Source organism: Anomaloglossus baeobatrachus, chromosome 2, assembly GCF_048569485.1.
Source record: "Anomaloglossus baeobatrachus isolate aAnoBae1 chromosome 2, aAnoBae1.hap1, whole genome shotgun sequence".
In the NCBI taxonomy this organism is placed as follows: Eukaryota; Metazoa; Chordata; class Amphibia; order Anura; family Aromobatidae; genus Anomaloglossus; species Anomaloglossus baeobatrachus.
Window position 1 is genome coordinate 19,632,352 of NC_134354.1, and position 288,358 is coordinate 19,920,709.

The following is a 288,358-nucleotide window of genomic DNA, read 5'->3' on the forward strand; positions in this document are numbered from 1 at the left end:
AGCATTAGAGACCCGCACACTACTACCCCAGCATCAGAGACCCGCACACTACTACCCCAGCATCAGACACCCGCACACTACTACCCAGCATCAGAGACCCACACACTACTACCCCAGCATCAGAGACCCGCACACTACTGCCCCAGCATCAGAGACCCGCACACTACTACTCCAGCATCAGAGACCCGCACACTACTACCCCAGCATCAGAGACCCGCACACTACTACCCCAGCATCAGAGACCCGCACACTACTACTCCAGCATCAGAGACCCACACACTACTACCCCAGCATCAGAGACCCGCACACTACTACCCCAGCATCAGAGACCCGCACACTACTACCCCAGCATCAGAGACCTGCACACTACTACCCCAGCATCAGAGACCCGCACACTACTACCCCAGCATCAGAGACCCGCACACTACTACCCCAGCATCAGAGACCCGCACACTACTACCCCAGCATCAGAGACCCGCACACTACTACCCCAGCATCAGACACCCGCACACTACTACCCCAGCATCAGAGATCCGCACACTACCACCCCAGCATCAGAGACCCGCACACTACTACCCCAGCATCAGAGACCCGCACACTACTACCCCAGCATCAGAGACCCGCACACTACTACCCCAGTATCAGAGACCCGCACACTACTACCCCAGCATCAGAGACCCACACACCACTACCCCAGCATCAGAGACCCGCACACTACTACCGCAGCATCAGAGACCCGCACACCACTACCCCAGCATCAGAGACCCGCACACTACTACCCCAGCATCAGAGACCCGCACACTACTACCGCAGCATCAGAGACCCGCACACCACTACCCCAGCATCAGAGACCCGCACACTACTACCCCAGCATCAGAGACCCGCACACTACTACCCCAGCATCAGAGACCCGCACACTACTACCCCAGCATCAGAGACCCACACACTACCACCCCAGCATCAGAGACCCGCACACTACCACCCCAGCATCAGAGACCCGCACACTACCACCCCAGCATCAGAGACCCGCACACTACTACCCCAGCATCAGACACCGCACACTACTACCCCAGCATCAGAGACCCGCACACTACTACCCCAGCATCAGAGACCAGCACACTACTACCCCAGCATCAGAGACCCGCACACTACTACCCCAGCATCAGAGACCAGCACACTACTACCCCAGCATCAGAGACCCGCACACTACCACCCCAGCATCAGAGAACCGCACACTACTACCCCAGCATTAGAGACCCGCACACTACTACCCCAGCATCAGAGACCCGCACACTAGTACCCCAGCATCAGAGACCCCACACTACTACCCCAGCATCAGAGAACCGCACACTACTACCCCAGCATCAGACACCCGCACACTACCACCCCAGCATCAGAGATCCGCACACTACTGCCCCAGCATCAGAGACCCGCACACTACTACCCCAGCATCAGAGCCCCCACACTACTACCCCAGCATCAAAGACCCGCACACTACTACCCCAGCATCAGAGACTCGCACACCACTACCCCAGCATCAGAGACCCGCACACTACTACCCCAGCATCAGAGACCCACACACTACTACTCCAGCATCAGAGACCCGCACACTACTACCCCAGCATCAGAGACCCGCACACTACTACCCCAGCATCAGAGACCCGCACACTACTGCCCCAGCATCAGAGACCCGCACACTACTACCCCAGCATCAGAGACCCGCACACTACTACCCCAGCATCAGAGATCCGCACACTACCACCCCAGCATCAGAGACCCGCACACTACTACCCCAGCATCAGAGACCCACACACTACTACCCCAGCATCAGAGACCTGCACACTACTACCCCAGCATCAGAGACCCACACACTACTACCCCAGCATCAGAGACCTGCACACTACTACCCCAGCATCAGAGACCCGCACACTACTACCCCAGCATCAGAGACCCGCACACTACTACCCCAGCATCAGAGACCCGCACACTACTACCCCAGCATCAGAGACCCGCACACTACTACCGCAGCATCAGAGACCCGCACACTACTACCCCAGCATCAGAGACCCGCACACTACTACCGCAGCATCAGACACCCGCACACTACTACCCCAGCATCAGAGACCCGCACACTACTACCCCAGCATCAGAGACCCGCACACTACTACCCCAGCATCAGAGACCCGCACACCACTACCCCAGCATCAGAGACCCGCACACTACTACCCCAGCATCAGAGACCCGCACACTACTGCCCCAGCATCAGAGACCCGCACACTACTACCCCAGCATCAGAGACCCGCACACTACTACCCCAGCATCAGAGACCCCACACTACTACCCCAGCATCAAAGACCCGCACACTACTACCCCAGCATCAAAGACCCGCACACTACTACCCCAGCATCAAAGACCCGCACACTACTACCCCAGCATCAGACACCCGCACACTACTACCCCAGCATCAGAGACCCGCACACTACTACCCCAGCATCAGAGACCCGCACACTACTACCCCAGCATCAGAGACCCGCACACTACTGCCCCAGCATCAGAGACCCGCACACTACTACCCCAGCATTAGAGACCCGCACACTACTACCCCAGCATCAGAGACCCGCACACTACTACCCCAGCATCAGACACCCGCACACTACTACCCAGCATCAGAGACCCACACACTACTACCCCAGCATCAGAGACCCGCACACTACTGCCCCAGCATCAGAGACCCGCACACTACTACTCCAGCATCAGAGACCCGCACACTACTACCCCAGCATCAGAGACCCGCACACTACTACCCCAGCATCAGAGACCCGCACACTACTACTCCAGCATCAGAGACCCACACACTACTACCCCAGCATCAGAGACCCGCACACTACTACCCCAGCATCAGAGACCCGCACACTACTACCCCAGCATCAGAGACCTGCACACTACTACCCCAGCATCAGAGATCCGCACACTACCACCCCAGCATCAGAGACCCGCACACTACTACCCCAGCATCAGAGACCCGCACACTACTACCCCAGCATCAGAGACCCGCACACTACTACCCCAGCATCAGAGACCCGCACACTACTACCCCAGCATCAGAGACCCGCACACTACTACCCCAGCATCAGAGACCCGCACACTACTACCCCAGCATCAGAGCCCCGCACACTACTACCCCAGCATCAGAGACCCGCACACTACAACCCCAGCATCAGAGACCCACACACTACTACCCCAGCATCAGAGACCCGCACACTAGTACCCCAGCATCAGAGACCCGCACACTACTACCCCAGCATCAGAGACCCGCACACTACCACCCCAGCATCAGAGACCCGCACACTACCACCCCAGCATCAGAGACCCGCACACTACTACCCCAGCATCAGAGACCCGCACACTAGTACCCCAGCATCAGAGACCCGCACACTACAACCCCAGCATCAGACACCCGCACACTACTACCCCAGCATCAGAGACCCGCACACTACTACCCCAGCATCAGAGACCCGCACACTACTACCCCAGCATCAGAGACCCGCACACTACTACCCCAGCATCAGAGCCCCGCACACTACTACCCCAGCATCAGAGACCCGCACACTACAACCCCAGCATCAGAGACCCACACACTACTACCCCAGCATCAGAGACCCGCACACTAGTACCCCAGCATCAGAGACCCGCACACTACTACCCCAGCATCAGAGACCCGCACACTAGTACCCCAGCATCAGAGACCCGCACACTACCACCCCAGCATGAGAGACCCGCACACTACTACCCCAGCATCAGAGACCCGCACACTAGTACCCCAGCATCAGAGACCCGCACACTACAACCCCAGCATCAGACACCCGCACACTACTACCCCAGCATCAGAGACCCGCACACTACTACCCCAGCATCAGAGACCCGCACACTACTACCCCAGCATCAGAGACCCGCACACTACTACCCCAGCATCAGAGACCCACACACTACTACCCCAGCATCAGAGACCCGCACACTACTACCCCAGCATCAGAGACCCGCACACTACTACCCCAGCATCAGAGACCCGCACACTACTACCCCAGCATCAGAGACCCGCACACTACCACCCCAGCATCCGAGACCCGCACACCACTACCCCAGCATCCGAGACCCCACACTACTACCCCAGCATCAGACACCTCCACACTACTACCCCAGCATCAGAGACCCACACACTACTACCCCAGCATCAGAGACCCGCACACCACTGCCCCAGCATCAGAGACCCGCACACTACTACCCCAGCATCAGAGACCCACACACTACTACCCCAGCATCAGAGACCCACACACTACTACCTGTCACGCTCCCCGGGTCCTCACCCCCGTTCCCCGGCTCACCTGCCACGCTCTCCGCTCCCCAGTCACCGGATTCCGTCCGTCCCAGGGCTCCGGGCCCCCGATCCCGGCGCCCGACAGCTTCCCTGGACCTGGCCGGCTCCCCTGCGTCCTCCTCGCAGCCTCCTTCCCTGGCTTCTGGCACCCGGGCGGCGCGCATGCGCATTAGGGCGCGCGCGCGGTCACTGACCCTTTCTTAAAGGGCCAGCGTCCATTAACAGGAAATGAGGTTGCACAGGTACAGGGTATATAGGGGGTCATTGTCCAAGGGGGCGGGGCCTGATCTTCGTGTTCCCTGAGCTAGGAGTCAGGTCTCCTGGTGTTACTGTGCTCGTACTCACCTATCTCTCTTTGTAGAGCCGTGCCTGCTTTGCCATCCAGTCTGCCGTATCCTGAAACCCGAACGCTGTCCATCTGCCATCCTGACAGTCCGCACCACCTCGGATCCCTGCGGTGACTCGTCTTCTTGCTCCCAAGGTTCCGGACCCCGCCTGACATCATCTCGGCTTCCGAACCTGAGCTGCGTCACCCGGACTACCACCCGTAACTCCGTAGTCCCAGGGACTTCTCCGCTATACCTGTGTGCAAGGACTGCTCTGCTGTTTCTAGTGCTCCAGCTGCCGGACTCTTTGCTACCATCTAGGAGTTCGGTCCAGTGGATCCACCTCCTGGGCCTGCCCGTACACCTGGCCGTGACACTACCCCAGCATCAGAGACCCGCACACTACTACCCCAGCATCAGAGCCCCCACACTATTACCCCAGCATCAGAGACCCGCACACTACTACCCCAGCATCAGAGACCCGCATACTACTGCCCCAGCATCAGAGACCCGCACACTACTACCCCAGCATCAGAGACCCGCACACTACTACCCCAGCAAATGAGTGCAAAAAAGATGGCACTTGCCACTACAGACTGGTAGAACATTTCTAATATTTTGCTGCACACATTAAAAGACATCAGTTTCCTTAGGAAATACAGTCTGCTCATCCCCTTCTTGTAGACCCTCTCTGAGTGGCATCTCCAGTCCAGTTTGCTATCCAGGTGGACCCCCAAATATTTGTAACTCTCCACCTCCTGACCAGCAATAGTGATCGGTACATTCCATCTTTCTCCTGCTATGGTTGGCCACCAACTCCTTAGTTTTCTTAACAGTTGACAGTTAACTTAGTTGTAGATACTGTAGTTACCATGGCACCAATCCACAAAATTCGACACTACCCTCCTATATTCCTCATCACCCTGATCCCCCCTAATACATCCGACTACCACGGAGTCATCCGAGAATTTTTGAAGGTGGCAAAAATCAGATTTATACTGAAAGTCTGATGTATACAGTGTGAATAGAAAGGGTGCTAGGACCGTTCCCTGAGGGGCACCTACACTGCTCAATAATCTGCTAGACTCAACCGCTCCCATGTGTACAAACATGATGTACATGATGATGCTGCTGCCCCCATAACATCGCTGTCACGCTAGGTACGGGGAAGTAGCAAGTGAACAGCGAAAGGGAAGAAGCAGATGGTGACCCCTGACTAATGCGGCCGTCACACGGTACGATATATCGGGCGATATGTCATCGGGGTCACGGTAGTGATGCATATCCGGCATCGTCTGATATATCGTAGCGTGTGACAGCGGTGAACGAGCAGAAATACTCACCTTCTAGTTCATCACTGACACGTCGCTCACTTTCAAAAAAATCGCCCGTCAGGTTGTTCATCGTACCCGGGGCAGCACACATCGCTCCGTGTGACACCTCGGGAACGATGAACACAGCTTACCTGCGTCCCGCCGGCAATGCGGAAGGAAGGAGGTGGGCGGGATGTTTACGTACCACTAATCTCCGCCCCTCCGCTTCTATTGGGCGGCCGCTGTGTGACGTCGCTGTGACGCCGAACATCCCTCCCCCTTCAGGAAGTGGATGTTCGCCGCCCAGAGCGACGTCGCCCGGGAGGTAAGTGCGTGTGACGGGGGGGTTAACGACTTTGTGCGCCACGGGCAACTAATTGCCTGTGACGCACAAACGACGGGGGCGGGTGCGATTGCTCGTGCAATCGCACGATAGATCGTATTGTGTGACGCCCGCATAAGCCTACGCTGGGCCCTGATTTCCCTCACCACCCTAGATAGGTTCTGCACCCATGCGCCGAGAATGATACCTGGCCCTAGGTTGACCCTGATCTGGGCCCTAGGTGGGGGAGGATGGGATGAGCTCTTCGGCAACCCTACTAGGTCCTACGGTTCTGCAGAGGTCCACTAACTCCTGCAGACGGCCACCACCATCTGCCAACCTTGCTGTCAGTGGCTGGGCTCCGACCCAGACACTTGCAGTTTCTGACCTCTCACTTTCACCTCCAAACTCTAACTGTCACTTTTCCCGCCTCCAGGCCTGTGAACTCCTCGGTGGGTGGGGCCAACCACCTGGCTCCGCCCCACCTGGTGTGGACATCAGACCCTGGAGGGAGGCAACAAGGGTTTTTGTCTGACTGGTGTGACTATCCAGGGGAAGGGGTGTGTAAGGTGTAATGTATGTGACTACCTGGCTAGTCCAGGGCGTCACAATAACACGCAACGTGCACACATACCCTAAAACAAACAAGTTATCTCCAGTTTACTCAGGGAGAAGAACTGCAACAAGCACCAAGATTCCCCAGATGTATGCAAGCCGACTGCTTGCACTGAAGACTTGTAAAAGGTAAAAGAACAATCACCAGGAAGTGAAGGTATATAAAGATACAAGGGAAGTGCTGATGAAAAGCAGCTGACAGGCTGAGGAACTCCACAAGGTCCTAAAGGGAAAGGGATGAAAACCAAGCAGAAATAATAGGTCAGGGAGCAGTGTGCGCTGCCAAAAGCTATGACCTTCTATAGCAGGGCACTACAGGACTGTCTATCACCCGTGACACTTGCCATCAGGGGTGGGTTGATAAGTCACAGCCCTTCTCATGTTGCCAAGTAGGTTAGGACCCTGCTTCACCAATTAGGTGCTCTGGAGAAAAATATATATATATGTAGGAAAGAACTCCGGCACTCTTAGTAACCCCAATAAGAGACTTTAAGCAGTAGTGATGTTCAAATAGAGTTTTTTTATTCAGAGAAAAAGTCCATAAATAAATAAACGTTTTCGACCTAATTCGGTCTTCCTCAGAAAGGACTTATCTATGGAGATGCAGGGTAAAATTATGATCTTCCTTTGTAAGATCCTCCTTTATGGATCCACCGCTTCAGAACAGACCACGTGTTTAGGCCGATCAGTTCATCATTACGGTATGAAAACAGATGTAAAAATCAGCTGACTATAGGACCATTCAATAGCATATATATATATAGCATATATTCAGAATATCGTCCTATAATTATCTATAATTGGATATCTTAAATGAGGTTGAATTGGACAATACTGAACAAAAGAGGAAAGCCCTCACGATTATGTTACAAAGTGGACATATGTGTGTGGGGAACCGCTCCGTGGACTTCACTGTCTACAGGACTGTCTATCACCCGTGACACTTGCCATCAGGGGTGGGTTGATAAGTCACAGCCCTTCTCATGTTGCAACTGCCGGGATAAGAGAAAACTACAATCCAATCTTGGCTGTTGACCCAGATCAAACACGATCAAACCATTGTACAAAGAATGAAGCTCTATTGCGATGCTGATTGCCAGTCCCAGCTGCATCATCCTTGGGGCTGGCCCTGAAAACACAAAGGTCCCCAGGCTGCCTCATGTGTACACCAGCAAATTATAACAAACACAAAGCAAAAGTTTAAAAATAAAATGTTTTCTTAGAGTTTGGCCTTAAAACCTGATAATGTAAAATATTAAGGTGCTTTGTAGACTGTCTGTGGCTGTGGTTTTAACACTTGCCCTTAGGGGTACTTTACACGTTGCGACATCGTTACCGATATATCGTCAGGGTCACGTCGTTAGTGACGCACATCCGGCGCCGGTAACATCGCAACGTGTAAATCCTAGGTGCGACGATGAACGAGCACAGAAGCATAAAAAATCATTGATCGGTGACACGTTGCTCCATTCCATAATATCGTTGCTGCAGGTACGATGTTGTTTGTTGTTCCTGCGGCAGCACACATCGCTACGTGTGACACTGCAGGAACGACGAACATCTCCTTACCTGCGTCCACCGGCAATGCGGAAGGAAGGAGGTGGGCGGGATGTTATGTCCCGCTCATCTCTGCCCCTCCGCTGCTATTGGCCGGCCGCTTAGTGACGTCGCGGTGATGCCGAACGCACCTCCCCCTTGAAGGAGGGATTGTTCGCCAGTCACTGCGACGTCGCCGACCAGGTAAGTGCGTGTGAAGCTGCCGTAGCGATAATGTTCTCTACGGCAGCAGTCACCACATATCGCATGTGCGACGGGGGTGGGTGCTATCGCGCTCGACATCGCTAGCGATTGCTAGCGATGTCGCAACGTGTAAAGTACTCCTTAGTGTGATATCATGCAATTTAGGAAGCTCCTGTCCTCGATTAATCAGTGCTAAACTTGCTCTGAAAACAATCTGATGAGTCCTGTAACAATAAAGTTCCAATTTTCCAACATTTTTATTTGAGGAGTAAGGAAATAATAAAATATATTGGTGGTGGGAAGAAAAATTCTACAAACGAGATCTGTCCAGGTCAAATGCAAAATGCACAATAAGATTCACTTTGTTCATCTGGAAGGAATGTATGAAAATTCTACCAACACGATCTGTCCAGGTCAAGTGCACAATGCGTCTTAATACTGTGCAGAAACAAGACCCCTTTGTGGAATGGACATGGCGTCCATCGCCCGGAGACCACCCGTCTATAGACACAGGATTGAGGGATGGAAGAGCCTTGTTGTGAGGAGCCCTCAGATCACCCCGGCTGATAAACAGTCAGAAGGCTCATTCTCCCTGTTCATCATCCTCCTCTTGTTTTCAGTGGTAAATACATTTCTTTGTCCACAAAGTTCTCCAACCTGAAATGCGGAAAGTCTTCATTCCTCGCATTATCAGGGACACATTCCCCGGTGAACACACCAATCCGGTTTTACAGAAACCCCCACAACCACTCCCCGCTCATCAGACTTCACTTCTTGGGCTTCTAGTAAGTGTCCACTCGGCACTTAGCTTGGAAGCCTCCATGCTTCTGCCAGTGGTGGTTATGGAATTTCGAAAAGGGGAAAACAATGGGGTCAAAATCAATAGGATTAATGTTGGGATATCGGAACTGGCACTGGTGACCATAAGTTTTGGTGTTTGACCCAATAACCCACATGAACAGCTCATCAGACGTCACTTCTTGGGCTTCTAGTAAGTGTCCACTCGGCACTCAGCTTGGAAGCCTCGATGCTTCTGCCAGTGGTGGTTATAGAATTTCGAAAAGGGGAAAACAATGGGGTCATAGTCAATAGGATTAATGTTGGGATATCGGAGCTGGCACTGGTGACTATACGTTTTTGTGTTTGACCCAATAACCCACATGAACAAAATACCATAGAGGCAAACAATGCACCAGTATTGGGTCCCCTATACAGTGGGGTCAACCATGGTTTCTCCAATACTCCATGCAAGGTCCTCCTCCCGAGCAATTAACCCAAATGGATGGGACCAAGAAGCAAACAAAAGACCCTATTGTTCAGAGCGACAATGCACAATGTCATAATGGAAGCTCATTTGACCCCCTGTCTCTAGGAGGGGTCTCTTTAATGTTCTTATGCTAATGGAATCCATATGATGCCAACTGGAATGGTTGATATATGGAATAATATATTGCCAAGTCCTGTACCCTTATTCCTCCTATCGGCCAGTTAGAAACTCAAAGAAGAAAATAATTTGGCTTTTCCAATATCTCCTTTTTAGACCTGTTGAAAGTTGGAAGTGCCAAAAAGGGAATTTAGATTGTAAGCTCTGCTGGTGTCAGGGCAGCTGTGGCTGTCATCACCCCATAATGATTTTACAGCTATATAAATAACGGCTAATGAATTCCCGGCAATCAGCGCTGCTGTATAATCTATGGACATATTATTCCGTACTGTCAGGAATTAGAGCGAAGTAATTGGAAAGAGATTATTTTATAGTTCTGGCTCATATCCAGCCCACATGACTAATCCCTACATCTCGTAACTAAACGCCTCTACATGTGGCATCAAGAGTTTTGTAACCTCTCGTCTAACCTGAAATTTTGTTTAAAAAAAGTCTTGAGCAGTATTATAGTAGTTATATTCTTGTACATAGAGGCAGTATTATAGTAGGTATATTCTTGTACATAGGGGCAGTATTATAGTAGTTATATTCTTGTATATAGGGGCAGTATTATAGTAGGTATATTCTTGTACATAGGGGCAGTATAATAGTAGTTATATTCTTGTATATAGGGGCAGTATTATAGTAGGTATATTCTTGTACATAGGAGCAGTATTATAGTAGTTATATTCTTGTACATAGGGGCAGTATTATAGTAGTTATGTTCTTGTACATAGGAGCAGTATTATAGTAGTTATATTCTTGTATATAGGGGCAGTATTATAGTAGTTATATTCTTGTACATAGGAGCAGTATTATAGTAGTTATATTCCTGTACACAGGGGCAGTATTATAGTAGTTATGTTCTTGTATATAGGGGCAGTATTATAGTAGTTATATTCTTGTACATAGGAGCAGTATTATAGTAGTTATATTCCTGTACATAGGGGCAGTATTATAGTAGTTATATTCCTGTACATAGGAGCAGTATTATAGTAGTTATATTCTTGTACATAGGGGACAGTATTATAGTAGTTATATTCATGTACATAGGGGCAGTATTATAGTAGTTATATTCTTGTACATAGGAGCAGTATTATAGTAGTTATATTCTTGTACATAGGGGACAGTATTATAGTAGTTATATTCTTGTACATAGGAGCAGTATTATAGTAGTTATATTCTTGTACATAGGAGCAGTATTATAGTAGTTATATTCTTGTACATAGGGGACAGTATTATAGTAGTTATATTCATGTACATAGGGGCAGTATTATAGTAGTTATATTCTTGTACATAGGGGACAGTATTATAGTAGTTATATTCTTGTACATAGGGGCAGTATTATAGTAGTTATATTCTTGTACATAAGAGCAGTATTATAGTAGTTATATTCTTGTACATAGGGGCAGTATTATAGTAGTTATATTCTTGTACATAGGAGAATTATTATAGTAGTTATATTATTGTACATAGGAGCAGTATTATAGTAGTTATATTCTTGTACATAGGGGGGCAGTATTATAGTAGTTATATTCTTGCACATAGGGGGGCAGTATTATAGTAGTTATATTCTTGTACATAGAGGCAGTATTATAGTAGTTATAGTCTTGTACAGAGGGGCAGTATTATAGTAGTTATATTCTTGTACATAGAGGCAGTATTATAGTAGCTATATTCTTGTACATAAGGGCAGTATTATAGTAGTTATATTCTTGTACATAGAGGCAGTATTATGGTAGTTATATTCTTGTACATAGGGGCAGTATTATAGTAGTTATATTCTTGTACATAGGGGCAGTATTATAGTAGTTATATTCTTGTACATAGGGGCAGTATTATAGTAGTTATATTCTTGTACATAGAGGCAGTATTATAGTAGTTATAGTCTTGTAAAGAGGGGCAGTATTATAGTAGTTATATTCTTGTACATAGAGGCAGTATTATAGTAATTATATTCTTGTACATAAGGGCAGTATTATAGTAGTTATATTCTTGTACATAGGGGCAGTATTATGGTAGTTATATTCTTGTACATAGGGGCAGTATTATAGTAGTTATATTCTTGTACATAGGGGCAGTATTATAGTAGTTATATTCTTGTACATAGGAGGCAGTATTATAGTAGTTATATTCTTGTACATAGGGGCAGTATTATAGTAGTTATATTCTTGTACATAGGAGCAGTATTATAGTAGTTATATTCTTGTACATAGGAACAGTATTATAGTAGTTATATTCTTGTACATATGAGCAGTATTATAGTAGTTATATTCTTGTACATAGGGGCAGTATTATAGTAGTTATATTCTTGTACATAGGAGGCAGTATTATAGTAGTTATATTCTTGTACATAGGGGCAGTATTATAGTAGTTATATTCTTGTACATAGGAGCAGTATTATAGTAGTTATATTCTTGTACATAGGGGCAGTATTATAGTAGTTATATTCTTGTACATAGGGGGCAGTATTATAGTAGTTATATTCTTGTTCATAGGGGCAGTATTATAGTAGTTATATTCTTGTACATAGGGGCAGTATTATAGTAGTTATATTCTTGTACATAGGGGCAGTATTATAGTAGTTATATTCTTGTACATAGGGGCAGTATTATAGTAGTTATATTCTTGTACATAGGGGCAGTATTATAGTAGTTATATTCTTGTACATAGGGGCAGTATTATAGTAGTTATATTCTTGTACATAGGAGCAGTATTATAGTAGTTATATTCTTGTACATAGGGGCAGTATTATAGTAGTTATATTCTTGTACATAGGAGGCAGTATTATAGTAGTTATATTCCTGTACATGGGGGCATTATTATAGTAGATATAGTCTTGTACATAGGGGGCAACTTTTAATGTAAACCCCTCACAAGTACATGTAAAATGAACAATGTTCCAATGTTCATACATAACATAAATCCTGTGCATTGTGCACATCAGTATTACCGCACTACTGTACACATAATGGAAATTTAATGGTATTTTTTAATTTAAAACGCTCAATCATTTGACAATAGATTCAGTCACCAGAGAATGAAAAACAAGGAATCATCTCAGATCTGAATCGGAGCTATGTAGCTGATCGCCTGATTCTATGTCAGATTTTGGGGGCTGCTGAATAACAGGGGGTCTCCTATTCTGATAATAACCAAACTGCTCCTGTATGGTATTAAACTCTCAGGACACGCTCTCCCATAGATGACCACTGTCCCGATTTGAGGGTTCAGTCCCGCTGTCCCGGCCCATATGAGAAAACCAATACTATAAAAGCCTGATGATAATAGGGGGAACATTGGAGATTTTACATAGAGATCAGGGGTTGCAGTTGCACCGAAACCTAAGGGGGCATAAAAAGACCAAATCATTTAATAGTTATGGGACCTATCAGAGATTTGCACTGGGGCTGACGAACTTCTTGTTACACTGTAACCCTAATTTTGCAGCTTGCCGTAAAGCAGATAGCCCACAAATTCTACGTTTTTAGGTCCCCATCTGTCGTGGGACTACAAGTCCCAGCACAGCACGCCATGTGCACTCACTGTCTCCTGCGTATCTTTATGGCGATGACATTTAATGATGTATAATTTGTAGTAACAGATCAGGACACGCCTGAATCGCACATTTTTTGGAATCGGCGCATGTCTCTCCAGCGATGTAGGAGGGTTTTAATGCAACATTCCTGCATAATAGCGGCATAGCTGACATTCTCTGTGCAGCAACCTGTTCATCCAGGTACAGGGGGGCACATGACACGCTCCGACCAATCACAGCGCTCCAAGAAAGAGGGCTTAAAGAGTTGCAGGCGAACAGGTGTAAGTGTTACTGGAGAGGAGCTGGTGGACAGGTGTGTGCAGCGCAGAGGCTGGTGAGTACATGGCTGGCCTGGGAAAGCCTTAGCTAATGATGTAGCAGAGCCATGATTGTCACATGTGCATTATCTATTTCCAGAGCTTCATTAAGTTTATTAATTTGCAGAAAAGTGACTTTTGTGATAAACTAAGCTCTGCTCCATCTGCATATATGTACATGTAGTAGAGCTGAGTTTGTTCAGTGCTCCTCATTGTATGTATTTTGTCATTTTCTACATCCATAGATCCATTATTGTTCCCAATGAGTAAAATAACAAATCCAGGTCTGCTACATTTAGTAGAGAGGCGTTTGTTAGCACTTTATGTAGTTTGTGGAGTTTCTACGCTTTTCTACATTTCACCATCTCTTCTTAGATGACCTCCTCTGATATTTTTGCAATTCACAATCCTTCATATTTTCTGCCATCTCTGTGCAGAGCTGAGTTTGCTACTTGGTATTGAAATGATTGGTGACTTTTGAGCTGTTACCTGCAAGTAAATTTACTGACCAAGTTGTATAATGCTAAACTGACACTCGGCTCTACTACATCCATTGATACATTTTTGTAGTTGTTACAATCTTTCCCTATTTCTCAATCTTCTTTTTACTAACCCTACAGTCAGTATCTTATGATATGTGACACATGGATGTAAATGTTCCTGGAAATATGACCTTTTGCCTGAAATGGCTGATACCAGGGAACAATAGACTATTCATATGCACAGTAAATGTAAATAAGCTGAAGGTTTATTGTCTGTGTAACAGATACTGGCAGCTCTCATGGTAATTATGCACCAATTTTGTGTGTATTGGTTCTTTTAAATTACTATTTATTAATTTTTTTTTTATTTTTTGTACATGTCTATATAGATAATGGGTTAGATTGGAAGCTCCTGGTTCCCAATACAATCTCTGTGTTTGGGGTCCTGTACTGAGCGCAATTTGTAATATTGGTGGTGTCTTTTCTGGCAGATGGTATATAGAATTGTAAAGCGCTGCGGAATATGTTGGCACTATAGAAATAAAGATGATTATTATTATTATTTATTATTTATTATTATTATTATAATGAAGCCCCTAGTACCAGGTGGGTCTATTACTGGCATGTGGTCTTCTTCTTTATTTTATTGTAGTTGGTTTTGTTGTGTTTTTTTGTTTTTGTTTTTTTTTTTTTTTTATATTTCCCTACGGCGTGTTGTTGTTCAGTTGCCTCTGCGACGGCTGTAAGAATGTGAAGGATGATCACCATCCGGCTTGGTGGCCATCACTGCGGTTATTTCCATTGCACACAAGCAGCAATTGTTGCTAAAGGGCATTTAGGTGCGGCCCCGTTACATCTTAGAGAAATATATAGAAACCTCACGCCCTATATTGTACATCCTGCTGCTGGGGAAAGGCCACAGTAATGGTAGACTGGCTTTCCATGCAACGATCACTGCTAACTAGTGATGAGCAGGCACTACCATGCTCGGGTGCTCAGTACTGGTAACTAGTGATGAGTGAGCACTACCATGCTCGGGTGCTCAGTACTGGTAACTAGTGATGAGTGAGCACTACCATGCTCGGGTGCTCAGTACTGGTAACTAGTGATGAGTGAGCACTACCATGCTCGGGTGCTCAGTACTGGTAACTAGTGATGAGTGGGCACTACCATGCTCGGGTGCTCAGTACTGGTAACTAGTGATGAGTGGGCACTACCATGCTCGGGTGCTCAGTACTGGTAACTAGTGATGAGTGGGCACTACCATGCTCGAGTGCTCAGTACTGGTAACTAGTGATGAGTGGGCACTACCATGCTCGGGTGCTCAGTACTGGTAACTAGTGATGAGCGGGCACTACCATGCTCAGGTGCTGAGTACTGGTAACTAGTGATGAGCGGGCACTACCATGCTCGGGTGCTCAGTACTGGTAACTAGTGATGAGCGGGCACTACCATGCTCGGGTGCTCGGTACTCGTAACTAGTGATGAGCGGGCACTACCATGCTCGGGTGCTCAGTACTGGTAACTAGTGATGAGCGGGCACTACCATGCTCGGGTGCTCGGTACTCGTAACTAGTGATGAGCGGGCACTACCATGCTCAGTACTTGTAACCAGGAGTTGGAGGCTCAGATGAGTGCGACTCGAGTGCTGATCATTGAGATCTTGAGCATTTTTCCAGAAGATCTTCTGTTGCACTTTAAGTCCACTGACACACCCTCGATGCACTTTCAGGCTAATTTGCATGTGGCTTCAAAACTCAATTTATCAGTGCTGACACCTTGGATTACTACCACATAGGATCCTGAATGGAGCAGAGAGAAATTTCTAAAACATCTCTCAGGAAGATCGGACAGATATTGCAGTTTTGTTGAAATGAATACATTGTTACAGCTTCTCGCTGTTCGTTGTTGCCTTTGATCCTGCTTTTCATCCAGTTTTGCGCATTATTATTTTTTCCCGTACCCAATTCATTATTCTATTTGTACCTTTTTTCTGACCTCGATCACACGTCCGTATTTAAACACAATTGTGAAAAAATTGTCCCGGGGGGGGGGGGGGGGGTAGGGTAACTTCTAATTATAATTTTTATGATTTCTGAAATCTCATAGGCTTTGCTGGTTCTGATAGAAGCAGCATTTTATTAGCATGGATTTGCATAAGGGTACTTTCACACTTGCGTTGTTTTTTTTGGCGCAATCCGCTGTCTTGGGAAACGGCGGAATCCGTTAACGGATTCCGTTGTTTCCCATAGAGTTGCATTGATGACGGCTTGTACCAAAAGTACCTGCGTTGCTTCCGTTGGCCGATGCTCCGTTGCTTCCGCCGAGTGGAAGCAACGCAGAATGTAACGTAAAATGACGCCAACCAACGGATTCCGTTGGTTCCGTTAAAATTTTATAATGGTTCCCTATGATAGCGGATTCCATTGCTAAGTGCTTAACAACGGAATCCGCTACTGGATTATGCTAATTTCTACTGAGCATGCCCAGAATGAAAAAAAATGAAAAAAGAAATAAAACGGAGCCGACGGATTCCGTTAGACGGACGCCAAACGGATGCAACGGTCCGTTATTTCACAGGAATAAGCTAACGGATTCCTGTGAAATAACGGATCCGTTGACACCACAAAAATAACGGATGCGTTAAAACGACGCAGCAACGGACCCAGCGGATTTCGCCCAACGCAAGTGTGAAACTAGCCTAAAACCAATGAGAAACCGCTGCAAAAACTCCCTGTGTGAACACAGCCTTATGGGTACATTGGACGAATTGTACGTTCATTTTTTAGTGTAGGAATGTGGTATTCAGCTGAAAGGGCATGGATCCCACCTGAATACCTGACGTGAGTGATAACAGAAACCTCCAATATAAAGGTGTGTTTCTGAATGTTTAGGTTTCTGGGTATTTGGGGTCAGGAGCAGTATACAGGACGGTGGTGAGGGGAATGTGATACGTGACAGCGGGGCAGGAATGTGGTGCGGCTGGATCAGCCACTACATGCGGGGTCTCCTCACAATCGGGCTGAGGGATACTTTTGTGTGTTTGTATATACGTTTCTTGTTTTAATGATCTAATTTCAAGCCCAACTCCCTGGTTACTTTTTGTCTTATCTGTAGTTTTAAATTGCTGGGAATGGGGTCTGTATACTGCAGGTAAAAGCCACAAGCAACAGGCGCCCTGCACTGGCTACGTTCCACCCCCTGAAAAGGAGAGGTGCTATTTTTGGACAACAAAATATTATATTTTTTTTTTCTCGTTGGGATTATCCAGGACAATAAAACATGGCATCTTTCATTTAGACGTGACAACAGAACATGGGTTGCCTGATATTGCAACTCTCCCCTGTAAGGCTATGTGCGCACGTTGCGTACTAGCCCTGCAGAAATTTCTGCAGCGATCTGAAGAGCACATGTGCGCTTTAGATCGCTGCAGAAATGTCCGTAGTGAGCGCCGATTCCATGCGCTCTGCCTGCAGCTCCTGCCATAGACAGAGCAGGAGCTGCCGGCAAAGCGCAGGAAAGAAGTGACATGTCACTTCTTTTTGCGCAGCGCTTCGGCAGTAGCCGAAGCGCTGCGCTCTGAGACGCCACGTGCGCACGTCCCCTGCACAATCTCCATAGACTGTGCAGGGGACGCAGGACGCATGCAGTTACGCTGCGCTGCAAAGCGCAGCGTAACTGCATGAATTTACGCAACGTGCGCACATAGCCTTAAAGTGTATGGAGCAAAGCTGCAATACCAATGCACAAACTGCCTCCCCCTCCCCCCCAGACAGTGTTGATACTGAATGTGAAAGAAAGCAAGCATTTTTTTGTAATCTTGGAAAACCCCTTTAAATTAAAGAGGTATTATCTATTATCCTCATCTGCAGCCATAGACAGGCACTTTTTTTTTTAATTTATGTATTTATTTATTTTTGTATGTTAAGTAAACCTTTGTAATATTTTTCATGTTTGACTCCCAAAAACAAGACTCGGAATTCCTTTTTTTTTTTAAAAAATCAGTTTTAATAAGATTTTACTTTATTGCCTCTTTGTACTGACCTGCTGTACACTAGAAGAAAGTAGCTAGTTTAAAAAAATAATAAAAAAAAAAAAAGTGTGTGTGTGTGTGTGTGTGTGTGTGTGTTTGCCTTGCTTTTTTTTTTTTTTTTTTTTTTTTAATACAAAAAAAGTCCAGTCCTGACATACACCAAGATTTTGGCTAAAATATTGATTTTTGAGAAAGGTGGAGTTCTTTCAAAAGTTTTAGTTTACCTATTCTCCCCGAATAAAAACAAAAATTGCATATTTAAAAAAAAAAAAAAAAAAAAAAAAAAAAATTGGAGTCTTCAACTTCTGGGTAGTAAAGTGTGCGGGAATTTTTTTTCCTTTATTTTCATGGAACAGGAAAGTGTTTTACTCTAAAAGTATAATAGAAAAAAAAGAGTGCCATAAAAAGTCCAGAACGGTAAAATTAGTTTTTTGGGTGTTTTTTTTTCCATGAGGGGAAGGAGAGAAAAAAAAAAAAAAAGACTCATGCAATACACAATGTCCCACCGCAATGTTGTCTTGCAGGCCCACCCTGTATGGACTGTGTGTACATAACACGTACAATGTATCTGTTTACTGTGATAATGTAACATTTGGTTATTTTGTCTTTGTAGATTATCCACTCTTGTCAAAATGAAGGGAGGAGCAGATTCAGGAGTTCGTTGTTTCCAAGTGATTCTAATACTCGGCAATGTGGTCATTGGTGTAAGTAACAATTGTTCTTGGGTTTTATGCTTTTTATATATTATAGCATTTGTGCTGTAAAACTGAGGACCGCTTATCCGAGCTGGCCGAAAAAAATGACATTTCCATAGTAAAAAAAGTGATCGTATTGATATCTGAATAATCCTAGTCTTAATAAGTTGCTCCATATCTACTGTATATCTCAAAAAAATAAAAATTAAACAAATTTTAAAGTTTATCGACTGACAATTCAGCTTTAATCTAAAGACCTGAGTGGCACTAGATGACTTTTAACAACTAGTGTCCTAAACTTTCCTGTGCCATGCCTATTATAAGATAAATTCTTGCTGGCTTTAGCGGCAGCTGACTGGCATTCAAAGTGATATTTTCATTATTGGTCATCAAGAACTCTTAAATCTTCCTTTTGGGTGAGACTGGCACCCTAGACGAAATGTAACGGAATCAGTTTGATCCTATCATCCTGTAATCTTTTAGGAGATCAAGAGAAGTGTGAATGGATTGTTTCTTTCGTTTCTTGAATGTTGTGTTTTTCGGTTTCCCTCCAGCTGGCCGGTCTTGCTCTAACGGCAGAGTGCATCTTCTTTGTGTCGGACCAACATCGCCTCTACCCCCTTCTAGAAGCCACCGACAACGATGACATCTATGCAGCCGCATGGATTGGCATATTCACCGGTTTCGCCTTTTTCTTGCTCTCCATCCTGGGTATAGTTGGCATCATGAAATCAAATCGGAGGATGTTGATGGCGGTGAGTTGAGTTAGTGGTGAAATATTGTTGATGTAGCTTTCTTAAAACAACACTCAGGCTCCTGTCCAAAAATCATTCTCAAAAGGTTTGATCATTTTAGGGTTGTAGCCACTTTTATCTTCCCAATATCCAAGATCATTAAATACTGGTGCTGACCATCATGGTCATTCTCTTAGTAAATGGATGGGTATTATGGAAGCTCCAGTGATTTGTTTTTTTAATAAAAAAAAAAAAAATGTCATGAGGTCCATTTTGTATAAACAGGACATACTATGTTCGCTTGCGATGGTTTTTAGGTTGTTTTGTACGTACAAGTGTCTCCAATAAGGTTGGTGGGGGCTTATGGACAAAATATATAGGTGGTAGCCTCTTACCATCCCTAAACGCAGTCTTCTCTTGACCCAAGAACAACTGGATTGGGAGTTCTGGAGACCTCTGAGCCAACACCCTTAAGAGCAACATGGGTGTATTCCCACCTTATCTCTGCCGGCAAGGAATCCACATATTTCCTAGTCATTGATGTCAGAAGTGAGCGATGTGTATATTTCTCGGTAAATGCAATGAGGCAAAATAGTTTCAACGCCCTAAGCAATTTTTTTTTTTTTAACTTCCCAGGTTTTTAGTTGCCTAGATAAAGTCATTTAATTAAAACATTAGACATTCGACATTGGGTAGAGAGGAAGGGTGATGAGAGGAGCCTAAGACACGTGCCCCTTGTTCCTCAACTTTTCACTTATGGCACGGTTCGCAGTGGTAATGTTTGTTTTTTCTTTTTCAGTATTTAATCCTGATGTTCATCGTTTATTGCTTTGAAGTTGCATCTGCTATTGTCGCAGCAACGCAAAGAGACTTTGTGAGTATATATGGGTGTGCGGGATATATACAACCAGTGGTATAACTAGAGTCTGATGGGCCTCTGTGCAGAGTTTGAGCCTTGGCCCCCTCCCCCCCATATGTTCGTCAGATATATATATGGGCCATTGTAGCCTGCTAAATCCTATAAAGACATGCAAGTTGTCCGTTCCCCCCCCCCCCCCCCCCACGTTGTGTAGTAATGTCCCCCATCCTGGTAAATATGGCCTCATCCTGGTTTCCCACACCACTGAGCACACAGTAAAAAAAAAAAAAAAATATATTGTATTCACCTGCCCTGAGCTCCTCCTGCAACGATGGTATGCCGGCAACTGACCAGCGTGTAAGCGTCGGTGTCATGCGCGGTCACTTACAGCATCGACAGCTGTCAGCATGTTTTCTGCTTCCCAGAGCAAAGTTCACGAGCGTGGGGAGCATTGAATATTCATGGATTTCATTGGCAGCCAGCACATTGCAGTGCAGGGACCCGACGGGTCTCTGTACTGTGATGTAATTCAGTTGGATGCGTGTATTCTGACATATGCATCTGAATTCGGGGCTAGGGCAGGTGGGCCCTCTGCACTCTTGGGCCTGGTCGCAGTCACGATCTCTGCGAGCGCAGTCTTTACACCCCGGTGTACAACCTCAAAGATGGTTTTTGACCAACCATACGATCAACAATGCCAATATCTTGCCCCACCCCTTACCCCTATTTCTCCCCCCTTTTACTTTGAAAGCCAGAATGATACAAATCTTCATGTTTTGATCATTAAAGCCCCCACAAGGCCCAAGTAGAGAGCTAGGGCTGTCCACTTTAGAAATTTCTGAGTTCCTACAAGTTTTCCACAATGTGATGACGAAGATGATGGGGAGTCCAGCCAAATGGCCCATAGAGATACATGGAGGCAACTGTTCAACTCACCTGCAGTGTCCCCGCAGGCGTAATAGTGTGCCCCCACCCTCCCCCCGTGTAATCTATCCAACTGAAGATGAACCAGTGTAAAGCAAATTAAGGGCATTGCTGAAAATATATGCTATGATTTGTCTAAGCAATACCTTGTTTATGTTTTTTATTTCTAGTTCACTTCTAATTTATTCCTGAGGCAAATGTTGGATCAATACCAGAACCGAAATCCCAGCAACAACAATGACGAGCAGATTAAAGCTAATGGAGTGACGGCCACCTGGAACAGCCTCATGTTATTGGTACTTGATGTTTTAATTTCTTTTATTGCCCCACTTTGCAGCTATATGAGAACAGTAGGTAATATCAGTTAAAGGTATATCTCTTACATGAAGGCTGCCTTCCGGCTGACTGTTTACTATGTACACTTTAAAAATTGCAAATGGGTCAATGCAAAAGTTTGGACACCCTTGGAGATTTGTGTACTCTGACAACTTTGACCAAGGTTTCAGTCCTTAGTTAGCCTGTTAGTTATACCTTGTTCATAATCATCATTATTAGGAAAGGCCAGTGATGCTTTATAAAAACCCAGCCTCCTCTAACCTTGTGCCAAAATACAGCAGCCATGGGTTCTTTTAAGCAGCTGCCTAGCACTCTGAAAAGGATTCGAGTCCCACAAAGCAGGAGAAGGTTATAGGAAGATAGCAAAGCGTTTTCAAGTTGCCCTTTCCTCAGTTTGAAATGTAATTAAGAGACGTCCGTTACCAGGAACAGTAGCGGTCAAGATAAGATCTGGAAGACCAAGCAAAATTTCTGACCTGCTTGTAGGATTGCTAGGGGCAAATCGGAGCCCCTGCTTGACTGCAAAAGACCCTCAGGAAGATTTAGCTGACTCTGCAGTTGTGGTACATTGTTCTATTGTTCAGAGACACCTGCACAAATATGGCCTTCATGGAAGAGTCATCAGAAGAAAACCTCTCATGTGTCCTCACCATAAAATTCTGACAGAAGTTTGCAAAGAATATCTAAACAAGCCTGATTCATTTGTGGAAACCAGTCCTGTGGACTGATGAAGTTAAAATACAACTATTTGGCCACAATGACCAAAGGTTTGTGTGGAGGAAAAAGGGGCACAGTTTCAGGAAAAGAATCTCGCCAACCATTAAGCATGGGGTTGGATCAATCATGCTTTTTTTTTTAAGAGATCCTTTCCTCTTCAACTTGCTTAATTGTTAACAATAACAGTAATTTTAATTGGGGGTGCCCAAACTTTTACATGCAACAATAAGGATAAATCCTTTTCAGCCAAAGCAAGTTTTTAACTGAAGCCATGCCATCTGAACCATATGGCCATATTTACTAACAAGAACCAAAAGCTGTTTTAATTCAGTGATAAAATAACTAACAAGGTCACAAAAAATTGGGGATCACCTGGGATGTACTGCATAATCCTTCAGCTGCATTTTTTTCCTTGACATCATTGTCTTCAAATATTTAGTATGTTATCAAATTACTCTTCGAAAACATCTTAGACCAGTATCCTGTCCCAATTTCTCATCATGAACAGTATGTGGTTATTTAGTCACCATTGGTATAACGTGTAAAATTAACAAATATCTTGTCATTTTAAAAAAAACTTTCTTTTGTAGAGAAAATGTTGTGGTGTCAACGGTCCTCAAGACTGGCAGGATTACACTTCTGTGTTCCGCTTTTACAACAGTGATTCGGCCTATCCTTGGCCTCAGCAATGCTGCGTCATGGATTTCAATGGACAACCTGTGAACTTGCCGCTTTGCAGACTGGGGGTCGATGGATATTTGAATATGAAGGTAAGCAACTTATCTTGGTGAGGCCTGGACTATTGAGGAAACCAAATGATCTATATTGATTGCTAACTATCTTCAGTTGGCCACTGAAACTTTTGTGCTTGAGGCCAAAATGCATCTGAAGTGGGCCTGGTTCTGTTCAATCACATTACTATATACTGGATAACTGGATACGATGACTAGAAAGCATACCCAAATAACCATAGGAGCTCCAAGACCTGTTGCGCAGCATTGGCTCAGGTTTCCTTGGTGTTGATTCGTTTTAATGGGCTGGACTCTGACCACGTAAACTTGGACTTGCCGTGGCTCCATTGCAATATGGCTGAATATGCTTCATTCTTGCAAAGAGGAGGGTAAAATAGGCTTGATCTTTCACTATGGCACCTGGATCCAACACTGATGGCATCTCAGGCTTAATTTGTGTTCATATAAGTTGTCGAGCAGAACTTTTTGTAATGCACATTTCTCTGACTTTCTTCACGACAGGGCTGCTATGATGAAATTGCTGGACCTCTGTGGCGTCACGCTTGGGGTGTAGCATGGTTCGGATTTGCGATCTTGTGCTGGACAGTAAGTATATTGACCTAGTCGGCTGAATCAATTCTATAGAGCCGGGGTCGGGAACCTATGGCTCACAAGCCAGATGTGTGGCTCTTTTGATGGCTGCATCTGGCTCAGACAAATCTTTAATAAAAAACAAAACGTATTTTCCGATTTTGTAAGACGCACTCTAACCCCCACCTCTCCCCAAGTGGTGTGTCTTACAAACCACATATGGCTTAATTGGTGGCACAGGGTCGGCGATACTGGAGGCTTGAGGGGTGTCGTGGCGGCGAGCACTGTAGGCGGGTTTCTTTGAATCTCCCGCAGTTGACAAGATCAACTTCAAGAAAATGGCCGTGGAGGTTGTGCATGCGCAGATAGGACTCCACAGCCATTTTCTTGAAGCCCATCACGTTGCTCTGCATGCACGCCGCAGCAATTTTTCTTTGTCAATCTCGTCAACTGCGGGAGATTCAAAGCAGCCCGCCGGCAGATCAATGGCACCCGCCACCGTGACACCCCTTGAGCCTGCAGTATTATTGCCGACCTTCTTGAGCCACGACACCTCTTCCTCCGTGCATGCAGCATCGCTTGCCCTGCCTCCTGGGACCTTCTGAGCCACTCTACCACCGCCGCTTCCCCCTGAGGAGTATGGCTCTCATGGAATTACATTTTAAAATGTGACGTTCATGGCTCTCAGCCAAAAAGATTTCTGACCCCTGCTTTAGAGCAAGCAGTTCATGTGCTCTCGTGTATCCATTCCCTGGAGGTGGTAACTGCATGGTTAAGGCCCTTGAGTAACTAACACATCTCTAATTCTTATTAGTAATTTCCTTACTATTTTTATTGGCTTACTCTCCTCCTTTTTATTCTGACTTTTATATATGCACAATATATTTTAACTCTTCCCAATTTTTTTTTTCTTTTAGTTCTTTGTGCTGCTTGGTACCATGTTCTACTGGGTACGAATTGAATATTAAATTCCACAACTTCTTCTTATTGGATCGTTTTAAGGAGCTAAAGATCATATGGCCAATATGGAAGACAAGACGTGAAAACGCCTCTTCGCGAAATCCAAAGTATTCTCTCTGACTTATGATATGTTGGCCACCACTGGACTTGTTTTTTTTTCGTGGGGAGGAGGGGACGTTGTATCAAATACTGCTGCCTGCTATAGGACTCTGTTTTAGAGATCTGTAGTGGTTGTCCTTGAATAAGTATTGTTCTCTTGTATATATCTATAATATATCACAACCTGTAAACCCCAACTGTAACCATGTATATGATATTCCACGTGGATCCTACCAGATTATTGCTGACCTGTATCATCCAAGCTATTTTTAACAAATTCTAGGCGGTAACTTTCAACATTCCATTTTTTAGTTTTTCCTTTTTAATTGTGAATTAAAATGTAACAAATTAGACTTTAATTATTCTTTTTTTTTTTTTTTTTTTTTTTCCTCTGTATTTTTAGTGTTCTACTTGTTGAAAAAAGGGGAAAAAAGTATTAAGCAATCTTTCTTCTGTTTACACTCTTCTGCTTTTTGAGAATCACATAATTAAATATTCAAAAAAATGAGTTTTGCCTCCTAAGTAACTTTTTAACAAACCGAAATAGTCGTTGTGGTGACTGTCTACAGAAATGGGAATATTTGTGACTGTGTGTATGTAATCCATCCCTGAATTTGTGGCAATACCTTCGTCAGATTAGTCTATTGTATACATTTTTTAAAATCACTGATGACTTGTATTCACTCCGAAGTTGGTTTGTATATAAAAAAAAAAAAAAACCCAATTCACAAAATAAGTTTTGCTATCTTTGGTGTGACCCCTGGACAATTCTTTAAACGGAAGGATCCGGAGGCATTTTTGCCTGAAATAATGTCCTTTTTAATGAAGCCACTTCTTCTTATTCCCTACCTCTGTGGATGATTAAGTCTCCCATAATCGCTGTTTTGCCCTCCGTTTTGCTTGGCGGAGTGTATTCCTGTATTCCGATGAAACCTCAGATTGCACTTGAACTAGTGTAAAACTATGGGGTAGTGTCTATTTGTGATTTGAGTTCTCATGCCATATCTGAATGAGAAGAGAATCACAACATGCTGCGTTTGGCAGCGAGTCTCTGTTCACACGCACCCACATGAGTCTACGGGAGTGTGTGAAACATCGCACTGCACTCGCATGTCATCCGACTGCACTGCGATGTAAGCAGAGACAGGCTGCGAAGGAAAGGGAGGAAGTACTCCCTCTCCTTCGCAGCTGGGATGTGATCAGTCGCGTGACCCTCGGCTCACGCTCTCAGCAGAAAGTCATTAGCATATCGCTTCCAATGCTCTTGCATCGGACGCTCTGTACAAGTGGAACCGAGGCCTCTGGAAGGGCCTCAAATTTCTTGGTAAAAAGGAGACACCTCCTATGGTCAAGAGAGTTGTCAAGTATGCCTTATCTTATTGGAACAAATGGATGTCGTACAATGGGGACACCCTGCTTCCTTATGTGTTGGCAAGTTCAAAGAGTTGCTAGGTTAAAGTGGTGCCCTCTCTTGTCCATGTAATACATGGTTGTCCATGATCAGAAATGTTTGGCAAAATGCACCTTTTTAATGTCTTAACAGTTCCAGAAACTGGACCTTGAATGATCACCAGGCTCTAAGTTATTGCCATCTTGAGCCAAGATTGAAGACTTTCTTGGTTGCTATGGCCTCTCTCCTGGAAAACTAACCTCCTCCAAGCAATTGCTGATAATTGTTAGCCTGTCAAAACTCAGGGCCCCCTTTTTATCAAAATTGTGAGTTTTACTGTTTTGGTAGCTGAAGGCCAGCCGAATAAAACGGGTCTACAGTACAAATATATGTTCCTCCGTTATATAGGAGTAAATCTATTTCTCTCGACCACCTCTCGAGTTATCGCAGAGGTTTCACAGAATTTTCATGATTAAGGGGTGCTCTGCTCCTTCTTGGTCACCACCTTTTTCACACACTTACCGTAAGTTCATAAATTTGCTTGTTCCAATTCTCTCAGCCATGAAAGATATAAAAAAATATATATTTTATTATTTTTTTTTTTTTTTCCTTAAAACTTAAGTACCTCTTACAATATTTGGTCTGTTACTGAAATGCAATGTTCCTTGGTTCCGTTGTATTCATAAATGAGCTTTAATATCGGATATCTAAAAAAAAAAAAAAAAAAAGTCCACAAAATTCTAGTCTTGGGCGTTCATGTTGTAGATGACGTTTGACTTCCTGTGAACGGTCCTCAGATAGTTGGGACTTCAAATCCAGTATGGGCAAACCTGGGGTGGTCATGAACTAAAAAATAAAAGTGCTTTCTGTATTCTCACTGAAATGTTGACATTACTGCTTAATTAAAGGCAATCTCTGTGGTGCCTCTTTTATCAATAGCAATGCTGGCGAGTATGAATTCAGGGTTGGACAGATTAAAATCCAAAAAACTCTGATCTGCTTTTCACTGGTCAGGCATTTTGAGTTTTGGGCACATCCATATCCACAATCGGATGGTAAGAACCACCATTTTGTTGGTTGGGTTGTTTTTTTTTATTTTTTTTCTGTTTTACATCCTCCTCCATTGACTTGAGTAGAGCAGCTCTCTTTTTTTGGCTCTGAGGCCACGTTGTATTCTTTTTCCCCTATGAGTGTTAAATGTTTTGACTCTTCTAAATTTTTCAACCTATATTAATGGTTGAAATCCTCCACTGTGACTGGTAACGTCAACTACAAAGCGGAAGACAATTTTTCTTTCCATTATTCTGTGACCCTCTGGTCTTTTGGCCCCAACCTCCTCCCTTCACAACCATATTTTTTTTTCACTTGCGTAGTTTAGACTCGATCAGCCGGTCCAACCTGAAACGTAACTTCTCCTTTAGCAAACTTTTTATCTTCTTGGTCTTACCTGAGTTTCTGAAACCTCTGGGTATTCAAAAGCTCTAAACAGCAGTGGGTGATGGGATCACTTGCTAATGAGGTGCAATGGCAAATGATCCAGGAAGAAGAAAAATATTTTCCTTTTTTTTTTTTTTTTTTTTTCCTCTGTAATATAATATATAATATATAGATAGATATCTCTCTCTCCCTCTATTTATCTATATCTATCTCAATTTCCTGGGGCTTCTCAAACTTCTCCTGAATGTCTGAAATGACGACTGGTGTCCAAACACATGGGCCATCATGCATCAGAGTAAAGGGCACTTTACACACAGTGACATCGCTAGCGATGTCGCTGGTGAAAGCACCCGCCCCCGTCATTTGTGCATCACGGGCAAATCGCTGCCCGCGGCGCACATCGCTAAGAACGGTCACACGTACTTGCCTGCCTGTCGCTGTGCTCGGTGCACCACCTCCTTTCTAAGGGGCCAGTTCATGCGGCGACGTCACTAAGCGGCTGCCCAATAGAAGCGGAGGGGTGGAGATGAGCGGGCTGAACATCCCACCACCTCCTTCCTTCCTCATTGCCAGCGGCCGCAGGCACGGTAATGTTCCTGCGGTGTCACACATAGCGATTGGGAATAGAACGACGCATCAACAATAAGGTAAGTAACGATCAAAATTAACGGTCGTTCGTGCGTTTCACACGCAACAACGTCGCTAACTAGGCCGGATGTGCGTCACGAATTCCGTGACCCCCAACGACATCTCATTAGCAATGTCGTTGTGTGTAAAGCAGCCTTAAGAAATGTACTTCAGCCCTTGTGTTGGGTACTTTACACTCACAATTCACACGACATTATAGCATTAAAGAGGACCAACCAGCAGGATTTTGCTGTATGAGATAAAGGCAATGCCATGCTGGCACTAGGATGCTGCATCCAGGCATACCGTCAGTTATGAGATTGGATGTTTTATAAGAGTAATATTTGCAAGTAAAGTTAGAGAAATGTACAGTTATTTGACTTGTGCAAGAGGGGTGGGAATTTGGGGGGCAGGTTTTCCTATCAATTCCCGCCCCTGTCTGCTGCCTGTCCTTCCTCTCCCTGTGACAGTCACTGGTGTCTGCTCATTGACATTTTGAGTTTTGCAGCACACCCCTCACTAAGATGGCGCTGGAAGTCAGCGCCTGCGCATTGTGCTATCTTTGTGAAGACACTCTTTCATTTACTTGATGGATGTGTGATGCGAGGGCGGTGCATGCGCCCTCGCATCCTCAGCTTCTGTTGTGACCGAAGTTGTACCGCCCTGAGAGGGGCCTGGCCGCTTCTCTGCTGCTCGGGCCGAGCCGCTCTAGGTCCAGGCTCGGGTTGTCGGTGGCACGAGCGCCTCTGGACCGGGGGCCACGTCGCTCTGTTAAAAGGGGAGGCGATTTGAGGGTGGTGGTGGTGTGGGACGAGGCGCGCAGCCGGGTGGGCCGTGTTGTCGTCCTATGGGTCGTGACACCACCCACGTCGTGGTGACTCGATGCACCACCGCTGCTGCTGGAGTGAAGGTGGGCTCGTCCGGGATCGGTGTTGTGGCCGCAGCCTAGATGTTAGCCCCTCCGTGGGTAGGGGCGGTGGGGCCCGGTGGGCGAGGTAGGAAACTGATGGCGACGGGGTGGTTGTCGGGGTGCAGGGTGCCATGCTGCGGTGCAGTGTCGTGCCAGGATGGCACTGGGGTACTCACGATTAATTCACACTCAGTCACTGGTAAACCAAAGTTCTGGTATGGTCGGGTCCCGCAGCCGGCTGCTGGTATCCCCAGTGAGGTTGATGGTGGCCCCTTTCCCTTGCACCTCTTGTTGTGGTTTTTCGGCTCCCCTGCCTGGACAGTGGTAGTCCGCTCCCCGGCGTTGAGCTGCCGGAGGAGCCCTCGGTTGCCCGTAGGCGCCAGCCCGTCGGATGTTTGGCCTTTTGGCGGTGGCTCTCACCCGGTATCGGTGGGCTTTTGCCTTCTTTCGGGACTTTGGGTGTGGATGAACCCGTGAGGTCCAGCCAGCAATCAGTCAATTTGCCTAAACTCAGTGGCTTCTAAGCTAGGACGGGGTCTGAGTACCCGGTTTCTGGTGCTCCGGTATACGGTTGACTCCCCGGTTAAGGGCTGGCGGGCTCCAACCCAGGCCCGGTCCCTACGGTTCAACCGGTTGGTGTACCGGTACTCCTGCAGACGGCCGCCACCGTCTGCCTGCCTGACGTTACGGGGATCCCAGGCTCCAACCCGGGTCCCTGACAGTTCTGCTTCTCTACACCTCCTGTCACTGTACAACTTAATCTGTTTGTGTTTCCTGCCTCAGGACAGTAGTCTCTTCGGTGGGCGTGTCTTTCCGCCTAACTCCGCCCACCTAGTGTGCCCTACTTGCCCTGAGGGATTCATCAGGTCTTTCTTTCGGGTGACTGGTGTGTCCTCACAGGGGATGGGGGTGTGTGTAATGTGGTAGGTGTTGTTACCTGTGACCCCTGGGGTCCAGGGCGTCACAAAGTCACAACAGAAGTAGACCGCCAGCCCCCCAAGATCAGCTCCATGCACATGACCACTTCCAGGAGATGAGCCGCACGCTTCAGAGGAGACTGGTGAGTTGATTTGGGAGGGTCGTCTCCACTTCTGTTGTGACCGCACGTGCACCAGAGGTCACAACGAGAGCTGAGGATGTGAGGGTGCATGTGCAGTCCTCGCATTGCGCATCCATCAGGCCAATGAAGGAAGACAGTCTTCACAAAGATAAGATGGTGCCTGTGCTGTGCATAGCACTATTTTAGAGAAGTATGTGCTGCAATACTCAAATGCCAATGAGCAGGCACCAGTGACTGTTACAGGGGGAGGAAGGACAGGCAGCAGACAGACAGGAATAGATGGGAAAACCTGACCCCCACCCCCAATATTCCCGCCCGTTACACAAGTCAGTCAAATACCTGTACATTTCTCTAACTTTACTTGCAAATATTACTGTAATAAAACATGCAATTGTCGCGGGCAGAGGGTCCGCGCTCGCTACGCTCGGGTCCGGGGACTTCTGCTGCTGCTCGGTGGCTCGAGTGGTGGACCGGACTCGAGCAGCGCTCCTCGCCCACGAGTGAAAAGGAGGTGCTTTGTTTGGGGAGATAGTTCGTGATGCCACCCACAGGTCGTGGTGATGATGGGCACCACCGCTGCTGCTGACGGGGATCCCGGGAGCGATGGCAGGGAGCAGCTAGGATGTTGTCCCCTCCGTGGGTAGGGGTTGATGATCCCGGGGCCCGGTTGTGGAACGGGGAGGCTGGATGGCCGGGGTGAAGGGTTGCAGGGGCGGCGCGGTGCTGGATGGCACTGTGGTACTCAATCAGGCACAAATTCACAGAGTCTCTGGTAAACCAAACGGCTGGATGGACGGGTCTCGCAGCCGGCTGCAGTGTCTTTGCTCTCCCCGGACAGGTTGATGGTGGCTGTCTTTCCCTGCACCTGTGTAGTGTGTGTTGACTCCGATGGTTTCCCAACGGTAGTCCGCTCCCCGGCGTATAGGTACCGAAGGAGCCCGTTTTGCCCGCAGGCGCTGGCCCTTGGATCTCTAGCCTGTGTATCCTCACGGTGTGGACTGTTGCCTTCTGTTGGGTCTTGGGTGTTAGGAAACCCCTGGGGTTCCGGTCACTTTCGGATTTGACAGTTGTCGGCGGCTCCAAGCCTAGTCGGGGTCCGATGGCCCTGCCTTTGTGCTTAGCTTCACTCCGCTCCCTGGTTCGGTACCGGCGGGCCACCGCCCGACCCCAGTCCTACGGTTCCGCAGAGATCCACTAACTCCTGCAGACGGCCACCACCGTCTGCCGACCTTGCTGACAGTGTCTGGGCTCCTACCCAGACACTAACAGTTTCTGTCCTCTCACTTTCAATTCCAACTCAGATCTTTGTCACTTTTCCCGCCTCCAGGCCTGTGAACTCGGTGGGTGGGGCCAACCGCCTGGCTCCGCCCCACCTGGTGTGGGCATCAGACCCTGGAGGGAGGCAACAAGGGTTTTGTTTGACTGGTGTTACTATCCTGGGAAGGGGGGTGTGTGTGGTGTTATGTCTGTGACTACCTGGCTAGTCGAGGGCGTCACACAATCTCTAAAATGTTGGTATGCTTGGAGTCAGCATCTTAGTGCCAGTATGGCACTGTGTAGCGCCCTGGAAAACCAGGTAGATACACCTGTAAGCCCCCGCACAACACCAATCCCACAAAGGGTTACAGCAGCCGACCTGAAACCCTAGTCGCCCCCCTCAGAGAAGGACAGACACACCAGTGGGCGGGACCAGGCAGTAGGAAATGCCCACCTAGGGGTCTGGAGAGCCCAGGGTGGGAACACAGTCAGATAAGTTTTAGTGGTGAGTTGGCGAGGAGGTCAGGCTACACTGACAGGTGCAGGGTCGCAGCCCTGACACCTTAGCTAGGTGGCAGACGGTAGCCAGAGTCTGCAGGAGACAGGTAGACGGCTAGATGGATCCGAGGTGGACAGGGTTGGAGCCCGCCGGTACGGACACCGGAGAACCTACCTGGAAACCGTGTGCACAGAGGGGGTTCTTGGTCCCTTAAGGCAGGACCGGCACCGACGGCCTAGCTAATTAACAAATTGAAGACAGGATTTTAGGTCCTGTCCCAACCTAAGTCCTGAAATATAGACAACCACCCACCGAGAGGGATAGGGCCACCGCCAGGGCCCGTATATCCCAAGGGTCAGCGTCAGACGGGCACGGCTCCCAACAAAAGGATCGGGAGCGGACTCCTGTGTTTGAAACCGGGAAGTCCTACCTACAAAACACTGAGTGCAGAGGAGAGAGACTTTGACTACCAGCCCGGGTGTGGGACCAGATACACCCGTCTGCAGCAGTCGGCCACCATCACCTTGGTTTACCACAGGACTTGTGTGCTTTATTTGACCGTGAGTAACATCCCCCCGGCCTGGCGGGGTGCGCTGGCCCCTGCAACCACCCTCCTCAGCATAGAGACACTGGGCCCCTGGGGCATCCATCCCTACCCATGGAGGGGTTAACATCCAGCTGCCATACCATCACCCCGGGAGTTCCACAACTGCAGCGGTGGTGCTACATATCACCACACACCGTGGGTGGTGTCAGACATTTTGCAAACAACCCCCGTATACAGTGCTGGCCAAACGTATTGGCACCCCTGCAATTCTATCAGATAATACTCAGTTTCTTCTTGAAAATGATTGCAATCACAAATTCTTTGGTATTATCTTCATTTAATTTGTCTTCAATGAAAAAAAATAAACAAAATTGTCATAAAGCCAAATTGGATATAATTCCACACCAATCATAAAAAAGGGGGTGGACAAAAGTATTGGCACTGTTTGAAAAATCATGTGATGCTTCTCTAATTTGTGTAATTAACAGCACCTGTAACTTACCTGTGGCACCTAACAGGTTTTGGCAATAACTAAATCACACTTGCAGCCAGTTGACATGGATTAAAGTTGACTCAACCTCTGTCCTGTGTCCTTGTGTGTACCACATTGAGCATGGAGAAAAGAAAGAAGACCAAAGAACTGTCTAAAGGACTTGAGAATCCAAATTGTGAGGAAGCATGAGCAATCTCAAGGCTACAAGTCCATCTCCAAAGACCTGAAAGTTCCTGTGTCTACGGTGCGCAGGTGATGCCCTGGACTAGCCAGGTATTCACAGACATAACAGCACACACACACCCTCCCCTGGACAGTTCATATCAGTCAAACAAAAACCTTGTTGCCTCCCTCCAGGGTCTGATTTCCACACCTGGTGGGGCGGAGCCAGGCGGTTGGCCCCACCCACCGAGGAGTTCACAGGCCTGGAGGTGGGAAAAGTGACAGTGTTTGGAGGTCAAAGTGAGAGGTCGGAGACTGTGTGTGTCTGGGTAGGAGCCCAGGCACTATCAGCAAGGTTGGCAGACGGTGGTGGCCGTCTGCAGATCGCTGCGGAACCGTAGGACCGGGGTCGGGCGGTGGCCCGCCGGTACCGAACCAGGGAGCGGAGTGAAGCGAAGCACAAAGGCAGGGCCATCGGACCCCGACTAGGCTTGGAGCCGCCGACAAAGGTCAAATCCGAGAGTAACCGGAACCCCAGGGTTTCCTAACACCCAAGACCCGACAAAAGGCAACAGTCCACACCGTGAGGATACACAGCCACCACCACAGGCTAGAGATCCAAGGGCCAGCGCCTGCGGGCGAAAGGGCTCCTACGGTACCAATACGCCGAGGAGCGGACTACCGTTGGGAAACCATCGGAGTCGACACATTCTACACAGGTGCAGGGAAAGACAGCCACCATCACCTGTCCGGGGAGAGCAAAGACACTGCAGCCCGCTGCGGGACCCGTCCATCCAGCCGTTTGGTTTACCAGAGACTATGTGAATTTGTGCCTGAGTGAGTACCACAGTGCCATCCGGCACCGCGCCGCGCTGCCCCTGCAACCCTGTACCCCGGCCATCCAGTCTCCCCGTCCCACAACCGAGCCCCGGGATCACCAACCCCCTACCCACGGAGGGGACAACATCCTAGCTGCTCCCTGCCATCGCTCCTGGGATCCCCGTCATTAGCAGCGGTGGTGCCCATCATCACCACGACCCGTGGGTGGCGTCACAAACTATCTCCTCAAACAAACCACCCCCTTTTCACTCGTGGGCGAGGAGCGCTGCTCGAGTCCCCGGGTCCAGCCCACCGCTCGAGCCACCGAGCAGCAGCAGAAGTCCCCGGACCCGAACATAGTGAGCGCGCCCCCTCCGCCCGCGACACGCAGTGTCATCAAGAAGTTTAAAGCCCATGGCACTGTGGCTAACCTCCCTAGATGTGGAAGGAAAAGAAAAATTGACAAGAGATTTCAACGCAAGATTGTGCGGATGGTGGATAAAGAACCTCAACTAACATCCAAACAAGTTCAAGCTGCCCTGCAGTCCGAGGGTACAACAGTGTCAACCCGTACTATTCGTTGGCGTCTGAATGAAAAGGGTCTGTATGGTAGGATACCCAGGAAGACCCCACTTCTTACCCCGAGACATAAAAAAGCCAGGCTGGAGTTTGCCAAAACTTACCTGAGAAAGTTTTGGAAGAATGTTCTCTGGTCAAATGAGTCAAAAGTAGAGCTTTTTGGGAAAAGCCATCAACATAGAGTTTACGGGAAAATAAAAGAGGCATTCAAAGAAAAGAACACAGTCCCTACAGTCAAACATGGTGGAGGTTCCCTGATGTTTTGGGGTTGCTTGCTGCCTCTGGCACTGGACTGCTTGACCGTGTGCATGGCATTAAGAAGTCTGAAGACTACCAACAAATTTTGCAGCATAATGTAGGGCCCAGTGTGAGAAAGCTGGGTCTCCCTCAGAGGTCATGGGTCTTCCAGCAGGACAATGACCCAAAACACATTTCAAAAAGCACTAGAAAATGGTTTGATAGAAAGCACTGGAGACTACTAAAGTGGCCAGCAATGAGTCCAGACCTGAATCCCATAGAACACCTGTGGAGAGATTCACAATGGCAGTTTGGAGAAGGCACCCTTCAAATCTCAGGGACCTGGAGCAGTTTGTCAAAGAAGAATGGTCTAAAATTCCAGCAAAGCATTGTCAGAAACTCATTGATGGTTACCGGAAGCGGTTGTTCGCAGTTATTTTGGCTAAAGGTTGTGCAACCAAGAATTAGGCTAAGGGTGCCAATACTTTTGTCTGGACCATTTTTGGAGTTTTGTGTGTAATGATCAATGATTTGATTTTTGTTTCATTCTCTTTTGTGTTTTTTCATTGCAAGCAAAATAAATGAAGATAATAATACCAAAGAATTTGTGATTGCAATCATTTTCAGGAAGAAACTGAGTATTCTCTGACAGAATTGCAGGGGTGCCAATACTTTTGGCCAGCACTGTAAATACGTCCCTTTTATTCGGAGTGTGCACGTGACCCCCCGTGTCCGGAGAACCCCTCGAGGGGGCGGCACAGCTGCCTTTACCTCATACAGCAAAATCCTGCTGGTTGGTGCTCTTTAATTATGATGGTTTTATTAGCTTTGCAGCACTGACGTGCTAGGCTCATGTCTCACCATGGACAATATCTGCAGGGAATTCGTATGTTCTCCCCGTGTTTGCATGGTTTTCCTCCCACGCTCCAAAGGCATAGTGTTAGGGAATTTTAAAATGTGAGCCCGATGGGGACAGTGATGTCTGTAAAGTGCTGCTGAGAATGATGGCACTATATAAGCAATGCATAATATTAGCCTGCCTTGTCCACACCCCCCTTCTTCATGGCTGCCACCTATAGGGCGCCCTAGCTGGTGACAAAAACCCCACAAAGTTGGCAAAACATTTTGCATCGTTTAATGTCAGGTTTCTGGACCAAACTGTTAGATGAATCAGCCCCATGATGGCTATTTATGGGTTCGGCAGCACCACTTTCATATCAGTGTATGCGGCTTATCACTGGATCAGGAAGGTCTGCCTAGCAGAACAGTTGTTTCTGTGAATAATCCTTCGTGTACATCGGCCGCCATTATCAAATTCACCATGTTGTACTTGCACTCACCTAATATTCCTGCCCTCTGCAGAGAATCGCCCGACTGACAGGAAGGAGGTGACTGCATCAGTCATTTCTTACACTGCTGAGGTAAAAGGAAAGCTGAGCGCTGATTGGATAAACTGTGATTTCATTGCTGTGGTAAAATGAAAGCAGAGCTCTGATTGGTTGCATTGGTAAAATGCAGGCTGACTGGCTGAGCTCTGATTGGTTGCTCTAGTAATATAAAAGCTGGGCTCTGGTTGCTATGGGCAGTGCAAACAGCTTTACCATCATCATTCGATGAATGAGGCTGATGCCACGATGGCGGCTTATCATGGCTCGGCCTATAGCTGGGAAGAAGTAAGCAAGAGACAGTGAGAGGTAGCGTGACCATTAGGGGTGTTAGCAAATTTTGTTGTGATTTCATTATTTTCTCCACCTTTTTCCAAGAACCATAACTTATTTTTTCGTCCTAACCAAATGAGGGCTTCATTTTAACTGTAAGACTTAGTTTTGAAAGACTCCGTTAATTTTATCATAAAATGTAGTAAAAAAACCCCCAACAATTCAAGTGAGTCAAAACGGCAAAAATACTCAAGTCTGCCACTGTTCTTAAGGCCTTGTGACCTGGAAGCATGATACTTCTGTGATGATACAGCTGTGTGTGTCCGCCAAAGGAATTCGCACCATCGCATTTACTATCACGAAATTTTGCACAGACGCCTCATAGGACTCAGGGAACGTCAGACTATGTTCTGAGTGGAAAATTTAACCCTGCGCTTTACAGTTATTTGCCAAAAAACCTGCTTATGTTAAAGTCAATGGAGTTGTGAGCTACAAGTCATTAATAGGAACTGTGAGAGGTTGCTATAGGCAACAAAGGACATTAGTACAAGAAGGTTTTGTGTCAGGTAATATGATAGCGATAGACAGACAGACAGACAGACACCCACACACAGAGGCAGATAGACAGGGAAAGAGACAGACAAAGAAACAGGGAAAAAGACACACTGACAGAAAGAGACAGAAATACAGGGAAAGACCGAGACATACAAGAAAAAAGACAGACATACAGACAGACACAATGAGACAGGAAAAGAGAGACACACACGGACAAGGAAAGAGAGAGATCCAGAAGCAGACAAGACACACAGAAAGACAAAGAGACACACAGACAGAGACACAGTTACTATTTTTGCACACCGAACTACAGTTTTATTGATACAATTTTTGGGATACATTAGGAGTTAATTTTTATATTTTGGTAGGTTTGTAGAGGCAGAAATAATAATTATTGTTAATTTTTCAAGGGATGGGAAAAAGACAATTCAAACTTTTCTTTTTTTTTCTTTCTTCAACACTTATAAAATGTATTAATTTCCTTAGGGGACTTTAACCAGAGATTGGGCGATGCATAAATACATATTATATTGCGATACTGACTGACACACACGCACGCACACGAAGGGGGTCTTGAAGAATTCATTAGTTACTTGGGTAGAAATAAAATGTGGCTGCTTTCCTCCTTTAACAGTGCCACGCCTGTCAGTAGTTTCTGCCTGGTGGCGCAGTTCATTTCCATTGAAGTGAATGGTGTAGATACGCAATACCACACACAACCTGTAGAAAGGGGTGGTGCTGTTTTAGGATGAATACAACTATATCCTTTTTATTTTTTCCTTAAAATTGCGAACTTTTGTTATTTTCTTTTTCTACAGTTTTATGCCTTGTGACCTAGAAAGTTTTGCTGAACTTAACTCACCATAAAGTCTGCGGCCATAATATGGACAATAAGATGTGACCCCTACTCTTACTAATTAAGTAGCTAAAATATTTGCACGCTTGTCTTTGTCTCTCTGTGAACCTTTTAGCAGGGCCGAGTAGGCCAAATCTTACCAAAAATGGCCTAATGTCTCTATAGATTTTCAGAATGTTGCCTCATAGTGCCATAAACTACACTGCCATATAGGAAACGGCATACAGCTGTGATGGTAAGATGCCTCTTATATTTAGCTCAGTAGTGTACTGACGTGACCGCCCCGGGGTAAACATTCGAGATATTCTAAGTATGGTGATATCTGGAGCAGAAACCAGTAGCGCAGGATTCTCTGACTGTCTCTGATGCGAGGAGTTAAGGCCACTTTACACACAGAGATAAATCTGCGGCAGATCTGTGGTTGCAGTGAAATTGTGGACAATCAGTGTCAGGTTTGTTGCTGTGTCCAAATGGAACAATATGTCCATGATTTCACTGCAACCACAGATCTGCCAAAGATTTATCTCTGCGTGGTAAAGTGGCCTTTACCCAATCCCGTCCGTTTTCTGCTCAGATTAGCAGCAAAGAAGTGATACTTCATGTACGCGCTGTAGTGGGAGGAGCTTAGGAAGCGTATATATATCTGGGCTATAGAAAAAAGTGCAGATTCTTCAACATGACCCCCAATAAGGATACACAGGGGCACCTAACACACTGCATTGCAAAAGTTACCCCCCCCCCCCCCACCACCACATTGTCATTTTTTTGTTTTCTACCTTACATCGTGAATTTTAATGTTTGGTGTTGTTTTTTTTTGTGGGTTTGTATCAGTTCATGTAACTCAGCTCAGCAGACAGTATGTTGCATGGTGAGATGATGCATGATGAGATTAGGTACCTGTTTTGGCAGATGGTATCACACAATAGGATTAGATGCACAGCTCAATATGCGGTATCAATACAGAAAAAAAAAACAAATTGGATTTAGGTGAGCGCCCCTATTCAGCTTGGCAGTGATGAGTGATCAGCGGCAACAAAAACAGCACGTAAAGACTGTGCCTTTAGTCCGATAATTTCCGCAGGCAGCAAGGGGTTAATATACTTTTATTACTGTACAGTGGTTTGTGGATTCAGTGTCCCTACCTGCTCTGTACCAGACATTAGCACTGACGCCACCTCGTGGAAAAGCCGAGTAAAGCAGCAGCCGTAAAAGAACGTTCATACCCCAACATTGTCAATTATTTCCCACTATAGTTTGTATAGCGCAGAGATGTTCTGCAGCACGGCACAGAGAATGCCTCCATGCCAACAATTCCGGTTCTTAATGGGGTTCACAATTTAATTTACCTATCTAACACATAATCACGTAATAAGGTGGTAGCGAACGCTAGTCATCCTCTTGTCAAATAAGTTGCTAGAATGTTGGGCTGCAGCACATGTTGATGATACTGCAATAAAAGTATACGGTCAACAATGGAGTAACATGATGTATACGAGTGTGGAATTGGAGTATTAGGAGATGTACAACGAGGCCCTGAGGACAGAGCTCGAGGTCTATAGGCCACAGAGTTATGATTAGTGTTGAGCGGACCCAAACTGAAAAAATCCGGATCCGCGCGGTTTCAGCGTCCAATCCGGGTCTGACCCGGACCCGAGAATCCGGCTGCACGATCCGGATTAGTTTTTTTGGGGGGGGGGTTTTCTTCTCTCTTCTCTCACTCTTCTCTCTCTCTCGTCCTGGATTCCAATCCCCCATTGACATATATGGGGCCGGATTCCGGATCGGATCTGGACTTCTTTGTCAACCTGCCGCGGATCCGCCGGACCCGGATTATTTGCAGTCCGCTCAACTCTAGTTATGATCTCAGTAGCGTGTATTATCTATCTGAGCAGAACAGAAGCCTCGTGCACTTGTTTATGCAAAAACTGTTCCATTTATTGCTGTATTCTGTGCCTGGTGACTGCAAAGTGATGCCAACACTGCAGAAGCGTGAAGTTAGGAGGTAAGCACGGTCACGACTGATGCAAATGTAAGGGGTGGACGGACCCCTTACAAGGAGGCGCAGTTTTCCCCTGAAGATACCCCATGGAGGGGTAGATAAAGTAGTTAATGTTGATGTTATTAATAAAAATGTTTTTACTGTGTAGTGGGTTTTCCCCCTAGAGCCCGGGTGGGACGGCTGTCCCCATAGAAACAGTGCAGGAGGGAGGAGGAGCCGGCAGGTTAGGGGGAAGGGAGAGAAGTGTGTGTTGAAGGCAGTCGAGTCCGGGACAGGGGAGAAGGAACATCAGGGGCAGAGTGTGGGAGCTGGGTGTACAGAAAAGCGAAGGAAAGGAGAGAAAAAGTGTCCTCAAGGGTGAAGCAGAAATTGTGTGGGTCAAGTCTGTGATAGCCGGAGTGGGAGCCTAGGTGAAGTAGAGTAGCCGGGCACATCCCCACTAGAGGAGACGTCCAGAAGAGGTTTTCCCCCAGCAGAAGTTGTGAAACGTCGCCATCAGATTGTTGCCACTGTTGTGAAGATGCGTGCAATAAAGATGCCTTCTGATTCAACTGATCTTCGTCTGAAAAATTTTTATACGTCTGCCAGCATTCCCTGCACCACCACACTCTGCCCCATCAAGCAATCTCCTGTCCCAATAGTGACGGCGGAGCCGGGGGTTAGCCTGATAGAAAATGGGGCCACGACTACAACCCCCGAGGCACCCCTGGCACCCCGTTACATGTGGCGTAGTCGGCAGGATCCGGATTATCTGCAGGGGGTCCCGATTCAAGAAGATGGAGACCAAGTGGTGCCTAAGGCGTTGGACCAGGCACAAGACGGCGGTAAGATGGCCGCCGTCTTCACGAGCACAGCGAGCGCGCGAAGAATTGGCGCCAAATGAAAGACCCTGAGTTGGCCGGCGAAGAAAAAGAAGTACAGAGTGCGCCGCTCAAAGAGGGGAGGTGCCGGCCCCAAGATGTTGCTGAAGACATGTGAAGAGGGCGGCGTTGCAGGAAAAAAGAGGTGTCGCCTGTGCTGGGGCGATTTGCTGTGTGAGACTGGGGGTGGAGTGTATACAAGAGCGGGAAAAGAAGGCCCGCCTCCACTTTCCCCAGCATCTCCACCGTCCCTGGCGCCATTACAGGAAGAGCTGCAAGAGACGCCAACTCAACAACTGACCTTAAGTGAGATGGAGACTCAGAGGAAGCAGCAAGCTGCAGCGGCTGCGCTGGTGGCAACCAGCCTGGGGAGAGGATGCCCGAGGCGGACCACAGCCGAGGAAGCCTGACCCGTCGACAGTCCCCGCCGCCTGAAACCGACCCGGTGCAAGAGAGGTTGCTGGCCGAGACCGTGGCCCGTGAGATGATGGCCGGTCCCCTTAGCGACGAGTTTGATCGGCAGTGTACCGTTGGCACCGTGGTCAAATTCAATCAGGCCGGAGGCTACGGGTTCATCGAAGATGATGCGACCGGGGATCACTGTTTCTACAACCGGGTTAATCTAGACACTGAGGGGCTACCCCAACGCCTCCATACACTGTACCCGGGAGAGAAAGTAAAGTTCCGGAGAGAAGTTGGATGCCGGGGCCTATTTGCCGTGGGAGTGACACGGATGCCCACCGCACAAGAGGCCGCACAGTGGCAACAAGAGATTGAATGGGAAGAGTGTCAGTACCAGAGACGTACACAACAGAGACCGGTGCTGGCTGCGATTTCCCGGCCGAGAAACACGCTGGCGGTGCCGCCAGAAGTCATGACAGGACTGAGTGCTGACCCAGAAAAGGGGACACCGGCGGTGTTAGCAATTCACCAGAGTATGGTCACACACCCGGTGATCGTCGTGGGTAGTCCCCAGCCGTCCCGTTCAGCGACCCCGTCACCCCCGTCGGGGGTTGAGGAGGCAAAACCGGAGACAGAGGCGCTAGAACCACCAGCCAATTACGAACCGTTCCGGAGGCTACGCCGCTTGCCAGGTCAGTCCCTCTCCGATTATGTGAGGGTCCAGCGGGCCGAATGGCAGCGCGCTTACCATCCCGTGTGACCCGTAATGACCGGAGGTAATGGACATGTTCGTGTTAAGTACCGGCATTGTTGAAAGAGCCGAGAAAGGTTTACCGTTTGCAACCATGTTCAAGTTACCGAGCCCGGAAGGAGCCTGATGCCGGACTGTGCAAGGGGCTTCCTCTGTGATGTAAACGGAGACTTTATTGTTTGTGCTCCTGCCTGCAAAGACCGGGAGTGCTGTGAAGGCCTCCGGGCACACTGCCTACAAAGACCGGGAGCTCCCAGGGAGGGACTCCGGGCGCCGAACTTGGACGCTCAGTGGTTGTCTCTGTTCAAGAAGGTTTTAATGTTTTATCCAAAGTTTGCCTTGCTGCTAAATTGTGTTTTGCAGGTGCGAGCCTTGCCGGGAGGCTAAGGCAGAAAGAGGGGAGGAATGTAAGGGGTGGACGGACCCCTTACAAGGAGGCGCAGTTTTCCCCTGAAGATACCCCATGCAGGGGTAGATAAAGTAGTTAATGTTGATGTTATTAATAAAAATGTTTTTACTGTGTAGTGGGTTTTCCCCCTAGAGCCCGGGTGGGACGGCTGTCCCCATAGAAACAGTGCAGGAGGGAGGAGGAGCCGGCAGGTTAGGGGGAAGGGAGAGAAGTGTGTGTTGAAGGCAGTCGAGTCCGGGACAGGGGAGAAGGAACAGCAGGGGCAGAGTGTGGGAGCTGGGTGTACAGAAAAGCGAAGGAAAGGAGAGAAAAAGTGTCCTCAAGGGTGAAGCAGAAATTGTGTGGGTCAAGTCTGTGATAGCCGGAGTGGGAGCCTAGGTGAAGTAGAGTAGCCGGGCACATCCCCACTAGAGGAGACGTCCAGAAGAGGTTTTCCCCCAGCAGAAGTTGTGAAACGTCGCCATCAGATTGTTGCCACTGTTGTGAAGATGCGTGCAATAAAGATGCCTTCTGATTCAACTGATCTTCGTCTGAAAAATCTTTATACGTCTGCCAGCATTCCCTGCACCACCACACTCTGCCCCATCAAGCAATCTCCTGTCCCAATAGTGACGGCGGAGCCGGGGGTTAGCCTGATAGAAAATGGGGCCACGACTACAACCCCCGAGGCACCCCTGGCACCCCGTTACACAAGTCTGATTGGAAACAACAAAAACGCATGTGATTGGCATCTCAGTTTTGTGAAAAAAAAATACCAGGAGATTTTAAAAAGAAAAAAAAAAAAAAAAGCAGCTTTAATGCATAACATACCAACAAAAGATGAAAAAAAAAAGCGATAAAAATGCATGTTAAAAAACAAACAAAAAAACCCCCACACAAACGCATGTAACTATTTACAGTGGGGAAAATAAGTATTTGATCCTCTGGCAGTTTTGCAAGTTTTCCACCTACAAACAATGGAGAGATCTGTAGGTAACTTCAATCGTGGCAGACAAAATAAAAAAGAATCCAGAAAATCACATTGTACGATTCTTAAATAATTAATTTGCATTTTATTGCATGAAATAAGTATTTGATCACCGACCAACCAGCGAGAATTTTGCTCTCACAGACCTGTTATATTTTCTCCTACTCTGCTCTCATTACCTGTATTAATTGCACCTGTAGGAACTTGTTACCTGTATAAAAGACACCTGGTCACACACTCAAACATCTCCACCATGGACAAGACCAAAGAGTTGTCTAAGGACAAAATTGTAGACCTGCACAAGGCTGGTATGGGCTACAGGACAATAGGCAAGCAGCTTGGTGAGAAGGCAACAACTGTTGATGCAATTATTAGAAAACGGAAGAAAACACAAGATGACTGTCAATCTTACTTGGTCTGGGGCTCCATGTAAGATCTCACCTTGTGGGTTAAGGATGATTGTGAAAAAGGTCAGGAATCAATTGATCAATGACCTGATGAGAGCTGGGACCACAGTCTGAAAGATTACCATTAGTAACACACTTGGTACTTGTAACTAGTGATGAGTGCGCACTACCATGCTCGGGTGCTCGGTACTGGTAACTAGTGATGAGTGGGCACTACCATGCTCGGGTGCTCAGTACTGGTAACTAGTGATGAGTGGGCACTACCATGCTCGGGTGCTCAGTACTGGTAACTAGTGATGAGTGGGCACTACCATGCTCGGGTGCTCGGTACTTGTATTGAGTAGTTGGATTCTTGGATGGGCGCAACTCGAGTTCACAGGTAAAATGGAACACAATAGGGAACTAGAGCATTTTTTTACAGGAAATCCTAAAGGAAAAATGCTCGATTTCCCCATTAATATCCATTATACTCAGTACATGAGTCACGCCCATCCGAGAATCCAACTGCTCAATACAAGTAGTGCCGGCTCATCACTAATGTTGAGCTATTGGTCTTCAGAGGGCCCATTTCCGTTCGTGTCCGCCAGTGTTAAGGTGTAAAGGTTTGCACCAGTAGTCGATATAGGGTTATGATACAAAATTCCTGGATCCTGGTCCCACCCTTGAGAACTTCTTACTGAAGAGGACGGGGACCACTGACTGCCATATCCTGGTTGCAATATTCTCCATACACTTCCATGGAAAAGTAATAGCTATGTGATTATAGGCAGCTGGGAGGAATCATTAGTTAATCAGATCCAGTCATGATTCCGAGCTCCCTGGCGGTCATAGAGTTTAGAGAAGTTGGTCTAATACTCATGATCTATCCCCGATGAAGACGCCATTCGTTATTTTAGCAGAATGGGCGTAGAAAAGAAGTCCACAGACTCCATAGAGAAACATAGGATCACACTGTTTTATATTTCCCTTAAAAATTAGAACGTCCAACATCTATGGCCATCAGTATTGTCAGGTGAGCGATCGCAAATTGTCCCTACATTAATGACGTCCTCTTAATCTATTCATTTTTTTTATATAATTAATAACATGAGACAAATAGAGTCGACGAGTTTAATTTTTTTTTTTTTGTATAAAATTTATTTTATTTTTCCAGACCGAACTGCAATAAAAACTGGACTGAGATAACAGGATAAAAAAAAGTTGCAAATGACATCTGACGTTTAGCCACCAGGGGGCGCTGCTCACACTAAAGAAGCCCAGACACCGCTGGGTGTGATGAGCAGCGCCGACGCCCCCCCTCACCAGGAGATTATAGGAAAACTTCATCCACAGATTCCAGTTTTATCTGAATGCAAGAAAAATACAATTAAATTAGCACCGCTGATTGCAAGTCGTCTGGTCCAGTTGTGGGGTCTTCTTCACAGCCCCCTCTCCTCTTATATATATTTACTTATATTCTTGTTATTTATATTATTATTATACACTTCAGGGACAAGGCGTAGATACATCACAAATACAATAAGACCGCTTACTGTGTACATACAGTATAATACACCCCTCCCCCACCGCCGTATCTGACAACCCTGTGATGCAATCTCTACTGAATTACAACATGAGTTGTCAGCAAATATCACTCCTCCGATGGGCTTATGTTGGGAAAAGCAAATTAAAAGTTAAAATACTTAGTTATTAATTTATTAATGTTAATGTTATATCGCAAATTTTGCTAAATATGTTCATTTTTTTATTGTATGTTCAGTTAGAACATATTATAGTAGCTATATTCTAGCCATAGGGGCAGTATTATAACAGTTAAGAAGGGCAGTATTAGGCTATGTGCGCACGCTGCGGATTTTCTGCAGAAAATGTGTCTAATATTTCTGCAGTCATTCCCCAGCAAATCCTACAAGTTTTAAAAAATGCTGTGCGCACACTGCGGGTTTTTTTTATACTCGTGGAATTTCTGCTGCGGAATTAATGAGCATGTCACTTCTTTTGCGCAGATACCTGCGAATCCGTAGGGACCAACCTGCGGAAAAACCGCGGCAAATCGGCATCAAACCGCGTGCGGATTTCGTTGAGGTTTTGGTGCAGTTTTTCCTTAAGAAAAAGTCAATTTCTATTGCGCACATGGCCTTATAATAGTTTTATTTTTACACATAGGTGGCCGATGTTATACTTATTAAGCAAGTATCAAAATTTAAGTAGTTATATATGGACAGTATTATAGTAGTTATAGTTCATAGGGGCAGTATTAAAGTAGTTATGTATATTCTTGCACATAGCAGCAGTATTATAGTAGTTATATTCTTGTACATAGGAGCAGTATTATAGTAGTTATATTCTTGTATATAGGGGCAGTATTATAGTAGTTATATTCTTGTACATAGGGGCAGTATTATAGTAGTTATATTCTTGTACATAGGGGCAGTATTATAGTAGTTATATTCTTGTACATAGGGGCAGTATTATAGTAGTTATATTATAGTTCATAGGGGCAGTATTATACTATTACATTCTTGGTCAGAGGGGCAGTGTCTATAAGGGGCGGTATTATGGAATCTAGTACTGGTTATATTGCACATAGGGGGCAGTATTATAGTAGTTATATTCTTGTACATAGGGGGCAGTATTATAGTAACTATATTCTAGTACATAGGGGCAGTATTATAGTAGTTATATTCTTGTTCATAGCGGGCAGTATGATAATAGTTGTATGCTTGGAGGGTAGTAGCTGTACTTAGGGTTCAGTGTCGTACTTATTAAATTGTCTATAAGGGGCGGTATTATGAAATCTTATACTGGTTATATTATTGTACATAGGGGCAGTATTGGATGATAGTAGCTGAAATTAGGGAGCAGTTATATTTTTTTACACAGGGGGCTGTATTCTAGTAGTTATATTCTTGTACATAGGGGGCAGTATTATAGTAGTTATCTTCTTGTTGATAGGGGCAGTATTATATTATTATATTCTTGGTCATAGGGGGCAGTATTATATTATTATATTCTTGGTCATAGGGGGCAGTATTATACTATTATATTCTTGGTCATAGGGGCAGTATTATAATAGTTGTATCCTTGGAGGACAGTAGCTGTAATTAGGGGTCAGTGTCGTACATATTAGATTCTTGTCTATAAGGGGCAGTATTGCGGAATCTAACACTGGTTATATTATTGGACATAGGAGGAAATAGGAGGAAATATTATAGTAGTTATATTCTTGTACATAGGGGGCAGTATTATAGTAGTTATATTCTTGTACATAAGGGCAGTATTATAGTAGTTATATTCTTGTACATAAGGGCAGTATTATAGTAGTTTTATTCTGGTACATAGGGGCAGTACATCTACTTTGTGAGTTTCTAATATGAACCATACAAACAAAGTAACACATTTAGCAAAACTTGCACAATCACTAACACTACAAATCTAGAGGAATTTTCTAGTGTATTATTATCTTTGGGATTCTTATCATAAAACAATCTATAAAACCTTCTTCACACTATTCTCTGTCACACCAACAATTGTCAGGATTGTATTGTTTGGCGTAACCACGAAATGGGACATCAAGTACTAGACAAATGATAGCAAGCCCAACAAGAGCTCCATCTACTGGTGACCATAGACACACAAGTTATCAGCCATAAAGTTGGCCACCTCTTCTTCAGACTTAATCACTCCAACCCATCAGGAATAATTATATATCTCGGGTAATGTAACACAAAATCCTCTTGTGGAAAGCATAATCTGAAACGGCCGAGCTGGAGGCTTGGAAAGCTTATCATTATATTCACATACAGAAAGAAATTAAAGTAATTCTACTTAAAAATAAAAAATAATAATAATTAAATATTTCAAAAAAACGTTGTCTGCCTTCTTTAAAAATTCACATGTCCACAATATGGTCGCCTCGATTGTGATTGAGTAGATGCTTTTTCCATCTCTTGTTTGGGTGTTTTTTGTTTTTTTTTTTGTTTTTTTTTTTCAAAGTGCTTTGAAGACTGATAGGAACTTCTTGGAAACGCATTCTACGTATACAGTGACCGCCATGTAGTATTTTATATATCGATTAGTCTGATCATGTGAACTGCACTGCAGCTATATATTATTGTTAATGTGTAGAGAAAAGGGAAGTAAAAGTAAAAATAAAAAAAACTGCAAAAGCCAAAAAATAAAGTTCTTAGAGGGAAAAACATGTTGCAACGAACATTTCAACAACCTTCATGGAAGATGTCACTCAATTTGCCTTCCACTCCGACTGTCCAGGATGACAGATCTCCTTTGGGGTTGGTAAAAACAACTTGGGGATGTTTCAAGTCTTTGACCATTTTTGGGGATTGTCATCTTATTCCGGAGTATAACCCCATCCGGCGTTCTTTGGTTCTCACCCGTGGATTCTTGGTTTGCCTGGATTGGGCTCTTAATAGGACTCAGAAGAATTTTTGAGTCAATGGAAGGGTGATCCATAATGGGAAACGGTGGGCTGAAGAGGATTAGACTCTGAGGTCTTCCAGCTCTTGCCCGAAATGAAGACCTTGAAAGTCCAGAAGATCTTTCCATTTTGGATGACAAAGGTATATCTACTGAAGCTTCCCCATCAGAAGTCCGCTTCCTACGGAGGACTGGGGCATCTAAAGGAATGCTATGATTGATGTCTGCAGAGGAGTTCAAACCGGAATGATGGGAATTATCTGCAGTAATTGGGTCATTGTTTTCCTTCTCTTCTACAGGTTTGACCTCTGTTTTTGGAGTCTTTGGAATGTCATTATGTCCAGTCAATGGTGGTAAAGGCTGCTTTGGTCTCAGGTCAGGTTCACTCACTACATCTTTTTTCTCCAGATCTGGGACTTCGGACTCCGCATTTACTGTCTGCAAAGGTTGTGGTATTTGAGTGTACTGAAGCTTCGGTGGTATGACTGGCACTGCTTTGGCTTGACACATTTTTATCATGAATGATGCCCTAACGGCAGATACACTCACGGGAGCTGAATTGCGCCGACTCATCGGATGGTGATTCGTTGATGTATAGTCCACATCTATACTTTGATTTGGTAAGGATGGCTTCTCGTTCAGGTTTTGTGACCGGTCACACAGAGCTATCGTCATCACTGTACTTGACTGGTGAATCTGTTGATTCTTTGGATTTATAGACTCAGGAGGGGTTGCATTTTCAAAAGTAAAAATGGCAGCTCCTGATGTTGAGGTGTTGTCTAAGGTCAAAGATGTTGGTCGTGTTTTTGGTTTCTCCGAGACCTCATGGTCTTTACCAATTCGGTTTTCAATTGGCTCCACCTGATTACAAACAGTAGGTGGCATTTGTATGTCCTGGGTATTCGGCAAATTATCTAAATCATTTAAGGGCATGGTAGAGTTTACGTTTGTACCATCCCTTTCCCATGACATATTTATCCCAGATTTTAAATATGGACTTGTTTCATTACTAATAGTGCAGCTATCACTCTTATTTCCAATCACCGGCACCTCGGGAAGATTAGATATCATTGGGTAACGTTTTGGTTCTCTCTGCCTATTTAGATTAAATATTTTATCAGTTCTTGATTTTATGTATGAACCTCCATCTGCTTTCATTTCGGCAACTTTCATGGTCCACTGACTTGCCCTACTGTCTTTACTGTCCAGAGATAAACTACGAGTGAACTCTGGCCTTTTGTACAATTCTCCGGTGGTTCCTCTTCTCTTTGGTGGTACAGCTGGTGCTTCCTTCTCAAGAAAGTTCTTTAATTTTGGAGAATGCAGTGGACTTGTTATCCAGTGGTGATCTTCCCAAAATTCTTCAAGCTCAAATGTGTGTACACTTTCGACCTCAATATCGTAGTCATCATTGTCTAAAGACTCGCTTGATTTTCTTTCATCAACCTTATATTCTATATTTTTAACTTTTTCTAAATCCACACTCGTTTCCAACTTCTTGCCACATTCCTTCTTAGTGCCTTCTTCTATATTTGCATCATCCTTGTCAGACTTATCAGAAGCCAGTTCCATCGAGCTTCCAAGAGTCGGCAACTCTGAAAATTGGTCGTCAATTACTGGTTGATCCTGCTTTGTGCTTTCCTGGAACTCTTGAGGTAGAGTGCTGCTAATTTCCAGTTTATTTGTATCTGAAGCAATGAGGTTATCCTTCTGAGATTTGGCATCTTTTATTACATCATCATCTACAGGTTCCGAAAGTAAGTCTGTACGAAGACTAGATAAGCCATCAGTAACCCCATCAGATTCTACAGGAAGATCAGTTGTAGTAAGAGGTGATGAACGTCTCTTAGGATCCATGGTACTTTCTAAATGGGTAGAAAGGTCTTCCTCGGACTCTGTAATTTTAAGCTCTTGTTGGATATTTGACCAAAGTGGATCCAGTAGATTGATGGAGGCATCATCATCCTTAAAAAAGAAAAAACACAAAAACAGTAAATTAAAGTTTGACAAATGGAAAAAATAGCAAATGTTCTTAAGTTCTTCTCAACTTTATGTTTAAATATTTATATCCATTAAAGATTTCTAGGACACTGAAAAAAAGGAGAACAAGGGTCTCCTGAACCTGATCCAGCATGATATCTCCCACAAAACAAAATGGAGACAGCTCAGAGCATAAGTAGCCAATTGTTCATTCTCGAACTACCGGTAGATGTTACGAACAATGGCCTCCTCTGAAGGTTAAAAATGGGACCTATATCTGACACAACAATAAAAAAAAAAACCAATCCAATAAAGGGTAATAAATTGGTTGCCCTAGCTGGAAATCCTTGTACTAATGTTAGAGAGGAGTTGTTAGACTCGGTGCAGACAGGTATTACATTGCTACCCACTCTTTATTGGTCTTGCTCTAGAGTATAGACAATCTCACAGCTACAAACTATATTCCAAGGTCCAGTCTAGTTTGAGACTCCCAGTTCAGTCGCAATCAGCTGAAGCGTACCCGTACATACCTGGTCATTCAAGAACAGATCGCCTATATCACGGATTTGAGTCTTCTCTTCGGCAGGTGTTTTGATTGGTTCCGGTTTTTTGGGTTCTGAGTCTTCGACTAAAGGTAGCTCATTAATGGACACAAAAGTGTGCTCAACCGGCCTCCTGTCTGCTGCTGAGCTGGGCAGTATGTCTGGTAATTGGGACATTTCCAGCAAGATTTCCTTGAGGGTCAAGGTTCGATCATCTTCTGCAAGGACAAAACACAAATATTACTCATTAGAAAAAATTATTATGACAATGTGGGTTATCGTTTCGAAAATGTAAAAAGATGAAAACAAGAGGGTTTGAGTCAATGACGTGCCAACTATGTCTATCATTACTTCGCCTTATGATGCACGTCAATACAACATGCTAGCAAAACCCTTGACAGGCTGCAATCCATATCACAACCACTAGGTGGTCACTTATACAGTAGACACATGTAGCATAAACATCTGACAGAGTATCACAAAATCATTTTTATTTCTATAGCTGGTCATCTTGTGACACTCATCTTGGGAAATATTGAACCAAGAGGAATGGTAAGGAAGGAGACATCAGCACATGCTTCTGAGACTCTGGTAGACGAAGTTATGAAAAAACATTATTCACTATCTAGGATTACCTTCAAACAAATCTGGGCTAAGGTCTTTAAGACACGGTCTTCTCGGCTCATGCAATCTAATTGGCTCGGCCGCATCTGGAGATCGTGGTGGTGATGTACGTCCACTTTTGGTAACTGAGTCTGCACCTGGAGATTTGGGACCCGCATCTGGTTCTAACAGAGGTAGCTCCTCAAGGCTGGAGAGAAGATGACGTTCCTTGGAATTGACTCTGCAAGGAGTACTGTTGGCATTGATGACTGCCGACACGCGTAGAGGAACGGAGACGGCAAACGGTTCTGAGATGTTGAGAGCTTTGCGCTGGTGTCTCGGCGAGGCTTCTAAAGGAAATAGACTGCCGGGGAAACCAGATTTAGTAGGTCCATCGCTTGAAGTATAAAATATCTTCCTTCCTTTTGGAGAGTTTTGCTCATTGTCCAGGTCATCACCGATCCGGAATACTTTCAACTGTTCAGGCAGGGGTTTCACCGGAGGAGTCTTGTGTGTGGTTTTGTCTTGGGCAGACCCTCCTGTAGCACCAATGGCTTCTTCGCTGTCCCATTCACTGTCTTGATTGCTCACATCATAAGCGCTACCAGATCCTGTAGCTCGAGACCTGAGGACTGGAATAAAGAAGCCACCAGCACCCACAGGTCTCTTGAATCGGACCACTTTTTCATCCTCACCTTCAAGACAAAAAAGTGGAAAGTGTTTTTTTTTTTCTCATTCTGACCATTTATGCTCATTAGAATAGTTATAGTATATATTACAGTGTTATTCTATCATTATTCGACAAATTGCTAGCAAGGGTCTTCTCATCACAAAGCAATGGCATCATAAGTTCATTTGTTTGATTGGTGGGGGTGTCTAACTGTAGAGGGCTAAATAAAATACACACCAAACGATTGCAGCAGCCACTGTGTGCGCCAAGACATATGAAAATATCGAATATATGATATATAAACTGCATTACGGCTGTATGGACGATACTTGTCACACAAATTGGCAAATTCAGGAGAGCCCACCAGCCGCGACAAGGCATAACCTTCTTTGATGAACTTAAAAGGGAACCTGTCACCAGATTTTGGCCTTCTAAACTAAAACTAGTACCTTAAGCAGCACCTGTGCTGCATTGTATGAAGGTGCACCTTACCCCTTGACCCCCCTGTAGCTCTCAAAAATACCTTTATAAAATCTCCCACCCGGTATTATCCAGTCCGGTTCAATGGGCATCCCACTCCATGCCTCCTGTCTCTCCTTTCACAGTCCTCTTGTGCTGATTGACATGGATGATGCCTTGGTCGCCATCCACATAGGCGGGACAAAGCTCCATATTCAAGGCTGATGCAGGTGCACTTCACTCTGTCCTTTTGCGGGCAGAGCAGAAAACATAGGTGCGCCTGCGCAAACCGGTGAGTTCTTTGCGCAGGCGCGAGATTTTGCCCAGTGATGTGAATGAAATGGGTGACCTCATCCACATCACTGGGCAAAATCTCGCACCTGCGCAGACAACTCTCTGGTTTGCGCAGGCGCACCTATGTTTTCGACTCTGCCCGTAATGGGGCAGAGCAAAGTGCGCCTGCGTGAGCTGGGAATATTTTTGCACAGGCAAGAGATTTTGCCCATCCACGTGGATGGCATCAGAGGCATCATCCACGTCAATCAGCACAGGAGGACGGCGAATGGAGGGATAGGAGACGCAGATCTGGACACGCATCGGACCGGACAATTTACATACCGGGTGGAAGATTTTATAAAAGGTATTTTTGGGGTCTACAGGAGGGGTCAGTGGGTAACGTGCACCTTCATGGAATGCAGCACAGGCGCTGCTTAAGGTGCTAGCTTTAGTTTAGAAGGCCCAAATCTGGTGACAGGTTCCCTTTAACTTTCTTTTTTTAAATCAGATTTACTTCACCTTGACCAAGACCAGTCCAGTACCGCTAAGATCATAAGACCACGTGACCACTGTAGGGCCCGTGAATCCTGGTGCCACTGTCAGTATCGGGCTCCTCCACCCGGGACCACACTTTCACCTGTATCTACATTCTGAAACGGTCTCACCAGAGAAAGAATGGCTTCTCATGGCTGGTGGTGGTGGTGGCGGTGGGGTCCTGGTGCCACCATCAGCACCGGGTTCTTCTACCCCAGAATCGCACTTTCAACTGTATCTGTATCCTGAAAATATCTCTCCAGAGAAATGTCGCCTTGTCGTGGCTGCTGGTTACCCAATAATTAGCCAGTTTAAGTGTCTTGATATATAGTGACATAGATAGATGCATCTGCTGCTTGCATTGTACATGTTGTATCAGTACTATGCGGTATTAATCATTACGGGAGGCTTCAGTCCTGCCTTTTGCTTGCACTCATACATGTTTCCATCGCACCGTAAATCAGCGCCTGCCGCGAGGACAGAAATATGGATTACAAAGTAGCAAATCCTCTACATGACTGGTGTGACGGCACAAATCACCGGCGGAGTGGCTATAATTCTCAGCGACTGCGATAGGAGCACGGCACCGACCGGCACAACTTGTAAATATTATTTTTCGCCACCGCTGGAAGTGATTGATGAGCTCTTGACCGGTGTATAAAACTGTAGGCTCATAAACAGCGGAGTGTTACTGACCTTCAGTGGGTAATGAGCACAAGGAGTCCATGCTCTTAGCCGGTCGGATGGTGGCTTTATCTGCGGAGAGAGACATTCAACGTTATACATATAATAATGAAACGGAAACATCTTGACCCAAACATTTTTATACGTCACGGTTTGTAAATGGGAAAATGTTGAGAAACGTGATGGCGTTTTGCCTACGTACTTTACTTTTCAGATTTGAAAAGGTGCATAGTGGCACATTGAGTCTAAGGTCTCGATCAGGGTCTACAAGAAGCATCAGAAGCAGTTTGCATGATATAGGGCAATGAGCCAAAACATCCAGCTGCAGGGGTCGATTGACATCGCCCAACCACATTCAAGGGCTATCATGGTGCAGAGCAAGACAGGAATGGAGGACTGTACTCTTCGGCGATGAGTCCTACAATGATAGCAATGATAGCCGAAGATTAGTTTGGAGACTACACGGGCAATGCCATGAAGAGGAAACGTCACACCAGTCCTACTTCCATATCATGGTGTGTGGTGGCCTAATGTACGGTAGCCGGATGGCTCTAATCTTCTTATAGGTGCACTAACAGCTCGGCGTTACATTGATTTATTGGTGGAACCAGTTGTTTCTCACAAAGTGTCCCAGAAGAGGTTTGTCAATACAACAAAACCAGGCCGAATGGTACTCGTGGTATTGTGGGCTGCCAGCGAGGCCTAAACCTGCTCCCATGACTGCAGCGTCTCCGGACTTGTCTCCCATTGAGCACATTCGGGATGTCATTGGTAGAGATGGGCGAACCCGAGGTTAGGCGTTTGTGAAAAAAACATTCACACGCCCCCGGGAGTGAACTGTTTATGACTGGCTGGGGTTTGGGACCTGAACCCATTGGGGTTCAGGTGAAGTCCGGGTCTGGATGAACCTGCCAAGCCGAACTTCTACGGGTCCACTCATCTCCAGTCATTGGTCCGTGATTACACAGGAGCTGCCAGTAGAGGATGTTGATGATTTGCCTAACTGCATTCAGTGGCAGAAACGTCCTCAGACAACCATTAATGACCTCAGTGATGGCAGCAGAGAATGGAAGTGCTTGGATTTCTACACAAGGCTCCAAATTAGTCCAACATACAGTACTGCATTATTTCATGAAATACATTTATTACACAGAACTCCAAATCCCCTGCGTAGACAGTGATAAAAAAAAAAAATTATTACTACCTGCAGCCACCACAAGAGGGAACTCACGGTATACTAGTTTGTTATTAATTTAAAGTGGTTATCCAGTTTTATTATATTAAATTTTACTATAGGCCTAAGAACTAACAGGCAGTTTTGTTATGATGCGGTAACCGTAGAAGATTACAAAAAAAAAAATCCCATTAGTAGAAAAACACCAAGAAAAACAAGAGTAGTTGGAACCTGAGCTAACTACAATCCCCTAACCATCAGACCACACCAGAAGTAGCCGTGGAGCGTTCCTAACCACCTAGATGCCACATCATAGCCAGAGAAACTTACTACACCTCACAGATAGAAATTAAGAAATCTACCTTGCCTCAGAGAAGTCCCCAAAGGAAAAGCCAGCCCCCGACATAGAGATTACGGTGATGTAGAAAAACATGATACACAGACGGGAAAAATAGATTTAGCAAAAGCGAGGTCCGACTAACTAGATACAAAGGAAAGGAAAGGAAACCGATTGCGGTCAGTACAAAAACCCTGCAGAAAAATACCAATCTCCTGATAGAAGAAATGGCCCTGGAGGTCAAACGACCTCACCCCCACTATATCAGGTACTCTTGTAAATAATGGGAGAAACAAAATACCAAAAAGAACACACAAATACAATAATCCAAATAATCACGTTTGACAGGGAGAATCTCCCTTTTCTTGCAGAAGAGCTAGCAAAGGGGGAACCCCCATGTTCACCAAACTAGAAAAGCAAATCTTCACCTGCAAGAAAACAAATTCCAAACAAAACAAAAAGAAAAACAAACAAACAGCCTAAGGTGTAAACCAGGAAGCAACGCAAAGCTTGCAAACTTATTTGCAGAGGTCTTGCACAGGAAAACAGGAAAGGACAGAACTCCAAGTCAGGTTCAGAGACTAAGGAAAATTCAACTATCATCGGCGCCAGCAATGCAAAAAGTGCTCTCCTATAAGCACCAGGCTTGTCTGCAATAGGACTTCCTTAATTCCCAATTAACGCCGACACCTGTCTGAGTCACAGACTCAGAATCAGCTTCACTACCATTCCTGGCCACCAGGGGGAGCTCCAAAACAGCACCGACAGACGACATTCACAACACAGTTCATTGCTCACTACCTGCCTGTTCTGCCCTGCTCCAATCTCTGTTGGCACAGAGCGGGCACAGACCACTCCTGCCGGCAATCCAGCAGCGGCTTCTTTTCCGCTCTGCACGGTTGACGTGGTGTGTGTATAAAGATACATAAATCTCCATGTTTAGACTTACCGCCCATTTCTTTCTGCCCTCTGACAAACACACTTCCATTACGGCTCAGTTTAGATTTGGATTCGGTTCCAGACCGGCCAATGTTGAATATGGATCTCCATTTTTTAGACTTGGTGGAAAGTTTCCTCCTGTTAACATTTACCATGAAAAAAAAAACCCACATTATATTAAGAACAGATTCAGATTGGACAATCAAAATATTAGGGAGTCAGTCATAAAAATGTATAATACATGTTATCAAGATGGAGAGCGGAACGTCTGTTCCTAAATAATCCACAGTTATGTATAGCTTTAGTATTAGCGTATTTAACTGATAATGTTCATTCACTAGAGAGCGGTGACATCACTGAGGATGCAGCCTATCCATTCACTAGAGAGCAGTGACATCACTGAGAATGCAGCCTATCCATTCACTAGAGAGCGGTGACATCACTGAGGATGCAGCCTATCCATTCACTAGAGAGCAGTGACATCACTGAGAATGCAGCCTATCCATTCACTAGAGAGCGGTGACATCACTGAGGATGCAGCCTATCCATTCACTAGAGAGCAGTGACATCCCTGAGAATGCAGCCTATCCATTCACTAGAGAGCGGTGACATCACTGAGGATGCAGCCTATCCATTCACTAGAGAGCAGTGACATCACTGAGAATGCAGCCTATCCATCCACTAGAGAGCGGTGACATCACTGAGAATGCAGCCTATCCATTCACTAGAGAGCGGTGACATCACTGAGAATGCAGCCTATCCATTCACTAGAGAGCGGTGACATCACTGAGAATGCAGCCTATCCATTCACTAGAGAGCGGTGACATCACTGAGAATGCAGCCTATCCATTCACTAGAGAGCGGTGACATCACTGAGAATGCAGCCTATCCATTCACTAGAGACCAGTGACATCACTGAGAATGCAGCCTATCCATTCACTAGAGAGCAGTGACATCACTGAGAATGCAGCCTATCCATTCACTAGAGAGCGGTGACATCACTGAGGATGCAGCCTATCCATTCACTAGAGAGCGGTGACATCACTGAGAATGCAGCCTATCCATTCACTAGAGAGCGGTGACATCACTGAGCATGCAGCCTATCCATTCACTAGAGAGCAGTGACATCACTGAGAATGCAGCCTATCCATTCACTAGAGAGCGGTGACATCACTGAGAATGCAGCCTATCCATTCACTAGCGAGCGGTGACATCACTGAGAATGCAGCCTATCCATTCACTAGAGAGCAGTGACATCACTGAGAATGCAGCCTATCCATTCACTAGAGAGCGGTGACATCACTGAGAATTGATTGAAAAAATATACACGCCCGTAAAACAGGTGAGAGGAAGATTTAGCTTTAGAAATAAGCAGATCTGATATGGTCTCAGGATAATGTGTATTAGGTGGATACTAAACAGTGAAAAATTATGTTGTACTCTCCTGCAGATTGCGGTAAATCATTCTGCTGGATAATACCGGAAATTATAATCCTTTGTGAACATTTCAGATGTTATACTGCACATGAAAAAAAATGAAAACCAATGGAAAATGCAAAAAAAAAAAAAAAAAGAATATGAGCAAAACCATCAGTCATGGTGTAGTTCTTTAATGTGACCTGCAGGTGGCAGCATCTTACCACAATCCGTGCTATGGTGCATTGCGCAAGCCAAACTACAAAGGAAGTGTCAGTCTGGTACAGTGCTGCTGTGGAGCGCAAAAAGCACAACTCTCCAGAATCACAGCATGAACTCTGGAGGAGCGAAGATAGCGGTGTGAAATGTACCCTGCAGGGGCCCTATAGAAGCCGTACCCCTAGACCGATGGCCAAAGGGTCTTCATGAGAGACCCCATAAACAATCCTGTAAATCCAAAATTCTGCACTGAGTATTCTATTGGATTCAGATATATAATATTTTAAAAGTCCTCATATGAAAGTAACAAATAGATATGACCGTATTACAAAAGCACAATATGGCGGTATGTTGTGAATGATACAGTAGTGTAAATGCATTATCCATCTAAAGTTGCCTTACAACATAAATAAGTAAAGCAACCTTCCCCTACATGTGGTAATGTTTGGACAACAAATGGAAGTATTTAATAGGCAGTATATGGTAGTATTTTTTGGAAACTATATGGCCATATTAAATAAGCACTATATAGTGTGATTGTTACGGGTATTTTATGGTGGCATTACATCATCACTATATGGCAGTATTATATGTGCAAAATATAGAAACATTTCATTAACAGCATACAGCAGTATTATAGGCGCTATATACTGGTGTTATATGGCACTATAATATGGCAATAATGTAAAAAAATAATCTGAACCCTATACAGCAATATTATAAGCACTATGTGGTTGTTTTATTTTGCAGTATTTCATAGACACTCTGTGGCAACATTTTATAGGCCCCATGACGGTATCAATTGAGAGCAGTATTATAAAGGCACTCCATGTAGCCATATTATTGGAGCACTATGTGGCAGTGTGTTGTGATAGAATGGTAGTACTGTAGAAGGGCAATAATAATTTCCATTCTCCTTACAAAATAAATAAATATAACAGGGGCTTTGACTACATGGCAGCACTATTATATATGGGCACTCTATGGCAGTATTATATTACTATTATTAAATAATAATAATAATAATTATAGCACCATTTATTCCATGGTGCTTTACATTTGAAAAAGGCAGTATTATATGAGTATTGTGTGGCAGTATTACATGAGTATTGTGTGGCAGTATTACATGAGTATTGTATGGCAATATTACATGAGTATTGTATGGCAGTATTACATGAGTAATATATGGCAGTATTACATGAGTATTGTATGGCAGTATTACATGAGTACTGTATGGCAGTATTACATGAGTATTATATGGCAGTATTACATGAGTACTATATGGCAGTATTGTAGGAGTATGGTCTGGCAGTATTATGAGTATTAAATGGCAGTATTATATGAGTATTATATGGCAGTATTACATGAGTATTGTATGGCAGTATTACATGAGTACTGTATGGCAGTATTACATGAGTATTATATGGCAGTATTACATGAGTACTATATGGCAGTATTGTAGGAGTATGGTCTGGCAGTATTATATGAGTATTAAATGGCAGTATTATATGAGTATTGTGTGGCAGTATTACATGAGTATTGTGTGGCAGTATTACATGAGTATTGTGTGGCAGTATTACATGAGTATTGTATGGCAATATTACATGAGTATTGTATGGCAGTATTACATGAGTAATATATGGCAGTATTACATGAGTACTGTATGGCAGTATTACATGAGTACTGTATGGCAGTATTACATGAGTATTATATGGCAGTATTATATGAGTACTATATGGCAGTATTGTAGGAGTATGGTCTGGCAGTATTATATGAATATTATATGGCAGTATTATATGGCAGTATTAAATGGACATTATATACAAGTATTATATGGAAACCATATTAAATTAGCACTATATTGCAGTATTAAATAGGCACTAGACATGAGCAGAATTTGCAGGACCCTTGTCCAGCGCCAACATTGGCTGTTTGTAGTCACCAGCATCCCGGACTCTTCTTTTGATTAATCGGCCTGGTATGATGTCATCATTGTGGCGATGCAGGCAATGACATCACACCGGGCCGGCTATTGTGACGACCATGTCCTACCTCGCTCCTGTGAATAGTTTTGCTCAACTTAAATAGGCACTGTATTACAGTATTATATAGGGCACTATATGGGGGTATTATGTGGCAATGTTCCTCTCCTCTGTTCTGCCTTTGTACGGGGTCCGCCATCTCCTCTGATTTATACTATACAGCGTATGGTTTCGGCTTTTTTCCGGAACGTCTCCTGTTATGGAGGAAGCGGCGCAGAGTCGCTCTGTGTTTGCCGCCTCCAATTAGATTTCCCTCGTGTCCCCAACGTGTAATTAACGCAGGAGATCAGAGCTGTTGTGTTCCCACTTATTGTTCCTGGGTAATTAGAGCAGATGCCTGCGGTGCCGCCTGTGTCCCACTTACACACGTCTGCGATCACATCTCCGTATACTGCGTATGCACCAGGTATATATAATACCGCCATCAGACAGCTCGGCCCATCTACAGCCGCACATTCCTCACCTACATCTTCCCCAACATTCCACAAATACTGATTCCCAAACACAATGGAGATTGATTGCGATACAAGGTCTGAGGGGACGGCAGCACCTGGTATGACTATATCCACAATGCCTCACTGCGGGGGGTGCCGGACCCCTATATACAGGAAGATAATATGCCCAGGTTATACCAGCACGGACGATGTTACTATGTAAGAATATGTAGAATTATATATAGAAATATACCCAGGTTATACCAGCATGGCCAATATTACTATGTACAAGAAGATGTATAATCATAGACAGAAATATACCCAGGTTAGAGCAGCGTGGCCAATGTTACTATGTACAAGAAAATGTAGACTCATAGACATAAATATACCCAGGTTATAGCAGCGTGGCCAAGGTTACTATGTACAAAATGATGTAAAATCATATATAGAACGATACCCAAGTTATACCAGAATGACCAATATTACTATATACAAGATGATGTACAATCATATACTGTATTTAGAAATATACCCAGGTTATACCAGCATGGCCAATGTTACTATGAAAGAATATGTAGAATCATATATAAAAATATACCCAGGTTAGAGCAGCATGGCCAATGTTGCTATGTACAAGGAGATGTAGAATCCTATATAGAAATATACCCAGGTTATACCAGAATGACCAATGTTACTTTTTACAAGATTAAGAATCATATATAGAAATATACCCAGGTCATACCAGAAAGGCCAATATTACTATGTACAAGGAGATGTAGAATCATATATAGAAATATACCCAGGTTATACCAGCATGGCCAATGTTACTATGTAAGAATAAGTAGAATCATGTATAAAAATATACCCAGGTTAGAGCAGCATGGCCAATATTACAATCATATATAGAAACATACCTAGGTTATACCAGCATGGTCAATATTACTATATACAAGAAGATGTAAAATCATATGTTTAGAAATATACCCAGGTTATACCAGCATGGTCAATATTACCATTAACAAGATGATGTAAAATCATATATAGGAACATACCCAGGTTATAGCAGCATGGCCAATGTCACTATGTTAGAATATGTAGAATCATATATAAAAATGTACCCAGGTTATAGCAGCGTGGCCAATATTATAATCATGTATAGAAACATATGTAGGTTATACCAGCATGGCCAATGTTACTATGTGCAAGAAGATGTAGAATCATATATAGAAACATGCCCAGGTTAGAGCAGCATGGCAAATATTACAATCATATATAGAAACATACCTAGGTTATAGCAGCATGGCCAATATTACTATATACAAGAAGACGTAAAATCATATGTTTAGAAACATACCCAGGCTATACCAGAATGGCCAATGTTACTATTTACAAGATTTAGAATCATATACTGAAATATACCCAGGTTATACCAGCATGGCCAATATTACTATATACAAGAAGATGCACTTACTTGTTTTCTGGCAGATCAATGACCGTGTGGAATAAAGTGCCTGTGACGGGGAGGGGGACGATCTCGGGTAAACTGTTCTCTCTCCTCTCCTTCCTGGCAGGGTGCGTGGCCGATAAACTGCGAGCCTGAGCCTCTTCTAAACTGACCAATTTCATAGGAAGTGATCCAGAGGGTAAAGTCATACTCTTCACTATCCGGCAATCTGCAGCACGGGAGACGTTATATGTGACAGAGAGAGTGAAAAACCAGATCATCAGTATCAATTAACACCTGTCCTCATAATAGACCGGATTCTTATACATAGGGGGCAGTATTATTATTATTTTTATTATTGTACATAGGGGCAGTATTATAGTAGTTATATTCTTGTACATAGGGAGCAGTATTATAGTAGTTATATTCTTGTACATAGGGGCAGTATTATAGTAGTTATATTCTAGTACATAGGGGGCAGTATTATAGTAGTTCTATTCTTGTACATAGGAGCAGTATTATAGTAGTTATATTCTTGTACATAGGGGCAGTATTATAGTAGTTATATTCTAGTACATAGGGGGCAGTATTATAGTAGTTCTATTCTTGTACATAGGAGCAGTATTATAGTAGTTCTATTCTTGTACATAGGGGCAGTATTATAGTAGTTATATTCCTGTACATAGGAGCAGTATTATAGTAGTTATATTCTTGTACATAGGGGCAGTATTATAGTAGTTATATTCTAGTACATAGGGGGCAGTATTATAGTAGTTATATTCTTGTACATAGGGGCAGTATTATAGTAGTTATATTCTAGTACATAGGGGGCAGTATTATAGTAGTTCTATTCTTGTACATAGGGGCAGTATTATAGTAGTTATATTCTAGTACATAGGAGCAGTATTATAGTAGTTCTATTCTTGTACATAGGGGCAGTATTATAGTAGTTATATTCTAGTACATAGGGGGCAGTATTATAGTAGTTATATTCTTGTACATAGGAGCAGTATTATAGTAGTTATATTCTTGTACATAGGGGGCAGTATTATAGTAGTTATATTCTTGTACATAGGGGCAGTATTATAGTAGTTATATTCTTGTACATAGGGGGCAGTATTATAGTAGTTATATTCTTGTACATAGGGGGCAGTATTATAGTAGTTATATTCTTGTACATAGGAGCAGTATTATAGTAGTTATATTCTTGTACATAGGGGCAGTATTATAGTAGTTATATTCTTGTACATAGGGGGCAGTATTATAGTAGTTATATTCTTGTACATAGGGGGCAGTATTATAGTAGTTATATTCTTGTACATAGGGGCAGTATTATAGTAGTTATATTCTTGTACATAGGGGCAGTATTATAGTAGTTATATTCTTGTACATAGGAGCAGTATTATAGTAGTTCTATTCTTGTACATAGGGGCAGTATTATAGTAGTTATATTCTTGTACATAGGGGGCAGTATTATAGTAGTTATATTCTTGTACATAGGAGCAGTATTATAGTAGTTATATTCTTGTATATAGGAGCAGTATTATAGTAGTTATATACTTGTACATAGGGGCAGTATTATAGTAGTTATATTCTTGTACATAGGGGCCAGTATTATAGTAGTTATATTCTTGTACATAGGGGGCAGTATTATAGTAGTTATATTCTTGTACATAGGGGCAGTATTATAGTAGTTATATTCTTGTACATAGGGGCAGTATTATAGTAGTCATATTCTTGTACATAGGGGCAGTATTATAGCAGATATAGTGCGTTATGGAGAATGCCTTTGTTACATAAGACACAAGGAGGATTCTGGAATATTTCTCGGGTTTGTTTTGTGCCTCGGAGTCAGGCACATTTGCATTAAGTTACAGAATTGCAAAGTGAGAACAGATCCCTTCGCACATCATTCTTTGGCATCGACTAAGAATTTCCTTGGAGATACAATATCAGATTAATTACGAAAATAAACATGGTTCTAATGATGCCAAAATCAGCGGCACGGGGACCATTACTGAGATTTTATCAGCCATTAATTTTGGGTTCGATCCTAGACAAGGTTTCGATATCGCTTTGGTTATGCAATTAATAGTTATATTTTAGGGGGAGGGGGTTCTTTCTTCTTGAGCTTGTTGCAGCAGGAGCCTCTCCCTCTTCTCTGAATGCAATATTATACGATGATAGTTAAGCCACATCCCATAGATGAATCCCAACCCTTAAAGGCACAGTCCACATTAAAATGCAACTGATCAGAAGATTAACCCTGTGTTTTCTGTAAGATTTCTAAACTATTTTCCGATCATTTAGAAAATCCTACAAAAAAACCCAATAAGTGCCAAATTGTGCCCTATTTACAGTCATCATTCTTTAGTTATCATGTCCCTTTAAATTGAATGTGAGGACAGAAGTTTCCCCCCCACCCCTTTAAGGTGAAGCGATATGGCCAGTCACTTACCAATAGGTGCGGGCCTACTGGCCAAAAGTAGGTCCTCGCTGTGCCTCTGCTTGACGGGGGCCATGGGCCATTTACTGAATATCTGTTCCACATGATTGAGGATGAACTCGATGACAACTTGCTGGATTCGCACTTCCATGAACGCCGCATCCCCATTACACCCAGAATCTTCGATTTCTTTGGACCTGGCCGCATAAACAATAAAGATGCACATTTTCTAGAAGGATACCCCACAAGTCAGGAATTGAACAGAACATAGCATTTAAAATATACTGTCAGTGCCCCCTAGGGGAGAAAACTGTGTGAAAAAAAATAGAAAGATGGAATTTCTAAAAATGTATCCGATTGGCTACAGAATAATTATTGATCTGGCAAATAACATGGCTTCCAACCCAGACTTCAGATATATCAATGCAGGACCAGGTAGATTTGACAACCAGAAGTCTAGGAGTGACCCTGATAAAGTTTCAAGGCCTTTTGTGTATAAAGTGTCCCGATAATTTGGGAAATATTTTCTAATGTACTTGTTTAGGCCCCTCAGGGGTGGAGTCAGGGGCGGAACTTGAAGCTTATTGGTTGAAAAGGAATAGTTGTGCAAATTATTATGCTAGTGACTGCTTATATGAAAGAAAGACCTTTCAGACCCCCCTGAATAACTAGGACCCACGTTTCCTCTGTATCCCCCATAGCTTTCGACCTGAAAGATGTTATTTAAGGACACAACGTGATTTCCGTTGTCTAATTACATACATTCCAACTGGGGGCTGTATGGCAGACATAGCGGCGGTTACCCAGCATTTCCAGATATAGACAAAAGACTCAAAAACTTACATTTAAAGGGATTTTTTTTTTTTAATTTTGACAGGAATACTGTAATATTTTAATATTATGCTTTAGAAGATACGGGACTCACATGGGCAAGGATATGTCATATGGGCGAGGAACTCTACCATATGGGCGACAATATTTATTCTTCACATTTTGCATTCCTAAAGGCATTTTTCAGGGAGTGAAGGGCAAAATAACAATATATAAAAAAAAAAAATCAATCATCTATGTACCTTAAAAGATTGGGGGCCCAGACAAGGGCCAGGTTCCTTATATGCATATTGGTGGTAGAGCTGAAGGAGGCGATGTGAGTCAGGTGTCTGCTCAGGTATTCCAGAGTCCTAGAATATAAGATTATTACTATTATTACTATTATTATTATAGCGCCATTTATTCCATGGCACTTTACAAGTGAAAGAGGGTATATGTACAACAATCATTAACAGTACAAAACAGACTGGTACAGGAGGAGAGAGGACCCTGCCCGCGAGGGCTCACAGTCTACAGGAGGAGAGAGGACCCTGCCCGCGAGGGCTCACAGTCTACAGGAGGAGAGAGGACCCTGCCCGCGAGGGCTCACAGTCTACAGGAGGAGAGAGGACCCTGCCTGCGATGGCTCAAAGTCTACAGGAGGAGAGAGGACCCTGCCCGCGAGGGCTCACAGTCTACAGGAGGAGAGAGGACCCTGCCCACGAGGGCTCACAGTCTACAGGAGGAGAGAGGACCCTGCCCGCGAGGGCTCACAGTCTACAGGAGGAGAGAGGACCCTGCCCGCGAGGGCTCACAGTCTACAGGGGGAGAGAGGACCCTGCCCGCGAGGGCTCACAGTCTACAGGGGGAGAGAGGACCCTGCCCGCGAGGGCTCACAGTCTACAGGAGGAGAGAGGACCCTGCCCACGAGGGCTCACAGTCTACAGGAGGAGAGAGGTCCCTGCCTGCGAGGGCTCAAAGTCTACAGGGAAAGGGTGATGGTACAATAGGTGAGGACAGAGCTGGTTGCGCAGTGGTGTACTGGACTGAGGGCTATTGTAAGTTGTAGGATTGTTGGAAGAGGTGGGTCTTGAGGTTCCTCTTGAAGCTTTCCACGGTAGGGGAGAGTCTGATATGCTGAGGTAGAGCGTTCCAGAGTATGGGGGAGGCACGGGAGAAATCTTGTATGCGATTGTGGGAAGAGGAGATAAGAGAGGAATAGAGAAGGAGATCTTGTGAGGATCTGAGGTGGCGTGCAGGTAGGTACCGGGAGACTAGGTCACAGATGTAGGGAGGAAACAGGTTGTGCATGGCTTTGTATGTCATGGTTAATGTTTTGAACTGGAGTCGTTGGGTGATGGGAAGCCAGTGAAGGGATTGGGAGAGTGGCGAGGCTGGGGAGTAGCGAGGGGAGAGGTGGATTAAGCGGGCTGCAGAGTTTAGGATAGATTGGAGGGGTGCAAGAGTGTTGGAAGGGAGGCCAGAGAGCAGGAGGTTGCAGTAGTCGAGGCGGGAGATGATGAGGGCATGCACTAATGTTTTTGCAGATTCTTGGTTAAAGAAAGCACGGATCCGGGAGATATTTTTGAGTTGTAGTCGGCATGAGGTGAAGAGGGCTTGGATGTGTGTTTTGAAGGATAGAGCAGAGTCGAGGGTTACTCCAAGGCAATGAGCTTGTGAGACTGGGGAGAGTGAGCAACCATCAAGTTTGATGGAAAGGCTTGTTGGAGGAGTTGAATGAGGAGGAGGAAAGACAATGAATTCTGTTTTGTCCATGTTAAGTTTTAGGAATCGCACAGAGAAGAAGGATGAAATAGCAGACAGACATTGTGGTATTCTGGTTAGTAAGGAGGTAATGTCAGGTCCAGAGAGGTAGATCTGTGTCATTGGCATAGAGATGATACTGGAAGCCGTGGGACTCTATGAGCTGTCCCAGGCCGAAGGTGTAGATGGAGAACAGCAGGGGTCCAAGAACTGAGCCTTGGGGAACACTGACAGATAGGGGGCCAGATGAGGAAGTGGTGTGAGAGTGAGAGACGCTGAAAGTTCAGTTGGTTAAGTATGAGGAGATCCAAGATAGGGCCAAGTCTGTGATGCCCAGAGATGAGAGAATCTGTAGTAGAAGGGAAGGTGCACTGTGTCGAAGGCAGAGGACAGGTCCAGGAGGAGGAGGATAGAGTAGTGTCGCTTGGCTTTGGCGGTTAGTAGATCATTGGTGACTTTGGTTAGGGCAGTTTCAGTAGAATGATGGGGTCGGAAGCCAGATTGAAGCCGGTCAAAGAGGGAGCAGGAGGAGAGGTATGAGGACAATTCAAGATGGACATGCTGTTCCAGTAGTTTTGAGGCGTAGGGGAGAAGGGATATGGGGCGATAGTTTGACACAGAGGATGGGTCAAGGGAGGGCTTTTTGAGGATGGGTGTAATGGAGGCATGTTTAAAGCATAAAGGGAATTCACCACTTGTTAGTGATAGGTTGAAGAGATGTGCTAGGGCTGGGATGAAGACTGCGGTGATGTTGGGAATGAGGTGGGATGGGAGCGGGTCCAGTGCACAGGTTGTTAGATGTGATCTTGAGAATAGAGTGGAAAGATTGTTTTCTGTCATGGTGGAGAAGCTGGATTTGGAGGAAGAAGGCTGAGTAGTTGTGAGAAGTGGCTGTAGTGATTGTGGGCCAAAGCTTGCTCTGATGTTGTCAATCTTCCGCTTGAAGAAAGAGGCAAAGTCTTCAGCTGAGATGAGAGGAGAGGGAGGTGGTGCCGGGGGACGGAGGAGAGAATTGAAAGTGTTGAATAGCTGTTTAGGGTTGTGAGAGAGAGAGGATATGAGGGATGAGAAGTAGGTTTGTTTTGCAGCAGTGAGTGTGGACTTGAAGGTGGTGAGGGACTCTTTATATGCAATGAAGTGCTCAGTGGAATGAGACTTCTTCCATCTGCGCTCAGCAATTCTGGAAGCCCGTCTCAGTTCTTTAGTCTGACTTGTGTGCCAGGGTTGCCTGTTGATTGTGCGGGTTTTGGTGTGTGTGAGGGGGGCAGCTGATTCGAGAGCTGCAGAGATTGTAGTGTTGTATAAAGTTGCAGCAGCATCTGCATCGTGTAAGGAAGCAATGTCTGCAAGAGGGAGAAGGGACTGAAAAAGGGCATGTAAATCAATGTGTTTGATATTTCTGCGAGGGTGTGAAAGTTCGTGGAGGGGGGGTTGTGTACTTGGAGAAGAGAGGGAAGAGAATGTGAGTAGGTTGTGGTCAGACAGGGGAGAGACGAGTTAGAGAGGATAGATAGGGAACAGAGGCGAGTGAAGATGAGGTCCAGCGTGTGGCCATCTTTGTGAGTAGCTGCAGAAGACCATTGGGTGAGGCCGAAAGAGGAAGTGAGTGTTAGAAGTTTGGAGACAGATGAGTGGGAAGTGTCAATGGGGATGTTGAAATCACCCATGATGATGGTGGGGATGTCGGCGGAAAGGAAGTGTAGTAGCCAGGTGGTGAAATGGTCAAAAAAAGGCAGTGCCTGGATGAAAAAAAGCAATAAAGCAAATACAGTGTAAATACTGAATAGAGAGAGGTCGTCAATGTAGCACCCACAGAGAAGATGGAAGGGAGGACGGGAAGATAGCACCTTATAAATTCCTTCAGACCATCAGAGAGAACTCAGATGAGTAAGAATCTTATCACGTATCTCATCTTAAATGTATTAATTTCTATTTAAGACCCAAGTAGAAAGAGAAGTTAGCTACTTCCTCTGTGCTCATATGTCACAATGTGACTACAGGTGTCAAGCCAGTAACAAGGGGACTCCTAGTGAGCAGTGCAACACACCAGGAACACCAAGGTGATGTCACACGGGGGGAGGGGAGGACCCCTGGTGAGTGACGCAACAAAAAAAGGGTACATCAGGGAAAAGATACAATGGTAGGCCCTGGTGCTAGGAAGAGGGGATGGGGGTCACCTTCTAACCCTCAGCTGAAGCTGATCCCTGCACTCCCTAACATCGCTAGATGAGTCCTTCCCCCCCTGTACGCCGATCACATGCCTAGGCCCTTACTAAGCTTGAACTCATCCTGACCACTGAGGCCAGCGAGACGATAGTCTCGTCACTGCAATAAGACAGCATGAGGAAGGCAAACCAAACAGGTAGGTTAAGACACAACTGGATTTTTCAGTAGGAAACTTCACTGCTGCAATAGTAGTGACACCACAGCTCCTTCAACATGGACAGCATAGGTATGAGCTATAGCCAGCATAGGGAGGAGTGAGGAGCAGATATTTATAGAAGGGAGCGACTACAGCTGAGGTTACCACTACCTGTTAGATCACTGGAGGATAGAAAGGAACCTTAACCCCTTCATTTCCGGATGGAAATAAATAAGCTCCAACTCAGGGTAAACGATGAGCGGGCACTAAAGCGGACCTGTAATCAACAATACGCTGTGACCTTCTGATCCCAGATTCCCCGAGATCACATCAGGCTGGGACACACTCGTGACATCATTCTTTTAAGTCACCATTAATGAAGATCATTTTCACTTAAAGGAGTTGTCCGACATAAACTCAAAAATGTTTGTTAAGCTAATCTGTGCTGTATTGTCATATAAATCACCCCTACATTGTTATTTTTTGTTTTCTAACTTTTGTTCCTCTTGAATTCACCCTTTATTCTCTGCAGCTCTCTGTTTACATTCAGCTCCAGCAAACTGACCACTTCCTGTGCTGAACCTCCCAGTCCCAGCTGGCACCACCCAGCCTCAGTGTCCAGCCCCGCCCCAGTGTCCAGCCTCGCCCCCTGCACACATTCCCTGTCAGTATTCTTCCCCATCCCCAGCACCTGACCTGTTCTCACTACAGCATTGCAAATAACAGCCCCACATCGGGCTCTGCACCCCACACCACATGGGGCTCTGCACCCCACACCACATGGGGCTCTGCACCCCACACCACATGGGGCTCTGCACCCCACACCACATGGGGCTCTGCACCCCACACCACATGGGGCTCTGCACCCCACACCACATGGGGCTCTGCACCCCACACCACATGGGGCTCTGCACCCCACACCACATGGGGCTCTGCACCCCACACCACATCGGGCTCTGCATCGAACACACACATATGGCTCTGCACCACACACACGCACACATATGGCTCTGCACCGCACACACGCACACATATGGCTCTGCACCGCACACACGCACACATATGGCTCTGCATCGCACACACGCACACATATGGCTCTGCACCGCACACACGCACACATATGGCTCTGCACCGCACACACGCACACATATGGCTCTGCACCGCACACACGCACACATATGGCTCTGCACCGCACACACGCACACATATGGCTCTGCACCGCACACACGCACACATATGGCTCTGCACCGCACACACGCACACATATGGCTCTGCACCGCACATACACACATCGGACTCTGCACCGCACACACACACATCGGACTCTGCACCGCACACACGCACATCAGACTCTGCACCGCACACACGCACATCGGGCTCTGCACCGCACACACGCACATCGGACTCTGCACCGCACACACGCACATCGGACTCTGCACCGCACACACGCACATCGGGCTCTGCACCGCACACACAGGGCTCTGCACCGCACAGACACGGCTCTGCACCGCACACACACATATGGGTCTGCACATAACACACATATATGGCTCTGCACCGCACACACACACACATATGGCTCTACACTGCACGCACACACGGCGCTCTGTTCCGACCCCCCCTACCCCATAGGGAACACATGTAAGGAATACATACTCACCCGTCCTCGGTCCCCGCCGCTCCTGCACGTTCACACGCTGTCTGTGCTCTGGACATATCAGCACAGTAGTGACGTCACCGCTGTGCTGAAGAGAGCACAGACAGCGGGGCAGTGATGAGAAGCAGCGCTACGCTCCCTCTCATCAGCGCTTTCAAATGTACCGGCATCTGTGATCTGTGATGCCGGTATATTTGAATGTGTGATCCTGAGCAGGGGCCCGGTGCTGGCGCTGACACCACGGCAGCCGCCGCCAGGCCCCGCCCCCAGGTCACGGACCCCACAGCAGTGCAGGGGGAGGTTGTGGGGAGAGTAAGGCTAGTTTCACACTTGCGTTCAGCGCATTCCGTCACTATGGAGAATAGCGCAGTCCGTTAACGCACTGCGCTATTCTCCATAGACTTGTATTGACGACGCACTGTAACGCAAGTGTCTGCGTTGCATCCGCTGGACAACGCAGCGTCGTTATTTTGACGCTGCGTCGGGCAGATGGAACGCAGCATGTAACGTTTTTCTGCGCTTGGCGGAGTGTCAAAAAAACGCAACCTGCAGGAATCCGTTAGGCGTCCGTTGTTTTTATAATGGACGCCTATGGTGGCGGATTCCGTTAGAATGCGTCATTTGACGGATTCCGTTAATGCAGCTGTCTTTACACAACTGCGCATGCTCAGATGTGTAAAGTCAAGGAAAAAAAAACTATAACGGATTGCGTTATTTTGTACGATCTGTAGCATGCATTGTGCCACTATATGCAACGCATCCGTTACATGCGTCACACAACGCAGTGCTACGGATCCCGTCCAACGCAAGTGTGAAACTAGCCTAAGGGGTGCGGGGGAATGTGTGGGAGGATGCAGGGAAGGGGGGCGGGGCTCATCGCACTGTACCCGCCCAGCAGGGCGGTAACATGCTGTTCCAGATTTGCATGTCAACATGGCCCTGCCCATGTTGACATGAAATGACCGGAAGCAGCAAAATCGCGGCAGGAGCGGTCACATGACCACTCTGAGCCGGGGGAGAGGGGCTGACAGCAGGGCAGGTAAGTGGTCTCTATCTACTTACCTGCCCCAATGTAGCCCAATAGGGGAATAATAAAAAAAAAGTCAAAAGAAGCCGGAAAACCCCTTTAACACAGCAGCCATACCCTTACAGGCAAATAATGGATGTGATGGCCAGTGAGGAGGACTTGGGCGAGGAGCATCTTGTTCTTCATGTGACAAAACATGCAGCCCAATAACACGTAACTGACAATGGTAGCGGTCAGATGATTACTTCCTATCGCTCTACTGCACCTCCAAAACCACCACCAATAGAATGGGGTGCAAACAGAAAGTGCATCCTATCCTGCTCGCTGGCCATGGCTATAGTTTTAGTATGGCGTAGCATGTCTTGAAAGAAATGCTTTATCTTAAGGTGACATTTTTTTTCCCATATAATCTTTGGAGGTATTTTGGACTCAAACTTCATGTGTTTACAGAAGACTCACTATCATGACATGAAGGATTACAAGGACTGATAACACCTCTATATACAGTAACACCTCTATATACAGTAACACCTCTATATACAGTAACACCTCTATATACAGTAGACAACACAGAATCCAACATTTAAAATAGATGAAGTCGCAGCTCACCTCTTCCTCCTCCTGTATAAAGACTGATAACACCTCTATATACAGTACATAACACAGGATCCACCATTCACAATAGGTGATGTCACAGCTCACCTCCTCCTCCTGTACAATGAATGACACCTCTATATACAGTAGACAACACAGAATCCAACATTTAAAATACATGAAGTCGCAGCTCACCTCTTCCTCCTCCTGTATAAAGACTGATAACACCTCTATATACAGTAGATAACACAAGAACCACCATTCACAATAGGTGATGTGACAGCTCACCTCCTCCTCCTATACAATGACTGATAATACCTCTATATACAGTAGACAACACAAAATCCAACATTTAAAATAGATGTCGCAGCTCACCTCCTCCTCCTTTTGTACAATGACTGATAACAACTCTATATACAGTAGATAACACAGGATCCACCATTCACAATAGGTGATGTCACAGCTCACTTCCTCCTCCTCTACAATGAATGACACCTCTATATACAGTCGACAACACAGAATCCAACATTTAAAATAGATGAAGTCGCAGCTCACCTCTTCCTCCTCCTGTTTGAAGACTGATAACACCTTTATATACAGTAGATAACACAAGAACCACCATTCACAATAGGTGATGTGACAGCTCACTTCCTCCTCCTATACAATGACTGATAATACCTCTATATACAGTAGACAACACAAAATCCAACATTTAAAATAGATGTCGCAGCTCACCTCCTCCTCCTTTTGTACAATGACTGATAACAACTCTATATACAGTAGACAACACAAAAATAGATGGTGTCACAGCTCACGTCTTCCTCCTGTACAATGAATGACACCTCTATATACAGTAGACAACACAGAATCCAACATTTAAAATAGATGAAGTCGCAGCTCACCTCTTCCTCCTCCTGTTTGAAGACAGATAACACCTCTATATTCAGGAGATAACACAGGAACCACCATTGACAAAAGGGATGTCACAGCTCACCTCCTCCTCGTCATGCACAATGACTGATACCACCCCTATATACAGTAGAGAACACAGGATCCACCATTCACAATAGGTGATGTCACAGCTCACCTCCTCCCCCTGTACAATAGCTGATAACACCTCTATATACAGTAGATAAAGATTCTACCATTTACAATAGGTGATATCACAGCTCACCTCCTTCTGCACAATGACTGATAATACCTCTATATACAGTTTATAACACAGGATCCATCAATCACAATAGGTGATATCACAGCTCACCTCCTTCTCATTCTGTACAATCACTGATCACACCTCTATATACAGTACATAACACAGGATGCACCATTAATAATAGTTGATATCACAGCTCACCTCCTTCCCTTCTATTTGCACACGCTCATTAGATGCTGCAACACAAAACAATAGGACTGAGTCTGTCTATTGCTGCTAATGTGCATGTAAATTTCCTGAAATAACAGGATGTACGAGTCTGAAAATGATCATTGTGATAAAAAAACAATCATTTGTTTCAAACAATAGGTGATTTTGTGATGACACCTTCCCTTTAAGATGGCGGGATTAGCTGCGCTCCTCCGTGGCTCGGCCTCTGCTGTTGGAGTTAGTTTATCGCCTCTCGTGCACAGATGTAGGGTCTGCACAACCGGGAAATCTGCTGCCGCCATCACCCCGGTGTGTAAATCAGCCATTATATACACCAAAGCCCCTCATGGTGACATCCACGGCATGATGGACGTCACGTCTGCGGCTTCTGGATCCAGAGCCGATAATAAACTGATGCGTAAATATTTATCCTAATAGTAACAGATACCTGGAATTCCTCCTGGGGGGATTACAGTATGGGAAGGATGAAGCCCCCTATGGCAGGAGCGCTATATAAGGTGCAGGCGGGCTACAACACAGCACCATACATCAGCTGATGTCACAATGTTACACTATAACAATGCAGAGAATGTAACAATGCAACCAATCTCCGCTGTCCGAGACAAGTGCGGGAATGTATCACATCATTACATCAGATACGAAGCTCCTCCTGCCCAGTCCCTGAAAAGCAAGAAAAACGGAGCTTTATTCATCCTTGTGCAGAGACTGAGCCTTAAGGATGTACATCTCAGCATTGTGCTTGGTGATGTACGGCTCAGCATTGTGCTGGGTGATGTACGGCTCGGCATTGTGCTTGGTGATGTACGGCTCAGCATTGTGCTTGGTGATGTACGGCTCAGCATTGTGCTTGGTGATGTACGGCTCGGCATTGTGTTTGGTGATGTACGGCTCGGCATTGTGCTTGGTGATGTATGGCTCGGCATTGTGCTTGGTGATGTACGGCTCGGCATTGTGCTTGGTGATGTACGGCTCGGCATTGTGCTTGGCGATGTACGGCTCGGCATTGCGCTTGGTGATGTACGGCTCGGCATTGCGCTTGGTGATGTACGGCTCGGCATTGCGCTTGGTGATGTACGGCTCGGCATTGCGCTTGGTGATGTACGGCTCGGCATTGCGCTTGGTGATGTACGGCTCGGCATTGCGCTTGGCGATGTACGGCTCGGCATTGCGCTTGGTGATGTACGGCTCGGCATTGCGCTTGGCGATGTACGGCTCGGCATTGCGCTTGGTGATGTACGGCTCGGCATTGCGCTTGGCGATGTACGGCTCGGCATTGCGCTTGGCGATGTACGGCTCGGCATTGCGCTTGGCGATGTACGGCTCGGCATTGCGCTTGGCGATGTACGGCTCGGCATTGCGCTTGGTGATGTACGGCTCGGCATTGCGCTTGGTGATGTACGGCTCGGCATTGCGCTTGGTGATGTACGGCTCGGCATTGTGCTTGGTGATGTACGGCTCGGCATTGTGCTTGGTGATGTACGGCTCGGCATTGTGCTTGGTGATGTACAGCTGGGGGGCAGTAGTGCTGGATGTGATACACTGGGGGCAATGGAACTGGTGGATAAAGCTGTAATCCAATGATTATATTATTATATTATAATAATATATAATTATATATATATATTATATATATATACACATACATACACATATATATACATACATACATATATATATATATACACACATACATACACATATATATACATTCATATATATATATACACACACATATACATACATATACACACACTCGTTGAAAGGGATTGTACACATACATACATATGTGTACAATCCCTTTCAACGAGTGTGTGTGTATATGTATGTATATATGTATATGTATGTGTGTGTAATATATATACAGTGCCTACAAGTAGTATTCAACCCCCTGCAGATTTAGCAGGTTTGATAAGATGCAAATAAGTTAGAGCCTGCAAACTTCAAACAAGAGCAGGATTTATTAACAGATGCATAAATCTTACAAACCAACAAGTTTTGTTGCTCAGTTAAATTTTAATAAATTTTCAACATAAAAGTGTGGGTCAATTATTATTCAACCCCTAGGTTTAATATTTTGTGGAATAACCCTTGTTTGCAATTACAGCTAATAATCGTCTTTTATAAGACCTGATCAGGCCGGCACAGGTCTCTGGAGTTATCTTGGCCCACTCCTCCATGCAGATCTTCTCCAAGTTATCTAGGTTCTTTGGGTGTCTCATATGGACTTTAATCTTGAGCTCCTTCCACAAGTTTTCAATTGGGTTAAGGTCAGGAGACTGACTAGGCCACTGCAACATCTTGATTTTTTCCCTCTTGAACCAGGCCTTGGTTTTCTTGGCTGTGTGCTTTGGGTCGTTGTCTTGTTGGAAGATGAAATGACGACCCATCTTAAGATCCTTGATGGAGGAGTGGAGGTTCTTGACCAAAATCTCCAGGTAGGCCGTGCTATCCATCTTCCCATGGATGCGGACCAGATGGCCAGGCCCCTTGGCTGAGAAACAGCCCCACAGCATGATGCTGCCACCACCATGCTTGACTGTAGGGATGGTATTCTTAGGGTCGTATGCAGTGCCATCCAGTCTCCAAACGTCACGTGTGTGGTTGGCATCAAAGATCTCGATCTTGGTCTCATCAGACCAGAGAACCTTGAACCAGTCTGTCTCAGAGTCCTCCAAGTGATCATGAGCAAACTGTAGACGAGTCTTGACATGACGCTTTGAAAGTAAAGGTACCTTACGGGCTTGTCTGGAACGGAGACCATTGCGGTGGAGTACGTTACTTATGGTATTGACTGAAACCAATGTCCCCACTGCCATGAGATCTTCCCGGAGCTCCTTCCTTGTTGTCCTTGGGTTAGCCTTGACTCTTCAGACAAGCCTGGCCTCGGCACGGGTGGAAACTTTCAAAGGCTGTCCAGGCCGTGGAAGGCTAACAGTAGTTCCATAAGCCTTCCACTTCCGGATGATGCTCCCAACAGTGGAGACAGGTAGGCCCAACTCCTTGGAAAGGGTTTTGTACCCCTTGCCAGCCTTGTGACCCTCCACGATCTTGTCTCTGATGGCCTTGGAATGCTCCTTTGTCTTTCCCATGTTGACCAAGTATGAGTGCTGTTCACAAGTTTGGGGAGGGTCTTAATTAGTCAGAAAAGGCTGGAAAAAGAGATAATTAATCCAAACATGTGAAGCTCATTGTTCTTTGTGCCTGAAATACTTCTTAATACTTTAGGGGAACCAAACAGAATTCTTGTGGTTTGAGGGGTTGAATAATAAATGACCCTCTGAATAAACTTTTCACAATTTTAAAAAAAATAAAAAAAGAAATAACATTCTTTTTTGCTGCATTTCACACTTCCAGGCTGATCTACAGTCCAAATGTCACAATGCCAAGTTATTCCGAATGTGTAAACCTGCGAAATCTGCAGGGGGTTGAATACTACTTGTAGGCACTGTATATATATATATATATATATATATATATATATATATATATATATATATATATATATATATATATATATATATATATATATATATATACACATACACACACACACACACACACACACACACACACACACACACGTATATGTATATTATATCCTTTTCCAGTAGGACATCTGATCCAGAGGTGGCACATTGCTGGGCAGTCATCCATCGCAGTGTCATGTGGCCCCCGTGGACGGCGTCTGATGGGTATCGTGGTCTCACCAGCTGTCTATCTCCGAATATTTTGGAATGTTTTGTCTAAAATAATAACATTTCTATATAAAGTTGTGTTTTGCTTGTTTGTGTTGCTAGGACACCAGGAAGCGAGCGTTTCCTGCGCGGCGGTGGTAATTGTTATTTTGACGGTGATCTTCTGTGTGGGAGCATTTATGTGGCAGCTGCAGCTCTGCGGCGTCTCGCTGGATTGTGCTGCAGCAGCCAGTCTCCTCCGTATGAGGACCGTGCGACATCTCTACACACCCAGCGCCCCCCTCACTGGGATCCCGGGGGGGAGGGGGCGGACAGACGGGCACAAGTCAGAAAAGCTAAACTCCTGCAGACCCTGTGGGCACAGAAAGTGACCTCACCGTCTTGAAGGAGTTTTATATAAGACGGGTGGTGCCAGTCGTTGGCGTGGCCAAGATTTGGAAGCCGATGCGATTGGAGTTTTCTTCGTCTGTGCTCATTATTTTGTTTCTTTTATATTAAAATGGGCCCAAAATTCTCCCGTTAATTCATTTTATAATATATTTTAAAGCGTTACAGTTTTTCTGATACAGAGACCGAATCCTACACAAAGTTAGAGGCGTAAATTATGAGCTTCTGTCTGCCTGCGGTCACCACCAGAGGGCGCTCTCAGCTCATACAGATGTAAATTATGAGCTTCTGTCTGCCTGCGGTCACCACCAGGGGGCGCTCTCAGCTCATACAGATGTAAATGATGAGCTTCTGTCTGCCTGCGGTCACCACCAGGGGGCGCTCTCAGCTCATACAGATGTAAACGATGAGCTTCTTTCTGCCTGCGGTCACCACCAGGGGGCACTCACAACTCATACAGATGTAAATGATGAACTTCTGTCTGCCTGCAGTCGCCACCAGGGGGCACTCACAACTCATACAGATGTAAATGATGAACTTCTGTCTGCCTGCAGTCGCCACCAGGGGCGCATACTGCTCATACAGACCTAAATGATGATTTTCTGTCTGCCTGCGGTCACCACCAGGGGGTGCTCACAATGATGTTCACACTTTTGTTTTAGAAGTCCTTGTCTCCATTTTATAGAAATCTATTGGGGAATTTTCATGCAAATGAGCCACAAGTGCAGGGGGTTTGGCCTTCACTAACAGCTCTCCAGCCTCTGCCTGCCCCCTGACCAACAGGTCGCTCTTCTCTGTGAACCTCTTCCCTGCCCAAAATATCACACAAGCGCGGTCATTCCTGAATGTGGCGCATGTGCACCAAGGTCCTGCTGAAATCTGAGAACCGAACTCTCGATCTGCGTATGCGCCACCGATCGGCATATTGGCACTTGCGCGAGATCTTGGATGGTGGAGCAGATCACAGAGAAGAAGGACCTGCCAGTGACAGCTCACTGACACATTCTCAGATGACTCATTCTGCAGCCAGCAAAAGCAAGCGTAACAGGGAGGTTGTAGAAAAAAATGGTGCCGAAACCCAAGTGCACAAATCATTTTTAGCTAAAAAAAAGGGAACAGTTTGCAGCCTGCAGGACACATTGCCGACATTGTTACTTGATAATGGCGCCGCCGTAACCCTCCACAGCAGCGTTATCCATTCCCATACGGTGCGATTTGATGCCAAAGCGTAGTGCAACGACGAAGCATCACACAGAGGCTCCGCAGCAAACTTCTTAAGAAAGAAACAACTGTCAAATATATTGCTTTTGTAAAGGCAAAACATTTTTAAATCATCGGGCAAAGATTTGCTTTAACCTGTGCCAATTCCATCATTAATATAATAAATCCACCAGAGTCATTTTTCCACCTCTCCAGGAAAACTAAACCCACATTTTTAAAAGCTGAAAAAAAGGTCACTTTTTTTAGTGCAAATATGACCGAAACAGCTTCATAGATAGGCCTTGTGCACACTCTGCGTTTTTTGGTGCAGTTTTTTGCCCAATTCTGCAGGTCTAACCTTATCCCAGAAAAGTCTATGAGAACTCTTTAGTGCTATGCGCACGTTGCGTCTTTTTTTCCTTGCAGTTTTGGGTGCAGACAAAAGAAGCAGCATGTCAATTGTTGGTGCATTTTTGTCACGCCAGGTACGGGGGAATAACCAAGCGAACAATGAAAAGGGAAGGGAAACCCTGTGTCTAGGGAATGGGGCAGATCATGACCCCTGACCAAACCTACCTTAGGTCCCTGGGGTCCCTCACGACCCTAGATAAGGTCCACACCTATGCGCCGAACCGGATACTTGACCCTAGGTTTCCCTAGTGCTGGGCCCTAAATAGGGAACGGGTGGGATGAGCTCTTTATTAACCCCACTAACCACTAAAGGAAGACACAGGGGGGGACACACAGGGGGAAAAGAAGTTTGCAGAAGTTCAGCAAACTTTCAGCAATTATACCACAGAGGAGTACAAGCCACCTGCTTGCAACCAGAGCTTGATTTAACTGAATAATATCACCTGCACCAGTCCAGGGAAGATGGGGATAATTAAGCACCAAGAGAATACTGATGATCAACAGCAGGGTTAGAACGAGAGCTCCGCTGGGTCCTAAAAGGGAAGAGATGAATACCCAGCAGGAAAGCTACAGGAACATTAGAAAGTCAGGGAGCAGTCTGTGCAGCCAAATGATGTGACCTTCTATGGCCAAAAACCACATGACTGTCTGTCGCCTGTGACACACCTGTGACAGTTTTTTTTTGCCCTTACAGCCATTGATTTCACAAAAAAAACAAAAAAAAAAAAAAAAACATGGCACATAAATGCACCCAAAAAAAATATGCCCCAAAATGCATGTGTTTTTTGGTGCGTTTTTCTGTCACAAGATGCAGAAAATGTCTGCAACAAAAACGCAGCATGCACACGCAGCCTTAGCATTACATGCAAAAACCCCTCGTGTCTGCAGCTGACACTAGGGGGAGCTAAAGAGCAGGTTGAATACAGAGCGATTTATGAAGCTCAGTGTATAGACTGTCAGCTCTTGAGCTCCCTCTACCCTCGGGAAAATGTGAAAATCTAACTATGCAAATCGCAAAAAGAGAGATCCCGTTGGTCTAGATGACATTTACATCAATATCCCACAGATAAACAATCTTATTTCAATAGTGGAAAAGTTCGAACTTCGACTTCAAAAATCACTTTTATTGGAAAACTCAGGATTTCGTCTGACAACTACGATCTCAAGACCCTGTTTCAAGGAAAGAAAAGGGGTCAGTGCCTAGAAATGGCTCGTGGATAAGGGACTGCAGATTTCTCCAGAATTTACATTTATCCCATTAATTTCCCACTCAGTCGTCGTTTATAATCTGAAAATAATTAGAAATTTGCGAGACGAATTCCCGGAACTGGAGGGGTCAGATGAGAACGATAGAGGAGGAATCTGACAGATTTACTGAGCGTCTTAGTCATGTGGAAGTGGATGCATCGCGCCGTCATCCGCGGCCTGCGGTCTGTTGTGCAATAAACTGGAGAGCGGGTAAACAGTCACATCTGGGACAGATGCTGCTTCTCACAAAAAACGGCAAATCAAAAGCATAAACAGGCACAAAACAATGTCCCCCGGAGAACTACTGCTTAATTATATAAAGTAATACCGCCATACAATGCACGGATACAGAAGAGTCCAAATTCTAAAAGGCTGCATAAATAATTCTGCTACACTGACAAGCAAAAGGGTAACAATGTTTTGCACTTTTGCCTTTCAGGCTCTATATCTCACCATCCATGACAGCTCTGAGCGTGAGACGACCTTCATTTTATAGACAATCATCTTCTCTCTCTCATACGTAAATGTGACTTGTAGCTATTTAGCATATGATTAGTTATGTAGATTCTTGTCAGTCACTGCATTGTTACTGTTTTGCTCATTATTTTATTAAGTCTACCTTTGGCTTTCACCACTGCCCTAATCCTTCTGCTCTCGATCAGATTCCAGCATGTCTCCACCAACATCTGATTCCAGGTCTCTTCTCCATGTTCCCAGTGTTGGTGTATACTGGTCAGGTCTCTTCTCCACGTTCCCAATGTTGGTGTATACTGGTCAGGTCTGTTCTCCACGTTCCCAGTGTTGGTGTATACTGGTCAGGTCTCTTCTCCACGTTCCCAGTGTCGGTGTATACTGGTCAGGTCTCTTCTACACGTTCCCAATGTTGGTGTATACTGGTCAGGTCTGTTCTCCACGTTCCCAGTGTTGGTGTATACTGGTCAGGTCTCTTCTCCACGTTCCCAGTGTTGGTGTATACTGGTCAGGTCTCTTCTCCATGTTCCCAGTGTTGGTGTATACTGGTCGGGCCTCTGCTCCACGTTCCCAGTGTTGGTGTATACTGGTCGGGCCTCTGCTCCACGTTCTCAGTGTTGATGTGTACTGGTCAGATCTCTTCTCCATGTTCCCAGTGTTGGTGTATACTGGTCAGGTCTCTTCTTCCCGTTCCCAGTGTTGGTGTATACTGGTCAGGTCTCTTCTCCATATTCCCAGTGTTGGTGTATACTGGTCAGGTCTCTTCTCCATGTTCCCAGTGTTGGTGTATACTGGTCAGGTCTCTTCTCCACGTTCCCAGTGTTGGTGTATACTGGTCAGGTCTCTTCTCCACGTTCCCAGTGTTGGTGTATACTGGTCAGGTCTCTTCTCCACGTTCCCAGTGTTGGTGTATACTGATCAGGTCTCTTCTCCACGTTCCCAGTGTTGGTATATACTGGTCAGGTCTCTTCTCCACGTTTCCAGTGTTGGTGTATACTGGTCAGGTCTCTTCTCCATGTTCCCAGTATTGGTGTATACTGGTCAGATCTCTTCTCCACGTTCCCAGTGTTGGTGTATACTGGTCAGGTCTCTTCTCCATGTTCCCAGTGTTGGTGTATACTGGTCAGGTCTCTTCTCCATGTTCCCAGTGTTGGTGTATACTGGACAGGTCTCTTCTCCATGTTCCCAGTGTTGGTGTATTCTGGTCAGGTCTCTTCTCCACGTTCCCAGTGTTGGTGTATACTGGTCAGGTCTCTTCTCCATGTTCCCAGTGTTGGTGTATACTGGTCAGGTCTCTTCTCCACGTTCCCAGTGTTGGTGTATACTGGTCAGGTCTCTTCTCCACGTTCCCAGTGTTGGTGTATACTGGTCAGATCTCTTCTCCACGTTCCCAGTGTTGGTGTATATTGGTCAGGTCTCTTCTCCACGTTCCTAGTGTTGGTGTATACTGGTCAGGTCTCTTCTCCACGTTCCCAGTGTTGGTGTATACTGGTCGGGCCTCTGCTCCACGTTCCCAGTGTTGGTGTATACTGGTCAGGTCTCTTCTCCACGTTCCCAGTGTTGGTATATACTGGTCAGGTCTCTTCTTCCCGTTCCCAGTGTTGGTGTATACTGGTCAGGTCTCTTCTCCATGTTCCCAGTATTGGTGTATACTGGTCAGGTCTCTTCTCCACGTTTCCAGTGTTGGTGTATACTGGTCAGGTCTCTTCTCCATGTTCCCAGTATTGGTGTATACTGGTCAGGTCTCTTCTCCACGTTCCCAGTGTTGGTGTATACTGGTTGGGCCTCTGCTCCACGTTCCCAGTGTTGGTGTATACTGATCAGGTCTCTTCTCCACGTTCCCAGTGTTGGTATATACTGGTCAGGTCTCTTCTTCCCGTTCCCAGTGTTGGTGTATACTGGTCAGGTCTCTTCTCCATGTTCCCAGTATTGGTGTATACTGGTCAGGTCTCTTCTCCACGTTCCCAGTGTTGGTGTATACTGGTCGGGCCTCTGCTCCACGTTCCCATTGTTGGTGTATACTGGTCAGGTCTCTTCTCCACGTTCCCAGTGTTGGTGTATACTGGTCAGGTCTATTCTCCACATTCCCAGTGTTGGTGTATACTGGTCAGGTCTCTTCTCCACGTTCCCAGTGTTGGTTTATACTGGTCAGGTCTCTTCTCCACGTTCCCAGTGTTGGTGTATACTGGTCAGGTCTCTTCTCCACGTTCCCAGTGTTGGTGTATACTGGTCAGGTCTCTTCTCCACGTTCCCAGTGTTGGTGTATACTGGTCAGGTCTCTTCTCCACGTTCCCAGTGTCGGTGTATACTGGTCAGGTCTCTTCTCCACGTTCCCAGTGTTGGTGTATACTGGTCAGGTCTCTTCTCCATGTTCCCAGTGTTGCTTTATACTGGTCAGGTCTCTTCTCCATGTTCCCAGTGTTGGTGTACACTGGTCAGGTCTCTTCTCCACGTTCCCAGTGTTGGTGTATACTGGTCGGGTCTCTTCTCCACATTCCCAGTGTTGGTGTATACTGGTCAGGTCTCTTCTCCACGTTCCCAGTGTTGGTGTATACTGGTCGGGCCTCTGCTCCACGTTCCCAGTGTTGGTGTATACTGGTCGGGCCTCTGCTCCACGTTCTCAGTGTTGATGTGTACTGGTCAGATCTCTTCTCCATGTTCCCAGTGTTGGTGTATACTGGTCAGGTCTCTTCTTCCCGTTCCCAGTGTTGGTGTATACTGGTCAGGTCTCTTCTCCATATTCCCAGTGTTGGTGTATACTGGTCAGGTCTCTTCTCCATGTTCCCAGTGTTGGTGTATACTGGTCATGTCTCTTCTCCACGTTCCCAGTGTTGGTGTATACTGGTCAGGTCTCTTCTGCACGTTCCCAGTGTTGGTGTATACTGGTCAGGTCTCTTCTCCACGTTTCCAGTGTTGGTGTATACTCGTCAGGTCTCTTCTCCACGTTCCCAGTGTTGGTGTAGACTGGTCAGGTCTCTTCTCTACATTCCCAGTGTTGGTGTATACTGGTCGGCTCACTTGAGGATGTATACAGCTTTTTCTTCACCACTATCCACAAGTGAGTGCATACCCAACACTGCCTATGCAGAGCACAGCAGTTGCAATGAGGTTGTCATACACTGCTTGGCTCTGCATAGGCAGCGACCACGGGAACTAACAGTATAACATATGGTTGCTGCCCATGCAGAGCACAGCAGTTGATGACCAACCTCTTCTTGACTGCTGTGCTCTACATAGGCAGTAACAGAGGGTCATGGATGTTATAGAGAAAGCTAGGGACAGGGGCTCCTAGACTGGCCCTCGGGCTAGAAGAACCTTAGCTATCCCTGATCTCAGACTTACCTCTGAAGGTGAGGATGTCTGAGCCGCCTTCCCAGCCGTGCTCCTGAACAGCCCTGATTTTACACCCCCCTCTCCCAACCCCAGGGACAGGAGTGTGATAACACCAACAGAGATAGACAAGCAGGGGAAACCAAAACGCTATCTCACAGCACGCTCACAGAAAGGTATAAGACAATAAAAAGTTAAGAGGAAAATAAGAGCAGGGAAAAAACAACAAGACAATGTGAGAACTCCACAACAATTACAAGCATAATGCAATATAATCACCAGCAGGACTGGGACATAAGAGCACACAGACCAATACAGCAAGAAACTGTAGTTGGCATGGGAAGACAGATTCCACCACCTTAAAAAGGCAGGAAGTATATGTGGCGCCCCTGAGGCTTCAGTCGCCACAGAGGTCCTGCACCTCATCTAGAGGTGTGGGATTCCATCCTGGGTATGTAGGAGGTCATCACCGTTCACGTAAAACACAACACTCTCACTCCGCAACACCTCATCAGACATAGCAAGGGCATGTTATACCCGAAGCCTGGCTGTCGGGTGGAGTCTTAGGAGTGGGAACACACAGTAGTGTCTGTGGAGTGTGAAGGAGCAGTGGAGGAGGAAAGACCTGTGGTCTGGAGCTGGCGCGGCTCGACCCAGGTTCAAGACAGAAGGGGTTCTAGAGACCACGGAAAGTGCGACATACTCCCGTGGCCTTGTTCCACATCTAACCTTTTGGGTGGAAGGACTAGGTCGCAAATCGGGGACTGGTCCCTAGGCTAGAGGAGAAGAACCTATGTACTCCACTAGTAAAACCAGAGGCTGAGGTGACTGCAAGCACCGAGGCCACATCCACACATGAATTCACAGGAAGGTGACCTCAAAGGGCCAAGGGATAGAGCTTCACGCCAACCAAAAGAGTCCGCGGGCAGCAGCTCAGGGCTCAGTGTGTGAGGGCGCCAAGCAGGAGGGCAAAGCAAGCGCAGGAAGACGACCAGGGAAGGGACACGTAAGAAAGGTGCACCGGACTCTACCTCCGAACTACCCAGGACCGGCTGGAGCCCTTCACAGTGAAGCCCCAGCACTCCATAGGCGGTCACTGACGTTGTGTTACCTTGGAACCTGCTACATTGATTAAAAACCTTGAGACTGCATCCCTGTGTCGCTCTGTTATTTACCTGCGCCTCCCACCATCATAGACTATTACTACCACCCCCATCCACCCTAGGGCCCAACTCTAGCTGTGGAGTTCTCCACTATACCAACCAAGCTGCGTCACCATCTGCCCCAGAGGTCCCCATCCCGCAGCGGCGGCACCTACCTTGCCACATATCACAGGTGACATCACGAATGGACGGTCATCATCCCCTTCCCATTTATTAAACGACACGCCGGGGTCACAGAACTTGGCCTCACCACCGCGGCGTCCGAGGAGCAGAACCGCGGACCGGTAACGAGTCACCCCAAGCCCCGGTGCGGGCGTGTCATATATGTGATAGGTTTCCAACAACATGTGATCCCAGAGGTAACCAGCAGGCTAGCAGAGGTTAGCTCTTGCTAGCCTGACCATCAATGAGCCCACAGCTGGTTGAGGCCCGAGCAACTCAGAAACACCAGAGAAGCCATAGTGTGGAGTGTCAGAATCTGTAGTGTGAACAGTCTGATGCCGCCATGACACTCGGCGTGACTCCGTGTGACCGCAGGCTTAGCAGTGAGGTTAGTGTTCTGGATAATATCACTATTACTGACATATTATAGCGGCACGCTCAGGCGGATTCTGTATTCTCATTTGTTTACGATACATATACAGCCGCAGACAATCGTCCTGGGTCACAGGCAGGGTATTTGTGAGACCGGGGACATCTGTCATAGCACGGATCTGCTAGATACAATATTACAAGTCTAACACACACCAAATAGATCACTACTGAGAGGTCGAAGGCAACAAAGCCAGGATTAAAGGAATCAAAGGAGCGGGTCCAAACCGTGCACAAAACCGAAATCTTATATCATGTCCACAATTTATATCCCCGACCCTAGTATAATAGTCACCACAGAAGGAAAGACTCAGAATATGTCACCTCCAAGAGACAATGCATCAATAACTGAGCGTGATGAATGAGGAGCTCCGGCCTCTGCTCACCTGTAATGCGACGGCGGCAACTCGTGGATGACATTCTGTATTTGGGATAACTGATCTCCCTCCACCGAGCACGAGACAGCGTCCTGAGGAGAGAAGACGCGGGACAAACGTTATTCCTCACTAACACAACACTACGGCAATTACTGAGGTCATGATATTGATCAATGAAGCACAAGTATCTATATCCTTCCATATAAGAGCAGTATTGTAGCAGTTATATTCATGTACATAGGGGCAGTATTATAGTAGTTATATTCTTGTACATAGGGGGCAGTATTATAGTAGTTATATTCTTCTATATAGGGGCAGTATTATAGTAGCTATATTCTTGTACATAGGGGCAGTATTATAGTAGTTATATTCTTGATCATAGGGACAGTATTATAGTAGTTATATTCTTGTACATAGGGGCAGTATTATAGTAGTTATATTCTTGTACATAGGGGCAGTATTATAGTAGTTATATTCTTGTACATAGGGGCAGTATTATAGTAGTTATATTATTGTACATAGGAGCAGTATTATAGTAGTTATATTCTTGTATATAGGAGCAGTATTATAGTAGTTATATTCTTGTACATAGGAGCAGTATTATAGTAGTTATATTATTGTACATAGGGGGCAGTATTATAGTAGTTATATTCTTGTACATAGGGGGCAGTATTATAGTAGTTATATTCTTGTACATAGGGGCAGTATTATAGTAGTTATATTCTTGTACATAGGAGCAGTATTATAGTAGTTATATTCTTGAACATAGGAGCTGTATTATAGTAGTTATATTCTTCTATATAGGGGGCAGTATTATAGTAGTTATATTCTTGTACATAGGAGCAGTATTATAGTAGTTATATTCTTGTACATAGGGACAGTATTATAGTAGTTATATTCTTGTACATAGGGGCAGTATTATAGTAGATATATTCTTGTACATAGGGGGCAGTATTATAGTAGTTATATTCTTGTACATAGGAGCAGTATTATAGTAGTTATATTATTGTACATAGGGGGCAGTATTATAGTAGTTATATTCTTGTACATAGGGGGCAGTATTATAGTAGTTATATTCTTGTACATAGGGGCAGTATTATAGTAGTTATATTCTTGAACATAGGAGCTGTATTATAGTAGTTATATTCTTCTATATAGGGGGCAGTATTATAGTAGTTATATTCTTGTACATAGGAGCAGTATTATAGTAGTTATATTATTGTACATAGGGGGCAGTATTATAGTAGTTATATTCTTGTACATAGGAGCAGTATTATAGTAGTTATATTATTGTACATAGGGGGCAGTATTATAGTAGTTATATTCTTGTATATAGGGGGCAGTATTATAGTAGTTATATTCTTGTACATAGGAGCAGTATTATAGTAGTTATATTCTTGTACATAGGGACAGTATTATAGTAGTTATATTCTTGTACATAGGGACAGTATTATAGTAGTTATATTCTTGTACATAGGGACAGTATTATAGTAGTTATATTCTTCTAGATAGGTGGCAGTATTATAGTGGTTATATTCTTGTACATAGGGGGCAGTATTATAGTGGTTATATTCTTGTACATAGGGGCAGTATTATAGTAGTTATATTCTTGTACATAGGGACAGTATTATAGTAGTTATATTCTTGTACATAGGGGCAGTATTGTAGTAGATATATTCTTGTACATAGGGGCAGTATTATAGTAGTTATATTCTTGTACATAGGGGGCGGTATTATAGTAGTTATATTCTTCTAGATAGGGGGCAGTATTAAAGTAGTTATATTCTTGTACATAGGGACAGTATTAAAGGAGTTATATTCTTGTACATAGGGGCAGTATTATAGTAGTTATATTCTTCTAGATAGGGGTCAGTATTAAAGTAGTTATATTCTTGTACATAGGGGCAGTATTATAGTAGTTATATTCTTGTACATAGGGACAGTATTATAGTAGTTATATTCTTGTACATAGGGGCAGTATTATAGTAGATATATTCTTGTACATAGGGGGCAGTATTATAGTAGTTATATTCTTGTACATAGGGACAGTATTATAGTAGTTATATTCTTGTACATAGGGACAGTATTATAGTAGTTATATTCTTGTACATAGGGACAGTATTATAGTAGTTATATTCTTGTACATAGGGACAGTATTATAGTAGTTATATTCTTCTAGATAGGGGGCAGTATTATAGTGGTTATATTCTTGTACATAGGGGCAGTATTATAGTAGTTATATTCTTGTACATAGGGACAGTATTATAGTAGTTATATTCTTGTACATAGGGGCAGTATTATAGTAGTTATATTCTTCTAGATAGGGGGCAGTATTAAAGTAGTTATATTCTTGTACATAGGGGGCAGTATTATAGTAGTTATATTCTTGTACATAGGGGCAGTATTATAGTAGTTATATTCTTGTACATAGGAGCAGTATTATAGTAGTTATATTCTTGTACATAGGGACAGTATTATAGTAGTTATATTCTTGTACATAGGGACAGTATTATAGTAGTTATATTCTTCTAGATAGGTGGCAGTATTATAGTGGTTATATTCTTGTACATAGGGGGCAGTATTATAGTGGTTATATTCTTGTACATAGGGGCAGTATTATAGTAGTTATATTCTTGTACATAGGGACAGTATTATAGTAGTTATATTCTTGTACATAGGGGCAGTATTGTAGTAGATATATTCTTGTACATAGGGGCAGTATTATAGTAGTTATATTCTTGTACATAGGGGGCGGTATTATAGTAGTTATATTCTTCTAGATAGGGGGCAGTATTAAAGTAGTTATATTCTTGTACATAGGGACAGTATTAAAGGAGTTATATTCTTGTACATAGGGGCAGTATTATAGTAGTTATATTCTTCTAGATAGGGGTCAGTATTAAAGTAGTTATATTCTTGTACATAGGGGCAGTATTATAGTAGTTATATTCTTGTACATAGGGACAGTATTATAGTAGTTATATTCTTGTACATAGGGGCAGTATTATAGTAGATATATTCTTGTACATAGGGGGCAGTATTATAGTAGTTATATTCTTGTACATAGGGACAGTATTATAGTAGTTATATTCTTGTACATAGGGACAGTATTATAGTAGTTATATTCTTGTACATAGGGACAGTATTATAGTAGTTATATTCTTGTACATAGGGACAGTATTATAGTAGTTATATTCTTCTAGATAGGGGGCAGTATTATAGTGGTTATATTCTTGTACATAGGGGCAGTATTATAGTAGTTATATTCTTGTACATAGGGACAGTATTATAGTAGTTATATTCTTGTACATAGGGGCAGTATTATAGTAGTTATATTCTTCTAGATAGGGGGCAGTATTAAAGTAGTTATATTCTTGTACATAGGGGCAGTATTATAGTAGTTATATTCTTGTACATAGGGACAGTATTATAGTAGTTATATTCTTCTAGATAGGGGGCAGTATTATAGTGGTTATATTCTTGTACATAGGGGGCAGTATTATAGTAGTTATATTCTTGTACATAGGGGGCAGTATTATAGTGGTTATATTCTTGTACATAGGGGCAGTATTATAGTAGGTATATTCTTGTACATAGGGGCAGTATTATAGTAGTTATATTCTTGTACATAGGGGCAGTATTATAGTAGTTATATTCTTGTACATAGGGGCAGTATTATAGTAGTTATATTCTTGTACATAGGGGCAGTATTATAGTAGGTATATTCTTGTACATAGGGGCAGTATTATAGTAGGTATATTCTTGTACATAGAGGCAGTATTATAGTAGTTATATTCTTGTACATAGGAGCAGTATTATAGTAGTTATATTCTTGTACATAGGGGCAGTATTATAGTAGTTATATTCTTGTACATAGGGGCAGTATTATAGTAGGTATATTCTTGTATATAGGGGCAGTATTATAGTAGTTATATTCTTGTACATAGGAGCAGTATTATAGTAGCTATATTCTTGTATATAGGGGCAGTATTATAGTAGTTATATTCTTGTACATAGGAGCAGTATTATAGTAGTTATATTCTTGTACATAGAGGACAGTATTATAGTAGTTATATTCTTGTACATAGGAGCAGTATTATAGTAGTTATATTCTTGTACATAGGGGCAGTATTATAGTAGGTATATTCTTGTACATAGGGGGCAGTATTATAGTAGTTATATTCTTGTGCATAGGGGCAGTATTATAGTAGTTATATTCTTGTACATAGGGGGCAGTATTATAGTAGTTATATTCTTGTACATAGGGGGCAGTATTGTAGTAAATATTTTGCGTACATACAATCTTAGTAATGATGAGCACAGTATTGTGGCACTGCGGCTGGGGCTGGAATGTCTCCTTTATACGTTACTCTGTAGCAGCCGCACAGGTATTTTGAGTGTTGCGGTTTAGTGGCCCTTAAATATTTATCTTGCACTTGCCGTCATTTCTAGCGATGTCCTTCATTCAGAGACTGGAATGTGAGTGATGGTGTATGAGTGATGGTGTATGAGGGGATGTCCCGGCTCGGCAGCTGCTGGGGTCTGGACATTCGTGCCTCAGTGCTGGGAGCACAGGAGCATTTTTCCAGCCCATCGTCCAGAGAAGCAGAGAACACTTGATGGGACATGACACCAATCCCAACAGGCTCCGGGCATGAACCGGCCGGAGACTCCCTATGGATTTACACTGCACTCTGCCATCAAATCCCAAACCATTTATTACAGAGCTGAATCTGAACCTCAGGGACAAGACACGGAGCTGACATAACACAAAACTATGTATAAAACATTATGCCAATCACCAGAGCAAGATCTATGTATATACTGAACTAGCAGACAATGCTGAGAGAAGTCTAAAGCCTGCAGAATTATGAATGCAGCTCTGGAGTACAGGGTAAGTAATGTCTGTGCACAGTGACTGCACCAGCAGAATAGTGAGTTCAGCTCTGGAGTATAATACAGGATGTAACTCATGATCAGTACAGGATAAATAGGTACGAGTACCGAGCATATTAGTGCTCACTCATCACTAGTTACTACTGAGCACCCGAGCATGGTAGTGCCCGCTCATCACTAGTTACCAGTACTGAGCACCCGAGCATGGTAATGCCCGCTCATCACTAGTTACCAGTACTGAGCACCTGAGCATGGTAGTGCCCGCTCATCACTAGTTACCAGTACTGAGCACCCGAGCATGGTAGTGCCCGCTCATCACTAGTTACCAGTACTGAGCACCCGAGCATGGTAGTGCCCGCTCATCACTAGTTACGAGTACTGAGCACCTGAGCATGGTAGTGCCCGCTCATCACTAGTTACCAGTACTGAGCACGCGAGCATGGTAGTGCCCGCTCATCACTAGTTACCAGTACTGAGCACGCGAGCATGGTAGTGCCCGCTCATCACTAGTTACCAGTACTGAGCACGCGAGCATGGTAGTGCCCGCTCATCACTAGTTACCAGTACTGAGCACCTGAGCATGGTAGTGCCCACTCATCACTAGTTACCAGTACTGAGCACCTGAGCATGGTAGTGCCCGCTCATCACTAGTTACCAGTACTGAGCACCTGAGCATGGTAGTGCCCGCTCCTCACTAGTTACCAGTACTGAGCACCTGAGCATGGTAGTGCCCGCTCATCACTAGTTACCAGTACAGAGCACCCGAGCATGGTAGTGCCCGCTCATCACTAGTTACCAGTACTGAGCACGCGAGCATGGTAGTGCCCGCTCATCACTAGTTACGAGTACTGAGCACCCGAGCATGGTAGTGCCCGCTCATCACTAGTTACCAGTACTGAGCACCCGAGCATGGTAGTGCCCGCTCATCACTAGTTACCAGTACTGAGCACCCGAGCATGGTAGTGCCCGCTCATCACTAGTTACGAGTACAGAGCACCCGAGCATGGTAGTGCCCGCTCATCACTAGTTACCAGTACTGAGCACCCGAGCATGGTAGTGCCCGCTCATCACTAGTTACGAGTACTGAGCACACCGAGCATGGTAGTGCCCGCTCATCACTAGTTACCAGTACTGAGCACCCGAGCATGGTAGTGCCCGCTCATCACTAGTTACCAGTACTGAGCACCCGAGCATGGTAGTGCCCGCTCATCACTAGTTACGAGTACTGAGCACCCCGAGCATGGTAGTGCCCGCTCATCACTAGTTACGAGTACTGAGCACGCGAGCATGGTAGTGCCCGCTCATCACTAGTTACCAGTACTGAGCACGCGAGCATGGTAGTGCCCGCTCATCACTAGTTACCAGTACTGAGCACGCGAGCATGGTAGTGCCCGCTCATCACTAGTTACCAGTACTGAGCACCTGAGCATGGTAGTGCCCACTCATCACTAGTTACCAGTACTGAGCACCTGAGCATGGTAGTGCCCGCTCATCACTAGTTACCAGTACTGAGCACCTGAGCATGGTAGTGCCCGCTCCTCACTAGTTACCAGTACTGAGCACCTGAGCATGGTAGTGCCCGCTCATCACTAGTTACCAGTACAGAGCACCCGAGCATGGTAGTGCCCGCTCATCACTAGTTACCAGTACTGAGCACGCGAGCATGGTAGTGCCCGCTCATCACTAGTTACGAGTACTGAGCACCCGAGCATGGTAGTGCCCACTCATCACTAGTTACCAGTACTGAGCACCCGAGCATGGTAGTGCCCGCTCATCACTAGTTACCAGTACTGAGCACCCGAGCATGGTAGTGCCCGCTCATCACTAGTTACGAGTACAGAGCACCCGAGCATGGTAGTGCCCGCTCATCACTAGTTACCAGTACTGAGCACCCCGAGCATGGTAGTGCCCGCTCATCACTAGTTACGAGTACTGAGCACCCGAGCATGGTAGTGCCCGCTCATCACTAGTTACCAGTACTGAGCACCCGAGCATGGTAGTGCCCGCTCATCACTAGTTACCAGTACTGAACACCCGAGCATGGTAGTGCCCGCTCATCACTAGTTACGAGTACAGAGCACCCGAGCATGGTAGTGCCCGCTCATCACTAGTTACCAGTACTGAGCACCCGAGCATGGTAGTGCCCGCTCATCACTAGTTACCAGTACTGAGCACCCGAGCATGGTAGTGCCCGCTCATCACTAGTTAGCAGTACTGAGCACCTGAGCATGGTAGTGCCCGCTCATCACTAGTTACCAGTACTGAGCACCCGAGCATGGTAGTGCCCGCTCATCACTAGTTAGCAGTACTGAGCACCTGAGCATGGTAGTGCCCGCTCATCACTAGTCCTAATATTAACTTTTAGTAATTTGATTTTTAATTTTCCTATTTTTTATTTCTTTGATTTATTAAGTTTTTATTTTTATGCCAACTTTTTTTTTCTTAGTCTTAGCAATAAATTTACGTGGGCAGGGGACGTAGTGGATAAGAAAGATAATTGTTGTAAAGTGCATTCCTTTCTGGAACATCTTTATAAGCATCTGAGCAACGCTGGGATCGAGGCAGAGTACAAATAGTGGACTGGAGGCCGAACACTTGCAGTCTTTTTGAGCGTACGCGCGCTCCTCGATAAGACCACGGCTGCCGCAGGTCTTTAATTAGAGCCTGAACATCGCACTTTCACCACTTGGAATTTCAAGGTCTCGTCCTTTATTGGATTCTTACTAAAGCCACTGACTTTTGCGGTAATAATAGACATTGCTGGGATTCCTGCTCTGCACAAGTGATGCTCGTGGCCTCTTAAGAGTTTTATATTTACCAGAGAACATCAATATTGGAATTCATAGATCTGCAGTATGAAGGTGTAAGAGCGGTGGACAATGGAGGTCGCGTTCCAGGGCCCTGAAGACGCCAATCACATCATTATATTGTGTTGCTGTGTAAGGAATGTGTAGCATCTTTTGTAATGCTGTGTGATGTGATGATGTGATAAGTGAAGTGTGATGTAATTTATTTATTATGCATTGCTTATAATGTAATGTTTTGTAATTTGGAAGATGTAATGTTAATGTCTAGCAGTGTTGATAATGTGATGTGTAATGTAAAGTATTAATATAAGATCATTATGTAGGTGAAAGGTTAAGTCTGCCCAGCAATAGACTGCAGGGACAGAGATATATTAATATGAGAACATTATGTAGGTGAAAGGTTAAGTCTGCCCAGCAACAGACCACAGGGACAGATATATATTAATATGAGAACATTATGTAGGTGAAAGGTTAAGTCTGCCCAGCAACAGACCGCAGGGACAGAGATATATTAATATTAGAACATTATGTAGGTGAAAGGTTAAGTCTGCCCAGCAAGAGAACGCTGCGACAGATAGTTAATTGTTGGGAATAGCCCACCACGGGAGGGGTCTGCTGATAGGGAAAGGATTGTTCATTCTAGAAAAAGTCAGTGATGGCCTAGTGAGCGAACAAGTCAGATGTATAGTAGGTCAGTCTTGAGGGTCACTTACAGTTGGTGGTTTGTGGCAAAGGAGACAGAAGGCAAGATAGCATGAACCTCGAGAGAGGCCAGAGACACAGGGTGTGATCAGCATTTTAACGATTGACCGATTCATGGACGGCACAGCTCCAGACAATAGAAAACAGAGGACTGAATCCTTACATCCAAGCCCCTTAACCCTCAAGGTACCGGGTCGATTCTACTGGTGCGGGATTCTAGTGGACAGGGCCCTTAACTGTCAAGGTATCAGGCTAATATCAACTGGCGTGTGACGTCAACCAACCTAGTGGTGGACCAATAGATGTCCGGCTGTGCAAAACTTTACTCCAGTCATTATGGGCACCCTGAGGAGACGGGACGCGTGACTGCAGGAGGGGAAGGTGACCATCACGTCGTTTGCCGTAACACTGGACTGGGTTTCACTGGAACTCACCTGCCCAGTCACATTGAACACAACCCAGCGGGAAGCTGAACTGTTTCTTTTAATGCAAAGTGAAAACGTTCCGGAAGTTATGAGCCCGCTTTCTGGAGTGTACAATTGTAAACGACAATGAACCTTTCAGTAAAGAGTTGTGGTTTAAAATGAGGAGTTGGTCACCTCTTGTGTATGAGGCGTTATCCGGTCCTGGGCGGACAATCTCAGCGGAAGTATGCAGCCTACATGGCATCCGAGACCACACGGCCGAAGCCCACACACCCCACCAGGACCAAGTATTTCACGTAGCGTGCTGGGGCTTACAGAGTCAATCCCTCGCCCACAACTACCGCTAGTGTGCCGCCCCCGTGTCAGCAGCTGGGCTGCTTGGATCCGGATCCGCTGTGGCTCGAGGGGCGTCCGGATCCGGGGGTCATTCGGCCACTCAAATGAAGGGGGTATTTACAGGGGATTGTATAGTTAGAGTTCGTGATGCCACCCGTGGTGCGTGGTAATATGGAGTACCACTGCTGCTGTTGGGAGTACCTGGGGGCAATGGAGTGGGGCAGCCAGGTGTTGGAACCCTCCACGGGTAGGGGGGGTGCCCCAGGACTCGGTGATGGTCTTTGGGGAGTGCCATTGGGTGTGGAGGGGTCACTTCCATACTCAACTCAGTCCATAAAGGTGACACCGACAACTGGATAAACCAAAGTTCTGGACACAGTTGCCGCTGAGGAGAGCTAGTTTGGGTCCCGTCCCCACTGGTGTTGCCTGATGATCCGTGACCTTCCTCCTGGCACTAAGTTCAAATCTCTGTTGGTCCCGGTAGTAAGGAACTAGTCGGGTCCCTCTCCCCAGTGTGGCTAACTGAGGGAGCTTGCTCTCAGGGTTCACGCTTCGGATCTTCTAGACCGTTTTTGTGGAAAGTCCTATCCCCCTCGTTGCGCTAGTACCCAGTTTTTGGAGCGGGTGGAGAGTGGATCTTGAAGGCTCCATCCTCGTCGGGTCAATTGTCAGGTTGCCTGAAGCTACTCCCTGACCTAGGGTCCACGTACCCAGTCGTGCCCTAGTTCCAGCCCGGTGATGGTACAAGGCCGCGGCTGTCCTCCTCGACAGTTCCGAGCCCCTTGTCACGATCCCCTGTGACCGGGGGTCCAGCTCCTACTAGGCGCAGACCACCGTCTGCTACCTAGTTGCTTCCAAGGAGCCCAGCTCCTGACCTCCTAACTTCACTCTCTCTATCTCCCTCTCTGACTGACTCCTGACACTCCTGACCTCCCCTTACCAACCCCCTAAGTGGGCGACTCTATTCAACTCAGGCCGTCCACTGGTGTGTCTGGTGGGTGTGGTGCAGAGTGTACCTAGGATTTTACTAGCTGTTGTAGGCAACACCATATAGCTGGGGACCCATAACCAATGAGGAGTTGGATATTGCACGGGAGGGAAGATTGTGCAGTACCCTGTGACGACCCGATAGTCCAGGGCGTCACACTAGCCTCTGAATGAGGGGGAGTGTAGCAAAATTATGCCAGTACCTAAGGGAACCAAAATTTTGCCAGAATATCTATAGACCGTGCACATGAATTGTGCAGCTATGGACCCCCGGCCTAGTAGATATCCGTGTGCTAAAGATTTTATATGGCGACAAATACTGTGGCTTATTCCACTCCATGCTGCATTATGGAGGTATTTTCCTCTAGAATTGGTGGCATCCATTGGAGGCAGAACTCTGGACATGAAATGACTCCTTAAATGGGTTGTCTAGGACTTTATCCTATCCTTAGGATAGGTGATCAATGTCTGATTGGCGGGGAAGCCGGGTGTTGCACTCCCACCAATCAGCTGTTCTCGGAGCCGCCACAAAACAGAATTACTCCGTTGCGGAGCGGCACAGCACAACTCCGTCAACTGTATAGTGACCACAACTGGGTACTACTGCACATCCACCCCTATGGATTCGAATAGGGGTAGGATATGCAGTACCCAGTCACAGCCAGTCAACCCTAGCTCTGATGCCAAAGGGTGACCCAAACTCTGTGCCACAGCTGTATAAATTTCACGTTAGTTGGGGTCACGTTATGGATTTTGCATTGGGACAGGTGGCATTAAACCCTCTGGTATATTAAAAAAAAAAAGCCTAGAATAATCTCCATTCTGCTACCTCCATTATTTTCACCCTTGAAATCCACTGTTTGCGATATGCGTAAGTGCGGTGATTCATCCATGGCCATTTATTACATCTCCCCTTCGGAGAACAGATTTAAAAAAAAAAAAAAAATTACAAAAACAATAGACCTGCAAAACAAAACCTTCATATCATAATCTGGAAAATCATTGACCTCTCCGAAGCTGAACCGCCGCGCACTACACCTCAAGGATCCTGAGTCATACGTGACATTGACTATTCTCTCGAGTGCGGAAAAGCGTGAGGTGCGCACAGCTCCTTCTATTGACGCCTTTAATGACATTCGGTAAAAAGACTTTTTATTATTCAGAAATTCTCCGTGTGGATATTGTGTGCCGAGCTATGCTGCTGCGAATGTGTAGGCAGTGCAATTTTTTTAATGTCTCCGTTGGTAAAAAAAAAAAGATGATATTTTTATCAAGGCCACGGAGATATATTATGAGACGTATTCCAGAAAACTAGTGGATCTCAGCATCATCTTGCCGGAGAAAGGAACAAGATGGCGTTGACCATGGCCAACTGGAATGTGCGAGCATGACCATGGCAATGTTTAATATTTGGGACTGGTGCGGTAATAGTAGGCTCGAGAAGCAAAATTTGGAAGGGTGTCCTCTTAATTCGTAACCTCAAAAGTTTCCAATAGAGAATAGACCACACATATACCTCAATTTGAGAATTTTGCGAATCCTCTCATGTCACAGAAACCTGAATCCAGTGGCTTTGTGAAGATCTATAGGTCTCAAAAATTCAACAGGAGATTTGGTCATGGCCAGTTCTCCAGTAGGAATGAGATTTGATACCAGGCAATGCCAATGTGGCCAGGGACAGCTCCAGACATTGAGCATTTGGTGAACAGTGTAATGTGACCCCCTTCTACTGTGGTCAAGTGTACCGCCCTGAGAGGGGCCCGGCCGCTTCCTCCGCTTGCTCGGGCCGAGCCGCTCGGGGTCCGGGCTCGGGTTTGTCGGTGGCATGACCGCCTCCAGACCGGGGGCCACGTCACTCTTGTTAAAGGGGAAGTAGGCGGTGGGAGGATGGTGGTCGGGTAACGGGTCGTGACGCCACCCACGGGTCGTGGTGACGGAGGAAGCACCAAGGCTGCGGCGGCTGAAGTAATGGCGGGCTCTTCCGGGATCGGTGTTACGGCCGCAGCCGAGATGTTAGCCCCTCCGTGGGTAGGGGCGGTGTGTCCCAGGGCCCGGTGGGGGGACTGTAGTAGTTGGTGGTTGTTGTAGTCTGGGTGCAGGGCGACGTGCCGCGGTGTAGTGTGTCGTGCCCGGATGGCACTGGTGTACTCACGATTAATGCACACTGAGTCACTGGTAAACCAAAGTTCGGTAGCGGTTGGTCCCCGCGGCTGGCTGCTTTGGTCCCCTGTGGGGTTGATGGTGGCCCCTTTTCCCGTGCACCTCTGAATGTTTTTGTTTCGCCAAACCATTTTTAAAGTAGGAATAAGTTTTGGTTGGAATCTTGATGCCAGGTAATACCAATGTGGCCAGAACCAGCTCCAGACATAAGTGTATATGGGGAACAGTCTAACTTGACTACTGTTGCCTACTGTGGTCAAGCATGAATAAAGTTGCCACAGATCTGGGTATCACTATTGCTAAAGTAGGAACGAGTTTTGGTTCGGTTGGCCAGGGCTAGCTCCAGACATAATAGTATGTGAATAACAGGTATTTTTTGGCTTCCAAGCCCAATGAACCCTACAATCTGCAGAAGTCCATCAAAGGAGAATTGCTCATGGCCATTTCTCCAGTAGAAATTAGATCTGATACCAGGCAATGCCAATGTGGTTAGGGTCATCTCTAGACAGTAAGGGTGGCTTTACACGCTACAATATTGCTAAAGCGATGTTGTTGGGGTCACGAATTTTGTGACGCACATCCGGCCGCTTTAGCGATGTCGTTGTGTGTAACACCTATGAGCGATTTTGAATCGTCGCAAAAACGTTCAAAATTGGTGACATGCCCCCCTATTCCCAATTATCGTTGCTGCTGCAGTAACGATGTTGTTCGTCGTTCCTGCGGCAGCACACATCGCTATGTGGAACACCGCAGGAACGAGGAACCTCACCTTACCTGTGGCCGCCCGCAATACGGAAGGAAGGAGGTAGGCGGGATGTTACGTCCCGCTCATCTCCGCCCCTCCGCTTTGATTGGGTGGCCGCTTAGTGACGTCGCTGTGACGCCGAATGCACCTTCCCCTTAGAAAGGAGGCGGTTCGCCGGTCACAGCGACGTCGCTAGACAGGTACGTTAAGTGACGGGTCCATGCGATTTCGTGCACCACGGGCAGCGATTTGCCTGTGTCGCACAAACGATGGGGGTGGGTACACTCACTAGCAATATCGGTAATGATATCGCAGCGTGTAAAGCGGGGTTAAGAGTCTGAGTTGGCCCCTTTCTAAAGGTGATCAAGCATGGATAAGGTTGCCGGAGATCTCTTTGTTGCTTTCAAGCACACTGTGCCCCAGAATCTGCTGAAATCAATCAAAGGAGAGGTAGGTAGCACCATTTCTAAATTAGGAACAAGTTTTGGTAGGAGTCTTGATGCCAGGCAATGCCAATGTGGCCAAGGCCTGCTCCACGTATGAGTATGTGGGGAACAGTGTGAGTTGACCCCCATCTACTGTCGTCAAGCATGAATAAGGTTGCCTTAGAACTCTTTGTGGCTTCAAAGTCCAAAGAGCCTCAGATTCTGCTTAAGTCTATCAAAGGAGAGGTGGGCATCACCATTTCTATTGCAGAAACAAGTTTTGGTTGGAGTTTTGATGCCAGGCAATGCTAATATGTTCCGGACCAGCTAGACTAACTGTATGTGGGGAGCAGTCAGAGTTGACCCCCGTCTACTGTGGTCAAGCTTAACTAAGGTTGCCCTATTTCTCTTTGTGGCTTCCAAGTCCAATGGGCCTCAGAATCTGCTGAAGTCTATAAAAAGGGGAAGTGGATATCACCATTTCAAAAGTAGGAACAAGTTTTGGTTGGAGTGTTGATGCCAGGTAATGCCAATGTGGCCAGGACCAGTTCTAGACATAGGTGTATGTGGGGAACAGTCTGACCTGACCCCCGTCTACTGTGGTCAAGCAAGAATAAAGTTTCCCCAGATCTCGTTGTGGCTTCCAAGCCCAAATGGGCCTCAGAATCTGTTGAAGTCTATCAAAGGAGAGGTGGGCATCACCATTTCTAAAGTAGGAACAACATTTTGTTGGTTGGCCAGGGCCAGCTCTAGAAATAAGAGTACATAAATAAGTTGTATCTGGTATCTTTGTGGCTTCCAAAACAATGGGTCCTACAATCTGCATACAGTAAGTCTATCGAGGGAGAGTTGGTGATGGCTATTTCTCCATTAGAAATTAAATTTGATACCAGACAATGCCGGGTTAATCCCCAGGCAGAATAGGAGGCTGGGTTGGCCCCTTTTTAAGGTGGTCAAGCATGAATAAGGTTGCCCTATATCTCTTTATGGCTTCCGAGTCCAATGAAGTCTATCAAAAGGGGAGTTGGATATCGCCATTTCAAAAGTAGGAACACGTTTTGGTTGGAGTCTTGGTGCCAGGTAATGCCAATGTGTCCAGGACCAGTTCTAGACATAGGTGCATGTGGGGAACAGTCTGAGTTGACCCCCGTCGACTGTGGTCAAGCATGAATAAGGTAATCCTAGATCTCTTTGTGGCTTCCAAGCCCAATGGGCCTCAGAATCTGTTGAAGTTCATCAAAGATGAGGTGGGCATCAAAATTTCTGAAGTAAGAACGAGGTTTGGTTGGCCAGGGCCAGCTCCAGACAGAGTATGTGAATAACAGGTTGTACCAGGTATCTTTGTGGCTTCCAAGGCCAATGGACCCTACAATCTGCAGAAGTCCATCAAAGGAGAGTTAGTGATTGCCATTACTCCAGTAGAAATTAGATTTGATACCAGGCAATGCCAATGTAGATAGTCATCTCCAGACAGAGTATGAGTGAGTTGGCCCCTTTCTAAAAGGTGATCAAGCATGGATAAGGTTGCCTCAGATATCTTTGTGGTTTCCAAGCTGAATAGACCTTAGATTCTGGCAAAGTTTATCATATCAAAGGTGACCATAGCCAATTCTCCAGTAGAAATGAACTCTGAGAAGTTTTGACTCAAGACGAACCAATTGTGGTAAAGTCCATCTTATCTTTAGGTGGTGATGGAGGAAGCATGGTGTAAACGGAGACAATCAAAAACTTCTAAATCTTTCACTTGACTCTACTAGAATTGCCTTGAGGAACATGATCCAATCTGAATGTCTAGATGGTTAAAGTGCACATATTTAGGATCAAGGTTCCCAGATTTTTCTTATTCCTCATAGGGGCCCATACAGTATAAAGAAATTCCAAAATTTTACAAGGCTGAAACCAGATACATAGCCATGAAAATCCCAAAGCCCAATCAATCCTGTAGGACTCATTGATTTTTCTAATTGGTGGAGGTCGGACCTTATATCCAAGCTCCAAACAATGATATTGTTCCAAGGAACCCCTATAAGATTGCTAATAAGCGAGTACCAGTAGAGTCACTAGATTACTACCTTCCATCATCACATTGCAGACGATAGTATAACAGGATCTAGTCACAGCTATGAGACACATTTGCTGACTTTTTCCGCTCCGGGAGTCTTGTTTTTCGAAAGTTAATAACTTTTTTCCATCAAGTCTATAAAACGCGTTAGCCACTTTATCTCTGTTGCCTCTCCATTAAAGCCTGACCTGATTAGATTGCTGGGGAAATGGGAGTTTTATGCTCCACCACGGCGCGGTATCCGGTCGCTGCAGTTTGTGCTGTGGTTCACATATTTTTCGTAAGCAAAATAAATGTTTAATTCGACAACATAAAAGCCGAGGTTCTGTCAGGTCAGTCGCAGATACCGTCATAAATTCACTCCGGCTGTTTTCCCGCTTTTATCTGCTGGATTTTGTGAAGTCTGACGCGGCTGACCTTTAAGTTTTCCTTAGTAAGCATTTTAGCGAGCGGAAGATCTATCGGGCGCCGTCTTACTCTTCTCCTTCTTTCTTCTTGATTTGATTCCTCACAGATTAGACGAGCGGCACTCGATAATAGAAGCAGTGCCGGATATAAAATACTGGAGACCTCTTATCCCAAATTTAAAGGAAAAACTCTTGAAAACCTAAGAAGAGTCGATGAAGTTCGCAGGTTTATTGCACTGAAAGTAAAGGTTCCACAATGTAGCAGTTCTAGGCTGTTCTGTTGCTAATGTATATGGATCCCCTCTCCATATGCATCCCACATCTCATATAAATCCCTTCCCTGTATGGATCCCGCTCCCCAAATGAATCCCTCTCCCCAAATGGATTCCCCCCCTATATGGATCTGCTTATATAGATCCCTTCCCCATATGGATCATCTCCGCATATGGATTCCTTCCCGATATGGATCGCCTTCCACATTTAAATTCATTCCCCATAAGGATCCCGCTCCCCATATGGGTCCCTTCCCAATATGGATCCCCCTGCCCATTTGAAATGCCTTTACCCATATGCATCCCCCTCCTTAAATGGATCCCCCTTCCCATATGGATTCACTTTACCATATGGATCTAGCTCCCCATATGTATCCCCCTCCCCAAATGGATCTTGCTCCCCAAATGGATCTCGCTCCTCATATGCATTCCCCTACCCCATATGGATCCCACTTGCCCATATGGATCCCACTTGACCATTTATGGATCCCACTTGCCCATATTTGTCCCCATGAGCTCAGTGGATCCACAGTTAAACTGCTCAGGATCGCTGGATAATGTCTCCCATGCTGCAGCTCTTCAGAAAGTGTTTTATCTGAGCTGAGAGGTGGATTCACAGCTACGCAGCTCAGTCCTGCTGTATAACGTCTCCTATGCTGCAGCTCTCCAGTAAGGCTATGTGCCCACGCTGCGGAAAATGCGCGGATTTTGCCACGGATTTCTCGCGGAAAAGCCGCAGATTTCCCGAAAATCTGCAGCTCAGGCACTTCCCAGCCATTTCTATGGCATTTTGGAAATGCTGTGCCCACGCTGCGGATTTTTACGCAGCAGATTTCGTGCGGATTTTGATCCGGAAAAATCTGCAACATGTCAATTATTGTTGCGGATTTTCATCCGGATTTTGGCTTTAAAATTGGGGGGGAAAAAAAAAAATCCGCACCAAAATCCGCATCAAATCCGCGGCAATTCCGCGGTAAATCCGTGGTAAATCCGCACCTTTGAAAAGGTGCGGATTTTGCGGGAAAGCATATGTGGACACATAGCCTAAGTGTTTTATTTCAGCCGAGAGTTGGATTGACATCTACACTGCTCAGTATTGCTGTATAATGCCTCCCGTGCTGCAGCTCTCCAGTAAGTGTTCTATACAAGAGCTGGATTTACAGCTACGCAGCTCAGTCCTGCTGTATAATGTCTCCTATGCTGCAGCTCTCCAGTAAGTGTTCTCATACAAGAGCTGGATTCACAGCTACACAGCGCAGTCCTGCTGTATAATATCCTCCATGCTGCAGCTCTCCAGTAAGTGTTTTATTTCAGCCGAGAGTTGGATTGACATCTACACTGCTCAGTCCTGCTGTATAATATCCTCCATGCTGCAGCTCTCTAGTAAGTGTTTTATCTCAATCCAGAGCTGCATTTACAGCTACACAGCTCAGTCTTGCTGTATAATATCCTCCATGCTGCAGCTCTCCAGTAAGTGTTTTAGCTCAGTCCAGAGCTGCATTTATAGCTACACAGCTCAGTCCTGCTGTATAACGTCTCCCATGCTGCAGCTCTCCAGTAAGTGTTTTATCTCAGTCCAGAGCTGCATTTATAGCTACACAGCTCAGTCCTGCTGTATAATATCCTTCATGCTCCTGCTACTTTGGAACAGAAGCTACATAGAGACAGGGGAGCAGGAATCCCTCGTATCGGGGGTGTGCTGTGTATGGGGGACATCATAGCCTCTAGTCTCCACCAGAGACAACTGAAAATTAGAGATGGAGCCAGCAGAGGGGAAAACTGGCGAACAAGGCAGGAAAGGGGTGATGATATGTCCAAAAATCGTGTTATGTACACATATGATCGTTTTGAAGTCCGAGAACAAAAGTTGAATGGGGAAAAAGAACCAAAAGGTTTATTACAAGAAGGACGAGCGATATCTACAGAGTCAATGAAGAAGACGCGTCCTACGTCATGCACACGTGTCGGCATTAAGGTCCCGCGCAGGCGCACAACAATACTTTGATCTGCCCTGCTCAGGACACGTCATGCTCCCAGACATCAGAAGAAGGACAAAGACGGCCAAAAGAGGAGGCGCTGGTACCGGAGAACGAAGACACCCATTTGACTAGTCTGCACCGAACCTTAGGTGAGTATTATAAAGTGATTTTTACGTTCTACACAGCGGTCTGGGCTCTTATATACAGCATGTTAGAATGCTGTATATAAGAGCCCACTGGTGGTGGCCACAGCTTATAGTCGACAAATCTGCTGACAGGTTCCCTTTAAGTAGTGGACAATCCCTTTAAGTGAAACTTTAACATGATCATTTTTACATGTTACAAAGCATCGATTTGTTCTGTACTTTCCCCTTTAATTGTAGATTTGACGTAATCCCGTTACACTCTCCAAACAAGCTCCCGGCAGCCGGGGATCGAGGCCAAATGCGTTTACCGCGTGTTTATTTTTCTGGTGTTAGAAAATCAGGGCAATTGTTTTCAGAAATACTCGGAAGATTCTCATGTTTTCTGGAGAAACTAAAATGTCTGGAGACTTGGAGAGGCCACGGCGAAGGTTCAGTGTGACACACAATAACATGCTAATGAAGAACAGATCTGCACAGAGTCCACGCTCGGGGGACCGGGCCACGTCTCATGGAGGGACACGGACGCCAGCTTTACCCTCACCTGCGTCCTCGGGGGTGCGCAACTCAAAGGTTACAGCAATGAAGAGGAAATCAGCATAGAATGTTTAGCTTGTATTGTGTATGCATTTAGTCATTGTGATATGTGTATTGTATATTAATGTATTTAGTATGTACTATGTGCATTATTTATTGTGTACTGTTTATGTATTTAGCATATGTTGTGTATATTGTCTGTATTTAGTGTGAGTTGTGTATGTGTTTAACATGCATTGTGTATATACTATATGTATCATGTGTATTGTGTATGTATTTACTAACTGTGGAGTGTGTATTGTATACACTAAAAGTTTGGGCACCCCTGGTCAAAATTACTGCTATTGTCATCTGTGGGATTCCTGGCTCGTTTTCCAGTTCTGTGGAATTCCTGGCTCGCCTTCCAGTTCTGTGGAATTCCTGGCTCGTCTTCCAGTTCCGTGGGATTCCTGGCTCGCCTTCCAGTTCCGTGGGATTCCTGGCTCGCCTTCCAGTTCCGTGGGATTCCTGGCTCGCCTTCCAGTTCTGTGGAATTCCTGGCTTGTCTTCCAGTTCTGTGGAATTCCTGGCTCGCCTTCCAGTTCCGTGGGATTCCTGGCTCGTCTTCCAGTTCTGTGAGATTCCTGGCTCGTCTTCCAGTACTGTGGGATTCCTGGCTCGTCTTCCAGTACTGTGGGATTCCTGGCTCGCCTTCCAGTTCTGTGGAATTCCTGGCTCGCCTTCCAGTTCTGTGGAATTCCTGGCTCGTCTTCCAGTTCTGTGGAATTCCTGGCTCGTCTTCCAGTTCTGTGAGATTCCTGGCTCGTCTTCCAGTTCTGTGAGATTCCTGGCTCGTCTTCCAGTACTGTGGGATTCCTGGCTCGTCTTCCAGTACTGTGAGATTCCTGGCTCGTCTTCCAGTACTGTGAGATTCCTGGCTCGTCTTCGAGTACTGTGGGATTCCTGGTTCGTCTTCCAGGGCTGTGGGATTCCTGGCTCGTCTTCCAGTTCTGTGAGATTCCTGGCTCGCCTTCCTGTTCTGTGGGATTCCTGGCTCGCCTTCCTGTTCTGTGGGATTCCTGGCTCGCCTTCCATTTCTGTGGGATTCCTGGCTCGTCTTGCATGCTCTGCTCTTTTGAGCTCTAGCCACAGACTTTCAAGGATGTTCAGATCAGGGGACTGTGAGGCCATTGTAAAACCTTCAGTTTGTGCCTTTTGAGGTCGTCTACTGTGGATTTTGATGTGTATTTAGGATCAGTATCCATTTGTAGAAGCTATTCTCTTTTCTCCTCTTTTTTTCAACTTCAGCTTTATTACAGATGGTGTTATGTTTGCACCAAAAATTTTTTGAAACCTCATTGAATCCATTGTTACCTCTACTGGTGAAATGTTCCCTGTGCCATTGGCTGCAACACAACCCCAAAGCATGACTAATCCACCCCCATACTTAATAGTTGGCGAGATATTCTTTTCCTGAAAGTCTGTGCTCTTTTTCTCCACACATACCTTTGATCATTGTGACCAAAGATTTCTATTTTACCTCACCGTTCCACAGGACTTGTTTTCAAAATGCCTCTAGCTTGTTTAGATGTTCTTTTGCAGACTTCTGAATAGGGATTTGGGGATAATGAAAAAATCACGGTGTTGGCTGCGCTGCTATGAAGGTTCATGGAGATGATAGTATTGTTCCAAAAACTTTTTTATTGCAAGATTATAAGCCACAACGCGTTTCGGGGTTAAATGTTCCCCCTTCCTCAGGTAGCAGCAATCATATGAAGTGGTATGCCTTATATACATTAATTTGTAGGTCCCCACACCCCTTGATCAATTCAGCATATGGATCATAATGATCAATCAGCAGGTTTTCAGGGACCTCGCCTCACAAAAATCAATTGTACATATTCACATTTGACAGCGATGTTCAAGAAACCACATATATATTTTGTCTAAAATAAGTTGTGATACCCTCATCACTAGAAAATCTTTTGAAATTCGTTTAAAAGTTAATAAAAATTAATAAAGATTATCAAGGAAATTTTTTTAAAAAACAAAAAATTATGAAATTTAAATTTTAGGATTTAAAATTTACAAACAGAGGGTGAAGATGGATTAAATTGAATATAAATATGGGTTAAAAATAATGTAACTATACGGTTCTATTAAAGGGCTAAAATATTAATTGTTGAAAGTGAAAGTGATAGCTCTAAAAATCCATAGAATGGACCGCTGACGAAAACAGGTCATAATCCATAATTTATAGTGTTTGACATATAAAAAATACCTTTGCTAAATAGTGACTACCTATATAGTAATTAAACCATATTTTAACCTCAATTTTTATTTTATTTATGGTACTAGTGAAAATTATGCTCTATTTGGTCTGCTCAGTCATTATATTGAGGCCTTCTGGACTCAGGGTGGCCAATTTAAATATCCAGAAGGATTCGCGTTCCACCAACCTCCAATACCTAGCTGTAACATCAGCCATAACCTGCTCAATAATCACCATTTTGACATTGTCCCTGTCTTTGTCATGTTCCAATAAAAAATGCCTGGAGAGACTGTGGGTTACTATACCATGGCGAATATTGTATCTATGGCCGTTTAGTCTATTGTGCACCATTTGCGTTGTGCGGCCTACATATTGTAGGCCGCACGGACATTCCAATAGATAAATAACATAGGAGCTGGTGCAACAGAGATGTTGCTTTATTAAAAATTCCTCTCCTGTTATATTTGATTTAAAGGATTGTACGCCATGTTTTAATGCTCTGCAACATAAACATCGGATTTGTCCGCAATGGAAATTCCCGACTGGTTTATTAGTATCTGATCCATTTTGAGACAACTGAGTTTTTTTAAAAATTGTTGTTTTGCTAGGTGCAATTAAATTTTTGAGGTTTTTACTTCTCCTAAAAATAACCTGAGGTTTATCGGGTAAAAAACCCGAAAGGATCCTGTCGCCTTTTAAAATGTGCCAGTGTCTCCCTACAAGCTCTTTTACTTTACCATATGAATCACTAAAGGTAGTCACTAAACAGCTTTCGAAGGTAGTTCCATTTCCCTCCACTCCTATATTTGTCTTTTTCCCTTCAATTATATCCAAACATTTATCTTGATCCAATAGGAGGCTTCTTTTATAAGCATCAGTCAATATTTTTTTCGGATAGCCTTTACTACTGAAGCGACCTTGCAATATCCTAGCTTCAGCTTTAAAAGCAGCAATATTGGTACAGTTCTTCCTGATGCGCCAATATTGCCCATACGGTATATTTTTTATCCATGTAGGGAGATGGCTGCTTGAAAATTCAAGATAGCTATTGACATCCACCTTTTTGAAAAAGGTGGATGTTTCAATAGTGTCCTCCTCATTAAATTTGATATTAAGGTCCAGGAACTGGATGGATTTCCGGGACATTGTGGCCGTAAAAATTAGCCCCCATCCATTCAGATTCAGTGAATTTATGAAGTTTTGAGCACTTTCCTCGGAACCTGACCAGATAAAGAACAGGTCATCTATGAATCTACGATAAAATATCATGTTCTCCAGGGCTAGAGGGGACTGTGCAATATGAAGGGACTCGAAGCACCCCATATACAAATTTGCAAAACTGGGGGCAAATCTCGTCCCCATTGCACAGCCCTTCAATTGTCGGTAGATCCTTTCCTCAAAGGTAAAGACATTATGATGTAAAATAAACTCAATGGATTGCAAAATAAATTCCCTCTGGGAGGTTGGAAGTGAGTCATCCTTTGCCAGATAGGATTCCACACTTTTCAACCCCAATTTTAAAGAACATTGACTTTATTAAGGACAATTGAATTGTGAGGAACTTTTTATAATGGAATTCTCTAACAACAGAGATACTATTCGTCATATTCTCATATCTAAACTCATTGGATCCTGTGATCTTGAATCACAGGATGAATTGGCAATTGCTGAATCTGGACTTTCTAAAATGTCCTTAAACACCATGACTGATCTTTTTCTCAAATTTGAGGATCAATCTAAAAAGGAAATAATCCAGAAAATTGACACGTTATTTCTGAGGCAATATTTGAAAGAAAAAATTATACCAAGAGGGCTTAGAATGCTATTTACCTCCACATTCCCTCATGACGACTGTTTCACTAAGGAATGGGACAGTTATATGTTAGATTGTTCGAGTGGTATGATCAAACTTCTTATTGCAAAAAGGGATAAATTGGCTGAGACGGCAATGGTAAATATCTTAAAAATTAAAGAGGAATTATTTGACTATTCTGAGGCATTAGAATATAAGGGAATGAACATGGCATTAACTGAGAGGCTCACAAAGTTTGAAGGGGACCTGATATCAAGGAAGGCAAAAAAACTTAGCCGTGATAGACAGGACTACAACTCCCCACAAGCTCCCTCATGGAATCATAGTAGAAAATATACTAAAGTAAATCCCAGAGTGGATCCAGGTGCTAATATTCTGCCCCAAAATGAGCAATCCCAGGGACGAAGGGATGGGATTAAAAGGGGAATCAGCAATAGTAACAATAATACTAACAGGACCAGTACAAATTATCCTAGGTATAATGGTTCTCGCCGAGGATTTAATTCATATATTTTTTTCAAAAAGGTGGATGTCAATAGTTATCTTGAATTTTCAAGCAGCCATCTCCCTACATGGATAAAAAATATACCATATGGGCAATATTGGCGCATCAGGAAGAACTGTACCAATATTGCTGCTTTTAAAGCTGAAGCTAGGATATTGCAAGGTCGCTTCAGTAGTAAAGGCTATCCGAAAAAAATATTGACTGATGCTTATAAAAGAAGCCTCCTATTGGATCAAGATAAATGTTTGGATATAATTGAAGGGAAAAAGACAAATATAGGAGTGGAGGGAAATGGAACTACCTTTGAAAGCTGTTTAGTGACTACCTTTAGTGATTCATATGGTAAAGTAAAAGAGCTTGTAGGGAGACACTGGCACATTTTAAAAGGCGACAGGATCCTTTCGGGTTTTTTACCCGATAAACCTCAGGTTATTTTTAGGAGAAGTAAAAACCTCAAAAATTTAATTGCACCTAGCAAAACAACAATTTTTAAAAAAACTCAGTTGTCTCAAAATGGATCAGATACTAATAAACCAGTCGGGAATTTCCATTGCGGACAAATCCGATGTTTATGTTGCAGAGCATTAAAACATGGCGTACAATCCTTTAAATCAAATATAACAGGAGAGGAATTTTTAATAAAGCAACATCTTTGTTGCACCAGCTCCTATGTTATTTATCTATTGGAATGTCCGTGCGGCCTACAATATGTAGGCCGCACAACGCAAATGGTGCACAATAGACTAAACGGCCATAGATACAATATTCGCCATGGTATAGTAACCCACAGTCTCTCCAGGCATTTTTTATTGGAACATGACAAAGACAGGGACAACGTCAAAATGGTGATTATTGAGCAGGTTATGGCTGATGTTACAGCTAGGTATTGGAGGTTGGTGGAACGCGAATCCTTCTGGATATTTAAATTGGCCACCCTGAGTCCAGAAGGCCTCAATATAATGACTGAGCAGACCAAATAGAGCATAATTTTCACTAGTACCATAAATAAAATAAAAATTGAGGTTAAAATATGGTTTAATTACTATATAGGTAGTCACTATTTAGCAAAGGTATTTTTTATATGTCAAACACTATAAATTATGGATTATGACCTGTTTTAGTCAGCGGTCCATTCTATGGATTTTTAGAGCTATCACTTTCACTTTCAACAATTAATATTTTAGCCCTTTAATAGAACCGTATAGTTACATTATTTTTAACCCATATTTATATTCAATTTAATCCATCTTCACCCTCTGTTTGTAAATTTTAAATCCTAAAATTTAAATTTCATAATTTTTTGTTTTTTAAAAAAATTTCCTTGATAATCTTTATTAATTTTTATTAACTTTTAAACGAATTTCAAAAGATTTTCTAGTGATGAGGGTATCACAACTTATTTTAGACAAAATATATATGTGGTTTCTTGAACATCGCTGTCAAATGTGAATATGTACAATTGATTTTTGTGAGGCGAGGTCCCTGAAAACCCTGCTGATTGATCATTATGATCCATATGCTGAATTGATCAAGGGGTGTGGGGACCTACAAATTAATGTATATAAGGCATACCACTTCATATGATTGCTGCTACCTGAGGAAGGGGGAACATTTAACCCCGAAACGCGTTGTGGCTTATAATCTTGCAATAAAAAAGTTTTTGGAACAATACTATCATCTCCATGAACCTTCATAGCAGCGCAGCCAACACCGTGATTTTTTCATTATCCCCAAATCCCTATTTCTATCTCCTCCTCGGAGTGCACGGGGCTGCTGCAGCTAATCTAAGAATCTGCCTGAATCCCTCCACGCATCTGAAGGGCCGGTGAGTCACCGGCATCGTTTCTACAGGTCCGTCCATCACAGAGGAGGAGCTGCAGCTTAGCGCTGTTTGGCGGCTGTGCTCTCCACGTGGAATATCGATCGCGTGAGCAGCGGCCTGAGCTGGAAATCCTGCGGGCTGGAAAGGACGGGATCCCCGCTGATGCCATAGCGGTACACCTTGGACCTCCCTTCGGCTGGTTCCCCAGTGTTGTACCTGACGTACAACTGGATCAGGTGAGTGTGACCATCACACTGCACACGCAACAATTTTTATCATTTGATTTTACACAGGAGCGCACCCCCTTTTTCTTTTAGCAGACTTCTGAATGTTATAGTAAGGACAGTGGATAGATTTTCTTCTGATGACTATCATGAAGGCCGTATTTATGCAGGTGTCTCTGAACAGTAAAAATAAATGTACCACAACTCCAGAGTCTGCTAAATCTTCCTGAAGGTCTTTTGCAGTCAGACAGGGGTTCTGATTTGCCTCTCTAGCAAATCAGCAGTTTTTACAGATATTTTGCTTGGTCTTCCTGGTAACGGCCATTTCTTAATTACATTTTCAAACTGAGTAAAGGGAAACTTGAAAACACTTTGCTATCTTCTTATAGTCTTTTGCTGCATTGTGGACCTCCATCATTTTCAGAGTGCTAGGCAGCTGCTTAGAAGAACCCATGGCTGCTGTTTTTTGGCACAAGGTTAGAGGAGGCCGGGTTTTTATAAAGCTGTGAAAATTTTTATCACCTGATTATAGTGAACAATCCATAACCCTAACAGGATAATGAAGGTCTGAGACCTGGGTCAAAGTTATCTGAGCACTCAAATCTCCAAGGGTGCCCACACTTTTGCATCAGCCCATTTTCCTTTTTGTAATTTGTAAAATATAAACTATAAAAAATATATTTACATATTTTTGACTAAAATACAATGGAAATGTGTTTTTTTTTTAACTTTATGCCTTTTCGAGATCATTTCATCTTCAACAGTAATTTTGAACAGGGGTGCACAAACTTTTACATGTTAATGTATGTATGTATGTATGTATGTATGTATGTATGTATGTATTGAGTATTTATATGTATTTACTGACTGTGGTGGTTGTCTTGTTTATGTATTTGGTGTTTATTTATATGTATTTAGTGTGTATTATGTGTATTGCGTATACATTTAATGTTTACTGTGTATTTATTATGTGTATTTAGTGTGTACTATGTATGTATTTAGCACGTATTGTGCATGTAATGTGTAGTGTGCGTAATGTGTATTATGTATGATTTGTATTTATATGTATTAGTATATATTGTGTGTTGTGTATGTATTTAGTGTGTATTGGGTGTACAGTGTATGTAATGTATATTTTTATGTATTGTGTGTATTGTGCATGTAAATAATGTGTGTGTGTATGCATTTAGTTTGTATTGTGTATGTAAAGTGTATTTATATGTATCAGTATGAATAGTGTGTGATGTATGTATTAGTATGTATTGTGTGTATAATGTGTATTTATATGTATTAGCATGTATTGTGTGTATGATATATACAATGTGTATGTATTGTGTGTATGGTGTATATAATGTATATTTATTAGTATGTATTGTGTGTACAGTCATGGCCAAAAGTTTTGAGAATGACACCACAATGCTATTTTCACATGATCTGTTGCCCGCTGGTTTTTAATTGTGTTTGTCTGATGTTTACATCACATACAGAAATATAATTGCAGTCATATTATGAGACCAGAAGGTTCTATTGACATTAGAATGAGTTAATGCAGCAAGTGAATATTTGCAGTGTTGCCCCTTCTTCTTCAGGACCTCTGCAATTCTCCCTGGCAGCTCTCAATCATCTTCTGCAGCAAATCCTGACTGATCGCTGTCCATTCTTGCATAAGCAATGCTTGCATTTTGCCAGAATTTGTTGGTTTTTGTTTGTCCACCCGTCTCTTGATGATTGCCCACGAGTTCTCAATGGGATTAAGATCTGGGGAGTTTCCAGGCCATGGACCCAAAATCTCTATGTTTTGTTCCATGAGCCATTTAGTGATCATCTTTGCTTTATGGCAAGGTGCTCCATCATGCTGGAAAAGGCATTGTTGGGCGCCAAACTGCTCTTGGACAGTTGGGAGAAGCTGCTCTTGGAGGACATTCTGGTGCCATTCTTTATTCATGGCTGTGTTTTAGGCCAGACTGTGAGTGGTGCGATTCCCTTGGCTGAGAAGCAACCCCACACATGAATGGTTTCCGGATGCTTAACAGTTGGCATGAGACAAGACTGGTGCTAGCGCTCACCTCTTCTTCTCCTAATAAGCTGTTTTCCAGATGTCCCAAACAATCCAAAAGGGGATTCATCTGAGACAATGACTTTACCCCAGTCCTCAGCGTCCACTCCCTGTACCTTTTGCAGAATATCAGTCGGTCCCTGATGTTTTTTCTGGAGAGAAGTGGCTTCTTTGCTGCCCTCCTTAAACCAGGCCTTGCTCAGAGTCTCCGCCTCACAGTGCGTGCAGAAGCACTCACACCAGCCTGCTGCCATTGCTGCGCTAGCTCGCCACTGCTGCTAGTCCCATCCCGCAGCTGAAACTGTTTTAAGATACGGTCCTGGCGTTTGCTGGTCCTTCTTGGGCGCCCAGGAGCCTTTTTGGCAACAATGGAAGCTCTCTCCTTGCAGTTCTTGATGATGCGATAGATTGGTGACTGAGGTGCAATCTTTGTAGCTGCGATACTCTTCCCTGTTAGGCCATTTTTGTGCAGAGCAATGATGGCTGCACGTGTTTCTTTAGAGATAACTATGGTTAACTGAAGAGAAACAATGATACCAAGCACCAGCCTCCATTTAAAGTGTCCAGTGGTGTCATTCTTACTTAATCATGACTGATTGATCGCCAGCCCTGTCCTCATCAACACCCACACCTGTGTTACTGGAACAATCACTAAAACAATGTTAGCTGCTCCTTTTAAGGCAGGAATGCAATGATGTTGAAATGTGTTTTGGGGGTTAAAGTTCATTTTCTTAGCCAATATTGACTTTGCAAGTAATTGCTGTTAAGCTGATCACTCTTTATGACATTCTGGAGTATATGCAAATTGCCATTAGAAAAACTGAAGCAGTAGACTTTGTAAAAATTAATATTTGTAGCATTCTCAAAACTTTTGGCCATGACTGTATAATGTGTATTAGTATGTATTGTGTGTATGGTGTATATAATGTATATTTATTAGTATGTATTGTGTGTATAATGTGTAATTATATGTATTGTGTAGTGTGTGTAATACGTCTCATTACGGCTGCGGTGTGTGGATACATTGGTTGGGTTCCTCTATGGTGAGGTTTGTGGGGTCGTTAAGCAGTAATGGGCAGATTATTTATGAGTGTGTCTTGGACTGTGTAACCAGAGACAGATATATACGGTGGCGCGCCAAGCTGGCAAAAACTTCAGGGCATGATGGAAAAGGGAGAAACCAGGAATGTTCTGAATGTGGAGAGTAAACAGTGGTGGGGATAGATCTGCCGCGTTCTGTCACAGATATGCTCCGGTCTACAACATTTACACAGTCCAATGCAGACTAATAACACCGGCCGTATGCTACTGATGGATGCTACCTTGTGGATGGGAGACGGCGGCAGCGGAGGAGCGGGAGGCAGCAAATACCAGAATAGATTATCTATTATCATTGCTATTTGACTTATCTGTGCTTGTTATATAGCGTTTTGCACAAACTTCGCCGACTGTCATGGCGGCGGCAGCGGCCTCTGTTCAGATTTTGGTTTCTCTGTTGTCTGGGATCAACACCTGCTGTGTGATAATTCATAGGCAGGCTGCTGGTCTGCTTGCTTCTTTGATCACATGTTGTGGGGAGACCTATCACATCTGCTCCCCTCCTATTTATCTGGGCTGAATTCTTCCACCTATGCCAGCTATAGTTTGTCTTTGTTGATATGTGAGGTGGGGTGTCTCAGACTGTCTGGTGAAAGTTGTGCTTATTGCTCTGTGTGGTTGTGGAGTTTTCCCCTGTTTTGTACTTCCCTCCTGCTCTTGTTTTCCTCCTAATCTCTTATTGTCTTTACCCGAGAGAGTTTGGGTTTTCCGCTTGTCAGTTTGTATCTGTTGGTTTCATCTCACTTGTGTCCCGTCCGTCCTTGGGGGAAGGGGAATCAGATCAGGACTGGTCAGAAGTAGGGACAAGAAGGAGACTCAGACCTCTCCACCAACAACAGTATCGCTGAGATTAGGGAGTTTTGTTTTTCCTTGTCTTTTTTGTGGGTTTTATCTCACGCCTGTCCTGCCCTGGTAGGACACAAAGGGGGAATTAGATCAGGACTGGTCAGGACAGGAAGGAGACTCAGGCCTCCCCACCAACAGGAGTATCGCTGAGATTAGAGATAGCATAGAGCCCTCTAGCTTGAGGGACAGCTTAGGAGCCCCAGATCCTCACTAGCCCATAGTCATCATGACATTACTAACTTTATAGAGAAAATCTAGTATTACATGGAGGTTATTCAGATGAGCGATTGTCAATGACGTATACAGAGCAGGGCCCCTGGTACGAGGGGGCCCGGACCATGTTTATTACGGCTCCCATTCCGATTTATGAAAAGTAGCTAAAGCGCCGAATTCACCTTCACCAGATGGTAAAAACTGTGGTATAAACTACCACCACAAGGGGGCACTATGGGAGTCAAAATCCCCACCAATGTGACAATGTTATCCATGTCACACCATAAATTAAAGTGTAATTCCCCTTTAAATCTAACTGTTTGAAAAGAGAACAGGAAATTGATACATTGTATCCTAATTATTTACAGCAGAGAGAGAAACAAATGTAACCAAATGTATCCCTGAAGCTCTACGGATGGGGTAAGGTTAACAGAGACTGCTGGGAGTTGTAGTACTCATTTCAAAAGCACTATGTGTAATAAATTATATTATATTATATTAATATATATATATATATATATATATATATATATATATATATATACGCGCTTCTTCTCCATGCCAGGGAATTGTGGTTATGGTGGAAATTTATAGTATTTGGAAAGACTCTGTACATAAAAGAGAGGGGGCGGAGTGGGGGTCTCAGCGTGAAATGCGGCTTTAAATACCAGAGCTATAAATATGGATCGTGAAACAGCTGCAAGGAAATATGAGGGACAAAGAAACACAGAGCCCCCCATACGTTATATATACATATATATACAGCCAAAGGAGCAGCCGCAATGCAACGAGATCAATGGTGCGAGCACCGGCCGCGCCTGTGCCGAGACGGTCACCCCCCCCCCTGTAAAGCAGGACGTTTACCATGTACTTTATATACAGTATTTTGAACATCCCGGCTACTTCGAGCGCATAGGCAACACTAGTAAAGATGGGTGTGAGGTTTAATAGACGCAGATATTGTGCCAAAGGCACGGACCAGGGGCCAACATGACCTAATGATAGTAACGTTCACTCCCCAGTATAACCCTGACCTGGTGCCAGGAGCAGAGGACACTCCCTGTAATATCCACCGTCCTCCACCCTCTTATAACAACTCCTTTAACCCTTTCTCTGCTGGCCGTCTCCCCATCTGTCAGTATCCAGGATATCGCTCCGTACTGAACGCCAGTACAAGAGTCACTTTTGCAACTTTGTAAAGCATGAAATTCCCCTAATCTGATGCCGGTCATCCAGAAATTCCAATAGGAAAACTGCTGTGCAACAGATTAGAGGCTCTGGAGTCTATCTGCGGGGTGTCCCTAGAGGTCGGAGCGTCCCTAGAGGTCGGAGTGACCCTAGCGGTCAGGGCATCCCTAGCTGTTAGGCATCCCTATCAGTCGAGGAGTCCCTAGCGGTTTGGGTGTCCCTAGTGGTTGGAGCGTAGCTAGCGGTCGGGGCGTCCCTAGCTGTTAGGCATCCCTGACAGTTGGGGTGTCCCTGGCAGTCGGGGCGTCCCTAGCTATTGTTAGGCATCCCTAGCAGTCGGGCGTCCCTAGCAGTCAAGGAGTCCCTAGCGGTTGGGGCGTCCCTAGTGCTTGGGGCGTCCCTAGCAGTCGGGGCATCCCTAGCTGTTAGGCATCCCTATCAGTCGAGGAGTCCCTAGCGGTTTGGGCGTCCCTAGTGGTTGGAGCATAGCTAGCGGTCGAGGCGTCCCCAGCTGTTAGGCATCCCTGGCAGTTGGGGTGTCCCTAGCAGTCGGGGCGTTCCTAGCAGTCGGGGCGTCCCTAGCAGTCGGGGCGTCCCTAGCTGTTGTTAGGCATCCCTAGCAGTCGAGCGTCCCTAGCAGTCGAGGAGTCCCTAGCGGTTGGGGCGTCCCTAGTGGTTGGGGCGTCCCTAGCAGTTGGGGCATCCCTAGCTGTTAGCCATCGCTGGCAGTCAGGGCGTCCCTTGGCAGTCGGGGCGTCCCTAGCTGTTAGGCATCCCTGGCAGTTGGGGTGTCCCTGGCAGTCGGGGCGTCCCTAGCTGTTGTTAGGCATCCCTAGCAGTCGGGCGTCCCTATCAGTCGAGGAGTCCCTAGCGGTTGGGGCGTCCCTAGTGGTTGGGGCGTCCCTAGTGGTTGGGGCATCCCTAGCAGTCGGGGCATCCCTAGCTGTTAGCCATCGCTGGCAGTCAGGGCGTCCCTTGGCAGTCGGGGCGTCCCTTGGCAGTCGGGGCGTCCCTTGGCAGTCGGGGCGTCCCTTGGCAGTCGGGGCATCCTATATAAAAAGACAAATGCTATTAAAGACTTGCAATAATTGGGGCCCCGTTGGAGCTTTTGAATTGGGGCCCGTGAGCTATGAAGTTGCGCCGCTCAGTGTGTCTGTGATTGTGCATTCTTCCATGTACAGGAACATGCGCCGGGCCCAGGACAGGGCGAGATCCCGTTTCTCCGGCCGGACTCATCAGCGGAGGGGACGGAGACTTACGGTGAACTTGCTGTACAGCTGGTAGGTCAGCAGCGGGTTCGGGAGCTCCCGGAAATACAACTTGCACAGCGACCCCACGCAGTGGATGTCCTGGAGGTACACCTCTCGGGTCAGGTCCGGGCATTGCTCAGACACAAACTCCTGCCTGCAACAGAAAACAAGAGCGGGTGAGGCGGACTACAAGTCTCACACCACCGGGCGCAAAGCATGGGATTAGATACACGGCTCTGCAGACAGTATCACACAGGACAGGATCAAATACAGCTCAGTGGACAGTATCACACAGGATAGGATTAGATACACAGCTCAGCAGACAGTATCACACAGGATAGGATTAGATACACAGCTCAGCAGACAGTATCACACAGGATAGGATTAGATACACAGCTCAGCAGACAGTATCACACAGGATAGGATTAGATACACAGCTCAGCAGACAGTATCACACAGGATAGGATTAGATACACAGCTCAGCAGACAGTATCACACAGGAGAGGATTAGATACACAGCCCAGCAGACAGTATCACACAGGATAGGATTAGATACACAGCTCAGCAGACAGTATCACACAGGAGAGGATTAGATACACAGCTCAGCTGACAGTATCACACAGGATAGGATTAGATACACAGCTCAGCAGACAGTATCACACACGATAGGATTAGATACACAGCTCAGCACACAGTATCACACAGGATAGGATTAGATACACAGCTCAGCTGACAGTATCACACAGGATAGGATTAGATACACAGCTCAGCAGACAGTATCACACAGGAGAGGATTAGATACACAGCTCAGCAGGCAGTATCACACAGGATAGGATTAGATACACAGCTCAGCAGACAGTATCACACAATAGGATTAGATACATAGCTCAGCACACAGTATCACACAGGATAGGATTAGATACACAGCTCAGCAGACAGTATCACACAGGAGAGGATTAGATACACAGCTCAGCAGACAGTATCACACAGGAGAGGATTAGATACACAGCTCAGCAGAGAGTATTACATGGGATAGGATTAGATACACAGCTCAGCAGTCAGTATCACACAGGATAGGATTAGATACACAGCTCAGCAGAGAGTATTACACGGGATAGGATTAGATACACGGCTCAGCAGACAGTATCACACAGGACAGGATTAGATACACAGCTCAGCAGACCGTATCACACAGGACAGGATTAGATACACAGCTCGGCAGAGAGTATCAGCTTAGATACACACTTAGGTGCTCAGTGACACTGCAGACTATTTCACCACATTCAGTAACATCAGATGATGGGGGTTGTAGTGTATTTAGGCCGATGCTCCTACTCTCTACAATAATCAGAGCGGATAGAACTGGAGCAATATTCCACATTTTGGTCATTTTTCTCCTCGATAATTAGCAGCTATTAATATCTGGTAATTATAAAGACAAACAGCGATCGCATTAATGTGTCAGCGGGGCACCGGGCGGCAGATGGTCCTGTGTGAGCGGACCCCATTAATGGCAGAACACTGACCCACATCCCACCCATCACATGGTCTGTTACCGACCCCGATAATACTGGGGGCTCATTAATGATGTGATTAGCGCTGGCACTGTTGTCATTTTTAACATTCATCTCCACACTTTGAATTAAACAAATTTGATATTGCCACATACATACAAGTCAAATCCGTGAAAATTAAAAAATTCTAACTCCTAAATATAAACACAGAAATTAAAATATAAAATAAAAAATTTTTAATTAATTTTTTTCATGTTGTACTTCCCAGTTGCAATACCACCTCCTACCACTGTGCGCAAGGGCCAGTTATTCTATAGACATCAATGAAACAGCGCCACCTTTTCATTAAAATTGATCCTGTCGTTCGTAATCATGTCAGTAAAAAGAATGTAGGTAAGGAGGAGGACGTTACCTAAGTTTCTGTATGTTCGACGTCACTCCTGATAGGCGGTAGATACCGTCCACCACCCCGTGCTCCTCGATAAACTCTGCGCAGCTTTTCAACACAAGGGGAACTAAGGGAGAAAGAAAAGGGAAAATGTCAGAGACGTGGATCAAAATCGGTGATTACTACACATAAAAGCAACTCATCAAAAATCAACCTCTATAAATCACTATGAATGGGTATATAGATGTAGCAGAGTCGAGTTTGTTGCAATGATCTTACACAGGACTGCAGAAACTCTTAATGTGTCTGCAAAAATTAAGCAGCTTAGCGATATATTCAGCTTTGCTACAATGTATCAGTGAAGAAAAAGTGTATCAGGGACCTCACAGATTGGATGCAAATGTAACAAACCCTCAGCTGTAATAATGATTAGGCCTGAGCAGGTTTGCAGGCATTGCAAAGAAACTTTTCAGATATATTCGTGAGGAATTGGAACTCAAAAGTGCATTATCAAGTTGCAGAACTTAAAAGTAGACAATCCCTTTAAATCTGGATTGTGGCCATTAATGGGGGTCCAGTGAAGTGATAGAATACAGTGATTGGTTGTAGTGGGTGCCCGGGGCCCATTCATCTCGGAGGACACTGGGTTCACTCCACATGTCAGCAGATACTTATGTTATCGGTTTTCATTACTACTTGTCCTACACACCTGCGAGGCCGTGTCTACCACATTCCTGGGCCCGGGCCGAATACTCCTCCATCATCCTCCTCTCTATTCAGGTCTCCCCTTTCCTTCTCAGTTTCCAGCCTCCTTCACACATGAAGGTCTCAGGCTCAAATTCGAGAAAATATTTGGAGTTTTTGTGTTCTTTTAGGTTCACTTCAACACATTGGTCACCTGCGCTGTGCTCCACTACCTCGATGCGTGACCACCACTCCATCCAAACTTCTTATCACTAATGGTCTAGAGGAACAAGAGGGTCGGCGAATTCTCAATCTAGTAATTAATTGGACTTCAACCATGAGAAAGACATTACTTGTCCTTCCCTGGCACAGTTTTGACCTCTTTTGGGATGGGTTCACCTTGTGGCCAAAAGATTAGGCTAGCAACATAGACAGGACCATTTGCTATGCCATGAAGCTGATAAAAATGAATCCCCTCTATCACAGCCTCCAATATTTGGGATTGGATTTCAACTAAAACTTAGACAAAAAGTCTTCATGACCACTTATTGTTGGGGTCAGTATCCAAAGCAACACAGGTTGTAAATTTATATAGCTTTGCTTTTATGATTGGGGTCATACGAAAATAGAAAATGGCTTTTTTCAAGTGGTTGCCACAATATGAGTACTCACTATTCTCTTCAATGGAAATGTGGTAAAATAGAATTTCCTTCACAGGAACTAAGATGCTAACCATGAAGAACATCTTTCATCCATCTTCCTGGTATCACCCAAACATTTATAACTATCTCCCAATCATCTTTGTGGCATCAACCATGAAGAACATCTCCAAACCATCTTTCTGGTACCACCAAAGAACATCTCCAAACCATCTAACGTGTGCCAGCTAAAAATATCTCTAATTATCTTTCTGGTACCATCTAAGAACATCTCCAAATTATATTTCTTGTACCACCTAGAACATCTCCAAACCATCTTTCTGGTACCACCTAAGAACATCTCCAAATTATATTTCTTGTACCACCTAGAACATCTCCAAACCATCTTTCTGGTACCACCTAAGAACATCTCCAAACCATCTTTCTGGTACCACCGAAGAACATCTCCAAACCATCTTTCTGGTACCACCGAAGAACATCTCCAAACCATCTTTCTGGTACCACCTAAGAACATCTCCAAATTATATTTCTTGTACCACCTAGAACATCTCCAAACCATCTTTCTGGTACCACCTAAGAACATCTCCAAACAATCTTTCTGGTACCACCGAAGAACATCTCCAAACCATCTTTCTGGTACCACCGAAGAACATCTCCAAACCATCTTTCTGATAACAGCTAAAAGCATCTCCAATTATCTTTCTGGTACCAGCTAAGAACATCTCCAAATCATCTTTCCAGTACTAACAATGAAGAATATCTTGCATCCATCTTCCTGGCAGCAAATTAATAAGAAAACCTTCAGAACATAACAATGAAGAACATTTCTCCACCATTTTGCTGGTACCACCTGAAAGATTCATACCACAGCTATGAAGACCATCTTCCAATCATCTTCCAAGCATCAATCATGAAGAACATTTCTTAACCATCTTCCTGGTAACAACTGATGAGGAAAATATTCATAACACAACTATGAAGATATTAACATCTCCCAACTATTTTCCTTGCACCAACCTTGAGAACCAACTTCCCAGTATCAACTATGAAGAACATTTTCCAAACCAGAACTAGTCCAAGAGATGGTGAAGCGATATTTATCAGTCAAGAGAACAGGTCTCTATTGCTGAGAAGTCTATTAATGGGGTATGAAAAATTATTGACAACTCATGATTTAGTACATGATATAGAAGTAAAGTACTACATAGCTTCTATCCACCTCAACTGTCCACCACCAGGTATCTCATTGAAGCTGGCCGTTCTTTACCACCTTGCGATGATGATGATGATGATTATCCTGCTCAGAAGAGGTGGTGAGGTGGTCATGCATACTGAGTCACCTTCTTCTGTGACGCCCTGGCCTAACAGGTCGTCCCAAGGGTGCCGTGCAGTCTGCCCTTCTGCATGGTACCCGCTCCTCCTTGGTTACGGGTCCTGTCAATTTGGTGTTGCTACCAACAGGTGTATCTAAATCCTGAGGAACACTCTGCACCGCACCCACCAAACACCCATTGGGCAGCCTGAGGGGAATAGGGCCAACCAGATGGAGGGATGGAAGAGGGAGGGCAGAGAGGTCAGTTGAGTAGTAGTTGAGCAGTGAGACAGCGGTGACAGGACAGGTCACGCTGTGGAGCTGGGCTCCTGTACCTGTCCCAGGTGCCAGACGTTTGCCTGGCCAGAAGGAGCTGGAACCCCGGTCCCAGGGGGTAGTGACAGGGGGCACGGTGCTGCTACAGAGAGCAGGCTCGCTGCCCTGTGCTACAGCCGGGCAGGGACCAGGGCACGACGGGGTACGCGGACCCTAGGCTGGGAAAAAGCTTCACGCAGCCCAGTAATTCATTCACCCGACGGGAACGGAGTCTTCAGGAACCGTTCCCCACCCGCTCCAAAATCGGGGTACTAGTGCAACCAGGGGAATAGGACTTCCCACAACTGTCCAGAAAATCCCAAGCGTGAACCCTGAGAGCAAGCTCACCCTGCTAGCCACGCAGGTGAGCGGGACCCGAGTAGTTCCAAGCGAAAGGGATCCATATGAAGGACACACAGTGCCAAGGGACAAGGCTTCAAGCCAACCAGCAACACCAAAGGGGCATGGACCCAGCGTGCTCAACCAAAGGAGACAGAGCATTCAAGAGTTTGGTTTACCTGGTGTCAGCGTCAGTGACTTTGGACTGTGTGAGTACCCGATATCCCTTCATCCCCGACGGGTTCCCCACTCCATCCATCACCGAGTCCCGGGACACCACTCCCCCTACCCACGGAGGGGTTAACATCTCGAGCTGCCACACCATCGTCCCCGGGCTCCCCCCTAAATGGCAGCGGTGGTCCCTCCTGTTACCACACACCGTGGATGGCGTCATGAACATTATCCCATTCACCACCCAAAACATTTCCCCCTTTTTATTCCGGATGGCCGTGCGACCCCGCCTTGGATACAGAGACCCCTCGAGCCACTGTGGATCCGGGTCCGAGCAGCCTGTCGGCTGTCGCGGGGGCGGCACACTTCTGTAACTCAAAAGGGACCTTAGTGGTAGAATTGGGTCCCACCGGCCATCCCTCAACATGTCTCAAGCTGGATGTGGAAAGGGTTTTTCCAAAAAGTGAACATCCCATCTTATGATCAGGGGAACCTGCTGTCCATCTGCACAATGTGTACTAAATCGTACTTCACATTGGACAGAGGGAAATTAGGGATGTCATAGAAATAACAGCGACGCCATGGAAGGGTATGACCGTTATTGGAAAATTATGGTGAATAGGACAATTCATATTCTGGAAATCAATCACCCGTCTCGCCCATCATGATCACATCCAGCTGCTGCCATCACAGTGTTCTTACATTTTTCCTATCTAGAGGCAAAAACAGTCTCCTGACATCGGCTGAACCGACGGCCAAGTGCCGCCCACCGAGATCCCAGCTGTGTCCGTGCGCTCCAGCTGTCTGCAATACTTGTGATACAGGAGCACATCTGTATCATCTGATATCATAAAGATTGTACACAGCTGCTCCAGCAACCTCACAAATATCCCAGATCAGGTGCCTGAGGCAACGTATATAGTGTAAGACTCTTACTGCCAATGTATTTCCTACAAAAGGGCAACAAGTAGATAGATGAAAATTCAGCCTATTCACTAGAGAGCGGTGACATCACTGAGGATGCAGCCTATCCATTCACTAGAGAGCGGTGACATCACTGAGAATGCAGCCTATCCATTCACTAGAGAGCAGTGACATCACTGAGAATGCAGCCTATCCATTCACTAGAGAGCGGTGACATCACTGAGGATGCAGCCTATCCATTCACTAGAGAGCAGTGACATCACTGAGAATGCAGCCTATCCATTCACTAGAGAGCGGTGACATCACTGAGAATGCAGCCTATCGAGCAGTGACATCACTGAGAATGCAGCCTATCCATTCACTAGAGAGCAGTGACATCACTGAGAATGCAGCCTATCCATTCACTAGAGAGCAGGGACATCACTGAGGATGCAGCCTATCCATTCACTAGAGAGCGGTGACATCACTGAGGATGCAGCCTATCCATTCACTAGAGAGCGGTGACATCACTGAGGATGCAGCCTATCCATTCACTAGAGAGCGGTGACATCACTGAGGATGCAGCCTATCCATTCACTAGAGAGCGGTGACATCACTGAGGATGCAGCCTATCCATTCACTAGAGAGCAGTGACATCACTGAGGATGCAGCCTATCCATTCACTAGAGAGCAGTGACATCACTGAGAATGCAGCCTATCCATTCACTAGAGAGCAGTGACTTCACTGAGAATGCAGCCTATCCATTCACTAGAGAGCAGTGACATCACTGAGAATGCAGCCTATCCATTCTCTAGAGAGCGGTGACATCACTGAGGATGCAGCCTATCCATTCACTAGAGAGCAGTGACATCACTGAGGATGCAGCCTATCCATTCACTAGAGAGCGGTGACATCACTGAGGATGCAGCCGATCCATTCACTAGAGAGCAGTGACATCACTGAGGATGCAGCCTATCCATTCACTAGAGAGCGGTGACATCACTGAGGATGCAGCCTATCCATTCACTAGAGAGCGGTGACATCACTGAGGATGCAGCCGATCCATTCACTAGAGAGCGGTGACATCACTGAGAATGCAGCCTATCCATTCACTAGAGAGCGGTGATATCACTGAGGATGCAGCCTATCCATTCACTAGAGAGCGGTGACATCACTGAGGATGCAGCCTATCCATTCACTAAAGAGCGGTGACATCACTGAGGTTGCAGCCTATCCATTCACTAGAGAGCAGTGACATCACTGAGGATGCAGCCTATCCATTCACTAAAGAGCGGTGACATCACTGAGGTTGCAGCCTATCCATACACTAGAGAGCGGTGACATCACTGAGGTTGCAGCCTATCCATTCACTAGAGGGCAGTGACATCACTGAGGATGCAGCCTATCCATTCACTAGAGAGCGGTGACATCACTGAGGATGCAGCCTATCCATTCACTAGAGAGCGGTGACATCACTGAGGATGCAGCCTATCCATTCACTAGAGAGCGGTGACATCACTGAGGATGCAGCCTATCCATTCACTAGAGAGCGGTGACATCACTGAGAATGCAGCCTATCCATTCACTAGAGAGCGGTGATATCACTGAGGATGCAGCCTATCCATTCACTAGAGAGCGGTGACATCACTGAGAATGCAGCCTATCCATTCACTAGAGAGCAGTGACATCACTGAGAATGCAGCCTATCCATCCACTAGAGAGCAGTGACATCACTGAGGATGCAGCCTATCCATTCACTAGAGAGCGGTGACATCACTGAGAATGCAGCCTATCCATTCACTAGAGAGCAGTGACATCACTGAGAATGCAGCCTATCCATTCACTAGAGAGCAGTGACATCACTGAGAATGCAGCCTATCCATTCACTAGAGAGCAGTGACATCACTGAGGATGCAGCCTATCCATTCACTAGAGAGCAGTGACATCACTGAGGATGCAGCCTATCCATTCACTAGAGAGCGGTGACATCACTGAGAATGCAGCCTATCCATTCACTAGAGAGCAGTGACATCACTGAGGATGCAGCCTATCCATTCACTAGAGAGCGGTGATATAAGTTATGATAACACCGCACATCACCGTCACTCGGCTGATGTCAGATGTACATTATCAGCAGTGATCCGCTATCTGGTCGCAGCTCTGGGGTCGGCAGTGATATATGTGCGCTCTGTGCTAGTTCTGGATACGGATCGCGCGCGCTGGGACTTATTACATAACATTTGGCTCTGAACAGCGTGCGACAATTAGATTAAACTAACAAGTAAAGACGATGATAAGGCTGAACTAATTCTTCATGTAGGAAACTGAAGTAACCAAAAGATTAATGAGCGTGGAGCGACCATACCTCCAGCCACAGCACAACAACCTGCCTGCCAAGAGCTCCGACTGCATGAACCTTGCCCAATTACTCAGAAGCCGTCGGCTATGGCTGAGGTCACTTTTGCTCTGCGGTTTACCTTGCACATTTTTATTCTTAAAAAGGAACTCCAATATTAAGTTTACTTTTCCCAAATTGCGCCACCATTGATCTCTGGCCTTTTTAGGTACTGCAGGTTAATCCAGTTGACTAAGGCTGAGTTGCAAGATGAAAAATACAGCCATAAAGGCAAAACTATTTCCAAAAATACTGCTTAGAATCCATCAGCATTAAAAATATATAGAGAAAAAAATAAAATGTGTAAAAAACAAATATATTTAGCAAAAGTAGAAACTGAGAGACTCATTGCTAAGGAAAGCAAAACAAAGCCCAAACTATTCTTTAATTATATAAACAGAAAAAAGATTGAAATTGATGGTGTTGGCCCTTTAAAGAATAATGAGGGTAAAATCATAGAAAGCGATGTGGGAAAAGCAAATGTTTTCAATACTTTTTTCTCAACTGTGTTCACACAGGAAAAGCATATGCCAGGGATATGCAGAGTGATCATGTAAATGCCCCATTAAGTATGACCTGCCTAACCCAGGAAGAAGTGCAGAACCGACTTAGTAACATTAAAATTGACAAATCACCAGGCCCTGATGGCATTCACCCTCGGGTATTAAGGGAGTTAAGTAATGTGATAGACAGGCCTCTATTCCATATATTTAAAGGCTCTATAGAAACTGGGTCTGTTCCACTGGATTGGCGGCTAGCAAATGTGGTACCAATATTCAAAAAAGGGTGTAAAAGGGAACCTGGAAACTATAGGCCGGTAAGCTTAACATCTGTTGTGGGTAAAATGTTTGAAGGGTTTTTAAGGGATACTATTATGGAATGTCTCAATGTTAATAATTGTTTAACTCCGTATCAACATGGATTTATGAAGGCTCGCTCCTGTCTAACTAACCTGAGCAGCTTCTATGAGGATGTAAGCTCTCACATGGACCGAGGAGAATCATTGGATGTCATTTATCTCGATTTCGGTAAAGCATTTGACACTGTCCCACATAAAAGACTGCTAAGTAAAATGAGAAAGCTTGGGCTCGGGGAAAATGTGTGTAGATGGGTAGGTAGCTGGCTTAGTGGTAGAAAACAAAGAGTGGTTATTAATGGCGCATACTCAGATTGGGCCAGGGTTACTAGTGGGGTGCCACAGGGGTCGGTATTGGGCCCCCTACTATTTAATATATTTATTAATGATCTGGTGGATGGTTTACAGAGTAAAATATCAGTATTTGCAGATGATACAAAAGTTTGTAAGGTAGTTAACACAAAGGAGGACAGTTTGCAACTACAGATGGATTTGAGTAAATTGGAGAATTGGGCTGAAAAATGGCAAATGAGGTTTAACACAGATAAGTGTAAGGTTATGCACATGGGAAGGAGAAACAGATGCTACGATTACTTACTAAATGGGAAACTGCTGGGGAAATCAGACATGGAAAAAGACTTAGGCATCTTAGTGAATAAGAATCTAAATTGGAGTGCCCAGTGTCAGGCAGCAGCCACCAAAGCAAATAGGGTGATGGGATGCATTAGAAGAGGTCTGGGGGCACGAGATGAAAACATCATTCTCCCTCTGTACAAATCACTCGTCAGACCACACTTGGAGTATTGTGTGCAATTTTGGGCACCGGTGCTCAAGAAAGACATTACTGAACTTGAAAGGGTTCAGAGGCGGGCTACTAAAATAATAAATGGAGTGGGTGCATTACAATACACGGAAAGGTTATCAAAATTAGGTCTATTTACTCTAGAAAAGAGAAGACTTAGGGGAGACCTAATAAATATGTACAAATATATCAGAGGGCCATATAGAGATCTCTCCCATGATCGGTTTGTACCAAGGACTATGACAAGAACAAGGGGGCATTCTCTACGATTGGAGGAAAGAAAATTCCTACATCAGCATAGAAGAGGGTTCTTCCCGGTAAGAGCAGTGAGGCTCTGGAACTCTCTTCCTGAGGAAGTGGTGATGGCCAACTCACTGAATGAATGTAAGAGAGGAATGGAGGCTTTTCTTGTTAGCAAAAGTATAGAAGGTTATAAATAGCATAATCTTACAGGTAGATAGAAGAGCGACCAAGATTATTAGAGGAATGGGTGGGCTGCAATACCAAGACAGGTTATTAACCCCATAGCGACGGCCTAACGTCTCAAGACGTCGGAAAAACAGGGTACTTATTCTGTTCCGACGTCTTGAGACGTCAGGCCGGAGAAAGCTTGTAGCGCCCCCCAGTGACGAAAAATCTCGGGGGTTTCAGCTACCGGAGGTAGCTGAGACCCCCAAGATTATGAATCGGGGTGTTTTTTTTGGACCCCGATAATGTGATCGCCGGTATACACCGTATACCGCCGGTCACATTAAAAAAAAAAAAAAAATGGCAAATAATACTGATTTCTTTCTCATCTGACATGATCAAACATGTCAGATGAGAAAGAAATATAAGCCCCTAGTGCCCCCAAAGCCCCCGGTACCGGAGAAATCAACCCCCACCCCCCACCCCCACCGGACATCCAAAATGGCGCCGACGCGCGGCGAAAACTGCCGCCGCCGCCGGCTCTGCATTAATTTCCCTCCGATCTGAAATGATCAAACATTTCAGATCGGAGGGAAATGTCCTCCCCCTGATCCCTCCTCCGGTACACCGGAGATCTCTGGTCCCCCGGAGCACCCTCCGGTTCTTCAGAGCTTGCAAGATGGTGCCGACGCGCGCTGAAAACTGCTGCTGCCGCTGCCAGTGCATTCATTTCCCTCTGATCTGAAATGATCAAACATTTCAGATCGGAGGGAAATGTCCTACCCCTGACCCCTCCTCCGGTCCACCGGAGCCCTCTGGTTTACCGGAGCCCCCTCCGGTTCTCTAGAGCGCTCCCCCCCCCCGGAGCATGCAAGATTGCGGCGCGCGGCCGCATTCATCCTGCTCTTTCTGCCGCATGTGACACGTCACATGTGGCAGAAAGTTGTCCCCAGGTCCCACCGTCACCCCCCCCAGCCCCCGGTTTTACGTTACCTGGCTGCTGGTGCTCAGTCCCCGCGATCACGCTGCCTCCTTCTTGAAAGCTGGCGGCGCATGCGCAGACAGCGGCTGTCAGATGGATCCCTGCAAGCAGGGCTGCTGCACTGTGGACCGGGGGAGGGTGAATGCAGTGATCTGCAGCCACACTCCTCACATGGAGAGGCTGCTGTTCCAGAAAATGGGGGGTACGTTCTGTGAGCGTGCCCCTCATATTCTGGAATGAGGTTACTGCAGGTCACTCTGCCCTAAGTTGGACCGGGGCAGTGTGAGTGCAGTATTCTCAGATTACTGCACCCACACTGCTCATGGAGAGCTTGCGCTTCCAGAAAATGGGGGATACGTTCCCTGAACGTGCCCCCATATTTTAGAAGGTCCAGAGTCGCCGAGGGACGCTGACGTCGCTGCTGCACAGGCTGCTCCACTGTGGACCGGGGGAGAGTGAGTGCAGTGATCTGCAGCCACACTCCTCACATGGAGAGACTGCTGTTCCAGAAAATGGGGGGTACGTTCTGTGAGCGTGCCCCTCATTCTGGAATGAGGTTACTGCAGGTCACTCTGCCCTAAGTTGGACCGGGGCAGTGTGAGTGCAGTATTCTCAGATTACTGCACCCACACTGCTCATGGAGAACTTGCGCTTCCAGAAAATGGGGGATACGTTCCCTGAACGTGCCCCCCATATTCTAGAAGGTCCAGAGTCTCCGAGGGACCTCCAAAATGGATTACAGCGACCGAAATTTATTTATTTTCAATAAATTGGTGAAAGAGGAATGTTTCGGGGAGTTTTTTTTTCAAATAAATTTTTTTTTTGTCTTTATTTTTTTCTATTACTTGACTGGGTTAGTGATGTCGAGTATCTGTTTAGATGCCGTGACATCACTAACCCCAGGGCTTGATGCCAGGTGACATTACAGCTGGTATCAACCCCGTATATTACCCCGTCTGCCACCGCACCAGGGCGCGGGATGAGCTGGAGCGAAGCGCCAGGATTGGCGCATCTAATGGATGCGCCACTTCTGGGGCGGCTGCGGCCTGCTATTTTTAGGCTAGGAAGAGTCCAATAACCATAGCTCTTCCCACCCTGAGAATACCAGACCCCAGCTGTCCGCTTCACCTTGGCTGGTGATCTAATTTGGGGGGGACCCAACGTTTTTGTTTTTTTGTTTTTGTTTTTTTAAAAAAATGCCTGGGGAGCCCTCCAAATTGATCACCAGCTAAGGTGAAGCTGTCAGCTGTGGTTTGCAGGCTACAGCTGTCTGCTTTACCCTAGCTGGCTATCAAAAATAGGGGGGACCCCACGTCGTTTATTTTAATTATTAATTTTTTGGGGGGCTAAATGCAAGGCTAGGCACCCTTTAGTGCCACATGAAAGGCACTAAAGGGCGCCAGCTTAGAATATGCAGGGGGGTGGGACGTTATATATGTTTGACATCTATCCATTCATCCATTGTAGCATTTAGGCTATGTGCCCACAATCAGGGTTTGCAGCGTTTTGGGCGCAGAGTGTTTTCCCTGCATCCATAGCGCTGCATTGTGCAGTAGAAGCACAGTGGAAGGATTTTTAGAAATCTCATGCCCACTGGGCTTCTTTTCTCCGCAGCATAAACCGACCTGTGGCGCAGCTTCCTGAGCCTCAGCATGTCAATTTATGCTGCGGAGACAAGAGTGTTCTCTGCAGGTAGCATAGAGCTCCACAGCAGCCTGAACCCAAATCGTGGGCATGGGCAGCTGCGTTCTCCCGTGGACAACACTCACATCTCTGCAGGAAGGTTGACACTGTGTACTAGACGCCGTGTCGCTGGATCATGGCCACATAGCCTAAAAGTGAGAAATTTGTTGCTACAGCAACATTTTTGTGAAGTACCTGTGGATTCAAAATGCTTACTATACTCCTGAATAAAATCCAGTTTCCAAAATGGGGTCACTTGTGGGGGGTTTCTGCTGTATAGGTACCAAGGGGCCCTGCTAATGTGACATGGTGCCCGCAATTTATTTCAACTTTTCCAGAATTCAAATGGTGCTCCTTCCATTCCAAGCCCTCCCATTTATCCAAACAGAGGTTTTTGGCCACATGTGGGGTATCCCTGTGCTCATACGACATTGGATAACAAGCTGTGGGGTCCACGGTTTGTTGTTGCCTCTAAGCAACCTAAGCTTATCAAATTCTGTGAAGTACTCTTGGATTCAAACTGCTCACTATACACCTAGATAAAAGCCTTGAGGTGTCTTGTTTCCAGAATGGAGTCACTTGTTGGGGACCGCCACTGTTTAGGCACCTTAGGGGCTTTCCAAATGCAAGATAGCGTCCGCCAATGATTCCAGCCAATTGTGCAGTCAAATGGCGCTCCTTCCCTCCCGAGCCCTGCTGTGCACCCAAACAGTTGATTTTCATCACACATAAGGTATCAGCATACTCAGGAGAAATTGCACAATAAATTTTATGAGGAATTTTTTCCTTTTACACTTGTGAAAAAAAAGCTACCTGGTTGAAGTAACAATTTTGTGGTAAAAATGTATTATTTTATTTTCACAGCTCAACATTATAAACTTCTGTGAAGCACCTGAGGGTTCAGGGTACTCACCAAACATCTAGATAAATTCCTTCAGGGGTCTATTTTCCAAAATGGGGCCACTTGTGGGGGACCTCCACTGTTTAGGCACCTCAGGGGCTCTCCTAATGCAACATAGCGTACGCTATTGATTCCAGCCAATTTTGCAGTCAAATGGCACTCCTTCCCTTCCGAGCCCCGCCGTGTGCCCAAACAGTTGATTTCCACCACATATAAGGTATCGCCAAACTCAGGTGAAATTGCACAATAAATTTCATGGTGATTTTTTCCTGTTACCCTTGTGAAAAAAAAAGCTACCTGGTTGAAATAACAATTTTGTGGTAAAATTTTATTTTTTTATTTTCATGGCTCAACGTTATAAAATTCTGTGAAGCACCTGGGGGTTCAGGGTACTCCCCAAACATCTAGATAAATTCCTTGAGGGGCCTAGTTTCCAAAATGGGGTCATTTGTGCGGGGTTTCTGCTGTTTAGGTACCTTAGGGGACCTCCAAATGTGACATGGTGCCCGCAATCTTTTTCAGCCAAATTTCCTTTCCAAAATTCAAATATTGTTCCTTCCGTTCCAAGCCCTCCCATTTGTCCAAACAAAGGTTTCAGACTACAAGTGAGGTATCACCGCGCTCATAAAAAAGTGGTTAACAAACCTTGAGGTCAAATTTTTGGAATTACCTCTTGAAAAAGTGAGAAAATTGATGCTAAAGCAACATTTTTGAGAAAATTTATTAAAATTTTCAATATGACAACGTAACGTTAACAAAATCTGTGAAGTACCTGTGGATCTAAAATGCTCACTATACCCCTAGATAGAAGCCTTGAGGGGTCTAGTTTCTAAAATGGTGTCACTTGTGAGGGGTTTCTTCTGTTTAGGTACCTTAGCGGACCTGTAAATGCAACATGATGCCCGCAATCTATTTCAGCCAAATTTGCTTTCCAAAATTCAAATATTGCTCCTTCTGTTCCGAGCCCTCCCATTTGTCCAAACAGAGGTTTCTGACCACATGTGGGGTATCGGCGCGCTCATAAGAAAGTGGGGAACAAGTTTTGGGGTCCATTTTGTTGTGTTATTTCCTCTAAAAGTGAATAAATTTGGGTTAGAGCAACATTTTTAGGTAAAATTTAATTTTTGCTTTTTTTCATTCCACACTGCTTTTGTTCATGTGAAGCACCTGAAGGGTTAATAAACTTCTTGAATGTGGTTTTGAGTACTTTGGGGGGTGCAGTTTTTAGAATGGTGTCACTTTTGGGTATTTTCTATCATCTAGGCCTCTCAAAGTCACTTCAAATGTGATGTGGTCCCTAAAAAAATGGTTTTGTAAATTTTGATGTAAAAATGAGAAATCGCTGATAAACTTTGAACCCCTCTAACTTCCTAACGAAAAAAAAAATTGTTTCCAAAATTGTGCTGATGTAAAGTAGACATGTGGGAAATGTTATTTATTAACTATTTTGTGTCACAGAAATCTCTGGTTTAACGGTATAAAAATTCAAAAGTTGAAAATTGCTAAATTTTCAAAATTTTTGCCAAAATTCAATTTTTTTCATAAATGCAAAAAATATTGTCCTAAATTTGGTACTAACATGAAGTCCAATATGTGACGAAAAAACAATCTCAGAATCACCGGGATCCGTTGAAGCGTTCCAGAGTTATAACCTCATGAAGTGACACTGGTCAGAATTGCAAAATTTGGTCTGGTCATTAAAGGGGTGGTTCACCCATTTTTTTTTTTTCCCCAATGATTCTCACTTACCATTGTCTGCATCTTCTCCATTGGCTTCTGTTTCCATTTCTGGCACTGAGCGGCGCTATCCTGCACGCTCAGTGCCAGTCACATGACCCCCTGGAGCGGTGGCCGCCGGCATCCTCTGACGTCCCGGCATTCCCGGGCTCTCAAACAAGACGGGTACATCAGAGGATGCCGGCGCCACTCACGGTGATTGACTGGGCTGTGGGCGGGGTCTACCTGACGTCACAGCCCAGCATCGAGGGGAGGATCCGGAGGACGCCAGTGTGGAGCGGTGAAGGCAGAGCGCGCGCTTACCAGCATTCAGCTGTGGGAGGTACGGGGCGCCAGTGTGGAGTACAGGGGGGGGGTTTCCTCCACTGAAATCCCCCCTGTCACGCAAGTATGTGATCACACTGTCCACCCGCCCGCTGTGCTCAGCTGTCAGGAGAGCGGGCGCTGTCGGCAGTGTGATCATATACTCCCACCAGCAGCACAGGTGACCGGTCGCTGCATGGGACCAATCTGCTCCACTCTGTCACCTGCACAACAAGTCCCACAGTGGAGACAGTGACATGTAGCATCCGGTCACCTGCACAACAAGTCCCAGAGTGGAGACAGTGACATGCTCTGCTCTGACACATAGTGTGCTGCATGTCACTGTCTCCATTCTGGGACTTGTTGTGCAGGTGACCGGATGCTACATGTCACTATCTGTCTCCACTCTGTGATTTCTGCTGCATAGTACCAACTGTATACACTCTCACCTGCACAACAAGTACCACAGTGGAGACAGTTAGTGACATGTAGCATCCGGTCACCTGCACAACAAGTCCCAGAGTGGATACAGTGACATGCAGCACACTATGTGTCAGAGCAGAGCATGTCACCAACTTGCTCTGCTCTGTCACCTGCGATGCTGCATGTCACCAACTAAGGGTAAGTTCACACAGTGCGTTTTTCGTGGCGTTTTTGCGCGTTTTTCTGGTGCGTTTTTACTCAGAAAACTGCATGACTTTGCTTCCCGAGTAAAGTCTATGCCATTGTGCGCACTAGGCGTTTTTGCTGAGTTTTTTGCAGCGTTTTTTACCACATTTTTGTGCTGAAAACGCAGTGACATTGCTTCCCCAGCAATGTCTATGGGTTTTCAGAAGTGCTGTCCGCAGACAGCGTTTTTTTGTAGCTGCGTTTTTGTGTTGACCACAAAAATGCAGCATGTCAATTATTTCTGTGTTTTTCACTGCGTTTTTCACCCATTGAGTTCAATGAGATGTTCAACAACGCAATGAAAAACGCATATAGCTGCGTTTCTATGACTAAAAACGCAGCTATAAACGCAAGGGGTGGGTACTACAGTGACGTGTACAGGAAGAGGATTCCTTCTGTTGGTAAACACAGAAGCTTGAATCCTCCCGGTACAGTCACCGCTGCATCCACAACCCGCCCGGTGCCATGTCAGCTCCGTGCGGCGCCATGTCTGGGCGGGAGGTGGAGGCAGCGGCGAAAACCAAAAAAAAATGTCATACTCACCTGTCTGCAGGGTCACGGTGCCATGTCCGCTCCCAGCCCCTGTCTCGGTACCGCCGCTCTGGCTGTGTGCAGTCTCCCCGGGGCACGTACGAAGCTTGCAGGACCTGGCGGTGGATCAGCTCTTCGATTCTCGCGGTGTTGCCGGCTTTTTTGCGCCCGGCCGGCTATCAGCTGCTCCTGCCGTCAGGGGACTTCATCAGCTGATTACCGGCAGCTCCTGCAGCGATGGGACAGGATCATACTCCTGTCCAATCGATCGCTGCAGGAGCTGCCGGTAATCAGCACATAAGTGAGTATGTATTTATTTTTATTTTTTTTCGACTGATGCATCAGCTGATTGTATAAAAGCCGATTATACAATCAGCTGATGTGTCATGTGATTCACGTAGTTTAACCTGACACATCATCTGATCGCTTTGCCTTCCAGCAAACCGATCAGATGATATTGGATCCGGATTGGACGGCGCGGGACCCTAACCCAGGATTACTGCGGAGGGGGGTTTATTTCAATAAAGATGGAGTCACTAATTGTGTTGTGTTTTATTTCTAATAAAAATATTTTTCTGTGTGTTGTGTTTTTTTGTTTTTTTTATCATTACTAGAAATTCATTGTGGCCATGTCTAATATTGGCGTGACACCAAGAATTTCGGGCTTAGGGCCCTAACTCCATTATTACCCGGCTAGCCACCCGGCATCAGGGCAGCTGGAAGAGTTGGATACAGCGCCAGAAGATGGCGCTTCTATGAAAGCGCCATTTTCTGGGGTGGCTTCGGACTGCAATTCGCAGTGGGGGTGCCCAGAAAGCTTGGGCACCCTGCACTGTGGATTCCAATCCCCAGCTGCCTAGTTGTACCTGGCTGGACACAAAAATTAGGCGAAGCTCACGTCATTTTTTTTTTAAAATTATTTCATGAAATAATTTAAAAAAAAAAGGGCTTCTCTATATTTTTGGTTCCCAGCCGGGTACAAATAGGCAGCTGGGGGTTGGGGGCAGCCCGTACCTGCCTGCTGTACCCGGCTAGCATACAAAAATATGGCGAAGCCCACGTCATTTTTTTTTTCTTTTTTGGCAAAAAACTGCATACAGTCCGGGATGGAGTATGCTGAGCCTTGTAGTTCTGCAGCTGCTGTCTTCTCTCCTGCTTACACTAGTGAATGGAGGATGCTGAGCCTTGTAGTTCTGCAGCTGCTGTCTGCTCTCCTGCATACACTAGTGAATGGAGGAGAGCAGACAGCAGCTGCAGAACTACAAGGCTCAGCATCCTCCATTCACTAGTGTATGCAGGAGAGCAGACAGCAGCTGCAGGACTACAAGGCTCAGCATCCTCCATTCACTAGTGTATGCAGGAGAGCAGACAGCAGCTGCAGGACTACAAGGCTCAGCATCCTCCATTCACTAGTGTATGCAGGAGAGCAGACAGCAGCTGCAGGACTACAAGGCTCAGCATCCTCCATTCACTAGTGTATGCAGGAGAGCAGACAGAAGCTGCAGAACTACAAGGCTCAGCATCCTCCATCCAGGACTGTATGCAGTTTTTTACCCAAAAAGAAAAAAAAAATGACATGGGCTTCGCCATATTTTTGTATGCTAGCCGGGTACAGCAGGCAGGTACGGGCTGCCCCCAACCCCCAGCTACCTATTTGTACCCGGCTGGGAACCAAAAATATAGAGAAGCCCTTTTTTTTTTTTTAATTTCATGAATTTCATGAAATAATTTTAAAAAAAAAAAAATGACGTGAGCTTCGCCTAATTTTGGTGTCCAGCCGGGTACAACTAGGCAGCTGGGGATTGGAATCCACAGTGAAGGGTGCCCAAGCTTTCTGGGCACCCCCACTGTGAATTGCAGTCCGCAGCCACCCCAGAAAATGGCGCTTTCATAGAAGCGCCATCTTCTGGCGCTGTATCCAACTCTTCCAGCTGCCCTGATGCCGGGTGGCTAGCCGGGTAATAATGGAGTTAGGGCTAGCTGTATATTATCAGCTAGCCCTAAGCCCGAAATTCATGGTGTCACGCCAATATTAGACATGGCCACCATGAATTTCTAGTAATGATAAAAAAAATAAAAAAAAAACACACACAGAAAAATATTTTTATTAGAAATAAAACACAACACAATTAGTGACTCCATCTTTATTGAAATAAACCCCCCTCCGCAGTAATCCTGGGTTAGGGTCCCGCGCAGTCCAATCCGGATCCAATATCATCTGATCGGTTTGCTGGAAGGCAAAGCGATCAGATGATGTGTCAGGTTAAAGGATGTGAATCACATGACACATCAGCTGATTGTATAAAAGCCGATTATACAATCAGCTGATGCATCAGTAGAAAATAAATAAATAAATAAATAAATACTCACGTCTGTGCTGATTACCGGCAGCTCCTGCAGCAGAGTCTGATCCTGGCCCATCACTGCAGGAGCGGCCGGTAATCAGCTGATGAAGTCCCCTGACGGCAGGATCAGCTGATAGCCGGCCGGGCAACACCGCGAGAATTACGATCAGCTGATGCGTCAGGTGACTGCATCAGGTGATCCACCGCCAGGTCCTGCAGGCATCGTACGTGCCCTGGGGGGACTGCACACAGCCAGAGCGGCGGGACCGAGACAGGGGCTGGAAGCAGGCATGGCACCGGGACCCTGCAGACAGGTGAGTATGACACACATACACACTGTATATACACACACACACACACACACACATACACACTCACATACACACTGTATATACGCACACACACACATACACATACACATACACTGTATATACGCACACACACACTTTCTTCCCCTGGTTGTGTAGAGCTGCTGCTGTCTCTGTATGATTGATCTCAGTGCATCCACTGGGAAGAGGCAGGGAGGAGGGTTTGGGTGGGAGCAGAGTGGGTGTATTAGACACAATGGGTGTGTTAGATAAGCCAGACACCGCCCTAGAGCCACAAAGAATTCTGGGACTTGTAGGAACTGAACACAGGAAGTCAGAGGAGAGATTAACCCCATCAGAGCTGGAGCCAGCAATGAGCATGTGCTGCTAGTGCACAATGAAAGGTAATTTTGCTGAAAAAACATAATAGATGTGTTGAGGGGCACATATTAGCAAGATTTATCAGAAAAAAAAAAATCAGTTTTGGTAACTGGACAACTTCTTTAAGGTGAAAATTAGCTCCGTCACTAAGGGGTTAAACTTGGGGTTATTTAGTTTGGAAAAACAAAGGCTTAGGGGGGATCTAATCACAATGTATAAATATATGAGGGGACAGTACAGAGACCTTTCCAAAGATCTCTTTACACCTAGGCCTGCGACTGGAACAGGGGGCATCCGCTACGTCTTGAGGAAAGAAGGTTTAATCATAATCACAGAGGAGGATTCTTTACTGTACGAGCAGTGAGACTATGGAGCTCTCTGCCGTATGATGTTGTAATGAGTGATTCACTACTAACATTTAAGCAGAGCCTGGACGCCTTTCTTGAAAAATGTAATATTACCAGTTATGTATATTAGATTTTATGACAGGGTATTGATCCAGGGAACTAGTCTGATTGCCGGATGTGGACGAAGGAAGGAATTATTATCCCCATTGGAGCTTATTTGACACATTGGGGTTTTTTTTGCCTTCCTCTGGATCAACATGTTAGGCTACGAGTTGAACTAGATGGACTTAAGAGTCTCCCTTCAACCTTAAAAACTAAAACTAAAAACTATGAAACTATGAAGCATGTCCAAATCTAGGGAAATATATGGTCATTTTAGCTTCTCGCTGGGGGTTTTCAGAGGCTGAACCCATCTGCCTTAATAATATACAAAAGGATTAAAAAAAATAAAATAAAAAATCAGGCATTTTATTTTTCTGCAGTGCCCCCACAGGTGAACCTCAGTATTACACAACTGTCATTAACGAGCAATGAATGGAGGAATAAGGTCCTCCACAACAAGATGGAATTTTGTAGATGTATTTTATGAAGCCCTAGGGGGCTATAAGGATCAGCAGTCTGATCGCTCATTCATTTCTCCTGATCAGAGCAGCATCGCTCTGATCAGCAGAAATGCTGCGTTCCTGTTAGATCCGGTGCTCTGCCGGCTGTAACAGGAGATACTGCAGCCTTGCAGCGCTGGGGTCCTTGGTTCAAATCCCACCAAGGACACTATCTGCAAGGAGTTTGTATGTTCTCCCCGTGTTTGCGTGGGTTTCCTCCGGGTTCTCCGGTTTCTTCTCACACTCCAAAGACATACAGATAGGGACTCTAGATTGTGAGCCCCATTGGGGACAGTGTTGCCAATGTATGTAAAGCGCTGCGGAATTAATAGCGCTATATAAATGAATAAAATTATTATTATTATTATTATACGTCATGATAGCGACAGGAGTCATCACATGACCTGTCGCTACCATGGCAACTATCTCCTCCCCTTGATCATGTCACGAGGCCTCCGATGGCAGCAGGGAAAGGAGTGTTTTCCCCGTCATGGCTATTTAAAATTGCACCCTCACATTTTAGGGGATAACAGGCGTGGGTGGATCGAGGATCTACCTGCGCCTGCGAGGCACACATGTCTGATGATTTGACCACCAGACATGTGAGGGGATCACCACTAGCTCACCACAGCAGCCGGAGATGATCACCCCTTCATGATTTAGGACTAGGGATGATTGAATGCCTCAAAAATTCAGCTTCGCGAATATTTTCCGAATAGGTCGCCGATATTCAAATATTCGATGTGCAATGTAAGTCTATGGGAAGCCTGAATAGTTCCGAATAGTTGTTATTTGGGTTTCTCATAGACTTACATTGCGCATCGAATATTCTCGAATAGTTGAATAGCGGCGACCTATTCGGAAAATATTCGCAAAGCCGAATATTTGAGGTATTCGATCATCCCTATTTAGGACGTACAGTTACGTCCTTGGTCGTGAAGGGGTTAAAAAGGTCCAAAATGTGATAAATGTTTGGAGAACGGGCGGGGGTTCGTTTCTAGTAACTGCGGTAAATATCTTTTATTATATCTCATGTTAGACTTAAAAAGGTCTGACCTGCAATACCACGTTCTGCCTTTAGATGAGGGGGCGCTGTTTCCAGAGAAAAAGCAGATCTTTTTTTTACTTCTAATGCTAAAGAATAACCAAAACAGCGACACGCATGGAACGTATGCAGAAAATGTCGGGGCAGGTCATTCCCTCTCCGCCAGGTGATCGTCTAATGATCACTGTTATAATTGAAAGCAGAAATCTTTCCTGAAAAAAGGTCATTTCGAGTCACAAAACGCGGATCAGATTGTTCACAAAGTCAGCAGAACTCTCTCCTGTTCTGTCAGGACTACAATAGAAACCAGATGCCGGAGAAGAAAGGAACATTCTCCTCCGAAACCGCGCAAAAACATGGCAGGCGGTAGAAAAATGAAGGGGGTGATGCTGAACACAGCCGGCGCGGGGCGGAAACCGGCCGTCGTTACATCACTCCGTCACAAGGATGGATACTTATGTATGTAGCAAAAAAAAAGGTTCTAAAAAAAAATTTGCTACAAAATGTAACAAATATTTTGTGAAATGAAACAAAACAGAGTTTTTGTGGTTGAAATAAAAAAAAAACGAAAACATAAATCGCAAATATTGGAAAACGAGAAAGAACAAAAGAAAAATATTATTGTAACAGTTTCCAAGATTCTTTAAGGAATATTTTGAAGTCATAAGGAAACATTATTCTTCACACCTACGTCAGCATTTCTGCAACAGAGAATTTCATTTGCAAAATAAACATTTCATTTTGTGCTTAAAAAAAAAAAAATTCTGTCTTGTCTGGTCCATGTAACCCACATATCAGCGAGCGCTCGGGACGTAGCATCAATTACACCAAAATCATGGAAATACGGGCATATGGCGGTATTAGTCAGAAATGTCATTAAGAAGCATCAGAAAGATTTCACAAGGACAAGAGGCGAAGAGCGAATCCAGCAGCTGCAGACATCAAAGAGGAGCAGGGAAGGAATCAGCATTCAGGATGGAGGAAAAAAAGAATAAAAAACAGTCAGCGTTCTCTGAACATACCGATATTATATCTATAACACTTAAGCTACGAGTCTGCAATCAATACACAATCCTCACAAATAGATACATTTTTGTACATAGTGGCAGTATTATAGTAGTTATATTCTTGTACAGAGGGGGCAGTATTATAGTAGTTATATTCTTGTACATAAGAGCAGTATTATAGTAGTTATATTCTTGTACCTAAGAGCAGTATTATAGTAGTTACATTCTGGTACATAGGAGCAGTATTATAGTAGTTATATTCGTGTACATAGGGGCAATATTATAGTAGTTATAATATTGTACATATGAGCAGTATTATAGTAGGTATATTCTTGTATATAGGGGGCAGTATTATAGTAGTTATATTCTTGTATATAGGGGGCAGTATTATAGTAGTTATATTCTTGTACATAGGGGCAGTATTATAGTAGGTATATTCTTGTACATAGGAGCAGTATTATAGTAGTTATATTCTTGTACATATGGGCAGTATTATAGTAATTATATTCTTGTATATATGGGCAGTATTATAGTAGTTATATTCTTGTACATATGGGGCAGTATTATAGTAGGTATATTCTTGTACATATGGGCAGTATTATAGTAGGTATATTCTTGTATATATGGGCAGTATTATAGTAGGTATATTCTTGTACATAGGAGCAGTATTATAGTAGGTATATTCTTGTATATAGGAGCAGTATTATAGTAGTTATATTCTTGTACATATGGGGCAGTATTATAGTAGGTATATTCTTGTACATATGGGCAGTATTATAGTAGGTATATTCTTGTATATATGGGCAGTATTATAGTAGGTATATTCTTGTATATATGGGCAGTATTATAGTAGGTATATTCTTGTATATATGGGCAGTATTATAGTAGTTATATTCTTGTATATATGGGCAGTATGATCGGTAGATGTTGTTCTCATCATAGCTCACTACGGTCCGGTAATATAATGTACATTACAGCGCTCAGTTGCTCTTATGCGTGAAAGAACATGGTCTTTATTTCTGAGAATTAGTGGCAGTATAGCACATTCCGTGTTTGTTCTGTAGTAAATGATTCAATTAAAGCTCCTTAGTAAAAAAAAAAAAAAATGAAAATATAAAATTATCGACTAAAATAATGACCCATTTCCAGCTCGTCCCGGGGCCACTTCTGGGAACGTGAAGCCTCCATTATATTCATACACGATGTGACGCTGATCTTTGGAGGTTTCCTCTTTTATGAATGAGGTCGGTCTGGGTGGATGTTTCTGTGTGTATGATGGATATGGTTGGTATGTAGATTGTGTGTACGCTGGCCACCGGCCAGGCCGGAGCAGCTGTAACGGCAGGGTGGGGGGACCCATTAACTAATAAAACATGACCAGGATGAAGCCCCCAGCTGCTGGTAACAAATCCATCACAAGAACACAATCTACTCGGCTCCAGTATTTTAAAGCCACATAAAAAAATATATATTTCACCCTCTGTATACCGCACACTGGTGCAAAAATTAGCTCTACAGTCACTATCAACATATGCTTTGCTCTAGACCATGTTACTGGTATGGAGCCCATGAATTAAGGGTGCCCAGTGCCATTCAGCGCTGTCTCTGGCGTTACTAATGAACAGTATTCACATCCCCAGGATTAGGATACCATATAATATAAAGGTTGCCCATAGAGCAGCCGACTCACTGTTCCACCATTCAGACTGCGCGTCATAGTTTCACTGTAGCAGGCTTGATAACATAAAAAAAAAAAAAAAAAATCATGGCCGCTGTGTGAAGCCTCAGTCCACAACACAGCCTCAGTCCACAACACAGCCTCAGTCCACAACACAGCCTCAGTCCACAACACAGCCTCAGTCCACAACACAGCCTCAGTCCACAACACAGCCTCAGTCCACAACACAGCCTCAGTCCACAACATAGCACAGTCCAAAGAATCGGGAGAACAAGATAGCTAAGTAGCCTTATTTAATTTCACTAGCCAATGCTTGAAAGGTGCTGTGTGCTTCCATCATACTGTGTGTGGGAGGCTGTGTTAGTTTCTATACTATATGTGGGCGTTACCATATAGTGTGGGAAGCTGTGTGAGTATCATACTGCATGTGGGGATACTCTAGGTGTAGTACTGAGCACCCGACCATGGTAGTGCTCAATCACTAGTTATGAGTACAGAGCACCTGAGCATGGTAGTGCCCGCTCATCACTAGTTACCAGTACTGAGCACCCGAGCATGGTAGAGCCCACTCATCACTAGTTACCAGTACTGAGCACCCGAGCATGGTAGAGCCCACTCATCACTAGTTACCAGTACTGAGCACCCGAGCATGGTAGTGCCCGCTCATCACTAGTTACCAGTACTGAGCACTCGAGCATGGTAGTGCCCGCTCATCACTAGTTACCAGTACTGAGCACCTGAGCATGGTAGTGCCCGCTCATCACTAGTTACGAGTACTGGGCACCCGAGCATGGTAGTGCCCGCTCATCACTAGTTACGAGTACTGAGCACCCGAGCATGGTAGTGCCCGCTCATCACTAGTTACGAGTACTGGGCACCCGAGCATGGTAGTGCCCGCTCATCACTAGTTACGAGTACTGGGCACCCGAGCATGGTAGTGCCCGCTCATCACTAGTTACGAGTACTGGGCACCCGAGCATGGTAGTGCCCGCTCATCACTAGTTACGAGTACTGAGCACCCGAGCATGGTAGTGCCCGCTCATCACTAGTTCCGAGTACAGAGCACCCGAGCATGGTAGTGCCCGCTCATCACTAGTTACGAGTACTGGGCACCCGAGCATGGTAGTGCCCGCTCATCACTAGTTACGAGTACTGGGCACCCGAGCATGGTAGTGCCCGCTCATCACTAGTTACGAGTACTGAGCACCCGAGCATGGTAGTGCCCGCTCATCACTAGTTCCGAGTACAGAGCACCCGAGCATGGTAGTGCCCGCTCATCACTAGTTACGAGTACTGGGCACCCGAGCATGGTAGTGCCCGCTCATCACTAGTTACGAGTACTGGGCACCCGAGCATGGTAGTGCCCGCTCATCACTAGTTACGAGTACTGAGCACCCGAGCATGGTAGTGCCCGCTCATCACTAGTTCCGAGTACAGAGCACCCGAGCATGGTAGTGCCCGCTCATCACTAGTTACGAGTACTGGGCACCCGAGCATGGTAGTGCCCGCTCATCACTAGTTACGAGTACTGAGCACCCGAGCATGGTAGTGCCCACTCATCACTAGTTACCAGTACTGAGCACCTGAGCATGGTAGTGCCCGCTCATCACTAGTTACGAGTACTGGGCACCCGAGCATGGTAGTGCCCGCTCATCACTAGTTACCAGTACTGAGCACCTGAGCATGGTAGTGCCCACTCATCACTAGTTACCAGTACTGAGCACCTGAGCATGGTAGTGCCCACTCATCACTAGTTACCAGTACTGAGCACCTGAGCATGGTAGTGCCCGCTCATCACTAGTTACGAGTACTGGGCACCCGAGCATGGTAGTGCCCGCTCATCACTAGTTACCAGTACTGAGCACCTGAGCATGGTAGTGCCCACTCATCACTAGTTACCAGTACTGAGCACCTGAGCATGGTAGTGCCCACTCATCACTAGTTACCAGTACTGAGCCCCCGAGCATGGTAGTGCCCGCTCATCACTAGTTACCAGTACTGAGCACCCGAGCATGGTAGTGTCCGCTCATCACTAGTTACGAGTACTGGGCACCCGAGCATGGTAGTGCTCGCTCATGACTACTGATATATATTTTTTTCCCCTGGAGCTGAGCTCCATTGTTTTTCTGAGCCTTGCAGTTCTTCCATAAACAGTGCCACCCCTGTCTGTAGGTTGTCCTTGGTATTGCAGCTGTGCACCATTCAGACTAATGGAACTGAGCTGTAGTACCAGACACAACCTTGAAACACAGGTGGCGCTATTTTGGATGCCTGCCTTCTAACCTTGCACAACCCCATTTGAGACGTATGACTGCTGTTGTATTAATCATCGGTCTGTTTGAGCTTTCCTCATCCTTTGTGACTCTTCTCACGCAGGGTTTGTGTCTTCGTGTGAGTGATTAATACGACGATCACACAGTCGGCCAGAGCGGTGCTGTGATTGGATTCCAGCGGTCGCTGTGAGAGCTCAGACCTCTCCGTCATCTATCAGCTTGTGGTTAGGAGCTCGTCCTGGAGGATTCGGGACAGCGCAGGGTCGGTGAGATCCTCGCACAGACGGTCGCTGCGTCTTCCTGTTGTCTTCTTCGCATGGCTCAGATGTGAGTCAACACAGCAAAGTAATCTATGACACCGCAAAGGCTCGGAAACCTCACACATGTTTAGACGACTCTCCGGAGTATTCGTGATCCGCCGTAAACTGGAAAGTTACATACAGGACAATTCTATAGGATTTCTTCCTGGCAAAAACCACTATTTTATAGATTTCCTAAATGTTTATTTACCTATAATATATTGTTTGTATTAGGTTCTATAAGCTCTAGATTATGTACAATGGCTACAGCTTCAATGCCCACCATGGCTTCAGGTTGTCTCCCCCCCATATATTTGCATTTCACTAATATAAACTTTTAGGGTTATATGAGATTCTTTAAAATAGTCACTTTCAAGTCCAGTACACAAAATTAATGTTACAGATTTGAATCGTTCTCCTCCTTGCAAGGACGCGCACTTACTTACCGTCGCGGTTGGTTCTAGCCACGCTACCCAGCGTCCCCGCGGTCTTCTACATGGGTGCTTTCCGCTTCCCCCTCCCAGGTCCTGTACACGTGGCACAGGTCCTCTGGGTATGCTCCTAGGGCGTGTACGCACTGCTGTCCATCTCTTAAAGTGCCAGCGCCACATTCCCTGGAAGGTAATTAAGGGACTCTCCCACTTGGGGAGGTGCCTGATCAATGTGTTCAGTTAGTTATTGGTTCTGCGCCCTAACCAGTTAGTTGTCAGGTCCCCTTGTCCATTGTGCTTCCATTACAGTGTCCTTGCCTGTCTCTCGGTCCAGTTGGTGCCCTTTGTCTCTCCACCCTGGCCTTGCCAAAAGCCTCAGCTACCCTGGAGGCCCTTGCTATACTAAAGACTGTGTCTGTCCTCCCCGGCCATGCCACCAACCACAGCTACCCTGGAGGCTCTTGCTATACTAAAGACTGTGTCTGTCCTCCCCGGCCATGCCACCAACCTCAGCTACCCTGGAGGCTCTTGCTATACTAGAGACTGTGTCTCTCCACCCTGGCCGTGCTAGCAGCCTCAGCTACCCTGGAGGTCCTTTCTATACTAGCGACTGGGTCCGTCCACCCCGGCCGCGCCACTAGCCTCAGCTAACCCCCAAGGGCCTTGCTATACTAGAGATTGTGTCCGTCCTCCCCGACCGTGCCACCAACTTCAGCTACCCCAGAGGTCTTTGCTATACTAGAGATTGTGTCAGTCTTCCCTGGCAGTGCCAACAGCCTCAGCTACCCTGGAGGTCCTTGCTATACTAGCGACTGGGTCTGTTCACCCTGGCCATGCCACCAGTCCTTTCTATACTAGAGACTGTATCTGTACTCCCTGCCCATGCCACCAGCCTCAGCTGTCCCGGTGGCCCTGTAGTACGTGTGACTGTCCATTCATATATGGGCCATACTGTCCACACCTTTGCCGTCCTTGCCCTGGGGGTCAGTTGCCACAGTCCCGGTCACTGCCCTGGGAGTGACACCTGGAGTCCACCTCGCGGTCGGCACTTAGTCAAGCCCCTACCACTAAAGGCTTAGCCCAGGGTCCCCCAGTGGTCCAGTGGGTCCACTTCTGCTCCCTGCTTTACCATCTCCGGCGGCGAGCGTTACAGTCAATCTGGAGATCTAGCTACCAAGTATCTCAGTTCTGAGAATCCTATTGTCCACTGCCTGTTGTCAAGTATCATCCAACTTCAGCAGTAGATAAAACAGTCCGGACTACAGGAACCAGTGAGGGGGTTTCTACCCCTCTAGTTAAAAGCAAAGTCTCTGTCCACTGTCTCTGCCAGTGGGGTACCGCTAATGACAGCAGACCATGTGGACTCTATGGGGCCCGGTGCCAGCATTGACACAAGGCTCCCTCTGCTTGGCATCACTGACACGGCCAGAACGAGCTGCACGCAAGCACAAGATTTCCAGTAGCTGAAGAGGACGCCGGCTTCTGAAAATCATGGGATCGCTCACAGGGGCGTGAGAACATGTAAAGAGGTGAAATTGGGAAGATGAATGTAAGGAAAAGAATTCTTAGGGAAGAAATCTTAACTAAAATCAATATGATGTTAAAGGATAAAAGAGGGGAAAGGATAAATAGGACAAAGGCGAAACAAACACAAAAACAAAAGGAGTGTCTGAATACACAGTAAGTGGTCAAGAACTGACAACTATACACAGTAAACATGGTTTCCATTCAATTCCCAAAGGAGTCTGATTAACATCTATTAAACTGAGTTTCCCGCTTCTTGAGAGGATAGACAAAAGGATAAATGCCTAATGTAAAGGAGTGAAGACAAAGGAGACAATATAGGTGCGTTTAACAGTTTATCAATGCCCAAGGAATGTCAGTAAACTTTGGCCATAATATTACATGGATGATTATCAGCTGTGCATTATACTACAACCCCTGGCAAAAATTCTGGCCTCCCCTGGCTCTGAGGATGTTCATTCAGTTGTTTACTTTTGTTTAAAAAAAAAAAAGCAGATCACAGACGGCACAAAACTAAAGTAATTTCAAATGGCAACTTTCTGGCTTTAAGAAACACTAAAAAAAAAAAAATCATGAAAATATAATGTGCAGCCAGTAACAGTTACTTTTCAAGACCAAACAGGGGGAAAAATTATGGAATCACCCTGTAAATTTTAATTCCCAAAACTAACACCTGCATCAAATAAGATCTGCTCGATAGTCTGCATCTAAAAAAGGAGTGATCACACCTTGGAGAGCCGTGTCTCCAAGTGGACTGACATGAATCGTGGCTCCAACACGAGAGATGTCAATTGAAACAAAAGGAGAGGATTTTTAAACTCTTAAAAGAGGGTAAATCATCACGCAATGTTGCAAAAGATGTTGGTTGTTCACAGTCAGCTGTGTCTAAAATCTGGACCAAATACAAACAACATGGGAAGGTTGTTAAAGGCAAACATACTGGTAGACCAAGGAAGACATCAAAGCGTCAAGACAGGAAACTTAAAGCAATATCTCTCCAAAAGAGGAAATGCAAAACAAATGAGGAACAAATGGAAAGAAACTGGAGTCAATGTCTGTGACCGAACGGTAAGAAACCGCCTAAAGGAAATGGGATTTACATACAGAAAAGCTAAACAATAAAAAGATGACTGCCTGAAGAGAACATGTACATTTCCACAGTCATTGATGAAATGGGGCTGCATGTTAAGGAAAGGCACTGGGGAGATGGCAGTCATTACATCTTCAATAAATGCCCAAGTTTACATTGAAATTTTGGACACCTTTCTTATCCCATCAATTGAAAGGATGTTTGGGGATAATGAAATCATTTATCAAGATGATAATGCATCCTGCCATAGAGCATAAACTGTGAAAACATTTCTTGAAAGAAGACACATAAGGTCAATGTCATGGCCTGCAAATAGTCCGGATCGCAATCCAATTGAAAATCTTTGGTGGAAGTTGAAGAAAATGGTCCATGACAAGGCTCCACCTGCAAAGCTGATCTGCAACAGCAATCAGAGAAAGCTGGAGCCAGATTGATGAAGAGACTGTCACTCATTAAGTCCATGCCTCAGAGACTGCAAGCTGTTATAAAAGCCAGAGGTGGGGCAACAAAATACTGGTGATGTACTGGAGGGTTCTTTTGTTTGTTTTTCACGATTCCATAATTTTTTTCTCATAATTGAGTGATTCCATAATTTTTTCCCTCTGTTTGGTCTTGAAAAGTGACCGTTACTGGCTGCACATTATGTAGTTAGGATCTTATTTAGTGTTTCTTAAAGCCAGAAAGTTGCCATTTGAAATGACTTTAGTTTTTTGCCGTCTGTGATCTCCTTTTTTTAAGCAAAAGTAAACAACTGAATGACCATCCTCAGAGCCGGGTGAGGCCAGATTTTTGCCACGGGTTGTATATGGAGGATGATGGGTCTGGATTATACTATATAGAGGACTATGGGGGGGTGCATTATCCTATATGGAGGACTATGAGGTGTTCATTTGGCCACAGGGTAAGAACAGGCGCAGGACACCGGAACCAGACACTGCTACTGGATACTAGGCACAGGTACTAGATACTGGGTATGGGCACTGGATACTGAGCACAGTAAACAAAACAGGAACCTTGTTGTAAAGTAACCTCCAAACTATGGAAAATACCTAATATCTAAATACCTAATGCCTCTCAGCCATGAGCATGCTGCCCCTTTAAGAGGCAGTAGATACTCATGTGCGTGACGTAACCGCACTCCCAGGAGACCTGAATGGTGTGCGCCGTCACCGGGAACAGAAAGCAGCAAAGAGATCAGAGGAAGACATAACCACTGAGCGGCCGAGAAAGTGAGAGTGGTGACGCCTCGTCACGAAAACGTGGGGTAGTGCAGAGGAGCCGCCACTGGTACTACAATATGTTCATCTACATGAAGCAAGATAGGGTCGCTGCCCCTCTATTGGAAGCAGGGGCGGATCTCTTCCCCGCTATTTGAAGCAGGGGCGGATCTCTTCCCCGCTATTTGAAGCAGGGGCGGGTCATTGCCCCGCTATTTGAAGCAGGGGAGGGTCTCTGCCCCGCTATTGGAAGCAGAGGCGGGTCTCTGCCCCTCTATTGGAAGCAGAGGCGGGTCTCTGCCCCTCTATTGGAAGCAGAGGTGGATCTCTGCCCCGCTATTGGAAGCAGAGGCGGATATCTGCCTCGCTATTTGAAGCATGGGCGGGTCTCTGCCCCTCTATTGGAAGCAGAGGCGGGTCTCTGCCCCTTTATTGGAAGCAGAGGCGGGTCTCTGCCCCTCTATTGGAAGCAGAGGCGGGTCTCTGCCCCTCTATTGGAAGCAGAGGCGGGTCTCTGCCCCTCTATTGGAAGCAGGGGAGGGTCTCTGCCCCTCTATTGGAAGCAGGGGAGGGTCTCTGCCCCTCTATTGGAAGCAGGGGAGGGTCTCTGCCCCTCTATTGGAAGCAGGGGAGGGTCTCTGCCCCTCTATTGGAAGCAGGGGAGGGTCTCTGCCCCTCTATTGGAAGCAGAGGCGAGTCTCTGCCCCTCTATTGGAAGCAGAGGCGGGTCTCTGCCCCTCTATTGGAAGCAGAGGTGGATCTCTGCCCCGCTATTGGAAGCAGAGGCGGATATCTGCCCCGCTATTTGAAGCATGGGCGGGTCTCTGCCCCTCTATTGGAAGCAGAGGCGGGTCTCTGCCCCTTTATTGGAAGCAGAGGCGGGTCTCTGCCCCTCTATTGGAAGCAGAGGCGGGTCTCTGCCCCTCTATTGGAAGCAGAGGCGGGTCTCTGCCCCTCTATTGGAAGCAGGGGAGGGTCTCTGCCCCTCTATTGGAAGCAGGGGAGGGTCTCTGCCCCTCTATTGGAAGCAGGGGAGGGTCTCTGCCCCGCTATTGGAAGCAGGGGAGGGTCTCTGCCCCTCTATTGGAAGCAGAGGCGGGTCTCTGCCCCTCTATTGGAAGCAGGGGAGGGTCTCTGCCCCTCTATTGGAAGCAGAGGCGGGTCTCTGCCCCTCTATTGGAAGCAGAGGTGGATCTCTGCCCCGCTATTGGAAGCAGAGGCGGATATCTGCCCCGCTATTTGAAGCATGGGCGGGTCTCTGCCCCTCTATTGGAAGCAGAGGCGGGTCTCTGCCCCTTTATTGGAAGCAGAGGCGGGTCTCTGCCCCTCTATTGGAAGCAGAGGCGGGTCTCTGCCCCTCTATTGGAAGCAGAGGCGGGTCTCTGCCCCTCTATTGGAAGCAGGGGAGGGTCTCTGCCCCTCTATTGGAAGCAGGGGAGGGTCTCTGCCCCTCTATTGGAAGCAGGGGAGGGTCTCTGCCCCTCTATTGGAAGCAGAGGCGGGTCTCTGCCCCTCTATTGGAAGCAGAGGCGGGTCTCTGCCCCTCTATTGGAAGCAGAGGCGGGTCTCTGCCCCTCTATTGGAAGCAGAGGCGGGTCTCTGCCCCTCTATTGGAAGCAGAGGCGGGTCTCTGCCCCTCTATTGGAAGCAGAGGCGGGTCTCTGCCCCTCTTTTGGAAACAGGGGAGGGTCGCTGCCCCACTAATAAATCAGCCCACAAAATAGACAAAACTACAAAGTGGAGTTCTGGAAAATTTTACGAGAAGTTAAGAATGAATGCAACATAAAAACAGAGCGATAACCGGGACGAGTCACAAGGAAAAAGCTGCCCCATTGTAAATGTACGTCAGTCACTTAATATCCTTCTTTATATCCTCTCAGTGAGAGCGGATCAGACGAGCGCCAGACAGATTCATAGCAATAAAATGAGAATAAAATGTCAACAGTCGTATTAACAAGAGCATTAAAGTCACTCAGAGGAAACAGACAAATGACCTCTACTAAATCTGCAAGAGAAGAGACGCTTTGGGCCAACTATTTTCTACACTGCTCAGAAGCAAAAAACTGTCCTGTGTGCATGATCCGTGCAGCCTATCCATTCACTAGAGAGCGGTGACATCACTGAGGATACAGCCTATCCATTCACTAGAGAGCGGTGACATCACTGAGGATGCAGCCTATCCATTCACTAGAGAGCAGTGACATCACTGAGAATGCAGCCTATCCATTCACTAGACAGCGGTGACATCACTGAGGATGCAGCCTATCCATTCACTAGAGAGCAGTGACATCACTGAGGATGCAGCCTATCCATTCACTAGAGAGCAGTGACATTACTGAGAATGCAGCCTATCCATTCACTAGAGAGCAGTGACATCACTGAGAATGCAGCCTATCCATTCACTAGAGAGCGGTGACATCACTGAGAATGCAGCCTATCCATTCACTAGAGAGCAGTGACCTCACTGAGAATGCAGCCTATCCATTCACTAGAGAGCGGTGACATCACTGAGAATGCAGCCTATCCATTCACTAGAGAGCGGTGACATCACTGAGAATGCAGCCTATCCATTCACTAGAGAGCGGTGACATCACTGAGAATGCAGCCTATCCATTCACTAGAGAGCAGTGACATCACTGAGAATGCAGCCTATCCATTCACTAGAGAGCAGTGACATCACTGAGAATGCAGCCTATCCATTCACTAGAGAGCGGTGACATCACTGAGAATGCAGCCTATCCATTCACTAGAGAGCGGTGACATCACTGAGAATGCAGCCTATCCATTCACTAGAGAGCGGTGACATCACTGAGAATGCAGCCTATCCATTCACTAGAGAGCGGTGACATCACTGAGAATGCAGCCTATCCATTCACTAGAGAGCAGTGACATCACTGAGAATGCAGCCTATCCATTCACTAGAGAGCGGTGACATCACTGAGAATGCAGCCTATCCATTCACTAGAGAGCAGTGACATCACTGAGAATGCAGCCTATCCATTCACTAGAGAGCAGTGACATCACTGAGAATGCAGCCTATCCATTCACTAGAGAGCGGTGACATCACTGAGAATGCAGCCTATCCATTCACTAGAGAGCGGTGACATCACTGAGAATGCAGCCTATCCATTCACTAGAGAGCGGTGACATCACTGAGAATGCAGCCTATCCATTCACTAGAGAGCGGTGACATCACTGAGAATGCAGCCTATCCATTCACTAGAGAGCAGTGACATCACTGAGAATGCAGCCTATCCTTTCACTAGAGAGCGGTGACATCACTGAGAATGCAGCCTATCCATTCACTAGAGAGCAGTGACATCACTGAGAATGCAGCCTATCCATTCACTAGATAGCGGTGACATCACTGAGAATGCAGCCTATCCATTCACTAGAGAGCAGTGACATCACTGAGAATGCAGCCTATCCTTTCACTAGAGAGCGGTGACATCACTGAGAATGCAGCCTATCCATTCACTAGAGAGCAGTGACATCACTGAGAATGCAGCCTATCCATTCACTAGAGAGCAGTGACATCACTGAGAATGCAGCCTATCCTTTCACTAGAGAGCGGTGACATCACTGAGAATGCAGCCTATCCATTCACTAGAGAGCAGTGACATCACTGAGAATGCAGCCTATCCATTCACTAGATAGCGGTGACATCACTGAGAATGCAGCCTATCCATTCACTAGAGAGCAGTGACATCACTGAGAATGCAGCCTATCCTTTCACTAGAGAGCGGTGACATCACTGAGAATGCAGCCTATCCATTCACTAGAGAGCAGTGACATCACTGAGAATGCAGCCTATCCATTCACTAGAGAGCGGTGACATCACTGAGAATGCAGCCTATTCACTTTTTCTGGTAGAACCTGACAGTGTTCCTGCCGGGATGTCTGCAGAATTAGGTGAGAGACGAGGCAGGAGGTTGGTCGTTGCGATCAGACAGATGTGGGTCTATGTCCATCAAACTCTCTTCCAACCTGAGATAGTCTGCAGTATACCGCAGACTGTTCCTTCAATTCTGCTGACTCCACTAAAAGAAAATATACAGGGTGTAAAGCATAAAACCTCTTAAAGGGGGTTTCCAATTTTTCCAACTGTAATACTTCATCTTCCCTGTAGAGGCGCTGTAGGCAAAAAGGTCAGCAGCAAAACACTAATGATCAACAAAAGGGGACAGGAAACCTGAGACAACATTATAATACAGCAGAAAGCCAAAACCAATGAAAAGAACAAAGCAAACACAAAACGAACAAAATGTGACCCACCCCACCACAGAGCAGCAGATAAACCGCCCCAGCGTGGGCTCCACCGAGAAGAGGGAAGAGGAGCATTATGCACACACTTCTCTCTTTGTAGTTTACAAAGGAAATGTTTTATTGTCGTGATATTATACTTTAAAAAAAAAATTCCACATCCGCATAAAACCTCAAATTTTACAGCTTTACTACAGACAGCGACCATCATGTAAAGATATAACAGACAAGAAGCATTATATGTCTATAATAGAAGAGTCTCCTGCTGCACAGCGATATACGCAACATATGTACAATTTATATAAAATATATTTACTATGCTACTGCCCCCTATGTACAAGAATATAACTACTATAATACTGCTTCTATATACAAGAATATAACTACTATAATACTGCCCCTATGTACAAGAATATAACTACTATAATACTGCCCCTATATACAAGAATATAACTACTATAATACTGCTTCTATATACAAGAATATAACTACTATAATACTGCTCCTATGTATAAGAATATAACTACTATAATACTGCCCCCTATATACAAGAATATAACTACTGTAATACTGCCCCTATGTACAAGAATATAACTACTATAATACTGCCCCTATATACAAGAATATAACTACTATAATACTGCTCCTATATACAAGAATATAACTACTATAATAGTGCTCCTATGTACAAGAATATAACTACTATAATACTGCTCCTATGTACAAGAATATAACTACTATAATACTGCCCCTATGTACAAGAATATAACTACTATAATACTGCTCCTATGTACAAGAATATAACTACTATAATACTGCCCCCTATGTACAAGAATATAACTACTATAATACTGCCCCTATGTACAAGAATATAACTACTATAATACTGCTCCTATGTACAAGAATATAACTACTATAATACTGCCCCCTATGTACAAGAATATATCTACTATAATACTGCCCCTATGTACAAGAATATAACTACTATAATACTGCTTCTATATACAAGAATATAACTACTATAATACTGCTCCTATGTATAAGAATATAACTACTATAATACTGCCCCCTATATACAAGAATATAACTACTGTAATACTGCCCCTATGTACAAGAATATAACTACTATAATACTGCCCCTATATACAAGAATATAACTACTATAATACTGCTCCTATATACAAGAATATAACTACTATAATAGTGCTCCTATGTACAAGAATATAACTACTATAATACTGCTCCTATGTACAAGAATATATCTACTATAATACTGCCCCTATGTACAAGAATATAACTACTATAATACTGCTCCTATGTACAAGAATATAACTACTATAATACTGCTCCTATGTACAAGAATATAACTACTATAATACTGCCCCCTATATACAAGAATATAACTACTATAATACTGCCCCTATATACAAGAATATAACTACTATAATACTGCCCCTATGTACAAGAATATAACTACTATAATACTGCTCCTATGTACAAGAATATAACTACTATAATACTGCCCCTATGTACAAGATTATATCTACTATAATACTGCTCCTATGTACAAGAATATAACTACTATAATACTGCTCCTATGTACAAGAATATAACTACTATAATACTGCTCCTATGTACAAGAATATAACTACTATAATACTGCCCCTATATACAAGAATATAACTACTATAATACTGCTCCTATATACAAGAATATAACTACTATAATACTGCTCCTATGTACAAGAATATAACTACTATAATACTGCCCCTATATACAAGAATATAACTACTATAATACTGCTCCTATATACAAGAATATAACTACTATAATACTGCCCCTATGTACAAGATTATATCTACTATAATACTGCTCCTATGTACAAGAATATAACTACTATAATACTGCTCCTATGTACAAGAATATAACTACTATAATACTGCTCCTATGTACAAGAATATAACTACTATAATACTGCCCCTATGTACAAGAATATATCTACTATAATACTGCTCCTATGTACAAGAATATAACTACTATAATACTGCTCCTATGTACAAGAATATAACTACTATAATACTGCTCCTATGTACAAGAATATAACTACTATAATACTGCCCCTATGTACAAGAATATATCTACTATAATACTGCTCCTATGTACAAGAATATAACTACTATAATACTGCTCCTATGTACAAGAATATAACTACTATTATACTGTAGCAAATACTTTAAAAATATAAATCTGAAAATTTGTATTCAGCCCCTGGAGTCAGTGCTTGGTAGGACCACCTTTCTCTGTCGTTTGGGGTCTCTCCAGCTTTGCACATCTAGAGGTGACATTTCTTCTTCTCTCGCTCAGTGAGGTTGGATGGAGATGTCTGTGATCGGTTATTTTCCCGTCTTGTCACAGATTCTCGGTGGATTTTGGTCTGGACTGTGACTCGGCCGCTCACACACATCATGCTTATATCTAAACCCTCCATTGTAGGTCTGCAGGATGTTGAGGGTAGTAGTCCTATTGGAAGGTGAACCTACACCCCGGTCTCACATCTTTGCAACATCTAACAGGTTTTCTCCAGGATTGTCCTGTATTTATCAGCATCCATCACCACTGACCAGCTTTTCTGTCCCTGCTGAAGAAAAGTCTCCCCACAGCAGGATGCTGCCACCACCATGTTTGACAGTGGGGATGGTGTTTTCAGAGTGATGTTCAGGGTTAGTTTTCCGCCACACATAGTGTTTTGCATTTAGCTTAAAAAGATCTGCTTTGATCTCATCTAACCAGAGCCCCTTTTTCCAGATGCTCACTGTGTCCCCTACATGCCTTTCTTCATGACCCTCTTCCATAAAAGGACAGATATGTGGAGTATATAACTAATAGTCATCCTGTGGTCAGATTCTCCCCCTGAGCTGTAATCTCTGCAGCTCCCCAACTGACCATGGGCTCCTCTAATTAGTGCTCTCCTTTTTGAGATGTCAGTTTCGGTAGATGGCCATGTCTTGGTAGGTTTGCAGTTGTGTATAATCCTTCCACTTTTGGAGGATAGATTAATTAGTGTGCTCTGTGAGATGATCAGAGCTTGGGCTATTATATATATATATATATATATATATATATATATATATATATATATATATATATATATATATATATATATTATATATATAAAAAATCTCCTAACCCTGCTTTACTTTCCTTCTCTTTATCCTTGACCTGTCTGGTGTGTTCCTTGGTTTTCATGATGATGTTTGATCTTTAATGTTCTAACACAAACCTTTGAGGCCTTTACAGATTAGTAAATTCTGTCCAATCAGTGACTTCTGGAGTCAATTGGTTACTCAGGATTTTATTTATTTAGGGGATCAGACTACAGGGGGCTGAATACAAATGCACGTTACAATTTTCAGATTTATATTTTTAAAATATTTAGAAAAAACAGGCATCATTTCGTTTACACTTCACAAATATTTGTACTTCGTGTTAGTATCACAAAATTTGTGGACATCTCATGAAAAAGGTTCATGGGTGTGAATACTTTTTCAAGGCACTGTATAAATGAAGGCGGAGACAGGAGGCCTTTTATGCAGGTTGCAGTGTATCTTTGGGTCTATACTCCATAGTCGCTGTCCTCTCATAGTGGAGGCCAGGGGAGACTCTGTATTATATGTTGGTGGAGGCCGGCGGAGACTCTGTATTATATGTTGGTGGAGGCCAGGGGAGACTCTGTATTATATGTTGGTGGAGGCCAGCGGAGATTCTGTGTTATATGCTTGTGGAGGCCGGCGGAGACTCTGTATATGCTGGTGGAGGCCGGCGGAGACTCTCCATATGCTGGTGGAGGCCGGCGGAGACTCTCCATATGCTGGTGGAGGCCGGCGGAGACTCTGTATACCCCGGTGGAGGCCGGCGGAGACTCTGTATACCCCGGTGGAGGCCGGCGGAGACTCTGTATACCCCGGTGGAGCCTCTCTATATGCTGGTGGAGGCCGGCGGAGACTCTCCATATGCTGGTGGAGGCCGGCGGAGACTCTGTATACCCCAGTGGAGGCCGGCGGAGCCTCTGTATACCCCGGTGGAGGCCGGCGGAGCCTCTCTATATGCTGGTGGAGGCCGGCGGAGACTCTGTATACCCCGGTGGAGGCCGGCGGAGCCTCTCTATATGCTGGTGGAGGCCGGCGGAGCCTCTGTATATAGCATTCGGGTGGTCTCCTTCTTGTATCGCATCTTTACGTCTCTTCCTGATACGTCTTCAGAATAGATGAGGTTACGAGGACTCGGGAATGTAAAGCCTCCACAGCTGCGGCGTCTTCTGTGACTTTCTATGATTTCAAAGGTATAAGGCTTTAATGTCGTCCGCTGCCGCCGCTGCTATGGGCAGGACACGGCGGCCTGTGATCCAGCCTCCCCGCGGGGATACGGGCCTGGCCTCTCTTTTCTCACCTGGGCCTTGATCATCTGTATTTCTCTTGGCAGCAGAACACACAGGGAGAACATTAACAGATGCCGCCGGCTCATAGCCAGGGGATCGCCCGCGGCGGGGGAGGACGAGCGCCGATCACAGGAAAGCGGGAACAACGCAAGCACGGGGAATATTCACTATCTCCCGAGAAACTGTCAGCACCGAGGAATAAGACATCATCCATAATATATATATACTGTATATACACACACCACTGAGCAAGCAAAAACACCCGCATCACCCAAACCGACCGCTACTGTGTATCTAATCCTGTCCTGTGTGATACTGTCTGCTGAGCTGTGTACCTAATCCTCTCCTGTGTGATACGGTCTGCTGAGCTGTGTATCTAATCCTCTCCTGTGTGATACTGTCTGCTGAGCTGTGTATCTAATCCTGTCCTGTGTGATACTGTCTGCTGAGCTGTGTATCTAATCCTCTCCTGTGTGATACGGTCTGCTGAGCTGTGTATCTAATCCTGTCCTGTGTGATACTGTCTGCTGAGCTGTGTATCTAATCCTCTCCTGTGTGATACTGTCTGCTGAGCTGTGTATCTAATCCTCTCCTGTGTGATACTGTCTGCTGAGCTGTGTATCTAATCCTGTCCTGTGTGACACTGTCTGCTGAGCCGTGTACCTAATCCTCTCCTGTGTGATACGGTCTGCTGAGCCTTGTATCTAATCCTCTCCTGTGTGATACTGTCTGCTGAGCTGTGTATCTAATCCTCTCCTGTGTGATACTGTCTGCTGAGCTGTGTATCTAATCCTCTCCTGTGTGATACGGTCTGCTGAGCTGTGTATCTAATTCTCCCCTGTGTGATACTGTCTGCTGAGCCGTGTATCTAATCCTATCCTGTGTGATACTGTCTGCTGAGCTGTGTATCTAATCCTCTCCTGTGTGATACTGTCTGCTGAGCCGTGTATCTAATCCTCTCCTGTGTGATACTGTCTGCTGAGCCGTGTATCTAATCCTCTCCTGTGTGATACTGTCTGCTGAGCCGTGTATCTAATCCTCTCCTGTGTGATACGGTCTGCTGAGCCGAGTATCTAATCCTCTCCTGTGTGATACTGTCTGCTGAGCCGTGTATCTAATCCTATCCTGTGTGATACTGTCTGCTGAGCCGTGTATCTAATCCTCTGTGTGATACTGTCTGCTGAGCAGTGTATCTAATCCTATCCTGTGTGATACTGTCTGCTGAGCTGTGTATCTAATCCTCTCCTGTGTGATACTGTCTGCTGAGCCGTGTATCTAATCCTATCCTGTGTGATACTGTCTGCTGAGCTGTGTATCTAATCCTCTCCTGTGTGATACGGTCTGCTGAGCTGTGTATCTAATCCTATCCTGTGTGATACTGTCTGCTGAGCTGTGCATCTAATCCTATCCTGTGTGATACTGTCTGCTGAGCCATGTATCTAATCCTCTCCTGTGTGATACTGTCTGCTGAGCTGTGTATCTAATCCTCTCCTGTGTGATACTGTCTGCTGAGCTGTGTATCTAATCCTGTCCTGTGTGATACTGTCTGCTGAGCTGTGTATCTAATCCTCTCCTGTGTGATACTGTCTGCTGAGCTGTGTATCTAATCCTATCCTGTGTGATACTGTCTGCTGAGCTGTGTATCTAATCCTATCCTGTGTGATACTGTCTGCTGAGCTGTGTATCTAATCCTATCCTGTGTGATACTGTCTGCTGAGCTGTGTATCTAATCCTATCCTGTGTGATACTGTCTGCTGAGGTGTGCATCTAATCCTATCCTGTGTGATACTGTCTGCTGAGCTGTGTATCTAATCCTATCCTGTGTGATACTGTCTGCTGAGGTGTGCATCTAATCCTATCCTGTGTGATACTGTCTGCTGAGCTGTGCATCTAATCCTATCCTGTGTGATACTGTCTGCTGAGCTGTGTATCTAATCCTATCCTGTGTGATACTGTCTGCTGAGCTGTGTATCTAATGCTATTGTGTTACCTGCTCTTTGAATGTTCCCTTTGGTATCGCGGTATCCAATCTCTACAACATATGACAATGTGGAGGATATGTCTGACTTCTCGCCATCTCCCGCGGTGTGACCCCGGAGCCACCGCCTCACGCCCCACCAGACGGGAAATAGGATCAATACAATCGAGACCTGGGAACCTGGAGATGGGCACTGCCATTAAGAGCATTGCCCTAGTAATGCCCCTCATAGTCCTTCTGTTCAGTCACATCCTCCGCCTAATGAAGATTGGTCTCTGCATACACCATCTTGCTGCCCAAAGGATTGGGGGAGGGGGGTCCACATGCTCCAGCTATGACCTAAACTAGTCGTCTTGGCCTAGTGCTCTTCTGCCATCTAATTCGCTAGTAACAAGTGAAAATGGCGCCACCCCCAGGTGCCCAATGCACGTGTACAATTTGCCATATGGGTAAAGAAGCGGCTGCTACCATCAGATTAAAGGAAGTCTTGGGCGCTCAAGAGCCTTACGCCTTTTTCCATATGTCCTTCCTGGCTCCATTTTTGTTCAGAACTCACATTCTACAAGACCCGCCACACGCTCCGAACACACCTCAAGAGCCGCCACACGCTCCGAACACACCTCAAGAGCCGCCACACGCTCCGAACACACCTCGAGAGCAGCCACACACTCCGAACACACCTCGAGAGCAGCCACACGCTCCGAACACACCTCAAGAGCCGCCACACGCTCCGAACACACCTCGAGAGCAGCCACACACTCCGAACACACCTCAAGAGCCGCCACACGCTCCGAACACACCTCGAGAGCAGCCACACGCTCCGAACACACCTCGAGAGCAGCCACACGCTCCGAACACACCTCGAGAGCAGCCACACGCTCCGAACACACCTCAAGAGCCGCCACACGCTCCGAACACACCTCAAGAGCCGCCACACGCTCCGAACACACCTCGAGAGCCGCCACACGCTCCGAACACACCTCGAGAGCCGCCACACGCTCCGAACACACCTCGAGAGCCGCCACACGCTCCGAACACACCTCGAGAGCCGCCACACGCTCCGAACACACCTCAAGAGCCGCCACACGCTCCGAACACACCTCGAGAGCCGCCACACGCTCCGAACACACCTCGAGAGCAGCCACACGCTCCGAACACACCTCGAGAGCAGCCACACGCTCCGAACACACCTCGAGAGCAGCCACACTCTCCGAACACACCTCGAGAGCCGCCACACGCTCCTAACACACCTCGAGAGCCGCCACACGCTCCTAACACACCTCGAGAGCAGCCACACGCTCTGAACACACCTCGAGAGCAGCCACACGCTCTGAACACACCTCGAGAGCAGCCACACGCTCCGAACACACCTCGAGAGCAGCCACACGCTCCGAACACACCTCGAGAGCCGCCACACGCTCCGAACACACCTCGAGAGCCGCCACACGCTCCGAACACACCTCAAGAGCCGCCACACACTCCGAACACACCTCAAGAGCCGCCACACGCTCCGAACACACCTCGAGAGCAGCCACACGCTCCGAACACACCTCGAGAACAGACATACGCTCCGAACACACCTCAAGAGCCGCCACACGCTCCGAACACACCTCAAGACCCGCCATATACTGAGAACACCCCACAAGACCCGCCACACGCTCCGAACACACCTCAAGAGCAGCCACACGCTCCGAACACACCTCAAGAGCAGCCACACGCTCCGAACACATCTCAAGAGCAGCCACACGCTCCGAACACATCTCAAGAGCAGCCACACGCTCCGAACACACCTCAAGACCCGCCACACGCTCCTAACACACCTCAAGAGCAGCCACACGCTCCGAACACATCTCAAGAGCAGCCACACGCTCCGAACACACCTCAAGAGCAGCCACACGCTCCTAACACACCTCAAGAGCAGCCACACGCTCCGAACACACCTCAAGACCCGCCACATGCTCCGAACACACCTCAAGAGCTGCCACACGCTCCTAACACATCTCAAGAGCAGCCACACGCTCCGAACACACCTCAAGACCCGCCACACGCTCCGAACACACCTCAAGAGCAGCCACACGCTCCGAACACACCTCAAGAGCAGCCACACGCTCCGAACACACCTCAAGAGCAGCCACACGCTCCAAACACACCTCAAGAGCAGCCACACGCTCCAAACACACCTCAAGAGCAGCCACACGCTCCAAACACACCTCAAGACCCGCCATATACTGAGAACACACCTCAAGAGCAGCCACACGCTCCGAACACACCTCAAGAGCAGCCACACGCTCCGAACACACCTCAAGAGCAGCCACACGCTCCAAACACACCTCAAGAGCAGCCACACGCTCCAAACACACCTCAAGAGCAGCCACACGCTCCAAACACACCTCAAGACCCGCCATATACTGAGAACACCCCCACAAGACCCGCCACACGCTCCGAACACATCTCGAGAGCAGCCACACGCTCCGAACACACCTCAAGAGCTGCAACACGCTCCGAACACACCTCAAGAGCCGCCACACGCTCCGAACACACCTCAAGACCCGCCATATACTGAGAACACCCCACAAGACCCGCCACACGCTCCGAACACACCTCAAGAACAGACATACTCTCCGAACACACCTCGAGAGCAGCCACACGCTCCGAACACACCTCAAGAACAGACATACTCTCCGAACACACCTCGAGAGCAGCCACACGCTCCTAACACATCTCAAGAGCAGCCACACGCTCCGAACACACCTCAAGAGCAGCCACACGCTCCGAACACACCTCAAGAACAGACATACTCTCCGAACACACCTCAAGAGCTGCCACACGCTCCTAACACATCTCAAGAGCAGCCACACGCTCCGAACACACCTCAAGAGCAGCCACACGCTCCGAACACACCTCAAGAGCAGCCACACGCTCCGAACACACCTCAAGAGCAGCCACACGCTCCGAACACACCTCAAGACCCGCCATATACTGAGAACACCCCCACAAGACCCGCCACACGCTCCGAACACATCTCGAGAGCAGCCACACGCTCCGAACACACCTCAAGAACAGACATACGCTCCGAACACACCTCGAGAGCCGCCACACGCTCCGAACACACCACAAGACCCGACACACGCTCCGAACACACCTCAAGAACAGACATATGCTCCGAACACACCTCAAGAGCAGCCACACGTTCCGAACACACCTCGAGACCCGCCACACGCTCCGAACACACCTCAAGAGCAGTCACACGCTCCTAACACACCGCAAGAGCAGCCACACGTTCCGAACACACCTCGAGAGCAGCCACACGCTCTGAACACACCTCAAGAACAGACATACGCTCCGAACACACCTCGAGAGCAGCCACACGTTCCGAACACCTCGAGAGCAGCCACACGCTCCGAACACACCTCAAGAGCAGCCACACGCTCCGAACACACCTCAAGAGCAGCCACACTCTCATATACTGGGAACACCCCACAAGACACACCGTATACCAGGAACACCCCACAAGATCCGCCTTATACCAGGAACACCCCACAAGACCTGCTGTATACCGGGAACACCCCACAAGACCTGCCATATACCAGGAACACCCCACAAGACCTGCCGTATACCGGGAACACCCCACAAGACCCGCCGTATACCGGGAACACCCCACAAGACCCGCCGTATACCGGGAACACCCTACAAGACCCGCCGTATACCGGGAACGCCCCACAAGACCTGCCGTAAACTGGGAACGCCCCACAAGACCTGCCGTAAACTGGGAACACCCCACAAGACGCGTCATAGTGAAAATGCTGTGGCCAGTTTACCCAGACATCACAATTCACGTTTTCCGCTCACTTTCCCCGGTTTCGGCTGTAAGCAGTGACTGACCACGGCTGTTTGACATCTCGCACCCCTGGCTGGAGCTTCACCGGTCAGTGATGTTACGGCTGTGACCGGGGTATATTTCATCCATGCTTATAGAAATGATTGCCTGACACAATATGCAGCCGATCACTCTCATCATTGTCGGGCAGGTTGGGAGTGATGACCAGCTCGGGGACAGGCGATGCGGTGACTCGAGCAGCGGGCAGCAGATTCGGCTTCCTCTGTACCCTGCAGCCCCACATTCAGCCGTTTCCTGCCCGCTTTGTCTAAATCCGAGGCCAACATTGTTTCCAGAGCCTCGGCCTTGGGACTAGCAGTGGAGAGATTGGAGCGCCGCTTCCTGTTGATGTCAGCCGCGGCTTCCTCCCCTCCGAGAGACGCTTCCTGTAAGCAGATAGAGAACGCTTTTCCGTATTTCTGACAGGACACATTTTCCAATACTTAAACTTCAAGAAATATGGATTTTCCCATCACCAGAAAATCTACCAAAGACCAGACCTAAGGATTGGACATGTTCAAATTCAGCATGCCTGATCTTTCTTTCCCCTTATATCGGTCATCATGAAGATGTAAGATGGTCTGCAGCTCGAGCCAAAAGAAGAGGAACCATAAAATTGTATCTGCTTTTGCAGCTGCCGCTTGGCATTGAGTGCAGCACAGTAGATGCAGATTTGCTGATACATTTTGCCGATGTCAGACGCCGGCAGTGGCCTCCGCTTTACATGGAAATTCTGCAGAAATTACTTAATGAGTTACTGGCATGACGGTGGTTATATTGGGTGACATGATTCACCAGGATACGGTCGCGGCTCCGGGAAACAGACGCCAGGTCCAGGAATTGTTCCTCTGCACTCTGCCTGGCACAACGACTCCATGGCCCGAACATCCCCAGTAGAGCGTGGTACCAAACTACACCGGTCAGTGTGCCATCCGGTATCACACATGATTAGACACACTGGCAGAGCAAAATGTATCACATATGATAGGCCTAGATACACAAAGATACCGTGAAGAACATTCACAAAGTAAGGAATGGTGGAAGAATCAATCATCATCATTGCTGATACACTGTATAAAAAAAAAGTCAGTAATTTGTACCCTCCACTAATATCTATGGATCAGCTAATACAGGAGGAACTACAGAGGTACGAGGTACCACGAGCCTCAATAATGCTATATACACAAATAGGATATGCCACGCCTGATAGAATTAGATACACAGCTCAGGAGACAGTATCACACAGGATAGGATTAGATACACAGCTCTGCAGACAGTATCACACAATAGGATTAGATTCACAGCACGACAGTATCACACAGGATAAGATTAGATACAGAGATCAGAAGACAGTACCACACAATAGGATTAGCTACACATCTCAGCAGACAGTACCACACAGGAGAGGATTAGATACAGCTCAGCAGACAGTATCACACAGAATAGGATTAGATACAGGGATCAGAAGACAGCACCACACAGAATAGGATTAGCTACACATCTCAGCAGACAATATTACACAGGATAGGATTAGATACACATCTCAGCAGACAGTATCACACATGATGGGATTAGTTACACAGCTCAGCAGACAGTATCACACAGGAGAGGATTAGAAACACAGCTCAGCAGACAGTATCACACAGGAGAGGATTAGATACAGAGCTCAGCAGAAAGTATCACACAGGAAAGGATTAGATACACAGCTCAGCAGACAGCATCACACAGAAGAGGATTAGATACACAGCTCAGCAGACAGTATCACACAGGAGAGGATTAGATACACAGCTCAGCAGACAGTATCACACAGGAGAGGATTAGATACACAGCTCAGCAGACAGTATCACACAGGAGAGGATTAGATACACAGATCTGCAGACAACACAAGTTTTATACCAGCTCAGCAGATAGAAGATCTTATTATAGGTTTGGATACATCAGACGGTATCACGCACACTATAATTTACTAGTAGGTAGAACAGTCATTCAGCAAATCTCTCGACTCCCCCATAACCCTGCACTCCCATCTTGGTTGAGCGTTCATGTGTTTTCACCAGGGACCAATGAGAAAACCGCTAACAGATAATGCTGGAAATGGCATCTTATCTCCTGAATGACAAAAGGGTCGGACATTGTGTACAGAGGTTTTCTCATCTCCAAGATCCTATCCCAATATGTAGTATGTGTAATAATAATTATATTAGCAAATGTAGTATAGTTCTCCTGCTATAGACTTGTCTCTTACCTCATCTGCAGGGCATTGCAGGACCTTAGGTAGTCATAGTTACATCCACTCATATAGTGACAGTTAGATGCTTGTGGTTGTAACCATGGATACCCAAGCTGCAATGCCCTGCACATGAGGTGAGAGACCTGGCTAATCAGGAGATCTATACTACATTTGCTAATAGTATTACACCTACTAGATATTGGCAGAGGATCTTGGAGATGGGAATAGACCTTAAAGCTTATTCTGCTTGATGTTTTTCCCCCCACATCATATACGGGGGGTCAGGAGACCCTCACACACCGGACAGTTGGACAACTCCATGTTTATGGTGGTCATTAGATACCGGCTCTCCGGATCGTATCACACATCATTGGCTTAGATACACTGGTTGAGTGGACGGTATCACACGCCATTCGCTTAGCGCGTATGCTCTACTCCATAATCGGTGCTTTCTCGGCCAATCCCGGTGTGCAGTCATCACCGCCATCACGTGCGTCCATACCGTAACTCGGGAATACACGGATTTACATTCCAGATCAGATAAGACGTTCTGTCCCCGCCTAAATCAGGCACATCCGCTATAAACAGCATCAAGGACAAGCCGGAGTCTATTCTGCATAATGGAGCATTCTCCGAGCTGGATCCAGAGATAACGGCTTCACAAGATCCGTCACAGAGAGGAATCCTACAGATCTACACTACAGATCTCAGGACTGAGACCCTGGGGGGGGGGGTTAGAGGGGCTCTAACAGGCGAAATGTACTACTGAAACCAGCAGTATAGCAGGACAGGCCCTAGTCTGAGGATAACAACCATACCTCCCGCTAAGTAATGCGAGGTACCAACAGTGAGAAATCAAAACTATGAGGCCATATGCAAATTATCTGGGAAGTGCATTGGGGGCGTGTCTATGCACACTCACACATGAATGCATTCTTCATTTATCACCTTCCCTCAAGGTCTGAAGACGCTCTGCTATGCTTAGAAACCTCAGCAGCAAACATACATTTTGTCTAGAATAATACAGCAAAGAGAAGCCAAGAAGGGGAGAGGAGGGAGATGCAGCTGCAGGTTCTTTCTCACAAAGTTTGTGATAGCATATCCTATGACTGTGAGAAGGGAGAGGTATGTATGTATAGTATATGCCTGTATGTATCTGTGTATGAGTCTTTCTATATGATTTTGTATTTGCGTTTCAACATACAGTGTGTGTGTGTGTGTGTGTGTGTGTGTGTGTGTGTGTGTGTGTGTGTGTGTGTGTGTGTGTGTGTGAGAGAGAGAGAATGGCTGTGTATTGTATGTCTGCATGCATGTCTGCGTACCATATCTGTGCATGTCTGCATATTGTACATGTGCATGTCGGCTTACCTTATATGTGCATGTCTAAATCCTGCTTTACACGTTGCAATTTTGCATACGATGTCGTATGTGATCGTAACCGCCCCCATCGTATGTGTGGCACGTTCAATTTGTTGAACATGCCACACAAACGATTAACCCCGTCACACACACTTACCTTCCATACGACCTCAATGTGGGCGGCGAACGTCCACTTCCTGGAGTGGGAGGGACGTTCGGCGTCACATCGACGTCACGAGGCAGCCGGCCAATAGAAGCGGAGGGGTGGAGATGAATGTAAAACATCCCGCCCACCCCCTTACTTCCGCATTGCTGGCCGGGAGCCGCAGGATGCAGGTAAGATCTGTTCATCGTTCCCGAGGTGTCACACACTGCGATGTGCGCTAACCCGGGTACGATGAACAATCTGACATGCAATTCTAGAGACAGGTACAATGTGTATGCGATGAATGTTTTAACGTTCAATCGCAATCGCACGTACCTGTCACACACTGCAATGTACTTACGATGCCGGATGTGCGTCACTTACGACGTGACCCCGCCGACACATTGTAAGATATATTGTAGTGTGTAAAGCGGGCTTAAGTATCGTATGTGTGCATGTCTGCATATCGTACATTTGTGTACTGTGTGTGTACTTGTGTATATGTCTGTGTATTTTACTTGTGTATGCCTGCATACTGTGCCTGTCTGCGTATTGTGCGTGTGCACTGTGGCTGACAATGTTACGGGGCAGGGAGGCAGACGTCGGTACGGGGCAGGGAGGCAGACGTCGGTACGGGGCAGGGAGGCAGACGTCGGTACGGGGCAGGGAGGCAGACGTCGGTACGGGGCGGTGCGGCCGACGTCGGTACGGGGCGGTGCGGCCGACGTCGGTACGGGGCGGTGAGGCAGACGTCGGTACGGGGCGGTGAGGCAGACGTCGGTACGGGGCGGTGAGGCAGACGTCGGTACGGGGCGGTGAGGCAGACGTCGGTACGGGGCGGTGAGGCAGACGTCGGTACGGGGCGGGGAGGCCGACGTCGGTACGGGGCGGGGAGGCCGACGTCGGTACGGGGCGGGGAGGCCGACGTCGGTACGGGGCGGGGAGGCCGACGTCGGTACGGGGCGGTGAGGCCGACGTCGGTACGGGGCGGTGAGGCCGACGTCGGTACGGGGCAGTGAGGCTGACATAGAACACTGCAAATGACATATTAGTCAAAACCGTTATGAAGACAATGTAGTGTATGCGAATGGTGAGATAGACTGTTAAAGGGGCACCGATCTTGGGGTGTATAGGGAGTCAGTTTTATATCACCACTGTTGTACAATGGAGTGCTGTCATAGAAGACGCTTCTCCTAAAAACAATCCCGATTCCTCTTACGCCATGAATGCCTATTGTGACCATCCAATATACAGCAGTAGCTGGGGGGTAAATAATAAAATCTATGAAGCGCAGAGGGGTCAACTGATGGGATCAAGTCTCTGTGACACATAATGGAAATCATAAATCACGCGGCAGCTGCGGCTTGTGAATGACTTCAGGTTCATGGGTTTGTCCTGCTCCTTCTATCCAGGGTCCGGCTCTCGGGGGCTCACATGCCGCCATTGTTCTCTAATTGTCAATTCTAACAGAATCTGCCCCTAAACAAATTACGCTCTGAAATTTGCTTCTTGTCCCATCTGGTTTTTGGCTGAGACCAGGAAAGTGTAATTGTGTTATACTGTGTATGGGCCAAAGAGCGTGACAATCAATCACTGACAACTGGTCACAGTCACCGCCAAAGGGGGCTCCACGGACAACACCCAAAAGATGGGAAGCTGGGATTATACAGGTCAGTGAAACTGGCACATAACGGGTTAAGTGTCCTATCCAAAAAGTCTAATTATTTAATTTGATTATCCTTTGTAAAAATGTTATTATATTAAGCATTCCGGCCATAATTTATATTACTGTCATAAGAACAATCACCAATCCTGCACAGAATATAACTACTATAATACTGCCCCCTATGTACAAGAATATAACTACTATAATACTGCCCCCTATGTACAAGAATATAACTACTATAATACTGCCCCTATGTACAAGAATATAACTACTATAATACTGCCCCTATGTACAAGAATATAACTACTATAATGCTGCCCCTATGTACAAGAATATAACTACTATAATACTGCTTCTATGTACAAGAATATAACTACTATAATGCTGCCCCTATGTACAAGAATATAACTACTATAATACTGCCCCTATGTACAAGAATATAACTACTATAATGCTGCCCCTATGTACAAGAATATAACTACTATAATACTGCCCCTATGTACAAGAATATAACTACTATAATGCTGCCCCTATGTACAAGAATATAACTACTATAATACTGCCCCTATGTACAAGAATATAACTACTATAATACTGCTCCTATGTACAAGAATATAACTACTATAATACTGCTCCTATGTACAAGAATATAACTACTATAATACTGCCCCTATGTACAAGAATATAACTACTATAATGCTGCCCCTATGTACAAGAATATAACTACTATAATACTGCTCCTATGTACAAGAATATAACTACTATAATACTGCCCCTATGTACAAGAATATAACTACTATAATACTGCCCTCTATCTACAAGAATATAACTACTATAATACTGCCCCTATGTACAAGAATATAACTACTATAATACTGCCCCTATATACAAGAATATAACTACTATAATACTGCCCTCTATCTACAAGAATATAACTACTATAATACTGACCCCTATGTACAAGAATATAACTACTATAATATTGCTCCTATATACAAGAATATAACTACTATAATACTGCCTCTATGTACAAGAATATAACTGCTATAATACTGACCCTATGTACAAGAATATAACTACTATAATACTGCTCCTATATACAAGAATATAACTACTATAATACTGCCTCTATGTACAAGAATATACAGTTAGGTCCAGGAATATTTGGACAGTGACACAATTTTTGCGAGTTGGGCTCTGCATGCCACCACATTGGATTTGAAATGAAACCTCTACAACAGAATTCAAGTGCAGATTGTAACGTTTAATTTGAAGGTTTGAACAAAAATATCTGATAGAAATTGTAGGAATTGTCACATTTCTTTACAAACACTCCACATTTTAGGAGGTCAAAAGTAATTGGACAAATAAACCAAACCCAAACAAAATATTTTTATTTTCAATATTTTGTTGCGAATCCTTTGGAGGCAATCACTGCCTTAAGTCTGGAACCCATGGACATCACCAAACGCTGGGTTTCCTCCTTCTTAATGCTTTGCCAGGCCTTTACAGCCGCAGCCTTCAGGTCTTGCTTGTTTGTGGGTCTTTCCGTCTTAAGTCTGGATTTGAGCAAGTGAAATGCATGCTCAATTGGGTTAAGATCTGGGGATTGACTTGGCCATTGCAGAATGTTCCACTTTTTTGCACTCATGAACTCCTGGGTAGCTTTGGCTGTATGCTTGGGGTCATTGTCCATCTGTACTATGAAGCGCCGTCCGATCAACTTTGCGGCATTTGGCTGAATCTGGGCTGAAAGTATATCCCGGTACACTTCAGAATTCATCCGGCTACTCTTGTCTGCTGTTATGTCATCAATAAACACAAGTGACCCAGTGCCATTGAAAGCCATGCATGCCCATGCCATCACGTTGCCTCCACCATGTTTTACAGAGGATGTGGTGTGCCTTGGATCATGTGCCGTTCCCTTTCTTCTCCAAACTTTTTTCTTCCCATCATTCTGGTACAGGTTGATCTTTGTCTCATCTGTCCATAGAATACTTTTCCAGAACTGAGCTGGCTTCATGAGTGGTTTTTCAGCAAATGTAACTCTGGCCTGTCTATTTTTGGAATTGATGAATGGTTTGCATCTAGATGTGAACCCTTTGTATTTACTTTCATGGAGTCTTCTCTTTACTGTTGACTTAGAGACAGATACACCTACTTCACTGAGAGTGTTCTGGACTTCAGTTGATGTTGTGAACGGGTTCTTCTTCACCAAAGAAAGTATGCGGCGATCATCCACCACTGTTGTCATCCGTGGACGCCCAGGCCTTTTTGAGTTCCCAAGCTCACCAGTCAATTCCTTTTTTCTCAGAATGTACCCGACTGTTGATTTTGCTACTCCAAGCATGTCTGCTATCTCTGATGGATTTTTTCAGCCTCAGGATGTTCTGCTTCACCTCAATTGAGAGTTCCTTAGACCGCATGTTGTCTGGTCACAGCAACAGCTTCCAAATGCAAAACCACACACCTGTAATCAACCCCAGACCTTTTAACTACTTCATTGATTACAGGTTAACGAGGGAGACACCTTCAGAGTTAATTGCAGCCCTTAGAGTCCCTTGTCCAATTACTTTTGGTCCCTTGAAAAAGAGGAGGCTATGCATTACAGAGCTATGATTCCTAAACCCTTTTTCCGATTTGGATGTGAAAACTCTCATATTGCAGCTGGGAGTGTGCACTTTCAGCCCATATTATATATATAATTGTATTTCTGAACATGTTTTTGTAAACAGCTAAAATAACAAAACTTGTGTCACTGTCCAAATATTTCTGGACCTAACTGTAACTGCTATAATACTGCTCCTATGTACAAGAATATAACTACTATAATACTGTCTCTATGTACAAGAATATAACTACTATAATACTGCTCCTATATACAAGAATATAACTACTATAATACTGCTCCTATGTACAAGAATATAACTGCTATAATACTGCCCCTATGTACAAGAATATAACTACTATAATACTGCTCCTATATACAAGAATATAACTACTATAATACTGCCTCTATGTACAAGAATATAACTGCTATAATACTGCTCCTATGTACAAGAATATAACTACTATAATACTGTCTCTATGTACAAGAATATAACTACTATAATACTGCTCCTATGTACAAGAATATAACTACTATAATACTGTCTCTATGTACAAGAATATAACTACTATAATACTGCCCCTATATACAAGAATATAACTACTATAATACTGCCCCTATATACAAGAATATAACTACTATAATACTGCCCTTATATACAAGAATATAACTACTATAATACTGCCCCCTATGTACAAGAATATAACTACTATAATACTGCCCCTATGTACAAGAATATAATTACTGCTTCAGCTGGATATGTGTCTGAGGCGGCACATCCAACTGAAATGCATCGCGGCGCAGACACCCGTTGGGTCCCTACACTGCAATACACGCTGCAGTCGGCATTTCAGTGACTGAGAGCTACGTGTGACAATGACATCATGCGTTGCCATAGCACGGACACCGATAAAAGCTGCCAGCCACTGCACACTGGCTACAGAGGAGGACGCTGCATAACGTAAAATGTTTTGGGTTTTTGTTTTTTGCATAACACAGAACAGAGACATTTTCCAGGCTGGGGATATATATACCAGGATGGGCCCAGGAAGGAGACAGTAGATACCACGAGGGAGACTGTAGATACCAGGAGGGGGGACAGTAGATACCAGGAGGGGGGGGCAGTAAATACCAGGAGGGGGGACAGTAAATACCAGGAGGGGGGACAGTAAATACCAGGAGGGACCTAGGAAGGGCACAGTATATACTAAGCGGGTCCCAGGTTGGGAAAAAGAGGGGGGCAGTAGATACTAGGATGGAACCAGGAAAAGGACAGTATATACCAGGATAGGCCCAGGAGGGAGACAGTAGATACCAGGAGGGGGGATATAGGAGATACCAGGAGAGGCCTAGGAACGGTACAGTATATACCAGGAGGGGCCCAGTATATACCAGGTTGGGAACAGGAGGGTGACAGTAGATACTAGCAGGGGGGCAGTATATATCAGAATGGGCCCAAGAGGGAGACAGTAGATACCAGGAGGGGGGGGGGACAATAGATACCAGGAGAGGCCTAGGAAGGGCACAGTATATACCAGGAGGGGCCAAGTATATACCAAGAGGGACCCAGGATTAGGACATATATACCAAGATGGGGTTATGTATTCCAAGATGTGGCTTAGAACGGGAAACATATATACCAGGATGGGGGACATATTTACCAGGAAGGAGCCCAGGAAGGGGTACATTACAACAGGATGAGGGACATTACCGTACTTCATAATAGAATGCTTAATGTACACATACATCTGACCAATATGCAGGGGGAAACGGGGTCCAGGTCAAAATTGTACACTGGGGCCCATCGTCCTCTAGTTACGCCGCTGCTGCCCCCTATGTACAGGAATATACCGGCTATAATACTACTTGTATAGAGCAGTGTTCCCCTACATTCGGAGGTTGATCATCACTCCTTTATTATCTCCTGCAGATTATCGCTTCTTCAGTGATCATGGGGCTGAGCCGTACCTCGCTATACTTTATGGGCTTCATTCCTTTTGCTCGGAGGTTACATTCGCTTTTAAAGCGATCAGATTTTGAAGTCTGCAGATAATTGCTCATTATTTGAAGTTTTCCGCTCTCGCACTCACACAAGGTCTTTACAGTGCGCACGGATTTCTATATAATGACTGTAGAGAGGGTCCCGCTCTGCTCCTTGTGTCACCCCCCCAAAATGCAGAATAGACCTTTTCAGTGGAGGTTTACGCAGAACCGTGCCATTTTCAGCAAGTAGCTGGAAGCAAAATTCATCCCACAATATCCAAAGCAAAGAACAAAGACCTTCTCATAACCCAAGAAATCAGGGCACAAGTTCTCCTCGGAGACATTCTAACAGTGGAAAAAAAAGTTCCCAACTCCCGAGTTATGAAAGAAATGACTATCACGGGATGGAAGGGCGAGGAATTCGTATTTACACCATGCAAAAGCGTTTACAATGTCCCGTTAATACTCCATTGTTTGGAGCATCAAGTCGGCCCCCAATGGCACCATCTGCCCAAGAGTTATTTTCTGAAGGAACAGAAGACCGGGTGGAGGACAGGATGCCGAGACAGATAAGAAATGGGGGTCCGAGAGGTCTGGATGTGACCATACAGCACTATGTATGACTGTCACCAGCATTATACCATGATTATATACAGGAGATGCCCAGGTTATACCGGCTGTACATATATAATTATATACAGGAGATGCCCAGGTTACACCGGCTGTACATATATAATTATATACAGGAGATGTCCAGGTTATACCAGCTGTACATATATAATTATATACAGGAGATACACAGGTTATACCAGTTGTACATATATAATTATATACAGGAGATGTCCAGGTTATACCAGCTGTACATATATAATTATATACAGGAGATGCCCAGGTTATACCAGCTGTACATATATAATTATATACAGGAGATACACAGGTTATACCAGTTGTACATATATAATTATATACAGGAGATGTCCAGGTTATACCAGCTGTACATATATAATTATATACAGGAGATGCCCAGGTTATACCAGCTGTACATATATAATTATATACAGGAGATACACAGGTTATACCAGTTGTACATATATAATTATATACAGGAGATGTCCAGGTTATACCGGCTGTACATATATAATTATATACAGGAGATGCCCAGGTTATACCAGCTGTACATATATAATTATATACAGGAGATACACAGGTTATACCAGTTGTACATATATAATTATATACAGGAGATGTCCAGGTTATACCAGCTGTACATATATAATTATATACAGGAGATGCCCAGGTTATACCGGCTGTACATATATAATTATATACAGGAGATGCCCGGGTTATACCAGCTGTACATATATAATTATATACAGGAGATGCACAGGTTATACCAGCTGTACATATATAATTATATACAGGAGATGCCCAGGTTATACCAGCTGTACATATATAATTATATACAGGAGATGTCCAGGTTATACCAGCTGTACATATATAATTATATACAGGAGATGTCCAGGTTATACCAGCTGTACATATATAATTATATACAGGAGAGGCCCAGGTTATACCAGCTGTACATATATAATTATATACAGGAGATGCCCAGGTTATACCAGCTGTACATATATAATTATATACAGGAGATGCCCAGGTTATATCGGCTGTACATATATAATTATATACAGGAGATGCCCAGGTTATACCGGCTGTACATATATAATTATATACAGGAGATGCCCAGGTTATACCGGCTGTACATATATAATTATATACAGGAGATGCCCAGGTTATATCGGCTGTACATATATAATTATATACAGGAGATGCCCAGGTTATACCAGCTGTACATATATAATTATATACAGGAGATGCCCAGGTTATATCGGCTGTACATATATAATTATATACAGGAGATGCCCAGGTTATACCGGCTGTACATATATAATTATATACAGGAGATGCCCAGGTTATATCGGCTGTACATATATAATTATATACAGGAGATGCCCAGGTTATACCGGCTGTACATATATAATTATATACAGGAGATGCCCAGGTTATACCGGCTGTACATATATAATTATATACAGGAGATGCCCAGGTTATACCGGCTGTACATATATAATTATATACAGGAGATGCACAGGTTATACCGGCTGTACATATATAATTATATACAGGAGATGCCCAGGTTATACCGGCTGTACATATATAATTATATACAGGAGATGCACAGGTTATACCGGCTGTACATATATAATTATATACAGGAGATGCACAGGTTATACCAGCTGTACATATATAATTATATACAGGAGATACCCAGGTTATACCGGCTGTACATATATAATTATATACAGGAGATGCCCAGGTTATACCGGCTGTACATATATAATTATATACAGGAGATGCACAGGTTATACCGGCTGTACATATATAATTATATACAGGAGATGCCCAGGTTATACCGGCTGTACATATATAATTATATACAGGAGATGCCCAGATTATACCGGCTGTACATATATAATTATATACAGGAGATGCCCAGATTATACCGGCTGTACATATATAATTATATACAGGAGATGCCCAGGTTATACCGGCTGTACATATATAATTATATACAGGAGATGCCCAGGTTATACCAGCTGTACATATATAATTATATACAGGAGATGCCCAGGTTATACCAGCTGTACATATATAATTATATACAGGAGATGTCCAGGTTATACCAGCTGTACATATATAATTATATACAGGAGATGCCCAGGTTATACCAGCTGTACATATATAATTATATACAGGAGATGCCCGGGTTATAGCAGCTGTACATATATAATTATATACAGGAGATATCCAGGTTATACCAGCTGTATATATATAATTATATACAGGAGATGCCCAGGTTATACCAGCTGTACATATATAATTATATACAGGAGATGCCCAGGTTATACCGGCTGTACATATATAATTATATACAGGAGATGCCCAGGTTATACCAGCTCTACATATATAATTATATACAGGAGATGCCCAGGTTATACCGGCTGTACATATATAATTATATACAGGAGATGCCCAGGTTATACCGGCTGTACATATATAATTATATACAAGGGATGTCCAGGTTATACCAGCTGTACATATATAATTATATACAGGAGAGGCCCAGGTTATATCAGCTATATATGTATAATTATATACAGGAGATACCCAGGTTATACCAGCTGTACATATATAATTATATACAGGAGATGCCCAGGTTATACCGGCTGTACATATATAATTATATACAGGCGATACCCAGGTTATACCGGCTGTACATATATAATTATATACAGGCGATACCCAGGTTATACCGGCTGTACATACAGTCAGGGCCAGAAATATTTGGACAGTGACACAAGTTTTGTTATTTTAGCTGTTTACAAAAACATGTTCAGAAATACAATTATGTATATAATATGGGCTGAAAGTGCACACTCCCAGCTGCAATATGAGAGTTTTCACATCCAAATCGGAGAAAGGGTTTAGGAATCATAGCTCTGTAATGCATAGCCTCCTCTTTTTCAAGGGACCAAAAGTAATTGGACAAGGGACTCTAAGGGCTGCAATTAACTCTGAAGGCGTCTCCCTCGTTAACCTGTAATCAATGAAGTAGTTAAAAGGTCTGGGGTTGATTACAGGTGTGTGGTTTTGCATTTGGAAGCTGTTGCTGTGACCAGACAACATGCGGTCTAAGGAACTCTCAATTGAGGTGAAGCAGAACATCCTGAGGCTGAAAAAAAAGAAAAAATCTATCAGAGAGATAGCAGACATGCTTGGAGTAGCAAAATCAACAGTCGGGTACATTCTGAGAAAAAAGGAATTGACTGGTGAGCTTGGGAACTCAAAAAGGCCTGGGCGTCCACGGATGACAACAGTGGTGGATGATCGCCGCATACTTTCTTTGGTGAAAAAGAACCCGTTCACAACATCAACTGAAGTCCAGAACACTCTCAGTGAAGTCGGTGTATCTGTCTCTAAGTCAACAGTAAAGAGAAGACTCCATGAAAGTAAATACAAAGGGTTCACATCTAGATACAAACCATTCATCAATTCCAAAAATAGACAGGCCAGAGTTAAATTTGCTGAAAAACACCTCATGAAGCCAGCTCAGTTCTGGAAAAGTATTCTATGGACAGATGAGACAAAGATCAACCTGTACCAGAATGATGGGAAGAAAAAAGTTTGGAGAAGAAAGGGAACGGCACATGATCCAAGGCACACCACATCCTCTGTAAAACATGGTGGAGGCAACGTGATGGCATGGGCATGCATGGCTTTCAATGGCACTGGGTCACTTGTGTTTATTGATGACATAACAGCAGACAAGAGTAGCCGGATGAATTCTGAAGTGTACAGGGATATACTTTCAGCCCAGATTCAGCCTAATGCCGCAAAGTTGATCGGACGGCGCTTCATAGTACAGATGGACAATGACCCCAAGCATATAGCCAAAGCTACCCAGGAGTTCATGAGTGCAAAAAAGTGGAACATTCTGCAATGGCCAAGTCAATCACCAGATCTTAACCCAATTGAGCATGCATTTCACTTGCTCAAATCCAGACTTAAGACGGAAAGACCCACAAACAAGCAAGACCTGAAGGCTGCGGCTGTAAAGGCCTGGCAAAGCATTAAGAAGGAGGAAACCCAGCGTTTGGTGATGTCCATGGGTTCCAGACTTAAGGCAGTGATTGCCTCCAAAGGATTCGCAACAAAATATTGAAAATAAAAATATTTTGTTTGGGTTTGGTTTATTTGTCCAATTACTTTTGACCTCCTAAAATGGGGAGTGTTTGTAAAGAAATGTGACAATTCCTACAATTTCTATCAGATATTTTTGTTCAAACCTTCAAATTAAACGTTACAATCTGCACTTGAATTCTGTTGTAGAGGTTTCATTTCAAATCCAATGTGGTGGCATGCAGAGCCCAACTCGCGAAAATTGTGTCACTGTCCAAATATTTCTGGACCTAACTGTATATAATTATATACAGGAGATGTCCAGGTTATATCAGCTGTACATATATAATTATATACAGGAGATGCCCAGGTTATACCAGCTGTACATATATAATTATATACAGGAGAGGCCCAGGTTATATCAGCTGTACATATATAATTATATACAGGAGATACCCAGGTTATACCAGCTGTACATATATAATTATATACAGGAGATACCCAGGTTATACCAGCTGTACATATATAATTATATACAGGAGATGTCCAGGTTATACCGGCTGTACATATATAATTATATACAGGAGATGCCCAGGTTATACCGGCTGTACATGTATAATTATATACAGGAGATGTCCAGGTTATACCAGCTGTACATATATAATTATATACAGGAGATGTCCAGGTTATACCAGCTGTACATATATAATTATATACAGGAGATGCCCAGGTTATACCGGCTGTACATATATAATTATATACAGGAGATGCCCAGGTTATACCAGCTGTACATATATAATTATATACAGGAGATGCCCAGGTTATACCAGCTGTACATATATAATTATATACAGGAGATGCCCAGGTTATACCAGCTGTACATATATAATTATATACAGGAGATGCCCAGGTTATACCAGCTGTACATATATAATTATATACAGGAGATGCCCAGGTTATACCGGCTGTACATATATAATTACAGTTAGGTCCAGAAATATTTGGACAGTGACACAAGTTTTGTTATTTTAGCTGTTTACAAAAACATGTTCAGAAATACAATTCTATATATAATATGGGCTGAAAGTGCACACTCCCAGCTGCAATATGAGAGTTTTCACATCCAAATCGGAGAAAGGGTTTAGGAATCATAGCTCTGTAATGCATAGCCTCCTCTTTTTCAAGGGACCAAAAGTAAAAGTAATTGGACAAGGGACTCTAAGGGCTGCAATTAACTCTGAAGGCGTCTCCCTCGTTAACCTGTAATCAATGAAGTAGTTAAAAGGTCTGGGGTTGATTACAGGTGTGTGGTTTTGCATTTGGAAGCTGTTGCTGTGACCAGACAACATGTGGTCTAAGGAACTCTCAATTGAGGTGAAGCAGAACATCCTGAGGCTGAAAAAAAAAGAAAAAATCCATCAGAGAGATAGCAGACATGCTTGGAGTAGCAAAATCAACAGTCGGGTATATTCTGAGAAAAAAGGAATTGACTGGTGAGCTTGGGAACTCAAAAAGGCCTGGGCGTCCACGGATGACAACAGTGGTGGATGATCGCCGCATACTTTCTTTGGTGAAGAAGAACCCGTTCACAACATCAACTGAAGTCCAGAACACTCTCAGTGAAGTAGGTGTATCTGTCTCTAAGTCAACAGTAAAGAGAAGACTCCATGAAAGTAAATACAAAGGGTTCACATCTAGATGCAAACCATTCATCAATTCCAAAAATAGACAGGCCAGAGTTACATTTGCTGAAAAACACCTCATGAAGCCAGCTCAGTTCTGGAAAAGTATTCTATGGACAGATGAGACCAAGATCAACCTGTACCAGAATGATGGGAAGAAAAAAGTTTGGAGAAGAAAGGGAACGGCACATGATCCAAGGCACACCACAACCTCTGTAAAACATGGTGGAGGCAACGTGATGGCATAGGCATGCATGGCTTTCAATGGCACTGGGTCACTTGTGTTTATTGATGACATAACAGCAGACAAGAGTAGCCGGATGAATTCTGAAGTGTACCGGGATATACTTTCAGCCCAGATTCAGCCAAATGCCGCAAAGTTGATCGGACGGCACTTCATCGTACAGATGGACAATGACCCCAAGCATACAGCCAAAGCTACCCAGGAGTTCATGAGTGCTAAAAAGTGGAACCTTCTGCAATGGCCAAGTCAATCACCAGATCTTAACCCAATTGAGCATGCATTTCACTTGCTCAAATCCAGACTTCAGACGGAAAGACCCACAAACAAGCAAGACCTGAAGGCTGCGGCTGTAAAGGCCTGGCAAAGCATTAAGAAGGAGGAAACCCAGCGTTTGGTGATGTCCATGGGTTCCAGACTTAAGGCAGTGATTGCCTCCAAAGGATTCGCAACAAAATATTGAAAATAAAAATATTTTGTTTGGGTTTGGTTTATTTGTCCAATTACTTTTGACCTCCTAAAATGTGGAGTGTTTGTAAAGAAATGTGACAATTCCTACAATTTCTATCAGATATTTTTGTTCAAACCTTCAAATTAAACGTTACAATCTGCACTTGAATTCTGTTGTAGAGGTTTCATTTCAAATCCAATGTGGTGGCATGCAGAGCCCAACTCGCGAAAATTGTGTCACTGTCCAAAGATTTCTGGACCTAACTGTATATACAGGAGATGCCCAGGTTATACCAGCTGTACATATGTAATTACAACCTGGATATCTCCTGTATTTACCAGGTGTACATGTCTAACTACATCCACAAGATACCCAGGTTATACCACTTGTACATATTCCAGCTCTGCTACATCTGAAGTGAGAGCATGTGGGCATAGAATATGACCGCCTGCTGTGTGCTTCAGGCAGAGACTGAGCCACGCGATGAGCGGTGATGTCACTCTGTTTATTTGCAGTCACAGCTAGAGGTTCCCATGGTCCTCCACCTGTGATTGCAGGTAAACAGACCTCAGGTAACCGCACTGAACTGAGTGACCTCACCTGAGGTGGAGGACTATGGGAACCTGGGGGTCTACAGAACAGTAGGTTGGTATGGTGGGGTGTATGGTGGGGTGCAGGGGAGCGCAGGCTCGCTGGTTGCAGGGGGTAATCAGATGCTCTCTCAGATGAAAAGACCCTGACAACGTAGTAAACCAAGTCTCTGGGTGCCGCTGCCCTCTTGGGGAGCTGGTCCGGGTTCCGTCCCCTGCAGCACTGCCTGATGGTCCGGAGCCTGCCTCCGTGCACAGATTTTAGTAGTCCAAGTGGCCCGTAAGCTTGAAGCTGTCCGGGCCCCGCTCCCCACTTTTTGTGTGAAGGAGCTGTGCTCTCAGGGGCTCACGCTTGGGATTTCAGTGGGCTGCTGTGGCTGGAGAGCCCTATCCCCCTCGTTGCGCTAGTGCCCCCGATCTCTGAGCTTCGTGGGAACAGTCCATAAAGGGCCTATCCTCCGCAGGTTAATTGCCGGGTTGCTTGAAGCTTCTCCCCGACCTAGGGTCCAGTACCCCGCCATGCTTTCAGTCCCAAACTGGCTATTGAACTGCGGCTGCTGGTTATCCTCCAAGACTAGCCAAGCACCCAGTCCCAATATCCCGTGACCGGGTCTCCGACTACTCCGGGTCCAGACCACCATCTGCAACCCAATCTTTTACACCCCAGGGAGCCACACCCCCCCCCCCCCTAGCTCCTCAATGCTCGAGGGCTGCTACTCAACTAACTTGTCACCTCCCACCAGTCTGCCTGACCCCTAGGTGGGCGGCCCTATTCCAGTTTAGCAGCCCACTGGTGTGCCTGACAGGGTGTGGTGCGAGGTGTGATTGGGATTTTTGGATGCTGATGGAGGCAGTACTGTAAGTTCGGAACCCAGAACCATGGGGGGTTGAGTCCTGCATTAAAGGATAAAGAGCGTGCAGCACCCTGTGACGACCTGACTAGTCCAGGGGCGTCACATGAGCTATGGTGGTAATGTGATAGGAGTATAGCACTGTTGTATGTAGTTACCAGACTATGGGGTAAGAGATAGTTAAGCTTTGGGACCAGCCCACAATGGGAGGGGTTAGCTGATAGGGAAAAAGACTGTTCCTTCTAGAAAGTTAGTAAAGACTCAGCGCATTTAGTAATGGACATATAGTCGAAGTCAACAAGGACACTTGCAGTGGGTGACCTGTGGCAGGAGATAAGGAGAAGATATTGGAGATAGTGTGATCCAGACGTGTTGACTGAGACACAGAACGTGAGACAACACTGAGAGAAGAGACTGGCCTTCTAGTGAAGTGTCCCCAGACCGAAGGGTCCGGAGGACAGGACTCCAGCAGTATGGCCCCAAGTCTGTAAGGCAACAGCCGGAGACGGATTGGTGAGCGAGCATAGTCGGCTTTCTCGGGTGGAGTCTCCCCAAGCATACGAAAGCATAAGGTTCATAAGGTAGCACCACTTACTACCAAGAGTCTGGGAGCACAATGCTCTGTTATGGTCATAGTGGTAAAGCCCCTGATACCCTCCTTTACTAGGAGGTTGGACGTGGAGCCGCTGGAAGGGAAGGCGACCATGACAAATTGTACTGTAGCATTAGGCTGGGTTGTGCTGGGACTCACAGGACCCAAAAGATGGGAAACGACCCAGCGGGAACTGATGATGTGTCTGATCAAGCTCTGTAGAATTGAAACGCTCTGGAAGATAATGAGCCCACTATCTGGTGTATAAAGTTGTTGACAAAGATGAACCACTGAGCAAAATAGAACTGGTGATCTCCTTGTGGAAACGAGTCGTCATCCGGCCCTGGCCAGCCGACGTCAACATGCAGCCTGCACGGGCATAGCGCCCAAACCCTACAAGTCCAAACACCCAGCCGGGACCATGCCTTTCATATAGCGTTCCAAGACGTCTGGAGTAAATCTTTCACCCACGACGACCACACTGCACCACTACTGTGGGGTCACTTATACAGTGTAGGGACCATTAAACAACTATAACTATAGTATAACTGTGTGCAGATCGCCTACATGTTTTGGGGACTGCTATCTACCACTACACGGTCACTGTATGGCGGTAATATCACTGTTCTTTATGTATAGAGATTTATTTTCAGCAACAGTGCCATCATCGTCTGAGGTTCCCCTATATTTATAGCTAGTCGCAGTCATTGTAGGTGTAATCAGAGTCACCTGCTTAGGAGCCCACTCAGGTGTTTCGCTCCCCCTGAGCTGAACCCCTACGTAAACCTCTTGTCCAAATAGAAAGACTTATTATTACTTAGAAAGAAAATATTGATACAAATGAAGAAAAATATGATAATTATAAATCCATCTTTATGATATACTAGCTGTAGTACCCGGAGTTGCCCGGGATAGTACCCGTCTCTCCCCTAGTCTCTGTGTCTTTCTGTATCAGTCTCTCTGTTTGTCTCTTTCCCTGTCCCAGGCTCGGTCTCTTTCCCTGTCCCAGGCTCGGTCTCTTTCCCTGTCCCAGGCTCGGTCTCTTTCCCTGTCCCAGGCTCGGTCTCTTTCCCTGTCCCAGGCTCGGTCTCTTTCCCTGTCCCAGGCTCGGTCTCTTTCCCTGTCCCAGGCTCGGTCTCTTTCCCTGTCCCAGGCTCGGTCTCTTTCCCTGTCCCAGGCTCGGTCTCTTTCCCAGTCCCAGGCTCTGTCTCTTTCCCAGTCCCAGGCTCTGTCTCTTTCCCAGTCCCAGGCTCTGTCTCTTTCCCAGACCCAGGCTCTGTCTCTTTCCCTGTCCCAGGCTCTGTCCCTTTCCCTGTCCCAGGCTCTGTCCCTTTCCCTGTCCCAGGCTCTGTCCCTTTCCCTGTCCCTGTCCCTGTTTCTTTCCCAGTCCCAGGCTCAGTCTCTTTCCCAGTCCCAGGCTCTGTCTCTTTCCCAGTCCCAGGCTCTGTCTCTTTCCCAGTCCCAGGCTCTGTCTCTTTCCCAGTCCCAGGCTCTGTCTCTTTCCCAGTCCCAGGCTCGGTCTCTTTCCCTGTCCCAGGCTCGGTCTCTTTCCCAGTCCCAGGCTCTGTCTCTTTCCCAGACCCAGGCTCTGTCTCTTTCCCTGTCCCAGGCTCTGTCCCTTTCCCTGTCCCAGGCTCTGTCCCTTTCCCTGTCCCAGGCTCTGTCCCTTTCCCTGTCCCTGTCCCTGTTTCTTTCCCAGTCCCAGGCTCAGTCTCTTTCCCAGTCCCAGGCTCTGTCTCTTTCCCAGTCCCAGGCTCTGTCTCTTTCCCAGTCCCAGGCTCTGTCTCTTTCCCAGTCCCAGGCTCTGTCTCTTTCCCAGTCCCAGGCTCTGTCTCTTTCCCAGTCCCAGGCTCTGTCTCTTTCCCAGTCCCAGGCTCTGTCTCTTTCCCAGTCCCAGGCTCTGTCTCTTTCCCAGTCCCAGGCTCTGTCTCTTTCCCAGTCCCAGGCTCTGTCTCTTTCCCAGTCCCAGGCTCTGTCTCTTTCCCAGTCCCAGGCTCTGTCTCTTTCCCAGTCCCAGGCTCTGTCTCTTTCCCAGTCCCAGGCTCTGTCTCTTTCCCAGTCCCAGGCTCTGTCTCTTTCCCAGTCCCAGGCTCTGTCTCTTTCCCAGTCCCAGGCTCTGTCTCTTTCCCAGTCCCAGGCTCTGTCTCTTTCCCAGTCCCAGGCTCTGTCTCTTTCCCAGTCCCAGGCTCTGTCTCTTTCCCAGACCCAGGCTCTGTCTCTTTCCCAGACCCAGGCTCTGTCTCTTTCCCTGTCCCAGGCTCAGTCTCTTTCCCTGTCCCAGGCTCTGTCCCTTTCCCTGTCCCAGGCTCTGTCCCTTTCCCGGTCCCTGTCCCTGTTTCTTTCCCAGTCCCAGGCTCTGTCTCTTTCCCAGTCCCAGGCTCTGTCTCTTTCCCAGTCCCAGGCTCTGTCTCTTTCCCAGTCCCAGGCTCTGTCTCTTTCCCAGTCCCAGGCTCTGTCTCTTTCCCAGTCCCAGGCTCTGTCTCTTTCCCAGTCCCAGGCTCTGTCTCTTTCCCAGTCCCAGGCTCTGTCTCTTTCCCAGTCCCAGGCTCTGTCTCTTTCCCAGTCCCAGGCTCTGTCTCTTTCCCAGTCCCAGGCTCTGTCTCTTTCCCAGTCCCAGGCTCTGTCTCTTTCCCAGTCCCAGGCTCTGTCTCTTTCCCAGACCCAGGCTCTGTCTCTTTCCCAGACCCAGGCTCTGTTTCTTCCCCTGTCCCAGGCTCGGTCTTTTTCCCTGTCCCAGGCTCGGTCTTTTTCCCTGTCCCAGGCTCGGTCTTTTTCCCTGTCCCAGGCTCTGTCTCTTTCCCTGTCCTAGGCTCTGTCTCTTTCCCTGTCCCAGGCTCTGTCCCTTTCCCTGTCCCTGTCCCTGTTTCTTTCCCTGTCTGTCTCTGACAGTGTCTCTCTCTCTGTCTCTCTCTCTCTATCCGTCTGCCCACCGATCTTTTATTACCTCACACATAAGCTTCTTATACTTTTTATATGTTCCTATAGCAACCAATCACAGCTGCTGTTAATAACCTATAGCTCGCAGCTCCATTGACTTTAATGGAGGCAGGTTTTTTGGACAATAACTGTAAAGCGCCGGGTTAAATTTTCTCGTCAAAACATAGTCAATGACGTTCCTTGAGTCACATGAGGCGTCTGTGCAAAATTTCTTGATTGTAAATGCGACGGTGCAAATTTCTTTAGCGGACATACACACACACACTGTACAATACATACACACACACACAGCTTTATATATTAGATATATATAAATCCTGGAGGGTCCTGGACGATAAATACAATGCTAAAACAACAGTAAAGTGACACATCGAGATGGGAAATAGCGGAGACAAAAGAGGGAGATGTTAACTTTGCAATAAGTCTATGGATGGCGTCACCTACATTCAGCCGGTAGCATCATGGAACAAGGCAGATAGTCACCATAAAGTGGCATAAGTGAGATCTGTACACAGAGGCTGGTGGGCCCCAATGCAAAATCTCCAACGGGGCCCCCAACTCTCAGGTCTTTAATAATAATGGTCTTTTCATATGGAGCAAAGGAGCCATCTGGACCCCCTAAGGTGGGATCTCAACCTTTGCCCCGGTTATAGTTACGCCCCTGTCCTCCTTACAGTCACTTGTGCTGCCTAAATATTTCACTAATGCAACTATTATTATTGTCACCAATCCCAAAAATAGCCAAGTCCTTTATTTGGGTTTCACTTTTTACAATTCGCGGCCAATATATGTTATAGGGCGCTGACACTATGTAAGGAACCAATCATTTCTACAGCTTCTATGGTCCAGTGTTCCCATGATAACACTCCCTGTCATGTGGTCCGATAGATCAGACTTATCATTAGAGACATGGGGGGGGGGGTAGATTTGCTGCTTTGGTCGTCAGATTTTGGGTTTCCATTAGCTGGGTAAAAAAAAAAAAAAAAAAAAGTTATAAAGTAGCAAATGATAAATCTGTTGGAAGAAACCTCACACTCAGTGCATGCTCACACATAAGATCAGAAAATTACAAAAAGGAGCAAAAAAAAAACAAAACAAAAACAAAATTAGGTATAAAATAAAAAGTAATCCACATGAAAAGAAAAAAAAAATTAAGTGCAAAAACATTGATACATTGTTTCCTTTGTGTTGGTGTAATGGACTGGCGGTACTGGAGCGGTCTCCTGTTCTCTGCACATCTGTTGCTAGGTAACGACTGTTGATACATATTTGAATTATATTTTGTACATATAGACAATTTCACTGGAATTTGCTTTTAACCCTTGTCTCCCTGGTAAGATTTAGTATTATTAGACTGCTCTAACCCAGCCAAAAGAAGCTGGAAAACTTTTCCCCTAAATGGAAGCCTTGAGATAGCCTTACTAAAAATAAAATACGGCAAAGTTCATAGGAGTACACGAAATAAATCCGAAATATGGATATGCGGTGATCACAGTCCATGTGAAGAAAACTTGTCGTCTGAACAGCCCTACATTATAACATTGGTCGAAGTGCTGTCATTTTAAGGTCAGTTTTTTTTCCAAGGATCTACTTTGTCTTTGTAATGAAGTAGAGGGGGCCCTATAGCCGTCACCCATCCTAGGCCCCTTTGGATTGTGATGTTACCAACCCAGAGCCCCATAGTCATCATCGACTGTGGGTCCCTTTAGATTATGATGTCAACCACCCCATGCCTCTTTAGATTATGCCGTCATCCACACTGGGCCCCTGTAGATTGTTATGTTAGTCACCCCAGGCCCCATAGCCATCTCCCACCCCGGGCCCCATAGCCATCTTCCACCCCGGGCCCCATAGGCGTCACCCACCCCGGGCCCCATAGGCGTCATCTACTGTGGGTCCCTTTAGATTATGCCGTCATCCACACTGGGCCCCTGTAGATTGTTATGTTAGTCACCCCAGGCCCCTTAGCCATCTCCCACCTCGGGCCCCATAGGCGTCACCCACCCCGGGCCTCATAGTCATCATCCACCCCACGCCCCATTAGATTATGCGGTCACCCCCCCCCAGGCCCTTTTAGATTGTGATTTCACCCACCCTGGGCCCCATAGTCGTCACCCACCTCATTCTCCTTTACATTGTGATTTCATCCACTCTGAGCCCCAAAGCACTCACCCACCTTGGGAATATCTAGAATCTAAATTTTAGATTATGCGGTTACCCACCCCGGCCTCTTTAGTTTGTGATTAATTTCCACCCACTCTGGGCCCCATAGCCGTCACTCATCTTGGGCCCCAAAGCCATCACCCACCCCATGCCCCTTTAGATTATGCAGTTACCGACCCTGGCCTTTTTAGATGGTGATGTCAGCCACCCCGGGCCACATAGCCATGACCCACCTCAGGCACTGTTATATTATGCGGTCACCCAACCCGGGTCAGTTTAGATTGGGTTTCACCCACCCCGGGCTCCATAGCCGTCACCCACCTTGGGAACTTTTAGATTATGCAGTCACCCACCCCTGGGCCCTTTAGGGTTATGATGTCACCCACACGGGATGATGTCATAATAGATTTGTATTCATTGTATAGAGGAGCAGGGGAAGCATTGCAAAGATTTCCAGTTTTTCCAGCGTTTCCCCCAGGGATGAGGTAGTGTTTATAGCGCTCAGACATGACAGCACACGGTGATGCTTCATATAACGTCATGGAAAAACAAAACAAAAAAAAAAAACAGCGAGTATCTGACCGGCCGACAAAACCACCGAAAACCAGTGCGCGACAGTTCCAACACTATCTAAGCTTTAGATAGCTGATAACAGGGAACAATAGATTTATTCACTAAAAAAAAAATGAAACTTGAAACTGTCCCTTAAAGTCTTCACTGTAAAGTACATGAGGCTTCTAGAATATCTGTATACAGTCACATACATCGCAGCTCTGGAGTCAGCAGAGGCCAGTGGGGCCAGTTTTGGCAAGAAAAGGGTAACATGGATTATATACAACTTTATCACTAAATGTTGTCAGTTTTCATTTTAATATGAGGAAAGTTTTTGGCAGAAATCTCTCCACACAGTCCAAGATTTTATATCGACTCCTTCAACTTAACCCCATCAGCTCCACTGCATGTGAGATAGAACAGGACGATGCCACAATTACCGAACATCCCACCGCTAATGACTCCAACAGATGAAGCTACTGGATCAAATAAGAAAGCCGCGGAGACACCATCACGTGTTTCTCAACGCTGGCAGGAAACTAGCCAGGTCTTTCACCGGGAAGGAACAACCACGGGAAGGGCAGTCTCCAGTCAAGGAGACCACCTATACCAAACATGGTATCCATCCACAGACAGCCGTTTCGGGGTATTTGCCCCTCATCAGTGTGGAGTAGGAATCTGGCTAGTGGGGGCAATGCCTAGTATAAGACTACTTATTTGCATACTTCCCAGGGGGCAATGCTCTAGAATCACTGCGTTGAGAAACACGTGATGGTGTCTCCGCAGTGGATATGTTGATCTCCCTAAGGTCAACAATGCTTGCTGAAGCTACTGGATCAGACTGCCCTCTACATACAAGAGTATAACTACTATAATACTGCCCCTATGTACAAGAATATAACTACTATAATACTGCCGCTATGTACAAGAATATAACTACTATAATACTGCTCCCTATGTACAAGAATATAACTACTATAATACTGCCCCTATGTACAAGAATATAACTACTATAATACTGCCCTATGTACAAGAATATAACTTCTATAATACTGCCCCTATATACAAGAATATAACTACTATAATACTGCTCCCTATGTACAAGAATATAACTACTATAATACTGCTCCCTATGTACAAGAATATAACTACTATAATACTGCCCCTATGTACAAGAATATAACTACTATAATACTGCTCCTATGTACAAGAATATAACTACTATAATACTGCCCCCTATGTACAAGAATATAACTACTATAATACTGCCCCTATGTACAAGAATATAACTACTATAATACTGCTCCTATGTACAAGAATATAACTACTATAATACTGCCCCCTATGTACAAGAATATAACTACTATAATACTGCTCCCTATGTACAAGAATATAACTACTATAATACTGCTCCCTATGTACAAGAATATAACTACTATAATACTGCCCCTATGTACAAGAATATAACTACTATAATACTGCCCCTATATACAAGAATATAACTACTATAATACTGCCCCTATGTACAAGAATATAACTACTATAATACTGCTCCTATGTACAAGAATATAACTACTATAATACTGCCCCCTATGTACAAGAATATAACTGCTATAATACTGCCCCTATATACAAGAATATAACTACTATAATACTGCCTCCTATGTACAAGAATATAACTACTATAATACTGCCTCCTATGTACAAGAATATAACTACTATAATACTGCCCCCTATGTTCAAGAATATAACTACTATAATACTGCCTCTATGTACAAGAATATAACTACTATAATACTGCTCCTATGTACAAGAATATAACTACTATAATACTAACCCTATGTACAAGAATATAACTACTATAATACTGTCTCTATGTACAAGAATATAACTACTATAATACTGCCTCTATATACAAGAATATAACTACTATAATACTGCTCCTATGTACAAGAATATAACTACTATAATACTGCTCCCTATGTACAAGAATATAACTACTATAATACTGCTCCTATTAAGATGAGAGGTTCGTGACCGTCAACTATTTTAGATAATGTCAAATCGAGGGAAAGTGGGACGTGGTGATGAAACACGGCAATGAACTGTGTATAGGTTTTTAATATTTGCCAGATTTATCGCTTTCACGTTGTGTTGCTGAGATCTGGTAGCCTGGATATCCTGCCTGAATGAATTATCTGCACGTCCCGTGGTCTGTATCTGCAGTGTGCGCCAATGAGAAGGTTAACTGCCAAATGGCATGTGATGGGGCCTCCAATGCCAGAAATGTAGACTGGTTTTTCTCAATTGTTATGTGTGTGTGTTACTTTAAATAAAAATCATGTTGTTAAAAGAAAAAAGGGAAAAAAAAAATATAATCTCTCTAGTATTTGACTTTGTCTATTATCTCATGGATCAATCACCTTCCATTCGGTCGCTCAGATTTGTAAGGCTCCAGTATATCGTGGATGCTGGGTGGCCGCCTATTCTGCAGCCATATTGATAGTTACAGGTTCCTAATAATGAAGGGACAAATTTTGGTAGTTTTTAAGTCAAATATACATTTAAAAAATTGCGTATGAATTCAGGACCCTCAGTTGTGATTCCTGTCGCAAATCATTATAAACTTTGACAAGCAGATTTAGTAATTGAACCACAAGCCAGTTTTTTTAGATTAACTCCACAGACTTTAATAAACAGACAAATCCATAATACTGTATTTTACAACCACAATAACCAGAAAATTGGGGATCAGGATTAACAGTGATTTGTGAGACCACAGCCCTAATCAGAAGCCCATGTACACTGGAGATCAAAATTAGAGAACAACACACAATTTCCTAAATGTTGCGGTCCTTGTGTCGTCCTATGTGATTATCTCCTCATATGAGGAATCTCGCAGGATTTTCTGCTTATTTTATAAATTGAATTTATTGTAAAGCAAATAATAAAAATGTAAATGAGATAAATGAAAAAGACACGATTCAAAATTAGAGCACATTTTCAGATACCTGCAAGTTATTGGTATTAATCTGCACCTGGTGCTAATTTCCTTAATTATCTGAAAAACCCTATGTAACTGGCTCCTAACTTTCCAGTTTGCACTGACTTTGCTGTTCCAAAGTGACTGAAACCCTCCAGCAGCAGGTTGTCCAGATGAAGTCCAAAGGGGTGACCCTATCAACCACAGCAAGGGTTGGTCGTTCCAAGTTTTTGTTTTCAAGAATATTGCATCTTTACAACATCACAAACTCTTTGAAGTCCCCCAAGAAGGCTGGTCGCCCTTGAAAGACAAATGCAAGAGAGGACAGGATAATGCGGAGAATCTCTATGGGTAATTATTTCATGACTGCAGCTGGAATTGCTCGGCAGTTCAGCACTGAACAGGGTAAGGATCTGTCTCATCATACAGTGTCACGACATGTAAAAGCATTTGGACTGAAAGCCCACTCTGCAGTGACCAAACCTCTCATTAGCAGAAAGGATCACAAGGCTGGACTCAACTTTGGTGAGGAGCATATTGTGTGGACAGAGGAGAAGTTTCCACAGTTCATTTTAGTGATGAAAGCAAGTTTAATTTATTTGGGTCTGATGGGAAATATGTTTCTCGATACACTGGGGAAAGACTGAACCCAAAGTGTGTTAAAAAGTCAGTGAAAGGTGATGGAGGAAGTTTCATGGTTTGGGGAATGTTTTCTGCAGCCAGAGCTGGACCTCTCATACAGTTGCATGGCAGAGTGAATGCAAGTGTGGATCAGAACCTTCTTCACAACACATGGCTCCTGAGCCAGCAATTCTCATGCAGGACAATGCCCCCTGTCACATAGCAAAACAAGGCAAGCCGATCCTGGAAATAATGAAATGGCCACAGCCCAGAGTCCTGATCTAAACCCAATAGAAAACCTCTGGAAAATCCTTGGTGACAAAGTTATGGCCAAGAAACCAACAACAGTCACATAACTGTGGAAGAGACTGGAAGAAGAGTGGGCCAAAATCACCCCCAGAGCAGTGTGAGAGGCTAGTGATGTCCTGTGGATGAGACTGGAAGAAGAGTGGGCCAAAATCCCCCCAGAGCAGTGAGAGACTAGTGATGTCCTGTGGAAGAGACTGGAGGAAGAGTGGACCAAAATCCCACCAGAGCAGTGTGAGAGACTAGTGATGTCCTGTGGAAGAGACTGGAGGAAGAGTGGACCAAAATCCCACCAGAGCAGTGTGAGAGACTAGTGATGTCCTGTGGAAGCGACTGGAAGAAGAGTGGGCCAAAATCCCACCAGAGCAGTGTGAAAGACTAGTGATGTCCTGTGGAAGAGACTGGAAGAAGAGTGGACCAAAATCCCACCAGATCAGTGTGAGGGACCAGTAATGTCCTGTGGAAGAGACTGGAAGAAGAGTGGGCCAAAATCCCCCCAGAGCAGTGTGAGGGACTAGTGATGTCCTGTGGAAGAGACTGGAAGAAGAGTGGGCCAAAATCCCACCAGAGCAGTGTGAGAGACTAGTGATGTCCTGTGGAAGAGACTGGAAGAAGAGTGGGCCAAAATCCCACCAGAGCAGTGTGAGAGACTAGTGATGTCCTGTGGAAGAGACTGGAAGAAGAGTGGGCCAAAATCCCACCAGAGCAGTGTGAGAGACTAGTGATGTCCTGTGGCCACAGATGTGCTGAAATCATTCCCAGCGACGGCCGGTGCACGTCCTACTGATTGTGACTGTTGTCACCTGCAGAACATTTACTGATCATCTCTCTACAGTCATTGGTGTTCTCGAATTATCATCATCACGGTTTGGGCAAAATAAAGTTTTTTTTGTTGATAAACTTTCGCTCTTTTGTAAACCCTGTCCTAGTGGCACGGTGCCCCCCTTACACAAAACCGGAGCATGGTCATCAATGGAGATTACATGATTTTGACAAAAAGCAAGTGATGAGACATTGTTCTCTAATGTTCATCTCCAGCGTAGATTGCAGAATAGTGGATTGAATACTCAAAAAAAACCACCAAAACCCCCCGAAAAAAAAACGGATATGTTCACCCGGAGCTTCAGTGTTCATAAGAAGAACTCCAGAGCTTCATTGTGGACTGACAATGACCGACATTGAAGAGATGGGGTCTCTACGTTATACGGGGGTCTTTTGACAGTTGGGTGACCACCCCATGATTGCCATCTCTGACAGCCCAAGATATTTTCTAGTTCTTTTACAAAACAAGGAGGGATATATTTCAGTTAATCGCTGATGTTATGTTTAGAGTGAGAGAACATTTTATTTCTGGACCAGAATGAGGTCATCTGGAACACACGACATCATCGCAACAATATTTAGCTGGAACCCGGTGACAGCAACAAGTCTGCTCCACAGTTTGTGACTGTGTATCACCATTGCTCTCTCAGATACAGGGGCAAAGCCATAGGAGGCACGGAGGATGCACGAGGTCTGAGGGTCTCTCTGCCAAATAGGACACCAGTTCAGGAAAGGCACATGATGGGGAAGGGGTTGGTCTTTTATAGATTTTGCTTCAGGGTCAAGAACCATAGGTTTTGTTTACTTATAATTACAGCAAATCCTATGTAAGGAGAAAAGTTAAAATAATTTGAAGCTATTTTCAAACTAAAATTTTAAAAACTTTAGCGCTACTACATACAAAAAGCTAAGTATATATATTCCTTAATCACAAGGTGCTGTTAATTGTGAAATCCCATACAATGTGGCAATTAAACTAAGCCAAAATTGACTGCTACTCGAGTGGTTACGCTTCCGCCGCTAGGATCCTTGACGCCTACGACGCTAGGAGCCCCCGATGCCTACGACGCTAGGAGCCCCCGACGCTAGGAGCCCCCGACGCCTACGACGCTAGGAGCCCCCGACACCTACGACGCTAGGAGCCCCCGATGCCTACGACGCTAGGAGCCCCCACGCCCCCAACGCTAGGAGCCCCTGACGCCTACGACGCTAGGAGCCCCCGACGCCTACGACGCTAGGAGCCCCCACGCCTACGACGCTAGGAGCCCCCGATGCCTACGACGCTAGGAGCCCCCGACGCTAGGAGCCCCGACGGCTCCGACGCTAGGAGCCTCCACGCCTACGACGCTAGGAGCCCCCACGCCTACGACGCTAGGAGCCCCCACGCCTACGACGCTAGGAGCCCCCGACGCCTACGATGCTAGGAGCCCCCAACGCCTACGATGCTAGGAGCCCCCACGTTTCCGACGCTAGGAGCCCCCGGCGCTAGGAGCCCCCGACGCCTACGATGCTAGGAGCCCCCACGCCTACGACACTAGGAGCCCCCGAGGCCTACGACGCTAGGCGCCCCCACGCCTACGACGCTAGGAGCCCCCGACGCCTACGACGCTAGGAGCCCCCGACGCTAGGAGCCCCCACGCCTACGACGCTAGGAGCCCCCACGCCTACGACACTAGGAGCCCCCACGCCTACGACACTAGGAGCCCCCACGCCTACGACACTAGGAGCCCCCACGCCTACGACACTAGGAGCCCCCACGCCTACGACACTAGGAGCCCCCACGCCTACGACACTAGGAGCCCCCACACCTACGACACTAGGAGCCCCCACGCCTACAACACTTTGGTGAATCCTGGCCTCAGTGTTTTATGCAAAGCAGGCTCAAATAATTTTGACCTTCAAACTGTTTAAAAAAAAATAATTTACAACTTTTGGCGTTTTCTTATCGGTCCCTTCGCACTTGGTATGGCTTCACAGGGAGGGTGCTTCAATCTGAGCTCTGCTACATATGTCAAATTGTGCTAAGCTATATAGAGAGCAGACTAGTTTAGTTGTAAGATTTTTTTAATTCTACCGATGAACTATCATCTCCAGGGAAAGTCATGTTGCTGTAGAGTGGTGCGGGGTGGTAGTCGTGGGCGAAGGATTTATGCCAGACGCCCCGTTACGATAGATGAAATGACGGTTCCCGGCTGGGTGTGTGGACTTATGCCGTGTGGGCCGCATGGTGCCGGTGATGTCGGCTCGGCTGCCGAGGACCGGATGACAACTCACACTCACAAGGAGACCAACAGTTCTTTTCAAACAACCCTTTCCTGAATGGTTCATTCTTTGCCACGACTTTACGCTCCAGATAGCGGCACACATCTTCCAGCACGCTACAGTTGGTATGTTTATAAACAGTCTAAGTTCCCACTGGTTTGCTTCAGATCTTACTGGTCATGTAAGTCCCAGCCCAGCATTACAGCACAGATTATAGTGGTCACCTTCCCTTCTCGCAGTGCCACCTCCAGTCTCCTTAGGTGTCCCATCGTGACTGGAGCAAAACTTGGTGCTCCCGGATATCCATAGGAAAATCTATCGGATCCCCAACTATGTTCTCACGCTACTTAGGATTAACCGGTTATCTTGACTGTTAAGGGATCTGGGCATTATTATTATTTATTATAGCATCATCAATTCCATGGCGCTTTACATGTGAAAAGGATATACATAATAGGGACAAGTACAATAATCATAAACAATATAAGGCACAGACTGGTATAGGAGGAGAGAGGCCCCTGCCCACGAGGGCTCACAGTCTACATGAGGAGAGAGGACCCTGCCCGCGAGGGCTCACAGTCTACATGAGGAGAGAGGACCCTGCCCGCAAGGGCTCACAGTCTACAAGGGATAGATGAGGATACAGTAGGTTAGGGTAGAACTGGTTGCGCGGCGCTGTATAAGCCTGAGGGTTACGGCAGGTTGTAGGCTTGTCGGAAGAGGTGGGTCTTCAGGTTCCTTTTGAAGCTTGAGTCTCATCCTCCGGCTCCTATTGTTTGGGGCCACTCCATACGAAGATAGGTCTCTAGTTACAACGCTGTTCACATTCCGTGTCTCCATCAGCATTCTAGGCTCATGATACCTCGTCTTCCGTCTTATCGTCTCCTTTGTTGCCACTTTGTTGAACTTTAAGACCCATTGACTATACGTTCTTCACTTTAGCTGACTAGGTCTTCACTGACTCTTCTAGAATGAACCGTCCCTTTCCCTTTCACTTGACCCCTCCCATGGTGAGCCAGTCCCAACGCTTAACTGTTCTTGTCCCTACAGTCCCACAACCTCCGAAACAAGTGATATGCAACATTTTACCACACATAGCCCTACATTGCCAACACTACATATCACAGTTCACATTACAGGACAGTGACGTGATTGGTGTCTTCAGGGGTAGGAACGCACCAGAAACTGTCCACCACCCTTAGATTTCTATCCCAAACGAGGACTTCCCAGTGCTTGTTGATCCAATGCACCCCAATCATTGTACCTATGTAGATGGCCAGTTCTGTATAAGCACCGCCCATGAGTAAATGTAGGTGGAGTCTATCTGAGCAAGGGCCGTCCTGCAGCACAGCCTCTGAGGGGAATGGATGCCTTTGACTGTACACTATAAAAGCCTATTACTATTAAAGTGGAGAAGGTACAGGGTAATAAATCAGGAGTAACTGGAACAATAAAGAATGAATGTTCTGCGCCATCATCCATGCTGCCCTAGGCTGGAGCACACATGGCAGATATGATTGTATACCATAGATCCCCTATAGCTACAGTCGACAGCTGGGATTATCAGTGCCATGCAGATGGTGACAGATGGTACAGAAGTTTGTGTGGTCACGGGGAAAGTGTTTACTTAGCAAATTAATGCAAAAAGGAAGCAACTAGTCACTGTCAAGAGGAAACGAAAAATGCCATATGACAAGTGAATAATGGGGGAGGATCATATGTGATCCATATGGCACCTGGCGAACGCTCTGATCTCCATCCAGGTGAGGTTTCGGCATGTAGGTGACATACAGGACACATGGCTACAGTGGCACATCTATGCTCTGGTTTTCCCAAACATTTAACTCGCTTCTTCCAGGAATGTAAGAGTTACCAAAAAATCTCCGAGTAAGCCTGATAAGAGACGATATTTCAGGCAAGTAACTCGTGGGAAAGTAACCTGGCCAGAAACCGCACAACGGAGAAACAATTCACTCATCGTTTGTATTTGGCCTTGACACAAAAAAAAAAAATATAAAATTATATATTATACACACACACACACACACACACACACACACACCAAAAGTTTGGACACCTAATTCAAAGAGTTTTCTTTATTTTCATGACTATGAAATTTGTAGATTCACATTGAAGGCATCAAAACTATGAATTATCACATGTGGAATGAAATACTTAACAAAAAAGTGTGAAACAACTGAAAATATGTCTTATGTTCTAGGTTCTTCAAAGTAGCCACCTTTTGCTTTGCAGACTCTTGATATTCTCTTGATGAGCTTCAAGAGGTAGTCACCGGAAATGGTCTTCCAACAGTCTTGAAGGAGTTCCCAGAGATGCTTAGCACTTGTTGGCCCTTTTGCCTTCACTCTGCGGTCCAGCTCACCCCAAACCATCTCGATTGGGTTCAGGTCTGGTGACCGTGGAGGTCAGGTCATCTGGCGTAGCACCCCATCACTCTCCTTCTTAGTCACATAGCCCTTACACAGCCTGGAGGTGTGTTTGGGGTCATTGTCCTGTTGAAAAATAAATGATGGTCCAGCTAAACGCAAACCGGACGGAATAGCACGCCGCTGCAAGATGCTGTGGTAGCCATGCTGGTTCAGTATGCCTTCAATTTTGACTAAATCCCCAACAGTGTCACCAGTAAAGCACCCCCACACCATCACACCTCCTCCTCCATGCTTCACGGTGGGAACAAGCCATGTAGAGTCCATCCGTTCACCTTTTCTGCATCGCACAAAGATACGGTGGTTGGATCCAAAGATCTCAAATTTGGACTCGTCAGACCAAAGCACAGATTTCCACTGGTCTAATGTCCATTCCTTGTGTTTTTTTAGCCCAAACGACTCTATTCTGCTTGTTGCCTGTCCTTAGCAGTGGTTTCCTAGCAGCTATATTACCATGACGGCTGCTGTACAAAGTCTCCTCTTAACAGTTGTTCTAGAGATGGGTCTCCTGCTAGAACTCTGTGTGGCATTGACCTGGTCTCTAATCTGAGCTGCTGTTAACCTGCGATTTCTGAGGCTGGTGACTCGGATAAACTTATCCTCCGCAGCAGACGTGACTCTTGGTCTTCCTTTCCTGGGGCGGTCCTCATGTGAGCCAGTTTTTTTGTACCATTTGATGGTTTTTGCCACTGCACTTGAGGACACTTTCAAAGTTTTCTCAATTTTTCGGACTGACTGACCTTCATTTCTTAAAGTAATGATAGCCACTCGTTTTTCATTACTTAGTTGCTTTTTTCTTGCCCTAATACAAATTCTAGCAGTCTATTCAGTAGGACTATCAGCTGTGTATCCACCAGACTTCTGCACAACACAACTGATGGTCCCAACCCCATTTATAAGGCAAGAAATTCCACTTATTAAACCTGACAGGGTGCACCTGTGAAGTGAAAACCATTTCCAGTGACGACCTCTTGAAGCTCATCAAGAGAATGCCAAGAGTCTGCAAAGCAGTAATCAAAAAAAAAAGGTGGCTACTTTGAAGAACCTAGAATATTAGACATATTTTCAGGTGTTTCACACTTTTTTGTTAAGTATTTCATTCCACATGTGTTAATTCATAGTTTTGATTCCTTCAATGTGAATCTACAAGTTTCAGAGTCATGAAAATAAAGAAAACTCTTTGAATGAGAAGGTGTGTCCAAACTTTTGGTCTGTACTGTATATAGCAAAAAAAAGCTGAGGATTTAACATATGGATTTCCAGGTGGAAAATTGACAGGGGAAATTGACCTGCAATGATGATTTAACATCTGCAGTGTCGTATTGTCCAACAGATTTTCACAGCACATTTCATTCTTTGCAATGCAAAGTCATTCACAGGACATTTTAGATTATCCAGCCTATCAATTATCAATTTCCTAGAGAGCAGTGACATCACTGAGAATGCAGCCTATCCATTCACTAGAGAGTGGTGACATCACTGAGGATGCAGCCTATCCATTCACTAGAGAGCAGTGACATCACTGAGGATGCAGCCTATCCATTCACTAGAGAGTGGTGACATCACTGAGGATGCAGCCTATCCATTCTCTAGAGAGTGGTGACATCACTGAGGATGCAGAATATCCATTCACTAGAGAGCAGTGACATCACTGAGGATGCAGCCTATCCATTCTCTAGAGAGCGGTGACATCACTGAGAATGCAGCCTATTCTCTAGAGAGTGGTGACATCACTGAGGATGCAGCCTATCCATTCACTAGAGAGCAGTGACATCACTGAGGATGCAGCCTATCCATTCTCTAGAGAGCGGTGACATCACTGAGGATGCAGCCTATCCATTCTCTAGAGAGCGGTGACATCACTGAGGATGCAGCCTATCCATTCACTAGAGAGCAGTGACATCACTGAGGATGCAGCCTATCCATTCTCTAGAGAGCGGTGACATCACTGAGGATGCAGCCTATCCATTCTCTAGAGAGCGGTGACATCACTGAGAATGCAGCCTATTCTCTAGAGAGTGGTGACATCACTGAGGATGCAGCCTATCCATTCTCTAGAGAGCGGTGACATCACTGAGGATGCAGCCTATCCATTCACTAGAGAGCAGTGACATCACTGAGAATGCGGCCTATTCATTCACTAGAGAGCAGTGACATCACTGAGAATGTAGCCTATCCATTCACTAGAGAGCGGTGACATCACTGAGGATGCAGCCTATCCATTCTCTAGAGAGTGGTGACATCACTGAGAATGCAGCCTATCCATTCACTAGAGAGCAGTGACATCACTGAGAATGCAGCCTATCCATTCACTAGAGAGCAGTGACATCACTGAGAATGTAGCCTATCCATTCACTAGAGAGCGGTGACATCACTGAGAATGCAGCCTATCCATTCACTAGAGAGCGGTGACATCACTGAGAATGCAGCCTATCCATTCACTAGAGAGCGGTGATTTCCCTGAGAATGCAGCCTATCCATTCACTAGAGAGCAGTGACATCACTGAGGATGCAGCCTATCCATTCACTAGAGAGCGGTGACATCACTGAGGATGCAGCCTATCCATTCACTAGAGAGCGGTGACATCACTGAGGATGCAGCCTATCCATTCTCTGGTAACTGATTGGAGACAGATGGGACTCGGGTCACGTAGCCACTTGGGAAGATTAGTTTTCATTTGTAAAGAATTAAAGTAGGAAAAGGGCAATTAGGATGTTGTCGTCAGAGAAAAGCAAAACTTGACTTCAAAGCCTGGAGCGGCACTTTCTGTGTAGAAGCGCTCGTGCTGCATTATTGAGGACACGGGTGCTGAGTAACGACTGACATCATCAGGGCAGCATCAGAGAGAGCGGGATCGGGGCAGGAAACAGATGTGAGGACTGTGGAGGAAGTGAAGCCCCTATCATTAACCTCTGCAAGTTGTAGTAGTCAAATCAATAAAATAATCAATCACTAATATAAATCTGATAAATTCCGTCCACAGCTGGGTAACATCTAACTCTCCAGAGCCATGTGCAAAAGGGTCATGTGATGGGAGCCTGAAGCCTGACATAGGCTACCGGACATAGCCGTGCGGCTGTAGTCACATGACTATACCAAACCTCCGTCCATTGTCGGTCAATTCTAATATTTCCACTTGAGACCACCTCCTGAGTTTTTTCTGCAGATTTCCACAATAGCAATCTGATTATGGCATTTTGGCTCCATTTTTCCTTTTTTAAGTCATTGTGATACAGATTCAAAGAAGTAAGCAGAGTTTTTTTTTCCCCAATGTTTTACTTAAAATTTACAATTTCATTTTTACATGTATTTTTTTAGGCTCCAAATAGAAACCAATGGAAAAAAAATGCACAAGTAAAAAAAAAAAAAAAAAAAAAAAAAAAATGCACAGCTCAATGTATGAGATTTCATTAAATCCCATTCACTTTGCTTGGACTGCTGAACACAGCAAATTTTCTGCACCAAAAGCACAGTGGGAAAAAAACAAAACCCCTCAGCATCTATGCTATGTGGGAATAACGTTTTTGTTGCAGATTTTCCCTGTCATTAGCAGAACCATGACAATAAAAGCCAAACGTTCTAAATTGTGGTACCGCAATGGGGTTCATCATTAGGCCAATATGAAAATATTTCCCAGAACTAATTCATAAAGGAATACAAAAGATCAATTTGCAGATACAAATGTAAATTTAAAAGCTTTTGTTAACCAATGTGCTATACATAGATTATAAATGCAAGGCTTTTGAGCTAAGAAATGTAAGAATTTTTTTGTAATTCAAATTTTGTGTGATTTTTTTTTGTGAAATGTGTTTTAAATTATCCCAAATACTCTCTGTATTGATATTCCGCACCTCACCCTACCCTGCAAGACAAATGAGTTAGACTTTTCCATATGCAGAAATTGACTTCATTTCAAGAAGGGGAAAAAAAAAAAAAAAAAAGAGCATAGGGTGTGACTCCTTCGTGAGAACAAGGAAATCTTAACGTTTTTCTTCCTTCATGTTATATGCAGATGTTAGGTTCATAATCTACATGAGTAGTGTTGAGCGGACCCGAACTGGAAAAATCCGGTCTCTCACTCTCTCTCGCTCGGTCTCTCACTCTCTCTCGCTCGGTCTCTCACTCTCGGTCTCGGTCTCTCTCTCTCGGTCTCGGTCTCTCTCTCTCGGTCTCGGTCTCTCTCTCTCGGTCTCGGTCTCTCTCTCTCGGTCTCGGTCTCTCTCTCTCGGTCTCGGTCTCTCTCTCTCGGTCTCGGTCTCTCTCTCGGTCTCGGTCTCTCTCTCGGTCTCGGTCTCTCTCTCGGTCTCGGTCTCTCTCTCGGTCTCGGTCTCTCTCTCGGTCTCGGTCTCTCTCTCGGTCTCGGTCTCTCTCGATCGCTCTCTCTATTCCGGATTGGATCTCGGACTTCCTTGTCAACCCGCCACTGATCCGCCAATCCGCTCAACACTAGTCATTACCCATATCTTATAGAAGATTTTTCCCCTAATTAACCCAATTATGAAAATTGCTACCAGACATAAGATGTGACGCAAGTTTTCTTTGTACAGATTGTGCTGGTCAATGCTGAGTCAACATAACTAATGGGGGCAATTTATATCCACTCTAAAGGTGAAAAGGAAAAAAAAAAAAATCTGTGCCGTGCTTTTTAAATTAAGAGAGCCCCAAACTAGAAATGCTCCGGGAAAGAAAATAGTAATTACTACAAAAATATCTTTTATGGAGGACTAGCTTTCCTCATGGAGACCAGCTATGTGTAGCCTCTTAACAATATCCCATAGGAAAAGTTTGCAAATTAGCGCTCTTCCATAAAGAAAGAGAAATCTACATAGGCTGCAAGGTGTGTTAATAGGGTAGGACGTGGACCTGTAGGGTAGGTTTATTCTTCAGGTTTGTGAAGTTTTCCTAGCCTTTGCCTTCCTGTAATTACAGGTACATAAAAGGAAGTTCTATCTGCTATACAGTACACTGCCTATTTGTGCTACACAGACTTGTTTTAGTTTCAGAAGTTAAACAAAGCAAAAGCAAGAGGGGCAACAACAACGTGATGAGTCAATTGGAGGGGGTAGTGTAACGGCCCGACCAGCATCCCTACACTGTCCTGCCCCCTTTCCCTGCCTGGCCTTCCTGCGGTGTCTGCCCCGTCCTCAGATCATGCTGAAGTCTCCCGGGGCCTGCACACATCTCACAGGCCTCCTGAGAATGCCTGTAGGATGCACACTTGGCCACGCCCATTTTGTTAACGGGCCAGCGCGTCCTGACGTGGAAATGCCTTTCAGGTCACCTGAGAGGTTTCAGGTATTTAAGTCACCTTCCGCTTAAGGAAGGTGCCTGGGCAGAGAGTTAGAACCTGAGAACTAGCAATGTGACTAATGCGGGCGTCACACGAGACGATCTATCATGCGATATGTCATCGGGGGTCACTGTTTTCGTGACGCACATCCGGCATCGTTTGTGACGTTGTTTCGTGTGACACCTCCGAGCGACTCTGAACTTCGCAAATCGGTAACAAATCGTGTATCGTTGACACGTCGCTCATTTTTAAAAAGTCGTTTATTTTTCTTTGCGCCGGTTGTTCATCGTACCCGGGGCAACACACATCGCTCCGTGTGACACCCCGGGAACGATGAACACAGCTTACCTGCGTCCCACGGCTCCCGCCGGCTATGCGGAAGGAAGGAGGTGGGCGGGATGTTTACGTCCCGCTCATCTCCGCCCCTCCACTTCTATTGGCCGGCGGCTGTGTGACGTCGCTGTGACGCTGAACATCTCACCCCCATCAGGAAGTGGATGTACGCCGCCCACAGCGACGTCGCTCAGCAGGTAAGTACATGTGACGGGGGTTTGCCCGTGATGCACAAACGACGGGGGCGGGTACGATCGCTCGATAGATCGTATCGTGTGACGCCCGCATAAGTGCTACTGTTATTGTGCTACATTATGCTGCTGACTTTTTTCAGTGCTATCCTAAGCTGCTGCTGCTACGATCATCCACTCCGGTCGTCTACCACGATACCCGCTGCTGCAAGTATCCACGCCAGTCACTGTTGCCGTATCCATCCCGAACGGATCCACGACTCTGCCTGCTGTTGCTTGAATCAGAGACTGTAAAGTATCTGTGGCCTCAGCTGCTGAGGTCAGGTACCGCAGATCCCCTGGGGCTGCCATCTGCCGGCTGCTTACCAGTGTGTGTACCTAGTAGTAAAGACTCGGTGGCCGGTCCAGTTCACTCCTCCAGGCAAGTGAACAGTACTTTTGGTCCAGTGGACCCACTAATAAGGGAGAGTGACAGAACTGACAGGGGGTTCGGGTTGGAGCCCGGACACCCTTTGGCCAGGAGGCAGACGGTGGTGGCCGCCTGCAGGAGACCGGGAAGACGACCGGTGGAACCGTAAGGGACCGGGACAGGGTAGTGGCCTGCCGGAACCGAGTCGGGGAACCAACAGGATACCAGAGCACCAGGCAGGGTACTCAGACCCCGACTAGGCTAGTAGCCACCTTTTAGTCAAATTAACTGATTGCGGCTTGGACCTCAGGGGTTCACTCCCACACAAGGCCTGATTGAAGACAACAGCCCCACGATTCGGTATAGAGAGCTACCGCCACAGCTAGAGATCCAAAGGGCCAGCGTCTGCAGGCAAACGGGTTCCCCAGCACACACACCGCTGGGGAGTGAACTACCGTCGCTGAAGTGTAGGCAGTTACATACACAACACAGGTGCAGGAGGAAGGCGGAAACCACCAACCCGGAGTAAGGTGAGAAACAACGCAGCCGGCTGCGGGCACCGTCCACCATCTCGTTTGGTTTACCAGAGACTCCAGTCTATTTGTCAGAGTGAGTACACCAGTGCCCTCGGGCCGAGCACCGCGCTGCACCGCACCTGCACTGCCCTGCGCCAGCACCATCGCCAAGACCAGCGAAACACCCGTCCCCTTCGCACCGGGCCCAACATCCCCTACCCACGGAGGGGCCAACACCTAGCTGCGCCACTACACCGCTCCCGGGAGCCCCCACAACTTCACCGCAGCGGTGGGGTCTACGATCACCACAAACCGTAGGTGGCGTCATGAACTATCACTCCAAATCCGAACACCCCAAGTCCCCGCGTGCAGCGTCAACTCCCTAGCAGAGCGACGTGACCCCCGGGTCCGTGGGAGGCTCGAGCCACCGCCTGCAGTACAAGCACGGATCCGAGCGGCTCGGCGGTCGCAGCCGAGCCTGCGGAGCGGTACACTTATAGGTCATTTTTCCTGTGATCACTGTGTATGGAGGAATTTTAGGACCTCTAAGGTCCTGCTTTATTATCAATAATAAATATGGGTCACGGCTCATACCCTGCAGAGTGAAATCCAATATGCGAGGAGTCATTCCTTGCTACGTCAGGCATTGACTGGAGTCTCGCTATCAGACAGTGCCTGACATGAGGGCTCTCTAGCACTATCCTCCGGGTGCCATTCTTGGGGGGGACCTGACTGACACCACTGCTGAGGCTCTCTTTGTTTTGTGTCAACTGTCATAGTTGTAAGGGCACCCTGACCGGCCCAGGGGCGGACATATCATTGCTGTTGTAGGGGCCCAAAAAGTAAGGGGGCCTAGATCCACCTCCAAAGCAGGTGGACTTGTAGAATTTGATGACCTCTTGGCCTACAAAGAGTCCATATATTTTTTTTGCACAGGGTCCTATTTTTGTCTGTGTCCGCCAGTGGACCTGGGAGCTCTCTGAAGGCACCTGTGTATAAGGCCAGTCAATGTGAGCCCATAATGCTTGCGTCATTCATAGAGGCCTGCTAATTGCCGCTAATCATAGGGTATGCCTGACTGACTAACGCTGACTTCATGAGTGCGACAGTCATGGTATGATTACAGACTGTGATCTCAAGACCGGTTTCAGGGCCAGGAAACTTGCAGCCGGTCCTAAGATTGTGGTTTATACTCAGACTGTGAATCCGGCGTAACGCTACTAAAAAGGCATCTCTGACTCCATTAATATAGATGGCATCATTTACAGGGTGGTCTAAAGGCCTTCGAATATATGTCAGCCGAACCTGCCGATAATGGAGGTATCAGACAACATCTATATAATGTGTATGGTGGTCATGAAAATCTTCTATTGGAGATGGGGGTCTCTCAATTACACGGTTATGGGGCTCATTGACTGGTATACATAGGGTCTCTGTGACTGCACTGGTATTGGGAGCCGGGGGGGGTTGATTGGTGACATCTCTGACGTATTCTGTTATAGCTCAGCCAGGGGCGTAACGACTGCAGTCGCAGAGATCATCACTGCGACCGGGCCCGGCAGGGTTAGGGGCCCGGCGCCCGCCCTGCAGAGAAGCAACCAACTCCTTTCTGTGAGGAGCTGCGCTGTGCAGTGACCGACCACGAGGACGCTATGGGGCCCATGATTCAGGGGGTCTGCAGGTCCTCACCCGTCATTTCTCAGAGCTTTGATATCATGGGAAAGCTGAGTGCTGAGGAAAAGATGTATATCAGAGCATGGGGAAGCTGGGTGCTGATAAAAAGAGGGATTTCTGATCATGGGAAACATGGCTGCTGAGCGAAAGAGCCAAATTTCAGCGACACTATCCCATACCCTGAGTGTCAGCATAATTATACCGTACTCCGAGTGTCAGCGTCATCATCCTGTACCCCTGGTGTCTGTTTACGGTTGGGGGGGGCGCCCAGGTCCATACTTTGCATGGGGGCCCATCAAACTCTACTTACACCACTGAGCTCAGCCTTATATTTGGGGGTCACAGGCATATCATTTAGCGGATTATATCACATGACTGGATGGGGGTTTACTTTCTGGTGCTGCACTAACAAATGACATAATTTATTAGGCGTGATAACTTTTTATAAACACTTTTACCTAACGTCCACATGCCAAAATAGATTAATTTTATGACCGCCTAATAAAGTGAACCTTATGAGAGCGACATATTCAGTGTGTCAGAAACATTTCTTCACCCTACACGCATTAGAAATCTATAAAAAACTGTATTTTTGCCCATAGCAACCAATCACAGTGCTGCTTTCATTTTACCAGAGCAGTTTAAGAAATGAAAGCGGAGCTCTGATTGGTTGCAATGAGCAACAGTTTTCATAAATGAGGACCAATAGGTGAGATTTATAAAACGGTCATTCATAGCAACCAATCACAGCACAACTTTCATTTTTTAAAAGCAGAATATGGAATGAAAACTGTACTATGATTGGTTGCTATGGTAAAACACAAAATGGTCTACAAGAAAATGTCTGTTATCCATGGCAACCAATCACAGCACAGCTTTCCTTTTATATTCTTCTCTTAAAGAATGAAAGCTGCACTGTGACTGGTTGCAATGAACAATAGTTTTCATAAATGAGGACAAACGGGCGAGATTTATAAAATATTTACACATAGCAACCGATCACAGCGCAACTTTCATCTTTTAAAAGCAGAATTAGTGATGAGCGAACGTGCTTGCCACTGCCCGATACTCGATCGAGCATCAGGGTGCTTGGGTATTCAGCCGAGTATCACGGGTGCTCTAGCACCCGCCAATCATGGTTATGTAGTAGCCATGTTGGTGACTGGCATTACTGTGATTGGCCGGCCGCATCGCATCATCGGGTTTGATATGAGACATGGGGGTGTTATGTTCGGCACACTACAGTTTTGGGAGACTTGAAGTAGAACAGAGAACTTAGACTCCAAAAACATTCTGATAGGGAATTTAGATTGTGAGCCCCAATGGGGACAGTGTTGCCAATGTATGTAAAGCGCTGTGGAATTAATAGCGCTATATAAATGAATATTATTATTATTATTATTAGAGCAGGCATATAGGCATGGTTGTAGACTTGTAGCCTTTTGTGCCCTTCATGTGGCACTATAGGGTGTTTTAACCTTGTTTAACCTAATAAATAATTAAAAAAAAAAAAACGGCTTGGGATCCCCGTACTTTTGATAACTAGCCTAGGTAAAGCAGACATCTGGGGGCTGATATTACCAGGTTGGGAAGGTCCATTCTTATTTGACCTTTCCCAGCCAAAAAAATAACACCTAGCAACCGCCCCAGAACTGTTGCATTACATTAGTTGCTCCAGGCACTTTTCTTGAATCTTCCCAAATGCCCTGGTATGGTGACAATCAGGGTAATATTTTTGGGGCTGATGTCAGCTGGCTTTAAGCCCGGTGGTTAGTATTATAGAATAGCTGTAATTTACTGCGTACTCACAATCACCAGAGCTGCATTTGTGGAGATTCATGGCAACATTTTTGATAATAAATTGGTGAACGAAGGATAGTGTAGGGGAATAGTCAAATAAACTATTTTTTCCTGTTATTTTTTGTTTGTTTTTTTAACATTACTGGGTTAGTAATGGGGGTGTCTGATAGATACCTCTCCATTACTAACCCCTGGGCTTCATTGCCAGCTGACATCAACCCCCAAAAATTTTACCCCAATTGTCACTGCACCAGGGCAAATCAGGAAGAGCCAGAAGTGGATCATCTAATGAATGGGCTAGTATTTTTAGGCTGGGAAGGGCCAAATAACCATGGACTTTCCCAGTCTAATACCAGCCTGCAGCTTTCTTCTTTACCTTGGCTGGTTATCAAAAATAGGGGGAACCCCACTTTTTTTTTTACCTATTTAGTTCCCAGCAGCGACCTGGGAGTCCAGGCCTTTTCCTGTGCTGTTTCCATCCATTTCAGCCATTTTCCTGCCCTCGTGCTATGCTATGTATAACAGACATTTTCTTTACAACGTGGTCTACCAAAAAAAAAAAAAAAAAGTCTGTTATCTTTAGTAACCAATCACAGTGCAGCTTCCATTCTTTCAGAGAAGAATATGAAATGAAAGCGGTGACTAGTTGCTATGGGTAACAGACATTTTCTTGTTTTTAAAAGGAAATGTGGTTTTACCATAGTAACCAATCACAGCACAGCTTTCATTTCACATTCTGCGTTTAAAAAATAAAAGCTGCACTGTGATTGGTTGCTAGGGGAAACCGACATCTTCATCAATCTGCTCCTATATAATCATAATTAAATTAATGACCCCGGGGCCATTTTCACGCAAAAGTCATGAGAAAGCACAATGGCCGCCTCCGAAGATGCGATGATGGACGGATTAATCGTCATTCAGCTTTCCCAGACTCAGACAGACGTTTTTCTACCATCTCAGCGACCCGGAGAAATAGCCATAGTTTATGTTAGAGGATTAATGGCGGCGGTGAATGACTGGGACGTGTTGCGGCACCACACACGTGTCTACAGAGACATATGAAGGAAATGAAGCAAGCGTTAAAGGCGCAGGCACGCACTCCGCTTGGCGGCTGATCAGAGCCCCGGACAGTCCCAGAACAGAGCCCTCTCTATACTGGCCATGATGGAAGGAGAGCAGGAATGGCAGCCACTCTGTGTACAAGGGGCAGGTGGGAAACAGATGGAGCCACCAGCGTTCCCCCCGCCTGGCCCGGCTCCTGCCATTCCTACACCATGTGGGAATCATTACCCCAAATTCCTGCTCCTAGCAGAGGGACCGGTACAATCCTGTCATCAGCAAAGCGGGGAACAGAGTCAATGGAAGCAAAAATCAGCCTACAGCCCTCTGGTGCGCAGCGTGATGACCGGCTACCGCCACCACCATACGGCTGGGGTCACACAAGCAGAAAGCCGCGAGGGGATCCAGCGGGAAGAGCAGTTTTGTGCACACGTTGCGCTTTGAGTGCAGTTTTTCTAGGCAACGCAGTGTTTTATAGAATCAGCAAAATGATTGAAGTTTTCTACAGTCTCGTACACAAGCTGCTTATTTTTTCTTTGCTGCTTATTTTTTCTTTGCAGATCTGAAGATGTCTCAAGTCTGCAGGCTACGTTCCCACGATCCGTTACGTTTCTGACCCTGGAGAATGTATGCACCATTTCCACACCTTAGTTTACTTGCGTTTTTTCATTGTGTTTTTTTCCACGCTGAGTTTTTATCGCTTTTTTTCTGCTCTGTTTGGCGGGTCATTCTTTAACTAAAACCATTTTGCTTTTTGAAGCTTCCTGATATTGACATCATTAAATGCAGATTATGTGTGATTTAAGTGTAAATGCAGCAAAAATCCATGGGTGTCTCTTTCTTTCCAGTAGATTTTCCACATCTCATATAATATATGAGGAAAATCCCCACAGAAAACAGAGTGCTTCCACAAGAGAAAATAACGTTCTGCGGCTTAGAAAAAAAAACAAAACAAAAAAAAAAAACAAAAACACACACCGCCAGTGAGATTACACAGCATTAAAACAAAAAAAAAAAAAAAGAAGCGCAGTGGGAAGCAGATTTCTATTAATCCCATCCACTTTGCTTAAAACGCATCATTTTGGACAATGAAAATACGCTACATCCAGAACACGATTAACAGACCGTTTTTCACACATTCAAAAGAATAAAAATAAAATAAAAAAAAAAAAACCTTCTCAAAACCAAAAATGCAAATATTTTCTGGAGCGTTTTTTCTGCCAATACATCAGGATTTGCAGCTTTTTCGGCTGCAAATACTGAACATCCACACACACCTTAAAGCCTTGTGCACACACTGCATTTTTTACCACATTTTTGCACATTTTTTGGGTGCAGTTTTGGTCCCAAAACTGGATGCATTTCCTTCCCCAGCACTTCAGGCGAAAAATAAAACCTCTGTGCAGAGTTTTTTGTTGTTTTGCACAGTTTTTCGCAACAGAAACTGAACAGAATCTTCAAGTATTTCAATAATTTTTCATTTTTTGAGGAGGATTCAGAGAGTTTGGTTTTGGGCACGTTGTGTTTTCCAAGCTGATTCCGTTCGGAATTCACCTAAAAATATGGCACAAAGAAATGGACATAATACCAAAATGACATTGCTGTGCACATGCTCAGTATTTGTTACTTCTTTTAACAGTCTCAGGATTTAAAAATTGTATAACAGGAGATATGGGCAAAAGACGTCAAAGGCAGAGCTGAGGCAAAAATGAGCACAAAGACGCCGGTCGAGCCACTGCAGGGGGAATTCTGCAGCTTTTTCCTGATGTGGCTTTGTAAAAGGTACCGTAACTCCGGCACCTCTGCCGTCAAATTAAGCACATTGTGTGCACATAGCCACTCAGCTCAGTTTCCGCTCCCCAAAAAATCTTGTGCACACAGTGTCTTTTGTTTTGTTTTTTTGGTTGAGTTTTGGAGGAGGATTTGGAGAGTTTCCGTTCAGGTTATGCTCCGAAAACTCTTCGAAAAACAGCCTGAAAACACTGTAAAAACTCTTCAAAAACTGATTCTGGAAATAAAAAAAAAACTCCTCTAAAAACTCCCTAAAGAGAAGTGTCGCGGGCGGAGGAGGGGACGCTGCGCTCTCCCACTGCTCGGGTCCGGCTGCTGCTGCCGCTGCTCGGTGGTGGCTCGAGCGGTGGGCCGGATCCCGGGGACTCGAGCGGCGCTCCTCGCCCGTGAGTGAAAGGGTGGGGATTGATTGTGGGGATTTGGTTATTGTCCGTGACGCCACCCACGGTTGTGGTGAAGTTGGTGACACCACCGCTGCTCTGGACGGGGATCCCGGGAGCGATGACAGGGAGCAGCTTTGATGTTAGTTCTCCCCTCCGTGGGTAGGGAGGTTGGTTGTCCCGGGGCCCCGTGAGGGTTAGGGATGGCAGGCGGGTTACGGGGCCTGGTGAGGTGCAGGGTCGCGGGGGCAGCGCTGTGCCGCACGGCACGGTGGTACTCACTCAGCCAGTAACACACACGGAGTCTCTGATGAAACACACGGCTGGATGGACGGGTCCCACAGGCGGCTGCGGTGTTTTTCCCCTGACCCCAGGTTGGTAATGTAAGTCCTTTCCTGCACCTTCCGTACACTCCTCCTGCGCTCCGGTTTCCAGCTGGCTCCCTAGTTCAGTACCGGTGGGCCACCGCCCAGCCCCGGCTACCTACGGTTCCACCAGACTGTTTTCCCGGCTCTCGCAGACGGCCACTACCGTCTGCCTGACTGCTGCATGAGGGCCCTAGGCTCCAACCTAGGCCCCAGTCTGCGTCTGCCTCTCTGCAGACCTCCTCTCTCTTCCTCTCTCTGGACTTGTCTGAGCTGGTTTTTGCCTCAGGCCATCTAGACTCCTCGGTGGGTGTGCCCATCTGCTTGACTCCGCCCACCTAGTGTCTGTCTGAACCCGAGGGAAGAAATCAGGTCTCACTGGGAATGTCTGCTGTGAACTGCTGGGGGTGGGGGGGTGTGTGTGTTGTTACCTGTGGCCCCTGGCTTGTCCAGGGCGCCACAGAAGGTTTTCCTGAAGCGGTTTCCACTACAAAACTTAAATTTTTTTGACTGGAGGGAAAGAAGCCAACTGTAAGGGGTACTTTGTACGTTGCGACATTACTACTGCGATATCGTCGGGGTCAAATCGAAAGTGACGCACATCCGGTGCCGGTAACGACGTCGCAACGTGTAAAGCCTAGATGTGCTGATAAACGATCGCAAAAATGTCGTAAATCGGTGATCTGTGTAGTGTCTGACATTTTCATAATGACGCACCAATGGGAGATACAATGTTGTTCCTCGTTCCTGCGGCAGCACACATCGCTGTGTGTGAAGTCGCAGGAGCGAATAACATCTCCTTACCTGCCTCCACCGGCAATGCAGAAGGAAGGAGGTGGGCGGGATGTTTATGTCCCGCTCATCTCCACCCTTCCGCTTCTATTGGCCGCCTGCCGTGTGACGTCGCTGTGATGCCGCACGACCCGCCCCCTTAGGAAGGAGGCGGGTCGCCGGCCAGAGGGACGTCGCATGGCAGGTAAGTGCGTGTGAAGCTGCCGTAGCGATAATGTTCGCAGCTATCACAAAATATCGCATGTGCAACGGGGGCGGGGACTATCGCGCTCGGCATCGCTAGCATCGGCTAGCGATATCGCAGCGTGCAAAGTACCTCTAAGTATCACCTGAAGTTCAGAAATCACAGGTTTACAACCTGCAAGATTTTCTCCCTGGATTTCAGTCTTTCCAATGTGAAGGGGAAATCTGCAGCAAGAAAAGCCGCAAAATTCTGTTGTACTTTTTGTTGCAGAAATTCTGCAGAATTCATTTTTCTCCATAGCACATGGGGATTTCTGCAATGACAATCTGCAGCAGAAATTGACAAGGTGGAGACTTGAAATTCACATCACCTGTACATTTTTGCTGCAGATTTTTCTCTGCATCGTTTATAAGAGATTTGGTACAATTTTAACCATAATGTTCATATTGTAATTCATCCCTGAAAATCCTGATGGAAAATCTGCAACGGACTGACCCTAAAGCAGGGGTGGGCAATTCATTTTCCAGAGGGGCCACATGACTGACTGTCGTGGAGGCTGAACCAATAGGTTGAAATTAACTTTGCTCAATATTAATACAATTTATAATGTACAATAATTATATTAATATTGAGCAGAATTAAATATGTTGACAGCTTCCCTATATATAGCATGATCCCCCATACATTCCCCGAACAGCTCATTACACACAGTATGAGCCCCCCACATAACCTCCTATATACAGAAGCCCCCACATAAACAATATGAGCCCCCACACGGCCCCCTATATACAGCGCGAGCCCCCACACTGCCCCCTATATACAGCGCGAGCCCCCACACGGCCCCCTATGTACAGCGCGAGCCCCCACACGGCCCGCTATATACAGCGCGAGCCCCCACACGGCCCCCTATATATAGAGTGAGCCCCCTATATACAGCGCAAGCCCCCACACGGCCCCCTGTATACAGCGCGAGCCCCCACTCGGCCCCCTGTATACAGCGCGAGCCCTTACACAGACCCCTATATACAGCGCGAGCCCACACACGGACCCCTGTATACAGCGCGAGCCCCCACACGGCCCCATATATACAGCGCGAGCCCCCCACACGGCCCCATATATACAGCGCGAGCCCCCACACTGCCCCATATATACAGCGCGAGCCCCCACACGGCCTAGACTTTGCCTAGATCAGCCCTAAAAGATATAGTCACACAGAGGTTCTTTTGGAAATGGAAAAAGTAATAATCAATCCAATCCATAAAATGCGGCTTTTATTGGAGAAGGGGAAGGGAACTTTGAGGATTTTCTTCTATTCCTGTAGAGTTTGATGTCTAGTTTGGAGCAGATCCCACAAGGAATTTACATCAAAGACGTGACAGGTCGTTTCTTTTTTTTCTCTCACAGTTAGATTTCCAAAACCTCGTTGGAAAAAAAATATTCAAAAGAACTCGAATGAAAAAGCAAAATAAAAATAGTATTCCAAATCATAGTTTCAGCAATTTTTGATGTAGATATTGGAGAAAAAGAAAATCCTCCTAAAAAATAAAAACTGTGTGAATGTATTCTGCATGTATTTGTAGATGGCAGACTGCATCTGAAAAAGCACTGCGAAACGCGTCGGCCTCCTGCTGCTGAATTTAATACCTACATTGTGCATTTTTAGTCCGACCAAGTAGAGTATTTTTATGGAATCTCGGTTCCGATGCCGGCTTTTACCTTTTGTATTCTGAAGTCATAGTATGCACTCATTGGTCCACAAGTTTACAAACATGGCTGACGGTCCCCATTTCCTTACATCCATTTTGTCCCTTTTGACACTTGAAGAGTGAACTTTAGAGATGAGCTGAAAGATTTGCTTTACCCCGATCCGGTGGTCTCTCTGGTGGTCCCAAGCAACCGGACCAGGGCACTGTGGACTTCCTACGTCAGCCATATGTCACGCTAGGTACGGGGAAGTATCAAGGAAACTGTGAAAGTGAAAGGAAACCCTTTGTCTAGGGAAGGGGGAAAATGTAGACCCCTGATCAAACCTACTGCTATTCCCTGGGGACCATCACCACCCTAGATAGGTTTCACACATATGCACTGAGCCGGATACCTGACCCTACGTTTCCCTACTGCTGGACCATAAACAGGGAACGGGTGGGACGAGCTGTTAGTCAACCCTACTAAACACTATAGAAAACACAAGCGGGACATACAGGGGAAAAAAAAAAGCATGAACTACTTATACACAGATGACTCAGGCAGAAGTTCTTTTCAGCAACGATACCACAGAGGAGTACAAGCCACCTACTTGCAACCAAGGCTTGAATAAACAGAAAATATCACCAGCACCAGTCCCAGGAAGGAAGGGAGTATTTAAGCACCAAGAGAATACTGATGGTCAGCAGCTGGGTGGAAGGTGAGCTCCTGCTGGGACGTTCAGCAAAGCTTCAGCAATGATACCACAGAGGAATACAAGCCACCTGCTTGCAACCAGAGCTAGAATGAACTGAATAATATTACCAGCAACAGGCCAGCGAAAATAGCACATCTTTATTTAAGCACAAAGGGAATACTGATAATTAGCAGCTGGATGGAAGGAGAGCTCCGCTAGGTCCTAAAGGGGAAGAGATGAAAATGCAGCAGGAAAGCTACCTATACCAATGAATACTGACAGCAGGAACAGTAGAAAGTCTGGGAGCATTCTGTGCAGCCAAACGCTATGACATTCTATGGCCAGAAACCACATGACTGTCCCAAAATAATGAAGTATACAACAAGCCCTGATACAACTCTATGGGCAAAAAATAAATAAAATGTTAGAGCTGTTGGAAAGCAAAGAGAAAAAAGCAAAAAGAAGCCAACTGGGACGCCATCACCCCAAGGGCCCATGACAACACTTCCTGCCCTGTAATCAGTTCGCTCAGTCTTTGGGATAGAACCAGTGACATAAGTTGAAGTTCATAGGCCCCCAATGCAAACTGGGGCCCCAAATTAACCCTAGAACACGCAACCATAGAAATCAACCATAGGAAACAAGTAACCTAGCAGGCCTGCGAGGCTCCAGGTATGCGTCCTAGGGTTAATGCAAGTGTTTATATATAGTCCAGAGAGACTTTTGGGGTCCGGGTGCAAGTGCACCTATTGTAGTTATGCTCCCGGGTTTCACAATGTGCAACTCCTCCCTTTCTACACGGCGCCCTAAGATTACGGATCTCTGTTCTACATCCGCGTCCCCAGTAAGAGCCACGTATGAGCGCAGACACAACCACTGTAATTATCAATCACATACAATTACCAGAGCTGTAATTACTGCATTGTCTATCTGAAAACATCGGCCCTTTAGGGGGAAAGGACGGGGCACGGTGTCTGCCTACTCCAGAAGCAATGCAGAGGCTTGGCCAAGTGTTGGAAACCGTTGTGCTGTGACTTAAAGGATTAAAAAACATATATGAAACCAAAAAAGAAAAAAAAAGGAATTCTGAAAACCAAATGAGCAAATGCTCAGATGACAGGTCTCTTCCAGCACCTGCATTACTCACAGCAGCACAGAGAGTGTAAGGATGACACACGCCATGATGACTGATCGGCTCACTGATGTCATTCCTTATTAATCCATACAGGATGTTATTAGAATGACTCTTCGGGACACATATAAACAGTAATAGAGTCAGATTATTAACCCTTTTAAGCCGCAAACATGTATCAATTTGTAGTTTGATTATCCGGACGATCTTGAGTGATTCTATATAAGACTGGAAAAGGTAAAGCGGCACAGTGGCTCAGTGGTTAGCACTGCAGTCTTGTGGTGGCTCAGTGGTTAGCACTGCAGTCTTTTGGTGGCTCAGTGGTTAGCACTGCAGTCTTTTGGTGGCTCAGTGGTTAGCACTGCAGTCTTGCAGAGCTGGGGTCCTGGGTTCAAATCCCACCAAGGACAACATCTGCAAGGAGTTCGTATGTTCTCCCCATGCTTATGTGGGTTTCCTCCGGGTTCTCCGGTTTCCTCCCACACTCTAAAGACATACAAATAGGGAATTTAGATTGTGAGCCCCAATGGGGACAGTGTGCCTGATGCATGTAAAGCGCTGCAGAATATGTTAGTGCTATATAAAAATAAAGATTTTATTTAAAAGACGTCATTGAAATTCATGTAGAAAACGTGTAACTTCAAGTTTGGGGACCTCAAGGCAAAATCTCCAACAAGGTCCTCAAGAGTCAGGGGGTTTTAATTGGTCTTTTCCCGTGGACCAAAGTGACATTTTGTGCCCCCATAGACTGCAGAGCACAAGTGCAACTTTGTCACAGAGCAGCTGCAGTTCCCCCAATTGCACACAACGCAACGCATTGCTCAGGACTGCAGCTGTAACTAAATAGTTAAACTCCGCAGCGCTGCAGTGTAGGCCAGGCCTAAGGCTCTGTTCACATGTCCAGTAATCAAATGGACCCGTTGCCAAAAAAAAAATCTGCAAGCAACTTTTTTTATCCGTTTTGAAAAAAAAAAATATTCTTGCAGGAACCGTTTTTTTTCTTACTCCATCAGTTTCAAATGGAAGATAAATAGCGATGCATTAACGGATCCGTTCTCCATAGACTCCAATGTTCAAAAAAACGGATCCTGCAAAAATTTATTTTTTTCAAAACGGGCAAGAAAGTTGTCTTTGCAGAACTTTTTTTGCCAACGGATCCGTTCTAACGGAAGATCACTGGACATGTGAACAGAGCCTAAAACTCAAGATACAAGAGAATGGTCCCTGTCCACACTATTATACAAAACATATAATTGCAGCTTCCTAGCAGTCAATGGGTTAAGTCTACGGCCCCCTTATCCCCTTATTAAGAGATAGATGATATATATATATATATATATATATATATATATATATATATATATATATATATATATATATTATACACACACACACACTTTTAACTATTCACCTTCCTGGCAGTCGGAGGGTTAATATGCTCACACCCCCCCCATCTATTCACAGAACATTGAGCTCACTGGCAGTTAGTGAGTTAATCCAAACCCTTCACAATGTATAGAACTATAACACACAGGGTGATGCATCTTCTTGGCAGTCAGTGGGTTACAACTCTCAAGTGAGAATCTGCCATTAACCCCTTCCCTGCAAGAGTCATTTCCCAGCACAGTGCTAGTTAATGCCCCAGGTAATCTGCATTGACTGCAGAGGGGAGGCAAGACTTGACATTAAACACACATTAGCCCATAATGGCCGCAGAATTCTGGCAGTGAGGGGGTTAACCCCCAGCACCCTTTGCCTGACCAGTCCTCGCCCCCATCCTCCCCCCCACCCTATTCCCCTGGCCAGTCCTCGGCACCCCCCATCCCCCTGGCCAGTCCTCGGCACCCCCTTCCCCCCCGGACAGTCCTCGGCACCCCCCTTTCCCCCTGGCCAGTCCTCGGCACCCCCCTTTCCCCCTGGACAGTCCTCGGCAACCCCCATTCCCCTGGCCAGTCCTCGGCACCCCCCTTTCCCCCTGGCCAGTCCTCGGCACCCCCCTTTCCCCCTGGCCAGTCCTCGGCACCCCCCTTTCCCCCTGACCAGTCCTCGGCACCCCCCTTTCCCCCTGGCCAGTCCTCGGCACCCCCCTTTCCCCCTGGACAGTCCTCGGCACCCCCCTTTCCCCCTGGACAGTCCTCGGCACCCCCCTTTCCCCCTGGACAATCCTCGGCACCCCCCATTCCCCTAGCCAGTCCTCGGCACCCCCCTTTCCCCCTGGCCAGTCCTCGGCACCCCCCTTTCCCCCTGGCCAGTCCTCGGCACCCCTCTTTCCCCCTGGCCAGTCCTCGGCACCCCCCTTTCCCCCTGGCCAGTCCTCGGCACCCCCCTTTCCCCCTGGACAGTCCTCGGCACCCCCCTTTCCCCCTGGACAGTCCTCGGCACCCCCCTTTCCCCCTGGACAGTCCTCGGCACCCCCCTTTCCCCCTGGACAATCCTCGGCACCCCCCATTCCCCTAGCCAGTCCTCGGCACCCCCCATTCCCCCTGGACAGTCCTCGGCCGTTACACCCTTCCCTCCAGGTGCTGTCACCTCCCTCGGCAGCGCACACAGGGTTAACGTTCTATTGATACATTTACTAGAACTTGTAACAAAGTTTCTTTTTTTCCGGCCGTTAATTCAAATCACATGTGCATTAACCCCTCGCTGCCCGCGGTTGCATCATTTCTAGGATTTCTCTGTAGAGGGTCTGTTCCTGTCCTGCAGGGATACAGATGAGGCTGCCCACCCTCAGGGGGTATACAGGGTGTGCAGCCAGGAGGAGGGGGCACTTACCATCCTGCCCAGAGGTCTCCAGGTGCTCAGTCAGGTCACATCCAAAGGCTCCTTTCCTTTTGATCTTTGCCTTGGCTCCCTTGTTCTTCATGAGTTGGTCCAGAGAGGAGCCCCCTACCCCTCCCAGTGCAGATCACAGTACTGTGTAGATAATGCAGCGGTGAGGGGTCCGGGGTGCTCAGCCAGCCAACATTGGGGGTGTCCCGGCTCCTTCCAAGTCACTCCATGAAATCCCAGCAGCTCTGGACAGATCAGCTGTCACCCCAGGGTGGGGAGGGGTGGAGAGCAGATCTACAGCCTGAGATTGGGATGGACGCAGGGATCACATCCTGGGTGGTGGCACCTTGGCATCTGGACCCCTGGCACAGTGTCCCCTCCGCAGGCTGCTCCCAGGACAGATCCTCTCCTCCAGCTCAGTAGCTTGTCACAGGAGCTTGCACTCCAAGGTGCACCATGACCAGTCCCAGAGGCTGTAAATGACTCTTTTTGACCTATCTGTCTTTTTTTTTCCTTCTTCCTCCTTTTCTTACAAATCACTGGGTTATCCAGCTCAGGAAATGCTGTTAAGGAAATGAGGAAGGAGAAGGAGGGGGGGTTGCTTGTTTTTTTGGCAGTGTGTGTGTGAGGGGTGGGGGGATGTGGTGGTATGACAGGGGGATGGGAGGGAGAGTAGTCCTGACATGCACCACCAGATAACGGGACAGCAAGGATTGTGCTTGAAGGAAATCTGGAACCAGCTCCCAAAATCCAGCAACTTCCTCCCATCCCAGAACTTGTCAGGGGAAGGGCCGTCCCAGCAGAGGAGGGTCCGGGGCACTCGCTATGAGGGAGCTGTCACTTTAAGGGCTCGCTAACGTATGCGCTGTAGGTTTAGGGCTGCATTCTGGTTGTATGATGGAAATTTAAGTCATAAGAACCCCCCACCCACCCCCAAAACCCAGACGTGTGCCACTATTACAAAGCCAAATGTCAAACGAGCACCGTGCAATTTGCATTCAAACATATAAGTGCAAAGTTACCTGCGACCCGGAACCAAACAGGGTTTTTTTTCGCCCCAATAGTTGTACCACGGTGTGTCGTGACCCATTTACAATTATAAGACGTGATGACGCAATGCAATTTTCATATTCCAACTATGGCGGCGCATGAACTTATGCAAGGCGGAGATTGTCGCTTTTCAACACCTCATCTAACCGCCATCAGTAATGTCGCGGTGTGGCGAATCGAACAAAGCCAACATTGGGCAATAATGCTTAGCCTTCAAAGTACGTTGTGTGCAAATCCGCAGCTGTAAAATAGTTGTGCATAAGGCTGCTTTCACACTTGCGTTGTTTTGCATCCGTCGCAATGAGGAATTACGGTAATCGGCAAAATATTTTTTGTTTTTCCTCCATAGACTTCTATTAGCGACGGATTGTGACTGATGGCCTTGCGTTGCATCCGCCGCCTGACAGATCAGCCCTTTACTGACTGACCGTCAGGCGGGAGCAACGCTGCATGTAAGGCTACTTTCACACTTGCGTTGAACGGCATCCGTTGCTATCCGCCGCCTTGACAAATTATGGTAACCGTTGCAGGACACCGTTTTATTCCTCATAGACTTCTATTAGCTACGGATAGCAACGGATGGCCTTGCGTTGCATCTGTCAGCTGACGCTGCATTGCATCCGCCTGGCGGAAGGAACGCTGCATGTAGCATTTTTCTGCAGTTGGCGGAGTGTCAAAAAACGCAACCTGCAGGATTCCGTTGGCGTCCGTTTTTATAATGGACGCCTATGGTGACGGAATCCGTTAGAATCCGTCACTTGACTGATTCCGTTAACACATCCGTCTTTACACAACTGCGCATGCCCAGATGTGTAAAGTCAAGAAAAAAAAACTATAACGGATTGCGTTATTTTGTACGATCCGTTGCATCCGTTGTGCCACTATATGCAACGCATCCGTTGCATCCATCACACAATGCAATGCAAAGGATGCCGTTCAACGCAAGTGTGAAAGTAGCCTAACATTTTTTGGAGCAGCAAAAAACGGACTCCTCAGGTGTCCGTCGCCATCCGTCACAAGCTATAATGAATGTCTATGGTGCTGGATTCCGCCGTAATCCGTCACACGACGGAATCCAGTGCTGGATTCCGTCATGCTCTACTGAGCATGCCCAGCATGTTTGGCGCTCCCATTGAAATATCCCAAACACAAACGGATCTGTCAAAAAACGGACGCACAACGGATGTAACGGATGCAACGGATCAGTTTTTTCACAGGATTCCTGTGAACGGAATCCTGTGAAATAACACATCCGTTGCGTCAGTTGACATCTAAACAACAACGGATCCGTCGTTGCGTCACATCGACAGACCTGATGGATTTAAAACAACACAGGTGTGAAAGCAGCCTTAGTAAGTCGCAGCAGTTTGTAAATGGTTTTTCGTCGTGCGACTGGTGTGGCCCTCGTGGCTGAGTTCACGTGTCCTGTAATCATCCAATAGGGTACGTACCCACGATCTTGTCCTGACCTGCGGCGTTGCGACTCTCTTCCGCAGGAGACCACAGCTGCCTGTGTCCACAATCAGGGTTCGGGACACTGTGGTCTCTCGCTGTGTTCTCCCTTCGCGTCTCCACAACAAACAATTGACATGCTGTGGCTCAGGAAAGCCGCAGCACAGGTCAGTTTACGCTGCGGGCCGTACACGCCCAGTGGCCATGGGATCTCTAGAAATCCATCCACTGTGCTTGTACTGTACAACGCAGCGTTCTGGACACAGCTGAAATATGCTGCGTCCAAAACACTGTGAACCCTAATCGTGGGCGCGTACCCTAATAGAGCATACGGGCACACACCCTTAGAATGGATCCTGCAGAGATCCGTTGGCAAAATGATGTCTGCCGGATACTTTCTAATGGATGATTACAGGACATGTGAACTCACATCCATTGTACATCTGGGTGCGGTTTAGCTCATGGACATGTGTTTTAAAAACGGATATGCGAGAATCAAAGTATTGCTAAGGACACACGGTGAGTAATACGGAATCCAATTCATTTTCACTCACACCCATACAAGTCTATGGGTGCAAGAGAAACATCGCACTGCACTCGGATCACACCAGAATGCAGTGGGATAATCACATCAGCTGATAATGGAAGAGATGGGGCGATTAGTCCCTCCTTCTCCTCCGCAGCTGTGATCCGATCGCAGGATTCAGATGTTGGGAGTGTTGCCTTGTGTGTATATTGTCCTGTCTGAAGGTTAATCACCCCCTGCAGTGCTTCTGTCCCTAGGTCTGGGGGAGGAGGGCCTGGAATCCACCCAACCTCTCTGCTTACCTGGGGGATTTTTCAGTCAGACTGAGGATGAGAGAGAAGGAATAATATTTATCCTCTGTGGGAAAAGCTGAGGCTGCAGCCCGCACCCCAGAGAGACCTTGAGAAACCCCGATTTCCCTGGACACTGACCAAACCCTGATAAAAAAATGCTGATGCAATTCAGATCGTGTTTTTCATAGAAGAAAATTCCAAGACATGTGAAGGAGTCTTCAGGTGATTCAGTATCAAGGTTGCAAACCAGTCAAGGAGGCAAGAAACTTACTTAGGATGGTAAAGTCTCGTATGATGCAAAACCTGCAGGCAAAATCCGGCCGGTCAGGATTTTCAGCAATAGTCACAACACGGCGTCCTCAGGTCGCGGGGCCAGGTGGCCGCAGCCTTAGGCTTCTCTCATGTGAACTTAGACGTGGGATCTCGGCTGACGGTGGTCACAAATGTGCAGTACTGTGTACCCCATAAATCTAAAAGAATTTGTTTGGTCGAGCCCCTTTAACTTGTCTTCTTTAAAAAAACAACAACTATGAATAACCCTTTAATGACCAGGCGGTGTCAGCCAGTTTATAAAAGAAAGAACGCCTAATGAGTAATGACCGTATGATCAATCATGTAACTGCGAGGAGTAATATAGAAAACAGCCCTGCCACTCCCGCGTTATATACACTGCCGTCATATAGCCTTCTACAGTGCCTTGCAAAAGTATGCACCCCTTGGCTTTTTACCTATTTTGTTACACTACAACTAATAATAATAATAATAATAATAATAGTAATAATAAAAAACCTGTGTTTCAAATATTTTTGTAATCCAATTTGTGTGTGATGCATCAGCACTAAATCGTCTAATTTGGGAAAAAATTAAATTTATTGGATGAATTAAATAAAAATTGCCTTGTGCATATGTATTCACCCCTTTTGCTATGAAGCCCTCACACAAAACAAAAAATAAATTTCTGGTGCAAACAATTACTATCATAAGTCACATGCTTAGTGAAAGGAAGTCCCCCTGTGTGCAATCTAAGTGTCACAAGGCTTATCATTATATGCACCCTTTTTCTGAAAGGCCACAGAGGCTGCAACACCATTAACCGAGAGGCTCCACTAACCAAACAACACCATGAAGACCAAGGAGATCTCCATACAACACCATCAAGACCATTGAGACCTCCAAGCTACACCATGAAGACCAAGGAGATCTCCAAACAACAACATCAAGCTCAAGGAGATCTCCAAACACTATGAAGACGAAAGAGATCTCCATACAACACCATGAAGACCAAAGAGACTTCCAAGCAACACCATGAAGGCCAAGGAGATCTCCAAACAACACCATGAAGACTATGGACACCTGCAAGCAACACCATGAAAACAAGGAGATCTCCAAACAACACCATGAAGACTATGGACACCTGCAAGCAACACCATGAAAATAAGGAGATCTCCAAACAACACCATGAAAACCAAGGAGATCTCCAAGCAACACCATGAAGACCAAGGAGCTCTCTAAAAAACACCATGAAGACCAAGCACACTTCCAAACAACACCATGAAGACTATGGAGACCTCCAAGCAACACCATGAAAACAAGGAGAAATCCAAACAACACCATGAAGACCAAGGAGATCTCCAAGCAACACCATGAAGACCAAGGAGCTCTCTAAACAACACCATGAAGACCAAGGAGCTCTCTAAACAACACCATGAAGACCAAGGAGCTCTCTAAACAACACCATGAAGACCAAGGAGCTCTCTAAACAACACCATGAAGACCAAGCACACTTCCAAACAACACCATGAAGACTATGGAGACCTCCAAGCAACACCATGAAAACAAGGAGATCTCCAAACAACACCATGAAGACCAAGGAGATCTCCAAGCAACACCATGAAGACCAAGGAGCTCTCTAAACAACACCATGAAGACCAAGGAGACCTCCAAGCAACACCATGAAGACCAAGGAGCTCTCTAAACAACACCATGAAGACCAAAGAGATTTCCAATCAAGTCATAGACAAAGTAGTGAGAAGTACAAGTCAGGGTTAAATTCTAAATAAAAAATCCCAATGTCCCCCAGAGCACCATCAAATCCATTATTAGCCAATAGAAAGAACAAGGTACCATAACAAACCTGCCAAGAGAGGCCGCCCACCAAAACTCTCAGTCCGGGCAAGGGGGCATTAATCAGAGAGGCAGGACAGAGACCCTGAAAGGAGCTGCAGAGTTCCCAAGCAGAGACTGGAGTATCTGGCCATACGAGCACAATAAGGGTACTTTCACACATCCGGATTTTTGCTCTGCGGCACAATACGGCGTTCTGCAGAAAAACCGCAACCGGCTTTTGTAACGCCGATTGCGGTTTTTTTTGCATTGACTTACATTAGTGCCGCATTGTGCCGCAGGGGCTTGCGTTCGGTCCAGTTTTTGCCGCATGCGGCAGATGTAGCCGATGCGGCGGCCGGATCGAACGTTCCCTGCAACGTTTTTTGCTCCGGCAAAAAACACCGCATCGCGCCGCATCCGGCCGCTGCGGCGCATTTTTCAATGCATCCCTATGGAGGCCGGATGCGGCGCGATGCGGAAAAAACCGCATCCGGTCGCCGCATGCGGTATTTTCCACTGCGCTTGCTCAGTAGCATGCCGCAACCGGAAAAAACCGGACCGGCTGCATGTAAAAACTTATGCAAAGGATGCGGTGTTTTCACCGCATCCGTTGCATAGTTTTCACAGCCGGATTGAGCCGCAGGGCTCAAACCGGATGTGTGAAAGTAGCCTTAGCCGTACACTCCATAGAGCCAGCCTTTATGGAAGAGTGGCCAGAAAAAAGCCTTTACTTATTTTGATTTTGCCAAAAGACATGTTGGAAACTTCCTAAATGTATGGAGGAAGGTGCTGTGGTCAGATGAGACCAAAATGTTTTGGCCACTAAGGTAAACGCTATGTCTAGTGCCAAACAAAAGCAGTTTATTCCCCCCAAGAACACCATCTCCACAGTGAGACATGGTGGTGGAAGCTTCACGCTGGGGGGATGATTTTCAGCTACAGGGACAGGGAAAATGGCCCTAGTTGAGGGGAAGATGGATGGTGCGAAATACAGGGATATTCTAGAACAAAACCTGTCTCAGTCTGTCAGTGATTTGAGACTTGGACGGAGGTTTCACCTTCCAACAAGACATTGACCAAAAGCTACGGGTAAAGCAACACTCAAGGGATGTAAGGGGAAATGTGTAAATGAATGCATTGGAGCGGCCGAGTCACAGCCCAGACCTTAATCCAAAGGAGAATCTGTAGTCAGACGTGAAGATCGCTGCTTACCTGAGGACGGAGATGAAACTGAAGGAGCTGGAGCAGGTTTTCCTAGAGAAATGGGCAAAAATCCCAGTGGCAAAATGTGGAAAGCTCATCGAGACTTATCCAAAGCAGCATGCAGCTCTAATTGCCGCAAAAGGAGGCTGTACACAGTCCTGACTGTAGGGGGGGGACTGAATACTTATACACACAGAAGTTTTCAGTTATTTTGTCCTATTTGTTGTTTGCTTCACAATAAAATGAAAATATATGTATTAGTACAAACCAAAGGTTTGGACACACCTTCTCATTCAAAGAGTTTTCTAGTTTTCTTTATTTTCATGACTCTTAAAATTGTAGATTCACATTGAAGGCATCAAAACTATGAAGTATCACATGTGCAATGAAATACTTAACAAAAAAGTGTGAAACAACTGAAAATATGTCTTATATTATAGGTTCTTCAAAGTAGCCACCTTTTGCAGTGATTACTGCTTTGCACGCTCTTGGCATTCTCTTCATGAGCTTCAAGAGGTAGTCACCGGAAATGGTCTTCCAACAGTCTTGAAGGAGTTCCCAGAGATGCTTAGCACTTGTTGGCCCTTTTGCCTTCACTCTGCGGTCCAGCTCACCCCAAACCATCCCGATTGGGTTCAGGTCTGGTGACTGTGGAGGCCAGGTCATCTGGCGTAGCACCCCATCACTCTCCTTCTTAGTCAAATAGCCCTTACACAGCCTGGAGGTGTGTTTGGGGTCATTGTCCTGTTGAAAAATAAATGATGGTCCAACTATACGCAAACCGGATGGAATAGCACGCCGCTGCAACATGCTGTGGTAGCCATGCTGGTACTGTATGCCTTCAATGTTGAATAAATCCCCAACAGTGTCACCAGCAAAGCCCCCCCACACCGTCACACCTCCTCCTCCATGCTTCACGGTGGGAACCAGGCATGTAGAGTCCATCCGTTCACCTTTTCTACAAAGACACGGTGGTTGGATCCAAAGATCTCAAATTTGGACTCATCAGACCAAAGCACAGATTTCCACTGGTCTAATGTCCATTCCTTGTGTTCTTTAGCCCAAACAAGTCTCTTCTGCTTGTTGCCTGTCCTTAGCAGTGGTTTCCTAGCAGCTATTTTACCATGAAGGCTGCTGCACAAAGTCCCCTCTTAACAGTTGTTCTAGAGATGTGTCTGCTGCTAGAACTCTGTGTGGCATTGACCTGGTCTCTAATCTGAGCTGCTGTTACCCTGCAATTTCTGAGGCTGGTGACTCGGATAAACTTATCCTCCGCAGCAGAGGTGACTCTTGGTCTTCCTTCCCTGGAGCGGTCCTTATGTGAGCCAGTTTATTTGTAGTGTTTGATGTTTTTTTCCACTGCACTTGGGGACACTTTCAAAGTTTTCCCAATTTTTCGGACTGACTGACCTTCATTTCTTAAACTAATGATGGCCACTCGCTTTTCTTTACTTAGCTGCTTTTTTCTTGCCATAATACAAATTTTAATAGTCTATTCAGTAGGACTATCAGCTGTGTATCCACCAGACTTCTGCACAACACAACTGATGGTCCCAACCCCATTTATAAGGCAAGAAATCCCACTTATTAAACCTGACAGGGCACACCTGTGAAGTGAAGACCATTTCCGGTGACTACCTCTTGAAGCTCATCAAGAGAATGCCAAGAGTGTGCAAAGCAGTACTCAAAGCAAAAGGTGGCTACTTTGAAGAACCTAGAATACAAGACATATTTTCACTTGTTTCACACTTTTTTGTTAAGTATTTAATTCCACATGTGATAATTCATAGTTTTGATGCCGTCCATGTGAATCTACAAATTTCAGAGTCATGAAAATAAAGAAAACTCTTTGAATGAGAAAGTGTGTCCAAACTTTTGGTCTGTACTGTACACACTGTATATATTCCACCTTGGCACATGCACTGTTAAATGTTTGCAAAATGCAAGCAGAAATTACAGCCAATTACTGAGCAGTGGGTGCTGGGGCGACATCAGGCGAATTAACCCTGATTAGCAGCGTCTGCTGTCACTACAACAAATCCACAGGTGCTGATGCCAGGAAAACACTACATTATTAAGTGCACAACATCTGCAAATACTGATTAATTAAATTTGGACTCATCAGACCAAAGCACAGATTTCCACTGGTCTAATGTCCATTCCTTGTGTTCTTTAGCCCAAACAAGCCTCTTCTGCTTGTTGCCTGTCCTTAGCAGTGGTTTCCTAGCAGCTATTTTACCATGAAGGCTGCTGCACAAAGTCTCCTCTTAACAGTTGTTCTAGAGATGTGTCTGCTGCTAGAACTCTGTTTGGCATTGACCTGGTCTCTAATCTGAGCTGCTGTTAACCTGCGATTTCTGAGGCTGGTGACTCGGATAAACTTATCCTCCGCAGCAGAGGTGACTCTTGGTCTTCCTTTCCTGGGGCGGTCCTTATGTGAGCCAGTTTCTTTGTAGCGTTTGATGGTTTTTTCCACTGCACTTGGGGACACTTTCAAAGTTTTCCCAATTTTTCGGACTGACTGACCATCATTTCTTAAAGTAATGATGGCCACTCGTTTTTCTTTACTTAGCTGCTTTTTTGTTGCCATAATACAAATTCTAACAGTCTGTTCAGTCCATTCCACAAGTGTTAATTCATAGTTTTGATGCCTTCAAAGTGAATCAACACTTTTCAGAGTCATGAAAATAAAGAAAGCTCTTTGAATGAGAAGGTGTGTGCAAACATTTGGTTTGTACTATATATATATAATTAATGTATACACACGTATAGAAGGCACGGGGCCTTGTATATTTACATAGAAGCCATGAATGTTGACGTTTCCATCAGAAAACCTGTACAGACCTAATACTTGTTAGAGCTGAAGGGTTGTTACAGTTGTATCCGGTCCGGACAATCCTCTGTGAGCTGAACCCTCCGGACGACAGACTGCTACATTGTAACAAACAGACAATCAGGTCAGGAGAGAGATTTGTCCCGTGATGTGTTTAGATATAAACATTCTGCCCCTTTAAAGGACTATCGCCCCTTTAACCGTGGCTGGAGAGTTGGGGCTATTTGCCTGTGAACACATGAACGCCCGGGAGCCGGCTGCATAGTCACTGCAGATTCATTTTCCTGCTCTCCGGGGTATTTGGCTGCAGTAGAAAGGGATGCAAATCTGAAATGCTGCGCACAGCTGCCGCCGCCATCTCCGCACGTGTCACCGTCCTGCGTGGCACTGCGCCGTACACCCGAATTCCTGACCCCTCAGACCCCGTCACCTGCTGATCTATGCTGCCTTCCTGCAGCACCCAGCATCATGTGACCTGCAGTGTAAAGCATGGTGAACAAACAGACCAATATTCTAAAAGAATAAGACCATGGGTTTAATTTAGACAACACCAGAACCCACAAGAGAACACATCTAAGTAAGAGTGGCAGAAAATAACTGATCAGAGCTGCAGTGTAAAGTATGGTCAAGAGAGCTGCAACCTATAGTGACTGTCGACCCCATGCAGATTGGTGCCACTAGTGATTTTTTTTCATGGTACCAGACAAGGGTTAATTCTTTTGATGTAACTATTGGGATATTTTCTGTCCATGGCACTGTATATTAGAGCCTTTACTAGTTCACCCTCTATAAGGCCACATTATGCCAGGGTATGACATTGTGATGGCGTTAGTCTTGCCTTGTGGCACCATCTACAGCCCGAGAGCCCTGTGCATCGTGCACTGTTAAAGGGACTCCTATTTCCAGGGGCACATGGTAGTGCCCACTCATACTGGACATCTAGTGTACCCCGAACACGGACTTCTCAAGGAAGTCTGTGTTACTCTTCGGGTTCGTCCACCCAGATAAAAAAAAAATGTTTAAAAAGTTGAAAGAAAGCAAAATAGAGATTAAAGCAGGAGAATTTTACTTACTCCCGCAGCTGTCATGCTGCTTCCGGGTCTGATCATTAACTCTCATGCATATTCACTACTTCACCAGCCCACCCTCTGTGGCAGCATCTGTGATTGGTTGCAGTCAGACTGCCGATGTGCTGGTGTCTGTGATTGGTTGTGGAGTGTAAACATAAATCATTGGAAAAAAAATTACATAGGGTCCCCCATATATTGATACCCAGTGGAGATAAAGCAGACGGCTACAGGCTGCAGCTCCTAGCTGTGTGCATTATCTTGGCTGTGTATCAAAATATGAGTGACCCCATTTGGCCTTGTTTTTAATTATTTAAATAAATTCAGAAATCGGCGTGCGGTCCCTCCCAATTTTGATACTCAGCCAAGATAAAATGGACAGTTGGGAGCTGGTATTCTCAGGCTGGGGAGATCCATGGTTATTGGGCCACCCCAGCCTAGAAATAGCAGCCCGCAGCTGCTTCAGAATTGCCACATCCATTAGATGTGACAATTCGGGCATCTTACCAGGCTCTTCCTGATTGCCCTGGAGCAGTGGCAATCTGGGTAATATAAGGTGTTAATGACAGCTGTGATTTGTGAAAGAATCACAGCTGTCATCAAGCCCAAGGTTAGTAATGGGGGGGGAGTCCATGAGACACCTCCATTACTAAACCTGTAAGTAAAAATAAATAAACATATAGAGGGTGTTTTATTTATATAAAGTATTATTCTGTCTTCAATTTATTAACCCCAAAAGCACCCCTGCAGATCTGATGTAATCCACATGAGATCCCATGATGATCCACTCTCTGCAACATCTGAAGTCACAGTGCATGGTCACATTAGAAAACATGACTGCTCAATACAGCTGTACTGTACTCTAGTCACAGCCAGAGCTGCATTTAAAGAGTAACTAAACTTTCTTTCTGATTTGTCATACTTTACAGGCACTTGTTTTGCCTGCACAAAGGCGAGGGTCTGGATCCTGAGACCCCCACAGATCACAAAATAGACACTTGAGAAATGCATAGCTCGGCGAACAGAAACGCACACATAGAACGGATCCAAAAGAAAGCATAGCGTAAGAAGTGAGCAGTGCGCTCCTGTCTGGTGAGCTGTGCACTTCTCAAGGGTCTATTGTGCGATCCATGGGGGTCTCAGGACCCCAACCCATCTGCAGGCAATGCAAGTGGCTGCTAAACATGAAAAATCAGGAATAAAAGTTTACTTTCTAACTTTTTGTTTTCTTTGAGCTCGCAGGATCTTACACATTCAACATCTGTACAAAGTCAGATCTGCTGGAAAGCGCAAGGATACAGCGAACAGTGATCCGATGGAGGAAAGAAAACCAGCTCCAGAATGTGATGGTCCAGGACGCAGAGCACTACGGAGAGAAGCCCGTCAGGATTGTGTCTGCTGGTCCATTCCTGACAGGTTCATTGTCCTAGCAAACATAATTGTGAATGCAGCTTTGGGTGTGACTAGAGCAGGAGACGCAAAACGACGTAAGAGCCATAAAAGACTTGTAAAGCGTTTGTAGGTTACAGCTGGAGCTACACGGAGCATCCAAACTTCACTTGGTGCCGCTGCTACATCCATGAGGGAATGGGTCATATTGCAGCATTCTGCGAAAAGCCGTCACGCTCACCCCCAGGGGATGAGGTGCGGAGCGCGGGAATAGCACAAGCCAAGGGAGAAGTGGACCCACTTGACCACATTGGAGACCCTGACCCATCCAAACAAGGGAAGGGCTGCGTCCAGGGCAGCTGAGCCAGGGCTAGGTGACTGCAGGACAGGGGGACAGGCAAGGTCAGACAGGACGGGCACGGGAACACAGTACAGTTCAGGAACAGGTCAGGATCAGGCTGATCACACCAGGACACAGGAACACATAGGAGCTCAAACAGGACGATCAGGGATTCAGGCTTGTTCAAGGAAGACAGGACAGAAGACACTGGAAGTCATCAGGTAAAGCTCCAGACATCGGGCAGAGGTCGTCTGACATCGGGCAGAGGTCGTCAGACATTGGGCAGAGGTCGTCAGACACCAGACATCGGGCAGAGGTTATCAGACATTGAGCAGAGGTCGTCAGACACCAAACATCGGGCAGAGGTTGTCAGACATCGGGCAGAGGTCGTCAGACATCGGACAGAGGTTATCAGACATTGGGCAGAGGTCGTCAGACGTCGGGCAGAGGTCGTCAGACACCGAACATCGGGCAGAGGTCATCAGACACCGAACATCGGGCAGAGGTTATCAGACATTGAGCAGAGGTCGTCAGACACCAAACATCGGGCAGAGGTTGTCAGACATCGGGCAGAGGTCGTCAGACATCGGACAGAGGTTATCAGACATTGGGCAGAGGTCGTCAGACGTCGGGCAGAGGTCGTCAGACACCGAACATCGGGCAGAGGTCATCAGACACCGAACATCGGGCAGAGGTCATCAGACACCGAACATCGGGCAGAGGTCATCAGACACCGAACATCGGGCAGAGGTCATCAGACATCGGGCAGAGGTCAACAGACACCGAACATCGGGCAGAAGTTGTCAGACACTGGACATCAGGCATGAATGTCATGCATGGATTTCAAGATACCTATATAGGAAAGGGTTCTTTTCAGTTGAAGCAGTCAGACTGTGGAATGCCCGAGGAAGTAATGGTAGTAGATATACAGTATCTCCATGTATATAAGGATGGCAGATATTATATCTGCATGTATATAAGCAAAGGAGGTGATTGTGCCCCCCTATTGTTTTGTGCTATTTGTCAATTGTCTGTGTTTTAGGTACCAAGTATGCTATTAATGTATTTGATAAAATACACTGTTGCTAGTGAAGTGCAAGTCCCCGATGTAGCAAACCTTGGACCGTGTAGCAGCCAGAGCCACCTAGCAGTCGGGCAACAGCAGCGGTGGATTAGCTGTTTAGATAAGATAGGGGAGGACAGATGGCCAGTGGGTTGGTTAGCGAAACGGGCCTTGTGAGAGGGAGTTCTGCAGAAGGGTTTGAGGAGTAAAAACGTGGCCTGGTGTCAGCAGACATCAGGGAATCTTGAGGAAACCTCTTAAAGATCCGGAGCCTACGGCTTACCCCAAAGGGCTAAAGGAGGTTGCACGACTAGACAGCTGTCGGGGATGCTAGCTAAGATAGGGGAGGAGTGACAGATGGCCAAAGAGTTGGTTAGAGAGATGCGCCCGGTGAGAGGGAGTTCTACAGAAGGGTTCGAGGAGTAAAGATGGGGCCAGTCAGGGAACCATGAGGAAACCTCTTAACGGTCCGAAGCCTACGGCTCAGCCATCGGGCCGAGAAGCAGACAGCGGAGAGAAGAAGAGAGGGAAACAGAGACACAGGAGACCGTCAACTTGCGGACTAGTTTCAAGATAGCAGGAATAGACTGAGAGGGAGTACCCCAAAGAAACAGCAATCGCCGAACCGTCAGGAGTGAGGCCATGTAAGCCATAGTGTGAAAGAATAAACTCTTTTGGTCCCGTGATGTCCCGTGTTTGTCTACTGTGTCTACAACAGAACCGGCTGCGGGATAATGGACACCAGGCCTTCAACAGAGAGTGAGTGTTTGTGCAGGCCTTTGGGTGGTGTGTGCGACACACCCAAAGGCCTGCACACACACTCACTTTCTGTTGAAGGAGTGTGGACCCCCTACGGCCTGACGTTTGCATCATCCTTTAACAGCACAAATGGCATTGTGAGATATAAATAATCTAGAGATAGAGGATGTAGAACTGGGGTAGAAACAGGGGCAGAACGATCGCGGTTTCAGGGGGCACAATTATATACCAGGAGGGACTCAGGAGGAGGACAAATAAACCAGGAGGGGGATATGTATTCCAGAAGGAGACATATATACCAGGAGGGACCCAGGGTGGGGACATACATACATGGAGGGGGACATGTATACCAGGAGGTGACATATATACCAGGAGGGGCCCAGGATAAGGCCATATATACAAGGATGGGGCCATTTACCAGGATGGGGACCTATATGCCTGGATGAGGGGCATATATACCAGGATGAGGGATATATTTACCAGGATGGAGGACATATTTACCAGGATAGGCTCAGAATGAAGGACATTAACCAGGATGGAGGATATATCTACCAGGATGGGAGGCATATATACACCAGAATGGGGACATATTTACCAGGATGGGGGACATATCTACAAGGATAGGGGGCATATATACCAGGATGGGGACATATTTACCAAGATGGGGGACATATATACCAGGATGGGGAACATATTTACCCGGAAGAAGTCCAAGATGGGGTGCATTTGAACAGGACTCTAGTTATGCCACTGGGTAACAAGGCTAAACCTGATGGATGCAAGTCATTGTTCAACCTATGAAATTATATAAATAAGATAGCCCGACTATCGCCTCCTATTGGTGCAACCAAGCGTTGCGTTCCAGGAGCGTGGCCCCCATCTTCTTCAGTGTGACGCACAGGACTATAAGACACCTGCACTCGGGGATTCTCAGGCCAGGAGTACCTCCATTGGCTTCATCTGTGTCTTGGTCTGAGACATTTTCGAGATTCCTCGTACAGGGAGGCGTCTCTGTCTATTTCTGTCTCTCCCTCTTTTGTTTGCCCGGCCGCACAGAAGCCGCTTCCTGCCCTCCGAAGAAACCTGCCAGGCGCCTCTCTCTGCCGAAAGAGAGGAAAGCGCTCCACTATAAATAGAGCTTTCCTGATACGGACAGTGTGTGACATCACCTGTGCGCACTGGCCGCCATTCCTTCTACACAAGCCCCTACAGGGGATCTGGTTAATAACAAGGAGTATGTCCATCTCCTATCTTCATTCATCAAAAAAAAATAATATTGCAACATTGATGATAAAAAAAACAAACTTTACCGTTTTGTGTATACAGCTCCTGTGCAGGCCTATGAGACTCCATGGTTACAGAATACAAATAATTCAAAAATAAATTCAGTGTACAAACATTTTGACTTTAAACTATTAACCATGGTGTCACAGGTGACAGACATTTGGTTTCTGGCCATAGAAGGTCACAGTGTTTGGCTGCGCAGAATGCTCCCTGACTTTCCATTGTTCCTGCTGTCAGTATTCATTGGTAGAGGTAGCTTTCCTGCTGGAGTCATCCTTCCCCCTTTTGGACCCAGCAGGAGCTCGCCTTCCACCCAGCTGCTGATGATCAGTATTCCCTTGGTGCTTATATACCACTTCCTTCCTTTGGACTAGTGCTGGTGATATTTTCAGTTCTTTAAAATCTAGGTTGCAAGCAGGTGGCTTGTACTCTATGGTATCTTTACTGAAAGCTTTGCTGAACTTCTATCTGAGTCATCTGTGGATAAGTAGTTCATGCTTTTCCCCCGGTGTGTGCTCCCTGTGTCTTCTATAGTGTTTAGTGGAGCTGACAAAGAGCTCATCCCACCCATTTCCTATTTAGGGTCCAGCAGTAGAGATACCTAAGGTCAGGTATCCGGCTCGGCGCATAGGTGCAGAACCTATGTAGGGTGGGGATGGACCCCAGGGACCGGCAGTAGGTCGGTCAGTGGTTACCATCTCACCTCCTCTAGATACAGGGTTTCCTTTCCCTTTCACCGTACCTAGCATGACACATGGCTGTGGTGAGCTACATATTTCATAATATTCTGCCCCCTGCTGTCAGGGAAGGCAAACAATGTATGTAGGTGAAAGCTCTAGTTAATGCAAACTTACCTAATGCACCACAATTGAGCAACTCCACATATAATCAGGAGCTGTACTGCACAATGTAACCACTAGAGGGCGTGCATGAAAAGACTGAGTGTCACAGCTCCGCCCCCTATCGATGTCCGCCCTGCCCTAAAATCACTGCATAGTAAAAAGGGAAGATTTTACTGAACATGAAGAGGAAATTTCCAGAAATCACACTTCTTGTATTATCAAAAAGAGCATCAGGAATGTCCTAAGTACAGATGAGGAGTTGCCCTTTAATTAAAGGGGGTGGAGATGAGATTTTACTAACACCAAAAAGAGAGTCCTTGTGTCATGCTCTGCCCCCGCAGGCTCCTCACTAGGCAGAGCAGTATTTTAGTTTGTCCCTTTAAATGATGCTTTCTATGGATGTGCATGGAGTGACTGTGCATTAAACTGCAATCATCTGTATAATGCAGCAGACAGATTATTGATCCACAGCCCGGCCACAATGTCTGCAGCTTTAATGTCCACCGTTGTCAAAATAATTTATGGTAAATGGGCACCATGAGTGATGGGTACAGGCCATGGAATGAGATGTTCTGCCTCAGGCATCATTATTGTATCTATTTCCCTGTATAATGTGCGCGCCGGAAGAGTCGACAATGAAATCTCTTCTCATTGAGCATCGCACACAAACGAAAAATAAAAACGACTTGTCTTAGAAAATATTAATAATGAAGACTAGCGATGTGCAAATAGTGAAATATTCGGGTTCGGATTATTCGTTTCAGATATTTCGTACTATTCATGTATTCATCACGAATAACAGATCTAACGCAAGTCAATGAGAAACACTAATAATTTTCCAGCCGACCCTCTGAGGATATCTGGCAGGGCTGTAAAAATGCTGAAATGGATAGAAAAGTGCTGAAAATGATTGTTATCAGCATGCGGAAGCTCCAATTGTGGGGCAGCTGCAGGCTGCTATTTTTAGGCGTGGGAGGGCCCAATAACCATGGACCTTCCCAGCCTGAGAAGACCAGTCCCCAGCTATGTGCTTTATCTTGGCTGGTTATCACAAATAGAGGTTCCTCCATGACATTTTTTAATTATTTAAATTAAAAAAAATAACGTTAAAGAGGGATTTGGGGTGTGTACAGGGGAAGGCTACCTCTGCAGGATTCTTCTTTTCTACTCATTCCTCCTTTACTTTCATTTCACCTCTTCTATTCTTTTCCTTCTTATTTCTATGCTTCCTTTTTTTCTGTTTATCTATTCATTTATTGGTCAGTACTATATTCAATATGTATTTTCGGTCAAGTGAAATGTGCGACTACGGTAATTTGTTTCATTTTCACACCTTTGGTTATAAAATACTCAATAAAGTTTGATTTGGACTAAAAAACAACATTATCTCCTGCCCATTTTTGATAACCAGCGCAGATAATGCAAACAGCTAGGGACTGGTCTTCTCAGGTTGGAAAGGTCCATGGTTATTGGGTCATCCCCAGCCTGAAAATAGCAGCCTGCAGCCACCCCATATTGGCGCATCCATTAGATGCTCCAATTGTGGTACTTTTCCCGGCTCATCCCGATTGCCCTGGTATGGTGGCAATTGGGTTAATATATGGGTTCATATCAGCTGTGGTTTGTCAAAAATTACAGCTGCCAGCAAGCCAGGTGTCTATGAGACCCCCCTTCATTACCAACCCTGTGAGTAAAAAGGAAAAAACACAAACACACAAAAATCCTTTATTTTAATTAAAAAAAACGCACATTCTCTCACCAATTTATTAATCTCAAACATACCCGCAGGTCCAACGTAATACACAAAACCTCCCTCGACGATCCAAGCTTTGCTACAGTCGGAGGCCATGGTGAGCGGTGACATTAGAACACTTGACTGCTCACCGCGGTCTCCAAGACACACAGAGAAGTGTGGGAGCTGCCAGAAGTGGACTCAGGTGAACTCAGTACCAGATTGTCATGACGGAAGCACAGTTGGACAGTCCAGCACTGAGTTCACCTAAGGTAACAGTTGGTGGCTCATAGAGGGTACCGTGAGAACCACCAAAAGTGATCTCAGGTGAACAGACAGCAATCCAACAGTCTGGTTGCTGTGAGGCCTGGAAAGCTTAAAGGAGCCTTTAAGGTTCTTAGAGTTCCCAGCCTACCAGAGTTCACAGCCTTCGGGTGACTCAACAATTTGAGCAGTTTGACAGTCCGGTAGTTGTGAGGTCCAGAAACCTTAAGGCAGCCTTTCCTGGAGTTCCCAGCTGCAATCCAACAATCCGTTGGTCACACTTGGTACCACGGGATCCTTGACTGACGCCATTGCTTCTCACAACCGGCTCCCCCACTGCCCTCCGTGTGCCCCAGAAGTTGCACTGATCGATTGTGTTTTCCTCCACTGCAGTGTTTGGATGTAGCACATTATGTCAGACATGCGGGGGTGTTTTGGAGGTTAAAAAATTGGTGAAAGAGGGTGTGGGATTTTTTCATTATTTAAAATAAAGGATTTTTGTGTGATTATGTTTTTTTTACTTACAAGGTTAGTAGTGGGGGAGGGGGTCTCAGACACTTCTCCAATACTAACCCAGGGTTTGATAGCAGCCTTGATTTTTGACAAATCACAGATGACATCAATCCTATATATTACCCCTGAATAGAGATTTACATGATAAGCTGGGCAAAGATACATATGTGGTCATTGTGACGACCTGGACTCTGTCAATGCTTAGCATAGGTTAACTTTCTTAACATTCAGCCAGACATGAAGACAGTTTGTTTATAGACGGGGGATAAGCCCTCATTGTTTTTACAAGACTCTTGTTGACTCATGTAATTGTTTTGGCCACTGAAGGCCAGACACCCAGATAACTCAATTATGCGAACTTCCTGTTGTATTACTAAGTGAATTGCTAGATGTGATGTCACTTACCTTTCTCACCCTTGTCTCTGGATATTTGAATATAGCTTGAAATTCATCCAATAAGAGAAGCAACCTTGTACAACCAATCCGATAGAGGCACAGTATATACTAAGGGAAGGTTATGGCTATAAAAGGTGACTTCTTGGAGTCACCAGGTTGTTGATGGATGTTGCATGATCCAGTCTAAGCTCTTAGGAGCTGGCTAGGGGATCAGAACCAGGATGCCTTGTGGACTCGGTCTAGGGACTTTGGCTCCGACTAGAGGATCACTTGGATACATGGCTTCAATCTAGGGACTCCGATTCCGATTGGAGACCATACCACAGTCTAGGGATTTTGACTCCGGCTGCCAGGATTATATGATATCATCATACCAGAGACTACTTAAGGAAGAAACCCAGGTTGGGACAATCTAGTCACCTGACTACAGACGTTGCAGACCTCAGCCAGCTTCTAAATCTGGCGTTATTCCAGTCTCGGTGGGTGCCCGCCGAAAGCGGGGTGCTGCTGGATTGGAGTAAGTAGCCCTGGAAGCTCTGAGGCACGGACATTGTAATCCCTGGTGAGCCAGCGGAAGGGGGAGACTCTGTTGCCTGTTACATTTGTGTGTTTTGCTGGTTATGTGTTATGTGCCGTTAATATTTTGGGGATCCAATAAAGTCTTAATATTGTGGTTCCCTCACCCTGTGTTGTCTGAGTAGTGTTCCGCCCACGGTTAAGGAGGTCGGCGTTCAGTTGGGATGAGCCCTGGGCCACGCTGTCTTTCTAAAGGTGGCCGGTCCAGCGGACGAGAGCACCCACTGACCCCCGTGTCCCCACAGGAGAGCACCCACTGACCCCCGTGTCTCCACAGTCATGACCAAAGATATCCTTGATGTCCTAACCAAAGATACGTGTGCAGCAAGTGGAGTAAAGATGTTGCATCACTGTTGTGAAAAAACATAATTTGTTCAATACTCATGTTCTTTAAAAAGGGATCCTCCAATACCCCTTATAAGGGGGCAAAGTTAATAGTAGTAAGAGACTAATGACAGGTTCTGGGCCAGAGTCTATTTGCCTTATGAGACTCAGCAGATTAAACATATTCCCTTTCCTTTGGAGAGGAGAGGGTTAATGTCAGTATTCCTTGCCAACAAGCATTCTCATTACCTTCTTAGGTGTTTCCAGTTTGGACCACTCACAGTCCCTATTTATACCCTCTGCTCCCAGTTGAGGGTGCCGATTATTCTCATTCATTTGGATGCTTGACCTGGAGGTGGAAGGAGCTGGTGGAGCCCTCTCTGCAAGTTGCTGTCTAGGCTGCAGTCCTGGTGCTGACTGCAGCTGTCTGTTGTTGTGTTTCCCCTGTCTGTCTTTCCTTCTCCTGATGTCTTATTAGTGCAGAAGTTGGGTTAGCATCCCTCACTTGCCAGCTCACTAGCCAGGGCTATTACAGGGTCTGCCACGGTCTCAGTTATCCTTTTCAGCGACAGGTGCGGAAACTGTATAGGGACTGGCTAGGAGTGCAGGGTGCAGTTGCAGGTGAGTGAAGGAGGTGTCCCATCTTCCCCCTCACTAGCGCTAGGTCCCACGGTTGTTAAAGTGTCCCCGGTTTACACCTTGTTTAGTTGAGTGTCACATCGTAAACTATACTTCCCATTGTCACTCACGTGACACATTGAGTGTCACCCAATGAGCATGGCGAGCACGTTCAGACCAACTAAAGTCTGACATACAAGGAAAAACATACCTCAAAAACACCACAGACAAGGGGCACACCAGGGAAAAAATAAAAAACAGTAGGCCTGAGACTAGTGAGAGGGGAGATGGACACCTCCCATCTTCACCTGTAGCTGTCCCTTCTCTCCTAACCAGTCCCTATACAGTCTCCCCAACTGTCACCGAGCAGCACCATGAGGCCCTGGGAAACCCTAACTATGACCTTACTAATGAAAGGCAGGTGAGGTTCACTAGACCCACCACTGCACTAATAAGACAAGAGGGAAGGGGAGACAAACAGGGGATAAACAGCTAAAGTGGAGAGGATATGACTTCATAAGAATCCACAGCAGTTCCTTCCACCAAGGCTGCTTTCATAAAAATGGCTTTGTATCTTCAGCAAGGATTGTTGGGAAGACACCTCTCTTTAAACCTGAAGAGGTGTGGCTACAAAATAGCTGCAGCTGAAACACTCAGCTAGGAACTGCTGGATGACATAACGAACATTAACTCCTGATGTACAGAAAGAAATGAATCCATGTTTAAATGAACGGTCCCAGATGACTAGTGAGAGGTGGGTGAGGTTCACTAGACCCACTGCTGCACTAGTAAGACAAGAGGGAAGGGGAGACAAACAGGGGATAAACAACCAAAGTGGAGAGGATACAAGAGAAGCCACAGCAGCTCCTTCCACCAAGGCGGCTGTAAAACAAATGGCTTTGTACCTTCAGCAAGGATTGCTGGGAATACACCTCTCTTTAAACCTGAAGAGGTGTGGCTACAAAACAGCTGCAGCTGAAACACTCAGCTAGAAACTGCTGGACAACATAACAGACATTAACTCCTGATGTACCGAAAGAAATGAAAGCACATTTAAATGAAGGGTTCCACATGGAAATGAGGGATCCCAAACCTGAATTTGTCACTTGTCTCCAAAAATAGAGGAACGACTGTGACACTGGGAATCAGCAGTGGAACTCGCTGTTGTATGTGGAATCAGTGTCTGTCACTTTGTGGACATTTGTGGCTGGAGGCATTTCTGTCTTACATAGGTTATAAATACAGGACCCCGAATACTGCATATGCTTTTTGGTGGAGTTCCCGGCAAGTCTGTTTTACTTTATAGTTTTGTCACTTGCAGTACCACTTTTCACCATTTAAATTACCAAAAACAACGTCCATATCAGTGCAACAGCGCCCCCGAATCTAAATTCAATCAAATTAATCCTTGCAACATAATAACTTTTCTCATTGAGCTGATATATTAGTATTATGGTTTGATAAATAATTTATTCAGATGCTTAGCAGCAGTAATAGTGAACCTGACGTGTCCACGACACTGAGGGGGCACTGTACGAGCTGAAGAAGCCCTCTACTTGGAATAAATTCCACCGGTAAGAAGGCAGCCACTGTTCGCAGCTCGGATGCACAGCGCTGGAACACTCTCTGCCTTTCATTCCGCTAGCACTGATGCTGAGTGTTCACCTCCAGCCTCCATTAATCCCCAGGAAATTATCACTCCATTCCCAAAATCCCAATAAGACAATCTTCCCTTCATGTAATCTGCACAGAAAAGTGAAATACCAAATCAGTTATCACAGCATAGAGTTATCCCGAGCGATCAGATTTCCCCAAATATATTAGAACTTTGAAAAATGAAGGTTTATTCTAGGATTCCGATACGTTGGCCATCAGTCCAACTGGAATAGTCGCGGTCTTTTACTTCTGTGAAGTTCCCACACCCGCACTGACCTGAGAGATGGTCCCACATCTCCTGCCTCAGTCCATGTCCAACATCCATAGGTTAGATCAGGCATCACCAGTTTGTAACCCAAACACCCCAGTGTTCCAAAGTCCCGGAAGATTAACCCATCTCACAAACCTAACACCTACACCCATATTTATATCCCTACTAGCTGTAGTAATTGTCTCTCTGTCTGTCTCCCATCTTCGTCTGTTTGTGTCTGTCTGTCTCTGTCTGTCTGTCTGTCTCGGTGTGTCTGTCTCTGTGTGTCTGTTTCTGTCTGTCTCTTTCTTTCTGTGTCTGTCTGTCTCTGTCCGTCTGTCTCTGTCCGTGTGTCTCTGTCTATTTCTGTCTGTCTCTGTCTATCTCTGTGTCTGTCTCTCTTTATCCCTGTGTCTGTCTGTCAGTCTCTTTCCCCGTCTGTCTCTTTCCCCGTCTGTCTCAGTCTCTTTCCATGTCTCTTTCGCTGTCTCTTTCCTTGTCTGTCTCTTTCCTTATCTTTTTCCTTGTCTCTGTCTCTTTCCCTGTTTTTGTCTCTTTCCCTGTGTCTTTCCCTGTGTCTTTCCCTGTCTCTGTCTCTTTCCCTGTCTGTCTGTGTCTTTCCCCATCTGTCTTTTTCCCTGTCTGTCTCTGTCTCTTTCCCCATCTGTCTCTGTCTCTTTCTCTGTCTCTTTCATTGTCTGTCTCTTTCCCTGTCTTTTTCCTTGTCTCTGTCTCTTTCTCTGTTTTTGTCTCTTTCCCTGTCTTTCCTTGTCTCTTTCCTTGTCTCTGTCTCTTTCCCTGTCTGTCTCTGTCTGTCTGTGTCTTTTCCTGTCTGCTTCTCTCTTTCCCTGTCTGTCTGTCTGTGTCTGTCTGCCTCTATCTGTCTCTTTAACTGTCTGTCTGTCTTGTCTTTCCCTGTCTCCCTCTCTGTCTCTCTCTGTCTGTCTCTGTTTGTCTCTTTGTCTCTATCCGTCTCCCCACTGACATCTTATTACCTCACACATAAGTGTCGCGGGCGGAGGAGGGGACGCCGCGCTCTCCCTTCTGCTGCTCGGGTCCGGCTGGCACTTGCGGCCTGCTGCCGCTGCTGCTCGGTGGCTCAAGCGATGGGCCGGATCCCGGGGACTCGAGCGGCGCTCCTCGCCCGTGAGTGAAAAGGGGGTTGTTTGGGTGTGGGGATTGTTTATTGTCCGTGACGCCACCCACGGTTGTGGTGATTTGTTAGCACCACCGCTGCTCTGTCTGGGGATCCCGGGAAGGATGGTATGGAGCAGCCAATTGTTGTGTTGCCCCTCCGTGGGTAGGGGTTGGTGATCCCGGGGCCCAGTGATGAGTTGGGAGATGCAGGGCTTGGTGGGCGCAGGGACGCGGGGGCAGCGCTGTGCCTTGCGGCACTGTGGTACTCACTCAGCCTGAGACGATGACACAGTTCTCGGTAAAACACACGGCTGGAAAGACGGTTCCCATGGACGGCTGCACTTGCTTTCCCCAGTAGGTGACGGTGACGGTCACTCTGTCCTGCACCTATGTTTCTGTGTTGGTAGCGATGGGTTCCCACCGGTAACCCGCTCCCCGGCTTGGATATGGGCCGGAGGAGCCCTACTTTGCCCGCAGGCGCTGGCCCTGAGAAACTGGTGCCCTGGCGGTGGCGGTGTCTCTCCTCAATGGTTGGACTGTTGCCTTCAATCGGGACTTGGTTGTTTGGAGACAGACGTCCCCTTCACTGACGGATTTGGCAAATTTATGGCGACTCCTAGCCTTGCCGGGGTCCGAGAGGCCCCTGCCCTGGTGCTGACTGTTCTTTGTATACTGCTCCAGACCGCCGGGCCACTACCCGTCTGCGGTCCTTCCAGCAACCTCCGAGCAGTCCCCCTCCAGACTGTCACCGCCGTCTGCTGACCTTGCTGACACTGTCCTGGCACACAGCCGGACCAACTTCAGTCTTTACTACTCTTTTCTGTTACTTCAGCTTTTCTCTTTAGCTCCACTACTACTTCCTTCTACTTTACTCCCCTAAACTGCACTCCTCCTCAGACTCTAGTCTGGCTTCAACTTTTACTTCTTTCCACTTCCTCCTCCTTTCTCTATCTCCTTTCTCTATCTGCCTGGTTCTCCCGCCTCCAGGGCTGTGTACTCCTCGGTGGGCGGAGCCAACCTCCTGGCCCACCCCCTGGTGTGAACATCAGCCCCTGGAGGAAGGCAACAAGGATTTTGGTAGCCTTGGTGTTCCTAACTGGGGTGTAGGGTGTGGTGGTGTGATGACCTGTGACCCCTGGCTTGCCCAGGGCGTCACATAAGCTTCTTATATTAGCATTTTATTTTGCTCCTATAGCAACCACTGACAGTTGCCATTAATAGCTTGTAGCTCCCACCTCCATTCAGTTTAATGGATGCAGGTTTGTTGGAGAGTAATTGTAAAACGTGGAGTTAAATTTTCCCGTCAAAACATAGTCTATGACGTTCCCTGGGTCACATGAGGCGTCTGTGCAAAATTTCGTGATTGTAAATGCGACGGTGCGGATTCCTTTAGCGGACACACACACACACACTTAGCTTTATATATTAGATATGCATTATACAGTCTACAGAAGCACAAAAGCAACATGATAACCAAAACCAACAAAGCCCAATTTTGGCGATTTCTTTCGGGCAAGTACTTCAATCGCTAACTTAATTTTTTCCTTGATCATCTCTGTCTACTCCTGGTTCGAAGACTAGCAGATACTAGAGGTGGGGAGACAAAAAGGCGCAATAGGGTCTTACCCGGTATACCAGGGGTAATAGGAAGAAATAGGTACACTCACCTGATGGGGTTGTGCCAGTCACAACTCCTTAAAGCGCATGTGAGTGTCCGCGTGGTTCAAGCAGCGGCCCTGTGAATACGTGGTAAAAATATACATATAGAGAAAACGGCTATATGCCGCGCTTAAAAACCACTGAAGCAAAACTGATTTAAAAATTTCTTTTTTTATTACAGTAATAAAAAAAGAAATTTTTAAATCAGTTTTGCTTCAGTGGTTTTTAAGCGCGGCATATACCCGTTTTCTCTATATGTATATTTTTACTCCTGGTTCGGGGACAGCTTCAGCCAGGACAGACGACATCTCATCCCAATAATGATCCCTCTTCTCCAAAAGATGCCGGTAGAAGGATCTGACCACCTCCAGGATCCATTATCTGGATATTTTCAGGGACCCTGAATTGTCTATCAGTCCTGTGACAAATTTACTATTCACTGACATTTTGCAATTCCTGTAAGGGTTGGGCGAGCGGTACTTCCCATAATCCCGCTCAATAACCAAAGATTCGTGCCTATCATACTGACACCTCATAAGCACAGATTTCACTCTGGAGATCTCCTCATGGCTACCTCCAGCTGAGACAAGATGCTCGAGTTTCTCCTCAGGCCCTGATAGTGGTGGGTCCTGTCCAGACTCCTGAACCCCGAGAGCTAGCAGCAGAGTCTCACCACCCTTTCAACGAACATCTCCCATCGTATCAAGTGCAGGGATCAGCCTCAGGTGAGTGGCAGGAGGTAACCCCGCTTCCCCCTCCCTAGCACCAGGGCTCACCATTGTATTGTGTCCCGTTTGTACCATGTGTGTTGAGGCGCTTGCTGGTAATTCCCTTATACCTGGTGGAACCCCAGTAGTCATTTCGTGGCAGACATCAAAGATCAGGCATCTCCCCATTTCTAGCTCAATAACTTGTCGGCATTCTACCGGTGCAAAAACAAAGACCACCACCCCGCCATAAGCGGTTCGGCTGCAAACGTCCAATAAGAGGGTCCAAGTCTCTACTCTCTTATAGCTTTAAACATGTGCATGTTTGGCAGCCTGGTTTCTTGCAAAAAGAAAATGTCAGCCTAAGCATGGCTGAAAAAAATTTAAGATAGCTGCATTTGGCATAATGCTTGTAACATTAATGGATGACAACGTCAATGGAGTGAGTACCGCCATCATTCGAATTAGACGGCTTTCTTCTCCCCACTCTCAGTCCTATCCTCTGCCTCAAAGGAGGAATCCATTCTCCTCGTTAGTACCACAGATGTGTCCATTCCTGCATGTTTTTTTCTTTTGTCATCCTCCTCTCCAGACTCTAGGCCAGTCTCTCCCCCCCCCCCTTCCCGGGATCTTGAAACTCCAGAAAAAGGAGAATCAGCAACCCCTGTAGGCTCTATCGAGACCGGGACCTCACACTTGGCTTCCTCCTCAGAGGAAAAGATGTTCTCAAGGACTTGGAACTGGTTAGAAAGACCAACCAGAGGGGAGTTCTTTTCAACCTGTCTTAGGTACCATGATCAGAGTAGGAGAAGATGTTACATCTCCATGTTTTTCTTCTTCCTGGTGCCGCACTTACACTTGTTCTCTAGCCACTGCCTATTATCCTCATCCATACTTTCTTAGTCGGAGAACTTTGAGGAAGTGGCACTTTCCTCCCTGTGGATACTCCCGATCTCCTCATCAAACTCATTGTCCCTCAGCGCCTCAGCGCAGGACTGGCATCCAGGACAGGGGTCATCCTATTTGCCCTGGGCTCGCCCAGCTGCCTCTCCTGTCTGCGCTTATCTAGATGCCTCAGTTGGGCAGGTGTCTTTTTCCTTCTTTTCTTCCTTGGTTCCTCCACTCCTTCACCTCTGCTAGTCCGTTCACCAGTAGAATTGCCCTCACTGCTTTCTCCCACATGAATCACAACCAAGAAGGAACGAGGACAACAGCTGAACGGGTGACCTAACTCAACACACAGGTGGCACTCAAGTTTATCGATGTTTCGCCTATCACAGGTCTGACATTAAAGGCTTTGTGTTGGATGTTCTCAATAGTTTGACCCATAAAACTCTTCTTCAACAATCACTGATCTCTGACCAAACAAGAGTTGATAGTCGGGGTTGATGGCAGTTGGTGCTGGGCCTCTCCCCGGTCTGACCACGGCTGTAGTGACCTCTCCAGAGCATGCGCTCTACTCCATCACAGCTATTCCTGGCAGGTTCCCAAGCAATTCTTTCAGGCTGTATTGTTCAGCAGGAAACAAACAAAGACCAAGGCACAGGGTGGGCACGGGTGGACATATAAAAATAGACCTTGTCCCCTTCCCTGTCACCTCCCTCCGGCCATGAAGACAAGCTGACTAGTGCTGCCCTGGCCCTCACCACAGATAACACTATCAGTATTGACTATATCTGACTTCCAGGAGAACCTAGTGCGAGTCAAGGTAGACACGGGCTTGATCCTATGAAGTATAATCAGTGACAAGTAGCCATAAGAAAGCAACAAATAATCATAGTAACGCATAATGGTTGCAGGGAGTCACGCTCTCGGGATAGCAGTGGGCAGTGTTCACACAGGTGATGCGGTTTGCTCCAAAAGGGCAGATTTACTGTTTTTGTGGCGCCCCAGGATCTGGTTGCCACAACAGCATTGCCTCTCCAAAGGGTTAATGCTGAGCCTGGAGGTAATTGGGGAAGTCTATCGGCCAGTAAGTACCAACATCCAACATCGTTCCTCTCTCAGGCCAGCAGAGGGAGCTCTAAACCTGGAGTTCCAGGGAGCACTCCCTTAAGTCTGACCTGGGGGAGGAGTTAGGTACTCAGTCTGTTAGGGAAGTGCAAGGAGAGATGAGCTAAGCAGTGAGTAGTGCGGTCTTGTGAGCTGGGGTTTGGAGCTAGGCTAGCTCAACCCAGAAAAACAAAAGCCGTAGAGAGGCACAGAGAAGATCCTAGGGGAGAACTGTCACAACCTGTTCGCCTCAGAGGAACATACTGAAACTTAGACATCGGAGTCTGTGGTTGCCAGGGTGTAAAACCCTTACCTGGTAGCCGAATCCGAAGAGCAGGAGGACTGTAGGCCTTCTGGCCCCCAGAACAATCCGAAGGTACAGCTGCATCACCAGGGCCCCGTGTGGACCCCAGCAGGGAAGCATCAGAGAGGGCATGCGCAGCCTACCACAGAGGGAAAGGGACGTACCACCGGTCCCAGCAGCAAGAGGGCCATTGCTAAACCCAGAGAGCAGGGTCCTGCAGAAGCAAAGGAAGAACAGGGAGTAGGCCTCAATACTCGACTGGCCAAGGAGATCACCCCAGTTACTTCCAGGCCGGCCGGATCCCCTTCACCACCTGTGACGGCCTCCCAGGACTGAATTGTTGCACAGTAAAAAGAAAAGAAGGTAAAGAGACTGTTGTTTGTGTCGGTTCTTTTCACTGTCCTGATTAGCCCTGCACCCTTACCAAGCACCAACGGTTGTCCCGGGGCTCCGCTCCACCTGTGGGGAGCAGAACCATCCCAGCTGCTAGTCCATCAGCCCCGGAGGTTCCATCCAGCAGCGGCGGGTCCATAGCCGCAATCCACAGGTGGCGTCACGAATAACCTACAAACTTTATTATTGATTACCATCCCCACCACTGCCACATTAGCTGACCCCGCCAGGGTCATGGAGTCGGGCCCCGCCACCACTGACTACCCCCGGACTAGTCCGGCCCGACACCGGGTGTCCCAAAGCCCTGGGGTCGGCGAGTCATTTTCATATTACTCAAAAAGATTAAAAAACCAAAACACCTTCTTCTCGGCACAAAGGTATAAAGGCAAATATACAGTTCATTCAGTGATCCATATATGTCACTGCAGGGTCATCCGAACAGACTACAGTCCTCTCCCTCTTAGCTTCTTTAACCCTAGCCTACCTGCTTTCCTACATATGTGGCACCCAAGTGGTCATGGGAGCCACAGTGGCGTTGTTCTCCTCACCGGGCGGGCAATGCTATGCCTGGATGCAGCGGGGAAATCTCCATGTCAGGTACAATTACACACAACACTTCCTAACTCAGGCCAGAAGGGGGAGCTCAAGTCCTGGTTGGGACGAGCTTCCCTGTGCATTCTGGGCTGTGGAGGGGTTGGACAGGGAGACAGGAATAGGGACCTCAGAAAACGAGAGGCGAGGAAAGAGGACGGTCGCTGTAGGAGAGCTGTTGTGTAAGCTTTCCAGGACCGAGCGCAGAAATCAGGACATCGGGGTCCTCGACTGCTAACGGCCCAGCAGTAAACTCCGGACAGCAGGAGATTCCACATCTCTTGGCTCACCAGAGACTCCCAAGGCAAAGTAGCACAATAGAGCCCAGGGCCACAGAAATACAAGCGGGCCCTACATCCGGCTCGCGCTGCCCACCACAAGGGGCAAGGCATATAGCATCTAAGAAGAGGGACGCTCTGCTTCTTCCAGCCGCAGCGACCTACATTCAGAGCGCACCAGGAAGACCTCTAACCCACCTGGCAAAGAGAGATTCCCCACTGCTACCAGGCTGACTGGACCACTGTAACTTCGGGACCATAAAGACTGACCAGTAAAAGGTAAAAGAAACTACCGGCCTGTGTGTCCAGTTACTGTCGGCGTCCTCAGTCCTGCACCCCAGCGCACACCACCATAGACTACCACCCCATCATCCCCCCTGGGGCCTAGCTGTACCTGTCGGGAGATGAACCATCCCGGCTGCGACACCATCCGCCCCAGAGGAGAGCACCCGCAGCAGTGGCAAATCCCTGGCCGCACACCACAGGTGGCATCACGAGAGAACTCCCAACATCCTCACCACCTTCATCCTCATCTCCCTACCATCATCTCTTCGTGGACACCTCGGGGACACGAAACCGGGCAGAGCCACCTGTGACATCCCCTGACCCTCACCCACCTGGTGACGAGTATTCTCCAGGCCCCGTGGGATGCTCCACATCCTCCTTCCCACTTCTACCAAAAGCCAAGGGTTGGGCCCCATCTGCCAAGCCACAGTGCCGACAGAGGGTCACTTTACCTTTAACATTGTGAGGGGGTGGGGGCAGTTCTGCATTGCCTCCTCTGAAACTACCTCCCGATGGGCACTGGGGATTGTGCAGGGCTATAAAGTGACCTGAGAGGTAGGCTCAGACACAAGTGTGACCTAGTAACCGCAAGAACCTGCTCTATATTTGGGTACCACTTTCCGGCCCTGTTGTATTTGAGAAGGTGCCAAATTTCTTGCTACTTTAATATTCCGAATATTGGCTGTTGACTGGGCAAATAATTAAGGGGCTTTGAACGGGTCCCTCCCTGTCCTTCCAGGGTTTTAGTAGGTTGTCATAATATATAGGGAAGGGATTAATTTTCCCTGGTCGTTGTATCTTATAGTTGTCACGAGTGACAGACAGTCATGTGGTTTCTGGCTATAGGTCAGAACATTTGGCTGCACAGAATACTCCCTGACTTTCTATTATTCCTTCTGTCAGTATTCATTGGTGTCGGTACCTTTCCTGCTGCATTTTCATCTCTTCCCCTTTAGGACCCAGCAGGAGCTCGCCTTCCACCCAGCTGCTGATTATCAGTATTCCCTTTGTGCTTAAATAAAGATGTGCCATTTTTGCTTGATTGGTGCTGGTGATATTATTCAGTTCATTCAAGCTCTGGTTGCAAGCAGGTGGCTTGTACTCCTCTGTGGTGTCGTTGCTGAAAACTTTGCTGAACTTCTACCTGAGTCATCTGTGGATAAGTTGTTCATGCTTTTCCCCCCTGTGTGTTCTCCAGTGTCTTCTATAGTGTTTAGTGGGGTTGACGAAGAGCTCATCTCATGCATTCCCTATTTAGGGCCCAGCACGAGGGATACCTAGGGTCAGGTATCCGGCTCGGTGCATAAGTGCAGACCCTATCTAGGGTGCTGAGGGACCTCATGAGCCAGCAGTAGGGTTGGTCAGGGGTCACCATCTCCCCCTTCCCTAGACACACAGTTCCCCTTTGCTTGGTACTCCCCTGTACCTAGTGTGACAATAGTTGGCCTCTCCCACCTTTTCCAGCACCTTATAGGGTCCCTGCCACTGGGTAAGGAAGCAGTTTTCCCCTGTGGGCACGAACACAAGTACCTGATCTCCAGGCTTAAAAGGGTTGTCCAATGAACAAAGTTGACTTTAATCAATAGATGTTGGAATAATAATCATTTCCACAATTGGATGTGATTAAAAAAAATGTTCCTGTGCTGAGATAATCCTATATATGTGCCCCTGCTGTGTACTGTGTAATTGCCGTGTCTGACCGTACAGGGACATGGTCATACCACATCTCCTGGACCGGGGAGGATGTAAAAAAGTATAAAGACATTACAGCACGGGATCGCAAATAATTCTTTCTGTGAGTTAAAACAGGCAGGGGAATGTTTTACCTCACAAAAAGAACAGCCTATGATCCTCCAGGTGAGAGGGGATGCTTCTTTATCCTGTACAGTTAAAGGACAAACGGCTGATATATGACTTGGGACAGAACATCTCCAACAGACAATGACATTCGACATACGCTGTGAACAAGGCTCTGACCCTTCCTAGGTCTTTGCGCGCCCCTCAGACATGGTCTTGGGCTCCTTCTTTTTTGTGTATCCAAGAAAGGTGACCTCAGGCTCCCTTGATTGCTCAGAGAGTTCTCCACAGCCAAGTATCTTTCCACGAGGCTCACAAACTCCTCTGCATTCTGGCGATCCCTTGGGCAAGCTAGCTTTGCGCAGTTTTCGGAGTGGACAAATTGGTTCTTTACCACCCTCTCCACTTTCTGTGCCGGAGGGCAGGTCTCAGGTTGCACACATTTTTGCACCAGTTTCTCCCAGTTCGTTGCCCTCTCAAAGACAGTCAGGAAAGTCTCAACGTCATCCTCCAGAGCAATAGTGTAGAGTTCGATGGACCCTGATGCAAAATTTGGACCCGGGCCTCTCCCCTCATCCCCGCATATTGGTCAGATGTATGTATATGTATGTATACATTTAGCCTTGTAAATGTTATAAAGACATATGCGTTGCCCTCCCCCCATTATGTAGTAAAGTCCCCCATCTTTTTCTAACGTAACCCCTCCTGGGCTCCTTCATGGTAAATATGTCCCCCATCCTGGTATGTCCCCCATCCTAGTAAATATGTCCCACATCCTGGTATATATGTCCTCCATCCTGGTATATTTTGTCCTCCTCCTGGGCCCCTCTGGTATATACTGTCACTCTCCTAGTATTTATTTTCCTCTCCTAGGACCCTCCTGGCATATACTGTTCCTTTCCTGGTATATATTGTCCCCTTCTTGGAATACACTGTCCCCCTCCTGGTATATATGTTCATTTCCTGAAATCTACTGTCCCGCTTCTGGTATATACTGTCCCCCTTCTGGTATATATGCTTGTCTCCTGGGCCCCTCCTGATATATACTGTCCCCCTCCTGGTATATATTGTCCCCTTCTTGGAATACACTGTCCCCCTCCTGGTATATATGTTAATCTCCTGGAATCTACTGTCCCGCTTCTGATATATACTGTCCCCCTTCTGCTATATATGCTTGTCTCCTGGACCCCTCCTGTGTATACTGTCCCCCTCCTGGTATATATTGGCCCCTTCTTGGAATACACTGTCCCCCTCCTTGTATATATGTTCATTTTTTGGAATCTACTGTCCCGCTTCTGGTATATACTGTCCCACTTCTGGTATATATGCTTGTCTCCTGGGCCCCTCCTGTGTATACTGTCCCCCTCCTGGTATATATTGTCCCCTTCTTGGAATACACTGTCCCCCTCCTTGTATATATGTTCATTTTCTGGAATCTACTGTCCCGCTTCTGGTATATACTGTCCCACTTCTGGTATATCTGCTTGCCTCCTAGGCCCCTCCTGTGTATACTGTCCCCCTCCTCGTATATACTGTATTCCACCTCTCTAGCTGGCCTGCAGTGGCCGGCGGCTTTCATCAGGGTCCGTGCTATGGCAACTCATGATGTCATTGTCACCGAAAGGCCACTGAAAGCTGCCGGCTTCTTTTGCCAGCAGCGTATATTGCAGTGCAGGGACCCGACGGGTCTCTACACCACGATGCATTTCAGCAGGATGTGCGCCCTCGGGGGCACATCCAGCTGAAGCAGGGGCTGGGGCCGGCGGGCCCCCTACACTCCTGGGCCCGGTCACGACCCCCTGTGACCGCGATCGTTCCGCCCCTGCTCCAGGGTAATTTTCTGCAAGCCCGCACTGTTTGCATAATACTGGTACTTTGGCTAGCGGGTGGTGTTGTCTCTAGCCCAGACAGTCTTCTGTTTGCCATCTGCCGCAGTTTGTTAGTCTCTTGCTGGATCTGCTGCACATTACCCTTCTTTTCTGTGTTTGCAATGCTGCGGCTGCCTTTACCCAGGACATTCAGTGTTTAATATGTAATCACTCTTTGATCTTTGAGACTCCTGACTGCATTCAAACACTAATTGTAGGGGTTCACGCTTTCAGGTAGGCATTAGGCAGTGTTCACACAGGCAATGTGGTTTGGTCCAAACATGTGCAGTCATTTTATTTTCATAAAACTCCAAGGGATTCAAAAGCCAAAACACCTTTTTTCTGGGCACAAAGATAAAACAGCAAATAAAGAGTTAATTCAATGGCACCTAGTGATGAGTGTGTCCTGCCAGGGGAGATCTAGGGTGAGTCTGGATTCAGAAGGTGACAGTGCCTTGTTGCTTGCAGATCCACTGATACTTCAATGACATCTACTTGCTTGTAGTGCTGTAAGGGTTAAGCACCCTTTCCTGCCTGGCTGCTGGCTGTAGCTTTCATCCCAGGTGCAGCTCTGTTGCTACTACTCCCCTTCACAATATACAGTCATGTCTCTGCTCATATGATGCCAGTGATAGAATCTGAAACATCATTTGGAAGAAGCTTTTTGTTTTGTGTTATTTGCAGCTGTGGTGTTAGCTGTATAACAGTTGCTTGGAGGTTTTTTTTCCATTTTTTGTGTCAATTTCAAAAGTTTGTTTTCCTAGCGAAGCAAGACTAGTGCTCTTGCCGGCCTGCTCACTAGCCAGGGTGAGTTTAGGGCAAGCAAGAGCTTAGGAACATGATCGGTGATGGGGAGTGCAGGGTACAGCTTCAAGTGATTGCAGGTGGTGCTCCCTAGCACCAGGGACCGCCGTTATATTCTGGCCCCTGTGTGCCCCGTGTGTTCCTGGTAAACTCTGGTTAGTCACCGAGTGACACAGATTTATGTCAGTGCTGGCTTACCCGAACAGATTACAGTCCTCTCCCTCTCAGTTTCTGGCTGGGCTGCCAACCCAGAGATCCGTTCTTCCTATCAAATACAATAAAAATGATATATACAGGCCGTTCTCCCGGACCAAATATTCCACAAATAAGGGGTATGGTCCTATCAGTATCAGTACCTACCTCAGCCTGAGCTCCAGCACCAATAGAAATGCTCAACTCAACACACAGCTCACAATGAACCGACTGCTGAACACAGGCCCTGGTCAAAGCTAGCCAGATGCATGTAATCAAGACATGTAGTGCTAGGATTTAACTGTAGCCTACCTGCTTTCCTATATAGTGTTACTTTATATCTATATATAAATATTATAATACTGCCCCCTATATACAAGAATATAACTACAATAATACTGCCCCTGTGTACACGAATATAACTACTATAATACTGCCCCTATGTACAAGAATATAACTACTATAATACTGCTCCTATGTACAAGAATATAACTGCTATAATAATGCCCCTATGTACAAGAATATAACTACTATAATACTGCCCCCTATGTACAAGAATATAACTACTATAATACTGCCCCTCTGTACAAGAATATAACTACTATAATACTGCCCCTATATACAAGAATATAACTACTATAATACTGCCCCTATGTACAAGAATATAACTACTATAATACTGCCCCTATGTACAAGAATATAACTACTATAATACTGCTCCTATGTACAAGAATATAACTACTATAATACTGCTCCTATGTACAAGAATATAACTACTATAATACTGCCCCCTATGTACAAGAATATAACTACTATAATACTGCCCCTCTGTACAAGAATATAACTACTATAATACTGCTCCTATATACAAGAATATAACTATTATAATACTGCCCCTATATACAAGAATATAACTACTATAATACTGCTCCTATGTACAAGAATATAACTGCTATAATAATGCCCCTATGTACAAGAATATAACTACTATAATACTGCCCCCTATGTACAAGAATATAACTACTATAATACTGCCCCTCTGTACAAGAATATAACTACTATAATACTGCCCCTATATACAAGAATATAACTACTATAATACTGCCCCTATGTACAAGAATATAACTACTATAATACTGCCCCTATGTACAAGAATATAACTACTATAATACTGCTCCTATGTACAAGAATATAACTACTATAATACTGCCCCTATGTACAAGAATATAACTACTATAATACTGCTCCTATATACAAGAATATAACTACTATAATACTGCCCCTATGTACAAGAATATAACTACTATAATACTGCCCCTATGTACAAGAATATAACTACTATAATACTGCTCCTATATACAAGAATATAACTACTATAATACTGCCCCTATATACAAGAATATAACTACTATAATACTGCCCCTATATACAAGAATATAACTATTATAATACTGCCCCTATGTACAAGAATATAACTACTATAATACTGCTCCTATGTACAAGAATATAACTACTATAATACTGCCCCCCATGTACAAAAATATAACTACTATAATACTGCCCCTATGTACAAGAATATAACTACTATAATACTGCTCTTATGTACAAGAATATAACTACTATAATACTGCCCCCTATGTACAAGAATATAACTACTATAATACTGCTCCTATATACAAGAATATAACTACTATAATACTGCCCCTATGTACAAGAATATAACTACTATAATACTGCTCCTATGTACAAGAATATAACTACTATAATAGTGCCCCTATGTACAAGAATATAACTACTATAATACTGCCCCCTATGTACAAGAATATAACTACTATAATAGTGCCCCTATGTACAAGAATATAACTACTATAATAGTGCCCCTATGTACAAGAATATAACTACTATAATACTGCCCCCTATGTACAAGAATATAACTACTATAATACTGCTCCTATATACAAGAATATAACTACTATAATACTGCCCCTATGTACAAGAATATAACTACTATAATACTGCCCCTATGTACAAGAATATAACTACTATAATACTGCTCCTATATACAAGAATATAACTACTATAATACTGCCCCTATGTACAAGAATATAACTACTATAATACTGCTCCTATGTAGAAGAATATAACTACTATAATACTGCTCCTATGTACAAGAATATAACTACTATAATACTGCCCCTATGTACAAGAATATAACTACTATAATACTGCCCCTATGTACAAGAATATAACTACTATAATACTGCCCCTATGTACAAGAATATAACTACTATAATACTGCCCCTATGTACAAGAATATAACTACTATAATACTGCCCCTATGTACAAGAATATAACTACTATAATACTGCCCCTATGTACAAGAATATAACTACTATAATACTGCCCCTATGTACAAGAATATAACTACTATAATACTGCCCCTATGTACAAGAATATAACTACTATAATACTGCCCCTATGTACAAGAATATAACTACTATAATACTGCCCCTATGTACAAGAATATAACTACTATAATACTGCCCCTATGTACAAGAATATAACTACTATAATACTGCCCCTTTGTACAAGAATATAACTACTATAATACTGCCCCTATGTACAAGAATATAACTACTATAATACTGCCCCTATGTACAAGAATATAACTACTATAATACTGCCCCTATGTACAAGAATATAACTACTATAATACTGCCCCTATGTACAAGAATATAACTACTATAATACTGCCCCTATGTACAAGAATATAACTACTATAATACTGCCCCTATGTACAAGAATATAACTACTATAATACTGCCCCTATGTACAAGAATATAACTACTATAATACTGCCCCTATGTACAAGAATATAACTACTATAATACTGCCCCTATGTACAAGAATATAACTACTATAATACTGCCCCCTATGTACAAGAATATAACTACTATAATACTGCCCCTATGTACAAGAATATAACTAGTATAAGGCTATGTCCGCACGTTGCTTTTTACCTGCTTTGTACCTGCTTTTTTGCTGCTTTTTCAACTGCAGCGTTTAATGCCAACATGGTTGTGTTCTGCTTTTCAAGCAAAGTCTATGGGAGTTTGGGTTTTGCACTGCAAAGCTGAGTTTTTGACCAAAGTTCTGCAACAAAAAGGCTGCAGTTTGAACTGCATAGTGCGGACGAGAAACCCAAATTCCCATAGACTTTGCTTGAAAAGCAGAACACAACCATTTTGGCATTAAATGCTGCAGTTGAAAAAGCAGCAAAAAAGCAGGTAAAAAGCAACGTGCGGACATAGCCTAATACTGCCTCTATGTACAAGAATATAACTACTATAATACTGCTCCTATGTACAAGAATATAACTACTATAATACTGCCCCCTATATACAAGAATATAACTACTATAATACTGCTCCTATGTACAAGAATATAACTACTATAATACTGCTCCTATGTACAAGAATATAACTACTATAATACTGCTCCTATGTACAAGAATATAACTACTATAATACTGCCCCCTATGTACAAGAATATAACTACTATAATACTGCCCCCTATATACAAGAATATAACTACTATAATACTGCTCCTATGTACAAGATTATAACTACTATAATACTGCCCCTATATACAAGAATATAACTACTATAATACTGCCCCTATGTACAAGAATATAACTACTATAATACTGCCCCCTATATACAAGAATATAACTACTATAATACTGCTCCTATGTACAAGAATATAACTACTATAATACTGCTCCTATGTACAAGAATATAACTACTATAATACTGCCCCCTATATACAAGAATATAACTACTATAATACTGCTCCTATGTACAAAAATATAAATACTATAATACTGCTCCTATGTACAAGAATATAACTACTATAATACTGCCCCCTATGTACAAGAATATAACTACTATAATACTGCCCCCTATATACAAGAATATAACTACTATAATACTGCTCCTATGTACAAGATTATAACTACTATAATACTGCCCCTATATACAAGAATATAACTACTATAATACTGCCCCTATGTACAAGAATATAACTACTATAATACTGCCCCTATGTACAGGAAAATAGCTACTATAATACTGCTCCTATGTACAAGAATATAACTACTATAATACTGCCCCTATGTACAGGAAAATAGCTACTATAATACTGCTCCTATGTACAAGAATATAACTACTATAATACTGCTCCTATGTACAAGAATATAACTACTATAATACTGCTCCTATGTACAAGAATATAACTACTATAATACTGCTCCTATGTACAAGAATATAACTACTATAATACTGCTCCTATGTACAAGAATATAACTACTATAATACTGCCCCTATGTACAAGAATATAACTACTATAATACTGCCCCTATGTACAAGAATATAACTACTATAATACTGCTCCTATGTACAAGAATATAACTACTATAATACTGCTCCTATGTACAAGAATATAACTACTATAATACTGCCCCTATGTACAAGAATATAACTACTATAATACTGTCCCCATGTACAAGAATATAACTACTATAATACTGCCCCTATGTACAGGAAAATAGCTACTATAATACTGCTCCTATGTACAAGAATATAACTACTATAATACTGCTCCTATGTACAAGAATATAACTACTATAATACTGCTCCTATGTACAAGAATATAACTACTATAATACTGCCCCTATGTACAAGAATATAACTACTATAATACTGCCCCTATGTACAAGAATATAACTATTATAATACTTCTCCTATGTACAAGAATATAACTACTATAATACAGCCCCTATGTACAAGAATATAACTACTATAATACTGCCCCTATGTACAAGAATATAACTACTATAATACTGCTCCTATATACAAGAATATATCTACTATAATACTGCCCCTATGTACAAGAATATAACTACTATAATACTGCCCCTATGTACAAGAATATAACTACTATAATACTGCTCCTATATACAAGAATATAACTACTATAATACTGCCCCCTATGTACAAGAATATAACTACTATAATACTGCTCCTATATACAAGAATATAACTACTATAATACTGCCCCCTATGTACAAGAATATAACTACTATAATACTGCTCCTATGTACAAGAATATAACTACTATAATACTGCTCCTATGTACAAGAATATAACTACTATAATACTGCTCCTATGTACAAGAATATAACTACTATAATACTGCTCCTATGTACAAGAATATAACTACTATAATACTGCCCCTATGTACAAGAATATAACTACTATAATACTGCCCCTATGTACAAGAATATAACTATTATAATACTTCTCCTATGTACAAGAATATAACTACTATAATACAGCCCCTATGTACAAGAATATAACTACTATAATACTGCCCCTATGTACAAGAATATAACTACTATAATACTGCTCCTATGTACAAGAATATAACTACTATAATACTGCCCCTATGTACAAGAATATAACTACTATAATACTGCCCCTATGTACAAGAATATAACTATTATAATACTTCTCCTATGTACAAGAATATAACTACTATAATACTGCCCCTATGTACAAGAATATAACTACTATAATACTGCCCCTATGTACAAGAATATAACTACTATAATACTGCTCCTATATACAAGAATATATCTACTATAATACTGCCCCTATGTACAAGAATATAACTACTATAATACTGCCCCTATGTACAAGAATATAACTACTATAATACTGCTCCTATATACAAGAATATAACTACTATAATACTGCCCCCTATGTACAAGAATATAACTACTATAATACTGCTCCTATATACAAGAATATAACTACTATAATACTGCCCCCTATGTACAAGAATATAACTACTATAATACTGCTCCTATGTACAAGAATATAACTACTATAATACTGCTCCTATGTACAAGAATATAACTACTATAATACTGCTCCTATGTACAAGAATATAACTACTATAATACTGCCCCTATGTACAAGAATATAACTACTATAATACTGCCCCTATGTACAAGAAGATAACTACTATAATACTGCTCCTATATATTGAGTAAATATCCAGCTTTCACAGATCCTTGATAATTCATTTCAGGCTTTGTTTTTCTTGCGTTGTGTAGGATTTGTATGGATATACTGTAGATAGTGTTATTTTCTTCTGGGTGTTGGGCAATTAGGCACGGTCCTGAGAACGGCTGGCCCGGCACGTACCGTAGAGCTGTAGGGATTAATCTGATTTGATCGGTGCGGCCTCTGCCATGTATTGAGCTGGCGATCTGCCTTGGTCCCGTCTTGTGCCAGCAATATTTGGCATCAGCTTCGTTATTTCTTAATTTATTGCCATTTCCCGGTCTCAGATCCTTTATTGCGGTCCTCGCTGATGTGCCATCTTTCTCCGATGGAGGCACGCACTGGATTTTCCTGCGGTCCCAATAATAATTACTTTTAGCAGAAAAATAAAAAATAAATTACTGGCAACAAGTCATCATCATCTGTATTATTGGATGTTCCAGTTAATTAGTCACAATCTCTTTCGAAGAAATCTGGGGGAAATCTTATTATTCACTGTGCCCCTTTTCTTTAGTTTCCAGATCAGCATCAGTGTCATGTCATGCCCCCATAATAGTGCTATACACTACCAATATAACAATATATTATTAATGATTGTGCTATATAGTTCTCAGGTACTATACCCTAGGGTGCTCAAATAACACCATATACAGTATCTGTCAAATAATAGTGCCAAACAATGCACCAATAATAGGATCATACAGTTCTGAAATATTATTGTATACAGTATGTCCACCCATATCCTGTCCACCGCCATTAACCTGAGAACGGCGGCAGCTATAGGCATAGAAGTGGTGTCTAGGTATAGTAAAGTAGCCATGCACTATGCAATGAAACCACCTATAGCGCCACCTGGTGGAAAACAACGGAGTTAGCATTTTTATCTCAAAAATAGAACGAGATAGAGAAAAAAAGTGAATTACAAAGTTGTAGGGCATCATCAATTCAATATGAATCGACACCTTGCATACAGAAATGCTATGATTAGAACGTGTAAACCTCACAAGGCTGCGGACGTGAAGCGATACCTCATGGAGACCTTCCTACAAGTCATTGGGTATGGGGCTGTGTGGAGTGGCCTCCGCTCACCTGACCTGACCCCATTGGACTTCTTTCTGTGAGGTCACATCAAACAGCAGGTGTATGCGACCCCTCCACCAACATTGCAGGACCTACGACCACGTATCACAGATGCTTGTGCAAACGTGTCACCTACCATATTGCACAACGTGCAGCAAGATACAGTATGCTGTGCAGAGCCCAGATGTGCATTGCAGCAAGATACCGTATGCTGTGCAGAGGCCAGATGTGCATTGCAGCAAGATACAGTATGCTGTGCAGAGGCCAGATGTGCATTGCAGCTGACGGGGGACACTGTGACCATCAAAGTTAAATGAGCGCCATATGCGTGACCAGCATTCAATGTTTTGGGGGGGTCATGGGTTTCATATCATAGCATTTCTGTATGCAAGGTGTCGATTTGTATTGAATTGATGTTGTCCTGCAACTTTGTAATTCACTTTTTTTCTCTATCTCGTTCCGTTTTCGAGATAAAAATGCTAACTCCGTTGTTTTCCACCAGGTGGCGCTATAGGTGGTGTCATTGTGTAGCGCATGGCTACTTTACTATACCTAGACACCACTTCTATGCCTATAGCTGCCACCGTTCTCAAGTTAATGGCGGTGGACAGGATATGGGTGGACACTGTATAGTGGCCAAATAATGCAAACGGCCAAGTAATAGCTGCAGACAGTGCTCAAGTAGTACAAAACAATTAATTAATAATAGGATCATACAGTACTGAAATATTAGTACTATACAGTAGCATGATGGCTCAGTGGTTAGCACTGCAGTCTTGTGGTGGCTCAGTGGTTAGCACTGCAGTCTTGTGGTGGCTCAGTGGTTAGCACTGCAGTCTTGTAGTTGCTCAGTGGTTAGCACTGCAGTCTTGTGGTGGCTCAGTGTTAGCACTGCAGTCTTGCAGCGCTGGGGTCCTGGGTTCAAATCCCACCAAGGACACCATCTGCAAGGAGCTTGTATGTTCTCCCCGTGTTTGCGTGGGTTTCTTCCGGGTTCTCCAGTTTCCTTCCACAATTCAAAGACATACAGATAGGGACTCTAGATTGTGAGCCCCAATGGGGACAGTGTTGCCAATGTATGTAAAGTGCTGTGGAATTAATTGCGCTATATAAATGAATACAATTATTATATTATTATTATACAGTGGCCAAATCATAATCACACTGTAGAATGACTAAGTAATAGTTATATACAGTACTCAAATAAAAGTACAAAACATTGTATGAATAATAGGATCATACAGTACTGAAATATTAGCACGATATAGTGGCCAAATAATAATGCAAATGGCCAAATAATAGCTGCAGACAGTGCTCAAATAATAGTACAAAATAATGCATGAATAAGAGGGTCATATAGTACTGAAATATTAGCGCTATATAGTGGCCAAATAATGTGGCTATACAATGGCCAAGTAATAGCTGCATTAAGTGCTCAAATAATAATATCATCTAAAGTGGCCAATAATAGGTCCTTACAGGTTCCCAATAACTGTGCTATACAGTAACCAAGTAGTACCAAACAGTGCTCAAATAATAGGATCATGCTATGCTGGAATACTTGTATTATAAAGTGCTGGAATAATGGGATTATGCATTGCCAAAATCTTAGTGCTACACAGTGAGCACATTCTGGTAGTGTACACTGCTCATATAAAAGTGCTATATAGGGGCCAAATAATAATAACACTGTACAGTACTTATATACAATAATGAATAATAAGGTGAGGCTCTACAGCCAGGTGTTGTGTGTTTTGGGATAATATTATTTATTTGTGGACACTGCCTTGTTTATATACTTATTGTGCATTCTATTATCAGTGCCCTGATACTTCATTAGAGATAAGTACAAGATGGGCGGCACGGTGGCTCAGTGGTTAGCACTGCAGTCTTGTGGTGGCTCAGTGGTTAGCACTCTAGCCTTGCAACGCTGGGGTCCTGGGTTCAAATCCCACCAAAAATACAAACAACATTAACAAAGAGCTTGTATGTTCTTCCTTTCTTTGCATGGGTTTCCTCCCACACGCCAAAAACATACTGGTAGGGAATGTAGATTGTTAATCCCAATGTTGACAGTGTTGCTGATGTATGTAAAGTGCTGTGGAATTAATGGCGCCATATAAGTGAATAAATATTATGTCCATCCCCCTATTTCATTCATTATTTTTCTGTTGTCAATCATGTTCTCATCCTTTGTTTTTGTCAGCCTTATATGTTTTGTATAAATAAAAGCCAAGTATATATATAAACTGGGCCCCTCCTGGTATATATGTTCTCCTCATAGTATATATGTTCCCTCCCTGGTATATATGTCCCCATCCTGGTATATATGTCCCCTTCATGGTAGATATGTTCCATCCTGGGCCGCCCCGGGTATGTGTATATATATATAAATATATATATATATATATATATATATATATAAAAAAATATATATGTCCCCTCCTGTCCCCATCTTGGTTTATTTTCCCCCTACCTACCTGTCCTCCTCCTGGTATATATGTCCCCTTCCTTGTCCCCTCCTGGTATAGATGTCCCCATCCTGGTTTATTTATCCCCTTCCTGGTATATATATCCTCCTCCTCCTGGTATATATGTCCCCTTTCTGGTTCCCTCCTGACATATATGTCCCCATCCTGGTTTATTTGTCCTCATCCTGGTATGTATGTCCCATCCTGGGCCCCTTCTGGCATATATGTTCCCCTCATGGGCCCCATCCTGTTTTTGTTCCCTTCCTAGTATATATGTCCTCCACCTTGTATATATGTCCCCTTCCTGGGACCCTCCTGGTCTATATGTCTCCCTCTTGGCTTATATGTCCCCCTCATGGTTTATATGTCCCCTGTGGCGCCCTGGAGAAGCCAGGTCGTCACAGGTACTGCAACAACACACCCCACACCCCGAGATAGGCACATCAGTCACACACAAATCCTTGTTGCCTCCCTCCAGGGGCTGATGTCCACACCAGGTGGGGTGGAACCAGGCGGTTGGCCCCACCCACTGAGGAGTTCACAGTCCTGGAGGCGGGAAAGGAAGTCAGTGTAGTTAGGGAGAGTGAAGGAGTGAAGTAGTAGTAGAGGAGCAGACTGACCGTGTCCGGGTACGTGGCCCGAACATCGAGAGCAAGGTTGGCAGACGGTGGTGGCCGTCTGCAGGAGAGGCCGATTGACGCGGAACCGTAGGACCGGGGACGGGCGGTGGCCCGCCGGTACCGAACCGGGGAGCGAAGAGAAGCCAGCACAAACCGGCAGGGCCTGCGGACACCGACCAGGCTTGGAGTCGCCGTTAAACAGGTCAAATCCGTTAGCGACCGGAACCTCCGGGGTTTCCTAGCAGCAAAGACCCGATTGAAGGCAACCGTCCAAACAGCAAAAGGGAAATACAGCTACCGCCACAGCTAGAATTCCCAGGACCAGAGCCTGCGGGCAAAAAATGGCTCCTCCGGCATCTATCCAAGCTGGGGAGCGGGTTACCGGTGGGAAGCCATCGGGACCGAAGATACACAACAGGTGCAGGGAAAGGCAGCCACCACCAACCTACCGGGAGTGACCACAGCAGCCGCCTGCGGGACCCGTCCATCCAGCCGTTTGTTTTACCGGAGACTCTGTATCCATTCTTGGCTGAGTGAGTACCACCGTGCCATCTGGCACCGCGCTGCCCCCGCGACCCTGCACCTCGCCAACCTTGCCTCCCCGACACCTCACCGGGCCCCGGGACCACCAAACCCCCTACCCACGGAGGGGAGAGAAACATCTCGGCTGCTCCCTGTCATCGCTTCCGGGATCCCCGTCCAGAGCAGCGGTGGTGTCCCAACCTCACCACAAACCATGGGTGGCGTCACGGACCAACTCCCCAAACGCAAACTACCCCCTTTCACTCACGGGCGAGGAGCGCCGCTCGAGTCCCAGGATCCGGCCCACCGCTCGAGCCACCGAGCAGCAGCCGCAGTAGCGCCGGACCCGAGCGTGGTGAGCGCAGCGCCCTCCCCACCCGCAACAACTTGGCGTCACGAATAGGATCTTACCGTTCTACCGGCTAGTAGAGGTGCACCTTGTGTCCCGCCGGAGGTGTCCGGCCGTAAAATTTCAGAATCCGCCATCTTGGGCGCGAAGATTTCCCCACTCGAGCGTCTTCTCGAGCAGTGGAGGCGCGAAAGCCGAAGCCCCGCCCTGAAGAGGTGCTGAGAAAAGACCAAGGGGGGCGGATGGCGTCCGGCCGCATGTAAACCGCGGCTATAAAAGCAGGGACGCCAGGACTCTGCGGCCATATTTGGTTCCTGGAAGATACCGCTGCCAAGATGCATAGTCCGTCTGGTAACACCGCAGTCCCCGCGCCCGTGCCTGGTACCGCAGCGTGGGTGGAAGTCCGGACCGTCCAGTTGAGCAGCCGCCTGCAGGTCCGAATGCAGCTCGTCCTGAAGGAGTGGGAGGCCGACATGGCGGATGTGGTGGAAGCTATACGGAGACGCGAGGTGGAGGAAGATTTGGAGGAGCGGGTAAGCGACCCACGCCCCTGTATTCCCAAGGGATCGGCCGCTGCGGCTGAGGGGCCCGGCCTGCGCCCGCTCACCCTGCTGCCTCCCCCGCTACCCGTGTTAGCAGCTACCGCCCCGCCACTAGGCCCGCTACCCGCACAACCAGTAGCGGAACCCTGCCCGTCCGCCCAAGCGGACCGACCTGCAGTAGAAGCCCGTAGCCGCCTTGAACCGCTTCCCTGAAAGTTGCCGAAGACCTTGTCCGCCGGCGAAGATGTACCGGTGGCACTCGCAGTGACCGTGCCTAGTTCTGTTCCGGCACCGGCGGTCCGTCCCGTGCAGGAGGAGGCGGAGGTCCAGCGGGAGAGGACCCCTGTACCCATCCCCCACGCCTCGGCTGAGGCTGCGCCGGGTCGTTGCTGTGAGGCAGCACCCCAGGCCATGACACCGCAGGATCTTCCACAGAGGATGCCAGTAGTGGGCAGTGTGGTGGAAATCCAGCGGGGCCCGACCTGCGCGCAGGGGCACGCAGTAGCCCCTTACTGGGACAGGGAACCGACCCCGCTGGGCCGAGAAATTGCGGAGAGGGAAAAGCGGAGGGCTGAGCTGATAGCCCGCACCATCCAAGAAAAGGAGAGCCTCCGCAGAGCCACCTTCCGGGTACAGGGCCCGATCCACGAGGGGCAAGTGAGAAGGTTCGATGTCCATCGGGGGTACGGATTTATCTTCGAGCCGGGCATGGAGGCCGAAGTCTTTGTGGCCCGTCGGGACATTAATGCCCACCTGCCAGAGGACCACCCGGGCCGCAACCTTCTCCCAGGTGACTTAGTTACCTACACGCGGCACTGTGGAGAGAGGGGCTGGTTTGCCCTGGACGACAAATTGAGGGGAGGCCAGGAGGCCCAACCCAAGCACCAGCCCAGCCCCCTCATCCGGCCTGTGTTGTGGATCTAAAGTAAGTCAGTGGTCCCTCCATTGCACCGTTGTCCCCGTTGGGACCACCAGTACCGTAACCTGTTAAATGAAAAGTAACCAACCGAGATGTTAACCTGATTGTCAACCGTGATTGAACCAGCCGTTGCCGGCAAGTTTGTCCCCGTAGGGACCCTTTGCACCGTGCATAAGGAACTACTTATGGACAGGCCCGAGAACTTGCAGGGCAACCACAAACTTGTGGAATGTAAATAAGTGGCTTAATTCCGTTGACGCCTCCGGAGAGGCTGTTTTGGAGGATGGGCCTGGAGGAAAGGGATGGCCCAGGCCCGCCACTACCGTAACCGGTGGCGATCCTCCGGGGGTCAGGAGTTCCCCATAAACGTGGGTCCCCTGAAAAGACCGTAGGGTATGAAATACCATACCCGTACCCGCTCGGGCGGCCTGGATATAGACTGGGGTGAAGAGGTGCTGCCCACTTATTAGGGGCAGCACCAGGGCCAGGTTGTTTGGGCGGGAGAGAGCGGAAGCCGACTGTTAATAAAATGTGTTGTAACGTAAAAGTACCGTGCCTCCCGTTACGGGAAGTTTCATAAAAAAATACTTGTGTTAACTGTTTACATGTTTTCTACCTCTTTTACAGTTTTACAAAAATAAAACCGGTGGTGGACGGGCAGCCCGCGGACGGTCTGCATTTAACCAAGGGGGAATGTGGTGCCCTGGACAAGCCAGGTCGTCACAGGTACTGCAACAACACACCCCACACCCCGAGATAGGCACATCAGTCAGACACCAAATCCTTGTTGCCTCCCTCCAGGGGCTGATGTCCACACCAGGTGGGGTGGAACCAGGCGGTTGGCCCCACCCACTGAGGAGTTCACAGTCCTGGAGGCGGGAAAGGAAGTTAGTATAGTTAGGGAGAGTGAAGGAGTGAAGTAGTAGTAGAGGAGCAGACTGACCGTGTCTGGGTACGTGGCCCGAACATCGAGAGCAAGGTTGGCAGACGGTGGTGGCCGTCTGCAGGAGAGGCCGATTGACGCGGAACCGTCGGACCGGGGACGGGCGGTGGCCCGCCGATACCGAACCGGGGAGCGAAGAGAAGCCAGCACAAACCGGCAGGGCCTGCGGATCCCGACCAGGCATGGAGTCGCCGTTAAACAGGTCAAATCCGTTAGCGACTGGAACCTCCGGGGTTTCCTAGCAGCAAAGACCCGATTGAAGGCAACCGTCCAAACAGAGAAAGGGAAATACAGCTACCGCCACAGCTAGAATTCCCAGGGCCAGAGCCTGCGGGCAAAATGGGCTCCTCCGGAACATATCCAAGCTGGGCAGCGGGTTACTGGTGGGAAGCCATCGGGACCGAACATACACAACAGGTGCAGGGAAAGGCAGCCACCACCAACCTACCGGGAGTGACCACAGCAGCCGGCTGGGGGACCCGTCCATCCAGCCGTTTGTTTTACCGGAGACTCTGTATCCATTCTTGGCTGAGTGAGTACCATCGTGCCATCTGGCACCGCACTGCCCCCGCGACCCTGCACCTCGCCAACCCTGCCTCCCCGACACCTCATCGGGCCCCGGGACCACCAAACCCCCTACCCACGGAGGGGAGAGAAACATCTCGGCTGCTCCCTGTCATCGCTCCCGGGATCCCCGTCCAGAGCAGCGGTGGTGTCCCAACCTCACCACAAACCGTGGGTGGCGTCACGGACCAACTCCCCAAACCCAAACTACCCCCTTTCACTCACGGGCGAGGAGCGCCGCTCGAGTCCCTGGATCCGGCCCACCGCTCGAGCCACCGAGCAGCAGCCGCAGCCGTGCCGGACCCGAGCGTGGTGAGCGCAGCGCACTCCCCGCCCGCGACATCCCTCATCCTGGGTTCCTCCTGGTATATATGTCCTCATCCTGGTAAATATGTCTCCGTTCTGTCTCTAATGCAAAAAAAAAAGCAAAACATTTTACTCACTCTCCCCTGCTTCCACATCGCGCAGCATGCTCTCTGCGCTGCAATACATTTCAGGGGGCTTACGGGTCCTGCTCTGCCTCTGGCTCCACCACGGTGCTAATTGATGCACCTGAAATGCTTTGCATGCAAATTATCCATATGTAGAAGAGCCAGAGGAGAGGCAGCAAACTCCAGACGTAGGTGCCACAGATGACAGCGCATACTAAGATCAAACTGGTGAAGCGACACGGCCGAGCCCTTCTGCTGCAGCTGTGGCTGGGGCCCGGTGAAGAGGGGCTCCTACCCTGGGGATTAATCAAGCTAAGTAATCACCCCGGCCTAGGCCGGGCCCCCTCTTCACCAGGTCCCATACACCAATAATGGTTGTCATGATGCCCTGATGGCGGCTCTGCCTGCAGCAGTGTGATGAGGTGGCAGAGTGATGATGGCCTCATCACGCTGCTGCATGCTGGGCCCTCCTCTGCCCCTGGCTCCATTATATCGCTAATTTGGATGTGATGCACCTGAAGCTTAATAAAGCTAAGTAATTACCTTGGGCCCAGGCCGGGCCCTCCCCTAGTGCTGTCCCGGGAGGTCGGGGGTATGTCACGACTTTTAGAACACAGATACATTTGAATACAATGGTGGAGCAGAGAGCCGTCAGATCGCTGCTCCACCATTACATCTGGGTAGACACTGAAGAACCTGGAAGAACCTTCAATTCACATGACTACCAGCAGAAGAACACGGATGTGACCGGACACACAGGTAAGTGGGATTCCTGGCTGTGGGGGACACTAGGGGGAATTCACACTGTGCAAGGGGTATTGGGCTGTATGGAAACACTAATAGGCACTCCAGAAGCATGATCTCTATGTGGGCACATATAAAGGGATGGCCACAATTAGGGAAGGGGCTTAGCATAAAAAAAAGTTGCTCGCTTTTTGCATGTGTCATTCTTTTATAACTTATTATGCAAACTTTTTTTCCTGTGTTTTCAGATCAGACCTCCACATGGTTAAGCTGCAGAGTGACATCTAGTGGACAGTAGAGGAAAAACATCCCAAAGTGCAAATTCTAGGACAATGCAACGCACAGATGTAACAGATAATTTTGTCAAGATAATAATGCTGCATGCAGTCCTATGTAAACTCTGATGAATTGCGGCAAAGAACAGTCCCAGCTCTGCTACATCTGCTAAATCTGTTTCTATAGTCCCCGGTGTGCACAGCTGAGCCACCGCTCCCATCTGCGGTGTAATCAGGCTATTATCCATTAATCAGTATTTGCAGATGTTGTGCACTTAATAATGTATTGTTTTCCTGGCATCAGCACTTGTGGCATTGTTGTAGTGACAGCGGCCGCTGCCAATCAGGGTTCATTGTCCTGATGTCGCCCCAGCACCCACTGCTCATACATTGCCTGTAATTTGCGGCTTGCATTTTGCAAACATTCAACAGTGCGTGTGCCAGGGTGGAATATATACAGTATGTGTATATATATATATATATATATATGTATACTGTGTATATGTGAGTATATATATATATATATATATATATATATATATATATTTATATATATATACTAGAAGGTGGATTCTACGCATCGGATATTCTAGAATTTACGTATTGTGTAGTTCATGTATGATTTTTGTTATAGATATATATATATATATAGATGTTGTTGTGTGTAGTTACCAAGTGTTTGTGTAGGGGCTGTACATGTTCTGGGTGTTGTCTGGGGGTGTGGCGGGGGGCGAGAGCGGTGTTGTATGTGTGTTGCGTGTGTTGCGTTGTTTGTAGAGCGCTGTGTGTCTGTAGCGTTGTGTGTGTGTGTTGCGCGGTTTGTGTGTGTGTGTGGTGTGTTTTGAGGGGAGGTATGTTTTGTGCAATGTGTGTGTTGTGCGGTATGTGCGTATATTTGTGTGTGCCGCGGTGTTTGTGTGTTGGGTGTTGTGTGTGTGTGTGTGCCGCGTTGTCTGTGTGTGTGGGTGTCTGTGTAGGGCAGTGTTTGTGGTTCCCAGTGTGTGTGTGGTGTGTTGTGCAGTGCGTGTGTGGCGGTGTGTGTGTGTGTGTTTTGGGGGGAGGTGTGCACCCCCCATCGTGCTCCATCCCCCATGCTGCGCACCTCCCATCATGCTCCATCCCCCATGCTGCGCACCCCCCATCGTGCTCCATCCCCCATGCTGCGCACCCCCCATCATGCTCCATCCCCATGCTGAGCACCCCCCATCGTGCTCCATCCCCCATGCTGCGCACCCCCCATCGTTCTCCATCCCCCATGCTGCGCACCCCCCATCGTGCTCCATCCCCCATGCTGCGCACTCTCCATCGTGCTCCATCCCCCATGCTGCACACCCCCCATTGTGCTCCATCCCCCATGCTGCGCACCCCCCATCGTGCTCCATCCCCCATGCTACGCACTCCCCATTGTGCTCCATCCCCCATGCTGCGCACTTCCCATCGTGCTCCATCTCCCATGCTGCGCATTCCCCATCGTGCTCCATCCCCCATGCTGCGCACTCCCAAACGTGCTGCATCCCCCATGCTGCGCACTCCCCATCGTGCTCCATCCGCCATGCTGCGCACTCCCAAACGTGCTCCATCCCCCATGCTGCGCACTCCCCATTGTGCTCCATCCCCCATGCTGCGCACTCCCCATCGTGCTCCATCCCCCATGCTGCGCACTCCCCATCGTGCTCCATCCCCCATGCTGCGCATTCCCGATCGTGCTCCATCCCCCATGCTGCGCACTCCCCATCGTGCTCCATCCCCCATGCTGCGCACTCCCCATCGTGCTCCATCCCCCATTCTGCGCACTCCCCATCGTGCTCCATCCCCCATGCTGCGCACTCCCCATCGTGCTCCATCCCCCATGCTGCGCACTCCCCATCAAAACTCCATCCCCCATGCTGCGCACTCCCCATCGTGCTCCATCCCCCATGCTGCGCACTCCCCATCGTGCTTCATCCCCCATGCTGCGCACTCCCCATCGTGCTCCATTCCCCATGCTGCGCACTCCCCATCGTGCTCCATCCCCCATGCTGCGCACTCCCCATCGTGCTCCATCCCCCATGCTGCGCACTCCCCATCGTGCTCCATCCCCCATGCTGTGCACCCCCCATCGTGCTCCACAGTCACACATCAGACAGTATACACGCACACATCTGATCGCATACACTCACACACACACCCCACTTCTCCCTGTGCCCACCAGTGGGCGGTCCCAGCAGCTGTGCTGCACGCCGTGCTCCTCTGCCGACACTCACAGATCCGATCGCATACACTCACACACACACACTCACACATCAGAACACACTCACACACATCCAATCGCATGCACGCACACACACACTGACGATATCGCACATACGCGCTCACACAATCACAACATCCGGAGATACCACATGCTTCCGGCCATGTGATCCTCCGGCAGGTCCTGGAAGGTCACTGTACGCACAGGATCGCCGCCGAGAAGCAAGAGATATCACGGGATGTTGTGAGTGTGTGGATGCGATCTGATGTGTGTGTGAGGTGTGTGTGAGAGTGAGTGTGATCTGATGTGTGTGTGTGTGTGTGTCTGTTCTTATGTGTGTGCGTGTGTGTGTGTTCCGCCGCTGTAGGACCTTGATGCGCTCACCTGGGAGCCGTGTACGCTGGTAACCATGCTACAATATTACTTGATGTGTTCCATGGTTACCAGCGTACCCCGCCCCCCGCTCGCACGGGAGCCCACGCCGGCGTACGCTGATGTGGGCTCTCAGGGGTACAGCACTCACCTGGGAGTCAGTTCGGGGAATGCGTGCGGGGGGCGGGGCCAGAGCGAGCGTGCAATGCGTGAGGGGGGCGGGGCGTGGCCGAGTTGCCAATGCGTGCAGGGGGCCGGTGCGAGAGGCCAATCCGTGCGAGGGGGCGGAGCCGAGGCAAGGCGAGTGGCCAATCCGTGCGGGGGGCGGGGCCATGGCGAGCCCAGCGGCCAACCCACTGTTTGTCACCGTAAGGACACAATTTTGGAGCAAGACAGACAGACTGAATAAGGCAATTATATATATAGATATATATATATATATATATATATATATATCAACCTCGCCTCGCACCTCTGAGATTCACCTATGCTCCCGGATCCTAGCAGCCCAATATAAAGCTGCCCTCCAGAGAATCTATACTTTATCTTCCCATTCTAGCAGTTGATACCTAGCAAAAACAGCCCTCACCACAGTGCCCCCTCCTCAACATTAAGGTGTACTTTGCACGTTGCGACATCGCTACTGCAATATCGTCGGGGTCAAATCGAAAGTGACGCACATCCGGCGCCAGTAACGATGTCGCAACGTGTAAAGCCTAGATGCACCGATAAACAATCGCGAAAGCGTTGTAATTTGGCTATCTGTGTAGCGTCGGTCATTTTCATAATATCGGACCGATAGGAGATACGATGTTGTTCCTCGTTCCTGCGGCAGCACACATCGCTGTGTATGAAACCGCAGGAGCGAGGAACATCTCCTTACCTGCCTCCACCAGCTATGGTGAAGGAAGGAGGTGGACGGGATGTTTACGTGCCGCTCATCTCCACCCCTCCGCTTCTATTGGTCGCCTGCCGTGTGATGTCGCTGTGACTCCGCACGACCCGCCCCCTTAGGAAGGAGGCGGGTCACCGGCCAGAGCGACGTAGCAGGGCAGGTAAGTGCGTGTGAAGCTGCTGTAGTGATAATGTTCGTTACGGCAGCTATCACAAGATATCGCATGTGCGACTGGGGCGGGGACTATCGCGCTCGGCATCGCTAGCATCGGCTTGCAATGTCGCAGCGTGCAAAGTACCTCTAACACATCCTCTATCCAATTCCAAAGCTCTGTTCCCCATATAATAGTTTTGATGACCTGTCATCATAGTTACTACCTATAGGTACCACAAGCGCAAACTCACTCCCTACAAATTTATACACCTATTATTCAGTTTAATAGTAGCTGTATAATAAAATATTCGGTGGGCTCCTCCTAGTGGTGACTATATAAAGCTGGATGGAGAGCTCCCCCTAGTGGTGGCTGTATAAATCTGGATGGAGAGCTCCTCGTAGTGATGGCTGTATAAATCTGGATGGAGAGCTCCTCCTAGTGGTGGCTGTATAAATCTGAATGGAGAGCGCCTCCTAGTGATGGCTGTATAAATCTGGATGGAGAGCTCGTCCTAGTGATGGCTGTATAAATCTGGATGGAGAGCTCCCCCTAGTGGTGGCTGTATAAATCTGTATGTAGTGAGCTCCCTCTAGTGGTGGCTGTATAAATCTGTATGTAGTGAGCTCCCTCTAGTGGTGGCTGTATAAATCTGTATGTAGTGAGCTCCCTCTAGTGGTGACTGTATAAATCTGTATGTAGTGAGCTCCCCCTAGTGGTGGCTGTATAAATCTGGATGGAGAGCGCCTCCTAGTGATGGCTGTATAAATCTGGATGGAGAGCTCGTCCTAGTGATGGCTGTATAAATCTGGATGGAGAGCTTCCCCTAGTGGTGGCTGTATAAATCTGGATGGAGAGCTCCTCCTAGTGATGGCTGTGTAAATCTGGATGGAGAGCTCTTCCTAGTGGTGGCTGTATAAATCTGGATGGAGAGCGCCTCCTAGTGATGGCTGTATAAATCTGGATGGAGAGCTCGTCCTAGTGATGGCTGTATAAATCTGGATGGAGAGCTCCCCCTAGTGGTGGCTGTATAAATCTGGATGGAGAGCTCCTCCTAGTGGTGGCTGTATAAATCTGGATGGAGAGCTCCTCCTAGTGGTGGCTGTATATATCTGGATGGAGAGCTCCTCCTAGTGGTGGCTGTATATATCTGGATGGAGAGCTCCTCCCAGTGGTGGCTGTATATATCTGGATGGAGAGCTCCTCCTAGTGGTAAATGTATAAATCTGGATGGAGAGCTCCTCCTAGTGGTAAATGTATAAATCTGGATGGAGAGCTCCCCCTAGTGGTAAATGTATTAATCTAAATGTAGTGAGCTCCCCATAGTGGTAAATGTATAAATCTGTATTTAAAGGGAACCAATCACCAGGATTTTCGTATATAACCTAAAGCCGGTGCTATACTGGCGCTATCAGGCTGATTCTATACATACCTTTAGTGGTCAGCTCGGATGTTTAGGTTTTGAAATCCAAGCAAGTAAAGTTTATAAAATCATCAGCTTCCTGAGTGACAGCAGCTGAGGATCAGATAATATCTGGGGGGTATTCATAGTTATTCCCTCCCCCTGTTAGCAGGGGCGTACATAGACATCATGGCGCCCCATAGAAGAATTTGTAATTGAGCCCACCCACCAAAAAAAATTATAATATTCGGCTGGGTCACAGAAGAGCATATTACACAACTTTATAGCCCTTACCAAGTAATTTGCCTCCTACTGAAGCCCCTAGATTCTCCTTTCATTACAGCCATAAAATATGATGGCAACAAAAGTGCCCCACAAACACTGTATGATACCTCCACAGTATATTCTTCCACAGTACCCTCCCCACACACCGTATGATGACCCTACTGTACCCCCCGTCAACTACCCTAGCAATAAATGGTGATTCTGACACAGTAAGATCCCCAATTATGACCCCCACACAGCCCTCCATGCAGTATATAGTATAATGGTCTCTACTATCCCTCCAAACAGTGATCACCAGTGACATTATGCACAGGAGCTCTGTATATAGTGTATATAGTGTGTGTACATGTGACACACTGACTTACCAGTGACGTTTCTAGCTGAAATTATTCATCTTCGCTTTTTCTCCTCATCCGGCGCTGACCGTCATCACTTCTTCATGCCATGACGCGACTCTGCAGAAAATAACACACAGTCACCAATAGCTGATCACTCCCAGAGCATATTCATCACTATTTCCCCAATTTCTACACTACATCAGACTTTTGCTCCCCCCATGGAAGACAGTATCCTCACAATTAAATGATATTTCATCAGCAATAATGTCCCCTAATTTGCCCCTACAGTAATTATCTCCACTATTTGCCATCATAAACCATATTAATGTACGTTCCTCACTCTGGCCACATACTATGTCCCTCATCCTGGCTCCCTTTATTTAATATCATCTCCCTTCCTGGGCCCCTATGTTCCTCCATTCCAGGCCCCTAAACTGCCCCATCATGGACCCCTATATTTTTCTATCCCAGGCCCCTAAAGTGCCACATCCTGGGCTCCTATATTCCTCCATCCAAGACCCCTAAACTGCCCTATTCTGGGCTCTAAGGTTCCTCCATCCCAGGCCCCTAAACTTCCCCATCCTGGGCCCCTATGTTCCTCCATCCTAGGCCCCTATACTGCCCCATAATGGGCCCCTATGTTCCTCCATCTCAGGCCCCTAAACTTCCCCATCCTGGGCCCCTATGTTCCTCCATCCCAGGCCCCTAAACTGCCCCATAATGGGCCCCTATGTTCCTCCATCCTAGGCCCCTATACTTCCCCATAATGGGCCCCTATGTTCCTCCATCCTAGGCCCCTATACTGCCCCATAATGGGCCCCTATGTTCCTCCATCCTAGGCCCCTATACTGCCCCATAATGGGCCCCTATGTTCCTCCATCTCAGGCCCCTAAACTTCCCCATCCTGGGCCCCTATGTTCCTCCATCCCAGGCCCCTACACTGCCCCATAATGGGCCCCTATATTCCTCCATCCTAGGCCCCTAAACTGCCTCATCCTGGACCCCTATGTTCCTCCATCCCAGGCCCCTAAACTGCCCCATAATGGGCCCCTATGTTCCAACATCCTAGGCCCCTAAACTGCCTCATCCTGGGCCCCTATGTTCCTCCATCCCAGACCCCTAAACTGCCCCATCCTGGGCCCCTATGTTCCTCCATTCTAGGCCCCTAAACTGCCCCATAATGGACCCCTATGTTCCAACATCCTAGGCCCCTAAACTGCCCCATCCTGGACCCCTATGTTCCTCCATCCTAGGCCCCTAAACTGCCCCATCCTGGGCCCCTATGTTCCTCCATTCTAGGCCCCTAAACTGCCCCATAATGGACCCCTATGTTCCTCCATCCTAGGCCCCTAAACTGCCCCATCCTGGACCCCTATGTTCCTCCATCCTAGGCCCCTAAACTGCCCCATCCTGGGCCCCTATGTTCCTCCATCCCAGGCCCCTAAACTGCCTAATACTGGGCCCCTATGTTCCTCCATCCCAGGCCCCTAAACTGCCTCATCCTGGGCCCCTATGTTCCTCCATCCCAGGCCCCTAAACTGCCTAATACTGGGCCCCTATGTTCCTCCATCCCAGGCCCCTAAACTGCCTAATACTGGGCCCCTATGTTCCTCCATCCCAGGCCCCTAAACTGCCTCATCCTGGGCCCCTATGTTCCTCCATCCCAGGCCCCTAAACTGCCCCATCCTGGGCCTCTATATTCCTCCATCCCAGGCCCCTAAACTGCCCCATCCTGGGCTCCTATGTTCCTCAGTCCTAAACCCCTAAACTGCCCCATCCTGGGCCTCTATATTCCTCCATCCCAGGCCCCTAAACTGCCCAATACTGGGCCCCTATGTTCCTCCATCCTGGGCTCCTATGTTTCTCCATCTCAGACCCCTAAACTGCCCCTTCTGGGCTCCTAAATCCCCTAATCTGTCCATTCACAGAGGGAGTAACAAAAATATTCTTCTCACCTCCCTGATCTCCCCCGGCGTCTTCTTGCGGCTTCATGTGCGGCATTGTCAAATGACCACCCCAACCATCCGAGGATGTGCGCTAACATCACAGCGCGGCGCATAGCAGCAATCTTAAAAGATGTGATGCAGCACAGATACATGCATACATATGCAGACAGGCACACACTGACACATGCACGCAGATGGGCACAGACACACATACGCATATGCAGTGACATGCAAACGTATGTAGACACACATACATGCACGCTCACGCTTACATACGTAGACACACAGATATACGAAGACAGTCAGACAAATGCTTGCAGACAGGCACACAAACATATGCAAAAAGACATATGCAGGTAGGCACACAGACACATGCATACAAATGCACACTCATTCAAACAAGCACGTACATGTATATATACGGAAACACACAGGCATGAACACATGTAAACACACAGACAAATGTACAGATATGCTGACACACACACAAGCAGGCACACGTACACATAGTCAGACACACAGACATGCACAAATGCAAAAAAATGTCCACACATGCAGACAGGTACACGTAGACACACATGCACATATTCACACAGACACGCACATGAACGCACACATGCACACATACATAACCACACACAGACGCACGCTTACATACAGACATGCACAAGAATGCAGCCAGCCAGGACATGCATACACACATATGTAGACATGCAAACAGGCAAACACATGTACAGACATGCACACATATGTAGACACAGACAAATGCACGCACTCATGCACAGACATGCACACAAATGTAGACACAAGCCTGCACACACTGTATGTGGTGTGTGTATGTGGACATACATATATGCACACAGAACACAGACAAGCACAAATACATAGACACAGGTATATACATATATGATGCCCTGGCCCCCAGGGGTCACAGGTAACATCACACACACACTCCCCCATCCCTTGTGAGGAAATACCCGTCACCCGAAAGGGAGACCTGATGCCTCCCTCAGGGCGGGTAGGGCACACCAGGTGGGCGGAGCCAGGCGGAAAGGCACGCCCACCGAGGAGACTACTGTCCTGAGGCAGGAAGTAAACAAAGAGAGTTGAGAGTGACAGTGAAAGTGACAGGAGGTGTGGAGGAGAAAGCTGTCAGGGACCCGGGTTGGAGCCTGGGATCCCCGAAACGTCAGGCAGGCAGACGGTGGTGGCCGCCTACAGGAGTACCGGTACACGACCGGCGGAACCGTAGGGACCGGGTCAGGGTTGGAGCCCGCCGGACCTGAACCGGGGAGTCAACCGTTTACCTGAGCACCAACAGCCGGGTACTCAGACCCCGTCCTAGCTTAGAAACACTGAGTGTAGGCAAATTAACTGATTGCTGGCTGGACCTCAAGGGTTCATCCACACTCAAGTCCCGAAAGAAGGCAAAAGCCCACCGATACCAAGTGAGTGCCACCGACAAGGGCCAAACACCCGACGGGCCGGTGCCTGCGGGCAACCGAGGCTCCTCCGGCAGCTAAACGCCAGGGAGCGGGCTACCACTGTCAAGGCATGGGAGCCAAACAGAGCAAAAGGTGCAAGGGAAAGGGACCATCACCAACCTCACAAGGGACACAGGCAGCCAGCTGCGGGACCCCGACCATACCCGAACTTTGGTTTACCAGTGACTCTGAGTGCAATCAATTGTGAGTACAACAGTGCCACCCGGGCACGGCACCGCACCGCAGCACGGCCCCTTTGCACCGCGACCCCCAACATCGCCTGTCCCAAACACCGGGCCCCGGGACACACCGCCCCTACCCACGGAGGGGTTAACACCAGAGCTGCGCCATTACACCGCTCCCGGGAGTCCCTCACCTTCACCGCAGCGGTAGTGCCCACATCACCACAACCCGTGGGTGGCGTCACGAACAATCTCCACAGCGACCCTGGCTGCGCACCCACCCGATCACCAATCCAACCCCCCTTTTCACTCGTGGGCGAGGAGCGCTGCTCGAGCCCCGGGTCCGGCCCACTCGAGTCACCAGAGAGAGGGCCCTGGACCCGAGCGTGATCTCCCCGAGCAGCCCCCAGCGACGGAGGACTTGCCCCCGCCCGCGACAACTTGGCGTCAGCGAACAGGATTCGGACAGTCCATTTACCCGTGGAAGTGCGCCTTAGAAAAATCCGTCATCGGCATCCTGCCGAAAAAAGTTGAAGATCCACCATCTTGGCGCGAAAGTTTCCCGCTTGAGTCGTCTTCCCCGAGCAGTGAAGGCATGAACAGCGAAGCTCCGCCCCCAAAAGGAGGAGTAAGGAGAGAACACTAAGAGGGAGCGGATGAAAGAGCTGCCTGATGTAACCGAGAAGATAAAAAGGCAGGGACTCCAGAACCCTGCATCCGTTCCGTTCCTGTATCCCGTCGGCGTAGCAGTAAAGAGTCCCGAGATACCCGAGCCCGCGCCCGGAACAGCGGCGTGGGTGAAGGCCCGGACCGAGGAGATGTGCCGCCGCCTCCAGCACCAGGTAAGCTTCCTAGTGGAGCAATGGGCGGCGGAGATGGGGGAGATAGTGGCTGCCATGCGGGCCTGTGAGAGGATGATGGTGTTGCTGTCGCGGGCGGAGGAGGGGACGCTGCGCTCTCCCACTGCTCGGGTCCGGCTGCTGCTGCTGCTCGGTGGTGGCTCGAGCGGTGGGCCGGATCCCGGGGACTCGAGCGGCGTTCCTCGCCCGTGAGTGAAAAGGGGGGTTTGATTGTGGGGATTTGATATTGTCCGTGACGCCACCCACAGTTGTGGTGAGGTTGGTGACACCACCGCTGCTCTGGACGGGGATCCCGGGAGCGATGGCAGGGAGCAGCCTGGATGTTAGTTCTCCCCTCCGTGGGTAGGGGGTTGGTTGTTCCGGGGCCCGGTGATGGGGTAGGGATGGATGGCAGGCGGGTTACGGGGCCTGGTGAGGTGCAGGGTCGCGGGGGCAGCGCTGTGCCGCACGGCACGGTGGTACTCACTCAGCCAATGATAAACACAGAGTCTCCGGTAAAACAAACGGCTGGATGGACGGGTCCCACAGACGGCTGCGGTGTTTCTCCTCCCAGCAGGTTGATGGTGACTGCCTTTCGCTGCACCTGTGTAGTGTAAACGGTTCCAATGGGTTCCCACTGGTAACCCGCTCCCCAGCTTGAAGGTTGCTGAAGGAGCCCCTTTTGCCCGCAGGCTCTGGCCCTGGGAACTTTAGCCTTGGCGGTGACTGTGTTTCCCTCTAACGGTTGGACTGTTGCCTTCTGTCGGGGCTTGGCTGCTGGGAAACCCAGGAGGTTCCCTTCGCTAACGGATTTGACAAATTGCATGGCGACTCCTAGCCTTGTCGGGGTCCGTAAGCCCCTGCCGGATGGTGCTGGCTTCTCTTTGCGTACCGGTCCGGTACTGCCGGGCCACTGCCCATCCACGGTCCTTACGGCTCACTCCAATCGGCCTCTCCTGCAGACGGTCACCACCAACTGCCAACCTTCCTGTTCCGTCCGGGCCACACACCCAGACCACTTTCTGTCTGCTCCTTTATCACTTCCCTCTCCTCTCACTTCCACTTCCAAACTCTATCGCCTCTCTTTTCCCGCCTCCAGGACTGTGAACTCCTCGGTGGGCGGGACCAACCGCCTGGCCCACCCCCTGGTGTGGACATCAGCCCCTGGAGGGAGGCAACAAGGGTTTTTGTCTGACTTTGGTGTGCCTGACCGGGAGTGTGGGGTGTGTTGGTGTAGTGCTTGTGATGTCCTGGCTTGCCCAGGGCGCCACATTGGCAGGGTGGGAAGGCGACCCACGTCCCTATGCCCTTGAGGGGTCGGCCGTCGTGGCTGAGGGGCCCGGCCTGCTGCTACCCGCCATATCGTCTCCTCCATTGCCCGCAGTGGTTGTCGCTGCTCCTCCACCCGTATCCCCACCCCCGACACCGGTGGCGGAGTCCGTCCCGGGCGCTTATGGGGAGCTGCTTGGGGAGGTTGGCCCGGACCTGCTGTGGAATCCATCCGCGCTGTGCCCGTTACCTGAAGAGGCCCGTTCCTGGCCAGTACCTGAGCCCGAAGCAGTGCCGGCTGTGCAGGAAGTGACCGCGCCCAAAAGAGTATCGACCCCGGCAGTCCGCCCGGCCAAGAAGGCCCAGAAGGCGAAGCAGGTCGCTCCAGGGTCGTGGGCCTCGGCTGAGGTTCCGGGGGGAGGCAGCTGCAAGGCAGCAGAGCCGGCCGTGACACAGCGGGGCTCCCCTCAGAGAGTGCTGATCGTGGTCGCCGGCTGGGCCAGACCCCCACGGATGCAGACCCCGGGCGTGCAAGCACCCCGTATTGGGACCGGCAGCCAAGCCAGCTGAGCTGAGAGATTGCGGCCCGAGAAAAGAAGAGAGAGGAGGTCCTTGCCCGTACTATTGAAGGGAAGGAGCGGCTCCGGAGGGCTGGATCCTGGGTGCGTGGCCTGACTCATCAGGGCCAGGTCCGAAGATTTAACAAGGACAGAGGCTGGGGGTTCCTATATGACCCCACCCTGGAAGTGGAAATCTTCTTTTCCCGGCGGGACGTAAATGAACACCTCCCGTTTGGCCACCCGGACCGTGATCTCTTGCCTGGCGATTTGGTGCGCTACACTCGGCACCGTGAGGAGAGGGGCTGGTTTGCCATGGATGTCCGGAGCGGCAGGCAGCCCCCTCCTCCACCGTACAGCCCCGATGTGGAGGTGGAAGAGGAGTTCCCCACCGAAGAGTAAGCTGATTACGTTATAAAAAGTACCGTCCCCGTTGGGACTTGTGTTTTTGCCCCCCCCCCGTTTACCCCCGTTGCGTGAGTGACTGCTCATGGACAAGGCCGTGGACTTGCTGGCCACCTAAAAACTTTTGGGCTTGTAAATATTGTCCCATCCGGCTCCCTTTGACATGCCTTCCCGTTCCGTTAGCCTCCGGAGAGGCAGATTGGAGGAAGGATCCGCAGCAGAGTAGGCTGGGGTCCGGTCACCACCAGGACCGGTGACCATCCTCCGGGGAGCCCTTTGATGACTGCCGGGTGCGCCGCACCGTACCAGTTCCCGCCTGGGTGATCTGGCCATGTTCCTGTTTCCAGACTGGGGAAAAGGGGTGCTGCCCACTTCTTAGGGGCAGCATCAAGGCTAGGTTGTTTGGGTGGGAAAGGCGGAAGGACATGAACCCGTTCCGGTTAAAATAAAGTTTGCAACGTTTAAGTAAAATGCCTCCCGTTAGGGGAAGATCCTGCAGAAATCTTGAAGTTTGTACAAATGTTATTATAATTGTATATGTTCCCGTTTTATTTTACCGTTCCAAAAAAAGCAGAAAAATAAACCGGAGTTGGTCGGGCAGCCCGCGGACGGTCTACATTAAACTAAGGGGGAATGTGACGCCCTGGCCCCCAGGGGTCACAGGTAACACAACACACACACTCCCCCATCCCTTGTGAGGAAATACCCGTCACCCGAAAGGTAGACCTGATGCCTCCCTCAGGGCAGGTAGGGCACACCAGGTGGGCAGAGTCAGGCGGAAAGGCACGCCCACCGAGGAGACTACTGTCCTGAGGCAGGAAGTAAACAAAGAGAGTTGAGAGTGACAGTGAAAGTGACAGGAGGTGTGGAGGAGAAAGCTGTCAGGGACCCAGGTTGGAGCCTGGGATCCCCGAAACGTCAGGCAGGCAGACAGTGGTGGCCGCCTGCAGGAATACCGGTACAAGACCGGCGGAACCGTAGGGACCGGGTCAGGGTTGGAGCCCGCCGGACCGGAATCGGGGAGTCAACCGTTTACTGGAGCACCAACAGCCGGTTACTCAGACCCCGTCCTAGCTTAGAAACACTGAGTGTAGGCAAATTAACTGATTGCTCGCTGGACCTCAAGGGTTCATCCACACACAAGTCCCGAAAGAAGGCAAAAGCCCACCGATACCGAGTGAGTGCCACCAACAAGGGCCAAACACCCAACGGGCCAGCGCCTGCGGGCAACCGAGGCTCCTCCGGCAGATAAACGCCAGGGAGCGGGCTACCACTGTCAAGGCATGGGAGCCAAACAGAGCAAAAGGTGCAAGGGAAAGGGACCATCACCAACCTCACAAGGGACACAGGCAGCCGGCCGCGGGACCCTGACCATACCCGAACTTTGGTTTACCAGTGACTCTGAGTGCAATCAATTGTGAGTACAACAGTGCCACCCGGGCATGGCACCGCAGCACGGCCCCTTTGCACCGCGACCCCCAACATCGCCTGTCCCAAACACCGGGCCCCGGGACACACCGCCCCTACCCACGGAGGGGTTAACACCAGAGCTGTGCCATTACACTGCTCCCGGGAGTCCCTCGCCTTCACCGCAGCGGTGGTGCCCACGTCACCACAACCCGTGGGTGGCGTCACGAACAATCTCCACAGCGGCCCCGGCCACGCACCCACCCGATCACCAATCCAACCCCCCTTTTCACTCGTGGGCGATGAGCGCTGCTCGAGCCCCGGGTCCGGCCCACTCGACCCACCAGAGAGAGGGCCCTGGACCCGAGCGTGAACTCCCCGAGCAGCCCTCCGCGACGGAGGACTGGCCCCCGCCCGCGACACATATACAGTATACATACACTAACATATTAGTGGGGTTCTCACCTTCCCCCAGCTTGTCTCTGGGCCGGCCTGCAGGCTCTATTACAGATCCTCTCCGGTGGGAAGTAGGAGTCCATAGTGCACAGCATGATATCACAGTTAGTAGACACAGGCAGCATCTGTTAACTGTGACATGGCCGGGGCGGCACACGAACAACTGAAGGTGCAGTGCAGCCCCGGCCGACACAGACACAGGCGGCCTTGGCACAGCTGCTGGTGAAGCTACCTCGGGCTCCCTGCCTAGCCCAGCCCGTGGCTACAAGCCTGGGGTTAACCAGACCTATAGGAAGCACGTGTGGGGACCCTCTGAGGACCCGGGGCCCTTTGGGGGATACCCGCTGTTCCAGTCCGACCCTGCATACTCACCTCTCCTCATTCCCCCGCCGCTGCTCCTCGTTTGTCCTCTATCTGTGCTCTGCACATCTCAACACAGTGGTGACTGGTGCGTAGCAGTGACGTCACCGCTGTGCTGAACTGTCAGAGAGCACACACACAGGGGACAATGATGAGAGGGAGCACTGCGCTTGGTTCATAGTTGGTTTCAATTGTATAGGCACCTGTGATACCGATACATTTGAAAGTGCGATCCTGAGTGCGGGGCCCGGTGCTGGAGCTGACACCGCTGGCAGTCGCCCCCGCCCCTCCAGCTCACGGGCCCCATAGCAGTGGCGTGACCTGCCTCTATTGATTATATGCCACTGCCTGTTAGTATTAGCATAAGTATTATACAATAATGTTTGACTTGCAGGACCTGTGCTGAGTTAATAGCCATGTGACCAGAAGGGGTGGGGCCTCAGCCAACAGAAAAATGTTGCCGTCTGATATCAGTTTTTATGCCTTAAGCCCCGCCCCTTCTGGTCACATGGGTATGACCTCAGCACAGGTCCTGCAAGTCAAACATTAAATCGATTGTATAATACTTATGCTAATTCTAAGAGGGGGAGGGGATAACTATGAATATATTATCTGATCCGCAGCTGCTGTCACTCAAGAAGCTGGTGATTTTATAAACTTTACTTTCTTGAATTTCAAAACCTATACATCCGAGCTGACCACTACAGGTATGTAAACAATCAGCCTGATAGTGCCAGTATAGCACTGGCTTTAGGTTATATACGAACATCCTGGTGATTGGTTCCCTTTAACCCCTTCAACCCCTGGCGATTTCCGTTTTTCCATTTTTTTTTTTTTTTGCTCCCCTTCTTCCGAGAGGCGTAACTTTTTTATTTTCCCATGTCAATCTTGCGATATAAGGGCTTGTTTTTTGCGGGATGAGCAGTTCTTTTAAATAAAACCATGAGTTTTACCATATGGTGTACTAGAAATTAGCAAAAGAATTTCAAGTGCAGAAAAATTGCAAAAAAAGTGCGATTGCACAATAGGTTTTGGGATATTTTATTCACTGTGTTCACTATATGGTAAAACTGATGTGTTGGTGTGATGTCTCAAGTCAGTACGAGTTTGTAGACACCAAACATGTATAGGTTTACTTTTATCTAAAAAAAAAAAAATCACAATTTTGTCCAAAAAAGTGGCGCACTTTTTGCGCCATTTTCCAAAATCCATAGCATTCTCATTTTTCAATCTATGGCTCAGTGATGGCTTATTTTTTGTGTCTTGAGCTGATGTTTTTAATGGTACCATTTTTGCACAGATACTACGTTTTGATCGCCTGTTATTGCATTTTGTGCAAAAGTTTCGGTGACCAAAAAATGTAATTTTGGCTTTCGGCATTTTATTGCCGCTACATCGTTTACCGATCAGATTAATTGATTATATATTTTCATAGATCAGGCATTTCTGAATGCGGCAATACCAAATATGTGTATATTTTTTTAACCCTTTAGCTTTCCATGGGGCCAATGGGGGGGGTGATTTGAACTTTTAGGTTTTATTTATTTATTATTTTTTTTTTTACTTTTTTTTTTTATTTTACTAGGTCTCCTAGGGGATTATAACGATCAGCTGTTTGATCGCTCTTCCATTTCTCCAGATCACAGCTACACAGCTGAGATCTGGAGAAAAGCTGCTTTACTCTCACACACTGCCCTCTGCCGGCAGTGAGAGAAAGTGACTCGTACTAGCTACAGGATTCATCACATGACCCTGTGCTACCTGGCAAACATTGCCACTGGGCTCAATAAAGTCCATTTTTTAACTCTGAAATCTGGAGTGCTGCCTTTATTTTTTGGATCTATGAAATACAATATTGAAAAATTGTGGTAAGGCTGGGCACCCAGTACCCTGTTTAAGTGGTGCTGTTCTATTTTTCTTTTTCAATAAATCTGTATCTAATGATCTTTCCCAAGTAGATGCTGTATAAATCTGTATGTAGTGAGCTCCCTCTAGGGGTGGCTGTATAAATCTGTATGTAGTGAGCTCCTCTAGTGGTGGCTGTATTAATCTGTATGTAGTGAGCTCCCTCTAGTGGTGGCTGTATAAATCTGTATGTAGTGAGCTCCTCTAGTGGTGGATGTATAAATCTGTATATAGTGAGCTCCCTCTAGTGGTGACTGTATAAATCTGTATGTAGTGAGCTCCTCTAGTGGTGGCTGTATTAATCTGTATGTAGTGAGCTCCCTCTAGTGGTGGCTGTATAAATCTGTATGTAGTGAGCTCCCTCTAGTGGTGGCTGTATAAATCTGTATGTAGTGAGTTCCCTCTAGTGATGACTGTATAAATCTGTATGTAGTGAGCTCCCCCTAGTTGTGGCTATAAATCTGTATGTAGTGAGCTCCCTCTATTGGTGGATGTATAAATCTGTATGCAGTGAGCACCCTCTAGTGGTGG

The 288,358-nt window shown here is 46.2% G+C and overlaps 2 protein-coding genes across 2 annotated transcripts; one reads left to right on the forward strand and one right to left on the reverse strand.

Annotated features, from left to right (window-relative positions):
• The first annotated feature begins 13,893 nt into the window (after nucleotides 1-13,893).
• UPK1B (uroplakin 1B) lies at nucleotides 13,894-25,638 on the forward strand. The gene is made up of 8 exons (XM_075332832.1): nucleotides 13,894-13,986; nucleotides 19,098-19,188; nucleotides 19,734-19,934; nucleotides 20,713-20,787; nucleotides 21,867-21,992; nucleotides 23,340-23,519; nucleotides 24,003-24,086; nucleotides 24,989-25,638. The coding sequence occupies exons 2-8, from the start codon at nucleotides 19,117-19,119 to the stop codon at nucleotides 25,037-25,039; spliced, it is 789 nt and encodes a 262-aa protein (XP_075188947.1). The 5' UTR covers nucleotides 13,894-13,986; nucleotides 19,098-19,116; the 3' UTR covers nucleotides 25,040-25,638.
• A 19,526-nt stretch (nucleotides 25,639-45,164) lies between these two features.
• Nucleotides 45,165-221,961, reverse strand: ARHGAP31 (Rho GTPase activating protein 31). Its single transcript, XM_075334901.1, has 12 exons — nucleotides 221,217-221,961; nucleotides 121,191-121,293; nucleotides 119,274-119,418; nucleotides 87,125-87,207; nucleotides 65,718-65,825; nucleotides 64,657-64,841; nucleotides 62,226-62,427; nucleotides 56,654-56,781; nucleotides 54,206-54,265; nucleotides 51,603-52,265; nucleotides 50,956-51,185; nucleotides 45,165-50,410 (listed from the first exon to the last, which is right to left on the reverse strand). Exons 1-12 carry the CDS (start codon nucleotides 221,305-221,307, stop codon nucleotides 48,248-48,250), a joined length of 4,161 nt encoding a protein of 1,386 aa, XP_075191016.1. The 5' UTR covers nucleotides 221,308-221,961; the 3' UTR covers nucleotides 45,165-48,247.
• Nucleotides 221,962-288,358: the final 66,397 nt, after the last annotated feature.

Coding starts and splice junctions, on each gene's coding strand:
- UPK1B (XM_075332832.1), top strand. CDS start 19,117: ATGAAGGGAGGAGCAGATTCAGGAGTTCGTTGTTTCCAAGTGATTCTA. Junction 19,935..20,712: donor ATCGGAGGATGTTGATGGCG/GTGAGTTGAGTT, acceptor TTTCTTTTTCAG/TATTTAATCCTGATGTTCAT. Junction 23,520..24,002: donor ATGGATATTTGAATATGAAG/GTAAGCAACTTA, acceptor TCTTCACGACAG/GGCTGCTATGATGAAATTGC.
- ARHGAP31 (XM_075334901.1), bottom strand. CDS start 221,307: ATGAAGAACAAGGGAGCCAAGGCAAAGATCAAAAGGAAAGGAGCCTTT. Junction 65,826..87,124: donor TTGCCGCCGTCGCATTACAG/GTGAGCAGAGGC, acceptor CTTATATTCTAG/GACTCTGGAATACCTGAGCA. Junction 62,428..64,656: donor CAGTAGGCCCGCACCTATTG/GTAAGTGACTGG, acceptor CCCGTGCTGCAG/ATTGCCGGATAGTGAAGAGT.